The sequence below is a fragment of the Balaenoptera ricei genome, chromosome 16 (assembly GCF_028023285.1).
Source record: "Balaenoptera ricei isolate mBalRic1 chromosome 16, mBalRic1.hap2, whole genome shotgun sequence".
Taxonomy (NCBI): domain Eukaryota; kingdom Metazoa; phylum Chordata; class Mammalia; order Artiodactyla; family Balaenopteridae; genus Balaenoptera; species Balaenoptera ricei.
In genome coordinates this window covers 119,363,335-119,651,692 of record NC_082654.1, presented here as the reverse complement: position 1 = coordinate 119,651,692, position 288,358 = coordinate 119,363,335, and the positions used below count along the sequence as shown (strand labels likewise).

General features: G+C 38.4%; 1 protein-coding gene and 1 long non-coding RNA gene across 7 annotated transcripts; both read right to left on the bottom strand.

Moving 5' to 3' along the window:
• Positions 1–6,972: 6,972 nt before the first annotated feature.
• Positions 6,973–14,800, bottom strand: LOC132350925 (uncharacterized). Its single transcript, XR_009498054.1, has 3 exons — positions 14,592–14,800; positions 7,275–7,424; positions 6,973–7,053 (listed from the first exon to the last, which is right to left on the bottom strand). It is a non-coding gene; the product is annotated as an uncharacterized LOC132350925 (long non-coding RNA).
• Positions 14,801–98,149: 83,349 nt separating this feature from the next.
• Positions 98,150–243,065, bottom strand: CABCOCO1 (ciliary associated calcium binding coiled-coil 1). 6 transcript variants are annotated; one of them, XR_009497899.1, is made up of 9 exons: positions 242,908–243,065; positions 232,874–232,977; positions 225,735–225,904; positions 203,522–203,666; positions 198,836–198,908; positions 116,013–116,135; positions 115,460–115,600; positions 108,554–108,679; positions 98,150–98,277 (listed from the first exon to the last, which is right to left on the bottom strand). XR_009497899.1 is itself a non-coding variant. In XM_059899483.1 (8 exons), the coding sequence occupies exons 1-8, from the start codon at positions 242,986–242,988 to the stop codon at positions 110,449–110,451; spliced, it is 912 nt and encodes a 303-aa protein (XP_059755466.1). In that variant the 5' UTR covers positions 242,989–243,065; the 3' UTR covers positions 108,717–110,448. The 6 variants fall into 6 exon arrangements, 4 of the variants coding, with proteins under 4 accessions (XP_059755466.1, XP_059755467.1, XP_059755469.1 ...); XR_009497898.1 differs by lacking the exon at positions 98,150–98,277 and adding an exon at positions 99,161–102,985; XM_059899483.1 differs by lacking the exons at positions 98,150–98,277; positions 108,554–108,679 and adding an exon at positions 108,717–110,523.
• Positions 243,066–288,358: the final 45,293 nt, after the last annotated feature.

The following is a 288,358-nucleotide window of genomic DNA, read 5'->3' as shown; positions in this document are numbered from 1 at the left end:
GGCTCTAAACAACACTGACCTCATGTCTCTCTTCAGCTTAAACTGTAGCACCTTGTGGCTCCTGGCGTGTATTAGACTGAACATTAATTTCCCGTGAAAACCCTAATCAATTGCTCTTTTGAGGGGTTTTGAGGGACTCAGTAAATATCACCTTTCTCTTAAGCCCCAGGTCTCAATTTTAACTGGGTAAAAGAGTAAGACAGAGAGTCAAACATTACCTTTGCTATTGTTAAAGTTGAAATTGGAGAATATGTACACACAACTATATATATAATAGATAGTCAACAAGGACCTACTGTATAGCACACAGGGAACTCAACTCAATACTCTGTAATAACTGTAATATGGGAAAAGAATCTGAAAAAGAATAGATATATGTATATATATAACTAAATCACTTTGCTGTATACCTGAGACTAACACAACATTTTAAATCAACTATACTTCAATATAAAATAAAAAATTTTTTAAAAGTTGAAATTGGAGAATGTGAGTTATATCTGCTGTGCAAGTGGGTTTCCCCATCCTTACCTCTGGCATTAAAGAAACAGCACCTGTCTTGGACTTCCCCGGTGGCAGAGTGGTTAAGAATCCGGCTGTCAATGCAGGGGACACGGGTTCGAGCCCTAGTCCGGGAAGATCTCACATGCCGCGGAGTAACTGAGCCCGTGCGCCAAAACTACTGAGTCTGCGCTCTGGAGCCCACGTGCCACAACTGCTTGAAGCCCACGCGCCTAGAGCCCGTGCTCTGCAACGAGAAGCCACTGCAATGAGAAGCCCGTGCACTGCAATGAAGAGTAGCCCCCGCCCGCCGCAACTAGAGAAAGCCCACGTGCAGCAACAAAAACCCAACGCAGCCCAAAATAAATTAAGTTACTAAAAAAAAAAAAAAAGAAACAACACGTGTCTTAGGCAGCACTGGGTCACTGCAAATCTCGCCTAAGGCCAAGGCTTTCACTGATACATTCATTAGCTGGTAGAGAAGTCAGGAGTATACACTCTCTGGGTGGGTATGCTTGGCAACCCATGGCTACTGTTTCTTTCAAAGCTCGCATATCAGATTATGTCTCTTTCCTTCCCTGAGGAAGAAACAGTGAGGAAATAGTGTGAAGCCAGAAGTGTTACACTAAAGGTGCTCCCTCTACAAGAAAGAAACATCAGGAATAGGGGAGATTCTTGTCCTTTCTGGCCCTCCTTCTCCAGCCCCATTCTAACAGGAAAGAGTTGCATGATTGACTAGTAATGCCTGCCATAGTCTGGGTGGAGGAAGTTATGGCATATTTGGCATGTATTTCTAATCCTGCAATAATTTTATAATGAGTAATATGTGGTTACTATAAAAGTTAGATGCAATTGTGTCTTCTGAGTTATGAAAGATTTCACTACACATCAACTACCCCTGCAGACTTTCTGTCTCTATTCTCTGCAAGTTCTGAGTCTCTGTTCCACGGTAGGGTGGAGAGATAGTCTGCTCCCAGTAATCTGCAACAGTCTAGGTCTTGATAGCTCTTGGTGCTATTCCCAGCACAGAGCTGGTATTTTTCTTGTAAGTGTTCATAATTCAGGACTCACATATCCAAATACCCAGCTTCTGCACTGGGGTAACAAGAGGCAGAAAAGAAAAAAAAAAGTCACTTTGCCAAGTGGCCAAGGATTAAATTGGTAGTGGAAAAAAATTAGATTTTCAAGCTATTAAGAATTTATTGCAAACAATGGAGCAATTAAATAAAACAAAGCTGATGTCTTCCTAAACACTTGGCGTTTTCTACTTTGTACTCTAGTTGATGTTCTTTTCTAGAGAAGGAATCTTTATTTCTTTATTTTATTATTTGTATGTAGATAACTTTCCATTTGCTCTACTGAGGAGAGGAGAACATTTTTACTTGAGTTGAGTGATTTTAGGGCTCAAGAGAGATGACAGATATGTCAGGGACCAATTAAGCAGGGTTTAAAAATGCATGAGCTTCCTAATAGAAAAATAACAGGTGCTGGGTGGGGTGAAGCTGGGGGATAGGACAGAGGTGTACTGAGGGGGAAATGAGGAAGAACACTGAGAAGACAAAAAGAGAGCTTTTCCTTGATGAACATGCTGCCCTGTTGACACTTCATTATTTCTGGCCCTTCTCCCTATTCAGGCAACAAGACTGCTGCTCCCAGAAGACGGACTTTAATTGACTTGTATATAGAGCCAGCCCCTCCCAAGAGCCCTGACCACATCCCTCCTCCTCCAGACCAGTGTTCCTCCAACTTCAGACATTAGCATGTTGTGTTTCTGATTTTTGCCTTATCAACTTGCCACCTGCACTGTTTGCCACCTGGCTGTAATTTACTTATTTATACTGACTCACTTTCAAAACTTTTTATGACTAAGAGACAAATCAGTGTCACTTGCAGTAAACAGAAGGTAATCATAAAAATAAGTACAGTGGAAACAAAAACGTTGTTTAAAAGTTTAAAAAAATAAATTAAAAGTCAATAATGAAAAATAATTATTGATGAACCTGGGAGATTTACAAATTTCTAAAACTAAAATAAGTTCCTCGATGAGAAGAATGTATGTATTTACTAACAGTCAGTAATGGAGGAATAGTCAACTCCTTAGTGCTTGCTTACTTCCACCTAAAATCACCTAATCGCTACAATTTGGAAAACAGACTTTTCTAGGAGGCCGAAAGGTATAGTGGGAAAAGCTTGGGATTTCTAATCAGACCACACTGAGTTCCAGCTCTTACTGGTCTCTCACAGTAAAGTAGGATGACAATAACTACTTCACAGGGCTCCTGTGATGCCAGAATGTAATCATATTGAAAAGCATTGAGAGCATATTTAGGAAATTTCAATTTTATTCTTTTCTACAAATATGGTATTTATAGAATATCTTGTTTTAGAGTATTTTGTTCTGGGTGGGGAAAGGCATAACAAAATACAGAATCACAGAATTCGAGAAATGGAAGGGATTACTCAGAAAAAAATAAACAAAATTTATAGGCTGTATTTATTTTCCATTCAAAATAAAAATAGCTTTATTGAGTCCCACGGGAAAAATGTACTGACTTACACTATCTACTTCATTGACTAGAAGAATGTCAGTGAGAAAAGTGTTAAGAGTTTACAGACATTCAGTTAATATCTGGGCGTATTTGAGAAGCAGCCACACACGTAGCATTCTAATCCTACAGCTTTACATTCAAATGAGGCCGGTGGGTTGCATGGAACCTCTCTGGGTCTCATGGCCCCTTGATCAGCAGCCCATTCCCCTCATTACTGATGAGGAAGCTGAGACTCAGAGCATCAAGTGTCCCCATGATCTTAAAAAATAAATCATAGGGACTTCCCTGGTGGTCCAGTGGTTAAGACCTTGAGCTCCCAATGCAGGGGGCCCAGGTTCGATCCCTGGTCAGGGAACTAGATCCCGCATGCCACAACTAAAGATCCTGAGTGCCGCAACTAAGACCTGGCACAGCCAAATAAATAAAATAAAATAAAATAAAAATAAAATAAAATAAAAATAAATAAAATAAAATAAAAATAAAATAAAATAAAAATAAAATCATAGATCATAGTAACAACATTTTACCCAATGTCGACCCTCATTAAATGCTTAGTAGTGACCTAATACCAATTGACAGTATTTTATATAATTCTAGAATAATAGAATGCTTATTATGGGAGGAATTTCAGAGCTCACCTAGTTCAGGGGTCAGCACTAAGGAGTGAAGTGGGTCTGGAGGCACGGGGAGAACCAGAGAGATCAAACTATCTGGAATGGGCACAGTCCCCCACTGTTCTTCTGTGGCTTTGAACCCAGTGTCGCCAGATCTGACTTCTAAAGAGAAGACAGAAATTTGGATTTCTGGATGCTTATGTAAAAATGTCTTTATCTTTTGGCAACTAAGCAACTAAACTCCCCTACCTCCTCTCCCACCTCCTACCACACACAGAAACAAAAAACCAAAACCCTCTATGTTGGTCACATAAGACATGTTTCCATCCACTCTTGAGTGTTGCCATGTTGGTGCCTCTGATCTGGTCCAACTGTCTTGTCTCCAAGATGAGGAAATGGAGGCCCAGAAAGGAGAAGTGACTCAACCAAGGTCATATCAGAAGACTCTCTTCTAAAACCTCCTGTGAAAAGCAGACAGATCATTCATTTTTAAAAAGTATGAGGAAATGAAACTGGAATCGGATAATCTAGAGAGCAATAATTCTGAGCACAGCTCTTTGTGTAATTGTCTGTAACCTATATTATCCAAGCTGGTGAACACATGAAGTTAAGAAAGTGAGCCACTGCAGGGACTTGCCTGGCGGTCCAGTGGTTAAGACTTCGCCTTCCAATGCAGGGGGTGCAGGTTCAATCCCTTGTCTGGGAGCTAAGATCCCACATGCCTCACGGCCAAAAAATCAAGACATAAAACAGAAGCAATATTGTAACAAATTCAATAAAGACTTTAAAAATGGTCCACGTCAAAAAAAACAAAAAAAGAAAAAAAAGTGAGCCACTGCAATAAAGAGTTGGTAGGGAGGGTTTGAAAATTAAGTGGAGGTATTTGTTGGTGCAGGATGTTCCCAGAGGTGAGTTCCTACTCCAAAATCATGGACCAGCCGTTAAAGTAATATGGGAATATGCTTCCTCCAGGTCTCAGAGAAAACGCTGAGTGAGATAATGAGTATCATTTGCAGTTCCATGGAAGGAAAACCCATGCATATTTTGCATCAGTCTTTGAGATGGATAAATGAACTGATGCTTCATTTATTAATGCCACCCTTTACTGTGAACTAGTCATGGTTCAGGCATTGGGGACACAGCATGAATAGGAAAAAAATTCCCTGCCCTAATGTGACTTATGTCTTAACGGCTTAAATGAGCTGCTTAGGCAGTTCTCAACTGGCTAAATAATGGACCAGCTCTTCCATCCTTCATGCCGAAAAGAACAAGAAAGTTGATGGTGGCTTTGGGACAAAAAGTTGGCTCTCCAACTCCTAGGCCAATATTCTATTGCCATGGTAATGATATGCTCGCTGGTCTGGATTATGGCATAGGCTTTTATATTTTGAACCAAAGCTCTAAAAATACCAGGAGGCAAAAGATGCTATTAACGGGACAAGGCAGGGGAACTGATATCAATTTACTTCTTTGTTGCCCATGCCTCACTTAAAAAAATATCTGAAACCCAGCACAAGCAGGGCGTGTACCTAAATTAAGCCTTTGGTCAGCTTTGCTGGGGAGAGATGACACATTTCCGTAAGTGATTCGTCTTCAGCCCTGTTGGCTCTGGCAGATTTATAGGGGTTATATTTTCATACACAAATTGTCCTTGAACAATTTCTCCACTACCTGGAACACTGCTCCCTCCTCCCTGCCCCATGTCAGATGTGCCCATCTGCTGTCTCCCTCCCAGATTTTTTCTTTAATAACAAAGTAATTGTTGACACTGTAAGAAAAATCCAATTCTTGGTTGACGTTTATGTTCCAGAGGGTCTCTCTTTGGGGAGAAAATCAGCAGCAGATAGAGTTGCACATTCCTGACATTGGGGCCAGCTCCCTCGAAAGCCTGTATTACCGCAAAACAACTGCACTGCCCTTTCCAGCTGGTTCTCTTTTCTTTCTTGGGAGGGATCAAGAAAGACTAATGCTTTTTGTCCTTTACCCTCCCTCTATATGCCAGGGCTGCTGCATGGAGAAATGTCAGAAGACGGTCAAGGGGAAGATGGTCCATGAGCCTAATAGTCCCTGAGTTAAACTTCCATGCTCACTTCCCATGTGCCGGGTGATACTGTGACCTTGCACAGGTCGTTTCTTAAACGTATCAGTTCCCTGACAATAATGGGAACTTGGAAGTTGTCATGAGCATCAAACCTCCCCTGGCATCCACAGATAATGACACCCAGGCAGGCTGAAGGGTCTTAATAAAGATTTGGTCAAGGGTGGCCATTGTCTTCTAGGAACGTGCCAGCTGATGGTGTGAAGACTGACCCTCTTAGTAAATTTCATTGTAGCAAAGTCCCTACTAAATTGTCCTAACTGGATTAAAGTCAATCTTAATTAACAGACAAAAGAGAAAAATGGTCAGGAGAAAGGGCTTTAGAATCAGGTAATCCTTGGTTTGTATCCCTGCTCTAGCACTTTCTAGCTTCAGGACACTGGACAAGTTAATTAACCTCTCTGAGCCTGGCTTTCCTGTTGGTAAAAATAATCTCCTCTACAATAATACATCATGGAGTTGTCATGTTGGCATCAAGGTTAAATGAGATGATGTGTGTGAAAACACGTAAAACAGTGGCCTAACATCAATGAGGACTCAATAAAAGGTAATTTTCATTCCTGGTATAAATTCTAAGTTAGAGAATATTTTCACCAATACATTTTTAATTAAGGAAACTCAGTTAACAAAAGCTTCATGAGTAGGCCCTTATGGCACTTGCCATAACAAAGAGGTAAGAATATTTCAGAATTGCTGTATTACTTATTTATAGGAAGAGGTTGCTTTGAAATAATTTTAAAAGTTCTGAGCAAAATGCTTTGATGACTAACTCGAGAGTAGGGTCTATACTCCCCTTGAAGCCTTGTTTACACATTAAGTCCTTATTTCATAATTAGTGCAAAGGTACGTTTTAGTTCCCTCCAAGGGGTGATATATTCTGAATTTGCAGTACCTGGATTTCTGAGACTTTACTACCATCCGAAGTCTTAATTTCAGAGAGATCCTGCATATTTTAAACCTGAAATAATCTAGTCTTATATCCAGTACAGCTGACCTAGAATATACGCTGTTGATGACATGGTTTTGAGGCTCAGGTCTTGGTGCCGGTCTTCAGGAAGATAGTGATAAAGAAAGTAATAGTAATACCTCCTGTATCTGTGGAAATGATTTCATTTATGCTCACCACAATCCCTTGTGGCAGAAAGAAACACAAATTATTTCCCATATTTTACAGTTGAGGAAATTGAGGATTGGAAAGTAAATCACTTGCCTCATGACGTGTGCTTCAGTGGTTTACGAACCTTTATGTAGCTATTTAGTTGCAGAATTCTTTCAGAAACGGAAATGTTTTCTGTAAGAGAAAAAAAAAAAGAACCAGAGAACTGCCTACCAGCCTCGCCCTCCTTCCTGTCCTGACGTTCAATGATCCCAAATCTGAGGTGCGAAGCAGCTTTCTTTGCCAATGACCATGGTAGCCCTGGCAGGTGGTAATGAGAGAGTAGAGCTCTTTGATTCTAGATTTCTACATGCCCTTGAAATCTACTGAGAATTACGGAGATGAGATCTGCCTACCTAATACTGATGGAGCTGCCTTGGTGGTTGAAACGCTGACCCTGAAGGTGATTTGGCATGGCGCAGCAGACTGATGGGCTCTGCTCCCTGCTCACCACTGGCTGCAATTCTGTTTCTTGCCTATTTGACGTACTGAGGGAATAGTAGAGTCTGTAAAAAGAGGAAGAGCCCTAGTGTTGGCGATGCCAGCACATAAGGATGGGGAGGGGAACGAAACCAGTGTTTCTAGGTGAGGAAATTGCAAAGTAGCCAGTGGGATATGGGGGGCCATTTTATAAAATCCTTTTTTGCAGTCTCCAAGATCGACTGGAATCCTTTGGTTATAATGATAGTGCACATTCACAGCTCTCTTACTGGTTTCAAACACAGACACACATTAGCAGGAATGTAGCTAGCTAGAGAGATATAGAGACGGCATCGTCAGCCATTGGTGAGTGCTTTATGGCTTACAAAGCACCTCCAGATATACATGCTCATTTCATGTTGGCATTGCAACCAATTTGGTGCTTCAGCAATGTCAGTTAAATGAATAAATAAACATCATTGGCTGAAAAGTAGGTATCTTTATTCATATTTTACAAATGAGGAAATTGAGGGATTAGGTGATGTGCCTGAAGTCATGCAGGTGCAATAAGGTTATCTGACTCTGAATCTGGTGACCTTTCCATTACATCAATGCATGCTCTCATTGACACCTTTGTCACTGCATCACAGAAGCAGACTTGTTATGCTACAAAGAGGCTTAGGCCTCCTGTCTATTCCATGCTCTTCTTTGTCTATAAAGGAAAAGGGGCCCAAAGGAGTTTAGAGTAAAATTCTATGTGGAAACATGATCTCTTCCTCTAAAGAGATTTGGATTTTATCTTCTTATCTCTTCTCCAGAGATCATACAATTTATGATGTTCAAAAGATCAGAGATGTACAAAAAGTTCCTAGGAAGATGCAAAGGTATTCAAGAAATGGAAATGTGAGGTGGCTCTAACAGAGAAAGAGATCTTTGTTGGTTATGTTTGTAACAGCTGCTGTAACAAATTCTAAAATGTTAGAGGTTCAACATGATAAAATGTTCTCATTCATAGGACAGTCCTGTGCAGATGTTCCTCATTAGTTAGGGTGGGTGGACGCTCCGTGCCATCACTCGGGTGTCCAGGTGAATGGAGGCGCTGCCATCCTCAACATGTGGTTTCTCAGTGCAGGTCATGCTGGGCAAGCAAAAGGGAGAGGAGAATGTGGGATTGAATAGCAGAGTTCTTTATGGGCCAGGCCTGCAGCACATCATTACTTTCCACAGATCATTGTTAGAACGCAGCCGTGTGGCTTATCTGATGCAAAGGAGCCTGGGAAACGTAGCTGTGTTTACGAGGAGAAAAGGAAACGCTGGTGACCAGCCAGCAAACTCAGCCACAGGATCCAAAGGCAGGATGGTCATTACGGGGAAGTGACAACCTCCTCAGGTTGAAAAAATTCCCATAGGTCTGCCCTTTAGATGGAGTTCTCAGAAGATCTTGATTCCAAAGTATAGTTTTGACAAGGATGGGTGAGTGCATGGAGAAAAGAACGTCCAAATTATGTTCACCTTTACTACCAAGATGATGAAGATTTTCCTGGTCAGCTCAGCCAGACGTCGTTGTTTTCTCCCCTGGATTCCCACATTACTTCATTTCTTCACCTCCCATGCACTCTTCAGCCTTGACAATCAGGCTCCCACCTTCTTTTTTCTTCCCTCCGTAACCTCTGAAGTAGAGAGTGATTTCTGGGGCTGTACCATTTGGTTCCACATCATTCCACCTTTACTTACGTATGACTGTGGGCAGGTGACCTAGCTTCTCCCTATCTCAATTTCTTCATCTACAAAATAGAACCTACTTGCTAGGGCTGTTGTGAGTGTAAATTGAGAGGGTATATGTGAACTACTTAGAACAATGGTTGGTACCTAGTAAGCATTAGATATTAGCATTAGTTATTAGCATTTTGATATTGTGGACATGTTTCTGAAATCTCTTCCCTTGCTTTCCATGACATGGCCCTCTCATACGTCTTTTTCTTCTTCTTCTCAGTCTCTCATAGGCTCTCATTTCACCACCGATAACTAAATTTAGAGTTCTAAGAATGTACTTTTCTAAGTCTTCATCTCTTCCTCATACACCCGTGGCTCCATCCACAATCCACACGGAGGTGACTCCAGAACTATATCTCAGCACAGTTCTTGTCTCTCAAATCCAAGTTTGAAACCAGGTGCCAAACAGGCATTTCTATTCAGAGATTTCACAGCCATAAATAACTCAACACGTTCAAAATGGAATCCATAATCTTTGTCTTCATCACTTGGCTCCTCTGTCTAAGCTTCTGGACTGAAGAGATGGCTTCACCATGTGCTCTACTCTCCAAACTAGAAACATGGGCCTACACTCTTTCATTCCTAATATTCAAATTGTAACTGTAGAGGACAGCATAATTACTTTTTCTTTTCCAAAATATTTACTACCCTTTTTACTGCTCCCATCTCTATAGAACCTCTCCCTCTACAGGACCTCCCCCTCCACGGCAGGAATATATCCCAACTTCACTGGCTGCAGCCTTTGCCATGTGAATTGCTTTGGCCAATGGAATGTAAGCAGCAGGGTAATATTCGTGGTGTCTGAGTAGAAGCTTTAAGAACCACTGTTTTTTTTTCCTTCTGCCATGAGAATGAAATGTCCCAAATAGGGGCTGATCCCTGAGCCTGGGTGCTTGAATAAAGAAGACGCATGGAGCAGAGCTGCAGCTGTCCTGCAGCTGACATGTAATATGAATGAGAAATAAACCTTTATCATCATAAGCCATGAGAATGTTATGGTCATTTCTTATTGAAGTATAGCCAAACTACGTGCTGTTTGGGGCTGGGTAATGAGCAATTAATTATTATTGGAGGATGGAAAGATGGTAACTCATGTTATATGAAGGTAAAATAATACAATATTGAGGGGTAAAAAATGCCATCTGTGATTACTTGGAAGCATGGGAGTTTGGGAAACGGAATAACGCTGCTATGCCTTGGTTCTACTGGCTGCATTTGACAAGAAAGACCAGAGCTTGAAAATGAACTAGCAGGTTGACAAGCAAAATCAAAAGGGCATATTTAAGCCTCCAAACTGCAGGACTTAGGGAAAATGAAAGCATTTGTCACCTACACTGATAAAACACAAAACTGAGAAGGCAAAACTGAGTGACAAAATCGAACTAAAACTTGCTTTCTTACAACAATACAATTTGTATGATTATTGAATGGTTATTTTGTAGGGGTGCTTACTGGGCAATTGCTTTCTTTTAAATTTTAAAATTAAAAAATTAAAAAAAATTTATTGCAGTATAATTGAAGGGCGGTTGCTTTTGACCATCTCCTTTCTCTTTTATTTCTTTATAAATTTTTATTTGAAAATAGGACTCTGCCCTTAGAGATTTTTGATAATCTGTTTTATTCATAAATGGTAGAGATTCTAACATGACTTATTAATTTATTCAACACATGTTAATTAAGCACTTGCTATGAGTGAGGCGTTGTGTTAGGGAATCAGGATGCATTAATGAACAAAATACAAAAACTTCTGTTGTTATAAAGCTTGCAACCTGGGGTAGGTGAAAGGCTAATAAAATTTAGCAAAAAGAAAATCGACTTTGGGAATTGGTGGAAGAGTAGGATGGGTGGTCAGATTGGAGCTGACTAAAGAGGCAATAGCATCTGTTGACACTTTTCAAGAAATTTAAAACATGGTAGTAGAAAGGTATTAACATTATGAAGATGTTGGGGTACTGGGTGATTGAGGCTTTTTGTTTCTTTATTGTTTGGTTCATTTGTTTTAAAGATGGGAGATAATAAAACATATATATATATATATATATATATATTCTAGTGCTCCAGGAATAATCTACAGAGAAGGAGAGATGGGAGACACAAGAAAAAAAGGGGTAACTTAGGAAGCTTTGCCATTTACTTCACAATATGTCGTTGGGCAAATCGTTTCCATTCTGAGTCTTGGCTTCCCTATTTTTAAAATAAGGAGGTTGGACTAGCTCAGTGGTTTTCAAACCATATTCAGGGGTTTTGCAACCATTTAATTTGAGTTTTATTTTAAAGTACATTTCTATTCAATTTTAAGAATTGCAGTAACAAAAATTATATTCCCCCAAATTCTATATGTTAAAGTCTGTCAATCCTTCTACATATGTGGCCAGGTTACCTTGTTTTTGTGAAGACCTTGGAATACAGTGTCTTCTGATATTTGAAATTGTAAAATTAAGTTTCCTGATTCCATTAAAAAAAAACACAAAAAACTGTTACACTACTTATTTCTGTGAGAAATGATGTTCTCAACAGCAGCAAACTAGATGCTGAGGCAGGTATAAGACTGTTAACTATCATTCATAATCCCATATTTCAATATTTTGGATTTATCAAATCAGTATTTTCATTCTAACTTGACTTTATAAAAGATAAATGTTAAAATTAGGACTATTTCTTGCTTGCTGTTTAAATAAATTTATACTAGTGAAATACTGTTAAAACCTAATTTATACACTGGAGTTCTATGTATGATTTCATTAACAAAATATTTAAAGTTTGAAAGCTGTGGAATAGGATAATCTCTAAAATTCCTTTAAGCTCCATCAAATCTACAATTTTGTTGACCTAACAACATAACCCGGATTTATAGGAAAACTGCCAACTTCCCACTTTACTTTGTACTTGGAGCAAGTTTTTGAAGCAAGAAGAAGATGGAAAAAAATGGCTGAGCGTGGAAGGGGGAAAATTCAGCTGCACTTACTTGAAACCAACACAGCCCTTCTAGAGAATACACTAAAGAACCAGTGGCCAGCTTTAATCACCATTTCCTATAGTGAATTAGGAAATGGATTCCCCTTAGTGGGCCGTATCTGTCTCTTGTAAATGACTCTAATTCAGATGGTCACATGGAAATAAAATGGCATCCAGGGGCTGTTTTAAACTGTACCAAACTGAATTCTACTGTTATCAAGCCCAAGCCCTAAATTTCAAACTGTCAGTGTATAAGTATATGCTTTTTGCTTTCTCTGAATTTGCATAAACTCTAGTAACTTTTTTATTTTTTTGGTTGATAACAGTGTTTGTGTTAAAATCACACCTTCTTTTGATTTCTTGCATGCATATAGGCTTTCTCCTGCTTGTGGACATAAGTGCTTTTATCTCACTCTGCAATCAGTCACAAGCCAGGGTGGAGGCAGGGAATGTTTGGTACAATATTTCCTATATAAACAGTTTCGCTGTAAAAGGAACAATATGGCTCTAATTTTGATGTATGATCAGTTTAGAAATGTGCAAACGCATTTGAATATACATCCTGTACATGACAACAGCAATGTGAAACTGATACACAAAAGGATTTTTTTTTGGCTCTAGTGATTTCCCTAGCCCTCCCCCAACCAGATAATATCAGCCTCATTTGTAAGCTTTTAAGTGAAAATGCCTGCTTTGATAGCTTTCCCAAATTGATAAAAATATATGCAGTCAAATAGAATTTTTTTTAATGGTCAAGTTGTCCCCTGGCATACACACTCTATCTTAGTCTGAATACAAATAAAAGCAGCCCAAATTGAAGAGGATTTAAAATTTTCCAATGTAGCTTGAAGTAAAATTGGAAGTGGCAGTGGTAGAGACACAGCTCAGGGATATTCCAGATGTATGTGTTCTGTGTGAGAAAAAAGCACTGGATTATTAGGTCCTATTTGACTGGGCCACGTGGCAGGAGCAGCTTTTTCCCTCTGGCTGGTCACAAGTGGCCCAGGTGAGGCTCAGCCTTGACCGGGCAGCCTATGGTGGTAGTGGTGCCTTTGCTCTTGGCTCTCTTTCCCACAGTACAACTTTGGGGTTGAACAATAGAAACTCAGTGAATGCGGTTGTAACTTGGCCACTGGAACTTTCTATTATTGAACAGAGATCCTTTCTTAAAAGGTACAAGTATCCCCATAATCCTACCACCTAATTACAGTACTATTTACTGTGAATTTACTAAAGACCAGAATTTACGGATAGCAGCTAAACCAACCTCTGAAGTTGATACTATTATTAATATCCCTATTTTTCTGAAAAGGAAACTAAGGCTTAGAGATACTATGTAATTTAGCTAAGATAATATATTTAGGAAGTGGCCTAGCTGGGATTAAAGCTCAGTTTAAGAGCTAATGTTCTTAATTTCAAACTGCATCTCAGCCCTAATGCATGAAAATTATTGTTCCATGTTTTTGTCTTTGTACATGAATATGCATAAATTTTCTTATGTGAAATTAGAGGGAACACACACACAGACACTGTAATACAGTAAATTGAAATATTGGAATATTTGAAATATTTTAAAATTATCTTAAGACTTTTTTGATATTGCTTGTATAGTCTTCATTACTATGATTTTGTCATTTCTGATGGCTGCAAAGTTCATATTAAAAATGTATTTACTGTGTGATTTCAAACTATATGGTAGGCATTTCGTTATTATGTACACTAGGCATTTTGTTCTTCCCCCACCAAAAAAGGAAATTATTAGATGTATGTATCATTATCTCCATTTTACAGATATGGAAGTTGAGGGTCACAGGATTTGAGTAACTTACCCAAGACCACGCATCTGGTCAGTGTCTGGGCTGACTCCATAACCTGGCTCTTTTCACGATCCCACGGCTGACTTCAGAAACTAGCTCATCAGAAGTTAGAAGTTAGCAAATCAAAATGTCCAACACTTGGGGCACGCATAGGTATCATATCCTTTGTGGGCAATAAATTTACCATGTTGATGGCAGCTGAATGTAAAAATGAGCACTGATTTTCTTCCCAATGAAAGAAAGCCTATCCTGTGGACTACAATGATAGGATCTGTGCTTGGATAGGTGATCTAGTGGATCACAATGGATTTGGGCAGATTTATCCAGGCCCAGCAATCTGTCAAACAGTATAAGTTTACAGGGTCTGGGCGTTAGGTCTCCTGGGGTCTGCTCTGGGGACAGAAGGCCATTAGATGGGGAAGGAGGCCGCTTGAGCATCGGGCTTCAGTGCTTCATTTGGTGTGTGTGTGTGTGTGTGTGTGTGTGTGTGTGTGTGTGTGTGTGCATGCGGATGGGAAGTCCCCATCACCACCAGACACAACTTGGAGATTCTTTTTCCACACATGCCAAGTCCTAGCCATCTTTTTCTCATCCCTTCCTGTTCCTGGTTTCTTCTCTATCTTAAGGCAGGCGTCTTCATCAGGGCAGGTTATTATAACAAAAATACCATAGATTGGGCAGTTTAAATAGCAAAAATTTATTTCTCACAGTTCTGGAGGCTGAGAAGTTCAAGATCAAGGGGCTGGTAGATTCGGTGTCTGGTGGGAGCCTGCTACCTGCTTCATAGACAGCCAGCTGGTCCTCACCTGGTAGAGAGCAGAAAGCCAGAGCAAGCTCTCCTGTCTCTTCTTCTAAGGGCACTAATCTCATTCACGAGAGCTCCACACTCATGACCCAATTATCTCCCAAAGGCTGCACCTCCTACGCCATCACGTGGGGGATCAGGATTTCAACATGTGGCTCTGGGGAGGGGGAACACATTTAGTCCATAACAGAAGGGTTTCCCACCATGTGCTGTGGCAATGACTGGTGGTATACCTGAGGTAATGTTTAGGGGGTGCCCAGATGAAACATTTAAAAAATTTTAATAGTCATGTACTTAATTTATATATATTTGAAAATACATATAGAAGCACATTAAACAGTGACTTCAACCAATATTATTGCTGAGGATGAATCTACATTAAAATAAAAAAGTGAATCATTTAAAGAAAAATGTTAAAAAAAAAAAAAAATACGGGTGGTACTAGGATGTGCAAAAATCCCGAAGGTGGTTGATGAGGGAGGGAAGTTTGGGGCAATACTGCTTAAAAGATGTTACCTCCTTCCCTTGCTTCTCATGCTGCACAGCGGGCCCGGTCTGTTCCTCCAGCACTGTGCTTTCGTGATCTTCCTGGCTGGAACCCTGTCTCTCTTGCCCTTTGAATCCTCCACTTCTCTGCCTCAGCACCTGGCACAGTGTTCAGCACAGAGTAGGAGGTTCAGCTGGGACCCTCAGCGTCTCTGCTTGTAAAATGTCTGTCCAGCAGCTCAACCTGTGGCCGGCCCCTGGGCTCTACCTTCCAGCAGCAAGTTCTGAGATCCAGGGCTCTCGAAGTCTGATCTTCTGCTAAGAGAAGGGAACAAGGGACAGAAATAGAACAAGAAATCTTGAACACAGATAAAAGGCTTTTTGATATTTGCATGAGATATGCTTCTTAAAGAGGAACTATTTTTATAGTATTATCTATAAGAGATTATAGGCAAAAATTAATTTTCTAAGTCTTTATAGTTAAAACAGTCTGTGCACAGAAGGAATTTAAATTCCTCTTTTAATAAAAAACCGTGCATTGCCCTGCAGGCAAAGGGCTAGGTTGGGTTTTTTTGGGGTTTTTTTTGTTTTTTTTAGATGTGATTAGTGATTTCTGAGGCCAGGAGAAATTTGTAAAATGCTACAAAGACTGCTGTGCTTACTTCACTGCATTCCAGACTGTGTCCATGCTTCTTCATAAAGGATTATTTGGGGGGCGGGGGAAATGGCAGAAATATTACAATACAGCAATTCAATAAAGTATTGTAAAACCATAAAATACAGTAAGGATAGGAACTAAAGCTTTTTAGGCAGAGGAATTAAGAAATAGGCGAGGCAGGATGAACTGCCTGAGCTAAATGAACAGGAGGCCAATAATTGAGCTTAGAACTAAGGGTTGAACCAAAGGCATTTGAAGTGTTAATTTATTAAATAACCCTTTGCTTTCATGGCTTACCATAAAAAATATTTGTGGTCAGGAAAGTTAGGAGACAGGAAGTTGAAGTCTTCTAAACCCATTTCTATGCTTGGAATGAAACCAAACCTTTATCCAATCATAAACCTTACATGTTTATCTGCCCGGGAATGGAGAGGGGGAGAGAGAGGAGCAGAATTTGATGTAAGGAACCTCTTCTCGCCCTGGGTTTCGGTCCCAGCGGGGTGTCCTCACGCAGCTTGGAGGAGACGGCGGTCTCCCCTGCCTCGATCCACAGCACCCACCCCCTGAGCTGATGGGCACGTATTGGCTCAGTTTCCCCACTTTGGTGAAAACTGACAGGGAAGCAGGGAACGGTTTAATGATCAAAGCTGAACTGGATCTTTATGAAAAGGATCCTTTCCATCTTAGAAATCTGAGCCATTTGAAAATAGTTCAGATCCAAGAGGGAGACTACCCAACTGTCCACACAGGCTGGCTTGAAAGGAGACTGGGGCAGATGACCAAACGTTACCTGTCTTTAACACAGTGCCTTGAGAACAGAGGGCTTGAGAGCGAGCCATTGCCCTTAGGCTCTTTTTACCAGTGCGGCATCCTGGTCTAGTCTCAGGGAAGAATGTGATGGGAAATACCCTTAAGGGCCAGGACAAAAATATGAATTTCTTACATGGCTGGATATTTCTAATATCTTGATTTGATGGATGAAGGCACCGAGACCTTAGGTAGTAGGATGATTTGCTGCGGTGTGTATCCACTGAGGAAGGAGACTCTCTGAGTCCTCGTTGAGAGTAGAGTGATTTTGAGAAAGTGATTTAACCTCTCGAAACCTCAGTTTCCCCATCCTTAAAGTGGGGTTAACGATAGTCTGCACTTCCATGGATTGTTTATAAATATCTGAGTTTTCAATTCCCAGTCCAGGGCTGAATGTGGTATAATTCTGCCTTCTTCACAAGATGCTACCTCTTTTTTCAAAGCTAAGAAAAGGAGTGTTTATAGGTTTGGCATGATCTGCTCACTATTCACCCAGTGACCTGGGGCAAGGTTGGCCAGAGGTGATACAGGAATAAAAGGGGAGAGGTTAAGGAACTTAAATTTGCAAAGTGAGTACTATGTATCAGGCACTTTACATGCATCATCTTATTTATTTTCTGAAAAAACAAAAAGAACATTTAGGAGATGGGGCTTATGATTCTCATTCTCAATTGGAGATACTGAACTTCCAATAGGTTATGGGATATAACTGAGGTGGCACAGCCGGGGCAGACCAGGTCCCAAACCAGGCTGCTCTTTTCTCCAAAGTCGAGGCTTTTCCACCTGTGGTGCATCACCTTTGGTGGTAGAATGGAGGTGCTGGTGGTGGAGGAAGAGAAGGTGGAAGCAGGGGACTAGGAGGGAGTACCCGGGGGCATCAGGCACTGCTCCAGTGGCCGGAGATTTCGTCCCCACTAGCTACCGAGAAAGGTACCTTGTGAGTCAGATCTCCTGACGTACAAGGATCGTTTGGATTCCATGTTCAGGTCCTGGGGGTGATGCCCTGGGAGGCTACAGGGAGTCTATACACATGTGGTGGGGATGTACGGGGCATCACTTGGAGGCCTGGTTTAGATGTTTTATGAACACGGCTCTATTTAGCTCTCACACTGGCCCAGTGAGGTAGGCATATGGCAAATTGACATTTAGATGTTAAGTGGCTTGCAGTGCCAAGATTCAAGGTGGTGATTCGGTTACTTCATCCCATTACCTCCAGAGAGTGTGAGGGAAGAGCTCGTGGTGGGAATGAGACAGCACAGTGCTCAGGAGGTCCGTGTTGCAAGTTTGATCTTTTGGGCCAAGTGGATTGGCCTAGAGGGAAACTCCTTTTAATGGTTATAGGCGTCTTCTCCCTTTTGCTGGAACACAGCACATCAGCCATGGACCAGGGGGCATTTAAGAGACTGGGGAGATTTGGGCAGGACTTGGTGACAGTTGCCATGGCTGTGTAGTGAGGGGGCTTTGGAATCAGTCATTCCTGGCTTGAGTCCTGGCCTCTGCCTAAATCTACATGCTGGGTGTGATTTACTGAGTGGTTCTAAGCCTGTATCCTCTATGGTAAACGGTAATCATAATAATACTCATTTACCTCATGGGGTTGTTTTGAAGATTAAATGAGAACTTGTTTGTAAAGAAGTAGCAAACTAGGGGCAGGATGTAGCCCATGGGTGGAACACCTTGCAAGGTGTTCAAAAATGTTTTTAAGTCGTTGCCAACTGAAAAAAATTTTGAGATATCACCCAAATATCTATCTATGTATCTATCTTTCTATCATCTATCTTCATCACTTCCTTCCCCAAATATGAAATTCATGATGCAAAGATTTCTATGAAAATTCAGAAGATGTGGCAGCAAAGGACCCTTGTTCCCACGATGTAAAGAGCAGCCACTACCTTAGAAAGAACATGTATTTTCTGGTTTTCCTCAACTGCCTGCATGCCCTACAGTCTGCTTTGTTCACCTGGTCCCTGTGGACTTCACAGTGTGGAAGCTGGCAGATAGTAGCAGTGCTGTGCCTGGTGTAGAGGAACATACAGAAAGCAGCAGAGTCAGGATCTGAACCCTGGCAGTCTGACCCCAGGGCCAGCAGGATCACTCACTTTGTGCTACGGCCTCACTATTCAAATGTGGTCCACAGACCAGAGTCCAGCATCACCTGGAGCTTGTGAGACAGGCAGTGTCTTGGCCCCCCTCTAAAGCTACCGAATCAGAATCTGCATTTTAATGAGCTCCCTGTGTGATTCATATGCACGTGCAAGTTTGAGAAACTCTGCTCTGTAGTTCTGACTATTGACTGAACATTCGGACATTCAGCTTTATAGGTAGAGGCTACTATGTAGTAAATGGAACACGGGCCTGGGAATTGAGAATGGAATTCAAGTATATTTGCCTTGTGACTTTGATCAAGTCTACTCTGGGCCTCATCATCTTCCTCTGTAAAATGAAAGGACGGAGCAATATTTATATTTTGCATTTCACAAAAACGCTTACGAACGGTATGGCTTCTGGTCAAGTGCCTCCAATACAGTGCTGGCTGCTGAGGCTACACAGTCCGATGAGGTCTAGGCCGCTCAGGCCTGCCCTCTGGGGCCTCTCTGTTAGGTCCACCAGAGAGACAAACAGATTAACAATTAAAGCACAAGCCCAGGTCGTACCCGACGCTAATACTCTGTGATCCCCAAACAGCATCTAAGATGCACTAAATGGTCCCCAGCGTCATGACCCAGGTAAAAGAGTCTGCACGTGTGTCAGAGCAACTCCCCAGCACAAGACACACACTCAGTGGAGAAATGGGCCAGCCGTGTTTACAGCTCGGCGGCTGGGTGCAGCTCCCGGGGGAAAAACGTATGTTGGACCAACACTCAGTAAAGAATGTAGATCCTACAGACCTCTATTTATTAACATTTATCCTGAGGGGAGAATGCTTTTTAATTTCATTAAAAAAAAAAAAAAGACCTCTGAGCTAGCACTGAATTATAGATAGTGCTAATTTGGTTCAATTATTTTGCTCATTATGGGCAGAAACACAAGTGACATTACAGACCCAGGACTGAGAAATCAGGTCCCAGATTACTCTGGTGAAAATACAAGTGGGATTTAAAAATGTATCAAATAACTAGCTGTCACACCTGATTAATACCACCCAATCTAAGAGAAGCGGCCGTTCTATCTTCTAAAATGTCATTAAAATATCAAAAATAAAGAGTTCACGTAATTAAAGAAACATTATTTTGTTCACACAGCCTGAAAAAATGTGATTAGGCAGCAGTTCTGAAATGGTGATATGCAATCAGGTAGGCGTGTGTACACCAGCTCAGAGCTGATACTGCTGGTTGTGTAAAATGTTGCCTCGTAATGGGCTGCGTTAGGGCAGACGCTGGGGAAAGAAAGAGATGGAGGTGGGGACGCGTGGTTCATTTGCTCTGAAGTCGCAAGGGTGGAGTTTTTTGTTTCAAAGCCAAAATAGCCCTGTTTTATCAAATAAGCTATCTGGGTTACATTTCCTGTCAGCAAAGCGAGAGGATCCACATTGACGCTTGGGTTCCAAATAAGACTGATTTAGTTACTCTGTCACTAAACACAAGCTAAATTTCCATTCAACAAAAACAAGAATAATTGGTTTGGTTTCAGAAAGACAAGCAATCATTTTTTATTAGCGTGTGCGGGAATGAAGCATGCTGTTGGTTGCTAATGTATGCTCACAATGATGCCAGGGGATGGACACGCAAACAACACTTAGCAATCATTTTCCGGGAAATAATTTTCTTAAAGTTAGGGGCTCTGTATATAACCGAGTCTCTTAACCCACATATCTCTGTTGGCTTAGGTCATTGGGCAAAAATAAATTCCTATTTGTTGTGTCTTGTTCAAGGTAGGCACTCAATAAATGTTGGCTGAATTAACTTGCAGGCATATGAGTAGAAACTGGTGTGAGGAAACACCGTTTTCTTGGAGTTCATGGGCTGTACAATTTAGCCTTGGAAATAGAGGGTGACAAGATATACTGATGCTTCATAATTGAAGGTCTGGCTGGAGTGTGCAGCCAGCCTTGTCCAGGTAATGAATTTCTGGAGAGAAGGCACTGAGATCTTTCTTAGTCCTTGAGTTTTCTGGCACTGGTCAATAACCAGCTATTTTTGGTATGTGAGTGAGATATTTCATGAGGAATATTCACTCAAGCAGTGTGTCTACCCAATGCCAAAGCCAATGGTTGAAAAGTGAAAACTCAGTCAGTCACATGTCTGATCTGATCCTGGTTGCACTGATTTCACAAGTGATTTGTAGGAGTCTGCAAATCCCAGACAGGATCTGTGATGGTGGCCAGGCATTGATTGGTGGCTCCCTAAACGGGAATAAGAAATACTCCGCCCAGCCCTAGCTCCAGAGGGAAGGTCAATCCTTGACAGTGCCTAAAGGGAGCTGGAACTCAAGTTAGGGCAGTACTTGGACAATGGAAGCCCAGCCCACTGCACTAGTGGTCTCCAAAGAGGGATGTGGGAGGGAAATATCAGAACTCTTTATATTAAATTTTGGTCTCATCCTTTTTGCTTTCTGGTTGTGTGTGTGTGTGTGTGTGTGTGTGTGTGTGTGCGTGCGTGTGCTTTCAACTACACATATTTGAAAGTGGAGCAAGTATAAAATTTACAAACAAGTAAATATACATTTATTAGGGATGCATCAAGAGTTTTCTAATAATGGAGTGAAACAACAAAAACAGTTTAGAGGTACTGTACTTGGTCAAGCCCCGTGAGGGCAGCGGTGATTACAGTTTTATTTCTCTCTGTATACCCAGTTTCCAGCACCACACACAGAAGGCATGTTTTACACCATAAGCTCCCTGAGAGCAGTCTCTTTCGTTGTTGCTTTATATCATTTCCCAAGAACCTAACAGAGTCCTTAGAATTTAGTAGGTGATCAAAAAAAAATTTTTTTAAGTGAATACCTGCAAGATAAGTCAATTGTCCCCATAGAAGATTTTATCAAGTTTTTCTTAAACAGTTGAGGATCTCTACCCTGTGAGATCTTTGGAGGCATTTTGCATACTTTGAATGATCTATTTGTCCAAACACCTGAAACAGAGAGTAAAAAAATGCTCTTTTTTTTTTTTTTTTACATATGATCTGCATGTTGTCAGGATTCCCTTTCTCTTTAAACTGTAAATCAGATTTATTTTTAAGCAATCCTGATTGATCGATGCCCAGATTTAAATTACGGCACTAATTTACTTTTGACATTAAGATTCTTCACTTTGCAGAAGAAGGATCACCATAAAATCCCTTTGAATAAAGAATATCTCTACACAATAAAGTTTGACTAATAAAAAGTAAATAAGTACTCACATTTTCAAGACTATTCTTCTGTACTGTGTGAGGCAGACCTTCAGAGTTCTCTAGTGTAATAGTATATCTTGATTGGAGAGAGGAGAAGAAAGGCTCACAGAGATCATTTAAAATCTCATGGTAAGGTTTAGAGATTTGCGCATGTGTGTGTTTGTGTGTATTTTCCCTTATCCACATTGTTAACAGGTTTTAATCTCATGACTACTAAGAACAGCGAAGTATAGAGTTAGGAAATCCCAAATTCTAATCTTAGCTGTGCTGTTTATTAGCTATGATTTGCCTAAAGTAATATTATGGAGTCTTAATTTACACTGATTTCCAATAATACCTCCTTAATAGGTATATGGATTAAGACTCTTTTAGTTTGTAAAAAAAAGGAGTTGATTTGCTCATGTGAGTGACAAGTCCAGATCAGTGGCTTCAAGCCCAGGTGTGTCTGCAGCTTCTCCAACATCATCATGACTCATGTCTCCCCTCTCTCAGCTCTGCCTTCCTCTTCGTTGGCATTGTTGGGAGGCTCAGGTGGGCAAATGGTTGTAGTGGTTCTGGCAGTACATTTCCTGGGGAAGAGAATGTACATCTATCTTAGTAGCCCAGCTACATTTTTCTTTGCCTCTCATTGGCTCATTTGGTCACGTGCTCATCTCTGAAGCAACTGCTGTGTCTTGGGCAATGTGAGATGCTCTTTGGCTTCAGTCTTGGTGAGATGCCCATTCACTGCTATGTGCTATTAGCACCCCTCACTCCACCCAAATCACTTGGTCTTGGTGTTAAGGGGTGGGTGGCTCTACAAATAATAACTGGAGTAAGGTTATGAGATGAAAGAAGAGTGAATGCTAGTAGGAGGCAAAATACTGACTGTCTACCATGGCCAGTTTGTGGGAAGATCAAATGAGGTCACATACGTGAAAATGCATAGCATGTAGACAATCAGTAAATGATCAAAAGTGGATGATCAGATGACGTCAATCTCAAGAAATGAGACTGAGAAGCAATGTAGGACAGGTTTGAGATCAAACACACAAGGAACCTTACTTACTTGGAATAAATTAATTGAGTGCACTCAACAGGGGGGAGAGGTGGGAGGGCCTGACCTGGAGGGGGAGAAGACAGAGGGCAAGAAGGAAGGAGTTAAGGCAGCAAGACTAAGGGATTGGTCAGATGTATGGAATTAGGGATAGGGAAACAAGTCAAGTGTATGACAAACATTGGGGTGCATGTGAACCTGTTCCTTTATGAGCAAAGTTAAAAGGAAAAGAAAACAAGTGAAATTGGCCAGTGCCGTCAAAAAGGAAATGGCTGACTATACAATGTTGCTTCCATATGGTAGGCTAAACTTACTCTGAAGAAGCAAACATAATATTTTGATAAATATTTAATGGTTGGGAACACGCTCATGATATATGAAGTGAAAAAAGCAGGCTATAAGACAGAAGAGCATTATGATGCCCATGTACGTAGAGTTAGTTATGGAAACATCTGTATTATATAGTTCCAGATGACTTACAGCACAGTGTTAACCATGTTTATCTTTGAATTGAGGGAGTACTTTCCATTTTTAAAAACAATAAATTTGTAATACTTTTCAAAATTAGAGGGAAATAAATGGTACATTATAAAAGAAAACCAAAACAGCTGTTTCTGATAGACGTTGACCTTCCAGGGAAGACGTTCCCAGTGAAGATGAGCAACTGGGTTGGGGGCTTGGATCAGAGTGTGGGGAAGGAGTGTCCACTTTTGGTCTAAGACACTGGTGGGTGAGAACGGTCATTCATACCATGGCTTCTGAAGAGGGGCCACGGAAAGACTAATGCCTGAAGTAACTATCCCACTGAAGCCTGATGTCCGCCACTTGCTTTTGGTTAAGCAAGAAGCTCCCAAATACTCAAAGGCCCCGAAGTCAAAAGACGTGGATGTGAAGCTTCATTCACTCTGGTTTATAAGCAGTGGGACTACGGGAAAATCACTTATCTTCTCCAAACCTCAGTTTCCTCATTTCTAGAATGGAGCGAATACTACCTGCCCTGCCTAACTCATGAGGTTGCTGCAGGATTCAGGAGATGATGTGAAAGGGCTTCCTTAAGGGTAAAATGTTGTCCACCTCTGAGCTACTTTTACCTCTGTCTTGTGACATTTTACATAGCTCAGTACCACTTCCTCTCCCCAAGATGGTCTCCTACCCATGGTGGGTACTCGTAAGCTCATTTAATGTAAATAAGTTTACAAATAAATCTATGAATGTACTCACCCACATCCCTCACTCACTCCCCACACCAATATTGATAGAGTGTATCACATATTCCTACTGAGAAGCATGGAAAAGTGTGTTTTTCTTCTTTCCCCCAGTGATATCTGCTGGCCTACACCTCACATTTGATTTAATGCACCAGAGCTTATAAAATTCAAAAGGTCATGTGACATCACACAAAAAGAGGCACCTTTAGGTGAGCTTTGTTTCTCAAGTTCTCCCCATCTCAGTAAATGTCACCATCACCCACTCAGTTTCTCAGAACCTTGAGGTCCTTCTTGTCTCTTCAATCTTCCTTCACACTTTACATCCAACGCATCAGCGTTGGCTCTCCATCCCGAATCTGACCACTTTTTCTCATCTCCACTAGTTCTGCCCAAGTTAAAACCATTATCGTCTCTTTCCTAGAACACTGGGTTAACCTCCTAAGAGTTTTCTCAATTCTATTTTTAATCCCTGACAGTCTGCTGTCACACAGCAGCCAGAGTGATGTTTAGAAAAACATTCCCCTCTCAGAACCCTCTACTGACTGTACCTCAGGGTAAGCAAGTATGGATGAGAAAGTTTCTCTTTATAAAAGTATTTCTGCTACTAAATAAAGAAGCAATGATAGGATTAGAAAAGTACCACTTAAAAACTCTCTAGTGAAAAAACATGTCTAGGTAACAATCATCAATGGCTGCTAAGATCAGACAAAAAAGAGACAACCTTACATCATGTGTGGATGTACATACTACCACCTATGAAGTTTTCCTGCCAAAATATTAAACGTGAATCCAATTTAGCTTCTAGAGCTCACTGCCAATTTAGAAGAAATACAAGGGATAGAGGTACACGTTACATGACACGAGAAAGCGTTTAGCAGACAATGGGAAATGCTACAGGACAAATAACGTGGCTACTTCAGTAAATAAATAGCAAGGGGTGGAAGAAAGAGGGGGACAAACTTGCACCTGTTTGTCCAGGACTCTTCTGGTTTTAGTACTGAAAGTCTAGCATCCTGGAAAGCCCCTCAGTCCTAGGCAAACTGGGATGGTTGCTCACCCTCGGCGCTGGTGGAGGGAGTGGGGGTGAAGGACCCTATAGATGAAAAGAGGCTTATGAGACAGATATGGGGACTTGATGTGGATCTTACTTAAATGAAAATCATGGAGGGAAAAACATGATGAATATTTGATGATATTAAGGAATTATTTTTGTTTTTTAGGTATGATTATGATATTATGATCATGCTTTTTTTTAAAAAAAAGAGTTATCTTTTAGAGATATACGGTGAAACATTTATATATAAAATGACATGATATCTAGGATTTCTTTCTGTATAATATCGGGGTTTGGGACATAGGTTTATATGGAATTAGGCCATCTGAGTTCACGATTGTTACAGCTGGGTAATGAGAATATGGGGATTTTTTATACTCTTTTCTCTAGTTTTGTAAATGTTTGAAATTTTTTATAATGAGACATCAACATGCAAACCAGCAAACCCCAAATCCCCTCCAATGGCTTCCCTTCACATTCAGAAGACAGGTCGCACTCTCTCGCGTGACCTTCAGAGCTCTGAGTGGTCCGACTCCTTCATCCTCCCCCTCACACACTCCCCTCCCCCAACACTGGCCCTCCAGACTTGTTCCCTGTAGCCTCTGGTGTTGGCTCTTCTCTTTGTCTACGGCTCCTCCCCAGAGTTCACCTCCTACACGCCTTTGCTCAGTTCCTACTTCTTCCCTGAGCAGTCCACAGAGGAAAGGAAATTGCCTTTCCCCAATTGCATTGATCATGCCTTTTATTTTCTATATTTTAAAATGCCTTTGATATGCAAGCCAACCAACCCGAGTCAGATCCCCACCCACCTCCTTTTGTCAAGTTCCTATCCTCTCAGACACTATCCCCTGCCCTAAGTCACCCAGGGCCAGGTAGTAGAGATCACCCTTATAGGCCAGAGCCCACCAAAATTATTCAACTATGCAATCCCACAACTGCTCAGCTGCTTATCCGGCCTCACCCATTCCTTCCCGCTAAAATCACAAAGAAGTCTTTTGCCACTGTTTCCCCTTGCTCTGTCTTCCTCCTCACGGAGGCTGGCGCTTCTCTGCGTGGCGTTCCATGGTGTGGTGTGCGCCTTCCTCTTGAAACTGTGAGTGGCAAACTATCTTTTCAATGACAACCATCTCCTGATTTGTTGGCCTCACCATACTTGAATAATAACAAAATCCTGGGTACATCGCAAATACCAACCCCTGTCCTCTTTCTCCTTACTCTGCTTTACTTTTCTCTAGAGCATGTATCACTTCCCAAAAGCATTACTAGATGTTTATTTATTTATTATTTATCTCTGTAGGTACTTGAGAGTAGGAACCTAGGCGGTTCTGTTAATCCCTTGATCCCCAGAACCTAGGATGGTACCTGTTCCATAGTATTTACTCAGTAAATATTAATCCCTTGATCCCCAGAACCTAGAATGGTACCTGTTCCATAGTATTTACTCAGTAAATATTTGTGAGGCAAATAAGTAAGAGAAGAAGCCCCATTTGCTGCTTGAGTAAATGGAGGTTTGGGAAGGGGGAGAATGCTTTGCAGGGAGATTGAGGCACTTCCCCCTTAATGAATATCATGGAAGTTTTTCTTTTTCCAAGTGTCAGGACAGAGAAGGTATGATCTCTGATTGACGGCACTTGATGCAGACCTTGACCTCGGGAGATAGCAAACCTTTAAGTTTTTAAGTTCTGAATCTCAGTTTCAGTACTTATTAGCCATGTAACTAGTTTTCTCATATTTAAAGTGGAAATATAATTGAGAATGAGGGAGTTAAGGCCAGGAAAGTTCTTGACATAGGGCCTGGCACATGGTAGGTCCTTAATGGGTGGTAGTTTTTATTACTAGGAATGTTATCTGCTATCCTGCTTGTTCTCTTCTTGGGTCATAAAAAAAAAAAAAAAGTAGGAAAACTAATGCAGGAAAAGGCAGGCTTAGCAATACTCTTTATTGGTCAAAACACAATTGGAATATGGTATCCTAAATCTATTTGTTGACATGGAACCAGGGCAGGGCCTTCTGGATGGCAGGCAGTCTAGAAACTATATCATGTGAGAGAGATGGTTGACATATTGGGAGGGCTCAGCCCCCAAAAATAAGACCTGAAGGAGATATTACAGATGACTTTTAGCAGATGATGTATGATCAGGTAGAAGAGATATATTTTGGGGAGATCCTCCAAGGGGAGGCCAGGGCTCATAAATTACCTGAGCTCACACTTGGAGCTGCCCTGATACAGAAGTGGCGGCCTCCAGCAGACTGCAGCTCTCTGAAGCAGGGTCATGTCTGTCTGAACCTTTACTGCACCCCCAGGGTCCAACATTGATCCCTGTTATAACGGCATTGAATGAGTATTTGTCTCATAAAGGAGTAAAGCAGACACTGGACAACCACTTAATGATTCCAAGGTCTTTTGCAACTCAGCCGTAACTTTCTGTGGTTCTACCCCAACCCAGCCAGCTTTAGATTATGTTCAACTCTCTAGCTCTCAGTTAATGACCTGCTTTAGCTCATCATATTTTTTTGGTAAAAGAAACCGATAAATATAGGCTTCTCTTAGATAAACATCACTAACAATGTCCTCCTATGCATTGTCTTAAAACTACAAACACAGAGATACCTCTTAAATTGTCTACTGATATTTGGGATTCATGAGGCTTTGTCTCACATAAGTAATTGTCAAGGAACAAATGGAAATACAAGCCTGTCAGAATTGCAAGGGATTTATATGGTCATTAGTTTAGCTTCATATGATACTTGAATCCCTTCTATAATATCCCTGCCAAGTGGGTGTTCAGTCTGTGTTTGAACATCTTTAGTGATGGGAAATGCACCTCCCTTGAAAAGAGGTATAGCATTGGGTTTGAGGCCATGGACTTTGAGGTAGTCCAGACCCTAGGTTCAAATCTCAGTGCCATACTTACTAGCTCTGTGTCCTTTGGAAGTTATTTGGGCCTTTGTTTTCTCATTTGCGAAGCACGAAAATAATGTTGCCCATGTCACAAGTGATTGTGAACTTTAAATGAGATATAAAATGGTTGCGACATTGCTTGGCACACGGCAAACACCCAATAAATGGTAGTTCTTTTGTTTTTTGAGGCAGAACTATTTATTAGATTGACTATACGAAAAATTTCCCTTCTATAGGTGAAGTTTGTCTTCCTTCTTCTGGAAGATCAAATAGGTGTACAGTCTAATGCCATCTTTAACTGACTGATAGTGGCTTTCTGGAGACCAATGCTTGAAATATTGTAAGGCTTTCTCCAATAGGAAAGAAAGACAAGATGACTTAGTGATGCCAGCCATGGTGCAAGAATTGGGAAATGTTGGAGGGCAAGAGGTAGAAATTTTGTGAGTGAAAACATTTGGGCAGTTCATTGGACAGGTCTGTCTTTTCTCCCCCTTGGAATCCTACAGAATGTTTCTGTTCTCTCATGTCCCAACTCTTCTCATCCCATGAGCCCTGCACCCAACACTTAACATTTTTCCTGTTCTGTTGCTGACGGGCTGTTCTCACATAAGTAATGCCCTTCTTACTTAGAGAGCAGAAACTAGTGCCAAGAAGCTGTCAAAAAGCCCTTGCTTTTTAACCAGTTCATCAAAGTCAACAATGACTTCCGGAAAGCACAATATGAATAAGGAGAGGCTGGTCTCACTTTTTGATGTAACAGAGTGACAATTAAACTTTGAATAAGGGAACATAAAGCTCTAGAACAAGACTCAAGCACTGAAAACACAGAAACCTGCAGGTCTTCTGGTGCGGAGGCCAACAGCTCTACTTGCTTCAATGGCCCTCAAGGGCTTCATTATATGATATCAGAGAACAATAACTGGGACGCATAAGGTTGCCTAAGTCATCAGGAAAACAATACATTATAATCATTGTACTCTGTTTAAGGAAGCAGGGAAGTCTACAATGCTCTTTACAAAGGTTATCAACAATTAATTAAAATAAGGAAATACTATTGCTGAAAAGAAGCTTCTGAAAATTTTATTATGTGAAACACCCCATTCTTTGAAGATGCTGCATAATTATACGTGTTTTAACACCAACCACATTTAGATAGCATGTAGCATTTAAAAGTAGAAACTATTCAGTGCTGTACAGATATTATAAATTAGACAGGAAATAAATATTGGGGGAAATAAAAAGTTCATTAGGAGAGATAGTAGATATTGATTTTATTTTCTTTCTACAAGCATTTACCAAGTGCTTTTCATAAGCCAAACGCTGTACTGGGTCCCAGGGGTGCTAATGGAATGAGATGTGGTCACTTGCTCAGAGAGTTCTTAGTCTAGCAGGAGAGACCAACATGTTAAAAATAACTGTAGCACAAATGAAGGAAAATAACTCTGCCCAGCAAAGGATGACAGGTATGGCAGGGAAAGCTAAAAGGAGACATAATACTTGAGTAGGGTACTGAAGGATAAGTAGGAGTTTGCTATTTTCCAGATATGCAAAGGGGAAGGCATCCCCAGAAGCCACAGTTTTTTCTGTTGTTTAGCATCACCCTCAGCCATATCATCATAAAAGGAATAAAGACGCTAAAGAGTTTTGCTGGGGAAAAAATGGTATTGGGGAATGCTTATAGGAAGGAAGGAAATATTGGAAGTGAGTCTGAACCAAAAGGACAGAGAAAACCTAAAAATGTTTAAATACAAGGAAAGGCTAGAGAGGAAGCTGAATTTACATGGTGGAGTAAAGTATATGTGTAGACCAAGTCAGGAGAACCACATTTTAGTGTGGCTCTAGCCCTGACCACTATGCTCTGATCTTGGATATGAGCTTTACAATATGCTGCAAGTCAGGGCCACCTAACGACTTCTTCAGGCTTTTAATAAGGGGCTGAACCAGCTTGCAACTGAGTTTCCTTCCACATCCCGAATGCCCCAATGCCCTACAAGACTGGACAGCTTGGACAGAGACAGCACCTGGAACAGAGCAGGTGCTCCAATAAATTCAAAGGAATGACTTACATGGCCTTTCCTTTAAGAGCTGGAGGCAACTTGTGCAGTCTTGCGAAAAGAATAGGAATGGCATTAGACAAATGTGTGATTTTGCGAGTGGCTGGTATTCTATAAATGGACTGGGGCTTGGAACTCAGAGGTGACTGGCAATGAGATGACGACACTAATAATAAGGCAAAAGGGAGATATCTGAGGATTTTTTGACCTAGGAACGGCAAGAAGGACGAGATCAAATATCGATAGGAATGTCAACATTTGGGAACTTAAGGGGACTTAAGGAAGCGGCTTAACCTGCAGTGCAGTGTTTAATTCTCTGTATTGAGACTGTGATCCTGATCCACGTCCTTGCGGGGTTGGGCGAGACCGGCCTCATATGGGAAGATCAAGGGCTCTGTAAACATTCAAGGAGGATGAGGAGCCACACATCCACCTTGCCCTGCAGAAGATTTACCGGACTTGGAGGGGAAGCGAGGGCAGACTATTACGCACCTAATGGAGAGCATTAAACTTAACGCCAGCCACTAGCCCTTCCTATGCTTCTGATTATGTTTTACACTCTTCTTAACAATTTCCGCAACGTCTTGGTAAGAACCTCATTTGACTGGTCCATGGGGATCGGCGACAGTGTGTCACGGGGAAAGTCCCAGGAAACCAGCAACAATTTACGGATTTACAGTTTCGCAACACCACGCAGCACCCCGTCCTCGGAAGCTCCCGCGGTTTTGAGAGGCAACAATTTTGTCAGGAACGGGTTCCCAGAGACCTGAGCAGAAAGAAGCCATGGTACAGAAAGGCACCTCAGTGCAAGGAAAGGGGTGCCTTGAGGAACTACTCTTCTTACTATCATCACAGAGGCTTTGAGGGCGTAGAAGTTAAATAAGGGTGCAAATACCAAGGTGGAAGTGAGTAACAATTACCCTCGAGCACAACGCTTTCCCGTAAGTACCTGTAATGAGTTTATGAAGAAGGAATTTGACTAATTCATGTCAAGCTCTTTGATAAATGATATTGTCTCAACTGGTGCTAATAATGTAGGGTTTTTTCTTGGGGGGTTGCTATATTGAAAACCAAAAAAGAATTAAAACTACTCATATTGTCACCACTTTCTATTGTCACCACTCTCTATTAACAATAATATGAAATTAAAAGTTTCCATTCCACTTACCAAAAATAACGTCTCAACATTTTGCAGTGCCTCTTTTCTGAGTTCTGTCTCTCTTCCCTCTCTCTCTCTGTGTCTCTATTACGTGTACATGTGTATATGCATACATAGGTGGGATCTTTCTACATATATTATTAGTCTGAAACTATGGATATTGTAGAATATGTTTATATATGGGTAGATGTAAATTTATAATATTTTAAAAATAGCTGCATAACATTCTATAGTGTATATCATAATTTCAACCAGTGCCTTACTAGTGGACATGTGTTTATTTTTAAAAATTCTGTTGCAAACATTGCTGCAACAAAAATCCATGTGTATGATATGTATGCTTTCATTTCTGTAGGCTGATTCCTAAAAAAGGAACTATGAAGTCAAAGGCTATGCACATTAAAAATTTTACTTTCCAAAAGAAGTTGGATCAATTAACATTCCCAATATCAGTATTTGAGAGTATCTATTTTTGTTACCTCTGGCACCACTTAAACAGTAACTCTCAAATTTTTACATTTTTGTTGAATTGAAGGCTGAAAACTAGTACCTCATTAGCGATTTAGTTTGTAATTCTCTGACAGCTAGAAGGTTGAACATTTTTCTGTGTTTATTGTACATCTGTATTTTCTTTTCTTCTAATTGCCTATTCAAATATTTTGCTCATATTTCTATTATTTGTATTTTGAATCACTTTTTAGGAACTCGTTCTACGTTCCATATTAACCCTTTATTAATTTTTTCTTCCAAAGACAAGTGACTTTCCAAGAAATGTTTAAGTAGCAAAATCTTTTAGTCAAAGGAACTCTCATGCCAAAGCTCAATAAAAGCAATAAAGTGGGGCTGCAGAATGTGGTCTTTGAATACTATTGCTCACCAAAAATAAACCAGAGTTCTTTGGAAAACTGGTTAGTTCCAGATCTGGGGCAGAAAAGGTACAAGAGGCACCTAGAACATCTTGACATACTAGAGAAAATTTATCAAAGACTACAAGTGTCCAGGAGCCAATCTGAGTCAGCTCCCACTGGACAAAGATGTGAAAACATGAGAATCAAGAAGGACATTAACTGCAATGAATTAAAACACACCAAATTGTTCGAATCCACGGGTTTATAAATATACTTTAAAAAGTTTTGATTGGTGCAAAGAAACCAACTAATTTTGAAAACTGATAAAGAAATCAATCATTCATCCTGCCTCTCCTGTACCTCAGGGTAACCAGAAAGCTGATGAGAAGGGTTCAGCTGACGAAGTTATTAAGATTACAATATTACCCATTGAATAAGGAATCTAACGCAATGATTCTGATGACTTCTCTTAGCGGTTCACAAATCTTTCATGAACCCCTAATGAAACAGTGATCTAGGCAATGACCAAGCATGGCTGCTAACATCACAAAGAGCTCAATATCAACCAGATATTAAACACCTCCTGATAAACCTCTGAAATACTCTTGCCAAAAAAATCAAAACTAACTCTGAACAAAACTCTCACTATAATGACCACATTACAGGAAACACAGGGGACAGAGGAGGAACATGTAAAATGATATCGTGGGGATGCAATCAGCAAAATCCAGACTGTATAGAATAAAAGCCATGGTTACTGCAGCAAATTTCAAGACCAAAAGGAGAAGGAGAGGGAGAGAGAAAGGAAATGATGCTTTAGAGCAAAAGAGACTGAAGCGACATATCAACTAATTTCAATATATGGACCTTATTTTGATCCTGACTTTAATGAATACACTTAAAAATATGAGACAGTTGGGGGAATGCCAACACTGACTGTCAATTTAATGATATTACAAAATTAATGGTAGCTTTTTAGGTAGGATCATGGTACGTTGTTATTTTTTAAAAAGACTATCTGCATCTTAGAGATACCCGCTGACAATATTTACCGATGAAATGATAACGTTGTCTGGGATTTGCTTCAAAATTATCTGGGCGATGAGGGTGAAAGTGAGTATGAAAGAAAACCGGCCATGAATTGACAACTGTTGAAGCAAGGTGAGAGGTATATGGGGGTTGATTATACTACTCTCTCTACTTCCACATGTGCTTTAAAATGTCTATAATGATAGCACGGCTGTGCTGTAAAACAGAGATGGGGTGTGCAAGGCTCCCCTGGCTCAGTCCTCACCCTCGCGCGCACTGACACACCTGAAAAATCTCTGAGGCGCCACTAGGACAAAGCTCCCTGAGAGCAGGGATTTTTGTTCCTTTTCATCCGTGACGAATCCTCAGTGTTTAGAACACTGCCCGGCACACAGTAGGTCCTCTGCATTTTGTGGCATGGAAGAACACTTCTAATGTGACGGATACTAGCCTAGTTTCATCAGACTCTCTGGGGGCACATGTTACATCGCAGAGGCCTGGACACAAGCCTCCGAGACCTTGTGCACCTCGGGCCCATTTGCCATCTAGAGACTATGGCTGCAAACGAATAAACTCATGGCTTAGCTACAAAACTAGAATGCCAGAGAGCTGTTTCACGTCGCAAGCTCAGGGCCTCAACAGCCTCGTGGCCCACGTGGCAAGGCTGGCCTAGCCCATCAGGTCCACAGGGGCCTCCACATCGGCAGCCACCTGGGGGGGTAGGTTAAAAACACAGGTTCCTGAGCCTCACCTTCAGAAATTCCGATTCCTCTGTGCAGGCACGGGACCCAGGCAGGCCATCACAGAACAAAACTCCACAGGTGATGCTGAGGAACGTAAGCACCGTCATCCAAGTAACCTCCTCAGCCCCGTCTCGGCCGTGGTCCAGTACCAACGCTCCTACAGGGTCTCCCTCTTGGCGGGAGGCTGAGGGGCTTTGTCCCCTGGACACTGAGAAGTTCACTGTGGACACACAGGTGGCGTCGCAGGCCTGTCGCCATCCTCCTCCTGGCTCCTCAGCTCAGCTCAGCTCAGCTCAGTATTTGTTTTCTGAAGTTGAAACATTTTGCTTTTATGGGGCCGTCACTCCATACTCTCAGTAGGCAGCCCTCCTGCCCTAGAGCCGAACTGTCCCGCTTCTTTGTTTTTAACTAGCATTTTTAACTAGTTTCTGGAAGTGGGGCTCCCTGCGGCTGCAGTTGCTCTTTGGGCTAGTGCTTCCAACTGATATTCTCCCTGCAAGTTGCCGCGGAGATAAGAGTCCTCCTTGGCTGTGAAGTCTGGCTGATTCTTTCCCCGGCCTCGACTGACTTTTGCTTTCCTATTCTATAACCTTATTGATTAATCAAAACTATTGCTCACAGCTGCTGCTTAATGGATGATGGCTCTGAAGTTTTTCTGAATACAATTATTTATTGCTTTATTGATGTGCTACTTATTACTCTGTTAAGTACCATAGGGTGTTTAATTATGTGAAAGGGAAGTGCAAAGGCAGCTGCTGAAAGCTGGAGTTAAAGAGGCCCGGTACCTGAGTTCCTGACAATGTGTCATAAAACAGCTTTAAAACACATGCACTCACAAAGGACAAACCCCATTCCAAAGTTTAATGAGCTTGGAAGCAGAATGGGCTTGGGGAACTGCCCTGCCACTTTGTGGTCTGATATTAGCCACAGCACAAAGCAATGAAATCTTGATGTTTAAAATGAAAAGACTTTTTTTGGGGGGGGGGCTTTCATGCCTTTTCTATTTACTGCTGGTGATTGAAGTGGAACCTGTGCTAAAGGACACAGTGAGAAGGGTAGCTGAGAGAACTGAAAGACGGTTTCTGTTAGAATGGGGTGGGGTCCTACATGCCCACAGGTTCCATGAAATGGAACCTTTTTGGTCAGTAGTCAACTCCTGCCATTCCCCTGGCAGCCCTATTGCCCCAGGAGAAGCTTTTGAAAGAAATGCAAGGAGTGGACTGTTGGAACACTTACGGCATTTTGCATCTCGTCCTATCCCTGACAACAGGGTGAATTCCCTGGCATGGTGTCAATGAGTTTAATGCCTCAGAGACCTTGGTGAAGCGGGTTTTGTGCCATGTTTGAGTAAACTGCTTACTGCTAAGTCTGAGCCCTGACCTCACAAATAAGGAGAAAGTTCAATAATTTAATTCTTTAGGTTGGAGGTTTTCAAGTTATACTCTGAGTCATCCTAGGATTCCTTATTTCAAAGACGGGCAACCTCACTCACCATGTGCTAAGCTGAGGCAGCAAGACCTTTGGGCATAACATCTGGGTTGGGGACCTGGTGGACAGCCTCTCTGGATCCCAGCACCTCTTCCCTCCTCCTGGAAGCCCAGGTCTTCCCCACTTGTAGATACCTCTGCCCTAGGAATCTTGCCCATTGTGGGAAGGCTCCACAGTTTTGATTTAGGGAGGGGAAAATACCTTTCTTCTTCTAGACCCATGTAAAATCAGGAACATACCATAAATTAATATCTCGGGAAACGATTGTGTCACAGAGACATGTATGGATGCCAAATAAATAATTTGTACGATGGGTTGCGTTGTGTCACAAAGAGCTCTCAGCCCGGAGTAAGAAAGTGTTGAAATCATACTTCTGCCACTTTTCAGTTGAATAACTGTGGAACAGCCACTTAATTTCTCTGAAACTTGCTTCCTTATTAACAAAATGGACAAAACGAAAGCTACACACAAGCTTGTGGTAGGTATTAGTTGAGACGTAATAGATGTAAAAAACCCAGTCTTGTCCCTGATACATGGTGAAATGAGCAAATATTAATGTTCATTTTTTCCTGATAATACATGTAACATTTGTTTTTAGATAAGAAAAAATAGAGACCACATTTTGGCTTTTCATGTATTCCTTCTTAGAATTTTTTTCCATGTTGAATATCATAGAGATTGTATACTCATAAAGTAAGGTTAAGTAAAAGTTCAGGATTATAACCTTGTATATAAAATACAATGTTTTTTGAAAGTATTATAACATGTATTTACTAAAACTTTTTAAAAATATTTATGAAATTGGGATCATATATTGTATGCAATTGTATATCCTACTTTTTAAATACAACTACATCATGACAGGCTCAATTGGGGAAGATATGTCTTGTTTTGGAACTTAAACTCTGTTCTCAAGAATTCCCAGGAACTAAGTTTGCTCAAGTACATTTAGAAAAAAAAGTTGTTTACAATACTTAAAAGCCCATATTTGTCCTATGTAATAGAGAATGTCTAAATGAAAATGGATACTTTTTCATCACTAGGATTCAAGACTCCAGAGATAGCACAGCACTGGGGATGAATGCATCAGTCCTAGAATCAGGCAGTCAGGATTTGAATCGTTCTTCCACTTACTAGGTTTAACTTGACCTTGGAAAAGCTCTTCAACCTCTCTGAGCTTCAGTTTTCACATCTGTAAAAGAGGAAGCTAATGGCACATAACCTAGAAGGATGTTGAGGAATAGAGGATACAACCTAGATGAGGCATTTAGCCCAGTGCCCGGCACAGAGTAAGTGCTCAGTAAATGAACAGTATGCTAGCAATTATTATTTTATTCTTAGATTCTCTTCAAGTGAGCTCATTGAGATGCAATGAAGGGAACTAATCACAAATAGGACTAACTACTTAAATTTATTCTTGCTGATTTGCCCAAATTCTTGTGGAAGGCTTAGCAATACCATAAGATAAGAGAGCGGTGGAGAGTGGTAGTCATGACTTTGTCTTCTCTTGTAAAGTATGTTCATGATTCAAATGCTCAGTCCAGTGACTGTCAATGCTTTGTTGTAAAATATTTTTCCTCAGGATACTAAAAGTTTAAAAATACATATTGTCAATTGGATTTTATTTTGTTTTTCTCTATTATAGTTATATTTTGAATGGTATCAAAATATTATGATGTCACAGAAAGTCAGTGTTATACAGTGGTTTAAAACCCTCTCTTTGGCATCAGGAGACCTGGGCTACAGTTTTCCATAACATGGGCAAATATCAAAGTCTCACTTTCATCAACTGTGAAGTAGGGATAATAAAAGGGCACTCACCTTTGTATCTGCTATCAGGCCTGGCACATAATTAGTGCTCAGACATGCTGATGGAATCATCCCCAGGCTAAGTTTTAGGCACCTATCTCCTGGTGTGGTATGCATGAGACTCACCTTGCCTGCTCTTTCTAGACAGGTCCACTCTGATCCCTGGCTACATGACTTCATTGGTTCAATGGTTCCAGTATAAATTCTACTCTTGGTTCATCTAGAATCTTTATAAACACGCCACCCTGAACATGAGTCTACAAGATCCACTTGGGCATGTCCCTGCTGGACACTCTCCTGCCCACCCTGACTGCTCGGCCAAGCACTGATGAGTCAAGCCCAGTTTCCTCTAAGTGTAGCTCCTATAGGTCTCCAGACCATTTCACGATCTACAACCTAATCCAAACACAAATCAGATTTGGGGGCATTTGGAGAAAAGGAGAGGCACTCCCCTACACTGGAAGGATGATTTGTAATTTCAAAATCCTTTCCTGCTCAGAAATGAGATGACATACATAAAAAGGCTGTGTAAACAGTAAAGGGCTCAGTAGGTATGACAGTCCTCTTATGATATCCTCTTAGGACCTCACTCTCTGGGGAATGAGCAGCAGGAGATTTTTGTCTCCACTTTCAAGATGGGGAAGTGCTGCACCAGAGAGGCTAAATGACTTGCTTGAAGGTCTATGAATAGTTGGTGGCACAAGTGGGATTTGAAGTCAGAGAACTGACTAGTAGCATTGAGTAGTAGCATTGTATCATAGTAGCATTGAGTACTTACCATGTGTTAATTACTGTACCCAGCCTTCTATCACTTACTTCTCCCGTTTTATATCATTTAATACTATGAAAAAGGCATTTTATAAATGGAGCAATGGAGACTCAGAGAAGTAATTTGCTCAAGCTTTTACAATTAGAAAGTGATAGAAGTGATATTTAAACTTTTGTCTGTCTGATACCAAGCCTGAGCCCATACTGTATAGCTTCCAAAGAAAAGTTTAAACTCTTCAGTGCTAAATAGTGCAAAAACCATATATGTGGAGCTTTAAAAAAGTTCACTAACTGATGTCTTACTCTGTCCTTCCTTTCTTCATTCAGCAAATACTGATTAAGCCCCTACAATGTTAGCCACTATACTGGACACAACAAAGAACTGCAGTTAAACTTCTCAGAAGTTATTGCTGAATATTTAGACACTCCACCAAAGGGGCCTCTTAGGGTCCTGTCCATAGTCCCTCACTCTGATGACATTAGAGCATGTCGGCCTGCTTTCCAATTCCCAGCTTCTGCCATTTTTCTTGCCTAAGAGCTTCCTTTGGCCACCAAAACCTGCTTTGCCTGCCTATGTAGTCAGCTGCAAGTGCCCTGGAATTAATGCCTCTCAGGAACAACCTCATCCAAAGACTGATGGCAGCTGGTGTATAAATACCCCAGCTCCATCTCTCTGGTGGGATAATTCTGAGATGGATGTTCTACACTGGCAGAACTCCCAGTTTTTTTTCCATAGAGATTAAGCTCCAGGTGCCGACTAGTAGCTGGCTTGTTAATACATCTCGTATCAGCTGCCCTCCCCATCCTGTCTTGTTTTCCTTCTCCCTATCTGGTGTTTCTTTTGCCTCCCAAATCAGCTTCTTGCATTCAAATCCTTGTCTCAGGGTGTACTTTTGAGGCAACCCAAATTAAGACAGGGCTTCTAAGGGTTCTTGTTTTCTATCATGACTGGATGTTTTAAAGATAGGCAGCCACATTTAAATTGTCTTAGGAGTTAATTCTTGGTCTAGTAGTGGTTTAACTCATTTTTACCACTCAGCCTCCCCATTACTTACATGGGATTATTGAGAGCTGTCACCTACGATATCCTAGACACTTAGTAGATATTAAAAAGAAAAGCAGCGTACCAAACTTCCTCCTGAGAGAAAACATTCTTACCTTGCAGGAATTTACTTTGTGAACCCCACTGGGGCAAAGGATACTTAGAGAACAAGCACTTGAATACGGTATTATTTTCCTTTTCCTGAATCTTACTGTTTCCAAGGAAGGGCTTATTGCTCTTGTTGAGAAGGGAGTACGTCCACACTCATGCTGGGTTTTGGTATTTACCCGACAAATCTGAATGGGTAAACCTGGGAGCCATCCTTATCTCCTTAGAGGGCATTTTCATTTTGCGGCCCAACAAAAGTTTATTGAACCTTTATGGGGTTGAGCCTCAGGCTAAGCAACATGGAATATACACAAACACACAAAATGGATAAAAGGCACAGTTCCATCTAAGGATCATAGGTCTGGGAACAGCAATGAAAATGCTCCACCCCCACCCTTCAGGGCTCATTTGGGTGGTAATGCATTGCATCTTGGAGAACAATCAGAAAATCAAATTGCCTTGGTAAATTTGCTTGATTTTAAAAATATAATCTCGGGGGGGGGGGAATAGCCTGTCTACGGAGACAAATGGTTACCAATCTTAAAATAGTTTTTACTTTATTTTTACCCAGCCAACAAACATTCTCTTTTAGAGTCTTAACCTAATTTCCCAGAGTTGCCTGGCCTATCTTTCTCCTTTAATTTTAATGTTCTACTCAAGTCTTTAAGGTCTCAGTTAGTTAATGTTTAATGCGCTCCATGACTGGTGTTTGATGTTTACACTTTATTGTAAACCAAATTTGTACAGCAAATTAAAAGTGTGCAGGTCTTTGGCAAGCCACATTGAGATATGTGTTGCTCAGAAACCATCTCCTTGTTCAATACTGCATGCCCCAGATAGTTTCAATTAACCGTTCTCCTTTCCTGGCAATATCTGCAGTTCTCTGCATTGCTTTTGGGGAGCTATTACTTCCTAGATTTACAAATGTCACAGCCTCATACCCTTCTACTTCCAGAAAGCAAGTCACAGCAGAGAGCTCCACTTCCATGTGAAGTGAGAGTGTCAGCAACAGGTAACCTATTAAACCAGATTGACCAAAGACCATAAAAACGTGCACTTGAGAGGGAGCCGGGCAAGCTGGGAGGGGAGGATTCATGGCGGGGGCGGGGAGGGGGTGGAGGGAGTTAGAATTGAAGAGTTGGTATTTTTGTTAAAACAAAAACACACGTATTCAAAGAAATCATACAAGTGTAATAACACACAGATTAGGTGAAGAGCCATTACTACAATCACCTGAAGAAATGTACTATTTCTCTTACCCATGGGTTTAATTTCAGTCTCTTTTTTGAACAAATGGAATGAGCAGTGTGGTATCGCACAATGGACAGGGTTGGGGAAACCAAAGCTTGGGTTCTGCATCCAGCTAGCTCAGGTCTCCTGTGGTGATGCTGTCTTTAACCTGGCTGGCACCGTCCACACCAGAACAGAGGTGGTTATGATTGCTGGAGTGTCTTCCAGTTCAGGTATTTTGGGATATAATCCCATCTTCAGTCCCATTTTGGGTCCTAAAATGCCTGGGGAGTGGGACCAGGGGCTTACACCAGTCTTCTTAAAGGACACAAGTTTCACAAATAACTGCCCAATAGACAACAGCTTTAATTTTCTTCAAAGAGTGCCTTGATGGTGGCTGGCTGGCTATTGGCAATTTTTTTCTCCATCTTGTTAAGCCAATATTGTCTTTCAGCTTTGCTGAGAGACGCCAGTTTTGACACAGTGTGAGAAGATGTTAAGACAGTTCTGGGATATAATCAGTAGATGAAAATGAGGAATCTCCACACTGCAGGGTCATTGATGGACTTGGGGGCTCAGGTTTCCCGGGGGGTCAGATTTCCTCTGTCCCCTCAAGGCTACAGAGAGAGTCAGGCCAGGTCCAGAGTGATAGCTGCTTTCCTGGCACGTCAGCAGTGACTGAACACTAATGTGTTTAACAGTGGGACTTATTTTTAATCTACTGTATTAGGAGCACAAATTTAATCAAGAACAAAATGTTACCAATGTTGGTTTTTTGTTCCTGCTTTTGCATATATCCTTAACACTGTTTTGCATTCCCTTGTGCTACAAAGCTCTCCATCTGACATCTGACTTATTTCATAACATTAGTTTTTTTTTTTTTTAAGTGCAAATATATGTGGAGAAGAAAGAGAAACAAGGAGCTGAATTTCCACTCATGCAGCCCCCCTGCTTAAAGAAATCACTGCAGTACAGATTTTAACAATTAACATTCCTGCAGTGGATGTCGTTATGGATGGAGCTAATAAATGTTTTCAAACACTCCTCGGCTCAAATACACATTCAGCTTATTTTCTGTCATTTGATGGCATGGGTGGGTTGAGACATTCCTCTAAGCTTTTTTTTTTTTTTTTCCTCCAAGTCAGAGAAAGAGATCTTATCTCCCTACGCACCCTAACTCACCCCCTTCCTCTGCCCTCCCTGCTCAGTGCCTACTTTACTGAAACCTGACTTGCAGGTCAGCAGGCTGGTAACAGATTAATTTTACTCTGCGAGGGGCACCAAGCATTTTGGCCAGGAAACATGAGAACCCTGTTATAATATTACTGTTTTTCTAAATTAAATATTAGGAAAAATTAAACCAAATTGTGGCACAAAGTGCAATGGAAAATATTTCTCTTCCAAACACTCCTCTGTGATAAATGCCTGTGTAAGTGAAAGCGCAATAAATATGCACTACATTAAAAACCTAGATTATTCAGGTTTTAAGACTTATAGCTAAAAGCGGTTTAATGTTTCATGCCTAATAATAGATTACTCCTATCACATTTCTAACCTTTATTTCTCCTAGCTTTGAAGTCCAGCCATATAAAGGTTGTTTGTAGAACCACACGAAAGTTAAAGCAAATATTACTTAGAATGATTCATACCAGCAAGAATTTGCAATGAAGGCAGAGACTTTTTTTTTTTTTTTTTTTGGTGTGTATGTGTGTCTGAATCAAAGGAAATGAAATGTTTGTAATATTTTTTGGTTGATAAATTTATTAAAACATTTTAGAGGCTTGTAGTAGAGACACAGCTGACATAAACAGACTGACTGGAAACAGATTATATTCTGCTCTGTGGGGGAGGCGGAATTTAAAGGGGGAAAAATTCCCTGGATTTCAAAAACTGCCACCAGGTCACAGCAATACTTAATTAACTGAAGACATTAACGGAAGGCTATAACATAGATGCTAAAAAAAAAAGAGGTGGGGGGGGAGCAGTCAAGTTCATTTAATCCTCTGTTCTTGCTTACAGATTAGCCTTTCAGAAGGAGCAATCTGATTTTTTTTTTTTTTGAAGGATCCATTTACCTTCCAGAGCTTTTCATAGCAAAACATTTTGCATGGTTGCAAAAGAAATTAATTTGTTGCCAGTTGCTCCATACTGGCAGGAATTCTGAATAAAGAATGTAAGCAATCTATCTTTGTTTGCAAGATATAATTAATCTGGCAGTTAAAATTCTTTGGAAACATTCTGATGACTTATGTGGAAAAGTAGCACAGCATTTTCAAAGAAAACTCAGAACTGTATGCAAGGGAAGATAAAAGATATATGAAGTGTTTGTTCTAAGCGATACTATTCATTTAAAGATCATAATGTAACCCCACCCTAGCAATTATTGTGAAAAACAAGACAAATCTCTGTCTATAGCTTTCTGACACAGTCTTGATTTGAGAAACAAAATAAGCACATTACTGTTATAGTCTAATAGACTGCAAGCTGTTTTATTAGAGTCAGCTGAATCCTGTTTTGCATAAAGAAGAACTCTGTTTGCTATCAAGAACACATTTACATTAATATGACTTTGACAAAGTAAAATAAAATCGCATTAAGATGATGTAAGTAGATAAGACAATGAAATCTCTGTGAGAGAGTTTTGGCATACACTAATTACAGTCAAGTCCCTGCAGGAAAAGAACATATTTTTACACCAACTATCCATGTGTTTGAAAATGTAGAGAGCCCAAAATGCAATCCTTGGTTTAGGTATTTCCTGAATACATTGTGTTTCTGAGGTAGATTTTTTTTTTTTTTTTAAAGGAGACTGCCTGATAAATAACACTTTCATTTACTATAATACAAGCAAGTTTCTTTCTGAATACCAGCCTGTAATCATCCTGATTATTTTAAGGGACTTTCCAATATAGGGCAGCTGAAAACAAGGTTTTAGATTACATGGTAATTTAGGAATGCATGAAAAGCTAAGCAGTTACCATAATAGGGTTCTGGATAAACTTCATGGTTTTTAGAGCAAAACATAACAACATATGTTTTGTGATTTATTTCAATGATTTTTCTATATATATATATTTTTTGTTCAGGTTCTATCAAAATATTTGGAGGCCTCATCTGCGTACAGCATTTTTATAACCTTATTTTGAAAACTTTGATGTCTCTTTTTAGTTCAGTCATTAAAAGAAAAGCAATGATGGATGATGATAATGCTGTGGATTTTATGACTAATCAGTTCTTGGCAGCGGCCATATTTCTTCCGTAGCGAAACTTTAATATTCCTTTGGCCTTGCTATAGGCTTAAAAAAATTTCTTTTTGGAACTGTGCTACACCAGCTACTTATTAAGTATTACCAAACAGTTATTGCACAAAAGTTAGCACTCTGGTTTAAAACCTGACAAGATGAAGCAATCGGGAAAGAGTATTTCTCCTCCTTCCTGGCTCCTCACAAACTGTGGGTGCCTTGCCATTGTGTTTTTCTCCAAGTTTTAAAGGCAAGAATGTGGAGAAAAACTACCCAGACGGTAGAAAATGTGAGAGGGAAGAAAGTCTTGCAGGGGTGAGATGGGCTACCATCTGCATTTCCTCTCCTCAAAGTGTCTTTGTGACTATGCAATTTTTATGAGGAGCCTGACTTTCTGCCTGGAATCTTTGATGTATTGTTCTTGAAGTTGCAACAACAAACACCAGGTGTCTCCACTTAGCTGAGCTAAATGTTCTGCAAAGGAAGGCGGCTTTGCCAGGAAAAGTTGAAGCAGCCTTCCGTTCCCTAGTGCTCTCAGCTGCTGTCTGATGAGCCCAGAAGGGCTGGCTGGGGGTTGGGGGTGGGGGGAGTTGGTTTTTGGCTGAGTGTGCTGGTAGAGCCTGTTTACTCAGGTCACGTCTGTAAGGGAGCCTGAATTTTGTGTGCAAGTCACGAAGACCGGCACCCCTGGTACGCGGGGCAGGGAGTCTAGTGAACCAGGTGGCGGTGGCCCAGGTCGCATTCTTGGTCTACTTTGATAGGGATTCGCCACCTTGGAAGGCAAGAGACCAGTACTAGGTGGATGGGAGCCTTCTTCTTGTGGCAGGGCCTACTCCATGGGGACTTCTTCTTTGGAGACAACTAGACTGAAGACCCAGCAGCTGATGTGTTGGCTTCTTCTACCAATGGATGATGCTTCGATCACAACTTCCAAGTTGTTATTTCCATAAACATGCATTCATTTCTTTAACAAATAATCGTTTAATCTCTAGTGTGTGCCAGGCACCGTCCAAGCAGTGAAAAAACTAGACAAAACCTGCTCTCTCATAGAGCTTGAATGAAAATATGACCCTTCCATTTGATGCCAAGGGTAACAACTGAGGCCAGTGTTTTCCAAAATGTTTCATGACATTCCAAATATGGTTATCATGCTGAGAAAAGATTTCGTATCTCATTACACTCTGGAACTGCTGGGCAAGCAGGTATCTAGATGACAACTTCTTAGTAGCCTTTATATACTAATTTGCATCGTCTCTTTTTTAAAAAATTTATTTTATTTTATTTTTATTTTTGGCTGCGTTGGGTCTGTTGCTGCGTGCGGGCTTTCTCTAGCTGCAGCGAGCGGGGGCTACCCTTCCTTGCGGTGCACGGGCTTCTCATTGCGGTGGCTTCTCTTGTTGTGCAGCACGGGCTCTAGGCGCACGGGCTTCAGTAGTTGTGGCGCACGGGCTCAGCAGTCGTGGCGCACGGGCTCAGCAGTCGTGGCTCACGGGCTCTAGAGCGCAGGCTCAGTAGTTGTGGTGCACGGGCTCAGTTGCTCCGCGGCATGTGGGATCTTCCTGGACCAGGGCTCGAACCCATGTGCCCTGCACTGGCAGCCGGATTCTTAACCACTGCGCCACCAGGGAAGCCCTGCATTGTCTCTTTCCAAGAGATGGCCTATTTCTCAAATGTATTTGGCTAAGGAATCTTTTTTTTTTTTTTCCAACCTAGATATTACCCTAGATAGAAGTGAATATTCTGAGGAACGTACTTTGGGGAAAATTGTTTTGAGTGGTGGACACTCAGAATCTTTCTCCTTCCTGAGGTAGACATGAGGTTAGATTGGAATGTGGAAGGAGGCACAAAACCCAGAACTTGAAGGCCACCTGTCTGAGGAAGGAGAGGTCTGCCCCAGCGAATGTGACTGTAGAAGTACTGATCTCATTACAGAGGAAAGGTCTGTTCCCCATCTGGTTCTGAGTAGCCTTCAAATGACATGGGAGAAGGGGAAGCTAAGCTGTGGGTTCTGGTCCCAGCTCTGCCTCTAAGCTGCTGTGTAATCTTGAGTACTTTGCCCACCCTTTTTGATCTTAATTTCTCATTCCTAATAATCAGCACTGAATCTGTATTAAGTCATTTAAACATCAAAACAGCTTTATGAGGTAGGTCATGTTACTGCCTCTATTTTATAGGTAAGGAATCTGATTAACAGATACTTTAAGAAACTTGCCCAAGGTCACGAAGCTAGAAGGTGACGGTGCCAAGAATATTAAATGACAGTCTTGGAGCAGATGGCCCCTTCTTCAAGATCTAATATTCTGATTTTACAAGAGTAATTTTTGCTATGTCTTGTATCTACTGTGATTGGGCAGTCAATCCTCTACGTGAAAATCATTCATCTGTCAACAGATTTATTGAGTATATACTCTGTGCCAGAATTAGCCAAGGGCCTGGGGAACCCACAGGGAACAAGGCAAAGTCCCTGCCCTCAGGACCTTACAGTCTAGCGGAGATGGGGGTGGGCACAAGTAAATAGGCAGTCCATCTATGTAACAAAAATATTAATTACCACTAACACTTCTATATTGAGTTTTATTATTAAAATATTATGGCAGACTGTTCAAAAAAGCCAAAAGGTAGAAGCAACCCAAATGCCCATCAACAGATGAATGAAATAAACAAAATGTGGTATATTCACACAATGGAATAATATGCAGCCATAAAAAGAAATGAAAAACTGATATATGCTACAACATGGATGAACCCCAAAACATCATGTTAAGTGAAAGAAGCCAGATACCAAGGCCACATATTATATGATTCCATTTATACAAAATGCCCAGAAGAGGCAAACCCATAGAGAGAGAAAATAGATAAGTGCTTGCCAGGACCTAAGGGAAGGGGAGAATGGGGAGTGACTACTTGATGGGGACAGAGTTTCTTTTTGGAGTGATGAAACATTCCGTGATGGTTGCACAGCAGTGTAAATGTAATAAACGTCACTAATGGTACATTTTATGCTATGTGCATTTTACCGCAATAAAAAAATAGTGATGATAGATAAGGCCAGACTTATCGTTCCCATTTCAAGTTAATAAATTCCTATTCATCACCTGTGCTAAGACAAAATGGGCTCAGCACCGTTGTGGATGTAAAGGTGAATAAGATGTAGTCCATGTCCTGACAGATTTTAGGATCTACTTATTGGAATGATAGAAGATCAACAATGAATTATAATGAAGCACAATTACATCAGCATCACAGTGGCAGAACAGGCAAAATGATGACGAATACCTGGGAGAAAGAAACAATTCATCACCAAGGCACTGAAGACACCATCAACGTAAGCCCCAGTCACAGAACCAAAAGAGCCTTCTGTGTCACAATGGTGACATAAAACAGAGGTTGGCACACAGCCACACAGCTGTCATAGGCCACGACGGCCAAGAAGCAGCAGGCAATGGAACCAAAGAAGGTGAAGAGCAAGAACCAAGCAACACAGTGAGAGCAGGGTAAAGCTTCCCTGTGCTCCAGCAACACGGCCATCATCTGAGGCACGGTGACTGACAAGTGGCAGGTGTCCATGAAAGAGAGGTGACTCGGGCAGGGAAAAACAGAAACAATTCCTTTTCAACTGAGGTTACTGGAAAATCCTCCTGGAGGAAGTAGTGGTTCATGTGTCTTGAAGGTTGAACAGCAATGCAGTAGATGGAGAGGAGGAAGCCAACGGAGAGGATAAGTAACTTGTTGGATGTCACACAGCAGCGATGGAGCAAAAATTGAATCACAGGCTCCTCACCCTAGTTGAATATACTGTACATTCGGTCTTATTTGTGGATTGTGAATTTGCAAATTTGCCTACTCATTAAAATTTATTTGTAACTCCAGACCAACAGTTGGGGCATTTTCGCAGGCTTTCGCGGACCTGTGCAGGGTGGTGAAAAATTCGAGTCACTGGACAGGCATGTGCCCAGCTGAGGTCAAACAAGGTGATGCTCTGCCTTCCTGTTTCCTCTCTTGCTGTAAACAAGTGTCCTTTTCACGGTGTGTTAAGTGCCATGTTGTCACATTTCGGTGCTTTTTGGTGGGTGATTTCACTGTGTAAAAATGTCCCCAAGCATAGTGCTGAGGTGCTGACTAGACAAGTGTTCCTAAGTGCAAAAGGCTGTGATGTGCCGTATGTGCCTTGTGTTAGAGAAGCTTTGTTCAGCCTTGAGTTACAGTGCTGTTGGCTCTGAGTTTGACGTTAATGAATCAACAACATATATTAAATAAGGTGTCTTTAAACAAACCTATAAAAGTAGGTTGTAGGGACTTCCATGGAGGTCCAATGGTTAAGACTTTGCCTTCCAATGCAGGGGGTGTGGGTTCGATCCCTGGTCAGGGAGCTAAGATCCCACATGCCTCCAGGCCAAAACCCAAAACATAAAACAGAAGCAATATTGTAACAAATTCAATAAAGACTTTAAAAATGGTCCATAAAAAAAAAACTTTAAATAATTTTTAAAAAATTAAGTAAAATAAGTAGGTTGTATATTGATGAGTAGAAGAAAATGTTGTGATCAGAGGCTCACAGGAACCTAACCCCTAAGAGCAGTGGCTCGGTATTCACTAATTCAGTGTTGGCGGCAACTTTATTGAACACAAGACTGCAAAAAACGAGAACTGATGGCACTTATTATTGTCCATTCCCAGGTTTCAAATTGGACCATTCCTTCTAAACACACACACATACACAGGTGTGCACCTAGGCAGGCATGTGCACACACACAGCAACACACTCACATGTGTGCACGCGCACACACACACACACACACACACACACAGGCTTCTCCCCAGAGCTGCTTACATCATTTTTAGAGTTCAGAGCAAAACGAAAATGCAAGGTCTCTTGTTCAATCATTATGAAGAACTGAAAGCGGCAGGAAGAGAGCATTAAACCAACTGCAGGGGTCTGAGCACACACCGCACACCCGCGAGGCTGGCCCTCCTTCTCCCTCCACCTAATCCTCACTTCCATGCGTGTTTCTTTTTTCTCTGGGACAAAAAAAATCTGATCACTGTTCACCCTACATCATTTGAGAAAAGTTTACCAAGCCACGTGCACTTACCACATGTCTGCAGGGAAGAGGGTAATAGTCTCTGAGACACACAGCCTGTGATGATTTGATGGCTGAAGGGCTGGCTTGGGCTTTGGCCTCCTGGAGTCGAGGGACTTGGAGGGGATTTCATTTTCTCACCGACAACCAGCCAGAGTCATGTGGGCTCGCATGTCAGAGCATAACAGAGCTGCAGGGCTCCACTTGGCCTCTCACCCATCCCCTGGGCCACATTCCCTGCAAGAAGTCTCCTTAATGAGTTGATAAGTCCCAGTTTAGCCTCCTTGAGGTTCCTGGACATTGCTTGGGTCTTGGCAGCCTCTCTCAGGCGGCCTCCGTTCAAGGACTGAGGAGTCTCCAGTTAGAGGTCCAGACTTCCAGGACAGAAGCAGGGGGAGGGGGGCCGCTAGACTCCTGAAGTGGATTTACTTGGCTCCGAGCTAGCTCTTCACAAAAGCTGTGGCTTAAGCCTTCAGTGAGGAAAGAAAGGGACAGGGAGAGTAGACATTCCAAAGCAACTCAGCGAAGGCAGATCCCTGGGCTGCAAACCTTTATCTGGGCTTTCCTCACCCCTGCTCTCCCACTGACCCGGCGGGAGTGAGATGAAGTCCGGAGAGCCTCCTCACAGGCTTGTGAGGAAGCGGGATGGGCTTCCTTCTGGAGGCGAGGACCCAGCCAGGTGAGCTGGGCTCACTAATCGCGACCTGCCGTCCGCAGCTGTCTTCGCTTCTCTCCGCTGCGCGGCCACACATCACAGGGCCTTCAGAATCATTTTCTTCCAGAAAGCCTTCTGAGCCTCAGGCAGCAAGGAGGCTGTATTAGTTTGCTAGGGCTGCCCTAACAAAGTGGCAGAGACTGGGTAGCTTAAGCAATAAAAATTTATTGTTCCACAGTCCTGGAGTCCAAAAGTCCAAGATCAGGGTGTTGGCGGATTTGATTCCTGCTGAGGGCTTTGCGGGAGAATCTGTTCCACGCCTCTCTCTTTGCTTCTACTAGTTTTCTGGCCACTTTTGGTGTTCCTTCTCTCTTTGCTTCTAGTAGTTTTCTGGCCACTTCTGGTGTTCCTTGGCTTGTAGTTGCATCTATGCCTTCATCTTCACATGGTGTTTTCCACGAGTCTCTGGTTCCAAATTTCCCCCTTTTTATAAAAATGCTTATAAGGCCCACCCTTCTCCAGTGTGATCTCCTCCTAACTAATTACATCTGCAATGACCCTGTTTCTAAATAAGGTCATATAAGGTATTGGGGGTCCAGGCTTCAGTGTATGAATTTTGGGGGCCTCAACTCAATCCAGAGCAGAGGCTTGGTGGGAGGGTAGAACAGAGGTGGGATTTAGCAAGGTGATGCCAGCAGAGACGGGCCAGACCAGAGTGGAGAAGGGGAAGAGGTGGGGCTTGGAGTTTCACAGGTCTTGTGGAGCCAGACAGTGGGCTGTTTTAACAGCCAGGCAGAGTGAATGGAGACTCGGTGTAGATGGCAAGTGGGAGTCACCATAGACTCTTGAGCTGGGTTGTAATACTGTTAAAATGGCATTTTAGGACAATGGCTCAGGCAGTGGTGTAGAGGATGGATTGCAGAGTACGTCAGAGGCAGGGGGACTAACTGGGGTCTAGGATAACAGTGGGAGGGGAGTGGAAAGGCTGTGAGAGTTTTTAAAGGAAAACAAGATGGTAGGCTTTGATTAGTTAACTGGGTTCAGAAGATGGGAGCATTGATGATAGGGACCTGACTTGATGGTAAAGTTGAGAAGGGAAAGGTGTGCACACAGGTGTGCATGAAAGCAGTGGTCCCCAACCTTTTTGGCACCAGGGACCAGTTTCGTGGAAGACGATTTTTCCACAGCCAGGGCTGGGGGGATGGTTCAGGCAGTAATGTGAGCGACGGGGAGCCAAGATGAAGCTTCGCTTGCTCACCTCCTGCTGTGCGGCTCAGTTCCTAACAGGCCATGGACCGAGGTTGGGGACCCCTGCATGAAAACACATGCTCAGATGAAAATCTTAGTTTGGGATGTCTTGCATTTGAAATGATGTTTAGCCTCTGAGAGGACATGTGCTCTATTCAGAGGTCAGCAAACTTTCCCTGTAAAGGGCCAGAAGTAAATATTTTAGTCTTTGTGGGCCAACTGCTCTGTTGTAACCACTCAACTCTGCTGTTATATCAGGAGAGCAGCCATAGGCAATATGTAAACGAATGGGTGTGGCTTTACTCCAATAAACCTTTACAAAAAAAAACGAGCAGCAAGCTGGATTTGGTTTAAGAGCTGTAGTTTGTCAACTTCTGCTCTAGATAACTGGACATATGATACAACCATTGGTTAAAAGGAGAGAGAGCATATATGTCCTTTAAAGGCTGATTTTGTTTTGTCTTTCGGAATGATGAATGTTCAATATTCAGTGGAAATTTATGCTATCAACTGAAACCTATTTATTTATTCATGCATGCAACATTTTATCGAGAACCAGCTAGGTGCAAAGTATGTTCACATATTATTATGACAATCACTCTCCACTGGCAACTTTGTGAGTTGGGCAACTCTTATTCCCATTTTACAAATGAGGAAACTGAGGAACCCCTCATAGGGCAATTTGGAGTTGTTAAACTTTCTTTGTGACAGGGAAGTTTAATCAATCTCTGGGTGGAGGCCTTCTACTTAAGGCAAGAATATTGCCTAAGCCTGAGAGTTTGCATGAGACAATGACAAATTTAACATTTGCTTACATGTTGTCAAAGTTTTAAATTTGCTTTCAATTAACAGTCTTCAGGATACTTGGACTCTGTGTTCTTGCTACAGAGGAAGGTCTGGAAATTGAGTGTTATCTACAACCTGTCAAGATGCTGGAAGAGAAAAAAACTGAGGGAAGATAATTTAAGGCTCGTGTAATTTGCCTTTTTCTCTAGATTACCTACTTTTTTTCCTTTGATCAAGTTGACTGCTGAGTCACTCACAGAATCTATCTCGTATTTCAGACATCATCTGGATCTCTTTGCTAGATGTGCTACAAAATAACTGCGTAAATTTTGCTCCTGACTTAGCTGAGAGTTGTTATTGAAAATATTGTTTATTACATTCCTCCATATATTGCTTCCTACGAGAAAATTATCTCAGAACCTGACATAAGAAAAATCGTCTTCTGAGAAAATATGATTCTGCTCCTCAGCTAAAGAGAACCATGCAACTAACTGTGTTTCCCTTTATGACTGGGTTTCCAGGAAGCTCAGAGTGTGTTTAAAATGCAAAGACAACAACTATTGTCACTTACTACCAAACGTTTTCAAGGATGTATCTCCTTTTGCTACTATTTTATTAATTTTATTTTTCCTCCCATAAGCTGTTTCAAATACTTCTTGGAGCGAGATAAGTGTTAAAAAAATTTTTTTTTAATTGAATTGATTCAGAATCAAAGTAGAGTCTTTCAGCCACTCAAAATAATAACCTAAGTTCCATTAGACTCAGGAAAAAATGTTGAAAAAGACTTTATGATTAAGGACAGATGTTTGCTTTGGTAACTCTTAGAGGATACATGTGTTTGCTCTATGATGACCAGTCACTGCACGTCTGCTAAGTGACTTACTGCTCCTCAGTAAGTCTCACTCTTCTAGCAAGACTCTAAGCATCTGGGTGTCAGGAGCTATAGGCAGGCTTGCTCCTGTGTCTGTGCCGAGCATATCAATATCTATGCATAGATATATTCATTGAGTTATACAAACTACATTATTTCAAATGTATTTAAGGTAGTTTACAAAGATGAATACAAGAAAAAGATGAAATAAATTTAGACTAAATAAAAAACAGTTGTACACAGAGGGGAAAAAATAATTAAGACTAGAAACATGAGAAGGTACACAGATAGGTAGGTAGGTAGGTAGAAGGTAGGCACCTGTTGAATAAAGCCTCAGCATCCATCTGCCTGCAGGGAGCACATTTGGTTTTTGCAAAAACACAAATTGCCTTGGAAACTGAAGCAAATGGAATTAAAGTGTGAAGAAATCTCTTTGTCTTAAATTTAATCCATGCATAATGGAAACAAAGCACGTACTGATTGGGTGTTAAAAGTCAGTTGCTGAGGGGCTTCCCTGGTGGCGCAGTGGTTGAGAATCTGCCTGTTAATGCAGGGGACACAGGTTCGAGCCCTGGTCTGGGAAGATCCCACATGCCACGGAGCAGCTGGGCCCGTGAGCCACAACTACTGAGCCTGCGCGTCCGGAGCCTGTGCCCCGCAACGGGAGGGGCCGCGATAGTGAAAGGCCCGCGCACCGCGATGAAGAGCGGTCCCCGCACCGCGATGAAGAGTGGCCCCCGCTTGCCGCAACTAGAGAAAGCCCTCGCACGAACCGAAGACCCAACACAGCCAAAAATAAATAATAAATAAATAAATAAAGTAGCTATAAAATTAAAAAAAAAAAACAAAAAAACCCATGTGTACATTAAGATGGGGTTGTCAGTCACTTATTTATAAAAAAAAAAAAAGTCAGTTGCTGAGTCATTGATCTATAAAGGTGCTTACTGGATGTGGTAAATGGAAATTCCTCCAGTCCAAAAGGGCAGTATGGAAGTTCAGTGGATTTGCTACAATGGAACAAGTAGAAGAGAGATTTCCTTTCAGAAGGATCGTGTTTCACTGGGAAAAAATTTTGGCTCCTGATGGCTGACTGTGGCTCCCACAGAATGGGGAGCCTCTCAGACAGCAAAGCAGAGAGTAGCAGGGAAAGTAAAAAACAAGAATGAAGCAGGTTGACACTGTTGGCGGTAATGTAAATTGATACAGCCACTAGGGAGAACAGTATGGAGATTCCTTAAAAAACTAAAAATAGAACTACCATATGATGCAGCAATCCCACTACTGGGCATATACCCAGAGAAAACCATAATCAAAAAGAGTCATGTACCACAATGTTCACTGCAGCTCTACTTACAATAGCCAGGTCATGGAAACAACCTAAGTGTCCATCAACAGATGAATGGATAAAGAAGATGTGGCACATATATACAGTGGAATATTAGCCATAAAAAGAAATGAAATTGAGTTATTTGTAGTGAGATGGATGGACCTAGAGTCTGTCATACAGAGTGAAGTAAGTCAGAAAGAGAAAAACAAATACCATATGCTAACACATATATATGGAATTAAAAAAAAAAGGTCCTGAAGAACCTAGGGGCAGGTCAGGAACAAAGACACAGATGTGGAGAATGGACTTGAGGACACAGGGAGGGGGAAGGGTAAGCTGGGACGAAGTGAGAGAGTAGCATTGATATATATACACTACCAAATGTAAAATAGCTAGTGGGAAGCAGCTACATCGCACGGGGAGATCAGCTTGGTGCTTTGTGACCACCTAGAGGGGTGGGATAGGGAGGGTGGGAAGGAGATGCAAGAGGGAGGGGATATGGGGATATATGTATGCATATAGCTGATTTACTTTGTTATACAGCAGAAACTAACACAACATTGTAAAGCAATTATACTCCAGTAAAGATGTTTAAAAAAAAAAAAAAAAGAATGAAGCAGGTTGAGGGAATTCAGCAAACAGCACTTCTTATGAAATTAGTGAGTAATAAGACAACAGAGGACCCATTCCTCTTTATGGGAAATATTCTCTGGCAAGCTCTTCAAATGGAAAATTCTCAAATACTGTAATGCACTGATATGAAAGATTTATGTAGCGAGAGGCCAGAACAGATAGCAGAAGAAATTTGAAACTATGAAGGTTGGCAGTCCTGCCATTAATACTTCATTCATTTAACAAATATTTATAGAGTCATTACCATGTACTAGATACTATGCCAATCACTCAAGGGAATGGGGGCAAGGGAGAAAATAATGAGTAATTCATCATATCTGTCTTTCAGAAGCATACGTCCTAATGGGGGAGCTGGCATAAAAGAAATCTTAATGCATTAAAGGTATTTATTGAGCACTTATTATGTTCCAAGTCTAGTGCCAGGTGAGGTATATAGTGCAATGAACTAAAATGAACACAATCTGTTTTGAAATGTTAAATTAGAAGTCTGTAAATCAGAAGGTTTTGTTCTTGTTGTTGTTTTGTCTCAACAGAGGATTAACACAAAGACCACGGAGAACCGAAGAGATTAAATGGAATTAGACAGGGTCCAAGTAGCTATGTAATAAAGCAATAGGAAGAGAAACAGGCCAGAACTGAGATTTGTTTTCTTTCTTGGGCTATTTCTTGGTATACTTATTACGAATAACTATTCAATTTTACATAAAGGATAAGGTTTTCTTAGTTCTGAAGACTGAGATTGTTGGCTACCTACAATAGTGACCTCACACCTTATCTATTGGCAGAGCCTGGATGAATGATCTGAATCTCCAGGAGAAGAGAATCTAGAGATAGCAGGTATATAGAGTATGTTGCCAAACCTTCTGTCCCATGTCCAAGGCAGACATTACTAATAGATCACAGCACTTTTTCCTGCTATGCCAGATGATCAGGGGTGGTCTTGGCACATAAGGATGAAGTTTTTTTGCCCTCTGAATGCCCTTTGGCCCTTGGGATCTGCCCCAACCCTTCACACTATGAGAAACAACTGAATACTTTGATTTTCTTTTGCTCTCGCGCGCTCTCTCTCTCTCTCTCTGTCTCACCCACACACTATACTATGTGCTTACATACATATTTTATTTAATCCTCACAGTAACCCAGTCAGGTAGGTGCTATTATTGTCTCCTGAATCTAACTTGCCTGAGGTCTCACCAGTAGTAAGTAGTGGAAACTGAATTCAAATCCACACCATGTGTCTGATCCCAGAGCTGAAGCTTATCCCTGCCTGCAGGGTCAGAAATGGGAGGCTGTCACTCCCAGGAAGTAGGGCTGTTCTTCTCAATGGAAACTTCTCTCGCTTATATCTAAACCTGAAGGCATCATCTGTATTTCCAGGAGAAAGGATAGATTTGGATGACCCCTCAAGCGCACGTTCCATCTTCTTAATCAGACAGAGGAAGAAACAAGATGTGGCGGCCCAGGTGTCTGTACCTGCATCCACCCCCCAACCCAACCTCCAATGTCTGTGACCATGACACGGAGGCAACAGCTGATATAGAATAGCTGGCCTGGAGGAAAGGGATTAAGTGCTTGGAACACTAATATCTTTTTCTTTTTCCAGGGATGTTAATTAGCTGATTTGAATTCCATTTCTCATCCTGCCCCGTACTCATTTTTTTGGTAAAACAGACAAGAGGACAAGGTAGGCACTAGAAAAGAGAAGCAAGAGACATGGACTTAGAGTATCATAATTCCCCCCAAATCAGGAGTTGACTCTTAAGGGAAAAACCTCATTTTCTGAGCAAATATTCACAGAACTAAGGTGCAGATTGAATGAGAATAGGAAATAAAACAATAATACTATTTATTGAGCTCTTACTATGTGGTAGATAATTTAAGTGCTTTTCATGGGTTAAAAAATTTGCATAACCTATAAGGTTGATATTATTTTTTCTCTTTTATAGTGGGGGAAAGTGAGGATCAGAGAAGTTAAGACACTTTCCTAAGATGACACAGCTATAAATGGTCAACCCAGGAGTCAAACCATGGTTTCTTAACCCCTAAGGCTCTTAATTTAGTACATCTGACCTATGTGAAAATGGTTTAAGCCATCAAGCACCAAAACCCAAATTTACTATGAAGCTAATGAAGCTTAAGCTTCAGGGATCCTTTCTAAGACCCTGGGAAAGACCCCAGTAGTTTTTAATTCATAATTTTATATTCACTTACTTAAAGAGGCTGCCCTCAAATACATAAGCTTTGGGCTCCACAAAACCTGAATCTGCATGGAAAGCACCATATCATTCTAGACTAGATCATCACATCATCCTTCCATTCTTATCTCCCACCAGCCCACAGAAAATCTAGTAGAGCCTTATCTTCTTTTGGGTATTATTCATCATCCAATTCCCAGTGTTTTCTTTTCCTGAAATCTCATTTTTTTAGACATCAAGTTGTGTTGGGTGCCGACAGCTTCCAGCCACTCAATATAAAGTATTAATCTTTTCTCTAGCATCTCACATATGACATTGCCAATGGTGTGTGTGTAACTCCCTGTGAGAACGGCCAGTCTTCTAATTATAGTAAATGTAGTCAAGGAAAAGGGCCCAGATTTTAAACGAACATCCATGAATTCAGCATTTGCATGTCACGCTCTGAAATCACCTTTTTCTGAGTCACGGATTATCTATTTAGATCAAGCCACAAAAAGCACCGTGTTTTGTTCATTTGGGGCCTTAGGGAAGGGTAAAAGAATTCTAGTCAAATATCTTAAGACATGCTGTACTCTTCAAAGTAAAACATCTTGGTAAATCATTAACAGTTCTTGAGTGACTACACATTTAGCACAAGAATATATTCCTGCTAAGTGAACTACATTTCCAGAACTGCAACTATGTAGAATGTACAATTATCGGAAGATTCATCGAGCACTGGAGAACACTGAACTACTGTAAAACTTAATTTGGAAGCTAATTTGGACCATGTGATTATTGGGACAAGACTTATAAAAATATTTATTTCTTACTATGCATGGTAACAAACCCAGGTATGTGTAAGGGAGAATTAGTTTAGACAAGAGCAATGTTACTAACAACCTGTGTGACCTCACACAGTGGTGGTGGTCATGACAATGATAAAAGTTAGCATGACCGATTATCCACTACGTCAGGTATTGTGCTGAGCACCTAACATCCTTTATCCCATTTAATCCCCACATCTCTACCGCTGTCACCATTTTCCAGATGAGGACACTGAGACCCAGAAAGGTCAAGTGGCTTGTCAAGGTCATTTGGTAAGTTGTGGACCTGGGATTTGAGCAAAGTCTGTCTTATAGCAGAACCCAAGCTCTTATCCGCTCTTCATGCTACTTTGCCTTTTGGGGTTCAGTTTTCCAATGTGCAAAATGAGGGGCTTGGCCTCCCTAATCTCTGCTGTTTCTTCTAGCTCTAAAGCTCGAGGATGCTATGATTTCAAGCTGTAATCCTCTGGCAGCAAAAGAGTACTTGTTTATTTTTTACTAATATGTTTGTTTTTCAAATTGATCTCTACCAGCTCAGGGTAATTAAAACCCCACAGCTCTTACATTCCCCAAATAAACACAGGCGTGCACGTTCAGCACCCCTCATAGCACCGCACATGGCACCTAAGATAAAAACCAAGTGTATGCTGGAAAGTAGCAAGCTGTGTGAAGGGAGGAATAAATGTGTATGCACCCCAGCCCAATGTACTGGAAGTTTTTGCTTATTACTGACAGCACCAAGCGCTGACCTGATCCAGGGCTCCCATCCATCTCAGAAGTTCTGTTGGTGAAGAGCACTTCATATTCATGGTAACTATGCAGGGCAGTGGTGGGTTTAGAAATGCAGAATGTCATTCAGCAGCTTGCAATCCAGGTAACCATTTATTATGACCAGAATAACAGAATTAACAATATGAAAAAATGCTCAGCTTTTCCAGATTAAGATACTATCTTGGCAGAGTTCTTGGTACACAACCTTAGTTACCATGGGAATCATGATGTAGATTTTTAAGTTCCCGTCATCTCTGGATTGAGAGTGTTTATTTACCTTTTGTGTGAGGTTATGTTCCTGAATGGAGGCAGAAAGAGAACAGGATTTCCTGTAAGGAGCGTGGATGATGGTTCTCTTAGTACAGTCTGTTAGGACAAGGGAGAGGGGCCCTTTGTTCATTTCATAAGGAGTTACTAAGCACTTCCTTTTCTGGCTTAGCCCTTGGCACTATTAAGATAAAGTCTAAGCCTTGCCCTCAGGAGCTTGTGGCATGGGTGAGAAGATGTGCATAAAAATCTCTTTGTATGCTTACACAGTACACACTTCTTTCTCTATCTTGTCTTACATTCACAAAGAAGATGGCATTGGATCTGGGACTTAAAGGAGAATAATTTGAACATATAGACATTGGGATGAGAGTGGAGAGAATGAAAAGGTAGGGGGAGAGGTTAGGTGAAGCCAAGATAAGGAAGAGACTGGGCCTAGGACAAGCCTGTCTGTACCCTTCTACTGTAGCATCATTATAGTTGTCATCATGTTATTATTTGCTGACTGTCTCCCCCAACTGGAGTGTAAGCTCCTTGAAAGCAGGGGCCAGGAACGAGGTCTGTTTTATTCATTGACACATCTTTAGTGCCTTTGACCCTCTATGATAATTAGAAGGGGCTCAGTAGATATGTGTCCCAGATAGAGAGGAAGGCAAGTTTGTAATGGGACTGGTCCAGAGTGGAGGCATATGCAGAACCTTGGGATCAAAGACATGTAGTAATTCAGTTGTCCAGACCACCAGACAAGCCTTTTTAAAAAGTCAGAGCCTTGCTTTGGCATGGTCATAATGCTGGCTAGGCAGAGAGCAAGAATTAAGGAAAAAAAGAAAACAAGCAGACATTAAGACTAGGAACAGGGATCAGAATGGGTGGCAACTGAATTCACATATGTGCCGACCGTGAGCCAAGTATTACAGAGGTCGAGGTGAACTTCAACAGTGTTTCAAAGGAAGGAATATTATGTCTTTTAGGTAAATAATACCTTCACAGAACAGGCAATGTTTCAAGCAGAACTTGAATAATGGGTGGGATTTTTTTCTAGAATGGAAATGGAGAGGAGAATGGCATTCCAAAAAAGTAAAAATTAGAGCTGAGAGATAGCATTTATGAAGAATCAAACTGTGTGTCAAGTATTTAATATGTGCTTTACTTAAATCATCTTATTTATTCTTTGCAGAACCAAATAGGGTAAGATTAAAGCTGAGGAAACTGATGTTCTCAGTAGAGCTGTGACTTGAATGTCTTTCTGACTTAAATCTGGTAAATGATAATCATAATAGGTAACATTTAATGAACTATCTTCTTCTTTACCCTTTTGGGAAACCCCATCTTTCATAAGTCAGGCCAAGCATCACTTCCCTGATAATTTTACCTGCAAACCTCTGCACTGAGTGCTCTGTAGATACGCGAATTAGAGTAGTTGTCTCACTGTATTGCAACTGTCCCATGACATCTAATTAAAACACAGGAGATCATGACCTTGACGAGGAGACAGCCTGGATGTATCAATATCTGCCACCCTGTATAGACAAGCTCCAGGTGGCACTTCTCTGTGTACCCAAATTTTGAATTCATCATCAGATGAGCAGAGTCTAAAATAAATGGCTGTGTCCTAGCTGCAAGGGAGGCTGGTAAAGTGAGTTTCTGGCATCAATTTTGTGGTGAGATGGACCAAGAAGGTGGAGAATCTCCCAACGTATGTGTGGTGTTCAGATGAGCTAAACATTCAGAAAGAAATACAGAAGTCTACCAGAGAAGGCAAAGTTGTTAAATCATTCCCTGAAGCACCTTTGAATAAAAAAAATCAACCCTGGTTTGGGTATGAGTTATGGATAAAGAAAGAATGGGAGAAAGGACAGAGGAATGACCATCCTCACAAAGACCCAGGTGAGTGGAACTGATGGGGGCAGCAGATCGCAGAGTTTACCTCCCGAGCTCTGTGTGTGCATCACTGGTGGGACGCAAGTGATTTTAAGGGTTTATGAATGCCCTTAAAATTTTTTAAATAGTTATTTATTGTAATGTACATCAGACAAAATAATTAGCACATCAAAACTGTGAGTTCACAGCTGTTATTGCTTAGAAAAAATGGTTAAGTTAGGTTCAGTTTAAAAGGAACAATTCAACATTAAAAGCATTAGGAAAGAATACAGTAAGTGGCATAGAGCTGTGGCGTGGTTTCTGAAGGTAGCAGAGGAACTGCTGGAGTCCAGGAAAGCTCCTACACAGAGGTAGGAGAACAGGGGTTCACTCAATGCCTACCTGTCTTTATCTCAATGGGCCTCAACCTCATACCTTAAAGGGGTATGAAAACCCCTGAAACCAGGGCCAAGACGAGACCACTTGTGGTGTCTTCAATTGGTTTTCCATGCTTGCCAAGATGGCTTGTGAATTTTGGAGAATCTAATCTATTCATCTTCAATAGTCAGCCACGTCTGGGAAATGTCGGACCCCCAAGTTATCCATCTTTAAATGTGGATCTGCGTCTGAGTGGCCTTTGGGGGAGGGATCTTCATGGGTGGGTGTGTTTTTGCATTTGATAAATGATTTAAACCCAAATTTTGACTTGCTCTAGCTATGGGTCTGCTCCCTGGCTCAGGGTGGCATCCTCCAGCTTTCCCATCCATAAATCCTTCCCTTGAGTTCCTGGCCACTCACGCTCAGACTGTGAGCTGACTGACTTGTGCACAGGCCCAGAGTTTAGCTGCCAGTCTAGCTCACCACAGGTCCATGGTGGAGGTAGAAACAAAGACCCTGAGAGTGGACGTTAGTCTGCTTATGGAAGTTCAGCTCTCAGGAAATTGCATTACTTTTTTATATGTCTCCTCCTACAAATCATTTAGTAATTTATTCTTCGGGACTTTTATGTTTCAGTAAGACCTGCTACTTCAGGAAGCAAGGGAAGAAAGAAATGTAGACAGGATGAACAATGTGGATGGTACTGCAGAGCACTTGGCATTGGTTAAAATGCTGGAGTAGCTTCAGAGTGGGGAGACTGGCTGAAAACGAAGTCATAGCAGTGAGGATGGCCTAGACTCACTGTGCTGAGCATTGGTGAAATATGGTAGCTGAAGTTGTCTCATACTTGTATCTGTATATAAGAGAGAAATCTGGATAGTTGCCTTAAATGTAGGATCTATTTAGATACTACATTTGGATTGCACTGGCTTTTGACCCTACTAGTTAAGCTGGGTCAACTCTTAGATTAAAGAAAGTGGGGCTGAAGATTATACCCTTAGTGAGTTAGTAATAATTGTACGGCTGATGGTATTGTTGCTATAACCAAACATTCCATTTTCCTTGTGGTACCTTTTCTGCAGGGCAGTCATACATTTTCTACTTGTTAAATATGCGAGGGGCCGTATGATGCTTTAGCCAATGAAACATGGGCCAAAATGATGTATAACTCCTAGGCAAAAGCTTTAAGAGCCAGCAGTGTTTTTTCTCTCTTTTTCCTCTGCCCCAGTAGTCAGCAACGTTCCAGCTTGGGTCCCAGAGAAAAAAATGACTTGGAGAAAAGGCACAGCAGACCTTCAATAGATAGTAAATTCAAGAAATAAATCTTTGTTACTGTAAATCACTGAGATTTTTTAGTGTTGTTTGTTAATGGCAGTACATTCTAGCCCATCCTGGCTGATGAATTAGTAATGATAATAACCTCAGCAATAAGAAAATTGCCCTATTTGAGAACATACTAAGCATCAAACCCTGTGCTAAGCATTTTACCCACTCTCTTTTAAGTTGGTAACAGCCTTGTAAGGGAGATGTATTTCCTCAATTTACAGATGAGGAAGTTCAAATTCAAGCAGGCTGAAAAGGTTTCTGATGGGTGCACCACAAGTGTGTGATCAGGGTTTGAACTGACCCTTGCTCTCAGCTGCTTCACTTTATTATACATCCAGACGCCAGTAACTGCTGTTAAGCTGTCGTCCCATGTAAGGGCCAAGGCTTCAGATTCTCAGATCCCTTGGATATGGGTCCCTGTAGGGAACAAAGTTACAAAAGCAAGGCATTGTCTCCCATAATCTGGGGGGAAAAATATGAAAATGTAGCTGATCTATTGCTTATAATTTATAAAAACATATTATTTATCAGATAAAAGAAGACAAGAGTCATAGATACAATGATTTCTCATTATAAAACAATGACCTACACCTATAGAAATAACCCAATAATTGTATTACACTAACTTGATAGTATGTTGGAAGTTACATAAAGAGCACAAATATTTATCACCAAAAAAAATGCCACTGTATAAGCAAATGTGGGGGGAATATTTGGAGGGAATATTTAATACATAAACATATTACATATGTATGTTTACAAAAATTTTTAATTATATATTTATATATAATATATATTTATAAACACACATATATGTGTATATATCTGTATCTATATCTAATCTCCTTTAGAAATAATGGTCTGGATGATTCATATTTGAACCATAACATGCATATATCTTAAAGCCTTGTTATTAGATAATTATAGGCCAAAAATACTCTTGGTACAAGTAGGCACCATTACACACAGTAGGGTTCAACAAAGAACTCACAACAAACTAAATTAATAATGACACAACAAAAACACAGTCATTTGTAATTAAAAAACAAGAAGAGCAGCAATTTCAAAACCACAACCAACCCACCCAAGACAACATGGATAATATACTGACAACAAAGAATCCTTCCCGACACTTGTGGGAATTCCAGCTGAGTGAACGTGAGCTTGTGCTGGAGCTTGCAATGTTGGCAAGCATCGTGTGGGAGCCAGAATTGTTAGCAGAGCAATGAATTAGCAGCCTCAATAAACTTATAATGTGCTAACGTGAATTTATGAAGACTAAAATTTAGTGACCCCTAATGTCTGTGAATTAAATCAGGATCAGTTTTCATCCACTGAAATGGCAGCCAATCAATGGGTCTCATTGGTCATAGTTTGATAATCACTGTTCTAAAAAGTCTGGTGAACCAGAGTGCCCAACTTTTCCCATTGAGACCCTCTCTTTGGATAGATCTTCTGGCAAATACCTCTGTACCTGAGATCCCAGGCACTAGGCATCTGCTTCCTACACATTTTCAAAAAGGTCTTTGGGGACCTACTGCTCACCTCTGAGAAGGCATCTGTTTTGCCAGGTGCCTTAGTACAGAGAGAGAAGTGCCTTGTATCGAGGGCTTGCATGGCTCACCCTGACCCAGTGGTTAGCACCACGTTTCCTAAGGCTGGGAGGATGCCAGCCCATTTGTGGACCAACAGAGCAGCACGACCAACCTGCTTCATAGATACAGGGCCAAGAGAGGAACGGGCGCTTCAGAACCCAGTGGAGAAATGCTTTTTGGATCCTCAGCTGGGACAGCCTGGCTAGAAGCCTTTGTGTGACTTTTCCCCAGGGCCCCTGTCTGGACCGCTATCCAGGTAATTTTGCTGGCCTCCCTCTCTATTCCCTCACCCCCCGTCCTGCACCCCCCTGACCCCAAGTAGAGGTGAGAGGTAATGGGTGACCTGGCTCGTGTTCCAGTGAACACTAAACAACTGAAGATCTCATTTTCTAAGGTTCTGGTTGGATCATTCTCAGCTTGAATCCTGCTGGTACAGCTGCCTGTGTATTTTCTCATCATCTATATTACTACTTAGGATACTCTGTGTTATGTGTTGAATCGTGTCCCCCAGAACAAATATATTGAAGTCCTAACTCCCCAGGACCTCAGGTTGTGATCTTATTTGGAGATAGGGTCTTTACAGAGGTGATCATGTTACATGAGGTCACTAGGATAGGCTCTAGTCCAATACGACTGATGTACTTATACAAGGAGGAAGTTTGTACCTGGAGACAGACATGCACAGAGGGAAGACTACCGAAGACACAGGGAGGGCGCCATCTACAAGTCAAGGAATGCCTGAGGCCACCGGATGCCAGGGGAGAGGCAAGGAGCAGATTCTTCCTCACACCCCTAGGAAGGAATTGACCCTGACAGTACCTTGATTTGGAACTTTTAGCCTCCAGAACTGTGAGACGATACATTTCTGTCGGTTAAGCCACCCAGTTACAGCAGCCCCAGGAAACTAATACACCATGTAACTTTGGCAGTGGTATTAATTCATTAAAATTGAATTCAATTTAACAAGTGCTTGTAAATGAATTCAGGCAGAGGTGGTGATATCTGATAATGGCTTAATGTGTTTCTCCCTCCTCAAGCTCTCCAAGTCTCCTCTTCCCCTCTGGGACCTACACTCCATTTATTCTCCCATCCTCTCACTGTCCCTAAATCCCCTCCATGTCCTCAGTTCACTCTACCAGCTTAGAACCCCTGGCCATCATTAGAAGCATTTTCTTGCATTCCATCAGCTACCTCACCCTCTCTCCCCTCATTATTCTTCTGGAAAACCTCAACCTTGATTAAATCCCACTCTGCCTCTACCCATACAATTAAATGTGGCCAGGAAAAACACACATGTTGAACAATAACATTTTTTAAAAGCTTTTTAAAAAAATCAATTTATTTTATTTTATTTAGCTTTGGCTGTGTTGGGTCTTCACTGCTGTGCATGGGCTTTCTCTAGTTGCGGCGAGCAGGGGCTACTCTTCATTGCGGTGCACAGGCTTCTCATTGCGGTGGCTTCTCTTGTTGCGGAGCATGGGCTCTTGGCAGGCGGGCTCTAGAGCGTAGGCTCAGTAGTTGTGGTGCCTGGGCTTAGTTGCTCCGCGACATGTGGGATCTTCCCGGAACAGGGCTCAAACCCTGCAGGGGAACCATGTCCCCTGCATTGGCAGGCGGATTCTTAACCACTGTGCCACCAGGGAAGCCCGAACAATAACACTTTAATTAATAGCCACTAACCTGAACTACCTGGTCTAGTCCTTCCCTCCCTCTACAAAGGATTATTTAACTTCTTCTCCCTCCTCAAAATTCTGGTATCCCCTCCTCTCCTCTTCCACTCTTCACTCTCAGCAAATGACCTTGCTGCTTGTTTCACAGTGAAGCAATGAAAAGAAGACGTCTAAACACTCCAACTTCCATGTCTACCTGAACCTGTGCTAGTGCCCTGACTAGCCTCCTTGAACTGTGGATGGGCCGTCCACGCAGCTGTCTAAGGCCGGCCCTCCTCCTGGGCGCCAGACCTCAGCTCTTCTCCCTGTCGTTGCCTTCTTCTCTCCCTGCATCCTCAGTGTTCCCTGTTTACTCATCTACCAGATATTTCCCATCAGCATACAAACATACTGTGAGTTTCCACATTTTTTAAAAAAGAACCTCTCCTGACACATACTTCTTCCAGCTGCCTCTCCATTTCTCAGATCTTGTTTACAGAAAAGCCAGTTGAACAAATTGTCTTTAGGTTTTTCTCCAATTTCTCTCCTTTCATTCTCTCTTGAAGTCACTCCAATCAGTCTTTTGCCCCAGCGCTCCACCAAGACTAATCCTGTGAAGGTCCAAAGACCTCCAAGCTGGTAAGTCCATCGGTTAATTCTCAGTCCTCATCATACGTGAGTTATCAGAAGTACCTGTCACAATGATTACTTCCTTATCGTTGAAATATTATCTTTCTTTGGCTCCCAGACTGCTTAATCACCTGCTTTTTTCCCTATCTCCATAGCCATTCCTTCTCCAAGTCCTCTGATGCTTTCTCCTCATTTCCCAAACCTCTAGATATTGGCACATCCCAGGACTCAGTCCTTGGAATTCTTATCTTCTACATCTGCTCTCATTCTCTAGGTGATACCATTCCATCTCATGGTTCAAATATCTAAATGTTGATCATCCTGACTTAATTTTCAGTTTCTCTTTCTCGCCTGAATGCCAGACTGAGATGCCCACTCAACACTTCCACCTAGATGTCTAATAGGGTCTCAAGTTTAACATAACCAAAACTAACTTGTAATTTCTTCTTCCAGCAACTCCCCCTTTACAGTACATGGCAACTCCCCCTATCAGTTGCTCATTCCCCAAAACTGACATTCAACCAAACTCATATTTTATATTTAATCTATAAGAAATAAAGGATATTGCCTCTTCCTTTAGAAGATATATAATACTCAGTGACTTCTCCCATGTTTACCATTCACTCTTTGGTTCAAGCCACCATCATCTCATACCTGGTTTTTGCAATAGCCTTCAAATTGATTTCGATGTTTCTGCCCTTGTCACTATATAGTTCTACCCAAGCAGCCCTGATGATAGACTGAACTTATTTTTATAGGAGTTTACTTGAGATATTATTCACATACTGTATTTAAAGTGTATAATCTAATGGTTTTTAGTATATTTACAGAGATGTGCAGCTGTCAGCACAATAAACTTTGGAACATTTTCATTGCCTCCAAAAGAAACCCCATGCCCATTAATAATCACTTCTTATTTCATCCTAACTTACCCTGCCAACCCCCCATCCTTAAGCAAATGCTAACCTAGTTTCTGTTTCTATAGATTTGCCTATTTTGGACATTTCACATAAACAGAAGCATACAATACGTGACCCTTTGTAACTGGGTTCTTTCACTTAATGTGTTCAGGGTTCATCCATGTTATAGCATGTATCAGTATTTCATTGCTTTTTTTTTATTACCAAATAATGTTCTGTTATGTAGATATAGTTTGTTCATTTATTCATCAGTTAATGGACACTTGTGTTGTTTCCACTTTTGATTATTATGAGTAATGCTGCTATGAACATTTGTGTACAGTGCTCATATTGGACATAACGTTTTCATTTCTCTTGGGTATATAAGGAGGAGCAGAATTGCTGAGTCATATCGCAACTCTGTGTTTAACCTTTTGAGGAACTGCCAGAGTGTTTTCCAAAGCGACTGCATCATTTTACATTCCTACCAGCAATGTATGAGGTTCCAATTTTTCCACATCTTTGCCAACACTTGTTATTACCTGACATTTTGTTTATAGCCATCCTAGTGAGTGTGAAGTGATTTCTCATTATATAAACTGTTCCTTTCAAAATGTAAGTAAAATTATGTCACTCCCCTTTTCTACGTGCCCCGATGGCACATCACTCATAGTGTCAATAAAATCCAAAGTCCTTACAATGGCTTTTAAGGTCTTAGTATAAGGCCCTGATTTGCTCCCCACCCCTCCCAGCCCAACTCTCTTACCTGCCTCTTTGCCTTTTTCTCTTTCTGCTCATTTTGGCCACATAGCCTTTGTAGTTACTGTTCCCTCTGCCTAGAGCGTGTTTCCTTCAGATATCCACCTGGCTTGTTCCCTCACCTGCTCTGGGTCTCTGTTCAATTGCCAGCTTGTCAGTGAGGTCCTCCCTGAGCACCATTAACTCAGAGCCCTCCCTCGCACCTTTCCCTTACACACCGCAGCCAGCAAATGGAAGTACTGGAGGAGGGAGACCTTTCAGTAGGTACCCCAAGCCACATGAATTCAGCAGTCTATACCTCCTGATAAGGTCTACACCGCCTATGGCCTTGACGGACTTGCTACTTAAAATAAATTTTGTTTTTAAATTTTAGGTCTCAGATCTCTTTTTTTTTAAACTTTATTTATTTATTTATCTTTTTTGGTTGTGCTGTGCAGCTTGTGGGACTGTAGTTCCCTGACCAGGGATTGAACCTGGGCCCTCAGCAGTGAGAGCACAGAGTCCTAACCACTGGACCCCCAGGGAATTCCCCTTAAAATTTTTTTTAATGTGGGTTTTTTTTTTTTTTTTGCTATGAATTTTTTTGTTCTTTCAGGATGAAGGAACATGAGGTGGAGTGCAATCGGCTATTGGGTAGGCCATTAACATATAACCTATAACACTGCCAGAGGAGAGTCAGCATTAGAGATTTGGCTCCATTTATTTCCCGCAGCCCCAAAGATGGTGACTTGTTACTATGTGGAATAACAGAAGACGAAAGACATGTGCATACGTATATATGTGTGGGGTACCCATAAGCCCTGTCACTAAGTTGATGTGTGACTCTGGGTAAATCACTTAACCTTCCTGGGTATATTTTCCCTATTTGTAAAACAAGGGGGGTTGGACTCCATGATCTTTGATGCCCCTCTAGCTCTGACATTCTATATTCTGTCATTCTTTTCACCTAATGAGATACTAACTCTGGCTTGGTTTTAGGCCTTGAGGTCCTGGGAACTGGCAACTATCAGCAAAAGATCTCCAAATGCAATCTGAACCCAGTGGAGCTTAATGTATTTTTGTATCTGGGTTTCAGGAGATCAAGCTTTGAGTTGGCAATATGGGGAATTCAGTTACTATTTTTGACAAGCCGTTGGATTTATTGAATGATACATTGCATCTGGCACCATTACTGATGAAGCAGGGAAAAAGGACAGAGTTAAGAATTTCAAAATAGTTGAAGGGCTTTAAAAGATTGACCCTAATGAGGACAGTAGCTTCTTTTAAGAACCACAGGGTTTGCCTTGCAAAACTCTCATTATGTAGCATGAGCTGCTTAAAGACAGAGAGGGAGGTGGTATGAGGGGAAAAGGGTTAGGAGGGGAGACTGTGGGAGGGACAGGGCTCAAGTGGGCGAGGCAGGGGGCCTGTTCCTCTTGCTCTTAATAGATTAGTTGATTTCTTATTAGCGTGTGTCGTTGGGAGGGGAGGAGAGTGACGTTCGTGAAACTGTGAGGGACAGAAAGGTTGGGGGTGGCCGGTCTCTGTGTTGCTTGTAGAAATGAAAGATTTCATTCCTGTAAAACAAAAGACCTATTAAGAACAAGTAAGGATGAGAGCTAATTTGCACTAATGTGATGACACATTCTAAAATTGGCTTTCCCTGTGATAGCCTCACCCTGTGTGATTGTTTGACATGCCCTAGGGCCACCTCTACAGAGGAGTTCCTTAGAGGACCAGGTTAGGGATGGATGGGGCTGGAGCCTAAACTCATGGATGAGATCCCCGGCCCTAGCCCGGTAAGAGGCAGAAAGGATGAAGGGCACTGGAAAAACTAGGGACACAGTCTGAAACTTCTGCCTCAGGAGCTGAGTGTCCTCAGGGTCTACTGATGCCATGTGCTCCTAGGACATCTATACATAAGAGTCACTGGGGCTACATTGTCTTGTGATTCTCTGTACACGGCTCTGAGCACGCAATCATATCCTGGGGATGCAAGAAGGGACCTTTTAGTCCAGAGGGGGCCTGCAGGTTTCATGTTGACTATAAACATTGATTCATTAGTAGTGATTTCCTGGAACACTTTGTTGAGAAGGACTCTAAGTTTCTTATCTAGGCTCAGGAGAAGGGAGTACCTTCACGGATTAGCAATGTCTCCAATGAGTGAGAAGGGTCAAGGGTGTGCAAGCTATGTATTCGCCTGATTTTAGAGAGAAAGTTGAGGTTCCAAGAGGAAGTGACCTGCCCGATGTCACACAGCTCGCTAGGCAGCTGGGAAGAAACCCAGGTCTCCGTTCTCTGATTCCTAAAGTAATGACACCTTGCCATGCTGGGAGCTACTTTCAAAGGGCCTCTGTTGCAGAGGATATTCACAAAGCGTGTAGAGAAACCTGAAGCTGGGAATGACTGGCATGTGACGACACACAAACACCCCACTTTGAGTCACATCATAAACTTTCTTTTGCTTTTGTTTCAGCAGGGATGGAAATAACACCTATCTGCTTTAATTGTCTGTGAAAGCTGCACTATGACAGAGGCCATGGAAACACTCTTCTTGGAGCTATGAACCTTTTTAAAGGAAAGTTCCTTATTCTACAGAGACACATCAAGTATTCATATTTCTTTCAAATATTTCCCCTCATAACTTATGATTTGGGGCTTTTATCCTTTGGAATTCTCAGTATCTGTTTTCCTCGTAAAGGTGAAGTTGCTAACCTAGCCTTACTGAAGGTTTTCATTTTATTATGAGGGTTTGTGTCTAATGGGCTCTACAGTGGCTGTGGATCCCTGGTTCCTGCCCCCCCGATGCTGGCAGTATAGGCCGCTCTTCAGGAATTGCCTTTGGTGGAAGGGAGCTGTCTTGCCCATGGTATGTCCCCACCAAGGACAGTCTGTACTCAGGGACTGTCTGTACAGGGGTTCAAGAGCAATCCTGAAAGGCTATGCCAGCTCTAGTTCTTCCCATGGGATCAGTGGAGGCCTCTATTGCAACTGCATCCGTGGAACATCTCCCTAAGCTCAATTCTACATTCCCCACCTTCTTAGAGGCATTGTTCCTGAGAGCAAACCACAGTAAACATTCTGGGTGCAAATCTCTGTCTCAGAGCTTATGTTACAGGGAATACCATCCAAGACAGACTGGATTTTGAGGGTGCTGAACCACGGGATGGAATAAAAAGCTGGATAAGGGAGAGTTTACTGAAATGAGAACACTTTCCCTGGACACAGGATTTAACACACTGGCAAGGACTCCTGGAGACAGTGCAAGGATGGCGTTTGGAACCTTGGAGAATGCCCACACCAAATGAAGTAGAAATGTCAGAACTGCCCAGGCAGATGGTAGAGGAAGTGATGGGAGGGCTCAGAGAAATGAGTCTGCTGGAATGGATATACTACATAAGGCCAGAAAACCCATTAGCTGACGATTTTGCATGGAAGGGTCAGGCAAACACTCTTTTACCCAAGCAGTAAGGAATGTGCTCGTGAGGTGAGCACAGGTATCACTGAGAAGTTCAGTCGTGTTAGTCCTTTGTAGCCAGGACTGACAGTAAGAGATGCTGTTACAGAACTGGGCTCCCTAGTAGTAACAAGGATGGTAGGACCCTCAAATAATAGAGGCCACGTGGTTAACACCAGGAGCGAGGCAGGTGCAGTTACTGTAAAGAGTAGAAAGATCAGAGTGGCCACTGGGGGATCTGGCTTGCAGAGAGCTTTGGAGACATTAAACAAAATATGGTGTTCTTTGGACGTACGGATATGAGGGGGTGAAGGGGGGGTGGGATGAATTGGGAGATTGGGATTGACATATATACACTACTATGTATAAAATACATAACTAATGAGAACCAACTGTATAGCACAGGGAACTCTACTCAATGCTCTGTGGTGACCTAATGGGAAGGAAATTTTAAAAAGAGGGGATATATGTATACGTGTAACTGATTCACTTTGCTGTAGAGAAGAAACTAATACAGCATTGTAAAACAACTATACTCCAATAAAGGTTAATTAAAAAGAAAAGAATATGGTGTTATTGTAAGTCAACTATACTTTAGTTAAAAAAAAAAGAATATGGTGTTCTTTAGGGACAAGATAGACATGGAACCAACAGGGTATTACTTAATTTATACAATAAAAGAAATAAAGGATAGATGGAGAGGCAGCGGAAGGCAGCCACCACAGGGGGAAAAAAGGTCATGATTCTTTACCTATTTTCTTGACTTGATCTGGTTCTTAGACCTGAAGCCCACTGACTAAAGGAGAGGTCTGGTCTCCTTGAGGAAGAAGCCTATGACATCACGGTAAGATTATGCAGTATTAATTCTTTCAGTTCTTTGGGGGTACACTGAGGTAAGGGGATTGCCCAGGCATTTTGAGGAATGTTGGACATAAGGGTTGGAATTGATGTTGATGGCCAGGGACACAAAACAACATCTTGGTCTCCTTATTAGAGTGAGAGAGTTTAGGAGGCAAGTAATAAACGGAATCCTATTTCTGTCTGGTTCATAGTGGGTCCAGTGGTTCTACCCAGTGGTTATTTCCCTGGACCTTGACTATAGAAGGCTTGACTTCTGGACTCCTACTGCCACAGACCTTGAGCACTGGCTCAGGTGGAACTTACAGGCCAGCACTGCTTAAGTTTATACCACTGGCTGATGGAAGCACATGGCCACATTTTCATTCCCAACACTGAAAACCTGACCCAAACTACTCTTAGGTGAATTGTGTTGCACTTCGCCTGGTAGTTTGTGCCAGCACGTTTGCTGAATACTTGAGCAAGTGCTGGCCTTCTATTTACTGCATGATTTAACTAAGTTTTACTGGTTGGGTTGAACTCCAAGAATCAAAATAAATAACAAGGTCCATTAGGCCTTCTTTTGTAGGTTCGTTCACTGCTATAGCCACATGCATTCTGCATTTCTGACGGAGGGGGCTGATCCCACACAGGATGCTAGGAGAGTCATTGCTTGGCTAATACTAGGAATTTGGCCTTTTCTAATGTGGATGTGTGTGAAATATTCTTATCCAGCAGTTTATTTTGCTCTTCCTTTTTCCTCCGGCAATATATTATCAGCTTCTACTTTGCTCTTGGTTTCAGGAAAGGTTATATGTTGTTTCAATCGTATGTGTACATAATGCCCATTAGTACTAATGGGATGTATTCTTTCATCGGGACATAATTGCCAGTAGTATGCAAATCAGCACATTCGTTCTTCTTCAACTTTTGCTGAAGGCTCCATTCTTGAGCAACATATGGTCTCTAGTCACCTCCTCACTCTGCTCTAAAAATTTTCCATTACATATCTTAATCATCAATTTTTTTTTGCCCTCTGCTTAAGAAATGAATTAAGGCAGGAAAAATTGAGATGACAACCAATTTTAGATCGAAAAGAACCTCTTCTCCTTACTGCCAAAACCCACTGTTGTATTTTTACATTTTTCTTTCTCTTTTTTTTTTTTACGTCACCAATTAGCGCCTCAAAGTGATTTTTGCGTCTGGCATGCATGGAGTGTGAACTATAAAAATTCTAGCTTCAAAGCTTCTTTTGCTCTATTCTGTGGAAAAAAATTCCCTTTAACAAGAAATTGCTCAGGCTCAAGGGATAATAGTTTAAGATGCATTACTAACAGCATTTGTCCAGACAGTCAAAGTAATTTTAGAAAATGTGTGGTTCTGATAAAAGTCAATTTGATGAATACCCAGAAAGAAGAAATAATGAAAGAGCACCTACTGTGTGTAAGGTGCCATGTTTGCCTTGTATCATTTAGTTTTCTTAGTAGACAAGGCAACTAAAGTAATTTGCCCAAGTTCATTCATTCATTTGACCATGCATTCTTTTACCAAAAAATTATTTAATGAGCACTGGTTTTTTGTAGGCATTGTGCCAGGCACTTAGGATAGCACGCTGCATGTGAAACATGTGATTCCTGCCTTTATGGGGCTTGCCATATAATTAGGAGGACAGAAAAAATATAACCAAAGAAATAAATCAATGAAAAATAGTGGTAAGTGCTCCAAAGGCAATAAATAGGGGGTTAAGAGAGAGAAGAATTGGTGGTGCAGGGTGGGTGGAACTTCCTTGACCTTGGATGGCGCAATGCAAGTAGGGACCAGAGCCTTGATTCGAACCCAAGTTAGTCTGGCCCCAAAGCTGTTCTTTCCATTACATTTGTATCAACTGGGTAACTCCCTTCTGAGTTTTCATCATGACTATGATGGCTAACATTTCCTGAGTCCCTACTATGTGCCAGGCCCTATTCAATTTTATATGTTTCTTTAGCTACCTCATGAAGTAGGAATCGTTTTTCCCCCATTTTGCAGATGAGGAATCTGAGACACGAGAGAAGTTTGAGACTTGCCCAAGGTGACACAGTACAGTTTCTCTTCAGCACCCAATGTGCATGTCCCTAGCAGCTAGATTTTATAGCTGATCTTTCTTCTCAGAGCCTGAGGGGTTGTGCTCTCCTTGGGAACAGAGGCTTAGGTAATGTGGATGGGCTGATGGGACATTCTGTCTTTCTCTATCTCTGAAAAAGGAGGAGGAGAAGGATAAAACATCCATGACTGGACCCTGGGAGTCAAGAATAACAGGGATTTTGAATGGTGCTTTACTTCTTTAAAAATATCACATGTCTTTCAGATTTAAAAAGTGATTTGTGCTCATTATAGGCAATTTGGAAAAAAAAAAGGATAGAGAAATGTAAAGACAAGAATAAAAATCACTTATAGTTCTATCACCCAGAAAGTGCAGTATTTTTTCAATATATAATAACAAAGGTAACTGACACTTACATAGCACTTATGATGTGCCAGGTGTATTTCCACATAACTTACATTGTATTAACTGATTTAATCACCACAGTAACCCTACATGGAAGGTACTATTATTATCACTATATTATAGACAAGGAAAGTGAGGTAAAAGATGGTTAAGTAACATTCTTAAGACCACAAAATCAAACCAACCCAGGCAGCCTGGTTCTGGAGTCCACACTACCCATCATCCTGCCATTCCCTCTTGCTATAAAAAGAGATGAATATATTCTTTTATAAACCTGGGATCACATTTTACATACAATTTTAGATTCTGCTTTTTAAGTGAACATTATTTCATGGGCATTTTTCCACATCCTTACATGTTCTTCAAAATATTTTTAACGGCCGTATGGATATATTTTATATAACCACCTCCCACTGTTACACACTTAAGTTGTTTCCATCTTTTTTGTAATTATAAAGAAGTGACGCAATGAATGTCTGTATACATAAACCTTTGATCGGCTTTCTGATTATTTCCTCAGGACAGATTCCTGGAAGAGAATGACTTGGTCAGAATTTTTGGCATTTCTTCAAACCTATGGTGGGTATTAAAGAAGGCGTTCAGATGTGTGGCACATATTTAAATAACAAAAACTCAGGAAAGTTAGAGATCTGTGTGGGCTGAGCAAAAACAAAAACAATCAGGGAAGACTTCCTTAAGGAGGTGGGTGGAGTACGAGCCAGCCTTGGACAATGAGAGGCTGGAGCCTGAGAAGGGGAGAGTTTCTCTAAGGCTCTGGGCATCGATCTTCTGTAAGTCTTGGGCAGTGACAAGGTGAGAGAAGGTTTCACAGAGCAGGGTCTTAAAGGATGAAAGGAATTTCCAAGGCAGACAAGGGCTGTGAGGAGAGGAAGTAAGTGGGTCTTTTAGGCAGTGGGAAGAATATAGGCAGGTCCAGAGATGTGAGAGAACATGAAGGGCTTTTAGTTGATGCAGGAAAGATGTGGGAGATGAGCTGAGAAGAGGCAGGCAGGGCCTAGATCATGAAAGGGGCTCGTACATCACACTAAGGAAGACTGCTTTTCTTATGTAGGCAACAGAGTTGTTGAAGAGTTTGAGCTTAAAAAGAGATGTGGTCACGTTTTCCTTTTTGATAGCACTGTGGTGCCAGGCAGTAGGTGGGATGGAAGCGGGTGAGGGCAGTGGAAGACCCGCTTGGGAGGATTTTTGGGGACCCCAGCACAGTCTTGATTCCAGTAGCTTTGCCCACAGGGGGGACCGTGGCCCTATCTGTCATTCTTCATGCCTTGCCAACAGGAGGACAGAGCCAATATAAACACTGACACGGAAATGAAAAAGCTGCAGAAACAAAGGGCACAAACACTTCCTCTATGTTGTTGAGAGTTAACATCCACAAGAAATATGTACGTATGTCAGAGCAGAAAATAATGAGGCAGTGGACGTCCTTAAACAGATTCAGCCCATCACTGCTGGGGCCCCAGCAGAAGGGAGGGCCCGTTGGGGGGCTCCTTCTGTTGTCAGCATCGGCTGCTCCTTTCCAAGCAGACAGGTCACTCAGTGCTTTCTTCCAGGCAATTATTTTCAGGATGACTGGAGATTTCGATCAACCAATCAAGCTTTTATAGAAGCCACTTTCCTTGATTATGTCCGCAATCTTTAACTCAGGGAGAGATTTTCTTCAGTATGGCTTGACAGCCTCAAGTTTTCAATTAATTTCTCTCTCCCCACTTTCTGCATCTTGCTTTTGCTTTCAGTTGGGGAGCTGTAGTGTTCATAGGCTCACACGAACTTCCTGTGCAGTTGTGTGTGTGTTTTAAAGTCATCTGAAGCCTCTTTCTGGCCTTCTCTCAATGAGGAATGTCCCATGAAAGAGCAGAAAGCTGACTGAACAGGAAGAACCGAGAAGATGTACGGATGGTTGTAGGGGTTTCTGATTCCTGGATTTAGGACCAGCCCCAAGGGTTTTTAGAATCAGTGTTCTCAAAAGCAGGAGGTATATTTCTGCTCCAAAATACACTGATGGATATTTTGAATTTTAATGGACACACGTCTATTTCAGTGTGATTTATTTCATGGAAATGATCGCCTTTCTTTTAAAATAAAGTTATTTGCATAATATATAAGTGACTTAAGAATGATAGGTAAATATTGGTTCAGCTGTTATGTGGAAGTTGGCAAATCTCTTGAAGGTGGCGCCTGAATGCCTTAATATTAGGAGACACTGGAATGAATTTGGGGATCAGAGCGACACGGATAAAATTCAAGCTCTAACTCTTTGTAAATATGTGCCAGTGGGAAAATTACTTAATATCTCTGCACCTGTTTTTTTATCTGTGAAATGGGCATGTAAAACCACCTTTCAGCATTGTTGTGGGGTTTAGAGATTCATTTGTTCATTCATGTCTTTATTCAGTCATTAAATATCTATTAAGTGTTGGCTAAGTGCCACTCACTGTCTGGGCACAGGGAATACAGCAGTGAACCAAAGTCTCTGACTTCATGGAGCTCCCATTCTACTGGGGGGTGGACCCAGGCACCAAATGCATAGATCTATATGGAAGAAACTCAAATGCTAAGAAAAATACAGCCGATAAAGGAGAGGTTATAGCAAAACTTCTGAGACACGAATGTGTCAAGTGTGTCTGAAGAAAAGCAAGGCGGTCACTGTGTGGTGGAAGTGGATGGAGGGAGAGGGAAAAAGGAGGAAATGATTGGAACAGGAAGTCAGATGCTGGGGTAGAGAGTGCCTAGTAGGGTACAGTAAACACCTTGGGTTTTATTGTAACTGTGACGGGATGAGGAGTGATCAGTACATTGTATATATTCATAATGACCAGTTCAATTAATATTTGAATACTGACTGACCTAGTAAATCTGGTTACCTAGTTACTAGTCCATGTTACCTAGTAACATGTGTCCAGCACTACATTAGCCTCCCAGGTTTTGGCAATACAAAGATAAGCTGCACAAATGGGTTCAAATTCTTGTTAGAGAAACAGCAGTCTAATCAATTAATACCTAATATTCATCATGTACTTGCTATGTTTCAGGCATATTTACAAGTGTTTTCTTTTAATGCAGTAGCTCATGTAGTCCTTACAAAAGTGTATAATCAGTTATTATCCCCATTTTGCAGATGAGGAAGCTGGGGGCACAGCTTACCACCTCTCACCTCTGAAAAAAAGGAGAGTGAAATAAATGTGCTCCCTTTGAGGTTCGAAGTGCAGAGGGCATGCAGAGCAAACATTACGCCAAACCAGGAGAATGCAGCCACGGGATTCGCTCTGGAGGAACGCTGCCACCTACTCTCCGTGATGGTGGCCACACTGCCTCTCCTCCTTGTGCTTCTGTTTCCTCATCCCGGAAATGGGGTCAGGAGGGGTATCCCTCCCATAGGATAGTCCTGAGGAGAACAGTGTATGGGAAATGCTTTTGCACAGAGCCTGGCACTTGACAAATCTCTCAAGTCTTAGCGATACACCCACAGAGGTTAGGAAAATGTGTCATGAACTGGCCGCCCTGGGCCTGGGCCTTGAGGGCTGAGTGACAGGAAGCAAAGGTAGATACGTTCATTTTAGGTTGACAGAGAACCTCTCAGGAAATTAAACAGTGTTGAAAGTTCATGGTATGGGTGGATGGATGGTGGGTGAGAGTGTAGTGGACAGTTCTTTTAATTCTGTTAATCTGTGACATTGAGGAGACCTTGACGGCCATCCTAAGCACAAAGAACTTCTTTTTTTTTTTAAGAAGCCCTGGGAAGCTTTGATCCTTTGAGCACTGGGAGCCTGTGATCTGACCTGTGCTTTCACAGACGTGCCCAGCAGCCACACGACGAGAAGAGTACCATGGTCCGGGTGACCCAGCACAGGAAAGGGTGGACAGGGGAGGTGAGGGATAGAGACAGAGCAGAGGTGGAATCTACAGGGCTTCAAGCCTGATTTCACCAACTCCTTGGAGGTACACACAAGAGAAATCCAGATTCGCCCCATCCCGGCCTCTTGCTGTGTCCTCAAGGGATGAGTCTACTTATAGTTCCTTAGTTTTCCCATTGTTAAGTGGGAAAAATAAAGCCAGAATCTCATGGCTCCTAATGGGATACAATCATATGTTATGTTACCATCGAGAATCCTGTGGAAACGCAGACTTGTTTCACTCCTCCTGCTAATAAAAAACTGTCTTCCAACCAGGAGACATACCAACAAACCTGCATCTTCTGAGTATCGGAAAGCACTGGTTGGGGTTTGAGCTATCCGCTCACTTATGATCTGAGATTATTCTAAAAAGACTTTGCAGCTTAGGCTAATTGTGTAATTGGGATGTTTCCAGATGAAATTCGACTTGTATTTTTTAAAAAATGCTTTTAAGAACTGGTTGCCATGGTGCTGTTCTGCTGACAAGATCCTTCACTCGCTCTCACTAAGCAACAGCAATGGGCTTCTGTTTATTCTAAGTTTCAGGTGACCCCACCTGAACATCTCCAAGGAAGCAAGGTAGGAACTGGAAGGAATTAGTGAAGTCCTTCCCTCATTCTCCTTGATGGGGGTGCATCTCAGCGGACAAGGAGATTTGTCATTGCAGGGGTGGGAGGGCCTAGGAGAGACCCAGCTGGTGGGGAGGGACTTCCCTGACCCCTCTCCCGTGGGCACCTGGGAGTTGGGGAAAGAAACCTCTGTACATCTGCTACAATATAAACTGGATGGATGCTTCAGGATAAGAGCACTAAACCCCTCATATTTGTGGGCAAATCGTTGTTTGCAGAGAGAATTGTCTTTAAGAAATAACATGGTCTTAAAAATTAATATTTATGTTTTTATAGTATTACTGTTCTAAATTGGAGAAAGCCTTTGTTCTAACTCAATTTTCCAACCTATTGGACAATCATTCTTACCCGTTGTCCTTCACTTTCTTGTACCGAGTGTTTGTTATAAGAATGTGAAACATCTTCCCCAGATGCAGTATTTTTGGCTTCATTAAAAGTTTTTCTAGTTCCTCTTCAGTCATGTCAATATTTACCTTGGACAATGCTTTGTATCCTTTTGTTTATAATTCCAGAATTCTCCAAGACAAACTGATTATTCATGACTCTCTGGCCTGCTTTACAATTTAAACATACCTTATGTTGAAGTTTTAAGAGCTTGAGTCCCCCAAACTATTTCCTCTACTTCTCGTAGATTCAGAACTTGTAACCTTCCATACTCACTTCACGCCTTGTATTTTCTTTTCCTTTCGGGGATCTTCCAAGAACTTCTGTTTTGTTGAGTATACTCTTGGAACATGAGCGAGTGAACTTTTTCTTCCCTTCCTTTTATGGTCCCCGGATCCCTCCGTCCTGCCAAGGATGCTTTTAGAACATGGCATTGTACCCACCTTCCTTGAACACGCCCATTGTTTCCCCAAAGACCACACTCTTCCACTTGTTGAATTTCTGGTTGCCAATACAGAGAACACATGACCCCATCTTTGTTGTCTAAAGACTTTCATTTAAACCCCTCAATTACTAAAAGGAAGCCTCACTGGTCAATACGACACCATAAAGCTACAGCACATTTTTCTTGAGAAACCCACTTATATAGAGCCAGTCCTCTTTCCTTAATTGCTCAGCATTTTGTGATTCTGTGTGTTTCCTTCAGTACTCTACATGTGGCTTACAGTCATAGAGGATTTAAAATTTACACAGTATTTCACATTCATTATTACATTTGATCCTCGTAACAATTTTGTGAGAAAGACCCAGAAGTGACCTTCCTGAGATCACAAAGTGATTTGAGTAAACCACAGTTTTTGCCTTCGAGGATATTTATATTAATAAATGATTTGGTTTTATGTAAGTCTTTCTGTTCCTGTGAAACACTGTATTTTTTCTTGATTTGGGGACATTGCATGTGCTGTTTCTTTTGCTTGAACTATGCAACTTCTCCCTTTGACCAGCTAAACTCCTACCCATTTTTCAAACGTCAGCCTCAAGTTTTACTTCCTCTAGAAGCATTCCCTGGTCCCCCAAGTCTGGGCTAGGATTTCTTCCTTTGTGTGCCCGTAACACCCTTAAAAATACATAAATAAGTTTATCATACTTAAAAATACATAAATATACATAAATAAGTTTATTATACTGTCTGTCACCTAATGAATACTTGACTAGCATTCACTTGTTACTGCCATTCCCCTTCCTATCTCTTACTGTACTGTGCCTCTCCTGCTTGCCATTGTATCCCCACTACCTAGTTCTGGGATGGTGCTCTATAAATAGTGGTTAAATAAACGAATGATGCTCATTGTGTTTTCTGGTTGGTACAGCTTTGGATCCTTGAGTTCAAGAACAGAAAGGGCTCCAAGAAAGTCCAGGGAATTTGAGGTATTTCCAAGTTCATTCCTTGTAACACCATCTGAATGTTGATAGCTAACGTGGCTATCTGTTGTTTGTCCTACAAAACGTCCTTTTCCTTTACTTTGTCTTTACCTTTTCCTTTTGGGGAACTTTCCCTTTTCCCAGTTTTGATTAGTGTTATTCAGGTGGGGCTGCTCACATCTTGGGACCAGGAGTAGGCCTAATAAACACAGTCTATCCCCAGGGTCCAATGACTCAACCTAGGTTGGTAACTGTGACTTTTGCTGAAACTCTTAATTAAGAGAAGGTCTTGTTTTCCTTTGATGGTTGCAAGCAATAGAAACAAGCATAGAACTTCTGATTCTTTGGGAGCTTGTGGAGAGATCAAAGAAGCCATCACAGAACAACCAGAGTCAAGAGATGGTGATAGAGAGAGTGAAGGCTGATGAAGACATCAATGAATACCTGGATTCAGCAGTATCTGATCCTGTGAATTTCCAAATTTATGAACTACAGATTTCCCTTTTGGCTGCAACTAGTATGAGTTACATTTTGGTCAGTCATGAACAACTGACAGAGTTCTGACTAATTCAACGGAAAACAAAACACCACGGTATTTTAATTACTGACATTAGTGCTTTTTGTTCCTTTGTGGCTTGGCCTTATGCTTTCACTTCACTCTTTAAAAGAGAAAAACAGTCTTCTGCCTGGCCCTCAGTGTTGGGCTGCACCCCACAGGCCTACAAGTCCTATACTTGCCGAGCTTCAAGACTGAAGAGAGAGCCCGGAGTCAGCAGCAGAGACATCAGTGGTTTACTGGATGGGGGATCTTACCCATCTGAAGCAAGGTCCTGGAGTGACTTCCCACTATTTGCAGCAGCGAGTGGACAGGACACAGTGGCAGTCTTCACTTCCAGGGAGAGGATACCAGTTATAGGAGGAATTGACATCAGGTTGGCTCATGGGTTACCAGGGAAACTAGCAGAGGGGCACGCCCCTTACCATCTCTTTGTTAAGTTATCAGGTGGAGATGTTCTGATCTAAAGGTTAGAACAAGCACTAGCTGTGGTAGGGGTAAGGATGTACAAAGGTCAGTGACGTGAGTAGGTGTAGGTGAAGCAGGCACTGGTCTAGCACGGGATGTACAGAGAGCAAGAGAACAGCCATCATGGGTGGCCTGATCATATACTCCACCCCTACATACCCTGCACGACCCTTACAATCTTGTTCCCCTCCTCTTCCTCAATATCCCTGGGGTCAGGTATGTAAAGGGGCACTGCAACCAGATACCACGAATAAAGTACAGACACCAGCAGCTAAAGTGTACCAAGAGTAAGATACCTAGTATGCTAAGAACAGTCATTCACCAGAATGTGGGCAAATTTTGGAGCTAAGCACTTATGGGGGTCAATGGAGAGGGAGTCAATGGCAGAAGCGTCCTGTCCAGTTATAAGGAAAGTAAGGCCACCCCTAGTTTTCACAAACCCAGAGCCACCCCTATGGGGTGGGGAAGGCCCTGGCTCTAAAAGAAACATTCTGATGGCCAAGCCAGGAGTCAGCAGTCAGAGTACAGGTCTGCCTCCCCAAGTTATGTTGAGTAACATCAGGGGTGGACCCATTAGGTCTTTTCAAACAGAAAACAGTTAATCCCACTAGTCAGACTTGCGTGTCCAGAAACCAGCCTATTCTATTCCACAGAGCATAGCCCAGGGGGCCTCATGGGCAGTCAGTTGTACAGTAACATTTACCGACAGGAGCCCTTCTGACGTATTGGCATGTGGGACAAAAAGATGGTGAGAGTCTTTTTCCCCCTTTCTCAGTCATCGCCACATAGTCACATTAGCTGGGTCTATTTTTCATGGAAGTCCAGAGAAGGATGACAACGGCATCTCACTGTAGACCCAGCAATTAGACTCATTTTGCAACAAGGCCATGTTTGCTTCCCAGTCCTTGAAGAGATTTTCTCCACTCAGACCACTCAGACTAGGGATGAAATGTAACACATCTAACAGGCACAACACAGGGGAGGTCATGACAATTAAGCAAAATGCAAGCAGTACCTGCATTCTGAGATAATACCACATCTGCCTGTGGTTTTTGTCCTGGTCTACAATACATTTCAGAAAACTCAAGTTTTCAGTAATACACGAATGTGTCCAAAATCACATCTACAATGGCCACCTAGTTTTACCTTGAATGTCTGAACCACAGCTACTCCATTTTGACTTTCAAATCCATTCCCCTCCACGATGGTCAAAGCAGATATACAATGCATGTTCAACAGGTCAAACAACAGGCCACTCTGATCAGTTTACCTTAAGTTAAACCTTGTACAAGCCGTAATGACTTTCCCATACCTCCATATGTGAAGATTTTTCCATCATTTCCCCTTTTGATTGCAAATCTTTCAACAGACCAAAGTATATGTCCCTCAAAGCCAGGGTAAATACTGCCTGCCTGCCCTCATCCAGATCATGTCCCTCGGTGCTAGGCCTCCTTTATATTTGTCTAGTTATCCATGTTTGGGGAAAACTGATCAGATATTGTGAACAAGCTCAGAGGTATGTTGATGGGGAAACACTTTAGAGGCTATATATTTTATCAATTATACTGAATTGTTACACAAGCATTGTACGTGTGATTTTGGCAGCAGACTTAAAGCAAGCAGTGTTACACATCATGAGTAGTTATACTCTGTGACAACTTCACTAGAAAATTTTCTCTTCCTCTTGAACATTCAGGGCAAAAGTTTGGCTAACACAATAACTTTTATAAATGTAGACCTGTCAATTAATAGGACTAGAATTTAATATCTGTTGAAACATAATATTTTTTCCCTCTAAATTACCCTCATCTCCATCAAACATAGCCAAATCAAGACTAATTTGTTTGCAAAATAAGTCTGGTCAAGTGACCACATAGGCTCCTCCAAACTGGCTGTGGTCACATTCCTCAAAAGGAGTCTCAGACTGAATTCCCAAAAAGCCTCTCAAGGCCAGGAAAGCCATGCCAAAGGCCTGCCATCAGATTCTGTCTATGTGGACTTCTCTCTTCTAGAGATCCCCCAAATATCGAGATTCCTGCACTTGCAGGAAACAGTCTTTCCCATTCACCTGATAAGGCTGCTCAGAACCCAAGAGTCTCCAATTTCTGGAGGGATCAGGCAGAGAGAAAAGAAAAATGTTTCAATGCTGTAAGTCATAACTAACTTGAGGGGAAGGGCTTTTCTATATCTGGTAAACACAGATCAAAACCAGTAATATTCTAGACAAAAACCATACAAATTATAACCATATTCATCAGTTTACTCAGTAATCAATCCTTCTGTTAACTTTTTATGAAGCCATCAGGTTTTCCCCTAAGATTCTTTAATTTTGTACCCAGTGATATACGAAATTTATCAGAGATCTGTACTTGTCAGAAGGTCCTTCCTATGAATCTTCTTGAAGATGAAGCACTTTTGCAAAAGCATCAGAGTACAACAACTGTCTGTAAATGACAAACGACTTAAAAAGGCACAGTTAAACACCTAATTACAATGTAATTGATAAAGAAACTTGGTTACAATAACTAGAATTATGACCGATTATCATCTTGACCCTTAAAAACCTTAAATCTCTGGTAAAAACCAAGAAGCAAGTAATTGTGAACTGACTGTCATATCAGCATTTCCTGACTGGAAAACTTATGCTTTATTCTTCCTCTTCTAAGAAGGCAAAGGCAGGTAAACTTAGACCCACCCAGCAATTAATGTTCCAATATTTTACCCTATTTGAAATGACCCAGATCGTCAATGAATTCTCTTCATTTAATTTAGTTTAGTTTCAAGTTACCAAAATCTGGAGAGACTATTACAGATAGACATTCCCCAAACATTATTATTCCTATAGAGTTTCAAAATGCCTTTTTTTTTTTTTTTTCTTCACTCTTCAGTGATCAGATGATTATAGTTCCTGAGAGCCCAGGTACATCATTTACATCTCAAACGCACAAGAAAATAAATACCAATTCCTTCTAGAAATCTAGCTTTCTCTAACTGCATGTGCAAAAACCAGTTTTAGAATGTTAAAAGATTCCCATCTTGGCCATTTTCGGGGATTTTTTTTTTTTTTTTCAGTTTAAACGAATAACAGTAATAGGTAATAATACAAATCATTCACTCACATTCACACGCCTCACTTTCAGAGGAACAAGAATCAGCATTCAAGTTAACCTCCGCCTCAGCTGTTAGCTCAGCGTCTGTGGCCTTTCTTAATACGAAAAGCAACGGCCAGCCCACAGCTGCGGCCACCGCCTCAAGGTCTCACCTCATTTTCCCACCGTAATGGCGGCCAACATCTCCACCACAGCCTCAGGGCCGTCCGTGAGTTCTCCGCACTCTCCCGGTGGTCCCCACTCCTCAAGGACAGCCACCACGGGGCACCACATACGAGGGGCGGCCACCCCGGGATCTGCCCTGCAACTCTCAGGCCCCACGTGTTAGCGGAGGCCCCGCACCTTCCCACTCCCGCCCTTACTTCCCGGCATCTCGGCGCTCGCGGGACTTGCCTCCGTCTCCGGGCTGCTCCGCCAATTGCTGGGCTGCACCCCACAGGCCTGCAAGCCCTGTACTTGCCCAGCCTTGAGACCGAAGAGAGAGCCCGCAGTCAGCGACAGAGACAGCCGTGGTTTCATGGGTGCGTGGGGGGAGCTCACCCGTCTGAAGCAAGGTCCTGGAGCGACGCCACCCCGTGTGGCGCAGACGGCAGGCGGGACGTGGCCGCCATCATTGCGCCCGGTGCGGGGTGGGAGGGGGGAACACCGGTTACAGGGGGAACTGACATCAGATTGGCTCATTGGTTACCAGGGAAACTGGCGGGGGGGGCGTGCACGCCCCTCGTCACCCCTTCGATAAGTTACAGGTGGAGATGTTTTCCTCTATAGATGAGAACAGTCTCCAGCTGGGGGTGGGGCAGGTACATAGGACGGTCAGTCATGGGAGCAGGTGTAGGTGAAGCAGGCACTGGTGGAGCAGAGGATGTACAGAGAGCAAGAGAAGAGTCATCTTGTGTGGCCTGAGCATACACCCAGTTAACCTGAAAATTCAATTAAATGGCCTCTTCCAAACAGTACAGTTCATTGAAGTCTAACTATGCACGCTCTTGGAAAGGCCAAACTAGAGGAACCTGACATTTTGAGAAGAGTATTTTGCATTGAAATAGAAACTGAAATAGGAATGTATTTTTACTTGGTTGTTTTGATACCATTTTACTGATAGGACGTTTGGGGAGAAGGGTTTAAGGGGGCAAACAAATACCTAGTTTTTGGTTTATTATCAGTGAACATTATTTTCCCCAATTCTTACCTTGTTGCTTTATTTACAAACCGTAATATATTTTTGCTTTGGAACTTCATCACTGCTTTCTCTCTTGCTTACCTAGTAGCTCTTAGGATATTTAAGGGTTGCAGCCACTGAGATGAGTGTTGATTTCTGCATTGGAGGGATTTTCTATAACTTTATCCCAGAATTAATGAGGACAACAAACAGCTGTGCCGATAAACCCATTCTGCTTGGTGACACACTCTTGCCAGAGCAACTGGCAGATGGTCTGTCTTGCAGAGGATTCCAGCGGAAAGGGAAAAATGCTGTTAGGAGTGGGTCCTGCTTATTTGAAGCCAGGTTCCTCCATTTTTCTCCTCGTATTTAGCGTCTTGCTTCCTAATTTTTTTCTCCACTCTAAATTAGGTGGGCGGCCTCTCTTTGCCATGTAGATCTTTCCACCTGGTTCCACTCCTCTTTCAATTCCAACATGTTTATTTCTTGGCACTGAAAACTTTGCCCAAACTGCTCTTGGGTGAGTGTCTGGGGGACCTATTCCATAAGAAGCCTACAGCTTGATTCAATCTCCTGATAAAATTACAAACGGAAAAACAGCAAAGTGAATAAAAGGAGGGAAGAGGTGCTAACTTAGTGACAAAGGCAATCTTGTCTCAGTGGTGTTATCCTAACCGCTGTGAGCCTGGAGACAGAGCACATGCCTGTGCTGAGATGTGCCTGGTGCTGTGTTGTCTTTGATCTTTATTACCATGCCTTGCATGCGATTACCAGCTGGATATCTTGTGCTCCTCTTGGAACATGTTAACCTATGTTCTAGGCCTTGGAGTGTAAGAAACCTACTTGCGAGTGTCTGGAAATCCGGGTATTGTTTTGTTTTTTTTTTTAAAAAGAACCCCACCCACATTTCAATTTTATTTTTATTTTATTTTATTCTTTTTTTTTTTAAATATTGGTACATTTATTTATTTATTTTGAAAGGGAACGCTATTTATTTATTTATTTTTGGCTGTGTTGGGCCTTCGTTTCTGTGCAAGGGCTTTCTCTAGTTGTGGCAAGCGGGGACCACTCTTCATCGCGGTGCGCGGGCCTCTCACTGTCGCGGCCTCTCTTGTTGCGGAGCACAGGCTCCAGACGCGCAGGCTCAGTAGTTGTGGCTCACGGGCCCAGTTGCTCCACGGCATGTGGGATCTTCCCAGACCAGGGCTCGAACCCGTGTCCCCTGCATCGGCAGGCAGATTCTCAACCGCTGTGCCACCAGGGAAGCCCCAGGTATTGTTTTTTGTTTGTTTTAAAATGTCCTTTAAAGAAAGGAAAAGAACCTTCCATTTGCTTCTAAGAAGAAGAAAATAGCCCATTTTCCCAAATGCCTGTTGGAGAGCTAATAGCCCTAGAAACCGGTGTGGGTACTCTATGGATATTCAGTTATTTCAGCTCAGAATTTTGTCTTTGAGTTGTTCGATATCCTCTATTTCGAGCTCTTTCTTGGACATTAATTATCAACCATTCTTTTTTAAGTTGTAGATAGTTTACCCAACCCTAAGAGACGCTTTGTTTTTTTTTCTCAGCTTTATTGAGATATAACTGACAGATAAAATTGTAAATATCTAAGATGTACAATGTGATGGTTTGAATGTGTATACATTGTGAAATGATTACCAAAGTCAAGTTAATTAGCACATCCATCATCACACATAAGTTACCGTGTGTGTGTGTGTCTGTGTGTGTGTCTGTGTGTGGTGAGAATGCTTAAGATCTACTCTCTTAGCAAACTTCAAGTATCCAATACAGTATTGTTAACTATAGTCACCATGCTGTGTCTTAGATCCCCAGAACTTACTCATAACTGACCAACATTTCCCTATTTCCCCGATCCCTGGTAACCACCATTCTATTGATTCTATGAGTTCGACTTTTTTAGATTCCACATGTAAGTGAGATCATATTTGTCTTTGTGTCTGATTTCACTTAACATAATGTTCTCCAGTTTCATCCATGTTGTCACAAATGGCAGAATTTCCTTCCTTTTTATGGTTGAATAATATTTCATTATCTGTCTATCTATGTCACATTTTCTTTATCCACTCGTCCATTGATGGACACTCAGGCTGTTTCCATATCTCAGCTATTGTGAATATTGTTGCAATGAACATGGGAGTGCAGATCTCTCTCTGAGATACTGATTTTATTTCTTTTTGATATATACCCAGAATGGGATTGCTTGATTAAGAAAGACTTTATTCTAGGAATTGTTTTTGATGGTCTCAGGATGGAAAACTACTCAAATCAAAAGGCTCTGAGATACTGAAGCCACTTTTGTAACTGGCTCCCAGAGAATGTTCTTGAAATGCTAACCCCATAGGGAAAGTGTGTACTTGCTGGTAGGGGAACAAGCCTTAAGGGAGATTGTCAGGGTTTCCTTACACACCAAAGACACTTGAACTATGTGACACAGAGGGTCACTTCCAGTTCTGATATTATCCAGGAATGTGGGAGTTCCTTTTTCTACAACCTCCTTTCCAGGTGGAAGACATCTAGCTTTTGCCTGAGTGTCTTCCACGATAGAGAGCTCACTCCCTGAGCAAAGCATTCTTTGCGGTTTCTGTAATTGTGAAGGTTATCTCCCCACTCCCTGGAACTCCCATGGAGCCTCTCTTAAGAGCAAAAGGGACCCATCAAATCTCTCTTCACATTACAGTTCTTCAGTGCTGTCCTATCTTCTTTAAGTCATTCTTTTGGGGGCTAAACATCTCTATGGTGTTAACTGTTGTCCAGACATTTTATCATCTTGACCACCCTTGTCTGTAGAAACTCCAACTAGTCAGGGTCTATATTAGAAAACAACGTGAAGAACTGAGGGTGTTCAGGTGACAGAATTGCGTATCCACGCTGACAGGGATATGGTATCCTAGATGTGGTCTAACCAGTGCAGAGCGGGCTGGGGCTAAGGAATCCCCTTCTGGAAGCTTTTCATGTTCTTGTTTATAGAAGAAACATCTGCCTGTAAATGCCAAAGTAATCCCGGCTCACAGGCAGTACCTAAGATTTGATATTTGCTGGGATATACAAAGAACCATGTAAAATCAAATTTATTCAAAATCCAAACCGTGATTTCTAAACTGACATCACCTTTGGCTCCTCCTCTTGACTTTGCTGTTTCTGAGAGTGGGAGCCAAATTCTTCCATGCATCTCTGACTTCCTTTTCTACACCATCTTCCTCCAAAAAGTTATTTCTTCCTCATAGCGCATCCTCTTCTTCCTGGCCCCAGTTCCTTTCCCAAGTGCAATCCACCTTCCAGCCAATACTAGGAGTGTGCAAAACATAGGGCATTCCTGTCCTAGTTTATACCATCAGACCTTCTTCAGGTTGCGACAAAACAACTGCCTCTTTGGCAGTGCTAATCTGCATGTTCTTAAGACATATATGCAAGAGGGAAAAAGTGCATGTGACAAGAAGAAGATGCAGAACAAAATTATCCATCTTCTTAAAGGGCCTCACGTTGAAAAGGCCACAAGAGGAACACATTCTCAAACTGAGTAATCATCTACAAATAGTTAAAACAAAAGTTCCTTCAGCTACAACTGCACCTAGAGGAGTGGGGCAGAGGTTCTGATTGAGAACTTTGATTTCCCACAGATTGTTTGAGTCTTAAATGAAATTTGGAAAGGTTCCCTGACATCAAAGGCTGTTCCTTTTGGCTAATCGATTGAGTATGCTGTGCCTGTCCTCCCCTGAGCCCCCCAAGACTGGGAACATATGTCAGATTCTCCCTTTGCCAGTAATTTGGAGGCTTATGATAATAAAACATCCTTTTTCTATGCAAAGGAAAGGGTGGTCCTGGGGAATGTTAAGGCAGCAGAGAAGAGCAATGATTGACTCCTGCCTGAAAAAACATACAAAGCCTGATCAATCCCTATCTGAATATCATCTGCATAATTTGAAAATAAGACACTGAAGGGAAAAGGACCAACCTCACTATCTTGCTCACATATACATCTGGAACAGCTGCCAGGGCCTCTCGGAGTTGATTTTGTTCAGTTCGGCAGCTCTCACTTGAAACCCAGGCAGAAAATGAAAGTGAGCAAATTTACCTCTGGCATTCAAAGAAATGCTTTTGGTCAAAGAGAGTATTTCTGACCATGACTCATTTTCAAAAGAAGCATTGAATTCGCTTTGTCATATTTGCCTGGATAGGGCTCAATCGGCCCTTTTATGATTTTTAAAATATCCTATATAGCTGGGATGGCATTTATTAGGCTTCAGCTATTCAATATTGCATTTCAATATATAAAAGTCACTGTTCAATTGAATATTGAATTTTCTAAGGAAGTAAACCTACAGAAAAGAAATTTGCAAGAATCTAAAATAAATGAGCTTGAGGAAGATCAAAATGCCCTTTTGGCTGTTTCAAAGATCAAAAGATCTCTCTTTTATAGAAATCAGGAGTGGTTTGAATAGCCTCTTTCCTCCACCGCAAAGCCCCGTTTTTTCACTATCATTGATAGCTTGGGACTGCACCATATTGGTATGAGAGGCCCTGGGGAGGAGGGAAGATGGTTTCAATCCCCCAAAAGCACCCAGGACGTTTGTGTCTGGAATAGCAGGTTTTTCATTTAATTTAGTCTCGAGCCCAGTAGAGAGAGAAAATGAAAATCTGTCCTCAGTTCCTTCAGGAGGAGGGGTAGACTTGAAGGACATGAGAGGGTCTCTTGATAATCGCTTTTAAAGCGTGTGAGTATCTTTGTCTCTGTTTCTCAGAGAGGCTGGATTATATTGGATTATATATCAGGAGGTTATCTTTGGGTTCACACTACCCTCAGTTCTGCAAAACCTTAGGAAGTTGTCTAATCTCCCCACGTCTCTATTGCTTCATGTGTTAAGTGGGGATAATAATATGCACTTCATTGACTTAAGCTCCTTCCTACCTCGGGGCCTTTGCTCATGCTATTTCTTCCACCTAACTTGTGCTCAGCCTCCAGGATTCAGCAGGAATGGCTTTTCTTCTGGGAAGCATTCCATGAACTCCCAGACCAAGTTATACCACCTCTTCTTCTCCTATCAGACAGTGTGCTATGGTTTTCCTTTGTTGCAGTTGCCTTAACTGTAACAGAGAACATTCTGTGTGAGTACTGGTGTCATATATATGGCTCCCTCTATAAGGGGTAGGGAAGCTAGCTTATTCACCCATGTCTACAACTAAAACACAAACACAAACAAAACGTTTGTCGAGTGAATGAAATTAATGGAGATAACGTGATCAAGAAATGGCAATTCCTACTATTCCCCTGTACTGTGAGCTCCTGGGGGCCCGGGAGAGCCTTGCCTCTCAACAGTGTTGAGGTGGAGCCTTGACAGAGTAGCTGATCCGGGAACGTCTGTGGATGTGCAGACAGACATCATCAATCATCTCTCCAGCCAACTGCGTACTTCACCTGCCTGTTTCTTTGTTGTCTCTCTGAGAGCATGTTATTGGAACCCTTGTTCATCCCCTTATGATGCAGGTTTTCTCTTTCCTGGGATGATTCTTCTGATTTCACAGAGAGCTCCCTAGGAGAGGTCTGCAGTGAGAGGCAAGAAACTGGGCGATGACCCTGGTGTGTCCAGCACTGGTTAAAGTGTTGAGTGGGGGTTGGGAGGAGCTGGAGAAATCAGCCCAGTGAGGCTTACAAGTTATATCATATGTATATATATATATATATATATATATATATATATATATATATATGTTTAAAAGCTTTTAACTTTTAAACATCACCACCACCATTATCATCTCCATCATCATTAAGAGCTAAAACTTTCTCTACAGTATAAAAAAACCGTTGCCTCCTTCTCCAGGAAAAAAAAAAAAATTCCCATCAACACTATAAGCCATTTATGGTTGGAAATTCACCATTAGGATCTTTTTCCTTGGGTTAAGGCAAATACCCATAAGAAGTTATTTTATTAGTTATTAACTACTTATTGTAAATTAGTTTATCAACTCATTTAGTCTGTGAAGATGGTGGTGGAGGAGCAAGCATTAAGGGACTTGGTTGCTTATGTAGGCAGGAAGTGTCTCTGCCAGAGTTTAGTTGTAGATAATAGAATTCAGTCTAGCTATTCTTTTTAAAGCAAAAATGGATTTCGTGCAAGAAATGAGGAGCTTACAAAAATCCCTAGAAAGGCTGGAGGAGGAGGCTTTCAGCAGAATTTCCAGGAGTCACACCCTAGAACAACACCTCAGAACTGACCCACTGAGGTAGCTGCTGCCTCTGCCACAATCAAGCTGGTGAAGAAGGAAGTCACCTCGACAACTGCTGGCTCTTGCACCTCACCACATCTACCCCAACCTGCACTAGCAAAGCAACCCTTGACTTGCCTCTCAGTAGTCACAGCGCTAGGGTGTGGACCCACATGTCTCCTCCCTGTGCTGGCTAGCAGAAAGGGAAGGTGCAGCCTCCACCTCGACATTTACTTTCAGCTTCAGAATGTCCTGGGGGAGTGTCTGCTTGGCTGAAGTCAGGTTTCATGTCAAACCTAAGCTGCAGAGCACCCTGGGAAATGGGACCATTTAGCTTGTCAGCCTCTGCAGGGCCAAACAGTGGCTCGTAAGGGGTTGGAATGCATGAGGGTGAGCCAGCCTACAGGCTACATGGTGGGGGTGCAGGAGAGCATTTCGGAGAGAAAGGGAGAAGGGGCCGAAAACAACCTCGACTGACCTCACCACTTTGCTTAGAGCTGGTCCTGGTTATTCAGAGGAGGCATTTTAGGAATGCCACATCAGGGAGACATTGGAGTTTTCTCTGGGCGGTGGTTTTGAGGTCTGCATGTTGACCTATTTATTTTCTTGAGTAAATAAATATCCTCCTTCTTCTATGCCCCTGACATTTATGGGGGGTGTTTTAGTTCCTTCCTTACCAGAAGAGGAAAGGTGTTCAGACTCATCTGCAACTGGGTGGCCTTTCTTCAGGCTGGTGTCCACTGGACTGAGAAAACACTCTCACTACAGTTGTTGAAAAGAGAAGCTTTATATGCACCCCAGGAATAGGTGGCACTTCTACCTTCCAGGTAAATCGCTATTTCTCTGATGAGGAGACTCCAAATGAGGGCTCAAAGTTGTTCACTTTTGGATGGATCATGGAAACCCCTCTGGGTTTTGGAAGCAGGCAGTCAGTGGCGCTATCCTGCCATCTTCTTTTGAACATTCAATCCAGCAAACACCTTAAGCTTTAATAAACATCTTCTCTTTTAATAGCACTGACTCCAAGCTAATAAGGCAACTAGCACATCAAGTGAACATAAATTTCTCATTAACAATTTATGTAACTTTGTTGAAGAGAGCAATTCCAACTTCTGCTGAGTTTGTAACAAAAAAGATGGATCCATTTTACTACCACCCTCAGGACCTTAATCACACTCCGGGAAAGGTAAAGTGACTCTCATTAGCAGACTAAGAGCTAAAATCCAGGATGGGATAGAAGGTTCCAGAACACAGTAAGAGCCCAAAAACTTCAACAGGATTATAAAGCAGAGGCACAGACTGGCATTTCACAGTGTTTTGAATTTTATTGGCCAGAGGAAGAGCCCTTTGACTTGAAGCTAAAGCCGTGCATAAGACTTTGAAGATGCTGGCTTTAGGATGTGGGTGATGTGTTCAGTTCTCCCTCTGTACTTAAGATCTTTCTGTGGAATGTGGCACAACGTGCTGGGTAGACCTGTAAGAGGACTTACGCTTTTCAGCTGATCCAAAGCTTTTCCCTCTGGCTGCAGGAGGTGGCTGTAATTTAGGAGTTTCATAACGAAGGGCTGAGCGAGACTTCCTAAAGTGACAGCCCTGTGGGCAGAAGAACATGTGGCGTGTCTGTGATCGGCCACATGTGATTGAATTTGAAGGGATTTAATAATTCTTCTTGAAATTCTCAGCTTTTCCCTCAGACATTCCTCTGGAAGCCTGATTAAACGCGTATTATTTCTTCTTAAGTGATTTTACAGGTTGCTTATTTTGGATTTATGAGCATCAACACATTTTAAAGGGTATTAGTGGGCTCTACTGCTGGATACTTGTTCTCTAAATCATTAACTTCACTATCAGCCTCGGATAATAAGAAATCTTTCAAATGTCACTTTTTTTTTTCTTCTTACGCATTCATTCAGGCAACAAGTATTTTTTAAACACCTTCTGTGTTCTAAGTTCTAGAAATACTCCAATGAACAAGACGGGCAAGGTCTTGCTCTCACTACAGTGTAGAAATTTAAATAAAAAGTTTGGTAAAGTCTATATTGTTGTGAAATCAGGAGGAATGAATTTGAATTTGAATTAGTCTTCCTTTCCCATTCAATAAAAATCAAGGTCAAATGGAGAGACACAAACAGGTTATGGTCCCTCTGCGTTCTGTTGGTGTGTGGTAACATTTAAAGTCGGAAGATGAGGTGAGTGCGGGGTGGGGGTGGGGGGAAACTACTACTTTTCCTCTTGTCACCTTCTCCCAAGGTACCTGTTCCATAGAATTTGAAAGTGTCCAACTGTTCTAAGTCTGTAGCTCCAAAAGAGAAAATGTGCCGGCAGAAATCCTTGCACTGCCTGTGTGGGGAGACACATCTTGGCTACTACAGTGTATATAAAATCTTCTCTGTGTCTCGCTATCAGGGCTGGGGTGCAAGGCGCTGGGTCCGAGGGGGAGTGCGTAAAGGGACTGTGATTAAGTGAATCATTTAAATCATGATGGAGAAGAGACTCAAAAGGCAAGAACTAGGTAACTGGAACTATCTGGAGAGGTGAGGCAGACAACGGCAACAAGTGCTAGTCACAAGGTCAGGAACAAGTAGGTCAAGGTGAGGGCTCGGAATGGAGGCTGTGAGACATGCTGGGCTGCAGGATATTGTTTTTCTATTTATGTGAAACCATGTTGTCAAGTGTCACGGGTAAGGCCTTGTCAGCTTAGAAGCCCTTGTTGGGGCCATGCACACAGAGCTCACCAGAAGTGGCGAGCTGTCCCGCAGCGGGAAGGTTGGCCTCAGAGCAGCCTGTTGACTTCTCCCGTGGCTTGGGGGAAACCTGGATGAAGAGGATGTGGGAGAAGAGCCAAGGCTGCCACCAACTTCTCAGGAGAAAACAGTGGTCAACCCAAAACAAGGAGTTCAGCAGCATCCCTAAAGCTGACACTTTACAAAGTACTTTCCCACCCATCTCACCTGTTCCTCCTGACGGCCCCGGATGCAGACGGGTGGCTGGAGGGAGGATGGTTCTTCTCACTTGATGGATGATGAAAGTGAAACCAGCGAGAGCGAGTGAGTTTAACGTCACATGACTGTGTAGGGTCAGACTGAGAGCTTGAGTCCAGAGCTCCTCATTTTAGCTGCAATTCTCTTTCCAGTACAATTTACATAGTATTCAAATGCTATGTAAAAATAAGCAATAATGAAGCACAGCACTATAAACGTATTGACCCCCTGAAACCTGCGGTTGTTAAGCCAAGTCTCTGTGATTCCTTTGGAGATTTTGGCAATCCCCCTGGCCGCCGTCTCCTTTTTCATCTTTCTGGAGTTGATTGGCACGGGAGGAAATGTGTCACTGAGCATTCACTACGTCTGCTCCCCTCAACGTACAGACTGGCATTCTATCTACAGCCTCAGTCCTATGGGTAATTACGATCGTGGAGTACCAGGAAACATTTATTCAGTAAGATTTCACTCATTTGCTTATTCGATTGCTGAATTATCTTCCAGGAGTAAATCAGAAGGTTTTACCATTCTATTTGCTTACTTTAGTTGGGAAATCTGAGGGAAATGAGTCCAATTCACTCTTTACATTTCTAATTAAAACTTGTTACATTTCAAGCTTTTTGACAGAAAAAAAAAGACAAGAAACATTGTGTAGAAGGCAGCTTTGAGAAGACACAATCCATGTGGTTGCTTGAGCAAGAAGGGTTAAAAAAGGCAACAACAAAAAATCTGCTCGTTTTTGCTAGCTTAAAAAAAAAACAACTTAAACCATCCTCCAAATGTAGCTTAATCCATTTTCAGACTCTATACATTATGCATCAAGATTTTGTACAAAAGGGATTTGAGAGGAGCGTTTGCATGAAACCACTTCAGTGGATTAAATTTATAGTTCAGCATATTAGACTCGAAAAGTATACAAGACATTTTGAGCCCTGCCTCTTTCCTTATGTGCAAAGTTCCTACTTCAGGTAAATAACTTTTTAAGAACAGGTGGATTCCAGCTGCTGTCTTGAAAAAAAAATTAAGAAAGGATTGGGTCTTCCTTCCACTTAGCTTAGCAATGGCTACAGAATCTTGAAGAACATAAAGCATAATTGAGAAGGTTGATGTAAGCAGTTCTGCAGTTCCTGGGGTTCTTTCAGGCAAAGCCATCCTATCCAAGGTGGAAAAACTAAGGTGAAGCGACGTTCCCAATAAAAGGAGCTCATACAGTTACCTCTGCAATGACTGAAAATGCTCCCAGATTTTGTACAAAATGGACTTGCCACTATGGTTGAACAACTGGATGGAAAGCTCAGAATCAATCATCCAGATGTCTTCACCTAGTGGAAGTCAAACATCATTGACAGCACATCTGGATGTTTGGAGGGCTACTGCAATTATTATTTTGTTAAGTAATGGATCATTGGGATCTTGGAAACATAGCATCTATTTTCTCTTACCCCAGAGTACATGTGCCACCGGAGGAACATACTTTAATGGAGGAAAAGTCTGGAGCATCCAAAAAGCAACCCATTTCTGGGCTGTGAATGATGGGAGGTCCTAGGTTGACAGGCAGTGTCTGACCCCAAGGCATCATTACCTTGGGCTGTCCAAACCATGGGCTGTCCAAACAATCTAAAGAGTATCTGAGAGTTTCTATGGTAACTTTTATTTTTTTAAGTGCTGAAAAGTTTCTAGTGGCATGGCTGGTTGCCTGGGCTACAGTGTTGTGTTGACAGCTCTGGTCCTTTTCCTGGCAGCTGAAGATTAGGACAGTGACCAATGAGAGTGCGGAGTTCTCCTCTGAACTTTCTGCCAGACTGGTGATTCATTTTGAGACCTACATTTTATGAATGCTGTGAATTCAATGCAATGTAGCTGTTGAGGTGTCTACATTCAAACTGGATTCCATTAACTTTATGGTGTGATTAAATGTCTGAATCATATGGACTCTGGGTTGAACTTATGTGCCTTCTGAAAGCACTTTACAAGATGGGCAGCTTCAGTGAGTGTAATCTGAGGCATGGGATTAGGAGAACAAAACCTGAAAGGATATCAGCTCAAATAAAACAAGGATCTAACAACCCAAATTTGAGAGTTGAGGCAGACACTTACTCTCAGATATGCAGAGTGGAGCGCTATTCAGCATGCACATTTTTTCCTTCAGAATACTCGATTTTTGACATTAGAAGGGACTTGGTGGTCTGCCATTAGGCTGTTTTTCAAACTTTAAAGTACCTAAGCATTAACTGGGGTTCTTGTTAAAAAATCCCAATTTCCAAGTCCTGCCTTCTGATTCTGAAGGGCTGGAGTGGGGTGCAGGAATTATGGACCTCCTTGGGAGAAACTGACTTAATCCTCTTACATCTGGAGAAGTGATGTGGCTCACCTATGGCCTGGATTGCAGCTATTGGTAAGAGAGCAAGACCCAGAACTAGATCTCTTTACATTTGCTTTAGGGATCTTTTACCAGCTACTTAGTTCATGCTCATCAAGATCGATATTTATGATGTGGAAATTGTCAGGTTTGAAAGCCACATGTACCATGTTAGAAAAAGTAGAGAAAAATATGGAATGGCAGAGAGAGAGTGAGTGAATGAGTGAGTGGCATATTGCTTGCCATTTACCAAAAATGAATTTTGATATCTAAAAATTTAAGGTACTCCTGAGGTGTTAAATGGGAGCTGTGCAATGCTTCTTCATATATTTGAATCAATTTTAGGCAGTTCCTGATATAGTCATGTATAAAATACTTTCATTTCTGCATTTCTCTTTATGGATTTCTTTGGCTTCAAATACCCTACAAATATACAGCATTTGGAAATTCCAGAATTGATGAAATTAAAAACTTTTTCATTATTGCTGACCATTTGTACTTATTCTTTAATTTTTTAAATTTGTGAATTATTTTTTCAGATTCCTTCTAACTTCCTATTGCATTGTTAGCATTTTTTGTATTGATTTTTAAGAGCTGTTTATATATTAAAGTTATTAACTTCACATCTGTCACACATCTTGCTGAAAGTATTTTTCTCAGTTTTTTGTTTTATTTTTATTTATGGTAAATTTTCTTTTACATGAAGTTCAGAATTCTTCTGTAGTTAAAATTATTCTTCTTGCCTGTTCTTGTCTTTGTAATGTTATTTCATTTCTTTTATTTGTTAAGCCCTCTGTATCACGAGATCAGGAAAAGAGTCATTCATACTTTCTTCTAGTTATTTTGTAGTTTTAATATTTGCATTTAATGCTTTAACTCGTTGGTATACTCTGTGAAATGTAACATATAAAACACACACATATAACATATAAACATTTTTCCTCAAATAATTAATTGTCCCAGCATCATTTCTTATAGATTCCTTTACTTTCCCATTGGTTTATCAAGTATATCATAAGTACCCTTTATTGTACACTGAGATACTGTGCTAAATATTTTAATGAATTTTAAATTTTAATGAATGTAGACTTCATTTGATCCTTACAATAAAATTCTTGTATAGTTATTTTTATTCCCATTTTACAGATGAGTGAACTGAGACTTAGATAGCTAATAATGCTTGTCTACAAAAGGCAGATCTGAGAGGGGAATCTCAGGATTTAAGTGCCTCCAAATTCATAGACTCAGCCGCCCAAGTAAATTTCACCATAAGACAGATACTGAGTATTATGGCTCTTTGGGGGTTCTTTATTCTGTTTTACTAATTTGGCTGCTATTTTTGCACTAATATCATACTTTAAAGTATTTCAGCTTTGTAACGTTTTTAAATCAGAAAACCATCTCCCCTTGTTACTGTTGCAGTATTCATGTTGACCTCAGACTAGCATTAGTAAATACAAATCCTAAGATTTTTCAATGGAATTACACTTAAAATGACATCTTTACAGTATTTAAATTTTGTATCAAGCAAAATGCCCATTAGGACAGTTTTATATTTTTCTTCACATGGGTCCTTTACATTTTCTATTTTCACCTTAAATATTTTGTATGTTTGTTACTACTGTAATAGATTTTTTTCCCCATTATATTTTCTAACCATTATTAATTTGTAAAAAATCTATTTTTAGTCTTTATTTTTTATCTGACTTCTTATTTTTTTAGAATAGATTTTCTCATGAGTTTTCAATGTATACAATCTTATAATCTACAAATAATAATTATTTTAGCTTTGTGTTAATTATACTTTTAACTTCCTTATGTTGTCGTATTGCAGGGGTAGGAAAAGCAAAATACCAGTGGTGAAAACAGCCAGCCTGTGTTGTCTACTTGCCTTCTCTTCCTTCTACAAAACATTCATGAAGTTCCTACTCTGTGCCAGGCACTGTGCTAGATCTTGCAGATAGAGCACAGAACAAGATAGAAACAGCTCCTGCCCTCCTCGAGGTACAGCCTGGGCAGGGAGACAAACATTAAACAGATAAATTATACGACTAATTCATTAATTCCAACCCTTATCTCACTTTTGACTTTAATGGAAATGCATCTGGTGTTTCGATCTAAGCCAATTTGAGATCTTCTTTAACCTGCTGTGTTCTTCTAAGGCTAGTTTGTAGTTTTTTAAAGTCGGGGATGTCCCTGGAATTTTAAGAAAAGGCTTCTCAACGTTGCCTTTTTTTTTTTTTTTAACCTATTGTCAATCCATCCATTTTATAAGCAATAAACCCAAGGCTCAGATGGGTAATGCAGCACGCCCAACATCCTGCAGTTTTTTGTGACAGAATCTTCCGTGGAATCCACCTTCTAGAAGTCATCTCAGGGGCTTCCTTGGTGGCGCAGCGGTTGAGAATCTGCCTGTCGATGCAGGGGGCACGGGTTCGAGCCCTGGTCTGGGAAGATCCCACATGCCGCGGAGCAACTAGGCCCGTGAGCCACAACTACTGAGCCTGCGCGTCTGGAGCCTGTGCTCTGCCACGATAGTGAGAGGCCCGCGCACCGCGATGAAGAGTGGCCCCCGCTTGCCGCAACTGGAGAAAGCCCTCGCACAGAAACGAAGACCCAACACAGCCAAAATTAAATAAATAAATAAATAGAAGTCATCTCAGTACCATCAGCGCAATGTGTCTATTCACCCAAAGCTATGCACTAGTGTATCCAACTCAGATTGGGAGCTTTTTCAGAATAGGAGCCGTTTCTGGGAAGCGTTCTGTGCTTCCCTGGGTCCAAACGGTACCCGATGCCTTCTAACGGTTGCTGCTGTAAAGACTCTCTACCAGAGAGGGCAGGGAAAATGGGTAACCCGGCTTCCAGTGGGTTGGTCCAGAAGCTGGCAAAAGGGCAATGACACTGAAAGGCTAGGGTGCAGCATCAACCTCTCAGAAGTGATGTGTACTTCTTGTTAGTTAAAAAAGTTAATAGGGAATTTATGGAAAATACAGAAAAAATTTAAAAATCACCTGCAACCTTACCATCAACAGATAACTCCCATTTTATTCAGATGCTTTATCTTTGCATATCATTTTTCCCCACAAAACACATATCATATTTAATGATAGATTTTCCCTCTAAATCATGAACAATTTCCCAAGTCTGTAATTGCATCATCTTTTTGTTTGTTTTGTCTCCTCAGTTTAGCCCTGGCCCTTGAGTTTTGCTTTGCAGTGCTCTGGTGATTCATCTGTCTATTCATTTTGAAATGGTTCTAACAAATAAAGGAGCCTATGAGGACACCTTGAATAAAGACACTTAACTGAATCTAAAATGGTCACACTTGGTTGAATGAATGATGACCTTGTCATCAAAATTTCAGCAGAAAGGAAATGGTACTAATAATTCAATATGAGTCTAGCACCTTAAGAGATGAATAGATTTGGTTTCAAAAATTTCTAGCTAATTTTCATAGACATGTTGGAATGCAGTAGCTCCTTCTGTGGCAAACATTTAAAAAACCACACCCACACATAGAGATAATAATCAGCACCAGTAGCACAATCTTTGAAAAAGAAGAAAAAAATACCTTTTATCTATCTACCTACCTATCTATCCACCTAAATTTGGAATTGAAGAATGCTGAGAATGCTAGGACATTCCAAGGTATAAAACGTTATGGGGGCTTCCCTGGTGGCGCAGTGGTTGAGAATCCGCCTGCCAATGCTGGGGACATGGCTTCGAGCCCCGGTCTGGGAAGATCCCACATGCCGTGGAGCCTGCGCTCTAGAGCCCGCGTGCCGCAACTACTGGGCCCGCGCGCCTAGAGCCTGTGCTCTGCAACGGGAGAAGCCCCCGCAATGAGAAGCCCGTGCACCGCAGCAAAGAGTAGCCCCGATTCGCCGCAACTAGGCAAAGTCCACGCACAGCAACAAAGACCCAACGCAGCCCAAAATAAATAAAAATAAAATAAACAAATTTTTAAAAATATTTTTTAAAAAACCCCCCAAAAAAAAGTTACAGAGGAAAGATCATTTGGTGGAGTAGAAATGGCAGTGACCTGCCCAAAAGCCATCTACATTTTTTTCCCTCTGGAAGGGAATCCCAGTTTTGTTCAGCTGTGGCTGACCAGTGTTTCAGGGCCACGCCCCCCACCCCAGCTGGTGCATCCTGACTCACCTAAGTCAATCCTGACCATTCTACTTCCCTTACCAGCATCTGGTTTAGGGTTGATCATGTGACACAACTCTGGCCAATCGGACACAGGAGAAACTCTACTGGCAGGCTTTGGGAAAAGTTTTTCTGCTTGTTAAAACGAAATGTAAGAGAAGAAAACATTTGTGAGGACGTAATTGTCATCTTGGGATTAGGAGGGGACAACTCAGGACAAAAGCCAAGGTGCTGAAGAGGACACCACAGACAGAAATGATCTGGGTCCTTGATGATGTCACTGAGGCTCCCTACCTCTGAACTTCTTTTTTGTAAGATTATGTAGTGTATTTTTATAATTTTTTGAGCCATTTTGAGTTTAGGATTTTATTGACTTGTAGCCGAGAGCATCCTAACTGACACAGGTGGTCACCAATACCAAGTAAACAACTGGTGACTGAACATGTTTAAGGGAGGGAAAAAATAAGTTCTTTCTACTTCCAACTCTGTCTATGATCTGACTGTGCTGTTTATTTTAACCTATGGACTGCGAACTACCCAAATCAGAAATAATACTTCTGAAATAAATATTAGTCTTTAGAACTGGATATAGTTAACATCAAGTAGCCAACGTATCAATATTTGCTCTAGTAGGGGCCTTAGCCAGGTTCTAGAGTAGGCATCTAGTAAATAATTTTTAGTGAATCAAGGAGTATTTCAGCTGAGGAAATTACCTTGGCCTAAGGGAAAAACTATTAGCAAATTAATAATCTAGAGTCTTGTTTATACTTATTATATTAGAGAAATCCCAAGCCATCCATGGACATTTAAAAAATTACTAGCCTCACTTAAAGTAGGAAGTATTGAAGGTGTGGCCTCTCGTGGGAGTTTCCTGAGTGTGTAGTTCATCATACTTAAGAGGCTCAGTCAATTATTTCATAGAATGTCAGTTTAGGAGGGACTGTGGGCTTATATAAGCTAAGAAGTAATTACTTTATGCAATAAAACTATAAGCAGGTCCCTAGGTAATGAATTTGCTGGTTGTTCTCCCAGTTTACAGACATTGACCCATATGACACATGCTACATATGCATAAACACAGAGAGACATATTCATTGAGTTAATTAGGGCAGGCTTAACTGCAGCAACAGACAGACCCAAGAGTGAAGTCACTCTCAGAAATGGAAGTTTCTTGCCCCCTCATATGACAGTCTGGGCATGTGATCTGAGTTGGTAAGTGTCACCTGTCATGTGGCCCTTCAGGAACCCAGGCAGACAGCTGCTCTATCACCTTTGAGTCGTCACTCTCCTTGCTGCCATCCGGCCAGCAGAGAGGGAGGGGAGAGAATGTGGAAGAGGTATGGTCTGGTCCTGAGCCATACCCTTCAAGCAGCACATTTCACTTGTACTCACATTCTGCTGGCTGGAACTTGGTCCCATAGTCACACCTCACTGCAAAGGGATCTGGAAAATGGAGATCAGCCATGTGCTTAGCAATAATAGGAGAATGGGTTTGCTGGACCGCTTCTGACATGTGGGGTGTCATGGAAAGAGGACCAGGGACCTCATCCTGCCTGGTCCCTTCTCCCCACTGCAGTTAAGAGTCCTCTTTGCATAGTTCAAAGGTGCTTGTCCGTCACCAGCCACCTGCAAGTCTCTGCTGAAAACCCTTCAATAACTTACTGTATTCAGGATAGAGACAAAACTCTTTATCCCGACATACAGGCGCTGCATAATCTAATATCCTTAACCTATTCGTTTTCAACTTTGGAAAATGCCCCTTTTCCCTTTCAAGGCTCTAGCCACACAGGCCCCCTTTCACATCCTCTGTTTCCCGTGTTCTCTTTTCATAGGGATTTTGCACTTGCTGTTCCCTTTGCCTAAAAACTCTTTTCTCCCTTCTTTGCCTAATTAGTGCCTACTCACCCTTTAAATGTGACTCTCCCAGGGGAACTTTCCTTGATTTGTTCAAATTCCTCTAAATCAGCTCTCATTGTGGAGTAGAACTCCCTGCCCGACAGCACCCATTACAGTTATTCTTTTATAATTGTTTGTGTGATTGATTAAAATCTACCTCTTCCACTAGATTATAAACTCCATGAGGTCAGTGGTTATGTCTGTTTCTGTTTGTGAATGCTTAGCCTAGTTTCTTACCCACAAAAGATACTCAGTAAATATTTGTTGAATATAAGCATACTTGAATGAATGAAGAACTGATAGTTTGGGCCCTGCCACAAATTAGCCATGTCATCAAAGAGGTTTTTACTATTTGGGGCCTTAGTTTCTTCATCTGGAGAGGATTGAACTAGATGATGTTTAAGACTTTCGTCACCATGGTCCTATGGTCCGAGTATTTTAAAATTGAATCCTGTGGGTCACTATGGTTGTTCAATCACTCAGCTATGTTTCCTAAGTTCCTAAGTTCTGGATCTGGCAAGTAGAATAGAAACATATTTTATTCTTTCGTCCTGAATTTTTAATTATTACAAATTCAGGGCAAACTTTAACTTTATCCTAATCCTTGAAGTCCAATCACAGCTGAAAGGGGATTGGATAACGTTAATAAAAAATAAGAGAATCAATGGTTATACAGAAAAAGACAAGGAAATAAAATCCATAAATATGTTGTTAGTCATTGTGGGATTAACTCCCGTATGGGACTGGAAGATGGGTACTATGTTACTTTTATTCTGTTTGAGTTTGGGCCTTGGTTTTATGAAGGTCATGTTTTGACGGTGACTGAACATAAATGTTCACTGGTATAAGAACAAGGGCTGGTTTTTCCTCCTTTTGATTTTGAGATGGGTATTCAATGAAAATATTAATACCTAGGCTATTTAACCCTTTCTAGATGATAGGATGACAGGTGACCATTACCAAGCTTGATTTCAAGTTGCTGGATAGCCTCAATTCCATGAACTCCATGAAGTCAAGGACCTTATCTGTCTTATTTCATCCCAGTACCTAGAAGGTGCCCTGAATAAATAACAGGTTAAATTAAAAAAAAAAGAGAAACAAACACCAAAATGACCATTGGAGACTTCTGCACTCAACATTCCCTGAAGCTAAAAATTAAATCACACAAAACTCTGGCAGCTCTGACAAAAAAGTGATGAACTGATCTCCACTGAGGGTACTTCCATGAATGAGAGAGGGACCCTAAAAGCAAAATAAATTTTTAGTATTCTCTCTTCATTTTGAAATTTGAATTCCAACAAGATGGTATTATTTTGATTTAGATTCCTTTTTGCTTAGGAAACCTAAATTAATAGGTATTTTGGCTGCTACAAAGAGGTCCTGACTTCTCTTATTTAACAAATCAATGTCCAGGAAAAAAAAAAAAGACTTTGATGTCCAGAAGAGGGCCGGCTTCCTGAGACTCTGAAACTTGAGATGTCACAAGTATTTCTCCTCTACAACTGTTGGGAAAAGGAGCACGTTTCTTCTCTAGGGGAACTGAAGCATAATGAAATGCAATCTAAGAACATGCAAACTTATTATCTAGCAGGACGGTTGAATGGTTCCAATCAAATGGAGGAGGGAAAGAGGGGCTTTATATTTGGATTTTGGAAAAATGACTCCACAGCTATATTTAGGCACAAAGGTGCCTGCAAATACCTGAAATAGTGGCAGTCTGTGGCTTGTCTGTAACATAGTGAATATATTTTCTCTTTGAGACTTTTCATGGGGGTGAGTAAAAAATCACCCCAAATTATTCCTGCAAATGGAAAGACGCTATCTTACTGTGGATGCTAAGAGAAAGGTTAAGTGCGAGGTTGTCTGAGTGCGAGGTTGGTACGGTTTTCAGCTGGCTCCCCAGAGCGCTGCCTTTGTGCCAAAGAGTGCTTCGAGTAGGTGGACCCTGCGACTTTAAAAAAGTCAAAAATTGTCTTTATTTCTCCCACTCTTAGAAATTGCTAAGAAGTGGAGCTATAGCTTTTATGAGAATACTCTCTTCCACGTCTCCAATGTATAGACGTCCTGGCACCAGGGAGATGACCTTTTTAAAAATACTGATCTGACGTCACTTGCTACTTAAAACTTATCAACACGTTCCCACTGCTTTTAGGTTAAAAGTAAAAATCCGTAATGTGGGCTACAGGTCCCCGAGAGAGCTCTGGCTGTGACCCATCGTTCAGCCTCACCCTGTGTCCCAGGGACTTTGCACGTGCTTCTTTCTCTGCCTGAAATCCATCTTCCGCCACCTTCTTCTGTCTAGTTAAATTCTACCTATCCCTGAGATCACAGGCCAAGTGGCAAAACTCACAGGAAGCTTACCTGACTTCCCAGACTAGATCAAGCTCCTTTGTTCAATACTCTTATAATTCCCTGAAGCTTGTCTTTATCACAGTTAGTATTAGCTGTCTCCCTCTCCTAGATTACTAGGGCAGAGACCATGTCTGTTTGGCTCACTACTAAATGCCCTGGCACGTGGTAGGTACTCAATGAATATACAGCACACAAATGAATGAACGAATGGATCTGGGTTATACATTCCATCCCTGCATAAATTTTCTAAATATTTAATATGCTTACAATACAAGCAAGTTTGTTACCTTATTATAACTAAAAACAAAAAGAAAGGTCAGTTTTCATTTTGTTTCATATCAACTATGAGATAGCTAGATGAAGGTAAAGGTTAAGTATATGGGTTTTGTCATCACACAGGCCTAAGTTCAAAACCTGGTTCTACCACTTTACTTGCTGTGTAATCATGGGAAAGTTACTTAAATTTTTTCTAGGTTCCAGTTTCCTCATCTGTAAAATAGGTCAGACCTGGATTTCAAGCCCTGATCCATCTATCAATTATCAATTGTGCAATTTGGTTCAAGTTAATAATCTCTCAATAAATAAATTAAAAAAAAAAAAAGTGACTTCCCTGGTGGTGCAGTGGTTAACAATCTGCCTGCCAATGCAGGGGACACGGGTTCGAGCCCTGGTCTGGGAAGATTCCACACGCCGTGGAGCAACCAAGCCCGTGCGCCACAACTACTGAGCCTGTGCTCTAGAGCCTGCGAGCCACAACTACTGAGCCCTCGTGCCACAACTACTGAAGCCCACGTGCCAAGAGCCCATGCTCCGCAACAAGAGAAGCCACTGCAATGAGAAGCCCGTGCATTGCAATGAAGAGTAACCCCCACTCACCGCAACTAGAGAAAAGCCCGCGTGCAGCAATGAAGACCCAATGCAGCCAAAAATTAAAAAAAAAAAATCTCTCTAAGCTTCAGGCTCCTTAACTATAAAACGAGGCCAATAATATCTATCTGTTTATCTCTTAGGGTTATTAGGGGGATTAATACACATACACACATATATATGTATATATTTAAATCTGCTTATAAACATATGGAAGGTGCTCAGTCCTTGTGGAGTAAAACAATAAAAGCAAATTAAAACAATAGTTTGACAGTATTTTCTATCTATCAGGATACTAAAGATAAAAAATTGGCCAATGCATCTGTTAGTAATGATGTAGAGAAAGAGTTATCATATGCTGTTGGTAAAATATCCTTGGAAGGCACTTTGACATATCTATCAAAACTGGAAACGCAACTAAATTTGACCTAGAAATTTCCCTCTCTAGGAATTCATCCTTTACGTTTAATCATACATGTTCACACAGATTGTGATAGCAAAGTACTGAAAACAATAAAAAGTTCATAGATAGAACTACTTAAAAAGTTATGGGGATGGAGTTAGAGTCTGTCATACAGAGTGAAGTAAGTCAGAAAGAGAAAAACAAATACAGTATGCTAACACATATATATGGAATCTAAGGAAAAAAGAAAAAAAAAAGGCCATGAAGAACCTAGTGGCAAGATGGGAATAAAGACACAGACCTACTAAAGAATGGACTTGAGGATATGGGGAGGGGGAGGGGTGAGATGTGACAGGATAAGAGAGTGTCATGGACATATATACACTACCAAATGTAAAATAGATAGCTAGTGGGAAGCAGCCGCATAGCACAGGGAGATCAGCACAGTGCTTTGTGACCGCCTGGGGGGGGTGGGATGGGGAGGGTGGGAGGGAGGGAGATGCGGGAGGGAGGAGATATGGGAACGTGTGTATATCTGTAGCTGATTCACTTTGTTATAAAGCAGAAACTAACACACCATTGTGAAGCAATTATACTTCAATAAAGATGTTTAAAAAAAAAATCAAAAAAATAAAAACTAAAAAATAAAACAAAACAACAACAACAACAACAAAAAAGTTATGGAATTGCTAAAATAAAATACTGTATGGTCGTAAAAAGTACTGATAGAGAATTATCTTAAGATATATTGTTTGACGAAAAAAGCAATGTAAAGAACAATTCAAATTGTGTTTAAAAAAAAAAGACCCCTCTATACAAGCATCCAATTGTTTAAATGGGCAAAAAATTGTTTAAATGGGCAAACATTTTCCTACGGACTTACTGGAAGCTGTGGTTGCCTCATGGGAAGAGAAATGAGGGTACCTAGCTAGGGTGAAATTTATTTTTATTTTTTTATTTTTTGGCTGTGTTGGGTCTTCATTGCTGCTCTAGTTGCAGCGAGCTGGGGCTACTCCTCCTTGCGGTGCACGGGCTTCTCATTGCGGTGGCTTCTCCTGTTGCAGAGCACGGGCTCTAGGGTGCACAGGCTTCAGTAGTTATGGCACGTGGACTCAGTAGTTGTGGCTCACGGGCTCTAGAGCGCAGGCTCAGTAGTTGTGGCGCACAGGCTTAGTTGCTCCGCGGCATGTGGGATCTTCCCGTCCCAGGGCTTGAACCCGTGTCCCCTGCATTGGCAGGCGGATTCTTAACCACTGCGCCACCAGGGAAGCCCAGACATTTATTTTTCATCGTCTACACTTTTTTTGGTAACGGAGTGCATATATTCCTTTATCAACAAAATTAATTTAAAGAGCAGAGACTGTGAATTAGCTACTGCCACTACAATTGCTCTTTCTCCTATCATTATTAGATGTTACAGCCAGGCTGCCTGAGGGATCCCTGGGCTGCTCCAACATGAAAGATGTAAGAAAACAGGGTGGCAAAGTAGTTACCATGGGAGGATGTATCGATCCACAAGTTCCAGTGGAGAGACAGAGATGGCTGGGAATTCTGGCAAAGAGGCTGATCCAATAACTGGACAGTGGGTATTAGGGATGGGCAATGGTTTTTGGGTTATCCTAGGAGGTAAACAGAAACCAAATCTTAGAACAAACATCCTTTAAAACGAATTTATTGAGTTCTCATAACTACCTCAAAAATAAGTATTATCCTCATTTAATAGATGAGCAATTAGAGGGTGAACAGCCTGTCCAAGGTCACACACAAGTCAGGTGAAGCTACCCTACCATCAGACCCTGGGAGTCTTACTCCAGAGGCAGGCTTTCCGCATGCTTATAGGATAGTGTCTTTGTGTAGTTTTTAGGGATCTTACTGCTATTTTTTATTCAGTTTTAAACTCTTGGTACCCTTGCTCAAAATAAGAACTCTTTATTAGAAATGGAGGTCCACTCTGTGCCAACGATTGCATTTGAAGCTGTGTTTGGTGATTTCGAGAAGCTCCTTTATTCCCTATTTGTGGTTTCTCTAGTTTCACCTCTGTTTTCTCTGGAAAAAGACTGTTTGGCGAAATTGAGGCTTGTGAGCCCTCCTAGCGATCTCCTATGGCCATCGGCATTTTCAGTTAGGAAGGGCAGCTCAAGGAAGAGACACCTCGGCACATCTCCCGGCCTTCCAGACTCGGAACTGCACGAACAGTAAACACGGTTTCATCTTAAGGACTTCTCTTATTTTGATGATCAGTGTAGTTAAAAAAATATCAAATGCTGCCGGATCTGTCTCGGCCCCAGATGAATACATTTTGGGCAAATCCCTTTGGTACAGATAGAGTAAGTAGGTAAGGTTATAGCACAAGGCCAGAGCACCGACAGAACATATTCGACCAAGTGCCACCCAGATGCAAGTACATCTGGTTCCAGTATAAACTGGAAACTTCTTGGAGGAATGGTCCCCTCCTAGCAAGGCTCTACCCTCTAGAATACTCAGAAGTCTCAGAAATTGGGAAAGGGCCGAGGTAGTAGTTAATTTAGTTTATCCAACTAGGGACAATCAGTCAGCAAATGGATATTTTCTTTTGAAATTATATTTTAATAAAGGTATTTAAAGGCTTGAGATGTTTTCAATCACTCTACTGCAATATAATGGTTAATTTTAAGAGCTCTGTGAGTTTGATTTGTATTTAAGATTTTTACAATCTATATATAGGTTGGTCTTTAATAACCATTTATACATTGCTTCTTTTTATATAGGTCATGTATTCTCCTGGGAGAGTAACAAGATTAGAAATAACAAATACAGTACAGAATAAATTAAAGTGCTTCAAACTGCATTATATAATTTCAGAAAATTGGTTTCACACTGAAACATTTAAATAAGAAAACCAACTGATTTAAGGAGGAAAAAACCCCTAGTATATGCATTTGAATTGCTATTGTTTAGCAAGTTTTATCCTCAGCAGTGTGGTGTTGGTCTATGTTCACAAAGCTTCAGCAATGTGGCAGTTCATTTGGGTCAATACGGAAAAAATTATTATTATTTTTCTTTATTTTAAAAAGTTGACTTCATTCTCCTTGAAGATGATTAACATTTACTAATCAAAATGTCAAAGGAGTATTGTAAAAGTAATTGTATCTTTATATATAATTCTCCAAACTCTTATATACAAAATGTTCTTATTACACACAGTGTAATAAATTCAGAGGCTGTTATGGGACAGGAGGTAGCAAAATTGGGGCCAATACTTTTCTAATTAGTTAGGATAATAAAAAGTGGGGCTTGGTTTTCCTGTCCCAGCTAAATGAAAGCGATCTGGTGCTCTAGAGAGTCTATTATTCTGGCTGGTTTTATTTGTTTCTGTGAAGTTTAGCATCACTCTCCTTGTTTGGAGCCCTCAGGCCTTTTTCAATTTTTCTATTCGTGCATTAAAGGCCTCTTCCTGTATTTGCAGCTTTTCGTTTATCTTGGTCTGTGAAGACAATCATAAAAAAGTGGTTATGATGGAGCTATCTTTTGCTGCACATTGTCTTTGTGGTTTTGACATACTATAGTGCCTAAAGACAGACATTATCCCTCACACACCTTCCTGTTTTGCAGACACAGCTGTGTTTCAGCCTGTAGTGATGTGATAACACTTTATCATATTTCTCTGCACATTCCCAATGTATAGCATGTCTGCTATGAACAGGAAGTGGTATTTGGACAGCCATTTTTCACATAGCCTTGTGTTAGAAGATAGGCTAATTTATCTGCATTTTCAGACAGACTTTACCAATAAGCACCGAATCAGAATAACTGCTCTAGGCTCAGTTATTGCAGTGTTGTTTGTACTGCCACTCCTTCGCAATGGATGTTTTTGTCTCCTGTGTAGTACATTCTAAATGAGATCCCAGAAACCTTCTGTTGTGAAATAACAACACAAATAATTTCACAATTAGAATGATTCTCATAATTAAAGAGTATCCTTCACACATATAACTCCTGGAATTATGCCACTTTGTGGTACAGTTTTGGTAGAAAAAAGTAAGCAGTTGCTGACAGGCTTTAGTGTTTGCAGTGGCGGTGATAGCATTTAGCTTCCGGCAGAGATATTCTGTGGACTAACATTGCTACCTGCATAATTCCAAAAATATTTTCACATTATCTGAACATTTGTAGCCCTGGAAATGTCTTCCTTTTTTCATGATGGGTTATAAAACTATGTATAGAGAAACCAGTGGTGGGGCATGGTAAAACTGGTGTTTTTGTTTAGGTGATTTAAAATAGTTGACAAGTGTATGAGGAGTAGTTCATACACATAAATGTTAATAAGTAATTTGAAGTTTAAAATATTAATGTCTATAACCTAATTTGAGGACATCAGGGTAACTGTATTTTGAGAAATGTATTATTTTCGTTTATATAGAAGAAATTTAAAAAATCAAACACTGTTTTTGGTCCAGATATAACTTCATTCTTATTTCTTTATTTATAAATGTAATTATAATAGGTAGTTTTCAAAGGTCCACCTGGTTGCCTTATCTGATGAGATTTTCAGTTCAGAGTTGCTATTTCTGAAAAGATCACATTGGTGTCAATAATTCTGGGTTCTCGTGTGAGTATCGATCTTTTTTGGCTCAAGTTTGATTATCAAGCCCTGGGGTCAAGTCTGGCCTCTAGCTTCTCATCTTTTCCTTTCTTGGTGGCTGGGTGAAGGAGGCAATGAGGGATGAACATGGTCCTCCGGGTTACAAAAGAACTGTCATATTTCAGGGGCCAGTAATCCCCGCAGGCACAATTCTAGAAGAGCTGAAAGAAGCCAGGGTCTAGGAGTGTGGTGACCTAGGGATTAGTTTAGCTCTGTGGCCTTGGGCAAGCCACTCAACCACCTTTAGTTCTTATCTGAAAAGTTAAGCAGTTTAAAATTAATTATGTTAAATTTCACGTATGTTAGCTTTTAAATTCATAATTCCAACTGCTAATTTTGTGATATATTCACCGACGTTATACTATTTCATTAATAGGATGTTGTGATATGTTTTGAACATAGATTACTTCTGCTTCTTTACGGCATGCTATATATTAGACCATACAGGGAATGAAATGGTTTGAAGAAATGATCTTGTTACAATTCCAAAAGGATCGGGAAGCACTGCTCTAACTAGACAATTGACTCTCCCCGCTTTCAATTAATGTATTCTATATCCACCAATAATCTCATTTCTTTTCAACTAAGAACAGATGTATTATCATCTTCCAGCTTCTGTCTCATCAAGGTTTTCACGTTAACCTGGAGGTCTTTCTGGTATTTCACTGAGACAGAATTCACTGACACAGGTGTTTGCTCTGGGGAAAAGGCTCCTGAAGGTCAGGTGCACACCTGCTAGAGCTGACAGAGGGACATGTCTCAGATCTCTAGACCATGGTGATAGGGCGCTAGATGACAAGACTCCCCGTCTGGTCAAGAGCAGGTTGTCATTGGTCTATGGTGTATCCGTGTTAATCCTCAGAATATTGCTGACCAGACATGCTATCCTACAACCCCCAGGATAGGGTGTGGTTCCACTTCCTGTTAGGAAAGAATGAAAAATCCATGACCTGAGTTCAATACCCTTTCAGTGATCACTCCTTGAGGTGACTTCCCACTCAGCTTTTCTAACCTGGAAATTCAAGTTGACCTAAAAATACCTGTGCTCCCAAGATGGCAAACTTCCCTCAAGGTTTTCACATTATTTTGCCCTATTGCTTAGACAGGGCCAACAGCCAACATTTAATGTAAGAATTTAGTGCTAGCATTCATATTTCTCTAACATATAATTCTTTAAATATATTAAGATTTGCTCCATTGGGTATAATTTTTATTACACAACTCAGGGCCAAACTAAGTTCATTTTGAATGTATCTTTAAAATTAAAATACCTAAACTATATAAGCTTAAAATGTTTGCTCTATTCAGTATAATTTTAATTAACATCTCAGGGCCAAGATAACTTCATTCTTAATAAATTTCTAAAATTATAAAGTGAGTCAATGGGAAAGTAAGTAGATTAACATAAAAAATTTAAGGATTCACACTATTTTCAGAAATTTCTGAATTACAGAAAGTGAAATATGCCTGTAACCATGCTGGAGGAGAAGCTCTGAAAAAACTGTACTTAAAACATGAATTCTCTACTGCCTTTTCCTACAAAAATTATAATAAGAGTATGATTTTTAAATAAAGAAGGAGAAACAAGTATTGGAAAATTTAAAACATTTTACAAATAATAATTCATTAAATGTTCCTACAGCAAGTCAGTGTCTTCAAAAGGTTTGTATACACTGACCACTGACAAGTGGCTACCTTTGAACAGCTATGAGACAGTTTTAAGAGCCAAGAACACTGGAAGGAGGTTTTAGAAGTGGAAAATAACTTACCCATCTAAAACAGGGGGAGAAATTTAGGTAAGCAGAGAGCAATTACCCGACTTGGAATTTGACCAAGACACAAGAGTAAACACTGAAAAAGTGCCACACCACTGGAGTATTAAAAACCAAAGTAGTCTGGTCATGATATTAGACATTATGTGGTTTCTGTGGATAACACTGGAATTAGAACTAGAACCCAGTTCACAGCTCCCAATCAGGGCCTTTCATCAGTTTCTGACCCTGGAAACCCTGGACAAATGACAATCTTTCTGTGTCTCTAAATTTTCAATTTATTTATCGGGTAAGTGCCTGCCTAATTCACATGGAGTTTACTAGGATTTTTGAGAGAAAATATATAAAGGGGTTTGCTATCTTGAAACACTGTATCAATCCACATCACCACGCAATTTTATTGAAAAATTGGCAATAATTTGGCCCAGGCTAATGTCCATGAATCTACTTAACATGGAAATGATCAAGGCACCTGAAAGATCTGTATCCCTCACCTCTGGTCCAGGTTCTTTCTATGCCTAATTACATTTAGATGAGCCAGCTAATGGACTTCCAAGCTCAGTAAGGATGGCTGCAGGCCAGTGGGACAATAACACACACATATAGCAATCATATTCTTTCTGCTATAGACAGTAGTGATTTAAATGCTGCAGGCTTTAATTTAAAAAGTTTTTTTTCAATGAATAGTTAAAAACATACTGCTCACTACATGGAACATGGCCTTGGTAAGGATGTTTTCAATTTTGGGGGCCTGCAAACAATTCTATTACTGTCTAGTAGTCCTTCGGTGATAATTTCAGAGCCGCAGGATCACAAAGGAGCCCAGGGCCATGATTATACATAAACTATATTTAGATGAAATGTTATCAAATCTAAAAAGGAGATATGTTCTGAACTTAGCTTAGTTCAACTGCATTCTGCCCTTCTACACAGTAACCAGTTATTACATTCATGGGGTTGTTAACAATAAAGCTTTGTGTAAAATATGTCCTTTCACTATTTCTGGTAAACACTAAACACCCCTTATTAAGCCGAGGACTTTGGCTGATTCTGTTGGCATTGAATCATTAAATATTCATGTAAATAGTATATTAACATTTGATGATTAAACAACTAACAAGGTATGCTATTCCCAAGCTAATCTTTTGCTCCTTCTAAATTAGTTGTTAATACAGTGTGCTTTTTATATATAGTCTCATGTCCAGAAAACAACTAAATCTTTCCCTGAGATGCATTCATATTTTAAACATGCAGTATATTGTCCTACTGATTCATTGTTATTGCCACAAGAAATTATAAATCCTCTCAAAATATGGAAATCACTCATTTAATCATTTTGCCTAGGAAATGATGCAAGCCTTTGTGTTGAGGTAGAAATGTTTTTTTGTTTGTTTGTTTGTTTGTTTTTGGATGGGGAAAATATATTAAGCATAAAACTAAGCCAACTGATTCATCATTGGCAGTTGCTACTGAGATGGCTGTTGCCATCTCCATTTTCATGCAGCCATTGGTGTCAGTGATAACACCATTAATATACATAGCCATTAGCTATTAGTGGTATGTGAAAAGGAGCAAACCGTCTGAGAAGGAGCTCAAAGATATGAAAGCCTCTCGGTAGGAATTTGGTGAAAGGTCTTAGCTAAGAATTATGGTCTGAGCTTTAGTGTTTACTATTTAGAAATGTTCTCCCATTACTCTTGCATGAGCAATGGCTTACAATGTGACTGGGCACGAAGTCTTTATCATGTTATTTTTTGGGTCTCTATGCTGAATGATTCTGTAAACTGATAACGCACCACACTATGTGCTGTTGGTGAATTTATTTTGTGATCTTACTGAGTCTCAGATGACTCAACTGAGAGTTATGTGGAGATGTTAAATTGAACTCCTCCATCATCAGCATCACTCTTGCTGGCAGAGCGTGGGTAGTGTTTATAGACATTAAGGTTGAGGTTGGCTAATTAACCAGTAATAAAGTAAGTGAGCACACCATCAAGGCTGAGTACCTGAATGCTGATTAAAATGTCATCTGTGACTTGACCCAGCACCAATTTTATATCTTCAATGGTGAAACCAACTAATGGATCAGTCTCTGAAGTGTCAGCTTCTGGCTGGGACTCTTCAGGGCCTTGTTCTTGATTCAACCCCTAGAATATTAAAAGTAAACAACACTCAAGTGATTTCTGGAGCCTTTACTGATAGTAAAGGCTTCTCTTGGATAGTTTTCTATCAGAAATGATGTCAATCTGGAAGGATTTTGATTTGACGTTTTCCTGCATCTTCATTATTCATGAGCATCATGACAAATCAAGTAATGGTGCTTTTATCTACTCTGGGGAAAATGAAGGTGGAGACTGGGGAAGATGGAGTAGAAGTAATTAAAATTGCTGAACCACCCTCAGCTGGCCCACTTGTGAATCAACGCCAAAAGAAATATTTATATTTAGCTAGGAAAAATCAGAGGGAAAGAAGATAGAAGAGCATTTTGTTCTTTTTCTCTTATCCTCTAGAGAATATAATGCTTAGATAGGGTGAATTAAGAGACAAAAGGAAATATACCTTCATTTCCATATCCAGTATTGGAGGTGGCTCTATGAATGTTGAGTAAATATCAAATGAGATTCCTTCTTCTAGAGGATCAGGGAAAGGGTGACCTGCAGGCTTCACAACCTCTATCACTTGCTAGTGGGGAAGAGAAGAGCTGTATTATGACAAAGTCTTTGGTGAGTGACCACAATTTCAGACAATATTTATAAAGTTCCAAGTCTATTATTTTCTAAGTGCCATCGCCTCTGAATTCTTGATGCCACCAACCTCTTAGTTCTCTAGTGCTTTTTGTGCTCTGTACCTGATAATTAGCGTTTTACTTTCCCCCACTGTCTAATTTTTCTGTACCATGTAGTTTAGAACTTCATTTTGTACTGCCTTGATCTTGAATTGTTTCATGGGTCAGTGTCCCCTTCCTCCTGTCTACCAGCTCTCTGGAGGTAGAGACCATGTTTTAGAGCCTCTGTGCCTCTTTTCCAGTTCTGGCAGGGGGTTTCGCGCTTAAAACACTCAATAACAGCCTGATGGTGATTGCTATTACTCAGTAGAGCATAGCTGTTCTTGGAGACAATGGTGAAGTGGCCAAGAGAACCTGGTGATGAGGACGATAAAGGCTCTAACGGTTAATGTACATAGCCAGCATACAGTAAATCAGAGAGGAGATTTGCAAAGTCGAGCAGAAACACCTAGGGCAAGGCAAGGCGCCACTGTGAGCATTTTAATAATTCTGTGGCAAGAGTGCCAACCAGAGGAAGAGTGACGGGTGGTCAACAGTGGAAATGAAGAAATGAGTTAAAGAAGTCACCTTATGTGGTGTCCATCTCACCATGACTTGGGGGAGAGAGCGGAGATGAGCGTACTGATGGCATTAAACATCTGATGCATCTAAATGGTTCCTCCTGCTCTGATTTCATGTTTAAAAGGCAACATTCTGATCGTAATGTGTGCCTTCCCATCTCAGATGATCCATAGACACACCCAGTTGAGTGCTCTGATCTTCATGCCTGTTACATTTCTCATTGGAAATCAATAAATCCATGTTCTAGTTTATTTAGTAAGGTCTCGGGAGCTTGTTTTTGTGGCCCTGAGATGAAGCCACCCACTGTATGCTGACAGTCTTTAAGCCTACAAGTTTTAAGACAGAAATCTAGAAACCATCCCATGGGGCCTGAAATCATCATATTCATTTCTAACTTCTCTACAATATTTCAAATAAACTTACATGTTATAATACTTCATCTTTTACATATTAATATTTTTGATTTAGATAAGTTTTGGAATGAACTGGAGGCTAGGTTATTGCTTGGTCATAGCAATGTATTTTGCCTTGAATTCATATTACTAATTTTAATTTGATTTTATAGGAAGTTGCTGCTTAGTATAAATATATAGAAGGACTGAAGTGTCGTAACTTTATGGTCAAGGCAAGTTGGAAATCAAGAGATTTAATGATTGTCTTAAGGTCAAATAATTACTTGGTGACAGGGATGGAAGTTAAACCCTGGTGTGCTGACTTTGTGGCTGATGCAGTTTTCGGTAAACTGTAATATGTCATCATGTTGCCACATTTGGAAATTACTGATATTATTAAGCACTTAATCTTTATTCTGTTAGATGACATCATTCCAGATTGTCTATCTTAAGTTGACTAAATGTTGTTAATCGAAACAGAAGATCAAAAAAATATATGAGAACAATCCTTTTCTCTCTTCACTTTCATAAGATGCTGGTTTTTTTCCGAAATGGGACATACAAGCATTTTCATCTTCCCACAAAATTATTTGTACCAATTTTTCACCACACTTCTTTTTTACCCTCCCGCACCTTATATTGCTCTTTATTTTACCAAGCTAGAAAAATGAAACAGCTAAATATATTTTAAATCCTCTGAAATATTATAGGTAAAATAAATAAGCTGTACATAGGAATCTAGAGACAAGGGAAGATAATGAGGTATTTAGTTGGTGGACTAAAGTAGACTAAATTTACTAAAGTAGACTTTAATATAGGGTGAAAATAGAAATTTGAGGGGAGTGGTGGCGAGTTAGACATTGAAAAAAGAAGAGAGAAGGAATTGAATGGAGTTTATTGAATTTACTGCAGGCATTGAGAAAGTAAGCATGAGCGAATCTGCAAGATAAAAGTGTTTTCTTTTAATGAAGGAGAATTTTATCTTGTTTCTTTTGCCGTATTTGTCTTACCGCTATGGTTTCCCATACACAGGCTAAGACTTTCTGCTAATTTTCTTTCTCCTTGGTGGAAGTCATCAATAGATCACCTCTCCATCCTGGTAGCAGAGAATTCTACCATCTGCCCACCTGTGCCCTTTCTTCCAACAAATTGTACACTTAAATACTTAAAGACAAGCAGATATTTGTGCTCAAGTATCTCATTTTATCCCTCACACCCGCTGTGGTCTGGATTTCTTTATAAGGCTCATCTGAACTACTTGCCAACTACCCTGTTTTCCTAGTCTTTGGCACTGGTGTGTGTGTGTGTGTGTGTGTGTGTATATATGTGTGTGTATGTGTGTGTGTGTGTGTGTATGTGTGTGTGTATGTGTGTGTGTGTATGTGTGTGTGTGTGTGTGTATGTGTGTGTGTGTATGTGTGTGTGTGTGTATGTGTGTGTGTGTGTGTGTATGTGTGTACTCCTCAGCTCCACATCATCATTTCTTTGGTGGAGTGAAGCTCCTATTTATCCCAAGAACCTGAAGCTCTGACTGAGAGTTGGGCTTTTCTTTTCCTTGATTCTTACGAGTGTAGCTCATACAGCTATTCATTTGATTTAATTCATGCACAAAAACTGGCAGTGAGAATTTCTTTACTTCAGGGTGTTTTGCATACTATCAATGAACAAAACCACAGCTACATTTTTCTCTTTCACAAAGAGTTACATTTGGCTACGTTAGTAAGACACCGTAAGGGAAAGGAATGTCCCAATTTCAGATAAGGGTAAATATAAAGTCATTTCATTAGTAGTAAGAAGGTACACTGTCAAATACATAGTTTGAAATAAACATAGTGCCCAGAAGCATCATAGTGATTTTTTCCCCCATTAAGTAGTCTTTTTAAAAAACAACTTGAAGGAAAATTAGAATCAATAATTGTGGTGAGAGCACAGAGCCAGCAAATATATTTAAACGAAACCGTCTGATGCAATACTTTCTTTAAAAAATACAATTAGGCCTTTGTATTTTTTTTTTTTAACAAAACCTCATGTTTTACAACATCACTGGTTCTGTAATAAAATCTATTTAAAACAGAAAGACATGGTCAGCTTTATTAAGTTAGATTTTCTGAAAGAACGTTATTTCCTCAAGTCTATGAATAGTTGAAGCAAATTAAATAAAGCTAGTTTTATAACTATTTTATACATTCCTGTAGAACTGTAATTGTCTCATATTTTTTCCTCAAAAGTATAATATGTTACCTCTTAAATCTTTAAAATAAAAACAGAAAAAGGATCAAGTATGTTTATTAAAAAAACACTCCTATTTGGGACTCTGATTTAGCAACCCCCTCTTTTAGTCTATAAGAGAATAGCACCCATAATCTTCAGATCAGAAAACAAAGAGAAAGACTTTAAGTGACTTGCCTGAGGCCTAATGCTGAGATTAAAAATCAGGAGTTTCTGATTATACACGTACATCATTTGGCCAAATGATTGGTTTTGCTTGACTTTCAAATACCTCCTAAATATTACTTTGAATGTAAAGCAATAAATGTGTTTCTCTTGCCATTTTTGAGTGCTTGCACACAAATGGATATAATAAAAACAATCATGTTGTTCCATGTGAATGCCATTTATATTTTTTCTGATAATGAGCAGACCATTTGAACTAAGGTGAGTACATTAAAAGCTCTAATAAAGAAGAGAATAGATTTCTAAACAGAATAATGAACTGTTAAGTGAACGTACAATAAATAACATCTATAGATGTGGTCGCTAGAAATTAGTTTTGCATAACTTACCAATATACATTTCCCCCAGATGTTATCTGTTACATGAAAATTAAGTTAGTTATAGTGTTCATTAAGTGCACATTGCATTAGTGTTATTTAAGATGGTTTATAATCTGAGTTTAGTTGCATTGTGCCGTGGTATTTAAAGAATATCAAGTAAATGGCTTTTTGGCATAATTTAATACTCATAAGTACAAAATTTCATCACCAAACATTATGTAGCTTTAAAAACATCCAAGATCTTTACTTACAAGCCAAATGAAATCACTAGAGCTCTTTTAAGAATTTACATATTCAGTATGAAATGGACGTTTACCACGGGAATAAATGATAGGAATTTTGAACCTCCTGGAACTAAGGACAGGGTCAGTTTAGGTCTGAAAAATACTTGTAAGAATTAGAATCTGCTTCTTGATCTTACTGTGCCTGAGAAGAAATATAAAGATTTTATCTGAAAATTGTGTTACTGCATGTTTTCTTTTTCTACTTTATGTGTTAACATTGGTAGCATTAACTGTAGTTTATTATTTTTGTTTGTTGTTTTCTTATTTTTTTGCTTTTTGTTTATTGTTATTATTGTTTTTCTTTGAAAAAAGTGTAGGTGATTTGTGGGTACTGTTTGTATCACTGAAACCTATGATTAAGATGGCAATTATTAACTTACTAAATTTAGTTATTAGGTTATTCAAAATATTAAAAATGCAATTGAGATGACAACTTTCTACTGTTTTGAATGGCAAAAAACAAGATAAATCTGTTAAACTCTTTTTGAGCTATAGACACATAAAAAACTGGTATGCTTCAAAAAGACACTTATTTGGAATTGTCAGATGATGACTTCATATGTAAATCAAAACTTACTACAAACTGTCAAAGTTTCAGGAAGAAAACTTTATGGCAAACTTCTCCCAATACTAACTAAGGGAAAAAAAGCACAAAACTTCCTGTGATGTTTTAACTATTTTCTCTCCTTGAAAAAAAAGGCACTACTCATTTGCAAGTCTAATTAAGAAGTACTGTGTCATTTTGGAAAATTTTAACACAAATTGTAACCCATTGCCCACAATATACTACACATAAAGTAACAACACATGAATGCCACCTGCAAAATGCAATCAACTATGGTAATGTCATACTGAAGCCATCAATTTAAAATCAAAAGAGGAAATTCAAAAGCTGAGATTATCAGAGAAACTAAAATTAATCCATTTCTCAAGTGTTTTTCTTTTGTGTTCAGGCCATTACAAACTTCTTAACATACCCTATAAATGTAGAAGATCAATTCTGCTACAAGAGTCCTCCTCCCCCTTTGCATTTTTGACTTGGAAATAAATTCGCAAATGCAGCACATTAATTTTCTTTCCTATGCTTAATATGCAGTATTTACGTTTTGAAAAGGTTCAAAATGTTGCCAGGCTTCTGCAGGGTATGAATAGACATCTAATAGCAACTTCTATTTTTATTCACAGCATACTGGTAGTTTGAACATTTATAACTTAATAGAGCTCTGAGACCCTCAGATTCACAAGCTAATCACCTAGACAGTGAACGGTAACACAGTACAACAAGTGAGGACAGGAAATAAAGACTACCCCGTCCAGCTGAAGCTGCAAAGAGGAATTTAAGTTGGCGGGCCCCAGTAAACCAATTTGCAATCTGGCTAGGGCACTCCAGTTAACACCTTGTGCCCATTTTATTTATATCTCTTGATTTGATCTTGTTTAACATGGGCTTGAAAGTCTTTCTAAAAAAGTTAGATAGTTAAAGAAACTGATTCCAGAGTATTTAAGACATCTTTGGTATTTCTAAGTGTACTTCTGCATAAGAAAACACTATAATTTGAAAAGAAACACTATAATTTGAAAAGAAATCGAGCACTCCTATCTTAATGACCTCAGGCAACAAAATCCTCTCTAATGAATTTGAAAAAGGGTACCTTCTTGTAATGTAAATGCAATTTAACAGGAAAAGATGTTTTGATCTGGCTCTGGTGCAAACACTTGTGAGGGCTAGAACAGTACTTCAGATACCCAGAGTTTCTAAAGACGGCAATAATGTGGAAGATAGACCACTGAATGATAGGCTTTAGACTTGGCTCTATTCCTAATTGTGTGATGCTAAGAAATCCCTAGGCCTCAGTTTATTTATCTGTAAAAGGAAGGTAATGATAATCGCTACCTGGCTACTTCATCGAATTGTTTCAGGGTACAAATTAGATATTGTGGGTAAAAATGTTGGGAGTTCTTCAAAGGGAAAGTATTATTAAACCCAAAGGTGTATTATTATTATCATTTATAATTACTGTTATTATTGAAAGGATCATCTTTCTAATGCCAGAACTGGAAGACAGATTAGAGTAGCCATGTTGGGGATACTGGTTCATGCTCTTCCTATATTTAATTGTTAACATTGCCCAAGCAATCCAATTAACTCAGAAGAATTTGTCAATGAGGACATGTCATCACCCTGTTTCCATATAGTCTCAATTTTTAAACTCTCAAACATACATCCAATGCCCTTTGATTTGCCAAATTCCCTGGATCCAAACAACTTCTCTTTTGGGACCTAGCATGACATAATTAGGTAGTTAGGCGGCCTGGTCAGGACTCCTGCAAACCACCTCATTTAGAAAAGGAGAGTGTTTACGCCCAACTTCCGAAATTAGAAAACCTGCTTCTCCCCTCCCCCACAATTTATCACTCTTTTTATCTTTTGTTTTTCAGCATCCAGTGTGGCCTGTGGTTTCCCAGATGGAGTTCAATTCAAAAAAGATTTCCTTTAACAAATTTCGTCAAAAGCAAAGTTAGGGCAAACTTTCAACATGTCTTTCTTGTGAAAATTGAAATACCAGAGCTCTTACAACTACTAAGTTCAACATTGTACTTAGTTTCGATTCTTGGATTGACCTTATCTTGCAACTTCCTCAGGGTGAGAGACTGAAAATATGGTTGGTTCCATTAAAAACAGTTAGAAAATAACTAATTCTTTTCAAAAATATCTTCTAGAAGCCAGTCGGTATATTTGTTTACTAAGCTTACTAAGTTATACTCTAAAAGGCATATCCTTGAACTCAGAATAAAGTATTTCAAACAGGTCTGATAATGGGTGAATTTTTGTTTGGTTTCATCTAGGGTGTTCTATTTAAATTTGAGGTTTTTAGTATTTAAAATTGAGGAAATACTCTAAATTATCTCTTGTTTTAAGAATTGGGAAATTAGGTATCAGTTAGAATAATGAGTTATGCAATTATCTTTGTGGAGAGCCTATTTTGAATTACGAAATATAAATTTAAAATTTTGATTTTATAAATGTGGCATTTTAATTACATCTTATGGTAGCTTATATGAAGATTAAGCTATTTCATGGCTTTTATACTTGGTAATACTCTTTTTGAACAAGTACCTGTAATTTGCAGAAATTATAAGAGACTATAAATCATAATGGTTAGAAGAGAAACTACAGTGGAAGAACCCTAAGTCCTTGGTTCTTGTCTTTCTCTTTTCATGGACTTCCTGTTATTTTCCCAATTTAAGTTATCTGAGTAAAAGGAGGTTGAAACTATTTGGATAAAGCTATACATGTAATTTACTTAACTTCAAAGTATATGGATTGAACTGCACTTCAGCCCTGAAGACATCAGTTGAAAGAAAAAGAAATCTTAAAACTATATTGAAACTTATTTCATTTAGAAATATAAAGCTTTTTTGGCCTAAACTAGAATGTTTGTATGTGCTATGAAATATTTAGAGAAGTCAACATAATATTATTATTCCTGACCTCTTAGACCCAAGATGTCTATTTTAAGTAATCTGACATTAAAAATGTGCTGACAAATATAGATTAAAAAACAACACAGGAAGTTGTAAATCAGTTGGTAAGCCTTAGCATCAAGGAAATAGGAGACCACGAAAATATACTCATTTACTTTAGTCAACCTCAACCTTGATTTTTAACTAAAGAAAATTTGCAGAAGGCATAATGTTTATATTTTGGATATTTTATTCATAGTTTGTATGTTTCCTTTTTCTCCAGTGGGCTCATAAATTATTACAAGGAAACATGTTGTCACAGTTATAAATATTTCCCTCTCTGCTTAGCTCCCGCCACCTCCCTCCCCCCTCCTTTTTAAAATCTACACTAACTGATTCTGTAACTGTATTAGGCACTCTTTGGTCAGCAGGGCAGGATTTTCTTGCTTCAGAGGAAACTGCTGTTGATTACACTTACGTGCCCGGCATTCTACAAACAGGGCTCTCTTCAGGAAGCACCCAAGCCCTTCCTTCCATGCAGGGCAGCCCTTGTTATGTACACAGGGGTGTCATTGTTTCAGTGACCTAAGAAGAGGCATGTCTTCCCCTGCAAGGAACAGCTCTAGGTACCCTAAAGTTCTGAGGCTTTTCATGGAATCTGAATTGTTGGAAATTAACTACGAAATTGACTTTGTGGACAATGGCATATATGGCAATAGAATTTTATCAAAAAAGATCTTTCACCTATAAGCTGTAAATCATGCTAGTTTAGTTAAAAACAAACAAACTGAAATAACAGCAACTCTGAAAAATTTAGGTGGTATCTGTATTCCAGATTTGAATGTTTTAGAAATCTGGATTTTTTTTTTTCCCCTTAAATGTGTAGTCAGAGTCCTAGATTGGCTCTGCCACTCAGCAGAGAGTATGTCTGAGATGTGGTTTCTTTATTTGTAAAATTAGGGGGTTGGACTAGGTCATCTCTAGTCTAGTTACAGATGTTCTATCCTATGTTACTACATTTCAAGTGGTTTTTTCTCTATTTATACAAGACTCACAGTCGCCAGCCTATACAGAACCTCAGATTCAGTATTTTTATGTCATGATGTAGAAGAATATTTGGATTACACACTCAGTACTTACTGGAATCTTGGAAAGGCTGCAGCTTGTCCATTTATTTCTACTTAATTATCTTCTCCAGACCCGCTGTTCCTCCATTTGCTTTATCTCTCAATGGCGTCACCAGCTTCTTGGTTACCAGACTCAAAATCTCGAGGTTGTCTTCAGTTGTTAAGTCTCCCTTGTCCCTAACATTAAATCCGTCACCAAACGTGTTGGGGGCACCTCCGTGATGTCTGCCAGACCTGCTCCCTTCTTTTTCATGACAGTGCCCATTGGGTAGGCTTTGGGTCCAAGTTCTTGCCTTAGAGATCTTGAGCTCCAGCCATACTGGACTACTTGGCTTGTGCCCAATATGCACAGTGCCTGGCATACAGTGGGTGCTCAATAAATATTTATTATAAGAAAAAAAAAAAAAGCATATATGGAGGTGCTTTCCCAGCCAGGGTCTCACCTGTGTTACCGCCTCTGCTGGGAGGGCATTTCCCCCTCACCCCCGTCAGCTGATATTCCATCTGGGCTCCCAGTACAGCTCATTCACCACAGTGACCTTTTCCTTGTGCTTCAGAGTATTTGCTTGTTCTTCTTATGGTACTTGTTACATTGTGCCCTGAATTACAGCCAGGGATGAGTGATCTCCCACCACTTCGTGGAAACTTCCTGAGGGCAGGGACCATGTCTTACTGATCATGACACCCCAGATCAGGTCTCTGTAGGCAGGAGGCATTCATTAGGTGTTGAGTCTTCCGTTAGGGTAACCATTCATTTAAAAATTTTCAGGGCTGCCAGTCTGATCAGCTCTGATTCAGTTTAAAAAGTTTGTCCTGAACAATGACACCACTTGGAGAAGCAAACCTAATGGTTTACTGTTGCATCAGGGCAATGCTTGTATTTCTCAGTTGATGAATGGAGCCCTAGAGTATTTGTTTGATTAGCACAATGCCAAACAACTAAACGACTTTTCACAGACTTGACTGTATTGCTTAAACTGAGTAATAGTTGCCTTATAGACACAGAGCAGTTTAACATTCTAAAGAATTCCTCAGAGATACCGCTCCCCCCATGTAGTTCCTGATGGGGGTAACATCAGACAATTGTTAGACTTTCTGAGTTGCCTGACTCTAGGGGCCATGATTCACATTGCTCTCCATGGGTTGTCTGCCGGCACCCTCGACCCCCAAAACAATGTGAATGGTACCCATTGGACTTGTGGCAGTGCTGGCCACCACCAGGAAGATGCACATTGATGAGGAAAAAAAGCAGCTCTCATTCATAGGGAACTTGCTCTGAGCTTGGCATTGGGCTAATTAGAAAGCACATTACAAATATTAGGTCCTTCAATTCATACTACGTTGTGAGGAGAGGTTTTATTGATCTCATTTTTTGGTGAAGAACCTAAAGTTCAAAGAGGTTAAGTAACTTGGTCAAGGTCACACAGTTAGAGAATGTGGAATTCCCTCAGAACTTGAACCCAGATCTATTTGACTCCAAAGTCCATGTACCCAATCCTTAGGGGCAAGTGAAACCCCACTGGTTCTTTATGGATTCCCCCAAAATGTTTCTCTCCAGTTTATAAGTGAGGAAATAGAAGTTCAGAAAAGTAAAATGATATATGCATACTAGATATCTGAAAGCACAAGTTCTCAGGGAATTTCAGAAAGAGAATTTGTTCACTGGTTCCTCACAGCACCACAGTGCATTGTTCCAAAATAAGTTAACAAAAGTAAGGCATGGAGGATTGAACTTTTTTTTTAAAGATGGCAAGATATAAAAAGCATTTGGTTTATAAACAAATCTGAGAACATGCTTAATTCATCTGTGTAAATAGGAAAGTCTAGGAGCATCAGTTTGCTTTTGGTGACTAAAACTGTATGTTCCTGATCAAATAGCAATTTGTCCTATTTGTTGTAATTGTAATTACTGTTTTCATTGGAATCACAGTTGTTTTTTTTCTTCTAGGAACAGGCACGCAGAAAAACAACCAATAACCTAGATAGTTAAAAAACACATTGAGAAATGGGTATGACTGTGTGAACAAATCTCTTGTGATTATTCTTCCACTGTGTGCTGTAATGTACTTTAAATCCATTTCCATATTTCTAATTAACACTTAGCTCTGAAAAACTTTCTGGAGGCCATTTACATCACAAATGGGGGAAAAAACAAATTTGCTTTATCAGAAAATTGACTATAGACTATTTTGGTGGCTTTTATTATTTTTACATTTTAATGATTAAAATTAAATATAGCCCAGTGACTCACGACAGAAGACAGTGAAATAATTTTCATGACTGATATAATTTTAAAGTCAACCTGGGTGAATAAGATATTAGGTCTGCTGTGGACGACTTTCATTGTCCGTCCTGCGGCTCTAGTTTCTGATCAGTTCCAACCATTTCATAAAAAGAATTGGACAGCTGTGCCGAGTTACTTTTCTAGCACAAACCCATGGTGCTTTGGCTTTATCTCAACAGCTGTCCTATAGGGACTATATAGTGCTGCTTCTGTCGTGCGGATTTTAAGCCCCTATTTTCATAGTTTGAATCTTTCATTTCTTTGAGTGAGAAACAGAGAATGCACAAATATTATTTTAAAATTCTTTGCACCAAAAAAACCTATGTCATCTGCTACATTGAAACACTGTCATTGTCACAAGCAAAAGGCATAACTGCAGCTCTCTGAGGATGCTTATTCATCCATGGTCCCCCAGCAAGGGCCGCTGTCCTCATCTAGAACATGGGGATAACAATAGTTACCCACTGCATGGGTTTTTGTGAGGATTAAATCAATGTGTGTGAAGCACTTACACAGTGCCTGGCATGTCGGAAGAGCTTAAAAGTGTGAAGGTTGTTTTTAGTTTTAGATTTTCATGTCACGTATTTAAGTCTACAATAAACAAAGCCTAAACAAAACTCTTTGAGGGTAGGGACTTGGTCTGTTTTGTTGTTTTTGTTCCCTACTTGACTGCCTGGCAGGTGACTGATAAACAGTGGGAAAGTAATAAATATTTATTGCATAATTGAATGTAGGAAATCACTGTGGTCTCATATGGTCAGTAAATCATTCTATTACTATTTCCCCCTGTTATATAGTCTATTGACATAGAGGGTGCCAAATTTTATGAAATTTTTTTTCTGTATCTCTCCCCCGCCCTCCCAGTATGACCTATAACTCAGGCTGCTCCTCATCTGGGTGTCCAGCCTGCCTCCTTGACTTTACATTTTCCTGCAATGCTAATGGTTAGATTCTTCCAGGGGGTGTCCATGGAATTATGCAAAATGAATAGATTGCGGCGGTAAGACCAGAATACTAGGATGAGTGTAGCCTGTTCCCTGATGAGGAAATTATTCAGGCCAGGAAAACCCTTGAAGGATCGTTCTGGTTTTCACACTTGTATGAACACAGCCTTGGTATGAGGGGTTGCTAATGAAGCCGGAGAATCTGGCCCAGCATGTTAATTTACTCGATCCAGGGAACTTCCTGGTATTTATAAATGAACTCTGTACATTAGGCAACTGATATTTAGATGAGAAAATCAGAAAACAGCACATGCTGTAATATAGTGCTTCAATAGGTTGTAATATAAATCGATTTTAACAAAGCTAACATCATTTAAGTAATCAAAAACTAGCAAGGACAGTGAGCTACTGTTTCAAAATTCTGCTAGATATAAGAAACCAGAACTAAACTCTTTCACATAATAAAGGTGCATTGCAAAACTAAGTCATAGTATTATTTAGGTTAGTCTAATTATTCAATCTCCAACTAGGCCTTAACAGATTCACGACTGGAGTATCATTGGAAACATCAGCCCATTGATTATCATCATTGCCCTAGGAGAAGATGAAGGTTTTACCTCTGAAGGATTTGGAGTTCAAGGCATGTTCTGAAGAACACATAGAGTATCAAAATGTTATGCAAAGACATATTCTATTTCTGTAGCTTCTGTTTTGTTTTTTCTTTTAAATTTTATTTATTTATTTTTTGGCTGCGTTGGGTCTTTGTTGCTGCGCGCGGGCTTTCTCTAGTTGCGGTGAGCGGGCTTCTCATCGAGGTGGCTTCTCTTGTTGCGGAGCACGGGCTCTAGGCGCACGGGCTTCAGTAGTTGTGGCACGTGAGCTCAGTAGTTGTGGCACGTGGGCTCAGTAGTTGTGGCTCGCGGGCTCTAGAGCACAGGCTCAGTAGTTGTGGCGCACGGGCCTAGTTGCTCCACGGCATGTGGGATCTTCCTGTACCAGGGCTTGAACCCGTGTTCCGTGCACTGGCAGGCAGATTCTTAACCACTGTGCCACCAGAGAAGTCCCTGTAGCTTCTGTTTGTATTTGAAAATTTTATTCTCGTTCAGCTCAGCAGTAATGGTAAATACTAAGAAACGGTAAATACTAAGAAGATAATCTTTTACAGTAATTCTCTATTCCAAAAAATACCATTTTCCTTACAGTTTATTGGTTTGTTTACTTGCTTATTGGTAAATAATTGGATACAGAAATATAGCATTGTAACTAACTTATTCCTTTGTCAGATCAATTTTTCTATTGGTATGTCATAAGACATTTTATTATTTTAACGAGAATTTTTAAAAAGTGTTTGCTGTTATATCTCTGAACTTCACCATCTCACTAGCATCTGTCAGATTTAATCAACTACAGGACTACCTTATAAAGATTACCTTATCAGAAAAAGTGTCATCTTGTGAGCTTAGGTGTGAGAATTGCAAAATAAAGCTGAGCTACACTAACAACTGCTGTGCTAATTTATTGTAAATTATGTTTTTTTGTTTGCAGAGATAAGACAGGAGAAGTGTTTCTATTTAAATTCATTTCCTATTATTTTAACATAAATACCAAACAGCTCAACAACAAAAAATGTGAGAACATAGAATATTCCTTAAATAGGTTCTGGTGACAGTGAAATTTATTTTCTAAGCTATTGGTACCAGTCATGTCACACTGTTCTAGGTGCAGAATCAGACAGCACAATTAAGACAAAACATGGATGCTTCGAATGCTAAATGGAAACTGCCGATTGTCACGTGAAGAGTGATGATTTATAGGATATGAACTGGAAATAACTGCATAGCAAGCTGGTCTACAACAAAGCTTTAATTCACTGGGCTGACACTGTAAACTCATAATGTGTCGACCTGGCACCAGCCATGATAGATTACAGCTGTTCAGAACACACAAGCATGTCCCTTTCATGAGCATTCTGGGAACCGTAGTTCAGATGACCCCAGTAAAAACAACTATAATGGTTTTAACCAAGCTGGTTCTCTAGGAAACGAAAAAATCATGATGAGTCATTATATTATTAAAATTCAGAACTAGTTGGCAATGAATCACATGAAGTTATCACCTTTAAATCATCAGAGTACAAATTGGGTCCTATAAAGTACCATGAGTCTCAATGTATTTTTAACAAGATGAACCTCTTATATAAGCAAGATTTTATTATTATATTTATTATTATTATTATTAAAACTAGAGTGGAATTTAGTGCTCATAAAAGTGAAGGGCTAATGCTGCTAGCTTGAGCCAGAAAGAGTATAGGCCTGTATTTGTAGACTGCTTTATGTAGCCCTGCCAGTAAATTTCGACCATTCTTGTTCTTATGAGTCAATGCCAAACATGGGAATTTGTATGATTCTTAAAAAAATGTATTAGCGGATAGGCATGTGGTAAGAGGACCCCAAATCTATTTTTTTTAACCTAAACTGGAAGTTGAACTCTAGTCTCGAGAACCAGTTGTAGGTCAACCCAACTATTTCATACTCCCAACCCCTTTAAAAAAAAATACATTGGATTTTTCAAAGAAATAGAGTGGAAATACCGTTTAAGAGAAAAGTAAAAAGCCATTTTGCTGGCTTTGCTCTGATTTTCCGCTAGTAAGCTTCATGCTGTACCAGATCACATTTAAAAGGCGTTTTGCTCCTTGTGTAAGATTTAGATTTCAGTGCAATTCAATTGATCTGGGCACATTCCATCCAGGCAGCCCCATCACAGGCAGGATTTCTGCTCTCACAGGAGTCAGTCTGAAGGTGGAGTTGGAAGGCAGGGGATACAAACACCTGTACAATCAATTATAATGATATGTGAAAATGACTACAATTAAGTTAGACGAGAAGACTATTGGGTTAGTCACACTTTATTTAGCTGACGACAGAATGACTGAATGATGTGCCGGTTAGGGAATAAGCCAAAGACCAGAGCAGAGGAGGGAAGGGCATGGTGGAGTATGTAGGTGGACACCGTGTCAGCTAGCTACTCTTCATAATAATCACCCAAAGGCAGAGGAGTAAGTGGCATTAAACCACCTGCATATGAAAACATGTTAAAATAAACTTGGCTCTTGAAGAAATTGAGCATAATTGCTAATTACTGATAAAGACTACTTTAATAATATAGAAGAACAGAACAAATACTATTGTTGGTTGATGGTTATTTTTGCTTAAAATGTTTACAGTTGGAGGGACACAAATAGACCTCTGGTCACAGATTATGAAAAACACATTTGATAGCTAAATATAAAAAAATCCAAATATTAATAACTACTGACATTTATGTAGCCCTTTCCTCCCAAAGCCCTGGACAAACATTACTGACTATATATATACACAAGAATAGCACTGAAATACTGCTACTCTTGCAAATGCCTGGATACTAATCCAAGACAAAAGTAGCAAATGGCTGATCTACTTAAATATAGGTCTGCAGAATATAGGTGTGCATTTAGAAATAAAAACTCAGACCACAGCACCTCCCTTCCAAAATGTTTACCATATTTTATTTCAACTTTATTGAATTACTGGGCTTTTCAAGCTCCATTCTCTTAGTAAGACACTTAAGGTTATGTATTTATTCTTAGATGCTGGTTTATGATTGTTGTATGGCAGTGAATACCAGGGCTAATGGCGCCTCCTTTCTGAGGACATCAGCTCTGACTCTTCAGTGCCTCCTACCGTGAGGAGGGCTGATAGGCCAGTGCAACACAGGAGTGCCTCCTACGGAAGGGCTAGTTTTGTTTCACCACGAACCAAGATTGTTATTAGTTATCTGAGAAGAACTATCTGGCTCAAACAAGTTTCATTTATGAAATATTAGATTAAATGAACTGGTGCTGGGCTGCTTGGTGATACTGATTGAAAAGATGCCATGTTTGTTGTTACTTACTTGAACAAAATGTAAATTACACAGCAATAATCATTTTTAAAGACCAGAAAAGAAAACATTTAATGTATACTCTTAGGGCTCTTACTGTAAAATATTATTTTATTACATTCTCAATTTCATCGCATTCTGGCAATGACAGAAATATAATTTAAATTTCTTGACGTTTCCTTTAACGATGTTATATTTTGGAAATTTTCGATTCAGGGATTATTACAAATCACTTGCTTTAAATTTTAACATTCCTTTCTCCTCTATAAATCCTATATATCTTCAAAAGTTCAGCTAAACTCCCAGGTCCTCCTTAAAACTTTCATAATTTTTTCAGCAAGTAAGGCACTCTATGTTTTTAAAGTTCTCAATTATACAATCATTTTGAGTGTGCCTTTACTGAGTATGCACTATAAACCAGCACTGTCTTAGCCCTGGGTATTCAGGGATGATCATCAAATATTCCTCTACTTTCGGAGGTCACAATCTAGAGTGTGCATGGGGTTCTTGGTAGGGATGACATACAAGATAATTTGCAGAGTGAAATAACTGCTAGAAGTATATGTAGGGTGTTCTAGAAGTAGAGAGGAAAGACAGCTACTTCATTCTGGTGGGAGGCAAGAGAGGAAGAGATTCAGGGAAACTGTAAAGGGGAGATGGTACCTGTATTAAGTTTTGAAGGATAAATAGGAGTCAGCATGCAGATGCGGTTGACAGAGAGAGAGAATCCCATACAGAAAGACAGACAGATGTACAGACTGGGAAAGTGCAAGTCCAAAAGCATAAAGAGTAGGAGAGCATTACAGGACAGGAGATGCACGTGGTGTTGGCGAAAGTTAGGGTCAAGTAGGCCTAGGTTTAGTTCCAGCTTGCACAGTTAAGTCATTTAATTTCCTGTAAGCCTCAGGTTTTCCATCTGTCACATGGGGCAAGTAACCTTCTGACTGACAATCATCCAATTGGTAGAGCCCATTTTCTTGGGGATTTTGTGGGAACATATATCAAAGAGTCAAAAATGAGAACAATGGAAATAAGAGTTATCATGTTAAAGTCTAACAATGACAAAATGAAATTTTGTTTGAGGGGTGCTAATGTTTTAAATATTTAAATGTTGTAAAGGTTTTAAATTTAAAATGTGATTTATAGTCTTTTAGAGTAAATCATGTCTAGAAGCAAGTGTATATTTGTCTTTTGCTATAGCTACACTGAAATGATGCAGAAAAAAATAAAAAAGAAATCAAGGGATTTATTTTCCATATGTCCAAATAATACCCAGCAATTTTTAAAACAAGTTTAGCAAAAGTTAGAACAATGTATTTCCCTCATCATTTGCTGAGAGGAAGGCTGCTTGATTAATGTAATTAAAGGGTTGCTTGTAACTCAAGACTCAATTAAAAAAATAAATTTGGCCTTATTACTTTACTTCCAACTGGTGGTTTTCCAAGTGTGATTTTTGAGCTAAAATCTGTGGCTGCTTGTTCATGACACATGAATTGTTTTAGCACATCCTTTCCCCTGCTGTGCATATGATTAAGAAAGCAGAGGTTAAATAGTGCAGCAAAGAATTGGGTAAATTCATTCTATTTTTGCTCACAGCGCCTTTTAGTCCCCCTCCCCCTTTTTGGGACTGGAAGAGTTCAGAAACCTATTATCTCCTCCTGAAATTATTTAAGATATGTTCTTAGGCTGAAAATGTAACTTCTCTCTCTTAACGTTGTCTAGTACACTGACTTTGTGATGGCTGTGCTGTAGATATTATCTGTATTGGCAAGAAAACCAAATGCAAGTGCATCCTAGCATTTATTGAGTGCTCATGTATGCTAGGCACTGTGATAAGCATTTTGTATACACTGTTCTATTTTTACTTGTGGTAATCCTACGAGGTGAGGATAATCATTCTCATTTTCAGATGAGGAACAAGAGGCTCTGAGAGGTTATGCTATTGTTCAAAGAGCCCACAATTAGCAGGTGACAGAACTAAGGTGCTAACCCTGTTGTGTTTCATTCTAAACCTGGGTTCTTATCGATTTGCATTTTTTTTGTAGGTAGAGTTTGATTTAAAAATTTAAAAATAGCTCTGGTAAAGCATCTTGCATACAGTTGGTGCAACACATGTTAAATTCAGTTGAGTGAAAATTTTATGCTCACGAGGGCAAAGAAGAGTCAGTTGTTGCCCTCTTTGAATTTATAGTCTAATGTGGGCGTGACTACAGTATAAGGTAGAAGCATCATGGAAAGGCAGTGTAGTACAGTGAGGAAATCAGGACAAACTCAGCATGTCTGAAAGAGCTCTATATTTCTTCCCTTAAACCTGTTCCTTCTCCAGGCTTCCAGGTAACGGTGCTAATATCCACCCAACTGTTCAAATCAGGATCAGGGGGGCGGGGGCCCGGGTGCACAGCATCCTTGGTTCCTCCCTTTCCCTCACCCTTTACATCCAACGCTTCAGCCACTCCGGCCAGATCTGCTCTGAAATATATTTGGAATCTACTTCTCCCTACCTTTCCTGCCACTACCCTTTCCAAGCCACCCAGACCAGAGCCGTCATCTTCTCACTCGTCTCCCTTCTCTGCCTGCCCAGTCAGAACCAGGTACAAGGAACAGCCAGAGCAGGCTTTGCGGAGCCTGAAGCTGAATTATGAAAAAAATCGTGTATACAAGTGAATGTACAGAAATCACACAAGTGAATACATAGAATGATTAAGGAATTAACAACAAATTAGATATATTAAAAAGCTGACAAATTCCACAAGTATCACAAAATTTTAAAATAAGTTAAAAATTGTCAACTGCTTGACCTATATCTATAATACAGTTCGCTTTATTTCTTGGGCTTCATACTCCAACCAGCTCTTCATATGACAAACATTTTGTAATATTATTTTCCACAGAAAGACTAGAAAGATTATTTAATCTTTCCTCTAGCTGGGTTAATAGAAATTGTTATTACTATTGATATAGTTTAGAAAAATTTCAGCTTCACAACTCATTATTGGTAATATCATGTGCATTTTAGGATTGATGTCAAATTTCAAAAAACCTGTGGCAAGTTTCCTCCATATATGAACTGTAAGACTTAAGGTTCTTTTCAGGTTCTCTTAGGCAGTGAACAATTTAAAATAATCTTACTCCTTATAAAGATGGCACTCATTAACCAATTTGTGTCAATGTCTCCACTGTAGAGGAATATTATACATTTGATGTTATCTTCAATGATATTAGTATTTTTTTGTAAAAAGGCAAGAAATTAAAATCTTTTTACAACGTGTTGATGTGATTCACTCCTCTTCACTAACTGGACTATCAAGCAATCTAGCCTATTCATTGCTTCTATTTAAAATGTATTTTTTCGTCTTATTGAATTACTACTTTTGCTATGATCTGAATTTGGGGGGGGTTACAATTTACTCACTGGTGTCAGAATAATTTCTATTGATTTAATTTCTCCTCTACATTGCTCTTATTTCATATTCTACTGTATTTTGAATTTTTCTCAGTTCTTTAATAAATCAATTTAAAAATGACAAAAGAAGGTTCTCTGAATATAAGTCCGAATCAGAAGTTGTAATTTCTCAATTGTTGAACTAAAACGTTCCAAAAGTCTGCCCAAATTACAGTTAAAATGATATATTCAAAATTTGTTGAATAAAATGTTTGCATTTCATTTGCACTTGGGTTTTTATTCCAAGTCTTCAAAAATATATTTGCCTTCTTAAAATGTCATTTAACTCCTATTACAAGACTTAAATAACTTTTTACATAGTTGATGACTATTAGAATTTTCCATAGACTAGCTTCTTCCTCCATACATTTCAAACCTGGTTTCTCCACCACTACTCACACATGTCCAGGACTTGGCCCTAAAGGACACACTCACATCACAATATGACCTTGTATCATGATGCAACCTTGTATCATGATGTCACAGTGGGTGGTAGAAGCCACACTTGCACTAAGATGGCTAGATAAAGACTATTATGTAAGAGTTCTCTCTCCCAATTCAATCTACTTTCTAATGTACTTATCTAGCCATAAATCTTCAACTGTCTGTAGGAAGTTCATATTTTGTTATTCTAGTATCACATTAAATTTAATGTATTTAACACTAAACTCGTCACCACAACCCTTAGTATCATTATGAAAATTGTCTTTTCTAATTATGTCAATGGCACAATTACTTTTTTGTTTTTTTTTTTAATTTCATCATGCTTTTAATGCACACTGACAATTTTTTAAATTTGGAAGGCAGGAAAAATTTTTACAATTGAATAATTATTAGTGAACATTTATTTTTATATGAAGGTAATACACAATCACTAAAGATATTAGTTTTAAATCTAAAAGCAATCATTACAAGGGTTTGTTATGAAAATTTACATTTGTTTAGATTTGGCAGTTATGTCAGAAGAAAATACTTTTATTTGTGGCTTTTGAGAATAAAGCTACATCTTTTAATTTCAAAAACTAAGTATTCTCTCAATAGTGTAAATAACCAAACTTTTATCAGGCACCTCCTTAACTTCTAGGAAAGTTGTAATCTGTAAAAAAAAAACCCCAACAAAGACATAAAAAAGAAACACTAACGTAAAAAGTTGTAAAATTTTTACAATAAAAAAGGAACATATATGGTATTTTCCCATATACTGGGAAAAGGTAACATATTTGGACAGAGTGAAGCATAAAATAGAGAAATTAGCATCTCAGTTCAAAGTAGGAAAAACTTTTGAAAAGTCACCTTGGTAGACTTGTGAAGGGGGATTTAAAAAGATGGAACTGGGATTTCTTGGTGATTCAAGAGCTATGTTTTCTTTCATAGCAGCCTGGTGGAACCAAGGTGGGTAAGGTTGGGATACACTGTCCATTGCTTTCAAAAAGGAAGCTGCTCAACAAATGGAGCTGGGACACATGGACATCCACATGCAAAAGAATTAAGTTAGACCTCTAACACCTCACGCCTCACACAAAAATTAACCCAAATGGATCAAAGACCCAAATGGAAGAGTTTTATAAAACTACAGAATTCTTAGAAGAAAACATAGGTATAAAACTTCATGATCTTGGTTTAGGCAATGATTTCTTAGATATGACATCAAAAGGACAAGCAACCAAAAGAAAAAAAATAGATAAACTGAACTTCATCAAAATTAAAAACTTTTGTGCCTCAAAGGACACCATCAATGAAGTGAAAAGACAACCCACAGAATGCGAGAAATGATTTGCAAATCATACATCTGATAAAAAACCCGTATCTAGGGACCTCCTTGGTGGTCCAGTGGTTAAGACTCCGCGCTCCCAATGCAGGAGGCCTGGGTTCGATCCCTGGTCAGGGAACTAGATCCCGCATGCCGCCACTAAGAGCCTGCATGCCGCAACTAAAGATCCTGAACGGGGCAACGAAAATCCCGCGTGCCACAACTAAGATCCGGTGCAGCCAAATAAATAAATAAATAGATAAATTAAAAAAAAAAAAACCCTGTATCTAGACTATGTAAAGAACTTTTACAATTCAACAATAAAAAGACAAATAGCCCAATTTTTCTAATGGGCAAAAGATGTGAATAATTTCTCCAAAGAAGAGATATATATAGGAAGTATACATCGAAGCACAAAGTAAAAATGGGATATTCTAGAACTGCTGGTCAGGGGACTTTGTCACCCTTTTCACTAAAGGGTTAGATTTTCAGCAGCCAAAGGCAGCCATTCCAAAGTGAATGTGATAGAACATAAAGAGGTGAACTGAGATGATTCACTTTGCAGTTTGAACAGTAGTGTTTCACAGGAAGGGAAAAAAAATCAACCTTGTATTTTTCTGACCACATAAAGGCTTCTTCTCTTTGTAATAAAGTAGAAAAGCTCTCTTCCAAAAAGAATATACAACTGGCTAATAAGCACATGAAGAAAAGATGCTCAACATCATTAGCCATCAAGCAAATGCAGATCAAAACCACAATGAGATACACTTCATACCTACCAAGATGGCTATAATAAAAAATACAGACAATAACAAGTGTTGGTTAGGATGTGGAGAAAATGGAACCCTCATGCAATGCTGGTAGGAATGTACAGTTGACCTTTGAACAAGACAGGGGTAATGGGCACTGACACTTCATGCAGTCAAAAATTCACATATAATTTACAGTTGGCCCTCCATATCGGCACAATTACTTTTATATTCTTTTGTTCAAATCTGTACAAGTTTTGATTCCTCTTAACTTCTTAGTTTTTCATATCCAAATTTTCATCAACTTCTATGTTAAATTTTCTTTATAGTATTTCTTACATATGTCCATTCCTTTCCACTTCCATTGCTATATCCTAGTCCTATTTTTTTTTTAACATTTCTCAATTTCCTACTTTAGCTTTCTGTTCCCCAATCACTTTTCATTTCACAATGTTGTGTATAACATTGCCAAGTTACTTTGCTCAAAATACTGCTTTTATCAATTGCTTTTTATAACATTTAGATCATAGTTCTTACCAAAGATGGAATAAAAAAAGAGTTCAAATTTCTGAAAAATTAAAATTACTTTTATATCTATCAAATATTAATTTGGATGAATTGAGTGGAAAGCCATTCTGAATTTGACAGCTGTCTGATTTATAGCATATTTTCTAAATAGAACTTTACTTCCAAGTCATAGCAGTTCTCAGCCTCTCAACCAGGATTTCCAGAGAATTTAGCCCTCATGCCCAAGGCATCTACTGTTTATAATGAACTAACTTCTCTCCTGTGCATCTAGACTCTTACTAGCTATGTACCATCCTTGAGAAAATTAATAATCATTTAAATCATTTTCTGTAGGACTTTGTTCTCTGGCAGAACCCCTGTTAAAAAGACTGTTACATTAACTGAAATAAACTGTTAATAAAATGTTACAAGTAGAGATTCTGGATCTACCTTAATGACTTAGGAAAAAAACCACTTCATTTATAATTAGCAACGTCCATTTGCATATAAACAGTTAATGCTGCCAAATTCAAACCCTGTCCTACTTAAGAGAACACAGGCTGTTTAAAAACAGCCTCCATGTAATATTGTCTACATTATGTGTCTTTGTTCTTTTATAGACTGAAGTTTTACTATTAGTGCAGACCAGGTTGATGTGTCTGAAATTCTAAATTATTTGGCTTTGAATTAATGAGGCTTTTAACTGAATATAATCTGCAAGAAGTTTCAAACTGCTACAACATATACTGTCCAATATAATTGTTAGGTAATATAATGTACACTCCAAAAATTTTCACGTTAGAATTATATGAAAAATACAAATATTTTGAGAAGAGAAACTATAAAAAACATTTTGATTCTGGGGCTATCATTAAAAATGTTTTAAATCTAATTTAATTTAATTTAATTTTCAAAATGAGAATGGATAATATTTGTTTGTTAACACTGTAAAGTAGTGACATTGGTGTACTGGGATAGCATTTAGCTGTTAACGTGACAGAAAACTCAAAATTCAGCAGCTTTAACAAGATAGTATTTTATCTTGTCTTCTTATAAAAGTCCAGAAGTAAGCAAAAGAAAGCTGCTACTTTGACTCTGCTTTGTATGAAGTCTTTTGGGGCCTGGGCTCTTTCTAGCTTGTTGCTCCTCTATGCTGGCCTCCATTCCCGAGATTACCTCATGGTCCAAAATGATTGCTCCATGTGAAGCCATCCCTTTCATATTCTACCCAGAAAAATAGGAGAAGGGCAAAAAAGAAGGGTACACTCCTTCCTTTTAAGGACAATTCCGTTAAGATTCACTCTTTACTTCTGCTTACATCTCATCAGCCAAAACTCTCGTGGCCAAGTTTACTTACGCATTTACTGGAAAGGAGGCTGGGAAATGAAGTCTACCCTAGCCAACTATGTGCCCAGCTAAAAATCTTCTGTTAAGGGGAAAAGGGAAGAATGGATGCTGGGAGACAATTCAGAGACTCTACCATATATACTAAATTCTTATCTCTTTGGGGGAGGAGAGGGTAGAATCTACGCCAGCAAATTACACCCCGCTGGGCAGACAAAGTTTAATCAGCTGGTTTTCAACCATGCTTGTACATCAAAATCACCATGGAACTTTTAAGAACTAGAGATGCCAAGTCCGATCTAGACTTACTTGAACTAGAATTATGGCAGGGGGTGGGGGTGGATCAAAAGTTAATTTTTAAAAGCACTATAGGTGATTCAGGTACATGGTCAGGTTTGGATAGGGTTCCCTTGGTGGGATATCTGAACCACATTATTTCAGAACTAAGAGAAGGGACTATAGGAAAGATTGACTCAGAACTGTTAGCACCTCCTCACATATTCCTTTCATCCATCATTTATCTGACTTGGTTACCTATTCTTGTCTTCCTTGACTTTCACCAAGCCTTCAGAGCAGTTTTGCCACAGCTCACATGGTAGAGAGGGGAATAGGAATTTATGACTTAAAATAAAAAGTTTCCTGCAAGGAACTTAGGTGACAGACAATGACAACATTCACAGCTATGAAATGAATTACTTGAAGGCAAGGCCTTCATCTTTTTCAGGAGGACTTCCAGGGCCTATGCCATGGTGGAAGCTCGAGAAATGTTGTTGCTTGTTAGTGGAACTCCCTATATTTCTGACCTTGGAAAATCCCATTCTTCTCCTGGATTCTCTTTAGGACATAGAAGAATGCTCACCACAGAAGGACGCTCAGTACTGACATGCTTCAGCTAAAAATTTAAGGTTACTTTTAGGTTAGGTTGAGTTTCTTAAGTATGGTTCGAATCTCACCTGGTCTCACTAATGAAACTATTTTTACTAAAGGAAACAAATGCCATCCTCCACTCTGATCCACATTATCTCATCTTATTTTTGTTTTTATTTTAAGATTTTGTCCAACACTTCTAGTTTGGATGAGCTTACTCACAATCTCTTTGATCATGGCTATTGCTTCAGAAAGAGCTCCCCTTACTTCTCTAGTTATGAATGTTGCCAGTTGCCTGACAGTCTGTAATTACAGATGTTTAAACTTTGAAAAACCAGTGTTTTTCCCTTTCCATTTGCAGGAAACAAATTTAAAGAGATTTATGTAAGGAGACAAAAATCCATTGTATTTGTTGTTGACATAAAATGCTGCAGATAGCTTTCTGGCTTTTGTCTCAACTCTTCTTAGTGCTTTTTTTTTTTTTCTCTCTCTTACTTCTTCAGAAAAGTTTTAATTAGGTTCTAGTGGTTCTTAACACCTGTTTAATTTCCCATTAAAGAAGTAAGGTGTGTTTTGAGTAGTTAGCAGGCATTAGCAAATGAAAAAGGTTGGGTAGTAAAGCAGTAGGCCACCAAAGGGAAAGACTAAATATCAATACAAAAGGGACTACAGAACACCTAAATCCACTGATCTGAGACTTTTGTACTTGAACTTGATTATAAATGTGGACCAAGAGTAAAATGGTCTTGGGATATATATGTATATATATTTATTTTATTTTATTTTTTTGTACACACACACATATATATGCATATGCATGCCACATATGATAATTAAATTACGTTACTGTACTCCTGAAATTAAGAGTAAAAGAAAGTTTAGAGCTGAGAGGAAAAGCAAACCAAATTATTTTGAAATAAATACCTAATATGTGACATTAATTTACCCTCAGAAAAAGTTTAAATCTTAAACTGGGAAAAAAAAGCTTGAGTTAAAAAAAAAGTCACCTCTTGCACAGTTTTTTTGTATATATAAATGAGTGTACATTCTAAACTTTTATTGTCAATTTTTCTGTTGTAATTTTAAAATATTATAGTCTTTATGCTTCTAACAATGAAACTTTTTCATGTCATAAATCTGAGAATGTCTTAGCTGAAAAATTTATCTTTCTAGTTAAGGATATGATTATTCTCTTTCCTCTTTATTATTTAATTATTTAAGGAAAAATCAAGGAAAGAAATCCATTTCAATAAAATAATGAAGAAATATAGATAAAAAGATGCCATTCCTCAATTTGTATTTTGAACTGCAAATCTTCTGAACTGTGAATGCGTTTATATTTTAAAAGTAATTTAACATCTAGTTACAAATGAAAATAAATGACCAAACTATATCAAACTTCAGTAATTTGAATGCAACGATTTTGTCACTTATTTTGAAAATCATTCTCATCAGCACAAAAATAAAGTTTTAATGAAACCTCCACAGGAGGGCACTATAGTGTGACTCTGGTATAAATTGTAACTACAGCAACCCATTCTATCATTATCTGACCCTTGATTAAACATCTAAAAGAGTGAGTCCTTCTCCTGAATTAGAAAATTCTAGTTTTCAAAACTCAAGATAGGTAGATTTCACATGTGGCAAATTTTTTTCTTGGTTAAAAAAAAAAGAGTATAGGTAATTTAATCTTTCTTTTGTGGCATACATTCAACATAAAATCTTATCATAAAATAAAGCAAAATTGGTAAGATGCATGGTCTGGATGAACCAAAATCTAGAGAGGTTAAAATTATATTATATTGTAACAACAGGAATATTTTAGAACTATCAGGCTAAGCAATCAAAACCAAAAGACATTACAACAGATAAATGCATTTACTACTTATTAGTGGTATGTATTTATAAATAGTATATGTAAATGATATATAAAATTGGTGTTACTTAAAAATGGTATACATTGCTTATAATGGTATGTCTAGCTAACTAGACAGTAGATAGGTAAATCAATCTTAGCGAATGTAGAAATAGAATCAAAACATAAATACCAAAGCATAAATAAAGCAAAACATAAATACCAATATAAAAACATAAATTTCCAAACTGGTTCACCTCATCCCAGTAAGGATCTGAAAACATTCACTGTAATGATAAAGATGGAGATTTGGTCCAAATTAAGATTTTTAAAATGCCTCTGGTCCTAAATTTCAATTTCACTAGTGTATTTTCAAATTGTTCTCCAGGAGATAACAATACCCTGATATTTTACTAGAGTTAAATCAATATAAAAGTAATTGTAATCTTGACAATTGCCAAGTGTCTTTGTGGGCCTTGCCTTATTATTCTGAGGACTAACAGAATGCTGTACAAGTCCAAGAAAGCTTTATTGAATAGAAAGTTTCATTAAATTTAAAGAGCAACCAGAGCAGTGGTTATAGATGTAGTTCTATAACTTTACATAACAAATCTGTTTCCATTAAAGAAATTACTTGTTTCATTATAGTTCTGCCAAAAAATGGCATTTAGATAAATCCTAATAATGAAGGGAAAGACTGGTAGAAAGTTGCAGTGATGAAAATCCCCTTATTAATGGGCTTAACTTTTGGGTGGTACATGTTCCTCTTTATAGTCTAATACTGATAGCTGCAATGTTCTGGGAATTTATAAATTGTTGAAGTGATGTAACCACAGTACGAGTCTTGACAGTTTTCTGAATCTGCATTCTATATTAGAAATGGATGGATGGCATCATATTTTCATACAAATGCAAAGCACTTACTTAAAACAGAGGAGTTCACTAAACTTTTGATGGTTCACACCTGGGTTGAATAATTAAATTTGTTGGTAATTAAAATGCTAGTTCATCACTCCCCTGGGGACTCAAGGCAGACTGTTTTAATTTAAATATCTTTTCTTCTAGCTCATACTTACAGATTCTTTAGCCAATAAAGAATTCAGACAGTAGATTTAAAAGTAATAAAAAAATCAGAAAGTAAGGCTTGGATAATCGGTTTGCACATAATAAAAATTACTTTTATATATCACTCTTAAGTAAAATTGGCAAATTATATAGTCAGATACTTAAATAATAGAATCATACAAGATCAAGGTCTTCCTTTGCTTTTTAAATCTGGAATCTAGCTAACGAGAACACAACTTACTGGATTTTTTGTTTTTTTTGAAACTTCCATTTAAAATTTTTTTCCAGCTTTACTGAGGTATACTTTTAAATACCAAAAATTGCATATATTTAATGAATACATTTTGATGAATTTGGACATACGCAAACACTTGTTATACCATCACTGCAATCGAGGTAATAAACATATCCATCACCTCCAAAAGATTTCTTGTGTCTCCCTTGCTTCTTTTATTTATTTATTTATTTCTGTGGTAGCAACGTTTAGCATGAGCTCTATCCTCTTAACAAGTTTTAAGTGTACAATACCATATCGCTAACTACAGGCACTATGTTGCACAGCAGATCTCCAGAGCTTACTTGTCTTGCACACCTGAAACATACCCATTGAACAACTCCCCACCTACCTCTCCCTTCATCCCTGGCAACTACCATTCTGCTCTCTCTATGAGTCTGACTATTTTAGATACCTTATATAAGTGGAATCATTCAGTATTTGTCCTTCCGTGACTGGCTTATTTCACTTAGCATAATGTCCTCCAGGTCCATCCATATGTTGTTGCAAATGGTAAGATTTCCTTCTTTTTAAAGGCTGAATAATATTCCATTATATGTCTATACCACATTCCCTTTACCCATTCATTTGTTGATGTACATTTGGGTGGTTTCCATACATTGGCTATAGTGAATAATGCTACAATAAGTATGTGAGTGCAGATATCTCTTTGAAATCCTGATTTCAATTTTTTTGGCTATATAATCAGAAGTGGGATTGCTGGGTTATATGGTAGTTGTATTTAAAATTTTTTGGAGGAACATCCTTATTATCTGCTAAAGTGGCTGCGCTGTTTAACATTCCCACCAGCGGTATACAAAAGTTTCAATTTCTTCACATAAATAAATCTTGTTATTAAATTTTTAATAATAACCTTCCTAACAGGTGTGAGGTGACAGCTCAACGTGGTTTTGGTTTGCATTTCTCTGATGATTAGTGATGTTGAGCATCTTTCATATACCTACTGTCCATTTGTATGTCTTCTTTGGAGAAATATCTGTTCGAGTTCCTTGTCCACTTTTAAATCAGGTTGCTTTTTTTTTTCTATTTATAGGAGTTTCTTATATTGTAATTAATGCTTTATCAGATATATGATTTGTAAATATTTCCTCCCATTCCATAGGTTGCCTTTTCACTCTGTTTTGTTTCCTTTGCTGTGCAGAAGCTTTTCAGTTTGATGTAGTCCCACTTGTCTATTTTTGCTTTTTTGTCTGTGCTTTTGGCATCATAGCCATGAAGTCACTGCCAGGATCAATATCATTTCCCCAATGTTTTCTTCTAAGACTTTTACAGTTTCAGGTATTACATTTAGTCTTTAATCCACTTTGAGTTGATTTTTATGTATGGTGTAAGATAGGGGTCCAATTTCACCCATTTGCTTGTAAATATCCAGTTTTTCCAACACCATTTGTTGAGACTATCCATTCTCAATTGTGTATTCTTGGCACCCTTGTTGAAGATCGGTTGCCCATAAATGTGTGGGATTGTTTCAGTTGTAGTCAAATGACTTTACGTTAGTAACTTTAAAAAATGCAACTTCTGGGATCTATGTTAGGGATGGGCCAAGTTTCTATTGACTTTTCCACTTCTTTCTCTTTCTCCTGCCTCCCTCCTTTTCATCTTTCCTCACTTTCTTTTTCATTTTTTATTTTTTACCAAAGTCAGGAAGAGGTACTAATAAGATTTTTCACAAAATCTAATGTCAAAAAAAAAAAAAAAGCAAATTTTGGTTAACCAGAATGCTTCATTTCTTAAGTACTAATCAAAATTTTCCTGCAAAAATCAATTTAAGTTCCAACTTTGACTCCAATAAAAATCAGTATTTTGAGGGTGACTGATGTTCCTATCTTAAAACAGGAATAATCAGAAGGGGAAATAAGACATTAGGTGAGTACTAGAAACCTCCACAATACAACAGGGAAAAGAGGAAGATAATGAGAAATTTATAACACTGGATTTTATATGGGTTTCATCCTTAAGTGAATGAATGACACACTGTGCTGCCTTGGGCAGAATTATGTAACAAAATCCAAAGAAAAGGGAGCCAGAACATGTGGAAGCAGATTCTCCTAATGGCCCACATCAACATTCTCAGGGTTTCCATGATTCAGACATTAAGATTTTTAAAATATTACATAGAATTTTGATCAAAATTGCTTTTTGTTTTACTTTTTTTTGAAATAACTTCTAATTTTCACGTAAGTTATAAAAATAATCCATGGAGTTCCTGTAGAACCACTGATAGAACCATCAGATAAAGCTGCAGACCAATGCTGCATTTCTCATCAGACTTCAATATGCTTTTAGGCACAATGACACTTTCCTATACAGCCAAAGAACAGCTATTAAAATTAACTTTGATCTAATATTGCCATATAATCCCCAGACTGCAATAGAGTTTTGCCAGTTATCCTAATAATGTCATTTGTAAGTCCAGGATCCAATCCAGAAGCATGTTTTGTATTTAAGTGTTTCTTTAGTTTCTTGCAGTTTATAATAGAGTTCCTCAGTCTTTCCTTATTTTCCTTGAACTTGACATTTTTGAAGAGCCTAGAACAGTAACTTTTAAGAATATTTTCTTTTTTTTAAAATTTTATTTATTTACTTTTGGCTGCGTTGGGTCTCTGGTGCTGCGCGTGGGCTTTCTCTAGTTGCGGCGAGCAGGGGCTGCTCTTTGTTGCGGGGTGCGGTCTTCTCATTGTGGTGGCTTCTCTTGTTGGGGAGCACGGGCTCTAGGCACACAGGCTTCAGTAGTTGTAGCATGTGGGCTCAATAGTTGTGGCTCGCAGGCTCTAGAGTGCAGGCTCAGTAGTTGTGGCACACGGGCTTAGTTGCTCTGTGGCATGTGGGATCTTCCCGGACCAGGGCTTGAACCCGTGTCTCCTGCATTGGCAGGCGGATTCTTAACCACTGCACCACCAGGAAAGCCCCAAGAATATTTTTCTGACGTTCCTCATGATTTATGCATTTTTGACAGGAGTGCACCAGAACTGATGTTATATCCTTCTCATTACAGCGTATCAGGAGGCAACAATGTTAATTTGCATTCTTTTAATATTAATGTTTATTATTTGGATGAGATAGTATCGGTTAAATTTCTCTGCTTTGAAGTTAATTATTCAGCATGTTGTGCTTATTTAATAAACAATTAGTAACAATTTTTGTGGGAAGATACACTGAGACTATATATTCAGTTCCTTATCAAACTTACATCTTCAGTTTCAGCATTCTTTGTTCACTCACACCTAAATCAATTATTATTATTGTGATGATAGCTACCAAATAGTAATATTCTAATTTCATTATTCTTTCTGATTTATGAGCTGTCATTCCACTGATGTGTCCTATTTCCCCTCATATATCTATTTTTTAAATTTGTGCATTTATGACAGTAATGCTTCATGGATATGTATTTTACTCAAATAGTTACGGTCCATAATTATCATGGTTATTCTGAAGTTCAAATTAGCTAGCAGACCATTCATTACTATCATCATTTATTTTTATGTTCCATTTGGCTAGCAGGTGACCCTTCAAGCTTGATCCTGTGTCCTTTGGACAAGGTCCCATCACTCATTGTATACTTCTTTGCTTTCTAGCACAGTAACACAATCCAGAACCACCGAATTCTTTCCTTCCCCATACCCAAGTCAGACGTTTCTCTATGGAGCCTTCGTTTCTTTTGTTGGGCAATGGTATTTAGAAACCAAGAGCTGATTGCTTATTGTGCTCATTGTTACTAAGGTATCACTGCTCTGGGTCCCCTCAGCAGACAAAATTAGAAAAAAATATTACATTACATTACACTATATTATTCTATATATGTCTAGCTAGCTAGCTATCCATCCATCCACCTATCTTAAAACCCATGAGTTCACACTGATAACTCCAACACTATGTGGCTTATTGTAGTCTTCCCCCTTTCTACTTATATACCTTCCTCTCCTATAGTGACAAAGCCCATTGTTCTTGATATATTTACTTATATTCTCCATGTCTTCCCCCACATGTAACCAATTTTCAAAGCTGTGCCAGTCAAAAATTCAACCCTAGATATATGCTGCCCTCCCTCTCTCCTCTTGCTCCCAGCCAGGCCCTAAGAAGGAGAATGGGAAGTAGATGAAGAAGAAGAAGGAAGGAGGAAATTAACAATCTTGGCTCTGGCCATCACAGTCCTCTATACTGAACTGAAACCTAGACCCTGGATAGACACACTGTATCTCTCCAGTCCCCTGCTGGGTGTGCTGGCAGAAGGTTAGCTTTGTCAAAAACTTTTGAAAATTCAAATTCTGAAGTAATCTTTTGAAGTCTATTCTATATTAATTGAAACAATCAGGTTAGCTATATAAGCATACAGAAGAAACTAATATTGTTGTATTCCCTTTATATTCTATAAAATGAATAGAAATATTATAGATTATTCTTTCTTTTTAATTGACAAGGGGATATCTAATAAATTCACTTATGAGGGTAGCCCCCTACTGATATGTTTTTGCCCAGAAATCTGCAATCACCTGGTGACATTAAGTGCTGCTTTGTAAATACTGACAGGCCAATTGCTACACTGGCAGATCTATCTCCTACTTCCATATTTCAAGAAAGATATTTTTATTACCAAACATTTGAGAACTGATATGCCAATTGTTAAAGGTCTTGTAATATAAACATGAATAAGAGCTAACTTTGTGTGTTTAAAACAACAAAAATAGAAAGAAAAATTTCAACAACACATTACAAGACTTCCAGAGCTGAAAGGATCTAAAGAAACCAGAAAAACACAATACCCATATCTTCAGATGCATTCAAAAGCATGTTGAAACAAAGGAAGGTTGAAAAATGGTTTTAGTCCTATGACATTACAGTCTAAAAACATTGAATGTTGTGTGACCCACAGATTTTAAGGCTCTAGAAATAAAATTGAAGACCAATTCTGTAACAGATGCTAATGTAAATGATGCTTACAGGCATTGATAAAACACTCTGCCTTCCTTCTACTAACATATTCTATAATTATACTGTGATTTAAATAGTTTATATATAGAGAGATGAATGTGGAACAGGAGAAAAGTATTCATACATTAGCATTCAGAGTAAGTAATTCAAACATCTAATTGTTCCAGCTCAAGGAATATTTTAAAATACTACCAGTTAGGTGTTCAAAATTATTTTGGTTTATTTTTTATTGAGTCATGCTGATCATTTACAAAATTAGAAAATGTTCTTGATCATCATAGATGCACATTAGAGAAAATACAGAAAGGGAACAGAATGACACACAATTATCAGGAAAACATTTCTGCTTTTCTTTCATCCCAGATATACTCAAAAATCATTTTTTTAAAAAACTGAGCTTGTGCTATTTGAAGAGAGTTATGGATGAAAACAGACATTTCTAGTTTTTTTTTTTGCTGGAGAGAAATGCTGTGTATAAGGGGTTTGACTGTACATTCTTTGAACTCTAGAGCTCTTTTAGGTGCATTTTAATTAACTTGAAACAGTTTAAATCTCTTTCTTCAATATTCTGAGAACACCAATGAAAATCATAACTATTGTAAAAATTATTCTTGAGATTTATGCAATGGCCAATTTATACGTCTTTCCCTTTTTAACTAGTGTAGAACCAAACCAAAATGGAGTCACTTATGTCAAGGACAAAATGAAGTCAGTCAACACAGGCGCAAAAATGAATCTTAACCTAACCTCACAGCTCTTAGAAATTAGCAGAGGACACTAGCCAATACCCAAATACCAAGTCTGTTCATGCCATCTCTGGATTCTCTTGTTTCCTAACTCAGCTACCCTGATCCAAATAAGAAGACCACTAGGCAACAAATCAGCTGAAAAAGCCAAATAACTTATGTATTTTTCCCATAAAAATCCCTTAGTCTGTGAGCAACTCAGAACTCATTGTTCCTGTGGTCTTGAGTTTCCTGGCTTGCAGGTTGAAAACCCTGCAATAAACTCATCTTTCTGCTTTGTTTTATTCAGCATGCAGAGTTTGGTTTTTGAAACCAGAATGATTTGAAAATTTAGGATCTTTGAAAATTCCAGTTTATTAGTATTTGTATAAATATTATGATTTTTAAAAAACGGTTGCATAAGTCCAACTGGTTCAACTGAATAAATGTTTGCTGAGTACTTCCCTATGTTAAGAACTGTTGGAAAGTCAGTTAAATAAGTAAATGTCCTAACTTCATGGAGTGTATAATCTAACAGAAGGTAATAACTTAAAAATCTAATTTTAATTTATACAAGTGTCATAATGTGATGTGAGAGTTTAAAGGAAGTCATCCAATTCTGGGCAATCATATATGATTTCGTGAATAATAGTATTTTCTAAATATTGTAAGGAACATGTTCCCTGTCATAGTAATTTCCTCACCAATGAAAATGATTTTACTGCTTTTTGATCATAAAAATAAACAGAATCATCTTACAAGAGATCAGCAATATGAAATAGTAAAAATATTTTTAAAAAACTAAAATCACAAAATCCCATAAACTATTAACATTTAGATAAACATTTTCCCAGATATTTTTCTATGTAGTCAAATATGTACATAAAATAAAGTCATATCTTTTATATTGCTACATTTAATATTATACATGTGTATTATATTTATTTTAAGAAATAGGATGATATGATATAGATATTTTGTAATCTTTCCTTGTCAATCTCATGTGAAAATTCATGAGCTCATCATTTTTAATGGGTATGTAGCCTTAAATTGGATGGATGTGGCTTCCCTGGTGGTGCAGTGGTTGAGAATCCGCCTACCAATGCAGGGGACACGGGTTCCAGCCCTGGTCTGGGAAGATCCCACATGCTGCGGAGCAACTAAGACCATGCGCCACAACTACTGAGCCTGCGCTCTACAGCCCGTGAGCCACAACTACTGAGCTTGCCTGCCACAACTACTGAAGCCCGCGTGCCTAGAGCCCTCACACCGCAACAAGAGAAGCCACCGCAGTGAGACGCCTGTGCACCACAACAAAGAGTGGCCCCCGCTTGCCACAACTAGAGAAAGCCTGCATGCAGCAATGAAGACCAAATGCAGCCAAAAATAAATAAATAAATAAATTTATTAAAAAAAAAATTGGATGGATGTACCAGTATGTGCTTAATCAATTCTTATGCAGGGACATGATTTTCCAATTTTCATGATTATAAAAAGCAACACTAGGAGGAAAATCCTCATAGATATATCTCTGCCCACACTGAATTATCTTCTTGGGATAAAGCCATGAAACTAGAATTACCAGGTCAAAGGGTATGCATTCTAAACTTTTGATACATTTTAACAAATTGCACTCTCCCAGAGTAGCAGTTTAGATTTCCACAAACAGTTTCTCACACATAGATAGGCTAACTCTCAGCATTGCCAATCCAATAAAGAGAGGATGGTACCACATTATCTTGTCTGTATTTCTTTCATTATTAGTGAACCTCAATATATTTTTCATATATTTAGTGGCCATTTTGTTTCCTCTTTTATAAAATGCTGTTTGTGTCATTTATTTTACTGTTGGGATGGTTTCTTATTGATTTATGGGATGCTACGAATGTTAATCCTTTGTTTAACATTTGTTAAAAATAACATTTCTTTTTGAAAAAAATTTCAAACTTGTTTTTGGTGTTACCTTTCTGTTAAAATGTAATTTTGATGTTTTATAATTATCAATATTTTTCTTTATGATTTATGTGACATGCTCAGAAGGGCCTCCCCATCCAAAATTATATACAAAATTAGAAATGAGTTTGCTCATATTTGCATCTAGTTCTAGTATGGTTTAATTTTTTAACTTTATATTTTATTTATCTGGCATTTTCTTTGATGGAAGGAGTAAGCTGGTGATCAGTATTTTTCCATTTTCTATATTTCAATCATTCACTTGAATGCCATCTTTATCATATATTAAAATCCTATATATGCTCACAGCTCTTTCTAAACTCTTGGTTGTGCTACACTGATCTGTTGGCCTTTTTCAGATCCTCCATCATTGTATCTGTAGGACATGTTTCTCCTCATTAACATCATATTTTTATTCTTCCAACTGGAAGAATAATTTTGTTATATTCTCTCTTGTCAGTCTACATAGCTCACCATAAGGGCACCCAGCCACAAATTTTAATAGGGTTTTGAGTGGCATTGCATTGCATCTAAACGTTAAGAGCTTGAATTTTCACAATATTGAGTATTTCCATGAAAGAAGAAAGTATGTTTCTTCTTTTGTTCAAGCCTTGCTTTATGTTCTTCAATAATTTATAGTTTATTCATTTGGGTTTATCATATTCTTTTGAATTTTTTCATGGCTATCTAAAACTTGTCTTATTTTTGTGATGGAGTTTTTATTCCAATACATTTTCTAATTATATTGTTTAAACATAAAAATGCTATTGACTTTTATATTTTAATTTTTACTTGTCACCATACAGAATGCTACATTTTTCTCGTTTTCAATTGATTCTCTTGGATTTTTCAGATAAATATATAATTTGAAGCCAATCATACTTTTGCCTTCTGATTTCCAACATTAATACTTCTTGGACTGAATTATGCCTCCCCCTGCCAAATTCATATGTTGAAGGTCTAAACCCCAATGTGACTGTGTTTGGAGTAAGAAATTAAGGTTAAATGAGGTAATAAGCATGGGGCCCTGTTCCTATAGCATTAGTGTCCATATCAGAAGAGACGCCAGAGCACTCCCTCTCCTTCTCTGCCATGTGAGGACACAGAGAGAAGGTGGCTGCCTGCAGGCCAGGAAGAGAGCTCTTAACAGAAAGTGAGCATCTTGGCACTCTGATCTTGGACTTCTAGCCTCCAGAACTGAGAGAAAATAAATTTCTATTGTTTAAGCCATGTGGAATTTTGTTATGGCAGCCCAAGCAGAATAATATACTTCTTATTTCATTCCCTTATTAGATTGGCTATAAGCCATAAAAATGGTAAATAATAGCAGGAGCCCTCATTTAAAAAAATTTTTTTATTGAAATATAGTTGATTTACAGTGTTGTGTTAGTTTCCAGTGTACAGCAAAGTGATTCATATATACATTCTTTTTGAGATTCTTCTCCATTATAGGTTATTACAAGATATTGAGTATAGTTCCCTGTGCTATATAGTAAGTCCTTGTTGGTTATGTATTTTATATATAGTAGTATGCATATTTTAATTTCATACTCCTAATTTATCCCCCCCCCCACCCAGGAACCCTCATCTTGTCACTATTTTTAATGGGAATGCTTGTAGTATTTTGTATCTTAGCTTTTGGTTTGGGAAATGTGTGTTTTAAAAATATTAGGTATCCTTCTACTCCTATTTTAATAACAGATCCTATCAATAATATGTGTGAATATTAAATTTTATCAAATGCTTTTTAATATTTATCAAGAAGGTAACATATTTTTTCTTCTTGTCTATTAAGGGATGACATGTCAAAGGACCATCCTTGCATTCCTGTAATAACTCTATTTGATCACAGTGCGTTATTCTTTTAAAGTATCACTGAATTCTACTTGATCAAATTTTACTTAGGTAACTGCACCAACATTCATGAGTGAATTGATTTGTAGTTTTCTCTTTTAGATTAATTTTGACAAGATTTAGAATCATTATTTGCCTTCATAAAAAATATGAGCAGACTTTCTTCTTTTTCTACCCCTAGAAGAGTTTAAATACATGTCAGCCTCTATCCCTTGAAGGTTAAAAAAATTTCATCTCTGAAGACTTCTATGTTTTTAGTTTTCTCCTTATAGTTATTAGTTGGTTTAGGCTTTCAATATCATCTTTTGTCTAATTTGATAATTTTTTCTTCCCTTTCAACCACATTTCTCTGTAGTGATCTATGGTTATTCCTGCTTTCGAATTCATATTTATTTTTGTATTGGTGCTTTAGTCCTTTATGTTTTTAAAATTTAGGCTACCTAGTATTTTACCTAGTAAAGAGCAATTATTAATTCTACTGCTTTTCCTTTGAAGGTTCATTAATTTCTGCTTTTATTTTTTTTTAAATAAATAAATTTATTTATTTTTGGCTGTGTTGGGTCTTCATTGCTGCACACAGGCTTTCTCTAAGTTGCGGGGAGTGGGGGCAACTCTTTGTTGTGGTGCGTAGGCTTCTCATTGCAGTGCTTCTCTTCTCGCGGAGCATGGGCTCTAGGCGTGTGGGCTTCACTAGTTGTGACACACGGGCTAAATAGTTGTGGCTCACGGGCTTAGTTGCTCTGCGGCATGTGGGATCTTCCTGGACCTGGGCTTGAACCCGTGTGCCCTGCATTAGTAGGCGGATTCTTAACCACTGCTCCACCAGGGAAGCCCTGCTTTTATCTTAATTAATGATTTTCTTCTGATTGTTTTGCTGTTACTGTTGTTTATTTCCTAAACCCTTGAGTAGAATACTTTATTAATCTCTTTTGATTTTTTAATTTCTTCATATTAAAACAACTTTAAGATCCTGTGTAGAGCTTTGGTCATGTCCCACAGGTTTGGCAATTAGTATTTGGATTGTTATTTTTCTAGCAATTTTGGTTTACATTTAATCTTTGGCTAGAATCATTCCAGAGAATTTTAACATTTGCAAGCAGCTATTGTATTGTTTCTTTGTACATTTGTTTTTCATTCCTAATTTTAATGCATTATTGTCAGACAGTGTATTATGTACTATTTCTAATATAGAAATTTGTTGAGGGCTAAAATATTACCTTTAAAATTTTTCGTGATTTCTTAAGTTAATATCTTTTCTGTAGACAAGAAATATAAAGAAATGAAGATGAAATATAAATATAATTTGTGTCTGTGTGTATGTATCACATGTTAATGCCCACCAGAGGCTCTCCGCCATTTAAGAACTAAACAACCAAGTAGACAAAATGACCCAGCCAGTTGACATCAACTAGCTTTTACCATCGATCTTCTCAGTGCTGGCATGATGGGCACATGGCTGGCCATTTTGACCTTATGTGCAAGGCTCTGATGGATAATTCTCACTCTAGAGCTCTCTGATGGGTTGGCTGAAGTTTTGGAGCTCACTGTCTACCTTGTTGTTCAGTGCCTTTCTCGGTCCAATCCTGCTTCCTCCTCTTTCCCTTCACAGGTGTTGATTCCCTAGTAAAGATTTTGCACCCAAACTCTATCCCAGAACAATTATGGGATACCCATATTGTGACCATGAATTCTTAATTCCTTAATTTTCTGCTTCCAGTTGGATTTGGGCAAATGGAGCCACAAGCAGGATGTAAGAGAGAGGGCAAGGAGGAAAGAGAAGTCAGGGTATTTACTGCCCCATTCCCTATTGCTTTGTTATGGTTCTGGACTGCACTGTGCTTCTTTAAGACTTCAGCTCCAACTTTGTGGCTGCCCTTCCATGATTTCACTTCTCATTTCTAGTGACACCTTGCCCTTACCTTTCCTTGTCAGCCTTAGGGCTAGTATACTGGTGAGAAAGGATGAATTTGCTGCTGTCAAAAACTTACTCCCAAACCTCAGCGACTTACAACTCCAATGGTTAATTATTGTTAATTATTGGTTGTGGTGCTGCTTCCTGATGTTCACTCTGGGATTCAGGTGATGGAGAAGCACAAGCTGGCTTTAAGAGCTTCTTCCCATCTGTTTCGTGACATTTCAGCTCATATTTTATTCGCTCAGACAGGTAATGACCAAGTCTAATTTCAATGAAACCGGGAAGTATAAGCCTCCCCAGGTAGAAATAGAAATGGGTGAACAGTATTACAATCTGCCAAAGGTATTAATAATGCCTTCAGTGCTGTTGATTGTTAATAGGTGCTCACCAGGCTGTGGAGATTCTCATCCCTATGTAAATAGATCTTTAAGTTTTTTGAAGATGTTGTCTGTTTCATGCCCAGAATTCTGATAAATACTGTGGTGTTCACTGAGTCTTTTACCACTATTTCTGAAACTTCAACATAAGGTAGTTTTTCTTTCAGGAATAATAAAAAATTACATTGTTTTATACTTCATTAATTAGTAATTTGGCCTTAATTTTATGCTCAACTGAATTCAATACTCACCAACCATCTTTCATCCTGTGACTTTGCCACTTGCCATTTCTGTATTTTTTATTTGGATGATCCTCTATATCAGCTGGATTGTGTTGACAAATGGATTTTTCAAAAATGTTACCTGGATACCTGGGACATACGCTTCCTCAAACTTTGTATGTTTGAGCTGATTTCGTATTGTCTGGAAGTTTGAATACCAATTTGACTGAGTGTGCAATTCTAGAGTCAAATCTCTTTTCTCCCAAAACTCCATTGACATTATTCTACATTCCTTGGCATCTAAAACTGCTAAGGAGAATTATTAAGTCTGCGTTTGTTGGTTTCTACCTCTTCCTTTATTGGTGACTTATTTTTACTGCTTGAATGCTTTAACCTTGAAGTTCAAAAACTTCACATGGAGATGTCTTGGGGTTTGTCATTCTTTACCTTTTCCTTCTAGGACATTGACACCTTTTGTTCTTCACCTTGCAGGACATTTGGTCCTGTCTAAAACATCCATAAGACATTTGGTCCATGCCTAAAGGTCCTTGAAATTTGATCTTATCCAAACATCCATGAGTATATTTGGTCCACGCCAAATGATCTGGACTGATTTACTGTCTTCCTTCACTCCAGAAATGTTATTTCAACTTATCTTTAAATAATTTTTTTTATTCCATTCATTCTGCTATTTTCTTCAGATGTAGCAGTCCTATGTACATCAGATCTCCATTGCATCTCTTGTAAGTCTTGTCTCTGTGTCCTTTCCCTCACATTTCTAGTGTGATTTTCTAAAGCTGGCTTTTGATGTCATGGATTGGTTTTTCTACAGTGTCATTTCTACTCCTCACTATTTCTAAATATTTTCCAGTTTTTCAGTGTCATCATTTTTCTCCCTCTTTAGAATATCAGTTTCCTTTTCATTCTGTTTTATATATTTAAATGACACGTGTTTCCTTAATTTGGGGGGAGGGGAGAACAAAGCATTAAGTTTAAACTTTTTTCTTTAGGGTAAATCTTCTTCATCTATCTTTAGGGGGTCTATTTTTTTTCATTCCTTCTTCCCTCCCTCTCTTCCCTGTCGTCTTTCTTTCTTATCTACCTCTCCTCCTTCCCTCCACCTCCTCCTTCTCTTCCTTTATTCTGATTTTTTTTTTTTGGTTGTTATTGTTAATTATAGATCCATTTTTTAAAAACTGCTTACTTATTTTCGATTGAGGGAATTTCTGTCTGATGCCCATTAATGTCCCCTCAAATCAGTAACTGGAAACTAAGGAGCAAATCACAAAACAGGATAAACTCCTAACACAGAGAAGCATCCTCCAGTTCAGGAGTTTAAGAAAAAGCTAGAGAAAAACACGGGAGGAAGGGTCTCATACTCTACAGCTTAATGTTTGCCCCAAGATAGCACCGCTTTTGATTAAAAGGACAAGTCAGAGACAACAGCCTGCTGCTTGGAGAAGCCATTTCCCAGCTACTGACAATCTTGCTTATCAGCAGTAGAAGACTAGAACCTATGCTGAGTATTTTCTGGCTTTTCAAAGCCAACAACAACAAAAACGTGGGAATCTTTAGATATTCTGTCATATGTCACCTACAACTCTGTTCTGTGTTCATAAACTAGAGATTTTAGGCTTGGCTCTCAGTATCCTTTCTCAATGTGGTCTAAATAGAATTGTACCTAATAGTTGCTTGGTGGAATTATAGTTTTCTGTTTAGGCCTAACCTTTTTAAATTTAAGTTGGAAATCAAAGAAAAGAATTCTGTAAACATGCCTATATGTCATTACCTTTCCAAGAAGTCCATTATAACTTTTGTAATTCGTTTTATTAAGACCCAGGAAAGCAAAGATCAGACTTAATGTTTGGTTTAAGATACAGGAAGTCATGGCTTTATTAATACTTCCTGAAACTCTGAGGCACTTAGAAGTAAATTATATATTGGAATTATTTTGCTCCATTAGTAAGTGTATCCAAAAGGTAATTTATTTAACCTAATGACTTTCTATAAAATTAACAAAGTGTTTTCAAAGCATATTTATGAAATGAAAAGTAACTGCTGAAAGTTTTTCATTGGCAGTTTTGCTGGACTTTTTATTCTGAATTGGAAATCAATTTCTCAGCACCCAGAAGATATAGGCATTGGGTAGAAATTAATATTTTTTGTGAGAAATGTACCCCATCAGAGTAATCAAATTTATTTCCATGACAGAGTGACAAGCTGTTAGGTCTCATGAAATAACACCTGTATTTAATACTTTTCATTAGATGAACTTACAGGAGCTTTTCACAATGACTTGGTAAATATTTTGTTTTAAACTTAGTTTTTTGAACTTTTTCCAGTAAACTGTCTACTTCATGAACTGACATGACCAACTTGATTCCCCACTTCGGAAATTAAAACACACACACACACGTATGCACACACATACACACGCAAATTCTGACCTTTGCTTCATGCTTAAATAATAATCTCTTTATGGAAAACCATGCTATTTTTATAACTTTCTTTAAACAAACCGAGGTTACTTTCACATATAATTTGTAACTGTTTTAATTTAAACTTTGTTGATTGTTTTCCAGTGAATGGACTACTTTTTGGACTGAAATGAACAGCAGGCTTAGTTGCTGTGACACTGTGTAGCCCTAACCTGCCTCATGATCCTGACTTTGGAAACTAAAACACCTACACACATCATCGTGTTCATGGACACAAATATACACCCAAACTCTGACGTTTGCTTTATGTCAAAAATAATAATCTCTTTATGGAAAAATCATGCTGAATTTATGGCAAACAAGTAAGAAGATTTCATTCCAACTGTGCTTCGGGAAGAATTTTCCTACGTTAAAACTCAGTAAAGTTCCTTTCAGTTCATTAAATACTCTCACAGTCAAGTTTGAAAATGGCTTCAGGTTGCTTATTGCACCAAGCTTGAACCACACAGACTAGCATTCATTTAGAGATTGTCATAATCTAGTCTACCTTACCCATTAAATTGTATTTTCCAACACTCTCCAATATGTAGCCTTGCTCAAGATGAATAGTCTCTTCCCTGTTATCTGGTTAAAAATGTAACAATTATCTTGCTTCCATGACCTTGCTCATAGTGTTACTAATTTCCACTTTCTCAAATCTGGAATGTTCTTTGCTAACCTTTCTAAATTCTGCCCTTCTTGTAGGTCCACCTCAATTCCCAACTCTTCAAACAAAATTTTATTTTGCTGTTATATTTCACAGTGATTCCTCTCTTTCCTGACCTTTTATTTTTTAAACTAAAGCCTTCCTGTTAATTCCCTAAATATTTAATTTTACCTTTTCAAATAGACTGTATATTCTCTGATGTCAGGTACCATATTACACATTTTTATTTTTCAACAGTCATAAAGAGCATAGCACTGAACACATAATACTTTTTGGCTGTCAAACAAAGGTATCAGTAATGTGTTTACTTTTTTCTAATTATAATAGTAGACTATTACCTCTAGGTAGAACACAATTTTTTAAAACTAAATTATTGGGACTTCCCTGGTGGCGCAGAGGGTAAGAATCTGCCTGCCAATGCAGGGGACACGGGTTTGAGCCCTGGTCCGGGAAGATCCCACATGCCATGGAGCAACTAAGCCCGTGAGCCACAACTACTGAGCCTGTGCTCTAGAGCCTGTGAGCCACCATTACTGGGCCCACATGCCACAACTACTGAAGCCCGTGCACCTAGAGCCTGTGCTCCACAACAAGAGAAGCCACCACGATGAGAAGCCCACACACCACAACGAAGAGTAGCCCTCGCTCGCTGCAACTGGAGAAAGCCCGTGCGCAGCAACAAAGACCCAACGCAGCCAAAAATAAATAAATAAATAAATAAATTTATTTAAAAAAAAAAAACAAAAACTAAATTATTGTCAGTCTTTGCTTCTCCTGTATGGGTGGTTAAAGGGTTTAACATTATATTAAAAACTATTCTAAGGTAATTTGAAACCCTGGAAGTTCTAATAAGTCAGAAAATGGATGATTTTGTTTTAAAAAATCAGAATTAATGAGATAGACCATACTCCATATGAAAATGGGAAATGTAGATTCTAATCTGGGAGGAAAGATGCCCTTTTTTGTTTTTCTAAAGTCATTTCCTGAGTATGTTCTTAGAGTCTGGCTTTCCTCATCATGTAGCCAACTTATGTCAGAATTTCAGAAGTCTTGGAAATGTTCGGGGTTATACAGGTTACATTTTCTTTTTCTGCCTCTTTGGTTTCCTTTGTTCTTCATTCCTTGGTTATTTCTTCCTTTTCTTCAAAACCTTGTAGGGCAGTTAGGAGGATAAAGTTCTCAGAGCTGTGCCTGGCATATAGTTAAGAGCCATGTAAGCTTTAGCCATTGCGTTATGTGTTATTTTCTTTTGTTTCTTTTATTATGACATCCCCTGCCCCCCAGCCCGTCACCAACATGAGCCTGGTAAAATATACACAAACATTACTTAGTGTCATTTTGCCTATTTGTATTTTAAAAATATAATTAAGGATAAGGAAGAAAGAGGCAAGCCAAATGCCCTCAGAAGTACCTAATATCGGCCTATTAGAAAGTTTAAATTTTATTCTAATCTTCCTCAATAAATGATTACTAATTATGTCTCATGTGTAAAGCAATGTGGGGGAGGCACATATTATTCAGAAATAGATGCTGGTTATTTTCTACAATATGAATTTCTTCTTTAAGCAACTAGAAATAATGTTATTTAAAATGTAGAGGAGATAAGACTTACATAAATAATTCAAGGTTTAAAGTTAAAAGTGCCCCAAGAAAGGTACAGATAAAACGAGAGTTCATCTGTTTTATCTGGGGGATATGGAAGAACTATTTTCAGTTTAGGGGGTTAATAATTCATAAAAGAGAGAGGATTTGAAATGAACTTTGATGACAGAGCTAGTTTTGGACAAGCATACATTTGAGGAAGGTGGGAAGATGTGATGGGTTATGGATGGCTGCAAATCCTCTGTCACTCCCCGCATTGAGAGGGGGAGTTTATTTCGCCTCCCTTTGGAATCCTAGCTGGTTCTGTGACTGCTTTCCCTAATGCAACATTGTCGAAGTGACACTGCCAGTTCTGAGCCTAACCTCCAAGAGGACTGGGAGCTTCCGCTTCCTTCTTCTTGCAACCCTCACTTTTGGGATCCAAGGACCCTTCAGAGAGCCCAGCTAGCTACATGAGAGACTATGTGTAGAGACCATGTGGAGAGAGGTCAGCTTCCAGCAGTTTGCATTTTCTTGGTGACTAATAAAGATGGACATATCTTTTCATTTGGATATCTTTTTTTGTGAAGTGTATGTTCTAATTTTTGCCCATTTTTTCCTATTGGTTTCTCTGTCTCATATCTTACTGATTTGTAGTTCTTTATCTATTTGTGAATATGTCTTTTATCACATATATTTTACGGCAAATATTCTCTCCCAATCTAAAGTTCTATCCTTTAAATTGTGTCTTTTGTTGAAAAAAAGTCCTTAATATTAATGTAGTACAGTTTATCAACATTTTCTTTTATGTTATTATTTTTCGTGACCTGTTTAAGGCCATGATGATATATTTTTGTTTTCTTCTATAAGCTTAAATGTTTTACCTTCATGTTCAGATCTACAATTCACTTGGAATTGACCTTTGTTTATATTGTGAGCTAAGGGTCCAGATTCATTATTTTTCTTTTTTTTAAAATTATTTTTGGCTGTGTTAGGTCTTCGTTGCTGCGTGCAGGCTTTCTCTAGTTGTGGTGAGCGGGGGCTACTCTTTGTTGAGGTGTGCACACTTTTCATTGCGGTGGCTTCTCTTGTTGCAGAGCATGGGCTCTAGGCACGCGGGCTTCAGTAATTGCGGCGTGTGGGCTCAGTAGTTGTGGTGTGCGGGCTCTAGAGCACAGGCTCAGTAGTTGTGGTGCACTCAGTAGTTGTGAGCTACTCAGTTGTTGAGCTAAGCTGTGAGCTTGCGCTCAGTAGTTGCTCCGTGGCATGTGGGATCTTCCCGGACCAGGGCTCAAACCCATGTCCCCTGCATTGGCAGGCGGATTCTTAACCACTGCACCACCAGGGAAGTCCTATTTTTCTTATGGAATATACACTTCACCCAGCATCACTTATTGAAAAGACCATGTTTCCCCCTCTGCATTTTATTGCCATCTTTGTCAAAAACCAAATGACCGTGTAAGTATGGTTCCCTTCTTGTACTTTTTAATTCTCTTCTAGTGGTCTATTTGTCCATCATTAAGTCAAACACAAGTTGTTTTAATTACTGTAGATTTATAAATCTTGAAACATTGAAACATGGTAGTATAAACCCTTCAATTTTGTTCTTCAAGATTGTTTCAGTTCTTTTTTCCTTTTGAGATTCTTTATACATTTTAGAATCAGATTATCAATTATATGTACAAAACCTGCTGGAACTTTTAATGAGATCACCTTGAATATGTAGATAAATTTGGAGAGAACAGATATCTTTATTATATTGAGTCCTCCAGTCCATGGCCATTGTATATTCCTCCATTTGTTTATATATTCTTTTAATTTCATTCAATAATGTTTTGCAGTCTTCTATGTACATATGCTTTACAAACTTCCAGTTTGATATCTCATTCTTTTTGATCCTATTATAAATGTTGTCATTCTATTAAGTTTTATTTCCTAATTATTTCTTGATGATATACAGAAAAACATATTTTGTATATTGGTCACATGTCCATTGATTTACAAAATTCTTTTATAAGTTGCAATAATAATTCTTCTGTAGAGTCTACATATACAACTGGGTCATCAAATGTGAAAAATAAGAGCTTTAAATCTTACTTTCCTATTTCTATACCCTCAATTTTTTCCTGCCTTATTGCACTGGCTAGGATTGGCAGCATATCCTGAATAGAAGTAATGAGAGGAGACATCCTTATTCCCATTCTCAGGAGGAAAGGTTTCAATATTTGACCATTAATTATGATGATTATGACCATTAATTCTTCTATTCCAGATTTGCTAACAGATTTTATAATGACTGGGTGTCAGATTTATGAAATGATTGTTCTGCTTCTAATGAGAAGATCATATGATTGCCCTCCTCTATTTCAATGTGGTAAATTTCACTGATTCTCAAATATTAAACAAACCTTGCATTCTTGAAATAAACAACTTGCTCATTGTGTACTATCTTTTCATATATCATTGGATTTCATTTGTTAACAACTTATTTAGAATTTTTGCATGTATGTTCATAAGGGAGATATGTCAAGAATTTTCCTTTCTTCTAATGTCCTTGTTAGGTTTAAGTATGTTGATCTTTTTCTGAACTCAGAAAGCTCATATAAGATTAGTTTTATTTCTTTCTTAAACATGAAGATACCTGACCTTGGAAATGTCCTTGTGGAAAATATTTTAAGTTAATTTTAAAAAAATTAATTAAATTCAATTTCTTTGATATAGAGCTATTAGAATTTTCCAAATTTTGTCATTTTATCTAGTATGAAAATTTAGGTTTAATGTTGCTTATATTGTCTTCTTATTATCTTTTTAATGTCTATATGATCTTCAGAGATGCCCAATTTATTACTGACATTGTATTTTGTGCCATCTCTCTCTATTTTTCTTAGTATTGCTAGGAGATTATCAATTTTATTAGTTTTTCTAAAGAATTACCTCATAGATTTCTTAATTTTCTCTACTGGTTGTATATTTTCTATTTCACTAATTTCTGCTCTTAGTTTTATTATTTCCTTGCTTATCCATCCTTTGAGTGTAATTTGGTATTTTAAATTTTTATTTCTTTAACTTGGTCTCTGGCTCAGCTGTCTGGGAGCCTTCTGCAAGCATCCATAAAACTGTGACAGCTAACTTGTAAAGTATGTAAAATTTCAGTCCCTTCGCAGATCTTGACAATACTATTCCCTTATTATGCTTTCAATATTTGTAGAAATTTTAGTGATGTAACCTCTATTATTGCTGATATTGGTAATTTTGTCTTCTCTCTTTTTTCTCTGCTCAGTCTTGATAGAGATTTATCAATTTTTATTGACCTTTTAAATAACAGCTCAGCCTTTTTTGTTTTGTTTTGTTTTGTTTTATTGGTTCCTGATTACTGGTTTTCTTCTGTTTCTTTTATGCTTAATCTTCTCTTCTTTGCTAGTTTCTTAAGGTGGAAGTTGAGGTCAGAGATGTAGGACTTTTTGTTTAATGCTGTAAATCTCCCTGTAAATACTGCTTTAGCTCTATCCTACAAATTTTGATTTTGTTTTCATTTTCATTTAATTCAAAATACTTTTAAAATTCCTTTTTGATTTTTCCTTGATCCATGGGTTATACTGAGAACTGTGTTACTGAGTTTATACATATTTGGGTATTTCTCTTACTGATTTCTAATTTAATTCAATTATAATCAGAAGACATATTTTGTATAATTTGAATCCTTTGAAATTAGTTAGACTCGTTTATAGTCCAGAAATGGACAACCTTGTAAATATTCTTTGTGTACTTTTAAAAGAAAGGTTTTCTGTTGTTCAATTATGTCAAGATATTTCATAATATTGTTCAAGTCTTCTATGTTTTTACCAACTTAGTTTTCTTGGTGTTGAAATAGCCCACTATAATTGTGAATTTATCTATTTCTCCTTATAGGTCTACTCGTTTTTGTTTCATGTATCTTTTGTTAATAAATTTTAAATTAAAATTTTAAAAAATTTATTTATTTTTGGCTGTGTTGGGTCTTCGTTGCTGCGCGTAGGCTTTCTCTAGTTGAGGAGAATGGAGGCTACATGCAGTGAGCATGCTTCTCATTGCGGTGGCTTCTCTTGTTGTGGAGCATGGGCTCTAGGTGCGCAGGCTTTAGTAGTTGTGGCTCGCAGGCTCAGTAGTTGTGGTGCATGGGCTTAGTTGCTCCGCAGCATGTGGGATCTTCCGGGATCTTCCTGGACCAGGGATCGAACCCAAGTCCCCTGCATTGGCAGGTGGATTCTTAACCAACTGCACCACCAGGGAAGTCCCTGTTTCATGTATTTTGAATCCCTATTAGGCACATAAATATTTAGGATTGTCTGTCCTCTTGAATTGACCTCTGTATCATTATGAAATGATCTTCTTTCTCACTGGTCAATTCCTTGCTCTGACCTCTGTTTTATCTGATATTTACAAAGCCATTCCTCCTTGCTTTTCATTATTTTAAGCATGGTATATATATTTTCCATCTTTTTACTTTTAACCTATACGTGTCTTTATATTCAAGGTGTGTTCCTTGTAGGCATCATATAGTTGGCAATTTTATGATCTTTGCCTTTTATTTGGGTTGTTACATTTAGTGTGATAATTCATATAGTTAGGTTTACATTTCCATTTAATGTGAAAACTGATATAGTTTAGATCTACCATCTTGCTATTTGTTTCTATTTGTCCCATAAGTCCTTTGTTCTCTTTTTCTCCTTTTTCTATCTTCTTTTGGATTAATTGAGTATATTTTTATTTCATTTCATCTCCTCTGTTTGCTTATTAGCTATAATTTTTTGGTGTGTTTTTGGCAGTTGATTTAGTGTTTAACAGTACACACCCTTAATCCAGTCTACCCTAAGTGATACTGTACCACTTCATGTACAGAAACTTATAGCAATATATACTTCCATCTCTCCCTTCTTGGCCTTTGTGCTATTGTTGTCATACATTCTGGTTTCTTTATATGCTATAAGTCCAACAATACATTGTTTTTATTTTTTCTCAAAACAGTCAAATGTTTAAAATTTTTAAAAATTATTGTATATTGGCTCACATATTTACCCTTCCAGTGCTTTCATTCCTTTGCATAAATCCAGATTTCCATTTGGTATCATTTTCCTCTGCCTGAAAGACTCCCCTTAACATTTCTTGTAATGAAGGTCTGCTCATGATGGATTTTTAAGCTTTTGTATATCTGGAAAATATTTATTTCACCAGCAGTTTTGAAAGATATCTTCACTGGATATAGAATTTTAGGTTGATAGTTTATTTTCTTTTAGTGCTCCACTGCCTTCTGGTTTGCAGTGTTTCCAAGGAGAACTCTGTTCTCATTCTTACCTTTGTTCCTCTGTGAGAAACAAAGGTAATATGTTTTTATTCTCTGGCTGCTTTTAAAAGGATTTCTCTTTATCACTAGTTTTTAGCAATTTGATGTATCATAGATTAGTTTTCTTTATGTGTCTTGTGTTTGAAGTTTGCTGATTTTCTGGGATCTGTGAGTTTATAGTTTTCAGGAAATTTGGATAAAAATTTGCAACTATTTCTTCAAATACTTTTCCCCCTCCTCCCTTTCTCTTTCTAGGAATCCAATTACACATATACTCGGCCTCCTGAAGTTATCCCACAGCTCACTGACTTGTTTTATCTTCCTCCAGACAAGCAGAGAGTGGGAGCAGAACACCTCAATCCACTTATGGACTAGAAAATCATGGGTCTGGTTTTCAAACATTGTAAGGCTAAGTGTACCTTTAATTCATCCTCACTCCTAGGATATAAGGGTAGGTGTACCTTTAATTCACACTCCACTCCAGGATCCCAACTGACCAGGACCCTTCCCTCTCTTGGTTTCTGAACTTTAATTAGTTATGCTCTCAGCAACATAAGACTCTAAAAACTCTGCTCTGCTCTATGGAGGCTCTCTGCACAGCACTTGAGTCATTTTTCCTGCCACAGCTCAAGAATTAGCATATACCTGGAGTGGATGGCTGTCATAGAATGTTAGGCTTATTTCTATACACCTACCTTCTTCCTTTGATCTTTATCTCCTAATCCTGGTACCCGTGGCATGCCCATACTCTAATTTTTGTTTTCTTAGTCTTATGAACTTGCCAAAAGTTCTATTGGCTTCTTTGCTTCTTAGGGACTGCTCTCTGCCTGCTTCTCAACTTCTTGCCTTGTACTTCCTAAAACAAATGCCCCAGGAGACAAGCAGTGCACATACTTGGGCTTACTTCAAAAATACTGGGCTCACTTCTCTCTGGGATCATGGCCTCTTAAGTCTTGACGGCCTTGGAAGATCTCCAGAGCCTTCAAATGGATTTTATAAAATTTATCCACTTTTTTATTTGTTCCTGATTACAGCATGATCTGTTACAAGATACTCCATCAGAGCTAGAAGCAGATGTGCCAAAATGATTATTTTTTGATGAAGTATTTTTTACATTGGAAAGATACATAATTATTTGTAAAATTTATGCTTTATTGTTTAATGCCCCCAAAGAACATATTTCCACTGTTTTGAAAAGTGAGAATATTTTTGAGTTTACTTTATATTCAGGGAATATCAAAAGCATCACAACTGCTTTTAGGATCCAAATTGTGTTCAACAGAAACTTAGGGTTTCTCTAGTTAACTATAAGAGCTCCTTAAAGAAGCTATTGTAATAAAGTCTCTATCATCTCTTTCTCTGTATCTATGTCTCTACACACCACACACACACACACACACTCACACACACAAACACACACACACACACTCACACACACACACACTCACACACACACACAAATTCAGCATCTCAAGCCTCCAGGCACAATGCTGTATTAGGAACTGGAAATCTGTGGCACAGAACAAAAGGTTTCCATTGACTATATATACAAAAAACTCACTGGAAAATTTATTTAAAATAGTAATTAAGTGAGTTTCTTCTTGTTTTTGGTGAATAAAGGCATTACATTCTTAAATCATTCTGTCTTCATTTTGAGGTAACAAAAATTTAAATGTACAAATTATACAAAATGCTTATTTTATGAAGTCACTCATGCTTTAATTCACGTCCTTCACCCTTTAATTCATTTTATCATTTTGAAATGGCAAGTGGAGCTTATGTTACCACAAACATTTCCTCTAATCTGAAAAATGTGTTTTTTGAAAAGCCACTCGACGCAAACAAGGCTCTAAGTAAAGCTTCTTTTTCTAAATCAGTTTACATTAGCTACATTTTAGATAGTGATACAGTGCTGAAGCCCTAAGAAAAATGAGAGAAATAGCATTGAGTTTGTTAATTATATATATTTTTTCTCTTTTTGAAGGGAAGAAAGGAAGTCAGGCCAATAGTGATTTAAATGACTTTAAAACAAATTTTTCCTTTTTTTGTCTTTTGTTTTTAGTGGTTTATTGGTTGTCAGAGTCCCTCTAGGTATGTAAAAAGAATTTGTGTAAAGGCATTGATTAGTGGATTTGTGAATGTGTATAAAGGCACTATGCATTTACTGTGAAAATTTAAGTAAGTTTTTATGGGTATGGAATAAAGCTAATAAAGCAATCCATATATTTTAGCCATGTTTTAATTAAAGGTGACTATCTTAGACTGACTTAATTCCAAATGTCTGGCCTTATTTTAACTTAATGGCTCTATGTCTAAGCAATAATCTAATTTTAAGCTTTTTGTTTATTCCAAGTAAAGTCAAACAATATGTGCATTTGTTAAGAATAATCTTTGGGCCACACTTGAGTTGATGTATCCCATTAGAAATGATTTGGGGAGTCTCTTTTGAATAATCTATCTAAACTGTCTCTCCTTATGATTTGTAGAAATAAAAGGGATAAAATTAACTATCTCTTCTATTCAAAAGTAACTGTTGAATGTTAAATATTTTCCACATCTATCCATTTTGGATTTATTAAAATAAGGTTCAGAAGTGGGGCCTCTTCCAAATTCTTAGAGCATTTTAACCATAAAAGGCTTAAAAATATTTTGCAAACTCATGGGCAGTAATCTGATATTCAGGTTTTTTAAAGAAATGAATGGGGTATAAGCTTTCAAAATTAGAACTTCATGTGTGATCCACCATAGAAAACATTATTTCAGTGCTTATAATATGCCAGACACTTGAGATACAAAGAGGGAAAGAGAAAGGGAAATAAAATGTATGTAGTACCTCCTATTTTCCGGATATTTTAATTGTTATCTAATTTATTTCTTACAGCACTCCTACGAGAATAAGAGGTGTTATCTAATTTTACAGATGAGGAACCCACAGCTCAGTAGAGCTAAGTAGTTTGTCCATGGTTCTAAAGGCAGCAGATGGAGACTGAATTTAAACATAGGTAGAGGAGTGGAAAGGAAGGTAAATAATAAACTGACCACTTCCATTTCATTTTCAAAAGAACACACTTATTCATTCAATTGCTCACATGGCTGGTGTCTGGTGTGTGTCTGTCTATATGTTGAGCACTGGGGATTTATATAACGAGACAAGTAGACATGCATCCTAAACTCAAGTGGCCTGCAATACAGTATGAGATATGAAGTTATAAGAGCTATGAGAGAGGAAAGCCCAAAGTGCTTGAACCCAGGGGAAGGTAAACTGAGTTAGATTGTTAGTTGAGTCATTGTCCTCTATTTTGTTAATCCTCACAACTAAGGGAGGCAGATATTATTTCCCTCATTTTGTAGATGAAGAAATTGAGCTGCATAGAGATTAAGAGAACTGTCAGTGATAACCCAACCAGTAAGTGGGGAGGGCTTACCTTTGAACCAAGCTTATGTATCAGCTTCTGTTTCTACCTTGTGCCAAACTTGAAATAAGACCCAGTACTTTTTTGTATCAATTAAACAGAGAACATTCATTAAAGCGTTAGTAACCAGTATAGATTTTACTAGAGATTTCTTTAAAAAGGGGGTTCCATTGCAGCATTCTTTTCTCCCTACTATTATTAAAAATTCATTTAGTGGTTAAGAAAGTATAAACGTGTCATAGGAACCGCATGTGTGATCTACATACCAAACATGGTTCCCAGCCTCTTACTCCCCTGCTCAGAAGTCAGCCTACAGAGAACCACCACCATCGGGTGACCAGTGATAGTAGTGACCCCTCACCAATGCATTTCTTAATGCCTTGATGAAGAGTGTATGTCCTCTGGACACTCCCAGGGGTAATGGATAGCAAGTGGCTAAATAGGTTGTACATTATTTCATCACCCTGAACTATCTGAATTCTTCCCCTACATTATAGCATGGAAGTTCTAGCACATCATTCTAATTGACTGTAGGCCACCACTGAATTCATCCATTGGTTAGCCAGCCCAGCAGACTAATACAGCCACTCCTCGGCATTCAAGTCATACTTTCGAGTCCTGAATCCTGAGTGAATATATCAATACATTCATCCTGCTCAGCCTCTACTGTTTCATCATTTGTTCCATTCTCTTTTGTCTGATACCCTTAAAGTCAACTCAGCCGTGTTCCTCCGTGTTGCATCCCTATTTCCCCCAACTCCTGCCCAATAAGTTATCTGGACAGTAAGTTATCACACACATATGTGGGCAGTCAGTTCAGAATCCCATTTTGAGGGTCTGTTTCCTGAGGCCACTCTTGTTACCAATTACTATACAGTCAGGGTTCTATGAGAAAATGGCATGCTTGGTAATTGAGGAGGGCTTTAAAAGGGGGCTATTTACAAAAAAGCAGACTGGCTTGGGGGAAAGCGACAAGGATGGTTTGGTACTCTAACTGTTCTCATCCTGGGGCCAAGTGGGGAAGGGAGGGAGCAGTTTCCAGAATACAGAGAGAAGAGCTGTACAGACAGGCCAGGAACTCTAACCTTCTGTAAAGGCCACACCCAACATGCAGTGACCCAACAGGGAGAGAGCTGGGAGTAAAACCACCTCAGCCTCTCTCTTCTCCCACCCATGTCCCTGCACTGGCCCAGCTAGAAGTCAAAGGGTAAGGAGCCTATTGATGATTTCCAAAAATGTTGGTTTTCTGAGGCACAGAGTGGGGTAGAAAAGGGCAGAAAGTGGATCTGGGGGGGCAAACAGAAAACATCTAAGCACTAGGCCAAATATTTAATGCAGGATTATTTAGATAACTAGATAACTGATTATGTTGAATAGGTGACTGCACTCATTTTCTGAAAACAGAACAATTAAATATTCAGAACTTCAGCCAGAGTTTACCTTAAGGAACATTTCAAGGTTTGAAAAATTTACATTTATATCCGAGTTATGTTCATTTAATGATCACATTACTTCAAAACATTCATTATTTAACAAAGAATAATGAAGTACTTTCATTGCTCTTTTCTCAGTATTGGTTGTAACTTAATATACAGTACAGCATCCATTTTCATAAACTATATAAGCTGAAGATACATATTTGGTTAGCAGTATTTATCATATAAAAAAGAACATCATGGGGTTGCTGGATAGAAAGCATAAAGAATTTGAAAGGATTGTAAAAGTGATGACTAATTTATAATAACTTTGTTGTAATATTATTTCTATTATCTTTTGTGTGTGTGTGTGTTTGGAAGGTAATAAAGTTAAACTGTATTCTATTTTGTTTGTGTTTTAATTGCTTGAACTTTTGTGGGTAATCAATATAATGACATGCTGCTTAACTTAAAAGTGGTCTAAACTGTCTTTTTCATTCAAGGCTTTCTTTGGTGCCCCTAGGGATTAAATCAAAGCCTTTGCAGAAGTTTGGGACACTCTTTAAGCATGTGGACCTTAGTCCTCAGGTTTCGTATCTCTAAGACATGGTTAAAATGTTGCCTCCATCCTATAGTTGTTGTGAAGATTGTTGACTTAAAGTTCTCAGACAGTTCCTGGCATATAGTAAATGCTCGACTAACTTAACTTCCCTTCCCTCTACCCTTTTGCCTAGATAACTCCTGCTATCCCCAGGTCTCCACCCAAAAAGATAACTAGCTTAGAGGAGTCTTCTGTGATCCACTAATCCTCAGATTAGAGAGCACGCTCTAATCTCCTTTTTTACAATAATCTGTATTTTTCCTTTACAGTACTTGGCTTGTAATTATATGCCTGTGAGTTTATTAAATTAATGTCCATTTTTCTTGCTAGACTGTTTAGCATTATGAGTGATTGTGTTTATTTTGCTAACCAATGCCACATATTGGTAGTAAAAGTAACATTTGTAAACAAACAAACAAACAGTAAGTTCCCAGAGTACTTAATGTGGTAGGTGCACTGCACTTATTTAATAAACATCTTGATTATTAAAGGCGACAATAGACAACAACCTGAAGATTACAGGCAACATCTACAACTGGAAATGCATTCAGAAGACAGTGATCTTGAGCCTATAATTTGTTCCTTAAGGCAAAGTACTTGATAAGCTTAAATTGCACAGCAGCTTTGCCCACTGGAGCTGAAATGCATAACTAGTCCTGTTCCTGAAGCCAAAGGGCACATTGAGTCCAATATCTCCTGGTGAAGTTATATAGTTATCAGTAGTAAGCCTTGCTTATAAAAGGCTTAGCTTCACACACTTAAACACGTCTCTCTATAATGCTAGTCTGAACTGTTAAAAAAATACTGTTTTTCAAATAATTTTTGTTTGCACACATCAAAACAAATTAAAATTTGGTTATACTATGAACAGATATTGATTAAGCACCTATTATGAACAGGAGCAGCCTGACACAGGGGAGGGAAAATGAAAGATGAAGAAGTGAGCACTTGGAGGGTGACTGAAAAAAGGGGCAAAAGAGAGAGTGTTCAGCTGCTGTGGTGAGTGGGAAATGTATTAGTTATCTGTTGCTAGGTAACAAATTACCCCAAATCTGGGGGCTCAAGAAAACAGTTAGAATAACATCATTCTGTGAGTCAGGAGCCTTGGAGTGGCCTGGCTGAGCGGTTCTGGCCCAGGGTTGCTCGCCATGCTGCAGTCCGGCTGCAGCCATATCAAGGCCACCTGGGGGAGGATCCTCCTCCTGGCTCATTCTGTGGCTGGTAGCAGGCCCTGGGTCTTTGCCCATGAGCCACTCGAGTGTCCTCACGACACAGCCACTGGCTTCCCCCAAACAAGCCTCATGGAGACAAGACAGAAGCCACAGTTTTCTAACAGCCTAATCTTGGAAGTGACATCCCATCACTTCTGCCATATTCCACTCTCTGTAAGTGAGTCACTAAGTCCAACCAACATTCAGGGTGAGGGGAATTAAGCTCCACCTCTTGAGAGGAAAAGATTTAAAGACTTTGTGCCCTCACCATGCGGCATACGGGAATCTTAGTTCCCCGACCAGGGATCGAACCCGTGCCCCCTGCACTGGAAGCGCGGAGTCCTAACCACTGGACCGCCAGTGAATTCCCTGTGCACATATTTTTAAAAGCAACAGCGGAAACTCGGAGGGATACAGGAATATACTGATCTCTTTGTGACGTCTTATGGATAATGTCGGGGCTGACCTTTTAAAGAAAGCTAAAGATATAAAGAGTCACCATTTCCCTCAAGCTCCTAGGAATCAACTGCGAGTTTATGTGTATGTATGCGTGGGTATGAGTGTGTGTCAAAAGGCACGGGCAGGCCTCAAGGCAACCCAGCTATAGTCAGATGACGTATATACTAACATTTCAAGGCACAATGCCTCAGTGTCAAATCCCAACAGTGGTTTACAGGAGGGAGAATTGAGCATGGCCTATGGAAGTCAGGGATGGCTTCACAGAAGAAACATGAGTTGTTCCAGATTATTAATATTAATATGTGACATTTATTTAATATATTTTTCTTTTTGTTAAGCAAAAGATAATTTAAGTCAGATTTCCATTGTTTAAGTGGAGCAAAATTATCTGTATTCATTTGCTAGCTGCATGTGTCATTTTTTTCCCATTTAAAATACTTGATCTCTTTAGCTGAAAGCCTAATTACTTAAGCTACTGTGTATTGAATAAGGGCAGAAAAACATTCTCTGAATAATGGTGAGTCTACTCTACTGGTTCTTCCTCTTTTTAAAGTGTGTGTGTGTGTGTGTGTGTGTGTGTGTGTATCTTCCCACAAGCATTGGCACATTTATATGATCCTGTGTGTACTGTGCATGCAAATCCTGAAGTAAAGGAAAGTAGGTTGCTGCCCCCATCTAAATTCTTATTAGTCCAAAAGCCAAGCTCTGGGAGGTACGAAACTCCATATTCATCACTGAAACTTGCCATGTTTGCTGTGGTCATTAGTGCTTCAAGCAAAGAGAAGAAATAAGCAACTAAAAAAACACAAAAAACAAAAAGCCCACTCTACCTCATCTACCCTTATATTATTTCCTTGATCAAGCACAGAGCTAGTTTGCCACAGAAAACTTTGGGTTTTTTTTCCCTCTTCACTTCTATAGTGTCAATGGTGCTGATGCAGCTGCATAATTTGCATAGAAAGTTGCTCGATTCTGTAGTCAGAATACCAATAAGGTGGCCTCTTTCTAAGCATGTTTATTCTCTCTTGATTGACTCTTCACTTGCATGCTTTTCTGCACAATGCATACTTACTTGCATATTCTCAGCCATCTGTCAAACACTCACCAAGCCTTAAGGCTGGCCTTGTAATCAAACTTGAACACTCAGGAAACGTTGCCATGTGGCCCAATATTATAGAACTGTGACCAAAATCTTCTTTATAAGAAAATAATCAATAAAAATATATCATCCTACAGTCTTGGTTGACTTACATTTGATTACATAAATTTATTAACAGTTAAGTCTGCATTCACCAAGATAGAGCTAGCTCTATATTTATAGTAAATGACTTCCTAGTTATAAACAACTGCAGTTTTCTATCCACACCAACTGTAGCAGTCCAACATGATTTTCAGTCTGTAGAAGGGAATCTATTTTGTCATTCTATTAGATATGCTACCCAGAATAAGACAGGCTTATAATAAATTTGGGACTTTACCACCGAGAAGAATATTTAGAAGTATACTTAAGGGAAGAATAGGACAAAATAGTTTAAATTCGAATTGTCCTAGGAAATTCTAGAAAAATCTGGGATAGATGGTCACATACCCATAGACGATCTGGCTCAATCTCACATTTAATACTATAAACTTTACAAAATATCTTTCAAAAATCATATAGTTAAATTTAGAATATATTCAATGAAGATATAATTTATTACTTCTCAATTCATTCAATAAAATTTATTAAGTGCCTTTTGTTTGCCAGGACCTGCGCTAAAGTTGGTAGTATAAAAGTGAGGAAGACATGGGCCCTGCGCTCCCACACCTTAACCCTTCCATTTCTGGGTATGTCATTCATTATTGAGACAGTGACTGCATATACCTACACAAGACCTTCCCCCAGAAGAGCTAGCCAATGGTCTTTTGTCTGCATCTGGAAGTTATGCAGACAAGACACATCTCTTTTTTTTTTTTATCCTGTCAGACTGTTAGATTTGAAGACAGCTATTATATCTTCTCTGAGTTTTTTCTTCTTCAGAGACCTCTGGTCCTAGAAAATCCAGGTTATTTTCCTCTGAACGCATTTTGATTTGAGTATGTCCCTTTTCAAATGTGCATTACTGAACCTTATATAGTCTATTTTAGACATGTCTGCACATCTTAGAGAAGATTGAAAAGATGGCTTTTTCTTTAAACCAGAAGCTTGGATTTTTAATGGGTTCTGCTAAGTATGTAATCACAGAATACAGACATATTGATTTTTCTTAGACTCCATTCATCCCCTCACTTCTTGCCATCTATTGGCTAGGTAAGTATCTTAAATTATAGAGTAAATCCCTATAGCTAGAGTCTTTGTTTTCTAGGTCTTATTGTGATCACCTTGGACATTCTGGTGATTTATATAACTCACGAATAATAAGATGCTCATCCTACGTAACAATTAAATCTTCATTTGCAGTAGAACCTTTTGCTTTAGGGAAAAAGAACACTGCCTAATTACATAAACATGAAATGCATCTCTTCAAAATAGAACAGACATTTTCATAATGTTATGCAATCTTTTAAAGTTAAATAAGCAAGAAAAAAGAAATAATGCTGAATAAGGAAAATAAAGGGAAATGGAATAAAACTTTGCTAATTTAAGTCTTTACTGTTAGAAAACAGCTGCATGTTATAATACATGCTGATTGTAAAAAATAAATTCAGGACATATAGACAAGTGTAAAGGGCAAACAAAGATTATCTGGTATACTATCAACATCAAATGACTACTGCTAACAATTTGATGTATGTCCTTCAGGATCTATTGTCTATATATACCTACATAGATATGGATATAAAATTATAAATTGCAATCACAATAGACACATTTAGTAGCCTGTTTTTTTCACTTCCTTAACATAGTGTGAATAACTTTCCATCATGAGTATAATACTATATGAGTACTTTTAATGATTACAGAGGTATATTACATAGAGACACCACACATTTTGAACACTTCCTTCTAATAGACCTTTAGGTATTTCACAGTTTGAGGGTTTTTGTTTTTGTTTTCTATCATTAAAAAACCCTGCACTGATAGTGCTGCCCATCGCCTGATTATCTTCTTGGAATAAACTCAAAGAAGTATAACTGTTGGCTCAAAAGGTAAACATATTTTAAAATTTGATATACCTTGTCAAAGTGCTCTCTGGAAAGTTTACAAATTTACACTCCTACCATCAGCTTATGTGAGTGCCAGTTTACCACACTCTTAAGACAAGGTGTTATCATTTTAATTTTTGAGAATCCGATAATTTTTGTTTAATTTGTATTTCTTTGAGTTCTACAAAGGGTGAAATCTGTATAAGTTTATTGGCTATATATATATTTTCTCTTCTAAATACGCTTTGTTATTTTTTCCATTAGTATGGTTACCTTTTTCTCATTGCTTTGTAAGAAATCATTACATACAATATTAACACTCTTACGCCTTTCTTCCACCCATGCTGTAAATTTTATTTTTAGAGTGTGTTTGATTTTTGTCTATGGTGTTTCCCTCCCTTCCTTCTTTTTTCTTCATTCTTTAAAAGACGTGTCCCTCAAACAGCTATGAGGGAATAATGGATTTGGGTTGGCAGAAAAAATGTTGAGGATTTTAGGCAGCAGGAAAAGCTTACTTCAAGGCAAAAGTAAGTAGAAAACCTGTAAGTATGAAAAGACCAACCTAGCTCAATCAGAGAACTGGTCACAGAGGAACTGAGATTAATGTTAGTGGGCCAACAGATGGAAAGACTTGAGTGACAGGTTTAAGAGTTTAGGTGCCATGTGATCTGTGATGGAAACCATCTTTAAATTATGCTCCTGCCATTTATCAATTATTTTACTAGAGACAGATTCCCTGAATTTCTCTTAAAAGATTTATATTTAGGGAGGGATGATTATTTTTCTGTGCTTTGGAGAAAGAGGACTAGAAGTCTGATAAATTGTATACTCAAGCAACAACCATTTGCTTTAAATGATAGATTCTAAAGTCAGGCACACATGTCAGGCAGAGCAGATAGAGTTATTTTAACACAACAATTTCTGATTGATTTTCTTTAGCAATACCCGATGTGAGTAGGTCAAACTACAAATTACGTCCTATATGATTTTCCCTTCCAGCAGTTTGCTAATAGGATCATCCAACAACAACAAAAAAAGCCTTTTGCAAGATTAAAAACATCATCTGGATAAGTTTAGATTATTTTGATAGGTACATCTCAAGGGTAAACTAAAGAGAAAAAAGATACCTTTATAGCTACGCTTCAGTTGACTTACTCCGTTCCAAAATACGATCAGACACTCAAACGTTGTTTTTGCTTTTTCTTTTTCCTTAAAAGGGTGAGTGTTTATATAAGCCTCATATTTTGTTTATTCAGGACACCATAATTTTATAGTTTAAAGAAAGAAAATAAAATTTATATTTCTATCTGGTTATCTTTCCCCCCAAAAGCTAACATTTTTAAAGTACAGTGTCATTAACACCCGTAATCTGTGTGAGTTTTGAAATAATGAAGAAAAAAGTATTTTCTTTAGTTCGTTTTTGCTTTAGGAATAAGTGATCAGAACATAAAATTATATACAATTGACATTCACTGATTTTTAGAGACGTTTGAATTTTCTATATTTGCTGACGTTAAGTGGTATTATTTTGGGTTATGAAAGGCTGCCAAAATATGACTCTAGGCAAGGTAACCACTTAGGTATATTTATCATTCTCTTTAAATATCTTTCTAAGTATGCCATATTTATAATAATCGGATTCTGCTACAGTACCACTTTTGAAAACAGGGACTCCACCAACAGCTGTGCCAGCTGTGTAATGCACAACTCCATTAATCACACAGACCACGATGTGAACGGTGCCCCCTGGAGTTGTGCAAAGGGGGATTGTGTGAAAATGTCCATGTTATAAGGTAAAAGTCTGAAACATTAAGTATTTTGGCCTAAACAGTTAGAGATAAAATTACATCTATTACATTTGTAAATTAGGAAAACTATTAAAGCAGTCTTAATCTTATGAAGTTTTTTATATTCAAACACAAATATGAATATGTGTGTGTGTGTTTAAATACGTATATATAATATAACCTTTGAAAGTACAAATGATCCAAGATTTGATGTGTTGTCACTTTGGTGAAATTAAACTGAATAAATATTTTTTAAATGTGCTATTTATACATAATTCATGATATCAATTTTATTTTCTTAGGGAAAATTTGGGATGTTACAGCACAATACCAGATTTTTAATCTATAAATGACTTTTCAGCTAAACCAAGTTTATACTTAAAATTAAAATATGGCAGCAACACACTCGTAAAGTAATTTTATGGATCGAGAGTTCACCTATTTTTTTTCTATTCAGTCTTTAATTTTGTAAACACCCAGATGATAACTCTCTATCTGTCAATATATTAGTATGGAAGCATGTTTATATGCCTGCACTTAATTTACAAAATGTGCCTCACTACTTCTCAGGAATGAACTAGGGAACAATTTTATTATTGTACAAGTAATACAATGTGGATGAAGACATCCACATTGTAGAAGATTAACATAAATCTGAAATATACAGAATAAAATGTCCATCTTCATATCCTATCCAACTCCTACTTTTTCACTCACTTGCCCAAAGGTATGTCATGTTAAAGATTAGTTCAAATCCTTCTAGCCCTTTGAGTCTTTACTATCATTTACTTTTTTAAAAAATTAATTTAATTTATTTATTTTTGGCTGCATTGGGTCTTTTGTTGCTGCACACGGGTTTTCTCTAGTTGCGGTTAGCAGGGGCTACTCTTCGTTGCGGTGTGTGGGCTTCTCATTGGGGTGCTTCTTTTGTTGTGGAGAACGGGGTCTAGGCAGGCTTCAGTAGTTGTAGCATGCGGGCTCAGTAGTTGTGGCTCGCGGGCTCTATAGTGCAGGCTCAGTAGTTGTGGTGCACGGGCTTAGTTGCTTTGCGGCATGTGGGATCTTCCCAGCCCAGAGCTCGAACCCATGTCCCCTGCACTGGCAGGCGGATTCTTAACCACTGCGCCACCAGGGAAGCCCTTTCCTATCATTTAAATGCATATACATGTCTATATATTTTCATGTTTATCTGCATTTAAAAATAAATGGAAACACTATTCATATTGTTCAACTTCTATACTTTTTTCACTAAACGTGTGTTTGAGATCTTAACCATACATCAGGATCTGTTGGATTCCTTCTAAAGACTGGATAGTTTTCTATAGTGTGATTATACTTCATTTTATCTAACCATTCCCCTTCTTATTTACTTTCTGAAATTATTAGCTGTTATAAACCATGCTTTGATGAATATCCATGAATAAAAAGCCTTATATAATATGAGTATGTCCAAACAGATGATTCATGTAAGTAGATTGGGGGAGACAAAGGATATTCCCATTTGATTTTGCTAATCTGCTCTCCAAAATGGCTTTACAAATTTAACTTCTCACCAACCTCTCACCATAGAGTTGTGTTTTCTTGCATCTTCATTAATACTGGCGGTTAATCAATCTTTTTGTTATTAGCCAATATTATAGTTGAAAAATAGCTTTTCTTTTCTGTAAAGTATCTTTATATCTGTTCATCAGTAATATTTACGGTCTGTTCAAATTCTTTGCCATGTTTCTGTCGTCTTGTTTGTCTTTTACTTATTCTCTAAGAACTATTTGTGCATAAAATAATTTTGACCTTTATACATTAGTTTGCAAAAATTTTCTCCAAGTTCTGTTTTTTTAAAATAAATTTATTTATTTATTTATGGCTGCATTGGGGCTTTGTTGCTGTGTGCGGGCTTTCTCTAGCTGCGGCGAGTATGGGCTACTCTTCGTTGTGGTGCGCTGGCTTCTCATTGCGGGTCCTTCCCTTGTTGCGGAGCACGGGCTCTAGGCTCACGGGCTTCAGTAGTTGTGGCACACAGGCTCAGTAGTTGTGGCTCGTGGGCTCTAGAGTGCAGGCTCAGTAGTTGTGGCGCACCGGCTTAGTTGCTCCGCGGCATGTGGGATCTTCCCAGACCAGGGCTTGAACCTGTGTCTCCAGCACTGGCAGGCGGATTCTTAACCACTGCACCACCACGGGTGTCCCCCAAGATCCTTTTTTTTTTAAAATATTTATTTATTTATTTGGCTGTGTCGGGTCTTAGCTGCGGCACGTGGGATCTTTCATTGCGACGCGCGGGCTCTTCATTGCGGCACGTGGGCTTCTCTCTAGTTGTGGCACATGGGCTTAGTTGCCCCACAGCATATGGGACCTTAGTTCCCCGACCAGGGATCGAACCTGAGTCCCCCTGCGTTGGGAGGCAGATTGTTAACCACTGGACCACCAGGGAAGTCCCTCCAAGTTTCTTTTTAAAAACACTTTTCTTGGGGCTTCCCTGGTGGCGCAGTGGTTGAGAGTCTGCCTGCCATGCAGGGAACATGGGTTCGAGCCCTGGTCTGGGAGGATCCCACATGCCGCAGAGCGACTAGGCCTATGAGCCACAATTGCTGAGCCTGCGCGTCTGGAGCCTGTGCTCCGCAACAAGAGAGGCCGCGACAGTGAGAGGCCCACGCACCGCGATGAAGAGTGTCCCCCGCTTGCTGCAACTGGAGAAGGCCCTCGCACAGAAACGAAGACCCAACACAGCCATAAATAAATAAATAAATAATTTAAAAAAACAAAAAAACAAAAAAACACATTTTTCTTCATAGTATCTTTATTAAGCCATTAGAAAAATTTAGGCAGCCAATCATACAACTAAATTTAATCTCAAAATTAAAAAAATTTTCCTCCATATTTTTCTCATGTTTTTACATGAGAAATTTTAAATTTAGCACTTTAAACCAATGGATTTTATTATTCCATTTTTCTCCTCTACTAGCTTAGCATTTATTATTTATGCAATGCTTACTGTAGAGATTACAATATACATCCTTAACTTATTAAATGTTTATAAATCAGTACTTTTACTTTTCTCAAAAAAATGTCAGAAACAAAATACATTAACCCATTTACCTTACCTTCCTTTCAATGTATAAGGTATTATCATAGTTTATTTTAATTCTCTATGTACTTTAAACCACATAAAATTGTTTTTTAATTCATTTTACTGAAGTATAGATGATTTACAATCTTGTGCTAATTTCTACTGTACAGCAAAGTGATTTAGTTATAAATATACATATACATTCTTTTTCATATTCTTTTCCATTATGGTTTATCACAGGATATTGAATATAGTTCCCTGTGATATACAGTAGGACCTTGTCATTTATACATTTTCTATATAATATTGGGTTGGCCAAAAAGTTCGTTTGGGTTTTTCCATAACCTTTTACAGAAAAACCTGAATGAACTTTTTGGCCAACCCAATAGTTTGGATCTGCTAATCCCAAACTCCCAATCCTTCCCTCCCACATCTCATTCCCCTTTGGCAACCACAAGTCTATTCTTTATGTCTGTGTGTTTCTGTTCTGTAGATAAGTTCATTTGTGTCATATTTTAGATTTCACATGTAAGTGATATGATATGTTATTTGTCTTTCTCTTTCTGACTTACTTCTCTTAGCATGATAATCTCCAGGTCCATCCATGTTGCTGCAAACGGCATTATTTCATTCTTTTTAATGGCTGAGTAATAGGCCATTGTATATGTGTACCACATCTTTATCCATTCATCTGTCAATGGACATGTAGGCTGCTTCCATGTCTTGGCTATTGTAAACAGTGCCGCAATGAACACTGAGGTGCATCTATCCTTTTGAACCATGTTTTTCTCTGGATATATGCCCAGGAGTGGGATTGCTGGATCATGTGGTAGCTCTATTTTTTAGCTTCTTAAGGAACCTCCATACTGTTCTCCTTGGTGGCTATACCAATTTACATTCCCACCAACAGTGTATGCGGATTCCCTTTTCTCCACACCCTATCCAGCACTTACTGTTTGTAGATTTTTGATGATGACCATTCTGACTGGTGTGGGATGAAATCTCACTGTAGTTTAGATTTGCATTTCTCTAATAATCGCAATATTGAGCATCTTTTCATTTGCCTCTTGGCCATCTGTATGTCTTCTTTGGAGAAATGTCTTTTTAGGTCTTCTGCCCAGTTTTTGATTGCATTTTTGGTTTTTCTGATATTGAGCCACATGAGCTGTTTGTAAGTTTTGGAGACTAATCCCTTGTCAGGTGCATTGTTTGTAAATATTTCTCCCATTCTGATGGTTGTCTTTTCGTTTTGTTTATGGTTTCCTTTGCTGTGCAAAAGCTTTTGAGCTTAATTAGGTCCCATTTGTTTATTTTTCTTTTCATTTCCATTACTCTAGGAGATGGATTGAAAAAGATATTGCTGTGATTTATGTCAAAGATGTTCTGCCGGGCTTCCCTGGTGGCGCAGTGGTTGAGAATCTGCCTGCTAATGCAGGGGACATGGGTTCGAGCCCTGGTCTGGGAAGATCCCACATGCCACGGAGCGACTAAGCCCGTGGGCCACAACTACTGAGCCTGTGTGTCTGGAGCCTGTGCTCCGCAACAAGAGAGGCCGCGATAGTGAGAGGCCCGTGCACCGCGATGAAGAGTGACCCCCACTTGCCGAAACTGGAGAAAGCCCTCGCACAGAAACGAAGACCCAACACAACCAAAAATAAATAAATAAATAAATTAATTAATTAATTAAAACAAAAAAACAAAAAAACTCCTCACCAAATTCCCCCAGGGGTGGGACAACAGGTTTTCAGGGCACGAGCCCACTGTGTCCCCCCTTGCCTGGCAAAGCAATAAAGCTATTATTTAAAAAAAAAAAAAAAAAAAAAAGATGTTCTGCCTATGTTTTCCTCTAAGAGTTTTATAGTATCGGGTCTTACAGTTCAATCTTTAATCCATTTTGAGTTTATTTTTGTGTATGGTGTTAAAGAATGTTCTAATTTCCTTTTTTACATGTAGCTGTCCAGTTTTCCCAGCACCATTTATTGAAGAGACTGTCTTTCCTCCATTGTATTATCTTGCCTCCTTTGTCATAGACTAATTGACCATAGGTACATGAGTTTATTTCTGCACTTTCTATACTGTTCCATTGATCTATATTTCTGTCTTTGTGCCAGTACTGTACTGTTTTGATGTCTGTAGCTTTGTAGTATAGTCTGAAGTCAGGGAGTCTGATTCCTCCAGCTCTGTTTTTCTTTCTCAGGATTGCTTTGGCTACTTGGGATCGTTTGTGTTTCTATATAAATTTTAGTATTTTTTGTTCTAATTCTGTGAAAAATGCCATAGGTAACTTGATAGGGATTGGACTGAATCTGTAGATTGCCTTGGGTAGTATAGTCATTTTGACAATATTGATTCTTCCAATCCAAGAACATGGTATATCTTTCCATCTGCTTGTGTTATCTTCGATTTCTTTCATCAGTGTCTTATAGTTTTCAGAGTACAGGTCTTTTGTCTCCTTACACAGGTTTATTCCTAGGTATTTTATTCTTTTTGATGTGATGGTAAATGGGATTGTTTCTTTAATTTCTCTTTCTGATATTTTGTTGTTAGTGTATAGAAATGCAACAGATTTCTGTGTATTAATTTTGTATCCTGCAACTTTACTGAATTCATTGATGAGCTTTAGTACTTTTCTGGTAGCATCTTTAGGATTTTCTATGTATAGTATCATGTCATCTGCAAACAGTGACAGTTTTACTTCTTCTTTTCCAATCTGGATTCCTTTTATTTCTTTTTCTTCTCTGATTGCCATGGCTAGGACGTCCAAAACTATGTTGAATGAAAGTGGCAAGAGTGGACATCCTTGTCTTGTTCCTGATCTTAGAGGAAATGCTTTCAACTCTTTACCATTCAATATGATGTTAGCTGTAGGTTTATCATATATGGCCTTTATTATGTTGAGGTATGTTCCCTCTATGCTCAGTTTCAAGAGTTTTTATCATAAATGGTGTTGAACTTTGTCAAAAGTATTTTCTACATCTATTGAGATGATCGTATGGTTTTTAAGACAATCTCTTTTATTGATGCATTTAAACCACTGACATTAAAAGTGATTATTGATATAGTTGGATTAATATGTACCATATTTGTTTCTGTTTTCCATTTGTTGCCTTTGTTCTTTGTTCCTATTTTTGTCTTCCACTCTTTTCCTGCCTTTCTGGTTGTAATTTTTCTTTCCATTTCTTACCATATCACATATATAGTTACTCTTTCAGTGCCTTCTCTAGAGCAATATCCATTTATAGCTAATCCAAGTCCTATTTCAAATAACACTATACTGCTTCATGGGTAGCGTGAGGACCTTATAATAACAAAATAAACCTATTTTCTCCCTGTTGTCCCTTGTATCAGTGATGAAATTTATGTCAGTTGTAGATAAGCATATATATATAAAATCAAATACATTATTGTCATTATTATTTAAACAAACTTCTCTGTTAGATAAATTAATAATAAGAGAAACAAAAGTTTTTATTTTACCTTCACTTATTCCCTCTTTGATGCACTTCCTTACTTTATGCAGACCCAAGTTTCTGACCTGTATTATTTTACCTCTCTCTAAATAACTTCTTTTAACATTTCTTATAAGGGAGGTCTACTGGCAATAAATTCCCTCAAGTTTTGTTTGTTTGAGAAAGTCTTTATTTCTCTTTCACCTTTGAAGGATAATTTCACAGGGTATGGAATTCTAGGTTGGTAGTTTTTTTTCTCTCAACACTTAACATTTCACTCCACATATTTCTTGCTTGTATGGTTTTAGAGAAGAAGTTGGAAATAATTCTTATATTGTTTCCTCTTTGGGTTGAGTTTCTTTTGCCCTCCTAACTTCTTTCAGGATTTTTCTTTATCTTTGATTTTATATAATTTAAAAATGATATGCCTAGTTGTAATTTTTTTTGGCATTTATCATCTCTGGTGTTCTCTGGGCTCCCAGGATGTAAGAAAATTAATTTGGGAAAATTTTCATTCACTATTATTTCAAATATTTCCTCTGTTCCTTTCTCTCCTTCTACTCTGGTATTCCCACTGTATGTATGTTATACATTTTGTAGTTGTCCCACAGACCTTGGATAGTCTGTTCTGTTCTTTTCTTTTTCAGTGTTTGTTCTCTTTGGTTTTTGGTTTGAGTATTCTTTTGATAATATCCTCTAGCTCAGAGATTCTTTCCTCAGCTGTTTCCAGCCTACTAATAAGCCCATCAAAGGTATTCTTCATTTCTTTTACAGCATTTTAGTATGAACTATATAATCAGCCAAACATTGAAGAAGGAGATCAGTAAGAAGGCATTGCCATAGCAGATATCAAGAAATTCTATAACGGTATGGTAATTAAAGCAGGGTGATATTCTGACAGGGATTGGCAAATAAACCAATGGTATCACTGGTCAAAATGAGTCAAATTGAGCATTAAGAATAGTAATTAAAATGGATCAAAACACAACAAAACAAAACACAATAAAATCTATTTTAGTTTCCTATTCCTGCTATAGCAAATTACCACAAACAGTGGCTTAAATCAGTACAAATTTATTTTATAGTTCTGGGAGTCAGAAGTCCTCAACTTAATGTGTTGACAGGGCTGCATTCATTCTAGAGGCTCTACTGAAGAATCTTTAGATAATCTGTTTCCTTGCCTTATCCAGCTCCTAGAGGGCACCTGAGTTGCTTGGCTCCTTGCCTCTTCCTCCATCTTCAAATCTCTCTCCTTTTAACTGACTCTGACTCTCCTTCCCCCCTTCTCCTCTTAGAAGGAACGTTATTCAGTCTACCAGGATCACTTTTGGAGGATACTAAAAACCCAACTTATTATTTTGAAAACTATTAGAGAAAGGAGGACAATCAAGAACTTATCCTGTCTTTTCTATATAAAATGTATCTCACTTTAATCAAATAATTGAAGAGTGTAAGTTTCTGTTTATAGAAATATCCAGCTCATAAATGAAAAAAGAATGATAAAATATAAAAAGAGAGAGAGAAAACCAGACATTACCTCCTAATAAAATTGTACAAAACCACCTAAATATCATTCTTGCTAAACATTTGAACTGAAATCTAGTCAGTCTTCCAACATTAATTACCCATGTACTGGAAATATGGAAGATAGAGGGACATCTTAAGGATACCACAGAAATGCAATTAGCAAACCAGACTGTGGGAAATTCTATAGCATAGAAGATCTGGAGTCTTCAGCAAATAAAGTGCAAGGAAATAGAAAAAAATACAAATAATGAACCTATAAATTAAAAATAACTTAATCTAATTGCAATGTAGGTGCCTTATTTGGATGCTACTAAAACATACAAACAAACAAACAAATATATAAATAACCCAAAACACAGACACAAACCAGTTATAATCAGGGGCTTTTGAACGCTGACCGTGTATTTGATGATCTTACAGAGTTACTTTAATTCAATACATTTTAGAGTCATACATTAAAATATTTAACAATTATGGACATAAGTTCATAATTGTTGAAGCTAGGTAATGGATATATGAGAGTTAATATTATCCCTTCTACTTTGTACATGATTGAAACATCCTGCAATAAAAAATTTCGTTTTAAAGAATTACTTGGTAAAATGCTATAAAAATCATGGTATTTTGATTGTGATTATACTGAGTTTACAGATTAGAGTGACATGACATCTTCATAAAATTGAGTCTCCTCAACTGGGAACAAATTTGTTCTCCATTTATTCAGGATTTAAATTTTTTTATTTTTACTAAAACTGCTTAATTTTCTTTGCATTATTCTTGCACATTTTATTAGATTCATTCCTAAACATTTTATGATTTTCATTATTACCAATGTAATACTTTTCTAATAGGTTGTTACTAAAATACAGGACAATATTTTATTAATGTTGGTTTCTTATCATACCACCTGCAAACAATGGCAGATTTGTATCTTGTTTTTCAATACCTTTCTTTTTCTTCTACTTTTGACTTCTGTTTTGTTTTATCACATTGGCTAGGAACCAAAAATCCAATGTTGGGTAAAAGTAATCAGGCTTGTCTTGTTCCTTGTGGATAGTTTAATGTTTTCATTAAGATATTTTAGTGAGACTTTAATTTTTGGTATATTCTATGAGTTAAGAGTGTAATTCTATATTACTGACTAACTAGAGTCTTTTTAAAATGAGAAGTGGATGTTTATCAAATGCTTGACCATATTTATTGAGATGATCACTTGGTTTTTTCTTCCCCTAATCTGATAATGTACTGAATTATATTAATAGATATCCCAGTGTTAAACCATCCTTCCATATCTGGAATAAACACTATTTGAACATCTGATCCTTTGCTATATTTCACTTCCTAATATTTTATTTAAGATTATTGCATCTATTTTCAGAACTGAGGTTGCCTATGACTTTGTATTATTCTTTTCCATTTTTGCTTATAATTCATTATCAATTCACAGAGTAGATTTAAAACTTTCTCAGGATTATACTAACTTGAGAAGAGGAGTTCAAAGCTTTCCATCTCTATGCTTTATAATAATTCATATAAAAGGGAATTATCTACTATTCGAAATTTTGGTAGAACTAGCCTGTAAAACCTTCCACATCTGATGCCATTTTTACATGTAGATTTTTCAATATCTTATATGGTTATCATTCTATTAAGGTTTTGTACACTCTCTCAAGTAAATTTACAGCTTCTCAAGTAAAATTTACACTTCCCTGAGTACTGTTTTTTCTAGATTTTCAAGCCTATCAACATAAAATTGATACTTTAGTAAAAGTTTTCAAATCTCATTTTTAATAAACAAGATCTCTATCAGTTCATTTATCAAGAAAACAATAAACTTTCAAATTTTTCTGAGAATATTAATCAGAGTTTATGTCTTCTACCATTTGCTCTGTCAACTCTGTTCCTTAGCCATTGTTCAATCTGTTCATAGAGTTTAATGCCTTTCTTATGATTTTCTTTCAAAGTTTTAAAAATTATTTATTTATTTATTTTTCATTGGATGACTTGAATAATATTTATTTTTTTATACACCAGTTTCTTATTAGTCATCAATTTTATACACATCACTGTATACATGTCAATCCCAATCGCCCAATTCATCACACCACCACGCCCACCACCCCGCTGCTTCCCCACCTAAATTATTTATTTACTTATTTTTCATTGGATGACTTGAATAATATTTATTTTTTTATACACCAGTTTCTTATTAGTCATCAATTTTATACACATCACTGTATACATGTCAATCCCAATCGCCCAATTCATCACACCACCACGCCCACCACCCCGCTGCTTCCCCACCTTGGTGTCCACACGTTTGTTCTCTACATCTATGTCTCAATTTCTGCCCTGCAAACCAGTTCATCTGTACCATTTTTCTAGGTTCCACATATGTGTGTTAATATACGATATTTGTTTTTCTCCTTCTGACTTACTTCACTCTGTATGACAGTCTCTAGATCCATCCACGTCTCTAAAAATGACCCAATTTCGTTCCTTTTTATGGCTGAGTAATATTCCATTGTATATATGTGCCACATCTTCTTTATCCATTCGTCTGTCGATGGTCATTTAGGTTGCTTCCATGACTTGGCTATTGTAAATAGTGCTGCAATGAACATTGGGATGCATGTGTCTTTCTGAATTATGGTTTTCTCTGGGTATATGCCCAGTAGTGGGATTGCTGGCTCATATGGTAATTCTATTTTTAGTTTTTTAAGGAACCTCCATACTGTTCTCCATGGTGGCTGTATCAACTTACATTCCCACCAACAGTGCAAGAGGGTTCCCTTTCCTCCACACCCTCTCCAGCATTTATTGTTTGTAGATTTTCTGATGATGCCCATTCTAACTGGTGGGAGGTGATACCTCATTGTAGTGTTCATTTGCATTTCTCTAATAATTAGTGATGTTGAGCAGCTTTTCATGTGCTTCCTGGCCATCTGTATGTCTTCTTTGGAGAAATGTCTATTTAGGTCTTCTGCCCATTTTTGGATTGGGTTGTTTGTTTTTTTAATATTGAGCTGCATGAGCTGTTTATATATTCTGGAGATTAATTCTTTGTCTGTTGATTCGTTTGCAAATATTTTCTCCCATTCTGAGGGTTGTCTTTTCGTCTTGTTTATGGTTTCCTTTGCTGTGCAAAAGCTTTGAAGTTTCATTAGGTCCCATTTGTTTATTTTTGTTTTTATTTCCATTACTCTAGGAGGTGGATCAAAAAAGATCTTGCTGTGATTGATGTCAAAGAGTGTTCTTCCTATGTTTCCCTCTAAGAGTTTTATAGTGTCCGGTCTTGCATTTAGGTCTCTAATCCATTTTGAGTTTATTTTTGTGTATGGTGTTAGGGAGTGCTCTAATTTCATTCTTTTACATGTAGCTGTCCAGTTTTCCCAGCACCACTTATTGAAGAGACTGTCTTTTCTCCATTGTATATCCTTGCCTCCTTTGTCATAGATTAGTTGACCATAGGTGCATGGGTTTATCTCTGGGCTTTCTATCTTGTTCCATTGATCTATGTTTCTGTTTTTGTGCCAGTACCATATTGTCTTGATTATCGTACTTTTATAGTATAGTCTGAAGTCAGGGAGTCTGATTGCTCCAGCTCCGTTTTTTTCCCTCAAGACTGCTTTGGCTATTCAGGGTCTTCTGTGTTTCCACACAAATTTTAAGATATTTTGTTCTAGTCCCGTAAAAAAGGCCATTGGTAATTTGATAGGGATTGCATTGAATCTGTAGATTGCTTTGGGCAGTATAGTCATTTTCACAATATTGATTCTTCCAATCCAAGAACATGGTATATCTCTCCATCTGTTGGTATCATCTTTAATTTCTTTCATCAGTGTCTTATACTTTTCTGCATACAGGTCTTTTGTCTCCCTAGGTAGCTTTATTCCTAGATATTTTATTCTTTTTGTTGCAATGGTAAATGGGAGTGTTTCCATAATTTCTCTTTCAGATTTTTCATCATTCGTGTATAGGAATGCAAGAGATTTCTGTGCATTAATTTTGTATCCTGCAACTTTACCAAATTCATTGATTAGCTCTAGTAGTTTTCTGGTGGCATCTTTAGGATTCTCTATGTATAGTATCATGTCATCTGCAAACAGTGACAGTTTTACTTCTTCTTTTCCAATTTGTATTCCTTTTATTTCTTTTTCTTCTCTGATTGCTGTGGCTAGGACTTCCAAAACTATGTTGAATAATAGTGGCGAGAGTGGACATCTTTGCCTTGTTCACGATCTTAGAGGAAATGCTTTCAATTGTTCACCATTGAGAATGATGTTTGCTGTGGGTTTGCCGTATATGGCCTTTATTATGTTGAGGTAGGTTCCCTCTATGCCCACTTTCTGGAGAGTTTTTATCATAAATGGGTGTTGAATTTTGTCAGAAGGTTTTTCTGCATCTATTGAGATGATCATATGGTTTTTATTCTTCAGTTGTTAATATGGTGTATCACATTGATTGATTTGCATACATTGAAGAATCCTTGCATCCCTGGGATAAATCCCACTTGGTCATGGTGTATGATCCTTTTAATGTGTTGTTGGATTCTGTTTGCTAGTATTTTGTTGAGGATTTTTGCATCTATATTCATCACTGATATTCGTCTGTAATTTTCTTTTTTTGTAGTATCTTTGTCTGGTTTTGGTATCAGGGTTATGGCGGTCTCATAAAATGAGTTTGGGAGTGTTCCTTCCTCTGCAATTTTTTGGAAGAGTTTGAGAAGGATGGGTGTTAGCTCTTCTCTAAATGTTTGGTAGAGTTCACCTGTGAAGCCATCTGGTCCTGGACTTTTGTTTGTTGGAAGATTTTTAATCACAGTTTCAATTTCATTGCTTGTGATTGGTCTGTTCATATTTTCTATTTCTTCCTGGTTCAGTCTTGGGAGGTTATACCTTTCTAAGAATTTGTCCATTTCTTCCAGGTTGTCCATTTTATTGGCATACAGTTACTTCTAGTAGTCTCTTATGATGCTTTGTATTTCTGTGTTGTCTGTTGTAACTTCTCCTTTTTCATTTCTAATTTTATTGATTTGAGTCCTCTCTCTCTTTTTCTTGATGAGTCTGGCTAATGGTTTATCAATTTTGTTTATCTTCTGAAAGAACCAGCTTTTAGTTTTATTGATCTTTGCTATTGTTTACTTAGTTTCTATTTCATTTATTTCTGCTCTGATCTTTATGATTTCTTTCCTTCTGCTAACTTTGGGTTTTGTTTGTTCTTTCTCTAGTTCCTTTAGGTGTAAGGTTAGATTGTTTATTTGAGATTTTTCTTGTTTCTTGAGGTAGGGTTGTATAGCTACAAACTTCCCTCTTAGAACTGCTTTTGCTGCATCCCATAGGTTTTGGATCATCGTGTTTTCATTGTCATTTGTCTCTAGGTATTTTTTGATTTCTTCTTTGGTTTCTTCAGTGATCTCTTGGTTATTTAGTAACGTATTGTTTAGCCTCCTTGTGTTTGTGTTTTTTACGTTTTTTTCCCTGTAATTGATTTCTAATCTCATAGCATTGTGGTCAGAAAAGATGCTTGAAATGATTTCAATTTTCTTAAATTTACTGAGGCTTGATTTGTGACCCAAGATGTGATCTATCCTGGAGAATGTTCTGTGTGCACTTGAGAAGAAAGTGTAATCTGCTGTTTTTGGATGGAATGTCCTATAAATATCAATAAATCTATCTGGTCTATTGTGTCATTTAAAGCTTCTGTTTCCTTATTTATTTTCATTTTGGATGATCTGTCCATTGGTGTAAATGAGGTGTTAAAGTTCTCCACTATTATTGTGTTACTGTCGATTTCCTCTTTTATAGCTGTTAGCAGTTGCCTTATGTATTGAGGTGCTCCTATGTTGGGTGCATATATATTTATAATTGTTATATCTTCTTCTTGGATTGATCCCCTGATCATTATGTAGTGTCCTTCCTTGTCTCTTGTAACATTCTTTATTTTAAAGTCTATTTTATCTTATATGTGGATTGCTACTCCAGCTTTCATTTGATTTCCATTTGCATGGAATATCTTTTTCCATCCCCTCACTTTCAGTCTGAATGTGTCCCTAGGTCTGAAGTGGGTCTCTTGTAGACAGCATATATATGGGTCTTGTTTTTGTATCCATTCAGCAAGCCTGTGTCTTTTGGTTGGAGCATTTAATCCATTCACGTTTAAGGTAATTATTGATATGTATGTTCCTATTACCATTTTCTTAATTGTTTTGGGTTTGTTTTTCTAGGTCATTTTCTTCCCTTGTGTTTCCCACTTAGAGAAATTCCTTTAGCATTTGTTGTAGAGCTGGTTTGGTGGTGCTGAAGTCTCTTAGCTTTTGCTTGTCTGTAAAGCTTTTGATTTCTCCATCTAATCTGAATGAGATCCTTGCTGCGTAGAGTAATCTTGCTTGTAGGTTCTTCCCTTTCATCACTTTAAGTATATCATGCCACTCCCTTCTGGCTTGTAGAGTTTCTGCTGAGAAATCAGCTGTTAACCTTATGGGAGTTCCCTTGTATGTTATTTGGCATTTTTCCCTTGTTGCTTTTAATAATTTTTCTTTGTCTTTAATTTTTGCCAAATTGATTACTATGTGTCTCGGCGTGTTTCTCCTTGGGTTTATCCTGTATGGGACTCGCTGCGCTTCCTGGACTTGGGTGGCTATTTCCTTTCCCATGTTAGGGAAGTTTTCAACTATAATCTCTTCAAATATTTTCTCTGGTCCTTTCTCTCTCTCTTCTCCTTCTGGGACTCCTATAATGTGAATGTTGTTGCGTTTAATGTTGTCCCAGAGGTCTCTTAGGCTGTCTTCATTTCTTTTCATTCTTTTTTCTTTATTCTGTTCCACAGCAGTGAATTCCACCATTCTGTCTTCCAGGTCACTTATCCGTTCTTCTACCTCAGTTATTCTCCTATTGATTCCTTCTAGTGTAGTTTTCATTTCAGTTATTGTATTGTTCATCTCTGTTTGTTTGTTCTTTCATTCTTCTAGATGTTTGTTAAACATTTCTTGCATCTTCTCGATCTTTGCCTCCATTCTTTTCCCAAGGTCCTGGATCATCTTCACTATCATTACTTTGAATTCTTTTTCTTGAAGGTTGCCTATCTCCACTTCATTTAGCTGTTTTTCTGGGGTTTTATCTTGTTCCTTCATCTGGTACATAGCCCTCTGCCTTTTCATCTTGTCTATCTTTCTGTGACTGTGGTTTTTGTTCCACAGGCTGCAAGATTGTAGTTCTTCTTGCTTCTGCTGTCTGCCCTCTGGTGGATGAGGCTATCTAAAAGGCTTATGCTAGTTTCCTGATGGGAGCGACTGGTGGTGGGTAGAGCTGACTGTTGCTCTGGTGAGCGGAGTTCAGTAAAACTTTAATCTGCTTGACTGCTGATGGGTGGGGCTGGGTTCCCTCCCTGTTGGTTGTTTGGCCTGAGGCAACCCAACACTGGAGCCTACCTGGGCTCTTTGGTGGGGCTAATGGCGGACTCTGGGAGGGCTCACACCAAGGAGTACTTCCCAGAACTTCTGTTGCCAGTGTCCTTGTCCCCATGGTGAGCCACAGCTGCCCCACCGCCTCTGCAGGAGACCCTCCAACACTAGCAGGTAGGTCTGGTTCAGTCTCCCCTGGGGTCACTCCTCCTTCCCCTGGGTCCCGATGCGCACACCACTTTATGTGTGCTCTCGAAGAGTGGAGTCTCTTTCCCCCAGTTCTGTCGAAGTCCTGCAATTAAATCCCAATAGCCTTCAAAGTCTGATTCTCTAGGAATTCCTCCTCCCATTGCTGGACCCCCAGGTTGGGAAGCCTGACGTGGGGCTCAGAACCTTCCCTCCAGTGGGTGAACTTCTGTGGTATAAGTGTTCTCCAGTCTGTGAGTCACCCACCCAGCAGTTATGGGACTAGATTTTACTGTGATTGCACCCCTCCTACCGTCTCACTGTGGCTTCTCCTTTGTCCTTGGACGTGGGGTGTCTTTTTTGGTGAATTCCAGTGTCCTCCTGTCAATGACTGTCCAGCAGCTAGTTGCAATCCTGGTGCTCTCGTAAGAGGGAGTGAGAGCACGTCCTTCTACTCCGCCATCTTGGTTCCAATCCCCCTAAAACTTATTTATTTTTTAAAAAACTTACTTATTTTATTTATTTTTGGCTGTGTTGGGTCTTCATTGCTGCTCATTGGCTTTTCTCTAGCTGCGGTGAGCGGGGGCTACTCTTCGTTGGGGTGCGCAGGCTTCTCATTGTGGTGGCTTATCTTGTTGTGGAGCACAGGCTCTAGGCATGCGGTTTCAGTAGTTGCAGCATGTGGGCTCAGTAGTTGTGGCACACAGGCTCTAGAGCACAGGCTCAGTAGTTGTGGCGCATGGGCTTAGTTGCTCTGTGGGGTGTGGGATCTTCCCAGACGAGGGATCGAACCCGTGTCCCCTGCATTGGTGGTTTCTCAACCACTGCGCCACCAAAGAAGCCCTCTCTTATGATTTTATTTTCCTCAACTGCTTGTTGATTTATCTTTACATTAGATGATCCTGGTTCATTTGTCTGTTGATGTTTGTTTGCCATAGCTTGCCTCTAGAGACTGTAGGGGAGGGGTAAAGAATGATGATACGTAGGTGTGCCAGTAGCTTATATTCAGTGTGTATTCATGGTCCCTTCTGAACGTCAGTGGCCACTTCAGAACTGCCCTTCTCTTTGGTATCAATGTCCACAATAGTTTCTTTAGCTTTGGAGCAAATGCCATGGAGTCCCAGTGCTCTACATAAGCAGCAGAAGGTAAACGGGCTAGATGGTGCAGTTGCTCTACTTGCTTTATTTTCCCCCTAAAGCTTTCTCCCATTTCTGTATCAATTGAGGATGCCTAAATAAATGCAGCATTAACTCTGTAGCATCTTCTCAGTACATATGGGGCTGTAGTTTCATCTAATCAGTAATCTATAATTTTAGATGTCATAAAAGCTCTTATCTACAGCATTATGAATTTTGAAAATTTTGGTCTTTTATGGGATGTTAGATGGAAGAGGAGTTGTACAGGTGTGCTTAGTTCACTCTTTTTAAAAAATCACTATTCCCTTTTGCAAAAGTTCTTCCTGCTGCTTCTGGGGACCTATTCATCCACTGTCACCCATTTAATACAGTCAGCTTGGGTCTTCTAATAACATCACTCCTCTGGCCATAGTGACTAATTGAGAGTGGATGCATGACACAAGCACAGACAATAAGACTGGGAGGAAGAATGTCTCTTTCTTTTGGAGTTGCTAAACTGGAGCTGCCTCTTTCATGTCTACCACCAGCTGGAGGAAGCCTGTCTGCAGTAGAAGGGAACAAGGCCCTTCAGAAAAAAGAAATGAAAAAAGTCTAGGAGAGATGAGAGACTGAACCACGTGCGTGTATACACCCACCCACATGAATTTACATACACACTCAATAACACTGTTGACTACTTAGATCCAGTTGGCTTTAGTCCAGCTTTCATCCCCTGCATTTACCAATTAGTGATCTAATAATATACACCCCCACCTTTTTTATTAATTATTTTGAGTGGAATTCCTTTCACTTGCACCAAAAATATAAAATGCACTTTCTGGCTAACTCATTCACAACCTTTAGATTTCCTCTTAGATTTCACTCATTACTGGAAGCCACCCTATATTGTAATTATTTATGTAATCATCTCTCTCCTCTCATTTGACAATAAACTCCTTGAGGACAAGAATCATTGCTCATCACTGTGTACCCCTAGAACTTAGCACAGGCCTAGAGCACAATAGGAACTGGATAACATGTGGAATAATGAATATATAATTGTTATAGCTGCATCATCTCATTTTAGTAGATGCCTGGCAGTAGATACCTGGTTAGAACCATGACTTAGGGTATCTGCTATGAGTTTTTTGGCCATCATCATTGCTAATATCCAATAGCGTTCTTTGTGTGCAAGTATTCACTGTTTCTTCTAGTTTTCAGGTAACAAAAGCGAAGGACATAGCAGTTTCCAGGTTTCTGGGTGGGTCCTTAAGGCCAAAGAAAAAATATATTCCTTAAGGAGATTCTGGTTCCCTTACAGTTCTTAAGTCTGTGGATCTGTGGTCTAATTGCATTGTCAAAACAATAGATTTGGAGAGCTCCTGGCTTGGGTGCTTAAAAGGGAATCCTCATCTCTATAAATAAAATAAGTGTCACACAGTACTTCATCCACTAAGATGGCTACAACTACAGGTATCTGCTGCCTTCGTTTTCTGCTCCATTCTGTCATTATTCTAGCTCATTCTAGTTGTTTACTGCCTTTTTCAATGTATATTGCAAACAACAACACTATTATATGCGAACCACTGAATGAACTACAACACATGCTGCTTATAGAACTATACCTATTAGATTTCTAGATTATGAAAAATCTCAGGTCAAGAATAATGACTTACCGGAAATATGCCTCTAAGGTGTAACGTGAAATTTCTTGAAAAAGGTGAGTAGAAATTGCTAGAAACAATTGTCAAATTCAAAAATACAAATTCAATTTTCTTTAAACTAAAACCCAAGAAAAGTATGAATATGATTTATTTATGTTCTCTATTAGTAATTAGAATATTTAGCCATTATTCTTAGAGGCAATTTACATGTTTTCTTATAATCATCTATCCACAATTAAGAAACTAAATTTTGTCAGTGTTATCTACCTTGAATGCTTGCCTGAGATTTAAATTTGGAACATTTATATGGCTTTTGTATGGCCCTTGTTTGGTTCAAGAGCCCTGAGGTCAGTATGAATAATTACGTTAGTGGGGCAGGCCTCTGCTTCCTCTATGAAAGGTTGTTAATTTAAAAAACGGTATTTGCACCAAAGGTTATCAGGCACTTCTAAAATGCCACAAAATGTTGTAGTATAACACTTGCTTTGGTTAATCCTTTAAAATTCTATGAACGGTCTAATTCTTTAAGACCCAATATCCTTCCTTAAGGACTTTTTTTTTATAGCTCTGGTCAGCTTGGGGAAAATACAAAAGACAATAGAAAATAAATGAGCCAATCCTTGTCTGCTTTCTCCATTTTATCTTTCCATAAGCATAAATGTCACCTAAATATAACCTTACAATGGAGAAGAAAGGCACGATTGTGTAATTAACAAAGAGAAAAGGGAGTTCTTTATGAAATTTTTTTCTTGATGATTCTAAATGTCTGCGTATGCTGCTATTGAAGCCACTATCATTTTCCCAAAGTTTTGCTGAATAGATGAGATAGTATTGTATTCCTAACAGATAATTACTGCAATGCTGTCACACTGTATGATGTAATTCTGAAATGGAAACGTTGTCAGTGAAAGTTTGTCAAGTGACACCTAATTTAAGCTACAGTATGAGGAGACTGCAAAGAAGCAACTTTAAGGAAAGTCAAAAGCAAAAAGGGTTCCTTGTTTTCCTTCAGCTCATTTAAAAGGCCAGCATTAGAATAAGTACCCAAGTGGAGACTGAGACACAGTGACTGAGGTGTTTAATGAAGTAAGCAATTTATAAACCGCAGAATAACAATACTAGGGAAGACAGAACAGTTGGCACATTCCACCTGGTTCTTAATGTCAGGGAAATTATAAAGATAATGGAAATATCCCCTTATTCACTTTATTTATTTATTTATTTATTTTTAAATAAATTTATTTTATTTTTTATTTATTTATTTTTGGCTGCATTGGGTCTTCGTTGCTGCACACGGGCTTTCTCTCGTTGAGGCGAGTGGGGGCTACTCTTCGTTGCAGTGTGCGGGCTTCTCACTGCGGTGGCTTCTCTTGTTGTGGAGCATGGGCTCTAGGTGTGTGGATTTCAGTAGCTGTGGCCCACGTGCTTCAGTAGTTGTGGCTTGCGGGCTCTAGAGTGCAGTCTCAGTAGTTGTGGCACATGGGCTTAGTTGCTCCACGGCATGAGGGATCTTCCCGGACCAGGGCTTGAACCCGTGTCCCCTGCATTGGCAGGCAGATTCTTAACCACTGCGCCACCACGGAAGTCCCATCCCTTATTCACTTTATGTCTGACCATGGCCATTCCCATCTCCTATATTTCTAGGCAATACAGCCTCCTCAAGCAGTTGAGAATCTAAGGAGCACTTCTGATGGCATCTTTAGCCTCCTTAAGATGTTCTCTTACCCAGGATTCATTTCTAGTAAATATATATATGTGATTATATGTAAGGCTGTTCAAAAGTATCTTTAAGTAGACCATTTCTTGTAGAACTGCTATTACATGCACTGTCACTGAATCACTTATGTAGTATTAAGAGGGGTTACTATGTCCTGCATTATACTATATGCTGTGTAGAAATATAGCACGTGATCCTTGCCTTCAAGGAAATTACAGTTGGATTATGTTAACTATATCAATCCACAGGAAACAATTAGAAAACCATATAACATGGTACAGATTTACATGCTTATTGGTGTGCTAAGAGTAGCCAGTATTCAGCAGAAAGATATCAATTGGAATAAAATAATAGAACGTGATTAAAGAGTTTGTCTAAGCCCTTCCTTTGAGATGCGATGCAATTAAGGGAGGTCTGCTTCATTGAGGAAGTGGGATTTGAATTAGGCCTTAAACAATGAGTACACTGAAAATAAATGTGAAATTAGAAGAGATTTAACCAAATTAATTTATCTCACTTTTCCTGATTTTATTTGTACGAAGATGTACATACTCTATCCAACTGAGCTTTGTCAAATAATCCATAAATACATAAAGTATACATGATTAACAATGCTTTTAATGCCAAAAGACAGCTTATTTTCTTAATCCAAAGCTCACTCTATGTAATTATTCTTTTTGCAAACTACTAGTTGGTTATATTAACACTTGAGTAATCTTGACAAGAAGTTGCTTTAAGCTGTTAAAGATCCAGATGCTGATCAGCATGCATTAAGTGATTCAGCTTAATTGGTTCCATCTAGATAAATTACTTACCTCAGTTCCTATCACAATTTCTTCCCTGGCAGAGAAGAACAGAAACTCATATAGCTTGTAGTGTTGAAATAAGCTGAAATACAAAATAAATGTGGAAAGCTGATAAATTTATTTCAGGAAAAAAAAGCAAATATGTAAGAATATTTATTACAGGAAAGTTGCTTGAATTGACCAAGCTAAAGACATTAAACACTAATATGAAGTTAGCCACCTCCTTTACTCCAAAATAAGTTGCCCAGAAATGCTAAAAAAATTAAAGGTTTACTTTTTTGAGACACTGACAATATAACACAGTACCTAAATTAATATCAGTAAACTAATCTGTGATGAGTGGATAGGTTTGGGGTAGATTTCATCTTGACTTTTCCTGGCTCACAACCAAATATTGCACTGCCTCTAAACAACACCAAACTTCACATTCTTTTTCATGTTTTGCTCCAAACTGGAGTCAATTTCCTCTCATATGAATAGCACTGAATTCTATAGGCTACTTCCATATCAATTACTTCTCACGTTCTCAAACTGTTTCAAGATTAAGTTAATTTCTGATAACACCTGAAGAATGATGCAACATTAACTGAAATACTTTTTAGATGAATGATTTTCTTGAAGAATATTCCATTACACATCAAAGAGAGGAATTTGAGCAAGATAATTTCTTTAGTTCCTACCTGAAAGACTAAATGGTCAGTGTATAAAAACTATAAAGAGCTAAAAGAGCTTAAAAATATATAGTTCAAGTAAGATTAAAGATATCAGCAATGTGTTACTGAGAGTTAAAAATTTACTGAAGGGTTGACTTCTAATATCCTGTTTGTGATAATATTTGAATTTTTCTAATTCTCTTCCTGCTGGTTGGGAAAATTAATAGACTCATAATACAGCAAAATGCCGAAGAACAAAGAACTGTCTTAGTGGTTTCTCTTTCACTCTGGTGCCTTTTGCTATTTAAGAAAATTGATATTAATATAACTGAGAAATTAACATTTGCAAAATGTTGCTACAGAGCATGTATAATAATGGCTTCTCCTGAATGCTGTAATGGATCAAAGTCTCAAATTCATTTGAAATCAACGAAGAAATCCTCAGGCAGCTGGGTCTCTCTGAGTTATATTAACAGTTGATCTCACTACTAACACAATCCATTAAAAAGTGATGGGTGTACAGACTCAGTCATGGTTTGTTTTGTTTTGTTTTATTTTTGACTACATTCAAATTAGTCATCAACATACAGAAAACTAACTTAGCTTTTGACATTACTTTGTTGGCTAGAAAATACAAGATTAGTGAAGTTTGATGATCCAATGAAGCAAAATAAATTCAAACTCTCCTTCCCTTACATTGGTTACCTAGAGAAAGCTTCAAGGTTAAAACTATTACATTATCAATAACTGACTTTGAGTAGAAAAATTAAAGACTGTAGAACATTTTGGAAATAGCTTGGCTTCTTCTCAGTTAACTAGTCTAAAACTTTCCTTTCCCCATCTATGTCACACAGCGAAGTCAATTCATAAATCTTCCTTCCTGCAATTTCATAATCTTTCCACGTTATTCTCCTCATTGCATACAGTTATTAGATTATCCCATACCAAAAAAGAAATTCACTTCTTACAATGAAAATAAAATGCTTGACTTGGATGCAGTGGCCAAAGATACAGGGTTGGGCAAGGCCAGGACTACAGTGAGACATAGAAGGGGAGGGGGGGCCACCAAAGGGAGGCACTTATTCAGGGGCAGGTCAAGTCATACCACCATTGCCTTGCTCTGGTCCCCACCAACAGCTGGGGTTCTCTCACTTCACCAGGGAGCTATTAAATGGCCTCACATGGGAACAAAGTGACACTTCTGTTATGGGAATGTATTTTTTCCCTCTTCCTTTGGACTCCCAGCTGACTCAAGCCCCTAGACTATTTTTGTCAAACATCTTGTCTTGGTCCTAAATCAAAGGGAGACTACTCAGAATGAAAATGGTCAAGAAATCTGGCTCCACGCCAGGAAGTGCACTTGTGTGAAGAGGAGCAGTGTTTTCTTATATTGAGTATATGCCTGTGCACTTTACCTTCACCTAATTTCCAGGGAATACATAGAATACACAATGACAGAAATGTTCTTGAACCAGATACATGTCTAAATGACGTCTTATAATAAAAAGCTATGTATAGGGCTTCCCTGGTGGCGCAGTGGTTGAGAGTCTGCCTGCCAGTGCAGGGGACACGGGTTCGAGCCCTGGTCTGGGAAGATCCCACGTGCCGCGGAGCAACTAGGCCCGTGAGCCACAATTACTGAGCCTGCGCGTCTGGAGCCTGTGCTCCACAAGAGAGGCCGCGATAGTGAGAGGCCCGCGCACCGCGCATAAATAAATAAATAAATAAATAAATAAATAAATAAATAAATAAATAAAAAGCTATGTATATGTTGCGTAGATTACTCAGTACTCATAGCAATGCTGGGGGGAATTTTGGTATTCGTTTTTTCAATTCACAGACACATCATGGAATATACAGTGTAGACTCTATTAAAAGAATCAAATGAAATTTCAATTTTTTTAAGATTTATTTAAAAAAATTTTTTTTGGCCATGCAGCATGTGGGATCTTAGTTCCTTGACCAGGGATCTAACCCATGCCCCCTGCATTGGAAGCATGGAGTCTTAACCACTGGACTGCCAGGGAAGTCCCCGAAATTTCAATTTTATTGTCAGTTAAGTTTCATGTGCTACAGGTCATGTTCCAAAACGCGCACTCCCAAAACTGACTAGGGCTTTCACTGGTTGATTAAGCTTAATTATCAGGTTAAATTGAAAAATAGTTATACTTGTTTTTGATAATTGAGCTAGTTTCATATTTAGAAAACTTCTTTGCAGTCATTAAAATGAAAAGTATTATATGATTTAACTGACATTAAACTTGCATTTGTGGACACATGAGACATTCTGAACAGGTGTTGCAGAAAAGCACATTTCTCTACACAACTTCAGAATCAATTCCAGATATCCTACTTACCAACTGATATTTTAATTTCTGTGACAGAGACACTTAAAACATGTAATTTCTTTGAAATCACAATATAAAGATTAAACAGCATAAAAGCTAGTTCTGATTTACTTTATTTGACTAAACTTTCAAATATTACTTTTTTTTTTTTTTTTGCAGAAGGCTAGGTATTTTTGGTGTGTGAAGTTACCCTGGTTAGGGTCAAAAGGTGACTGACACTGACATCCCCTCTTCACTTAACCGTTTTCTGAATGTCAATAAAATGTCAAGAAATACGCTGATGAACATTTGTCCAGAAAGATGATATGAAAGAGAAAAGAGCCGCCATCTTTCGCCATCTAGAAAGTGCATGGGTTTTGCTGCTGTGGTTAGCTATCAGTCCTGGTGCCCATTATAAAACTCTTGGGCTGAGAGCTCAGCTGAAAAATGTATTCTGCAGGAGAGACCTGGAAGGCTCAAATGGAGAGAGAAGGGAAAGAAGGATGCTCTACAAATGTGCAGAGAATTCCCCCTGCCCAGTGATTTCCAAACTCTGATGGGAGAAGAAATACCCTGGGGAACAAGTTCTCCTCCAGCTCTGGATTTCCTCTCCCTTCCCTCCCCCCCAAATAAGGATCTCCCTTTAATTGATATGAAGACTACTGTGGCTTTTAGTGAGAGACACACATTAGGAGGTATACTGTAGCATTAAGAAGTCATATTATATCAAATGCTATTACATAAAAATATATCATACACCATTATTAATTCATGCCAGAAACCAGTATATAAACCTTATCATATTAAACACATTAGTTTTTTAAAAACTTCCAGGCTACAACCAGGATCCTTGCCAAGCAAATCATGAGCATGTCTAGACCATCATACAGCACCATTTATTTTAGAATTGTAAAACTTAAAGTTGGAGAGTACTGCAGTATATAGTAATAGAGGAACAAAGAAATTCTGCAGAAACTTTTAGTTAGGCAAAAGAAAGATTTTTACCAACTCTTGTTTAAATATTTGCTAACTTTAAAAATGTCTCTTGGGAGAGATGCAAAACTCTAATGCAGACCTTGTGACAGATCATATAAAAAGAGAGATTTCTTAGTTCAACAATGAAGAATCATTGTAAGAAAAATACTTTCCCTCCATCCACCATCATTTTCGAAGCACAAAGACTTAATGAGTTTAATTGGTCAATACTACAAATATTTCAGGGTATATAATAAATTTGAGGAAGTATGTACATAAATCTCTTCAATTTCTAATACAAAGCATTTAAAATAAACGTTTAAATGGAAATAAATGTTACTCTTTAAAATGTAAAATGTTAAGGTCAAGGTCAACTACCTATAGTATAGTCTATTGTAATCAAATCTGAATAATCTGAAAGAATCATTTGATTAATAAGAACAGTATTATTTAGAGATACAGAGAAAAAAATTCTTAGACAAGAATTATAGATCTAAATGAAATTATGCTTATCAAACACAAACTTTTTTTTAAGAATGCAATGAAAGCCAAAATGTTCAATGTCCTGGTTTTTATTTATTGGATGGATGATTTGAATATTATCTAATTATTGGTTGGTTAATTACTGCAAAAATTTTGTAAATGTCTAACTTCATTAAAAATTGGATTAGCTTCTATTTAATAGACATTTTCCAGAAAACATAAAGTGAAAACTAAATGCTACTGAAAAAAGTCCATACCTGATTTTCAAATAATCAACAACAGCATTGGCTTGTTTTACATCAAAGATATTCCATTCCTCATTTTTTTGTGAATGGGATGGTCCTATTTCAGCCATAACTTCTCTGAGCCATTTTATGCTGTCTTCTAAGGGCATATGCAGTGCTGAAATAAAATCCAAAGAAGTCTAAAGCATTATTTTCATAGATGTTTTGGCAACAAAATAACCCAAGATGTCCTTAATGTGTAACAATTCCATTTTTTCAGTATTTGTGAGGACAAATGATAAAACTATTGTTGTTTGTTTATGCTAATAATTACATTTTATGTAAAAGAACAGGAGCTTACACACCCAACAATTGTAAATTACCTTAATGCTATACAATTGTCTAAAGAGTTTGTTTCCATTTTAAGATGCAAAAAAAAAAAAGAACCCTCTATCTATCTAAAGATTACTTTAGAATGGAAATGAAAAATTTTTTTATGATCTTAGATTAATAGATAGAAACGACACAAGGTTGGTTGGATTAGCTGGTAAGGAAGGCCTACAAGGTAGACTCAGCCACTGTAGACAGCAGAACCAAACCCAGAGCTGAAAATGTAAATGAACAGAGCCAACTAACACTAGGCCTTAGTTGATTGTTACCATGTGGGAATTTGGGTCTGAAGATTTTCAGTGGATGCCAGAAATATGGATTTTTATGTAAAAATCAAGATTTTTTTTTTCTTTTCCAAGCTACAGACATAACTTATGTAAGCTGTTTCTCAAATGTATGCCTGATGGTGGTGGTGACAGCCAGATGACAGTGCAAAAAGAGTGACACTGAAACCACTTTGCCACCATTACCAAAAATAAACAAGTCAATGATTGTGGTCTATTCTCTCGCAATTAAAAGCAAACAAACAACAAAGCAAAACTATCTTCTAAGGCATCTGTCTAGTTGAAAAAGAAGTAGATAAGTGTCAAAAGCCTTGGACTTAAATTTTATAACGTGTATAATACAAATATTATACTCCATCTTCTTTTAATATTTTCACTTGTGGCAGACAAATATTATTTACAACACACACACACAGCTCCCTGCATCCTGAGGAGAATCCAGGTAACTGGAGTGTCCAAATTGTCCTTTGCTGACAAGTGAGGGGTGTCGGGACACGAGACCAAACAGCATGGAGGTGGAGAGTTGAAAGGCTCTAGCAAAAACAAGGCTGGATTGGTTGCTTGGAGGAGGTGATTGTCAGCTGGTGGCCAGGATGAGGGCCTGGGGGAGAACTGTGCTGAACAATGTGAATCCCACCTTCCCAATCCCAACCAAACTTGTCTCTCTTAGGAGACCATTAGTAAACTTTCCACGTCTTGTTAATGGGGTGGCTTTTTCAGCGAGGTAGAAGGGGAGAGTGCAGAGGAGTTATGAGAACACAGGCTGATTGTTAGATCCAATTATTTCTGGGTTACATAGCTTCTCTTTCTGGGATATAAGTGCTAGGTCCTCAAATTACTAATAAAATGACAGTGAAGTAATTTAAAATTTTGGAAGACACTATAAACACCAACTTGTAATTTGTTTAGTCTAGATTCTTTTCTATGTGTAGGAATTAGAAAAGAAGCATAAAACTATATAACAATTAAAATCTGGTTTAATGAATGACAATTAGTCCAATTCTCATGGCCTCCTTCCAGATCCTGTTTTATGTCTGTCAGATACATAGAATTATTACTGGATAACTAGGCTTTCCTGTATCATTCTAAGTGGAGTTCAATTATTACTGAACATTTTTTCTTTTTAAAAAAAAATTAATTAATTAATTTATTTATTTTTGGCTGCATTGGGGTCTTTGTTGCTGTGCGTGGGCTTTCTCCAGTTGTGGTGAGCGGGGGCTACTCTTGGTTGCGGTGCACGGGCTTCTCATTGTGGTGGCTTCTCTTGTTGCAGAGCACGGGCTATAGGTGCATGGGCTTCAGCAGTTGTGGCTCTCAGGCTCTAGAGCTCAGGCTCAGTAGTTGTGGCGCACGGACTTAGTTGCCCTGCAGCATGTGGGATCTTCCTGGACCAGGGACTGAACCTGTGTCCCCTGAATTGGCAGGCAGATTCTTAACCACTGTGCCACCAGGGAAGTCCCTATTTCTTTTTCTATGATAAACTTCTTTTGAAAATAGTAAGATTAATTTCAGAAATGAAAAATCTATTGGATAAAAGCAATTAAGAAATGAATGGATTAAAATCTGAATCAATTTATTAATAAAATGGTATTAATTAGAAATGCAGAGAAAAAATTTAGATAATTCTAATTCTAGATGTGATTATACTTATCAAGCACAAAAATAAATTTATATTACTATTTCCTTATGTTAAAATATAACTGACTCTTTAAAACTGTTTTTCTATGTCTAATGTCTTTCTACAGATAATGGCTTTAAAAATTAGGAAAGTTATCATTTCACTTATCTAACTGAAATGTTTGCTCTTTTAAAAATCACATTTAGTGATGTGATTAAAATATGAAAGACTAAACCAATTAAATACTAAGGGCTGTTAGAAATAAAATTTATCCTTGAAAATTTAGGGTAATGAAAGAACATATTATACTTATAATTAGCTGGAAGGTTTAGATTGGTACCTCATAACTGCCATTTACTAGCTAGGTGATCTGAGTTTCATTCTCCTTATCTGTGAATGAGAATAATACCAATTCTCAAAATAATAGTGCTGTTGTGAAGATCAAATAAGGAATGCATGGGAAACTTGGTAAACTGAAAAGATACATATACATTACATGTATATAGTGCTTTCTAGAATTCAGCCCAAAGCCAGGCACATCTCACGTAGTCAGGAGGATGGGCTCTTGCTCTCTGGGGTTCAGATTTAACCTCTCTGAATCTCATATATTCTTCTCATTTTTAAAATGAGGAGAATAATGGAACTATCTCATAAGACTGTGCGTGAATTAAGTGCAAAAGTATTTGGAAAGCAAATGGCACTGTGAATGACACAAGTTAATTCTATATAAATGTTAATTATTATTATTATCATTATCATCATCATCATTACTGTTTGGAGGAAAAACAATTCAACTTCATAGAACTGAAAAGCATTCTATGGTTATTTACCAAAGTCATGTTATATAGAGGAGAATCAATCTTGGCCCATCGACCTAGATAGAGGCCAAATACCCAGTCTAATACTCTACATCCTGTCCTTGGTCAGGCCCTGGAAAAACTAAAACTCAAAATGTATACTGTTAAGGGACTTCTCTGGCGGTCCAGTGGTTAAGACTTCGCCTTCCAATGCAGGGGGTGCAGGTTCGATCCCTGATCAGGGAGCTAAGATCCCACACGCTTGGAGGCCAAAAAATCAAAACATAAAACAGAAAGCAATATTGTAACAAACTCAATAAAGACTTTAAAAATGGTCCACATCCAAAACAAAAAATCTTTAAAAAATATATATATATACTGTTAAGATAACTGTACAAATTCTACTTTCCATAATCTTTTAGTTTGATCTACTTTGATTCCAGGTGGGTTGTCTGTAGAATATCTTGTGGATAATGTAGCACAATCTGAGACAAGGGATAGATCGGAAACCGAGTCAGTATAAAGTAACAGTCCCCACACTAGAATTCTATTAATAACCGTCGGCCACACTACAGCTCACAGCACAAACTGTGCTCTTTGGTGCTTTTTCTATGAAGATGTTGCCGGGTAGGATGGGAGCGCTCATTATGTGCTCAGGACTCCACCACCTCTTAGTTTAAGTATAAACATACTTTACCTCCTTCCCTGGCACACTTGGCTAAGATTACATTCTTTCCTGATGGTAACTATAACCTTGTTAGGTCGAAAGATTTGAGAGGATTTTTTTTTTTCTGCCAGAAGGAAAACTAGATCCCTTGCTTTTTTCCGGTTAGGTTTTACATACGTACTTTCACTCTCTCATAGTTTATGAGTACTTGGATGGATCCTGCTCAAGTTTTAAAAATTCATTTTTGAACTGATATCAACAATATAAAGTTTCACATAAAAGAAATATTCATAAGTTATGTTATGGAAAACGTTTAAAATGGAAATCTCTTGTCAAATTTGGAATGTGAGATCCATGAAATTTTTCTACTTTCCTTTATTCTGTTTCTAGTTTGTGAATTCTCAGCTCAGAGGTTGCAAAGCTTAAGACTGTTCATGTCATGTATTTCTTTTTACAATTTAATTCATAGGTGACATATTCACATGGTTCAAAAAATATATGTGAAGGTGTATTGTGAGAAGACTTCCTCCAATCCTGTTATCCATGTGCCCAGTTCCTACACCCTTTGCACAGAAAATTTTATTAGTTTTTTCTGTATTCTTCCAGCATTTCTTTGTATATATCACAAATAAAGACATAGATAAATACTAATTCTGTCTGTTTTATAAACAAAAGAATACAATTCTGCACCTCACTCTACTCAGTAACAACATATGATACCTAGAAAACCTTCCTCATTCTTTCCTTTTTTACCGCTGCACAGTATTCCAATTTAGGGATAGGCTAATCCCTACAGGTAAATTTTTAATTTTGGAGTAGTTTTAGATTTACAGAAAAGTTGCAAGAATATCACAGAGAGTCCCCATATACCTCATACACAGTTTCCCCCATTGTTAATATAGCTATGGTACATTTGACACAACTAATGAGCAAATACTGATATATTATTATTATTTAAGTTCACCCTTTGGATTTCTTTAGTTTTTATTAAAGCCTTTTTTCTGTCCCAGGATCCCCTCCAGGACACATTACATTTAGTTGTCAAATCTCCTTAGACAGCACAGTTTCTCAGATTTTCCTTGTTTTTTAAAGGCTTTGACAGTTTTGAGAAGTACTGGTCAGATATTTTGTAGTATGTCCTTAAATTTGGGTTTATCTGATACTTCTGTCATAATTAGACAGGGGTTAAAGGTTTTGGAGAGGAAGACTACAGTGCCATTCTCATCACTTTATATCTAGGGTATTGCTATTTAACCTGGCTCATCACTAGTGGTGTTAGCCTTAGTCACCTAGCTGAGGTTGTATCTGTCAGGCTTCTCTACTATAAAGTTACTATTTTTCCCTCTTTCCATACTGACCTCTTTGGAAGGAGGTTTGCAGCCCTCACTTGAAGGGGTGGGGAATGGTGTTCAACTTGTTGAGGGTGAAGTATCTACATAAATTATTGGGAATTTTACATGGGAGATTTGTCTATTTTACCCCAGTTAATTACTTATTCAATCATTAATTTCCATCAGTATGGATTCATGGATGTTAATTTTATACTTTGGATTATAATTCAATACTATGTTATTTCGTTCAAATTGTTCTAACTTTGGGCACTGGGAGCTTTTTCAGTTGGCTTCTCTATTTCTTTGACATACCCCCATCATTCTGTTTTTTTGGCACTTTCTTTTGGCCACTACAAGACACCCCCAGGCTCACCTTTTATGTTCCCTGCTCTAGGTCTATAATCAGCCATTTTTCTAAGGAGTCCTGGTTCCTTTTCTTGGAGAATGAAATTATAATCCAAGAACTGGGTCCTGGGTGGTATGCTCACTGCCACTGGATGTCACTGCTTTTTGGCCCTCTTTGTGAACAGAGCTAAGAAGTATGTGTATATATGTGTTTACACTTAACAACTATTCATCTGTATATCTATTAAGTTAAACAAGAATTCACACTGGGTGATAATTGGAGATTAACCAAGATGGCGGAGTAGAAGGACGTGCTGTCACTCCCTCTTGCGAGAGCACCAGAATCACAACTGGCTGCTGGACAATCATTGACAGGAAGACCCTGGACTTCACCAAGGAGGATACCCCACGTCCAAGGACAGAGGAGAAGCCACAGTGAGACAGTAGGAGGGGCGCAATCAGAGTAAAATCAAACCCCATAACTGCTGGGTGGGTGACTCACAGACTGGCGAACACTTATACCACAGAAGTCCACCCACTGGAGTAAAGGTTCTGAGCCCCACGTCAGGCTTCCCAACCTGGGGGTCAGGCAACGGGAGGAGGAATTCCTAGAGAATCAGACTTTGAAGCCTAGTGGGAATTGGATTGCAGGACTTTGACGGGACTGGGGGAAACAGAGATCCCGCTCTTGCAGGGCACACACAAAGTAATGTGTGCATCAGGACCCAGGGGAAGGAGCAGTGAGCCTGGGGGAGACTGAACCAGACCTACCTGCTGGTGTTGGGGGGTCTCCTGCAGAGGCGAGTGGTGGCTCTGTTTCACCGTGGGGATAAGGACACTGGCAGCAGAGGTTCTGGGAAGTTCTCCTTGGCGTGAGCCCTCCCAGAGTCCGCCATTAGCCCCACCAAAGAGCCCAGGTAGGCTCCAGTGTTGGGTTGCCTCAGGCCAAACAACCAACAGGGAGGGAACCCAGCCCCACCCATCAGCAGTCAAGCAGATTAAAGTTTTACTGAACTCCGCTCACCAGAGCAACAGTCAGCTCTACCCACCACCAGAGCCTCCCATCAAGCCTCTTAGATAGCCTCAACCACCAGAGGGCAGACAACAGAAGCAAGAAAAACTATAATCCTGCAGCCTGTGGACCAAAAACCACAGTTACAGAAAGATAGAGAAGATGAAAAGGCAGAGGGCTATGTACCAGATGAAGGAACAAGAAAAAACCCCAGAAAAACAACTAAATGAAGTGGAGATAGGCAACCTTCCAGAAAAAGAATTCAGAATAATGATAGTGAAGATGATCCAGGACCTTGGAATAAGAATGGAGGCAAAGATTGAGAAGATGCAAGAAATGATTAACAAAGACCTAGAAGAATTAAAGAACAAACAAACAGAGATGACCAATACAATAACTGAAATGAAAACTACACTAGAAGGAATCAATAGCAGAATAACTGAGGCAGAAGAACGGATAAGTGACCTGGAAGACAGAATGATGGAATTCACTGCTGCGGAACAGACTAAAGAAAAAAGAATGAAAAGAAATGAAGACAGCCTAAGAGACCTCTGGGACAACATTAAACGCAACAACATTCGCATTATAGGGGTCCCAGAAGGAGAAGAGAGAGAGAAAGGACCAGAGAAAATATTTGAAGAGATTATAGTCGAAAACTTCCCTAACATGGGAAAGGAAATAGCCACCCAAGTCCAGGAAGCGCAGAGAGTCCCATACAGGATAAACCCAAGGAGAAACACGCCGAGACACATAGTAATCAAAGTGGCAAAAATTAAAGACAAAGAAAAATTATTGAAAGCAGCAAGGGAAAAACGACAAATAACATACAAGGGAACTCCCGTAAGGTTAACAGCTGATTTCTCAGCAGAAACTCTGCAAGCCAGAAGGGAGTGGCAGGATATACTTAAAGTGATGAAAGGGAAGAACCTACAACCAAGATTACTCTACCCGGCAAGGATCTCATTTAGATTTGATGGAGAAATCAAAAGCTTTACAGACAAGCAAAAGCTAAGAGAATTCAGCACCACCAAACCAGCTCTACAACAAATGCTAAAGGAACTTCTCTAAGTGGGAAACACAAGAGAAGAAAAAGACCTACAAAAACAAACCCAAAACAATTAAGAAAATGGTCATAGGAACATACATATCGATTATTACCTTAAACGTGAATGGATTAAATGCCCCAACCAAAAGACATAGACTGGCTGAATGGATACAAAAACAAGACCCATATATATGCTGTCTACAAGAGACCCACTTTAGACCTAGGGACACATACAGACTGAAAGTGAGGGGATGGAAAAAGATATTCCATGCAAATGGAAATCAAAAGAAAGCTGGAGTAGCTATACTCATATCAGATAAAATAGACTTTAAAATAAAGAATGTTACAAGAGACAAGGAAGGACACTACATAATGATCCAGGGATCAATCCAAGAAGAAGATATAACAATTATAAATATATATGCACCCAACATAGGAGCACCTCAATACATAAGGCAACTGCTAACAGCTATAAAAGAGGAAATCGACAGTAACACAATAATAGTGGGGGACTTTAACACCTCACTTACACCAATGGACAGATCATCCAAAATGAAAATAAATAAGGAAACAGAAGCTTTAAATGACACAATAGACCAGATAGATTTAATTGATATATATCGGACATTCCATCCAAAAACAGCAGATTACACGTTCTTCTCAAGTGCGCACGGAACATTCTCCAAGATAGATCACATCTTGGGTCACAAATCAAGCCTCAGTAAATTTAAGAAAATTGAAATCATATCAAGCATCTTTTCTGACCACAACGCTATGAGATTAGAAATGAATTACAGGGAAAAAAACGTAAAAAGGACAAACACATGGAGGCTAAACAATACGTTACTAAATAACCAAGAGATCACTGAAGAAATCAAAGAGGAAATCAAAAAATACCTAGAGACAAATGACAATGAAAACACGACGACCCAAAACCTATGGGATGCAGCAAAAGCAGTTCTAAGAGGGAAGTTTATAGCTATACAAGCCTACCTAAAGAAACAAGAAAAAGCTCAAGTAAACAATCTAACCTTACACTTAAAGAAACTAGAGAAAGAAGAACAAACAAAACCCAAAGTTAGCAGAAGGAAAGAAATCATAAAGATCAGAGCAGAAATAAATGAAATAGAAACAAAGAAAACAATAGCAAAGATCAATAAAACTAAAAGTTGGTTCTTTGAGAAGATAAACAAAATTGATAAGCCATTAGCCAGACTCATCAAGAAAAAGAGGGAGAGGACTCAAATCAATAAAATCAGAAATGAAAAAGGAGAAGTTACAACAGACACTGCAGAAATACAAAGCATCCTAAGAGACTACTACAAGCAACTTTATGCCAATAAAATGGACAACCTGGAAGAAACGGACAAATTCTTAGAAAGGTATAACCTTCCAAGACTGAACCAGGAAGAAATAGAAAATATGAACAGACCAATCACAAGTAATGAAATTGAAACTGTGATTAAAAATCTTCCAACAAACAGAAGTCCAGGACCAGATGGCTTCACAGGTGAATTCTATCAAACATTTAGAGAAGAGCTAACACCCATCCTTCTCAAACTCTTCCAAAAAATTGCAGAGGAAGGAACACTCCCAAACTCATTCTATGAGGCCACCATCATCCTGATACCAAAACCAGACAAAGACACTACAAAAAAAGAAAATTACAGACCAATATCACTGATGAATATAGATGCAAAAATCCTCAACAAAATACTAGCAAACAGAATCCAACAACACATTAAAAGGATCATACACCACGATCAAGTGGGATTTATCCCAGGGATGCAAGGATTCTTCAATATACGCAAATCAATCAATGTGATACACCATATTAACAAATTGAAGAATAAAAACCATATGATCATCTCAATAGATGCAGAAAAAGCTTTTGACAAAATTCAACACCCATTTCTGATAAAAACTCTCCAGAAAGTGGGCATAGAGGGAACCTACCTCAACATAATAAAGGCCATATATGACAAACCCACAGCAAACATCATTCTCAATGGTGAAAAACTGAAAGCATTTCCTCTAAGATCAGGAACGAGACAAGGATGTCCCCTCTCACCACTATTATTCAACATAGTTTTGGAAGTCCTAGCCACGGCAATCAGAGAAGAAAAAGAAATAAAAGGAATACAAATTGGAAAAGAAGAAGTAAAACTGTCACTGTTTGCGGATGACATGATACTATACATAGAGAATCCTAAAACTGCCACCAGAAAACTGCTAGAGCTAATTAATGAATATGGTAACGTTGCAGGATACAAAATTAATGCACAGAAATCTCTTGCATTCCTATACACTAATGATGAAAAATCTGAAAGAGAAATTATGGAAACACTCCCATTTACCATTGCAACAAAAAGAATAAAATACCTAGGAATAAACCTACCTAGGGAGACAAAAGACCTGTATGCAGAAAACTATAAGACACTGATGAAAGAAATTAAAGATGATACCAACAGATGGAGAGATATACCATGTTCTTGGATTGGAAGAATCAACATTGTGAAAATGAGTATACTACCCAAAGCAATCTACAGATTCAATGCAATCCCTATCAAATTACCAATGGCATGTTTTACGGAGCTAGAACAAATCATCTTAAAATTTGTATGGAGACACAAAAGACCCCGAATAGGCAAAGCAGTCTTGAGGCAAAAAAATGGAGCTGGAGGAATCAGACTCCCTGACTTCAGACTATACTACAAAGCTACAGTAATCAAGACAATATGGTACTGGCACAAAAACAGAAACACAGATCAATGGAACAAGATAGAAAGCCCAGAGATTAACCCACGCACCTATGGTCAACTAATCTATGACAAAGGAGGCAAAGATATACAATGGAGAAAAGACAGTCTCTTCAATAAGTGGTGCTGGGAAAACTGGACAGCTACATGTAAAAGAATGAAATTAGAATACTCCCTAACACCATACACAAAAATAAACTCAAAATGGATTAGAGACCTAAATATAAGACTGGACACTATAAAACTCTTAGAGGAAAACATAGGAAGAACACTCTTTGACATAAATCACAGCAAGATCTTTTTTGATCCACCTCCTAGAGTAATGGAAATAAAAACAAAAATAAACAAGTGGGACCTAATGAAACTTCAAAGCTTTTGCACAGCAAAGGAAACCATAAACAAGACGAAAAGACAACCCTCAGAATGGGAGAAAATATTTGCAAATGAATCAACGGACAAAGGATTAATCTCCAAAATATATAAACAGCTCATTCAGCTCAATATCAAAGAAACAAACACCCCAATCCAAAAATGGGCAGAAGACCTAAATAGACATTTCTCCAAAGAAGATATACAGATGGCCACGAAGCACATGAAAAGATGCTCAACATCACTAATTATTAGAGAAATGCAAATCAAAACTACAATGAGGTATCACCTCACTCCTGTTAGAATGGGCATCATCAGAAAATCTACAAACAACAAATGCTGGAGAGGGTGTGGTGAAAAGGGAACCCTCTTGCACTGTTGGTGGGAATGTAAATTGATACAGCCACTATGGAGAACAATATGGAGGTTCCTTAAAAAACTAAAAATACAATTACCATATGACCCAGCAATCCCACTACTGGGCATATACCCAGAGAAAACCGTAATTCAAAAAGACACATGCACCCGAATGTTCATTGCAGCACTATTTACAATAGCCAGGTCATGGAAGCAACCTAAATGCCCATCAACAGACGAATGGATAAAGAAGAAGTGGTACATATATACAATGGAATATTACTCAGCCATAAAAAGGAACGAAATTGAGTCATTTGTTGAGACGTGGAGGGATCTAGAGACTGTCATACAGAGTGAAGTAAGTCAGAAAGAGAAAAACAAATATCGTATATTAATGCATGTATGCGGAACCTAGAAAAATGGTACAGATGAGCCAGTTTGCAGGGCAGAAGTTGAGACACAGATGTAGAGAATGGACATATGGACACCAAGGGGGGAAAACTGCGGTGGGGTGGGGATGGTGGTGTGCTGAATTGGGCGATTGGGATTGACATGTATACACTGATGTGTATAAAACTGATGCCTAATAAGAACCTGCAGTATAAAAAAACAAACAAAACAACTAATACTAAACTTTCATTGGGTTATTTGTATGGAAACATGTTAATATAAATGTTTCAGACATTACATGAAATTTCTAAAAATCTTATATTTGTATTTGTATGGAAATATGTATGGAAATATGTTAATATAAATGTTTCAGACATTACATGAAATTTCTAAAAATCATATTTGTTTTTGTATGGAAATATGCATGGAAATATGTTAATATAAATGTTTCAGACATTACATGAAATTTCTAAAAATCTTATATTTGTACTTGTATGGAAATATGTATGGAAATATGTTAATATAAATGTTTCAGACATTACATGAAATTTCTAAAAATCTTATATGTTCTGGTATAATGTTATAAGTAATAATCCTAGTTATTACTTTAAAATGTATATCTCAGAAATAACTAATTTTCTTGTCAACTGCATTATTATGAACTGTCATCAAATCTTTAACCGTGGTCATTTTTAAGTCTTTTGTCATTTACAGACAGTTCTGGGTGTACTCTGATGATTTTGCAAATATGTTCCTATAAAAGGGTTTCATCTTCAAGAAATACATGGAAAAGACTCTGACAAGTACAGGTTTCTGGTAACGGACTGTACTGCTGAACTGAATGAATAAGCATTTTCAGAACTCTAATGAAAAACTGATGAACTCATAAAAGTGCTAACAAAAGATCAAGATGAAAAAAAAAAATTAATTACATGGGACTGAGTGAACTGATGAGGATGAGTATAATTTTTGTGACTTTCTGTCTGAATTTAAAAAAAAAAAAAAAAAATTCCACAAGGACTCAGAGGCAAAGAATATACAAATCAATTTTCACTGCAAAGTAAAGGAGCTGTTACAGTGGAGGATTACTGGACTGAATGTCAATACTATGACATAGTATGAGTGTGTTTCATGTTTGGTAATTGCAATCATTGTTGCTTTTGTTGTGGTCATCCATGTACAATGCTTGGTGTCAGTCGATTTATCTCTTGTAAAAATAAAATACAGTGTGTGTGTGTGAAGAAAAAAAAAAAAATAAAGTGTGATAATTGTATTGTGGTACGTTTTAAAAATAAAAAAAAATAAAAAAAAAGAATTCACACTGATGTTTTCAGTTGATGTGTCTAATCTTTTGCTTTTTCAAACATTACTGCAACTAATGACTTTACATACATGTCAGGTTACATGTGTGCCAGTGGATATGTAGGATAAATTCCCAAAAGTTGGATTGCTAGGAAGAGACAATACATTTGTCAAAGAGACAATACATTTGTAAATGTGATAGACAGCTGCTAACCTACATTCCACAAGGGGGTTTTTACTTCCATTAGACAAATAGAGAATACTTGTTTTCTTACAGCTTTAACAGCTGAGAATGCTACCAAAATTTTACAGTTTTGTCAATTTGATATATGACAAATGACATTTCTGTGTAGTTTTAATTAACATTTTTCTTATTATCTTTAAGGCTGAACTTTTCATTTGTTTAAGAATCATTTTTATTTCTTTAGTCATATCCTTGGCATACTCTTCTGTTGCACTATTGGTCTTTTTCTTCTTGCTTCTGCATGCTCTTTTTATATTACAGAACTTAATTGTTTGTTGATGTCTGAGATGCAATGTTTTTCCCAGTTTCTAATTTTTATTTTATTTTGATTCTGGTATGTTTTCATTGCAGACTTCTGGCTTTCATGTATCAAATTTAACTATCTTCGTCTTTACGGCTTCAGAATTTTGAAGCATAATTATAAAGGTCTTCCCCATCCAAGGCTATAAATAAATTAACCCATGTCTTTCTCTGACATTTTTATGGCTCCACTTATTTTACATTTAAGGGTTTGATCCATTTGGATGTATTCTGGTTTATAAACAAAGACATGTTTGAATCCAATTTCATTTTATTTTTTTCTTGATGGATACCCAGTCGTCCCAGTATTATTTATTGAATAATTATCTTTTCACCACAGATTTGAAATGCCATTTTACCAAATACTGAATTCTAGTGATTGGGTCAACTGCTTAACTTTCTGTTGTGTTCCTTTGGTCTATTTAGTGATTCACCACTGTGTTCAAATACTTGAGATTTTATAACACTACTACTAGTACTACTACTACTAAGATACGCTAAAGCTTGTTACACTTTTAAAAGACAGTTTTTCTGGCTATTTCTATTTTTTTATTTTCCACATTTTTTTGTTAGAATCACCTTGCCTAGTAACCCACCCCTAGGCAAAAACATTAACAAAAAACTGTTGGCATTTTTATTGGCTTATTAATATTATAAATTAACTTGGTGAGATTTAGCATTTTTATGACATTAGGTCTTTCAAAGAACATTGTTTTTTCCAAATGTTAAAAACTTCCTTTGTGATTTTAAAATTCTTTGAAGTTTTCTTCATATCAGGCTTGTGCATTACTTTTTTTAAAGTTTATTCTGCATAGTTTCTATTTCTTGTTAGAGCATATATATTTTCTTTCACTAAATCTTTTATCTTTGTTTTTATACATAAATATTATTAAAAATTATACAGTGAAATTGACTTTTCATTTAGGTGTACAGTTCTATGAACTTACACACTTGTAAAGATCATGTAACCACCACTACAATTGTGATACAGAACAAGTTACATCACCTCAAAAAACTCCCTCATGCTATCCTTTTATATCCTCTCCTCACCCCAGCCTCTGGCAAACACTGATTTGTTCTCCACTGCTATAGTTGTGTCTTGTTGAGAATTTCCCAGAAATGTAATGATACAGTATACAATCTTTTGAGACTGACTTCAACTCGGTATGATGCTACTGAGATGCATCCAAATTGTCATATCATGGTTCAATCACTTTTATTGCTGAGTAGTGTTCCATTGTATGGATGTACCATAGTTTGTTTACCTGTTCATCTATTGATAGACATTCAGATTTGTTTTCAGTTTTGAGCACTTTTGAATAGAGCTGCTAGACAACATTCGTGCACAGGTTTTTGGGTGAACATATGTTTTTCTTTCTTTAGAGTAATGCCTAGGAGTGGGATGGATGGGATATAATTTTATAAGATGCTGCCAACTACTGTCCAGAGTGGCTGTGCCATTTTGCATTTCCACAAGCAAAGCATAAGAGTTCTAGGTGCTCTGTATCTTTGTCAGCATTTGGTATTGTCAGTATTTTTTAGTTTAGCCATTCTAACAGTTGTGTAGTGGTTTCATAGTGGTGTTTTTCTTTTCTTTGAACACCTTTATTTTATTTATTTTTTATACAGCAGGTTCTTATTAGTTATCTATTTTATACATATTAGTCATAGTGGTTTTATTTTATACTTCCCTAATGACAAATGATGTTGAACAACTTTTCAGGAGTTTATTTGCTATCCTTATATCTTCTTTGGTGAAGGGTTTGTTCAAATTCTTTGCCCATTTTTAAAATAAGATAAACTTTATTTTGGAAAAGATTTATATTTATAGAAAAATTACAGAAATAGTATTGAGAATTCCTGCATACTCCACACAGTTTCTCTTATTTTTAACATCTAACATTATCATGGTACCTTTATTTACTACTAATAAACCAATTTTATACATTACAATTAACTAAAGCCCGTATTTTATTAGATTTCCTTAATTTTTACTTAATGTCCTTTTTCTGTTCCAGGATCACATCCAGGATACCACATCACGCTTGGTAGTCATGTCTCCTGAGGTCCCCCTCGATTGATAGTTTCTCTGACTTTTCTTGTTTTTGATAACCTTATCAGTTTGAAAAGGACTGGTCAAATATTTTGTACAACGTTCCTCAATTTGGGTTTGTCTGGTGGGTTAAACATAAGTTATGCGTTTTCATGGTTTTGCCCATTTTTAATAGGGCTGTTTGTTTTCCTAGTGTTAAGTTTTGAGAGTTCTTTATATATTACAAGTCCTTTTTCAGATATGTGATTTGCAAATATATTTTTCCCTGTCTGTAGTTTGTCTTTTCATTCTTTTAACAATGACGTTCATAAAACAAAAGTTTTAAAATTTGATGAAATCCAATTTTTTTTTATGGGTCATGTTTTGGGGTTCATGTCTAACAACTTCTTGATAACCCAAGGTCATGAAGATTTTCTCTTATGTTTTCTTCTAAAAGATTTATAGTTTTACATTTTAAATTTATATCTGAACCATTTAGATTTAATTGTATCAAGTGAAAAGTTCAGCTTGAAGTGTATTTTTTTCAAAATAGATGAGCAGTTGTTGTCCAACAACATTTATTGAAAAGGCTACCTGGTTCCACTGAATTGCTTTTGCATATTTATAAAAAAAAATCAGATGACCATTTTTGTGTGAGTCTATTTCTGAATTCTGTCTTCTGTTCCATCAATTTATGTGTTCATCTCTTCACTAATTCCACACTGACTTCATTACTGTAACTTTATAGTAATTCTTAAATTGAATGGTAAGACGGATGCAGCTTTACTCTTATTTTTCAAAAAAATTTTAGCTGTTTTAGGTCCTTAGCCTTTCCATATAAATTTAAAAAATCAATGAGTATGTCTAGAAAATATCCTGCTGGGATTTGGATTGATACTGCATTAAATCTACAGATCAATTTAGAAGACATCTTTACCATGTGGAGACTTCTAATCCAAGGACACAGTATGTTTTTTCATTTGTTTAGGTTTTATTTCTTTTATCATCATTTTAGCATATAGTTGTGTATATTTTGTTAGATTTATACTTAAGTACTTCTATTATTTTTTGAGTTATTGTAAATGATATTATCTGTTAAAATTTTGGTAACCAATGTACATTGCTAGCATACTGAAATACAACTGACTTCTGTGTTTTGACCTTATTCCTGCAACCTTGCTAAACTCATTAGTTCTAGGAATTGTTTTGATTCTGTGTAATTTGGTATATAGAGCATCATTTCATCTAAGAACAGGGACTGCTTGATTCCTTCCTTTCCAATCTGCATGTGTTTTATTTCTTTTTCTCACCATACTGCACTTACTGCTAAGACTCCTATTCTTATGTTGAATAGGAGTGGTGAGAGAAGACATTCTTACCTTGACCCTGATCTTATGGGGAAAGAATCTGGTCTTTCTACCACTAAGTATGATGGTGGCTTTTTTGTAGATGTCTTTTATGAGGTTGACAAATATCACTTCTTTTCTTAATTTTCTGACTTTAAAAACATAATGAATGGATGTTGTATTTAGTCAAATGCTTTCTCTGCATGTATTTACATGATCATTTGTTTTTTCTTCTTTCAACTATTTACATTGATCAGATTTTCAATACTGAACCAGCATTGAATTTCTGGGATAAAGCCCAACTGGTCATGCGTATTATTCTTTTTATAAATTGCCTGATTCATTTTGATGACATTTTGTTGGGAATGTTTTTTATGTTCATTAGGGATATTGCTCTGTAATTTCTTCTCCTTCTCCTATCCCTACTCCCCCACCTTTCCTCTACTTCTTCTTCTCCTTCTCCCCTCACCTCTCCTTCTTCTCTCTTTCTCTTTGTCACCTTTTGGTATGAAGATAATTTTAGCCCCATAAAATGAGTTAGGAAGAGTTCTTTCCTCCACTGTTTCTCGAAGAGGTTATGTATAATTGGTGGTATTTCTTCATTAAATGTTTAATAGAATTTTCCAGTGAAAACATCTGGGACTGAAGAAGTTTTTCCAGAAGTTTTTAGCAACAAACTCAATTTCTTAAATCATTATGGCAATATCAGGTTGTCTATTTCATCTTGGGTGAGTTTTGTTAGTTTGTGGTTTTTGAGAATTGGTCAGTTCCTTTTTGTTTTCTAATGTATGTATATAATTATCATTCTCTTAATATTCTGTTAATGTCTGCAGGATCTTTAGTGATACCCCTTTTTTATATCTGATAATGATAACCTGTGCCTTCTATCTTTTTTCTTAGTTTTGCTTCATGTTTCTCAATTTTATTGACCTTTTCAAAGATCCTGATTTTTGTTTCATTGATTTTTCTCCATTGGTTTTCCATTTTCAATTTCACTGATTTCTGTTTATTTCTTTCTTTCTGCTTGATCCATGCTCTTTTTTTCTGGCTTCCTAAAGTTTAAGCTTATTCATTTTAGACTGTATTCTTTTCTAATATAAGCATTTACTGATAGAAACTTCCCTCTTATCATCAGCTCAACTATATCACACAAATTTTCATGTTTTATTACCATTTACTTAAAAATTTTTTCTAATATCTCTTGAGACTTTCTCTTTGACTCATGGACTGTTAAGAACTGTGCTGTTTAATATCCAAGTGTTCAGAGATTTTCCTGACATATTTCTATTATTAATTTCTTGTTTAATTCCATTATGGTCAGAAAACATATTTGTATAATTTCAATTACTTTATTTATTTTTAAACATCTTTATTGGAGTATAATTGCTTTACAATGGTGTGTTAGTTTCTGCTTTATAACAAAGTGAATCAGTTATACATATACTTATGTCCCCATATCTCTTTCCTCTTGCATCTCCCTCCCTCCCACCCTCCCTATCCCACCCCTCTAGGTGGTTACAAAGCACTGAGCTGATCTCCCTGTGCTATGCGGCTGCTTCCCACTAGCTACCTATTTTACATTTGGTAGTGTATATATGTCCATGCCACTCTCTCACTTTGTCCCAGCTTACCCTTCCCTCTCCCCATATCCTCAAGTCCATTCTCTAGTAGGTCTGTGTCTTTATTCCCTTCTTGCCCCTAGGTTCTTCATGACCATTTTTATTTTTATAAGATTCCATATATATATGTGTTAGCATATGGTATTTGTTTTTCTCTTTCTGACTTACTTCACTCCTACCTAAGAGACAAAAGACTGTATGCAGAAAATTATAAGACACTGATGAAAGAAATTAAAGATGATACAAATAGATGGAGAGATATACCATGTTCTTGGATTGGAAGAATCAACATTGTGAAAATGACTCTACTACCCAAAGCAATCTACAGATTCAATGCAATCCCTATCAAACTATCACTGGCATTTTTCACAGAACTAGGACAAAAAATTTCACAATTTGTATGGAAACACAAAAGACCCCAAATAGCCAAAGCAATCTTGAGAAAGAAAAATGGAGCTGGAGGAATCAGGCTCCCTGACTTCAGACTATACTACAAAGCTACAGTAATCAAGAGAGTATGGTACTGGCATAAAAACAGAAATAGAGATCAATGAAACAGGATAGAAAGCCCAGAGATAAACCCACGCACATATGGTCACATTATCTTTGATAAAGGAGGCAAGAATATACAGTGGAAAAAAGACAGCCTCTTCAATAAGTGGTGCTGGGAAAACTGGACAGCTACATGTAAAAGAATGAAATTAGAACACTCCCTAACACCATACACAAAAATAAACTCAAAATGGATTAAAGAACTAAATGTAAGGCCAGACACTATCAAACTCTTAGAGGAAAACATAGGCAGAACATTCTATGACATAAATCACAGCAAGATCCTTTTTGACCCACCTCTTAGAGAAATGGAAATAAAAACAAAAATAAACAAATGGGACCTAATGAAACTTCAAAGCTTTTGCACAGCAAAGGAAACCATAAACAAGACGAAAAGACAACCCTCAGAATGGGAGAAAATATTTGCAAATGAAGCAACTGACAAAGGATTAATCTCCAAAATTTACAAGCAGCTCATGCAGCTCAATATCAAAAAAACAAACAACCCAATCCAGAAATGGGCAGAAGACCTAAATAGACATTTCTCCAAAGAAGATATACAGATTGTCAACAAACACATGAAAGAATGCTCAACATCATTAATCATTAGAGAAATGCAAATCAAAACTACAGTGATGTATCACCTCACACCAATCAGAATGGCCATCATCAAAAAATCTACAAACAATAAATGCTGGAGAGGGTGTGGAGAAAAGGGAACACTCTTGCACTGTTGGTGGGAATGTAAACTGATACAGCCACTATGGAGAACAGTACGGAGGTTCCTTAAAAAACTAAAAATAGAACTACCATACGAACCAGCAATCCCACTACTGGGCATATACCCTGAGAAAACCATAATTCAAAAAGAGACATGTACCAAAATGTTCATTGCAGCTCTATTTACAATAGCCAGGACATGGAAGCAACTTAAGTGTCCATCAACAGATGAATGGATAAAGAAGATGTGGCACATATATACAATGGAATATTACTCAGCCATAAAAAGAAATGAAATTCAGTTATTTGTAGTGAGGTGGAGGGACCTAGAGTCTGTCATACAGAGTGAAGTTAAGTCAATTACTTTAAATTTGAGGTTGCTTTATAACCCAGGATACAGTCTACCTTGGTGAATGTTCCATACACACTTGAAAAGAATGACTATCTGTTGTTTTGGGGTGTACTCTTCTCTGAATGTCAATTAGATCCAGTTAGTTAATGTTGTTTTTCTTTTGGTTTACCCTGTTTGTGGCCTAGTCAGCATCTTGAATTTATAGGTTTATGTCTTTTGCTAAATTTGGGAAGTTTTCATCCATTGCTTCTTCAAATGTTTGTTTAGCACTGTAGTCTTTCTCCTTTTGGGACTCTGATGATATGTATATTAGAACTTTCATTGTCCCACAGGTCCATGATGTTTTGTTCATTTGCTTGCCAGTCTTTTTTTCTCTGTATTGTGCAGATTGGATAATTTCTATTGCTCTATCTTCAAGTTCACTGATTTCTCCATTCTGCTATTGATTCCATCCAGTGAGATTTTAATTTTGGTCACTGTATAATTTGGTTCTAAAACTTTAATCTGTTTCTTCTTTATACCTTCCATTTCTTTCATGATTCTTTATATTTTAACATTTGTTTCAACAATGTGCACAACTTTTCATTTAAGTTCTTTTATAATAGCTATTTTGAAGTCTTTGCCATATAATCTCCATATCTACTTCATCTTATTGTTGGCAATAATAATATTATTATTTTCCGTCCAGGTTGATATTGACTTCGTTCTTTGCCCAGTAATTTCGGCAACAGTGTTGAAAGAATATGTTTCGAGACATGTAGTACTCAAAGATTCTACAAATATTTGTGTCATGAGGAAAAAAACAGCCAAAGTCTGTCTTTTTGATGATTTACTAAGAATTCTTTTTTGGAAGGTTGTAGTTCAACAACTGAAACTGAAACAATGTTATATTATTTATCAGGTCTCTTAATAAAATATGTATTTTTAATTGTAATACTAGTCTCAGGACTAACTACCTGAGACTTCAGTTTTTGTGTTAGTTTTATACTATGTTCTTATGTGCAGGATAATTTGAAATCAGTCAGTTAATATCATACATAATTTTTTTCATTACCAATTATTTTTTTCTTCTATTGGTACAGTTATTTATGTTTAACATGGCACCCATACCTAAGTAAAAGCAAAGATGAAATTCTCCTATTTGTAGAGAAGGAAAATAATGATTTCTTCTCCTCACATACAAGAACTACCAATTCTTCCCTTGTTAAGGGTGATGAGGAGCAGAAAGAACACGTAGGGCAGAAGTGGCTTCTCTACTAATTCTGCTAACTCACTTAATATTTCCCCTGCATCTGTAGAGTTAGAAATTGATACACAGAACAGAATAAGCTTTTTGTGACCAAAAGCCATTCATAAATTTTACTAGGATGATGGTGACAATTCTTTAGGGGTGACAAGGTCTTCTACCTGCCCAAATTAAAAAAAAAGAAACTAAAAACAAGCAAAGAACCAAAAAGAAAAGAAGAGACAAAAAGGAAGGAAGGAGGAAGGAGGAAGGAAGGAAGGAAGGAAGGAAGGAAGGAAGGAAGGGAGGAAGGGAGGAAGGGAGGGAAGGAAGGAGGGAGGGAGGAAGGAAGGAAGATGTCTCCCATAGACACAAGCATGTCTTTCAACTGAGTCAGAAACACCTTTATGTTTATTGTGCTCAAGGTCTTTTGATTATATACTCTAAGATTGAAGTTCTAGTTCTTCCACTTCCCAGCTATGCAACTTTGTTCTCTGGACTGCTTGCTCAACTCTGAAATAGTGATTACAATACCTCCCCTGCAGGAGTTGCTCTGCATTCCATAATGTATGTTAAAGATTAGAACCAAACATATTGCCTAGCACAGACTTGGCAATAAATAAACGATAGATTTCTTTCTTTTCCTCCTTCCAAGTAGCAATTCTGTTTATTCTCAAACAAAAGTCATCACATTTAAAATTGCTCCAAGGAAGAATTTCCAAATTTCCTGTAGTAACTCATTTCAATTTTATGTAAGAAAAAAAGTCAGAAAATATAAGTGTATGTGAATAATGTCTATTTCATGGGGTTTTGATATTGACCAAAGAACCTCCTCTTAACAGTAATCCTGAGATATCCCAATAATAATTACAGGTAAGATGAGATGAAAACACCTCAAAAAATGAAAAAATATCTAGATAAATCTAAGCTACTTGACATTTTGGGGATGGATGGCACTAATTAGATTTCAAAATGAAAGTAACATATCTGGCAAATTAATTACTATGAGAACTTTAGCCTTGTTAAGTATTATTTGAAGCTTTACAACTTAATGAAGATATGAACTATATTTTTGCTAAAAAACAATAAAATTAGGAACTTTTGCTGAAGAACATTAATTTAGACAGAAGAAGATTTAGACAGTGGACTAAATTTTCTTTTCTTAAAAAAAGAAAAAATAATGTACTTACTTCTAAGATTATGAAGTAACATATCCAGTAAGGTCATAAATTTTGAATATTGAATAATAGAAAAGTCCATTCCTCTTGCCCACAAAAATCCAGATACATAATAATCTAGTAGACTGGCTTCCTTTAAACAGGTTTGAAGATTTCTGAAATTCAAAAACTTTTCCAGTTTCCTGTAACAGAAAAATCCAGATATTAAAATTGATTAAACAATGAACAGTTCCTTTTCTAAGTTTTGAAAACAGGTATTTTTCTTGAATGAAAATTCTCTAATGCTCATAATCTAAAAATATCCATGGTTATATCAAAAGCCTAAGTCAAAAATGGCATTCAAAAGAGAAACAGAGAGAGAGAGCAAGAGAGCGAGTATGCATGCAAACTCTTTTTTTTTTTTTTTTTTTTTTTTTTTTTTTTTTTTAGCTGCGTTGGGTCCTCCTTGCTGTGTGCGGGCTTTCTCTAGTTGTGGTGAGTGGTGGCTTCTCTTGTTGCAGAGCACAGGATCTAGGCACACGGGCTTCAGTAGTTGTGGTACACAGGTTCAGTAGTTGTAGCATGCGGGCACTAGAGCACAGGCTTAGTAGTTGTGGCGCAAGGGCTTAGTTGCTCCGCGGCATGTGGTATCTTCCCAGACCAGGGATCAAACACGTGTCCCCTGCATTGGCAGGCGGATTCTTAACAACTGCGCCATCAGGGAAGTCCCTGCATGCAAACTCTTATTGGTCTTCTTTCTCCACTTCTTCTTCTAAACCTCTTTCTCCTCCCCTCTTCATTTCATCTTTGAAGTATAGTAACTTTTCATGTTTTCCTTTTCCCTCAAATTCAATGTCTTTTTCCATGTATACAATCAAGTTTCTTTTATTTCTGACAATGTTCTGGAACTAGATTGTTAAATATTCATTCTGTTTTCTTTTTTAAAGAATTCCAATTATGTATGTTTTACTCATTTTTTTCTATAACTGTAATTTTCTCTTTGAACTTCAAAAAAAATTTAAGTCAATTTCCTTTTCATTTTATATGCTTTTCTTGTTACTGTCTTCTATGTCCCTTGTGTTTTCAGCAGTGTTAATTCTCCCTTGGGCTGCTTAAAAATTTCACCTCTGCGAGATCTCTCCTTTTCTACTTCTTTAAAAAATGTTTCATCACCTTTTCTTATCTCTACCTTGAATTTTTGTATCTGTCTTATGCTCTTGTGATTGCTTCGTAAGTGTTCTTAACTCATGGTAAATATTTGACCATTTTTTGTTTGTTCATGGCCATATTCTTCTGGTGTATTTTCTTTGCCTGCCATTTCTTTTTTCTATTCTTCAATTTTTTTCTTGCAGTGTCTTTGTATGTAACCTCCTTGCTTAATGCTCAAACCTGGCCATATTACAAGATGTTTTCTATATGATATAATTTTATGTCCATTATTCTAGTTTTTATTCATTTTTCAGTTAGTGGGAAAAAGGAAAAAAGTAGAATAGGTTCTCTTTACTATCACATAAACAATCTATTTCTTGTAAACATGGAAAGTATCTGCTCTAAGCCTGTGTATTCTGGTCTTGCTATTGCAAACAAGGGTTCTTGAAATGGCACTTCAGGGTTTTCTCCTCACCTGGGAGAATAAGTGTATTTTTAAGCTTATTCTCAGATCTTCCACTATGTACATCCTCCTTGTAATTTCCCCTGCACTTCTGCTTGATCTACAGTGTTTCTGGTGGGCATCCTCACATTTTGCGGTCTGTGCTTTCAGCATCTCCTTGTTAGTAGAAATGGAATTGGTATTTCCTTGATGCCTATATGTGATTTCTGAGGGAATGTCTCTGTGTGTGTGTGTGTGTGTGTGTGTATGTGTGTTTGTGGGTGGGTGTGTGTGTGACAACCTTATACTGCCATTTACAAAAGAAGAGTCCTTATTATTTACAATACTGAAATAAATCACACAATCGGAATAATGAATACAGCAAGATTAAACAAGTCTGGGAACAAATAAAGCTGATGTTGCATTTAACTCACTCTCTAACATACATTTCATTTACAGTAGTATCTGCGTAGACCCCAACACCCCAAATGAGATCTGAGTCTTTTCAGCCAGTCATGGTTCTCATCTCCCTTCTCATAATGCCATATAAGGCCTTTCAGTATATGGCATTCTCTATAATAATTATTGATCTACAGTGAGCACTCTCCTAAATTGTTCTAGTTAATTCATAACTAATGGTAAGGTTCATTTTCTTCTGTGGAACAAAAATCAGAAGAGTAAGTAAGTAGCTTTGGCTGCTGCTGGCAGTTATTTTATAACCATAAGAAAAATCAGTCCTAAGACTAAGCCTTACTTCTTGATACTATTGAGGACTTGAGTCAACCAACCCTGGAGTCAATCTATCTCTGAATGTGATATTTTACATACGCGCATGTATGTGTGTGTGTGTGTGTGTGTGTGTGTGTGTGTGTAAATGTATACTTTATTTTTAGGTCAATATGATCAGTTTTTTATGTTACATGCAATTAAAAGCATCCCAACTGATACATTTTGTCAAGCACACAAATCAAATGGTAGATGCAGAAATGAATGGGGAGGCAATCTGGGTTAGAAGGTTACCTCACTAGCCAGGCATCTTCCATTTGCACTGTATATCAGTCAGCAAGATTTATTTTCCAATGTTTAATGTATAATACCATTTAGTCTTAAGTAAAAGTCAGTAAGAAAATGTCTATAGTAATAAAAACTTGTGGTATTTTAATGGAATCAACAAATAGGCCAATGGAACAGATAGAAAGCCCAGAAACAGACCCAATATATATGGGAATTGGTATATGACAGAGGTAGTATTTCAAATCAGTGAGGGAAGTATGAATTCTTCAAAAATGATGCTGGCAGCATTGACTATCCACATAGAAAATAAAATACTACCTCCCCCAATACATGGATTAACTAAAACAACCCCATTAGTATTTTATTCTGAATTATATTCTTTTGACTCCCTAAATTTACCTACTTTTCACTCTACTGATTTCTGCTACCTAATGTTGCTAAGGAAAAGTCTGAGGCCTGCCTGTTAATTTTCCTCTCTAGGTGACTTTCTTTATCCCAGAGATGAGGTAATACATGAAGTTTTATTCTATTAAAATATTTAAATCAAAGCTTTTTTTTTTTAATTTTAGTTATTTATTTATTTTTGACTGTGTTGGGTCTTCGTTTCTGTGCAAGGGCTTTCTCTAGTTGCAGTAAGCGGGGGCCACTCTTCACCGCAGTGCGCGGGCCTCTCACTGACGCGGCCTCTCTTGTTGCGGAGCACAAGCTCCAGACGCGCAGGCTCAGTAGTTGTGGCTCACGGGTCTAGTTGCTCCGCGGCATGTGGGATCCTCCCAGACCAGGGCTCAAACCCGTGTCCCCCGCATTGGCAGGCAGACTCTCAACCACTGCGCCACCAGGGAAGCCCTAAATCAAAGCTTTTTTTTGGCAATTTACAATAAGAGTATATCTGTTTGATAGTTTTGAACAGCAACTTTTCTTATTTTATCTTCTATCAAACTTTTATGACGTTTCAAGTATTTTTTTCTGATACACTAAGTTAGATGTATATTCTAGCATCTTCTACTTGCTGTAATATGCATTTTGAATGTTTTCTTAAATTTGTTTTCCATTACTGCCTTGATTTTCAGCAAGATAAGTTCTATATTGGATTTATTCTTTACCTTAGTTTCTTGCCTTAGTGCTAAAAGCTTCTTATTTACGTATTTTATAATCTCTTCTTTTATCTCGTTTTACGAAATCAATGCCCTCTTTATTTTTTTATTTTTTATTTTTTTAATTTTTTTTAAATTTTATTTATTTATTTATTTATGGCTGTGTTGGGTCTTCGTTTCTGTGCGAGGTCTTTCTCCAGTTGCGGCAAGTGGGGGCCACTCTTCATCGTGGTGCGCGGGCCTTCTCACTGTCGCGGCCTCTCTTGTTGCGGAGCACAGGCTCCAGACGCGCAGGCTCAGTAATTGTGGCTCACGGGCCCAGCCTCTCCGCGGCATGTGGGATCCTCCCAGACCAGGGCTCGAACCCGTGTCCCCTGCATTGGCAGGCAGATTCTCAACCACTGCGCCACCAGGGAAGCCCAATGCCCTCTTTAATCATCAGCTTTTGCCTAACATTTTCTTCTGTTTCCAAAAGTTAGTCTTCCTTCTAAGTGTATTCTTCATCTGCATGTTATTGTTTTAATTAAATATCTGACCTGAATAGTGGCATGTGTTCTTTGCTTTACATTTTTATTTTTTCAATGTTTTAACTATATATTAATAGACAATTGCCTAGGACTATTTTGGTGAAGTCTCTTTAAGTTTCCTCCACCTTTGCTCTCTTTCCCTAATGTCTCCTCCATCACTTTCCCTAGTACCATTTGAATCTTAACCTTCAATTTGAACTGCAGGCTACATATTTAACATTTCTATTCTTCATTCAGTTATTTCACTCCAAAGGAAACTATGCAGGGAGGCATTAGGAGCAAGATACTGCTGTGATTTGAATGCAAAGTTTCCATGCATTTTACTGGTAAATTTGTAAGCTTTTCCTCTGGGAATAAAGGGAGATGGAACAGGGGAGAGGGGAGAGGTGGCCACAGATGTAGCATGAGAGAATGTAAGGAAAGAGAAAGATGCTTAATAGTGATTTAGGAAGTTTTGCTATAGTGATAGGTGATGTAACTACCTACTTTGTCTCACCAAGAATTTCAGTAAAAATATTACATTATTCTTGCCTGCTCTTGAAATTGGAGTGCCTTTTATTTTTTAAATATGATGACATGCAGAAATAAGCCTTAAGGCAAGAGCTGAACAGCTCATGGAAACCAATTATAGAAAGGTTATTAAAAGATCTCTCCACCTTACTTCTGTGTTTAAATAGTTATTTTCAATTTAGTCCCTATCCTTTTTTCAAAAGGGATTTGGGTGGATCTGTAAATAAAATCAGGGTTACATTAAAACATGAATCATAGATAGTAGTTAGGAAATGATGAGAAATGCACCCAGACATTTAACTTTGCTTGAAGTGTATTCCAGAAATATACTTTAATGATACTTTAATGTTTCATTTGGTTGGTTGCTTTTATGCAACAAAATTTTTAAAGGTAGGGAAATGTGCTAATGTCCCATAATTTATTTTAGTAGGTTTATAACTTCGTAGACTGTATGATTTTGGCATACTTTTGCCACTTGGTGACAGGATACCTCAATTATATTTCTGTCATTTTGAAAGGTATATAATCCCCATTTATAATAATGCTATTTTAAATGGAAAATGAATGACTGACTACAAATAATTCAGGATTACTGTTACAAAAATCATGTAAAAAACCTCAAGAGAATTACTTTTCAAAGAAATGGCTCCTGACATAACACTGGTGTCATTTATCCAAAATCGATGCCCTATAATTTGAGATTACTTCAGGTGAATTCTATTAATGAGATGGCCATAGGCACATCCTAAAAGAATGACCTTTTAGGTCAACCTGCTGTTAAACCTGGTTGTTTCTATACAGCTAACTTCTGTACCACCCTCTGTATCATTTACTTTCTTCTAGACCTCACCTCTTAGAGATTAAAAATACTTTTAGAATTTAGATATTTAACAAAAAAGAGAGCCAGTAATTGAAAAAGAGAAAAAGATTGTCACAAAAGATGGTCATACACAGTACAACTTAAGATGTAATGAGAAATACACAAGTCTAAAAAGCGTTTGCAATAAATTTTATTTAATATTAACTGCATTTAATATAACATCTTGTATTTACTATTTAATACAAATAAATTATAAACTATATTAAATATATGTCATTTACATCATATTAATCTACTGTCTGCCTAGTTTTAAATACCTATTTTTTGCATTTCAATGACCAACAACATTTGGGGTTACCTAGAAATCGAAGATAATAGTTACTTGAAGCTTAATCAGTGATATTAATACAATAGATGCATTTTCCTAATCAATTCTGACACTAAAAAATAAGAATTCCCAATGAGCATTCATTTCTATAAATATGGTAACATCACCATGAAGTTCTTAAACCTGTGAAATTTTTAATTGACTAATACTTCTAAAAATGCAGATAGTAAGTAGTATGACCAAATCACAGATCACCAGGATTTCTAGCAGGATTTGAAGGCAGTGGAGGTGAAGAGCATTTCAGGAAAAGGCCTGTCAGTGTCATTTGCCTGCTCTTAATATGCCTTCCCTTCTCAAATCTCTCTTCCAGCAAGTACATCTGTCATATTTCCTTCTCAGCAGTAAATCACCTCTATTCCATAATATTTGTAAGATTTGCAAATGATAACCACTGACTAAGTCATTTTCCATGTGCCCATTATGGTCGACAATGCCCTGCTTACATCCAGACGACTGGCCTACAGAAATCTTACCCTGGAACATTACAGTCCAGAACATCATCACATCGTCCCCACACTCCACACATTATAACCGATCAGGCTTCCATTATTAGAGTGAGATAATTTTTAAAATGAATGATTACTAAAAACACCTTTTCAGAATTCGTGTGGTGGATATATCTGAGTATATATTAGAGTTCTAAGTAAATGATCTACTGTAGAAATCAATGGCCTTAAGAATAGGATGTACGTATATTAGAACTGATGCCTATAAATTCAGTTATATTCACATATTTAAGCAAAAGGTATGAGATTAGAATACTTAGCATAGCTTCATATCCAATAAAAATCACAGGTGGATGGCTAATATTCAGGATTTCCAAAATTATAAAATGTATTCACTATTAATATTACAGAAAATACATCTTACTCTTGTCATGATGAGAAAGAAGACCTAAAGGTTCTTGTGCGTACTGACAGTTTTACAAATGAAAGAGAAAAGAAGATGGCATATGCTAATAGCTGCTTTTAACAATAAATCACTATTCTCTATTAAGATTAGCAAGTTGGTTGAAATCCATTTCTCCCATAAAGAAGACTGCTGAGCAGTGGAAAAAGTCAGTTGTTTGAGAATTTTTGTGTTCCACAGTCCGGATATATATATCTGTGCAAAATATAATAACAAATATTTTGGAAAAAGGTTTAAAATGTGTAATAACATATCATGACCATTTATAGATGCAGAACTAGAACTGTTCCATATTTGGTTGTAATATTGAAGTACTTACTGTTGAACTCCATCTACATCCTCTGCTAGCATTTCGGTGATCTGGGCAACTGAAAGAAAATCTGGACACAGAATCTTTTCACGCTCCTGGAATTCAGTATCTTTCTACCAAAAAAAAAAATGTGGAATAAGTTATTTCAATCACGTTTCACATATTAATCCCAATGATATCAAAATTTGTTCTTACTTTTGTCTCACTGCTATCAGGAAAAAATTTAAAAACAACAGTCTCCTAGATAATCTCTTTTCCTTTCTGTCTTTCAGTAATGGTACCTCTCTTCTGAAAAGCTGAATGGTTAGTCAACCTGTCTTTTGTGCATATTTAAAACTGGGTGGGGTGATGGTTTTCAATTAACAAACATTTTTGAATATCTATATATTCCTCATTGAACTTGGGGCACAAGAGGAGGCAAAGACAAGTAAGAAAGACTTGTTACCCTCAAGAAGCTTAACATCTTGTGGAAGAAACAAACTAAAAGTGACTTTAAAACAAGAAAACAGAATGATAAGTGAGCCATAATAAAGATGTCATTCAGTCTAAAGGAAGGAAGGGAAAAGGACAGCAACAGGACAAGGAAAGTCTACAGAGAGAAATAGCCTTTGCGAGACTGAGCATGGATAATGCCCAAGGTGAGTGCCTCAGCAACACCAAGGTGATAAAGACAGGACAGCTGGGTACCGGTTCTGTAAATATAAAGTAGTTCACAGTGGTGCCTAGGGCACACACAGGGGACTAGTTGGACCTAAGTGGAAGGTGGGCATTGGAAAAATATCACAGGAGATCTTAAATAATTTAATAAAGATTTACTGAGTGATTACAATACACAAGATACTGCACAAGGCACCATACATATTTTAGACCATGGCTGGTTGAAGAATGACAGGCTGAAGAGTTTGTTTTTTACAGGCAATACGGGACTGTGAAGTTTTTGAGCAATGAAATGACAAAACTATGCTTTAATGAAGGGTACTCTGTAGCAGGGTGAAGGACAAAAAGGAAGAGTTAAATGAAAAGGTTGTTAGAACAGTTCAGGAATGAGGCACTGGGCTGCACTGGGCTCCTAGCAGTGTGCAGAACAGAAAGGGATAAACACAACATATTACATTTGGGGGACTAAAAGAGGGAAGAATGAATGGAGAGTCTGAGTTTCTTAAATAGGTGACTAGAAGAAAAAGGTGTTGATACTCAGGGCCTCCAACAGCACATATGCCACCTTTGTGTGAACTAGACAAAGGCATCCTCTCTGGGTGGAGGAAGTACTAAAAGGCTTAAGGCTGACGCAGCCCAGCACCCAAGTGCACCACTTGTGAACAGAGTATAGTTTCAGCTCCTGCTCAACCCTCAGCTGAGTCCTTTTGTTCAGAGTACAATCTGTAAAAGCATATGTGACACTCTTATTACACCAACAGAAATAAGAGTGTTGGAAGATGATGCTAGTGTTAAGAAGGCAAGATGATGAATTTGGTTTCAGTGGTTGAATTTTAGGTGGAATATACATAGAAGAAAGAAATGTTTAGAGGTTAATTAGAAATGCTAGAGTCAAGAAAGGTCAAGTTTACGGATGTTGGTTTAGGAGTCACTGCAAGTATGAGAATGGATGAAACTGCCCAAAGCCAGAGCATGAAGAGAAGAGCTGTGAATGGGGGATGGAAAAGAAGACTGAAAAAGAGATAAGACACCAGTAGCTACATGAAAATAAAGGATTGTGAGATTTACGCCAGTCAGAATGGCCATCATTAAAAAGTCTACAAATAACAAATGCTGGAGAGGATGTGGAGAAAAGGGAACCCTCCTCCACTGTTGGTGGGAATGTAAATTGGTGCAGCCACTATGGAAAACAGTATGAAGCGTCCTCAAAAAACTAAAAACAGAGTTGCCATATGACCCAGCAACCCCACTCCTGGGCATATACTCAGAAAAAAATATAATTCAAAAAGATACATGCACCCCTATGTTCACAGCAGCACTATTCACAATAGCCAAGACATGGAAACAATCTAATGTCCATTGACAGATGAATGGATAAAGAAGATGTGGTGTGTGTGTGGGGGTGTGTGTGTGTGTGTGTGTGTGTGTGTGTGTGTGATGGACTATTACTCAGCCATAAAAAAGAATGAAATAATACCATTTGTAGCAACATGGATAGACCTAAAGATTATCATATTAAGTGAAGTCAGAAAGAGAAAGACAAATACCATATGATAACACTTATATGTAGAATCTAAAATATGACACAAATCAACATATCTATGAAACAAAAAGAGACTCACAGATATAGAGAACAGACTTGTGGTTGCCAAGGGGGAAGAGGGGTAGGGAGAAAAGAACTGGGAGTTTGGGATTAGTAGAGGCAAACTATTATACACAGGATGGATAAACAGCAAGGTCCTATTGTACAGCACAGGGAACTATATTCAATATCTTGTGACAAACCATAATGGAAAAGAATATGAAAAAGAATATATATGTGTATAACTGAGTCTCTTTGCTGTACAAAAGAAATTAACACAACATTGTAAATCAACTATACTTCAACGAAATTTTAAAAAAATAAATAAATTTTAAAAAGGATTGTGAGATTTGGGGGAGAGATGGGGCAAATGTTTTTAATTCAACAGTTATTTAGTTTTCCACATGAATAAGCTCCAATAAGTAAGAGTAGGAAACGTTTTGCTATAGTTAACAAGATCACATCCCAAACTTGCCTTATTTCAAGAACTTGCCTTATTTCAGTTTAACGTTTGTAATTTAATATTAGGTTATTATATTTTTATTTTTAAAAATCCAACTTAGAAATAAAATATGCTATTTTATTAGCTATCTTTTCATAATCTTAGAGTTAGCAAATTAACCTAAAGTAGGTCATACTATTAGACTATAAATTTAGTAAGAAAAAATATTTTAGTATCTAATATAATACTTTGCACCTAGTAGGCACTCAGACACTTGTAAATCGAATTAAATGCACTCAGTTTTTAGACAGAATAGTATTTTAGTCCATAATGTATGGCTATATATTTGTTTAAATATTTGTTAGTTACATGTATTTTTTTTTATTATTAGCAGTAAAGTATAATTATTACTACTGTTAATCCCATTAGATTGTAAATTCCTCAGGGACAGTCATTCAATCTTTTACTTCTTTTTAGAATTCTGCAGGTCCTAGTTAGGTCAACATAGGTTGTTAATCAACTGTCTGAATTCATCCCCATCCTGTGATGACATTGTTAGATGACGGAGCATGATAAAAAGCAGGGCCTGGATTTGGAGATCTCATGATGGTTTGAATAGTGATGAATTCTGTGACTTATAGCAAGGCATTTGAACCTAAATTTGGATTCATGTTAAAAAATCATTCTGACATGTTTTACTACATACAAGATTGCTATCATTATTCATAATGAATAAAGATATATATGAAAGGTACATTATATAGACATTCAGATCAATTGTATTAGATTTGAAAATTTTCTGAACAGGAGAAAATAGGTCACACAAGCACTGCAAGAGAATACAATAATCTTAATCTTTTGTACAATAATAATTCTAGCTAAGGTGCCTAATATTAGTGCCTCATTTTTTATTAAAACTTGATAGCTTAAGAGAATCATCTTGTAGGAGGGTTTGCCTCTGGTTTTTTGTTTTCTTTTGTCTTAAATTGAATTCCTGGACCTATTTTAAACGAGAGCTTTTCTTTTGTTTGTTTATATACTGCCATGTACCTAGAAAGGATATAAGGTGGTTAAAAATCTTTAATCTTTTGATGCATATGTTCTGATTTGTAAAAATTAAAGATACAATGAAAATTCATGAATAGGTTAATAAAAATGTAAATATGTAATGATCAGTTTCTCTGTAAAATTACATCTCTGACTAGGAAAATCCGTAAGCTAAACTGCACTGTGACTCATTTTATTCCACCACCTGCTGGATTTTAGCTGTTATTCCAGAAGCGTTAAAATTGTAAGCCTGATATTGTCAGATAACTTTTTCTCTGAATTTTTTTCTCTAATGTCACCTAAACTTTCCACATTTGTACATATGTCTTTCTTCTAGAATTTAAGCTTTTGGGGGCATCGTTGTATCCATCAGTGGTATGTCTTACAAGACTCTTAATAAATGTTCACTAAAGAAAGATAGCACAGTTCACCAAAGATGTCTAAGAGGTGTTTCACAGTCTTAGAGAACAGAGAGTGGTCTACAACTTCCACACTTTGAAAGGCTTTCTTCAAGCCTGAAAATAAATGAACTAAGAAGCAGCGCTGGGTTGAGCCATGTTGGAGCCTGAGGCAAAAAGGAAAAATCAGTAATAGTGATGCTGTTTTTATTTAAAATTTAGATCGATTATGGATTTTTTGCATTAATTTTAGTTTTTAAAATATTGCATTAAAATATAGTTTCTCTTGACTACTGAATTTTTTGGTACCCCTCACTCACCTCACTATAGTCCTGGACACCATAAGGAGCCAATTTAAGAAAAAAAGTAGATGAAAGAAAGATAAATAAAAGCAAGAGCTAGTCCTTTAAAATAATGAATAAAATAGGCAAATCTTGGGCAAATGCAATTAAAGAAAAAATAAATACATGCCACATTAAATGGAAATGCATTTGAAAATTACAAGGAAATGGGTGATTTCCTAGGAATATATATGTTATCAAATTTGACCAAGGGTAAGGGAAGAAATGGACGTGACCAAACATGAACTAAACTGGAAGTCTACTTTTTAAAAGGTCACCATGTCCAGATAGTTTACACTTGAAGTTCTACTGAACAATCAAGAACACATAAATTCTGTTAGTCTAATAATTATAGACTGTAGATAATTCATTTTTTAGAAGCCAGCACAGTCTATACACAAAAACCTGAATTAGCACAGAAAGGAAATTATAAGTCAAAATCATTAATGAATTCAGATGCAAAAATTCTAGTTAAAATAATATCTTAGAACACTGGATCCAGCATTGTACTAAAAGAATAATAAGCTATCATTATGACCAAATAAGGTTAATTTCAGAAATGCAAGGACAGAGTATCATTAACAAGTCTCATATACTTAAGTCAAATTAAATGATAAAATAATATGATTATAAAAATAAATAATAAACAGGCATTTGTAAGAATTCAGCAGCAAAACTCTCAGTAAAATATGAATTAAAAAAAGAAAAGCTAGGGACTTCCCTGGTGGTCCAGTGGTTAAGAATCCTCTTTACAATGCAGGGGATGCTGGTTCAACCTCTAGTTGGGGAACTAAGATCCCAAATGCCACGGGGCAACTAAGCCCGCATGCCACAGCTAGAGAGAAGCCCGCGTGCCACAACAAAAGATCCTGCGCCCACAACTAAGACCCGACGCAGCCAAAAAATAAAAATAATATTTAAAAAAAAAGAATAGCTAAACATAAAAAAGATTATATGCCAAAACATTATATTTAATGAAGAAACACTGATGTATTCTTATGAAAACCAGGAACTAAAAAGGGATTCTGGCTAGTAACATTATTGTAATTAAACTCACTATAGAGGGTTTAATAATATAATAAGAAAATGAAATATGTGGCTTAAATATTAGAAATGAGGAAATTAAAAAATCTTATTTGAAGATTACATGGTTGCGCACCTAAGAAACATGACATTGTACTAACATGGTTTGAGCTAATAAGAAACTTGTAAGATGGTTACATATAACATAAACATACAAAGGCTAACTGCTTTCCTCTGTATTAGAAACTAATTATAAATGGAAATGGCATTAAAATTGATTAAACTTGATTAAAAATATAATAAGAAAGGTATAGTGCCTAAAGAAATTATAAACTTTATCAAAGTTTAATAACAAGATTTGATAAAAGAGATTTATTGGAAACCTTCAAATTAAAAAAAATTATGCTTCCCTGGTGGCACACTGGTTAGGAATCCACCTGCCAACGCAAGGGACACGGGTTCGAGCCCTGGTCCGGGAAGATCCCACATGCCACGGAGCAACTAAGCCCGTGTGCCACAACTACTGAGCCTGCGCTCTAGAGCCCACGAGCCACAACTACTGAAGCCCGTGAGCCTAGAGCCCATGATCCGCAACAAGAGAAGCCACCGCTATGAGAAGCCCGCGAACCGCAACGAAGACCCAATGCAGCCAAAAATAAAATAAATAAAATTTAAAAAATTAAATCCTTCCCATATTACAAGTATAATGCAATGACGATCTCAAATCGCAACTGTATCATTCTGTATCATTTTGTAACTATCGAAATCATTTTTTCAAGTTCTTATGGAAGAATACATACATTTTGAAAAAGAAAAATAGTGAGAGGGACCTTTCCAAATTAGACATTAAAGTTAAATATAAAACAGTTTGGCAGTAACACAAGAATGGACAAACTAGTCAGTGTAAAAAAATAGAGAATGGAAATTCAAAAATATACATACATGTATAAATTTATACATATACATATATAAATGTTGGATTCTCTATTCTATTCCACTGACTCTTCAGCCATTCTCGTGCCCATTCATGTACATATGTAATGTGATAGCGGCAGTCAGTCCATTCTCCATGGGAAGAGAGTATGGCTTATTTATAGTAAATGAAACTGGCATAATTGATGGTTCATGTCTAGAAGAAAACAAAATTAGATCCTCATTTCAAATATACAGTACATCCATCAAAAAATTACTTTTAGCTGTGTTAAAGACCTAACTTTAGTAAAATAAAACTTTAAATATTAGAAAAAAATTGAAGATGATTTGTGCAACCTGAAAGGGAGGATGGAGTGGGGAGAAGCAGCAGGGAATAAGAATAAGATAGGAAACCCAAAGACTAATAGTAAGATGAAAGACAAGCCCAAATGTTTGTCAATACCTCCGCGCCCAAGGCCAATATTTCCAGAGGTTCTAAGTGACTGATAAATAATGTTACTGTATATTCACATTTTAAGGAATATTAGCACTGTTTTTTCAACAATATTTTGAGCAACTTTTTGGCATCCTCCTCATCTCATAGCCCTGCACAGGTTGATCTACACCATGTGCTGTAAATGGCTTCAATAAATACCTCATGAATGACATTGCAACTGCAGGAACCTGGTCATCTTGGTGCCCAAGTTGAGCCCCAAGTGTTTCTCTCTAACCTGCCAATGACGGGGTGGGGGCTATTTTCAAGGTCCGTAGGGACCGCCTAATGCCGAGAGAATTGTCTATGGCCTCTCCCAAACACACTGAGGCTTTTACCACAAGTGACATCATCTTTCCACTCAGGATTATGTAAGTGTCCCCTTGTCCTGAGAAAGTCCCAAAGGCATTGAATAAATGTCATCTGTTAGGGGATTTGTTAACACTAAGGGAAATTATTCAAAAGAAGCAATTGGGAAATAATCATTTACATTTTCTTTTAGGTCTTTGATAGGAGTTGAAGTATAGTCCTTTTACATATAATACTTAAATGATTACATGTCCCAAATAGTATTTTTGAAAATATTAAGAAAGTCAGCTTATGAACAAACTATTGATAAGAGACTGATGATTGAATTCTAAGTATTCATTTACAAACTCACTTATAAATTAACTTAGGAGTATTTATAAACTCCTTTCAGTTACAGATCTATACGTAGGAAATACTTATTTTCAGACTGTTGTCATTTCTCTGGTCTTGTGCATTTAAACAGATATCTCCCAAATGTTTAGTCTTACCTTTTAGAAGGAGGCATTTACTCCCATGTTACTAAAGAAACTGGATTGTTGAATTCAGAAAGTTGGCAAAAAAAAGTTTAAGCAATATTACGTAAGAAATATTTTCCTGGACCTGCATCTCATGTCTGCTTGTTCAAGGTATCTTATAGAGCAGATTTTGAGCTATAATAACTACATTTCTGGCATGTCAGACCCTCTATAATTTCAATCAGTTAAGCTATATTTTTATTGAGTGCCTACTATACGACTGGGATAATTTGTTGTTTTTATTTTAGGTACTGAGAACAAACAACAAATGGGAAACCTCAGACTATTGGAAGCTTATGCTTTATTTCCAATAGACTTGGCAAGAAAAGAAATATTTCACTACTGCTTGGCTCAGATGACTGGATGGTGCACTGGCTAAGTCAATTTGGATACCGAATTATTAAGAAATAATATTATAAGGGACTAGGTCTTGGGGGATCAACTCAGGAAAGAATCTGACCTGAGAAGAAACTTTCAATACCTAACTGAAAAGATGTAGCCTTGGGAACAGACACACCGAGAGAGATTTTTGCCATCTTTTCTATCTAACCCCTGAAACCCACAGTGGGCACAAATGGGTGGCAGGCAGGACTTACTCTAAAGAATGACGTAACACTAAGGATCAACTGTCTACTCCATGAATTATAGGAACTCTGCTTTCATTAGAATGGAAAATGGAGTTCTGACCATGCAGTGTGTTAATCTTAGTAAATGAGCACAGTTAAGCGAGTCCAAATTCCAACTTGATTTGTTCGGTTTGTTACTAACTAAAAGACTATTGATTGTCATGGGGAATACCTGCTTCTCCAAGAAGTTTACAAAAGTGCCCACTGACAGGGCTAAGATGGCAGATAATCACCTAACGTCTATATGTATTCATTTGACTCGTCCATTATAAAAAGTGATTATTTTTTTCCTGGAACATGGCACTTCTTTGCATCTTTAAAAAAAAAAAAAAATATGGGGTATTTTTTCTCGAAGTGCAGGCTCATTAACCCCAAATTATCAGTCCTTCTTACAAAGGACATTATCTGCATGGGAAACTATATACGTAGGTGTACACTGACAACTGTACATTCTCATAAGTAAGTTTTTGTATATACTTAAATAACACGATTTAATTGGGAAATTTCCTATGCCACTTTTGAAACTATATTACTTACATTAGCAATCACAAGGGAGTAATGGGGTTAGTAACCAGTTTATCACATTAAAATGTATTTTTAATGTATGCTAATTTCAAAAGGGTCATAGGAGAATCCGCATGCTTCAGTGGTCTGCACACAGTTTTGGGAAGAATGGCTTGGGAATGACTAGCGTATCTCTGGGCAAGGCACTGAATTCACTGGCTCTGCGTTTCCTCATTTATAAAACTGCAGCTAATACGTATCTTCTGTACCAAAAAAAAAATGTTATTTACACAAAAAAGGAAGTTGAGCCTAGCAATGTTAGTTATAACATTATTCACCTTCAGAGTCTTAAAAAAACAGAAGAAAAAACTTCTTAGGACAACATGATTGACTCAAGTATGTGAAGCTTTAAACATTTTTTAGTAATATCTGGCATATATTCTTAATTAAAATCTCAGGATACAAAGCTTATGAGTAACTCAAGTTACCTAGAACCTATTTATTACTAAGAACTGGTGTTCGGAGGGGCCTGAGGAAAAAATCTTTATTTTACACAGGAAACCACTGGAGGCCCAAGGACGTTAAATAGTTTTCCTAAAAACAAGGGGCTGATGAGCAACTAAGCCATAACCGGAAGGTCGATTTTCCAGGCGTTCCTCCTTTGTCCCATCTCCTATTATGTATTTATTATTTAGAGAAATACCAAAATAATAAGGGAAACACTGGCCTTCAAATATTAATCTATCCACTACCAATGAAAAGTAATTATTCCACGACAGCTTTTTGAGCAACGGTAACTGTGATTATCTGAAGTGAATTAGTAGTAATTTCCAAAAGAGTCGGGCCCATTTAAAATTGCCAGAATTCCCTTTCAAGTGCTGAGAATCCGGAGAAAAGCGCGTCCTTGTGAGGCCTTCGGGGCAACGAAGGAACCGTCCAACGGAAGGATTTCTAGTTTACACTCGAGAGCACGAGGCGCGTCGAGCGGCAGGGCTCGGGGAGCGCGGGGCGGTGGCTCCGGGACCCCCTCTCACTCCCCCGGAGCCCGCGCCGCCCGGGACCCGCTCCCAAACCCTCCGCCACTCGGGTCCGCGCACCCAATCCCCGGCGGGAGGCGCCTCCCCGGGACCAGCCTCGGCCGCGGGCAGGGGGCGAGCGCTCGGGGGTCGCGGGTACCGGACAGGGACGGCGTACCTCCGACTCGGGCGTGGTTCCCGCCGGAGTCATCCCCGCGGGGGTCGTCCCCCCGGGAGTCGTCCCCACAGACGCCGCCATGATCCAGCCGCCGCACGGCGGCCCCTCGTCGCCGGGGCAACCGGGGCGGGGCCGGGGTCGCTGGGCTGGGGAAGTGAGCACCACGCACAGCGGCTTCCGGTCCGGAGCCGCGTCCCCAGCTGGGAAAGGGCTGGGACCCGGTGGCGGTGGGAGCGGGGAGATCCGGGCCCGGCCGCTGCGGGGCGCTCTTCCGGAAAGGCCCGCGGCGGTGCCTTGAATCACCGAGTAGAGACAGACTCGTTCCTTTTAGTAAGAGTGAAAAAAAAGAAAAAAAAAAAAAGCAATTTAAACGAACTAGTGTACGTGGAAGTGACCACTGCGAACACATAGCAAGTTCTCAATAGGTATTAAAGTGAGATATATTATTGGAATTGACCCTTGATTGATATTTGATATTAAGGAATTGTCATTTTAAAGTGTTAGGCGGTTATTGTCATGTTTACAAGGAAAAACCTTGTAAAGGTCTTTATCTTTATCTTCTAGAGACAACATGCTGAAAGATTTAGTGATGATGAAATGATAAAATGCCAGCGATTTACTGCAAAATCATGAGGGGTAGATAAATAATGAGTGGAGGTACAGTGGAAGAATCAAGATTGGGTAAATGGAGGGGGTGTGGTCATTATACTATTATTTCTACTTTATATATATTTGAATTTTTCCGTAATAAAAACATTGAAAAACAATACATTTAGTAATAGTATCAGTAGTCTTCTCTGGATGATAGTACCTGCTTTGATAATGAAATGTGCTTTGCTTATATTAACCTGCGTGGGAGTTGCTATGCAGGAAGCTTACTGCAAAAAATCAGACATTATTTAAATGCTTCACTTTCGCCATCTGTAAAATGAGATAATGACAGTGTCGGCCTCATTGCATTACTGTGAGGATTTAACATGTTAATATATGGGAATGTTTAGAATAGTATCTGGTACCTGTAGTCAGATATTATTAGGATTAGTATTAGTTTGTATGTTTCTCTTGACTTTAGTCCATCCTGTACAACACCTGCCAAAGTAATATTTCCATCATAGACTTCTTACATTTGCCCACTGCCTTTCAAACCAAATTGAACACTTTAGCTTTATATAACCTCATAATAATTGTGCCTTTCCTTGTCTTACTGTTAAGATTTTGCACACAGTTTGTACTAACTGGTGTTTATGAATTGTCTCTACTTTTGTATACGTTTGATTAGTCTTTTAAGTGGACTGTGGAGTCCTCCTTTCCTTGATATTTTCATGCCTAAAGAAACTGGTTTAGCTCTTAGTACAGAATATTCACTCAACAATGAGTTTATGATTTCTAACACTGTTTAAAAAGGACTATGTTAGACTTCCTCAGTTAGTGAAAATATAGTCAATTTTTAGTGATTGCCAGAGTTAATACTTAAGTGCTACCACCTTGCAAACTCATTACAATGCTTAATTATTTGATTTTTTCCTTCTGATCGCTACTTCAAAGAAATGGAAAACAACGGGTCATCTTCTGCTAAGTAAGAACCCTTCACATTCTTTAAATTTAGCCTTTGGTACATTGCTAAAGCATTTATTTCTCTAAACTGTAGTTCTAGTTTTCTCAAATGTCTGATTTATTTTCCTGGCTTTTAATTGTTCTGCCATTTCTTTGACAGTGTTTATGTTTTCTTCACCCCTTTTTGGTTTTGGACCCCAGAGCTAGATGGAGGACTCCATTAAAGATGGAATCAATTTTAACAGTGATAGGAGGGTTACCCCAGGGAGGGGGGAATTGTTTTGTAGGAATTTCAATTTTACTGTATTTAATATCATAATTTATTGGAGAAGTCAATTTTGAGGAGGTAATTTAATTTTACGGGGCACAATTTTTTTGCCCAGTAAGGAGTGGTGTTGAAAACCCATTAGCCTGAAGGTTACTTTTAATTTGCACAAGTCGAAGCTGATTTTAGCTTCTCACTTCTTTTGTACGGAGGTGCCAACAAGAAAGACACATCTCAGTAGGTGATATGCTTTCTTACACGGAAAGGTCAGTTAAGTCTTCCTTCTCAAGTCTCTTTTGAAGATTAAGGCTTCTCACTGAAGCCTGAAAATTCCATTCGTTATCTTAGTTTATTGTTTTAGGGCTAGCAGAGAAAAGGAAACATATGGGTCTGGTAGTTTACAATTATTTTCTTTTAAAAGACCTCTGACTTTTAGCACATCACAGTGAAATATGGGGTAGCTTGATACTATTAATTTGCTCAATTGGATTGGCCCTTGTTCTAATGAAAGTACTCCAATCTACACACCTATAAACCTACGAGTAGCAGATTTTACAAATGGAATCAGATTTTCTTGAAGAGGGATATTTTCATAACTTTACCAATTGACGTATTGGATGTTTAAAATAAACCATACCAGAGAAACATTTAGGAAAGGGCTAGATAATTTTATAATGGGTATTGATGGTCTGGTGTGGCAACATAAGACAATGAAAACCGATGGTGAGATTTCAGCTGTCTTCTTAGGGTAGGGAAACATTTCTACTCCACTCCTCATGATTTATGTGTTACTGGCTCATTTTAAGTATAAGTGAAGTTCTTTAACAATAAATGAAATCATGTCACTAATGAGATTAATGACATAGTAGTAGTTCTAACACTGTGATTCCTGAGGTCTTCAATCTATTAGGTGACACCCGTGATAGTCTAAGAGGATCAGGCTGGAACAATTCCAATTTGAAATAGTACTGAGAGACCACAAAATTGTGGAGGTGGAATTTAGATAACACTCTGTATTCAAGCCTTCAGATGCATTTGTTAGATGTAGAAAGAAAAACTATAAAAAGCATTTTAATTTGTGAATAATCACCTTCACTCTTTGTTACATATTTAATTTTTAGCCAAGAAAGTATTCCAATTGCTAATCAATTTTGAAATATATTTCATTTTCTTAACCTTTACATAATTCTCAAATCTGGTCTTCTCATTTCAATCAAGTGCCTTAATCTGTTCGAGTCATATTTGAGAACATTTTGAAGTCTCACCTTAATAAAGCACTTTTAGGAGATGGCATAGTAAACCTACTGCAGTAGAATGCATTCTATGACTGACTATTATTGGTGGGGGGGAGGGGAGTGTAATGATTTTCAATTAACAGTTGGTATGATTTTGACCTTGTTCATGTAATACTGTGTCCTGTCTTCAAAACTCTATACTCTCCCATGGGGGGCATATCTGTTATTCTTTCTTTCTCCAGTTATTCCCTTTACAGTGGATCCTTAGGCCCTTCAGATGAAAATTCTGTCTTTTTCCCAAATCAGAAAATACTCTCTTTTCCTAACCCAGAGACCTCTTTAAGACAGTTTTGTAACGTGTTCCTTTTCTTCCTGATAATCTTTAAAAAAAAAAAGGAAAGGGTCTCTTACTCATCACCTCTCATTAAACACTCCACGCCCTACAATTGGTCTCTTACCTCCTTTGCTCTCCTAAAGCTCACCTCTCAAGGGCTGCCCCTGGGTCCTGTCTTCCTTGGTGTGTGGACATTCTCTGTTTGTTCCTGCCTTCTCCACTTGACCTTGTACCCTGGAAGGCTGACCCATCAGCTGGATTTGCCACGTTCCTCACCCTCAGACTTGTGATTGGGTTTGGCCAGTGGGAACACCATCAGATTCATGGTAGGAAAGTGAGGTCAGGGTCATTTATTCTCCCTGTTTCCTTCCTGCAGGATTACAAGTTGGGAGTGGCCGGTTCCTACACCAAAGGACTTGATGGCTGCTGCTGTCCCTCAGCCCCTCCATCTCCTCTTCAGGCCTAGGGGTAGTAATGGCTGCCTCCAGCTGCTGAGCCCCAGGCTGCTTCCCCATCCCTTGTTGGTTTCCCTGATGTCTGCCCACGTGTTTATACATAGCTCCTTTACCAAAATCCCCTCAGTTCCCACCTTTGTGCCATCTGTTTCCTGATGGTACCTTGGCTGACATCAGCAAAAATTAACTCCAAAACATTTAATGTGGAAGACTAAGCCTGGCTTGATCAACACCCTTGCCGTCCTCCACTTAGTTGTTGTGCAGTGAGCAGTACTGTCTGTTAAGTGACCTTGAACAATTACCCAGGTAAGACTGTATCTCACTCCCATCCATTCTGCATGTGGAGGAACTGATGGTTTGCCTCAGGACTCACGGCCAACAGGGGAGATTATAACTCCCCATGGGTCCTGCGCTATCCATGTCCTGGGCAGCTGTCTGTCCCAGTCTTGACAAGACTTCTTTAAAAGTTGCCCTATAAAAAAGGCAAAATAACAGATCACCTGGGCCCCGCCATCCCTCTCCACGGATGATGAGGGAGTGGGAGGGAGGAGCAGTGCCTTCCTCTTCTCTTCTTGTTGATCCTGGCCTTCAAGGTTTGACCTTTCCCAATAAAACCTCCCCTGTGCCCTGCGGTGTTGGGGAATTCACCTGGAAACCGGGAGGGACACACCTGGCAGGGGAGCATGCTTGTGAGAATGCATGTCATTCACAGATTCACTTCTCCCTGCCTGTGGAGATTTATAATTTGCACATTAAGTATTTTCATTTAAAAATTGTTCTTTATTGTAGCATTTACGTTAGTATTTTTACCACTCCTTTTACACCTCAGGGAACTACTTCTGAGTCCTTGATCCATATTTGTAGACTAGTAATTTAATGCAAAAAACAAGTGAACGAACCTAAGCAACGAGACACACCTTAAGTGAAAATGCTTCCACTGAAAAAAACTGCACCGTTTCCAGAACGTTCATCCAGGCAAACGGATGCAAATTCCTGAGGTGCGAGTAGAATCTTTAAACACATGATTTGAGTTAGTCATAAACAATTTTTGTGAAACTCAAAATTTATCCTACGTTTTACATTTGTGAAATACGTATGATCAAAACAGTTTCAGTGATATTTTTTTCCTCCTAAGACTGCCTAAAAGTGACTGGGTGCCATTTAATTAATGGCAGGGGGCTCCATTGCACTTTGAATATATTTTTGAGAAAATTTATCCTGGGGGTTCTGGGAAGGGCCTTGGCTGAGCAAGTATTGCCCCCTTCTCTGTGCTGCCTCCCGCCCCACTCTACTTTTAAATATAGCAAGTCTAATTTTACCTGTTTTACATAATAGCTTTCTTGTGAATTTAGGATTTTGAGCTTTAAAAAGTTTGAAAGCCATTAGGTAATCTCTAAGGAAACTTCATCTCTGAAAATTCTAGTACAGTGTAATTTCCCAAAGCATTCACAGGCTGAAATGATCACTTTGGCAAACACACAGTATTACTATTATTAAACATTTCTGATGTATATGCATGTTTATGATTGTAGGGAAGGAAAATAACATTCATTATCTCATTTAATCATCAGAATCCACTGTCATGGTATTCCACATAGCATTGCTTTTGATCGAGGAACTTACTTCACAGCAAAAGAAGTGCAGCACTGGGGCCACGCCCATGGAATTCACTGGCCTTACCATATTCCCCCTATCATCCTGAAGTAGCTGGCTTGATGGAACAGGGGAATGGCTTTTTGAAGACTCAGTTACTTTGTAGGCCTGGGGCAAGGTTATCCAGATGATTGTACATGCTCTGAATCAGCATCCAATATATGGTATTGTTTCTCCCACAGGATTCATGCGTCCAGGAATCAAGGAGTGGAAATGGGAGTGGCATAACTATTACTACCTCAATGACCCACTGGCAAAATTTTGCTTCCTGTTCCCATGTCCTTATGCTCTGTTAGCCTAGAGGTCTTAGTTCCAGAGGGAGGAATGCTCCTGCAAGGAGACACAACAATGATTCCATTGAACTGGATGTTAAGACTGCCACCGAGCCACTTTGAACCCCATACTTCTGAATCGACAGGCAAAGATGGGACTTACAGTGTTGGCTGGGGTGATTGACCCTGACTACCAAGGGGAAATTGGGCTACTACTCCACAACAGAGGTAAAGAAGAGTATATCTTGTATACAGGAGACTCCTTAGGGCCTCTGTTAGTATTACCAGCCCTGTGATTAAGGTCAATAGAAAACTACCAAAACCCAATCCAGGTAGGACTACTAATGGCCCAGACCCTTCAGGAATGAAGGTTTAGGTCACCCCACCAGATAAAAAACCATGACCAGCTGAAGTGCTTGCTGAAGGCAAAAAGAATATGTAACAGGTAGTGGAAGAAGGTAGTTATAAATACTACCACCACTGATGAGTTACAGAAACAAAGATTATAATTGTCATGAGTATTTTCTACTTACCTTGTTTTGAATGTGTTTGTGTGTGTGTGTGTGTGTGTGTTTTCTTTCCTCTCTTATTCCCTTATGTAATATAAGGTGTACTGACTTTATATCACAGTATTTATGAATTATTAATTTTACATCACAGTTTTCAAGTTACAGGATATCAAGAAGACTAAACAGAAAAAACAAAAAGACAAAAACTCTCTGTCTGCTCAAAAATTCCATTTTAATGAGGTACTAAACCTAGATTCTATTTCAAGACATAAGAACCCACTAATTAGTATATTGGAAGGCTTTTTGTCTATGCAAATTTGAGAACTTAAGATCTGCAAAGAGCCTGATATTATATGTGATGTTTCTTTAACTGGAAATCATATCCTACTGGTTGATGGTTAATAGTTTATTAGAAAGTGGTAAGTGCTATGGGGAAAAACAGAGCAGCTTGAAGGGGAATCAGAAGTGTGGGGTTGGGAGAGTCTGTGCATATTGAAATTTCAAGTAGAATGGTCAGGATAGGCCTTGGAAAGAGACAACAATTGAGCAAGCTTATCATCACCATTATCATAACTAGCATTCTGGCTAACTGCTTTCTGTGCATTTCTTATTTAAATTTCATAACAGATATAGTCACTGAAGCTTAAAGAAGTTAATTATTTACCCCGTGTAACATAGCTATTTAGTGGAGGCTATAAAATTTAAATTCAGGACTATCTGATCAAGGGCTACGTTGTGCATCCTGTACTGTGTCTCAAAGCAGTGGTTTCCTAACTGTATTTGGAGGTTGCGGTGACATTTGATTTGACATTAGCTTTTCAAAGCATCTATTATTAGCCATATCTTTAAAACTCGGTTTAAAACCATGTACTCAAATATATAATAATTCACATGTTGACATATTGGAGGGTCTCAACCTGTTAAACTAAGGGTTAGGTACTTTTTTGCACATGTGCAAATTTTTTTCCACTTCTGTGCGTATATTTGAACATTGTACAAATGTTTCATTGTCTAGGAATGTTTAAATTTTGCATGATTAAGAAAATTCAGGTGTTAGCAGGCCTGTTCAACATAAAATTGTAAAACAGCTCATGTAGCACAAGGTAAGATCGGGAATGTCTGCTGATTGTGTGTTCTCATTATAGTGGAATCATTGACAACTCATTGAAAAAAAGAACCAATAAAACGTTTATATAATGTCATATGAATGGTAATTCTAGCACCATTGGTTAGGTTTAGATGATTTTTTGCCTGACTTATAATTGAGATATATATATAATTGCTTTTATTTTAAGCTCTGAATTACTTAATTGAAGAATATCCTGAGACTACAGGGAAACTTTTTCTTTATTTTAATCTACCATTTGCAATTAATTAATGTAGGTCAAGTTTTTTTATTAATATTATGAAGCCAAGTCAGAATATTGGAATAAATTCAATATTGAGACTGACATGGCTGGAATAGTCTCATTATGTTACTTTTTATCGTTAGAAACAAATATATGTTATACTAAGTAAATATGTTTATAGTTATAATAAATGCATGTTAAAATAGACTATATACCATACATTTATATAAATAATATAACACTTTCATCTATTTACATATTGAAGCTTAATTTTTAAAAATTCAGTAGGAGGGGGTATAGGTTGAAATCTATTGATATAAACATGGAAGTAGTTTCTATAATGACAATTACCTAGGGAATTAGGAAATAACGTGGATTGTGCCCATAGTTGCCCTAAATGAAACTAGGAAATACTGCTCCATTTTTAAATATAAATAGTTCAATAAACAAAATCATGTGTTTTCTCTCATTTATTTTAATCTATATAATCGTGACATCAAGGAAACAGAATAGTACAAAAACCTTCATGATTTCATTACTCAGTCGTTGACTTTAGGTGACTGAACTTGGAAGGAGGTGATTGCTGGGGTGTTGGTGGTAAAGGAACAATTCACTTGACTTTGAGATTGCCACTGCTGTGCCTACAGGTCTCCAAACTTTACCCCTTACCCCTCAACTCACTTGGGGACTTACACCTAAAGTTCACCTTCTTATGTAGGCAGAATGTAAGTTGTTTTCTGCGAGGAATATGAGAAGTGGGCATTCATAATATTTATTTCCATGAGTATTACCTTAGCCACTAGAGAAAATTATCTTCAGTGGTTGATTAATATGTTGAAAATAGCTTCATTTATATGGAAGCCATGTCTTCATGTGGAAAGACTGAGAAAAAATATTAACCCAAAATTTGTATTGAATTAGTGGAATTATTGAAATGGATTGAGGTAATAAGAAAAACAAAAATGCCCCAACTAGAAAAATAGACAAGGGTGTGTACTGGCACATCTTAAAAGAAAAAACATTAATGAAAAGAAACACATGAAAAAGGTTCAACCTCAATAAAGATAAAAGAAATGCAAGTTAAAACAATCATAGTATCTCTTGCCAATCAAAATCCACAAATTCTCAGGTACTTCTTGTGGACCTGTGAATTAATAGAGTTTCTGGAAGTTCATATGACAATATGCATAAAAATATAAAGATTCGCATACTCCTTGACCTGGAAATTACATTTTTAGAAATGTGTCCTATGGACATAATCATAAATATCTGAAAAACTCATCTGTAATTTTTGGTATAACATTGTTTATAATCGTGGGGTTGGGGAGAGAAATAAAATAATGTCAAATAATGGGGCAAACATAAATTGTTAGATCCATAAAATGAAATTCTATATGGTTATGAAGTATCATGTTTGAGAAATTGTTCATGATTAATAAAAAAAGCACAGCACAAAGATATACACAGCATGATACTCATTTATGTATCTGTCTGTATACATATACTAATATATATGTATAATATATATAGTATGTTTTATATACATATTTAGTAAAAGAACTGGAGGAATGTTCACTAAAATATGTGGTGTCTTTGTGTGATTTATCTTTTTTTTGCTTATTTGTACTTTGCAAATTTTCCATAATAAACAGGCAGCATAATTTTTTACTTTTTAATGGAAAATTTCAAACTTACACAACAGTACAGAGAACAGTATAATGAACCTCCATGTATCTATCACTCCATTTCAACAACTATCAATCAACCAAAGTTTAAAAAAAAAATTCTTTTTGAAGTTCAATTACCCACAAACCATTTTACCCAAAGCTCCTGGAGCTACTTACTGTGATTCTTCATGGAGGATTTCTCGTATCTTCCCTCGAAAAATATTTTGTTTCCACTGCCTAAATCCTGTTTCTAAAACATTGGCTTAGTCACCAAAAATTTGTGTAAGAGAAAGCTCAAAGCATTTCAGTGTTGTTAATGAAAATAATCAATAATGTGATTTTTAATTTTTTTACCCAAGTAAAAGCCACATCTCTGTTTCTGGCAGTTTATCACTGTTTCTCTGAATATATAAACAAGAAGCTTATGAAAGATGAGATCCAAAAGGCGACGTGGCCAGTTGTGTGAGGTCCTTGCATGTCTTTCTTCATTTAGTTTAGGGATTAGGCAGAATTTGGTAAAGCATATTTAAGTTAAAGGGTCCATATACTCTGCGATCAGTTTGGGGAGCACTTGCATTCTTGAATTCAGAATCTGAAATACAGAATGTGCTGTGCAAGCAGATGTTGATAAGCAGATTTTAGGAGAAGTTAAGAGCCAGCCATGTCTGCCCCAAAGGATTATGTGCTTCCACGCAAAAAACAGATTCCCACGAGTTTAAATATTTTCCCCACTGAAGAATGAACGACACAAAGAGGTACAAAAAACACCATCTAGTATGTTTATAACTAAAAACCTCTCTTCCAGACTCCTGTTTTTGTATCAGCTTTAATGGCACATTTTCACACTGCATGTTAGTGGGAGTGTGTGCATTTTGATGGACTAACCCCTCTGGTGAACTTTAAATGTGTGCTATTTTTTTAAATCCTAGATAACTTACTTTTGGAACGTGGAAAATTGTTTATTTCTTTTATTTCCATAAGGCCCAATACTATGCTTCCAATGCACTCAGTAGAGCTGGACCATAAAAATAATAAATGTGTGACAACATGAATATAAACATAATAAATGTCATGCTTTCACGTGGCAAATTGTCAATATGTATTGACATTTGTTCTTATGGCATCTATTAAGGCCACACCATATTTATTAACTCTGGGTTGATTACACTGCTCCATTAACTTGGTAATTTCATTTTAGTTTAAGAGGGATTTTAGCTGCTGAATTAGTTTAAATTTTATGCACAAGCCCAGAAGTCCTTGGGCAGTGAACACATTGCATATATATAAAATAAATAATTAATGAAGAAAAGTTGTTTTGGAGAAGCAGAAAACAACAGAATCTGGATCAGATAACTTTTTAATAACACAAACTGAGAAACTGCTCATTGAGATTATAGTCACAAACTGTGTCAGGTATGTTCACAGGCTTTTTAGTAAAATACTTTGGAGTAGAAATACTTATATCAGAGGGAAACATTACTTCAGTAGGAAAACAGATATTGAGTCCACCTGGCCAGTGAGAGCAATAAAGGAAGATGCATATAAGGCGCAAGGCGGAGTAAATTTGTTTCTGAACTAATTTTAAACATGATTTTGCAGAAATTTCATGAGAAACATGTTCCCCTTCTGATAGATCCCACAAAAGTTGCCAAAAAGACTAGTTAAGAGAGACTATATTGGCTGAAGTCTGTGTAACTGAGCAGGACCCTTTGGGACTTTCCTGGGGTAGACCCCTCCCCCATATCCTCTGCTTTAGCTCCTCTCTGAAGTACCTAGGTAATAGTATCTGATGCACATCTCCTGAGTTGTTTTACAGGTACTGAAACCCCTGCCAAATGGAGGGAATTAACTACTTAATGACCAGGAGCACCATAGCCTCAGACCTACTGGGATCCTGAGGACTGATAGTGTTAACACCTGTGACACCGCCCCGTTACCTCACCATCAACCAATCAGAGAGATGCGCACGAGCTGATCACGTACCCTGGGGCGTTCCTCTCCCACCTTGCTTTTAAAAGTGACTCGCAGGAAGCGTTTGGGCTTTTCGAGCATTAGTTGTCCCAGGTTCTTAGTCCTGCAGAAACGCTGCACTTTCCTTCACTACAACCCGGGGCCGGTAGATTGGTTTTTCTGCGCACAGACGAGCGGACCCAAGTTTGGTTGGGTAATAATTTTGGCACCCAAAGTGGGCCACGGTCCCGAGTGGATGTCTCCCCTTGGCACGTTGACCCTGACTGGTGGTGGCTCCCAGGACCTGTCCAGCAGCTACCTAAGCATCTTTTCCTCAGGGATGGTCCCCAGCTCTTGCTGCCACACTGGCGTCCTTGGCCCACAGCGCTTCTGTGGTGAAGAAAACAAGGCACTCGCATTGGCCGCTTGAGACGTCTTTGGTGAGTAATGGGTCGCGCTTGTGATTACACCACGGTATCCTTCCCTGTTGCATTGCCTTCGCCTACGGCAGAGCATTGGTTGGGATTTTCCGTTTTGGACAGTCATTTTGGCTTCATCTCCGATGGGGCATTAGTTGGGGTTCTCCCTTTTAGATAAAGCATGGTCCCACGGCTGCATCTCTGACTGCCGGAGCATTGGTTGTACCTCCCCCCACCCACCCACTGGTAACCACTAGTTTGTTTTCTATATCTGTGAGTCTGCTTCTTTTTTGTTATATTCACTAGTTTGTTGTATTTTTTAGATTCCACATATAAGTGATATCATATAGTATTTGTCTTTGTCTGACATTTCACCTAGCATAAGGCCCTCCAAGTCCATCTATGTTGCTGCAAACGGCAAAATTTCATTCTTTTTTATGGCTAATACTCCATTGTATATATATATACCACATCTTTATCCATTCATCTGTTGATGGACACTTAGATTGCTTCCATATCTTGGCTATTGTAAATAATGCTGCTGTGAATATAGGCGCATGTATCTTTTCGAATTAATGTCTTTGGTTTTTTTGGATACATACTGCTGGGTCATCTGGTAGTTCTATTTTTAGTTTTTTGAGAAACCTCCATACTGTTCTCCACAGTGATTGCACCAATTTACATTCCCACCAATACACATTCGTGTATTGCTGAGAACTTGAATTTTCCAAACTGTATCAGATTAAAGGACATCACTAGCTGTTCTCAAAACAATATATGCTAGCAGCTGCCAACTGCAACCTTACTGTCTGAAGGTCTCCTTTTGTAATCACGAAACCTTTCTCTTACTTTAGGAATAGTAGTGATAAACAAGACAGCTCAAGCTATAGTTTCCCAGCAGAAGGCACTAGATTCTTTAGATATATGTTAATACCCCTGGAGAAATTGAAAACCAAATAAATAGAATAATTCAAAAGGCTATTTGGTTATAAGATATTTGTAGAGAAGACCTGCATCATAACTTATTGTCCTGGTTGCCGTCTGGAATAGAAAGATTCCTTTGGGAAATACTGCAAGGGTGCATTTTGATCATGATCCTAATTGTAATATGTCTACTAATTCTCAAATGTCTGGGTGCTATGACAAAGCCATCAAAAACAGAAGTAATATTTTCATAGTACAAAATATTGATGCTAAGCTTGGGACTCAAGACTTCTTTGAAATGAAAGTCAATGATTTTCACTCCTCTAATCCTGAAAAATTGACTTTGCCCCAGTTCAGTAGGAAAGATCTAGAGAGATCGTTTCCTCTCTTCCCCTCAGGATTAAGAAGTAGCAAAGAATAAGAGGGAATTGTAACTGAGCAGGACCCTCTGGCGCCTTCCGGGGACAGACCCCTCCCCCATATCCTCTGCTTTAGCTTCTCTCTGAAGTACTTAGACAATAGTACCTGATGTACCTTTCCTGAGTTGTTTTACAGATGGTAAAACCCCCACCAAATGGAAGGAATTAACTACTTGATGACCATAACCCCCAGACCTACTAGAATCTAAGGATTGATATTGTTAACCCCTGTGACAACACCCTGTTACCTCACCATCAACAAATCAGAGAATTGTGCATGAGCTGATCACATACTCTGGGACTCTCCTCCCTCAACTTGCCTTTAAAAATGGTTTGCTGAAACCCCATCAGGAGTTCGGGCTTTTTGAGCATTAGCTGTCCTGGACTCCTAGTCTGGGGCCCTGCAATAAACGCTGCACTTTGCTTCACCACAACCTGGGGTCAGTAGATTGACTTTACTGCACGCAGGTGAGCGGACCCAGGTTTTGGTTCTGTAACAGCTTCTTTAGCTTGTAGTGAGTCTCACCTGTATAATATACAGAATCGTAGTCTGTGTTATTTTAGCTACTATCTATTAACAAGTCATAGGCTAGCTACACTTGAGTCTGACATTTCAGTTCTCACTCACTAATTTGTTTAATTTATTGTCCTCTCTGAAGGCACTTAGAACACCCCCCCAAAAAAAAATGTTTTAAAAGCCTTAAAAAACAAATGAGTAAACACATGTTCTACTTATCATTTTGTCAGACTGAACAAAGTTCTTTGGATGTGCTCAAGAGCTCCTGGATGGAGACAAACATGATCAGTTAAATAAATGAACAATTTCACTGGGATCAGAAAGTTTCAGCAGAAGCTATTAATTTTTATAAGCATTAACTGACAAAAATCTATGTATTTGACATAACCTATGTGTCTGTAGGACACTCCCTCCCTGTTAACATCAGGAACAGAGAATCGTGCAATTCAGATAAAAATTGTAGCATACGGCAGAGTCTTTACCATGGTGGAAAGATAGGCCAAAAATTATGTTTGTAAATTTCTGAAATGATTTCCAGAAACGCATTACAGGCTAAGTGCTTTATACACTATTGTTAGCAGGTGTTGTGAGTACTGTATTTCTTACAATGCTGACATTTTACTCCTTTCTACTCTTTAAGGGAACAAGCAGCATAATTGGAATTCCTTTGAGAATGATTTGTTATTTTGGACCTTTATAGGGAGTAAATGGTAAATAAGAGCTGAGTTTTTGGACATTAGTATCTATTGGTTGAGCAGATTATACTGTAAATTTTAAAAAGGAAGGGCAATTTAGGCAATGATACTAACAGCTGCACAGTTATTGTGTAATAGTGGCCCACCTGGGCTGAATTGTGAATTATAAAACAAAGCTGAATGCTTTCCGTTCCGTGATGTATTATGCTACAAGGGAAGCTCTCAGCTAAGCAACATGTAGAGCTACTGTCAGACCATCCCTCTGCCAAATTACTAGTACACTGAAAAATGACTCCAGTGATATCAGTTGTTGAGATCATCACAGCCTGCTTCTCTTGATGTTTCCATCATTCCTGATCACGATTTTACATCTCAGTAAATTATTTGTGGTAGTAAAGTGTTTTCTCCTCCTTCATTATATTAATTGTTGGTAGATGGTCTATTAATTAAAAAAAAAACCTATTCAGCTCTTTGAAATTGAAAACACATGAAGTCTTCTCCCACCTTCAACATGAACAGTGTAATAGGTAAACAATATCTAGGCAGTGAATTACATGCTATGATTTATATACGTAATGTGCAATTATTTTAAACATAGAGGAATGTTCTTAAGGGTAAAACTCAGCAAAAGTAAGCCTTCTTGCACTTAAAAAGTTACTACCATATATTGTGATTGATCAGCTTTCTGTAACTTAAAGAAAAAGAAAAAATTTTCTACATCTCCATCAGGGCCCCAACTCTGTATTTCTTTAATTTTCCTCTATACTTTCTAGTGAGAAAGAATGATGAATAATGGAGGCTCTAGAAACATGAGCTTTTAGAAAAAGGAGTTGAGACATTAGGAAACCATGTGGTCTTGCTGTGAATCATCTCTAATAGGAGCCAAAGAAAAGTTGGACATTATATCAAGCATTGTTTTCTTTCCAGGTTTTACTAAGTCTGGCTAAGTTTTACAAACACTTCAGGGGAAGTTCAGAGTTCTGCATCTTATTCCTAGATCTTTCATATGACCCCGAGAAGTCACTTAAGTTTACAGACGTGTTTGAGATGGATTTTAAGCCACCTTTCAACATACATCATTAAAGAAAAGGGTTCATTTGGGTGGTTTCTCTTCACACATACTCAGACAAAAGCACGGAAACTATTCTTCTCTTTTGACGCAAAGAGGAATTCAAATTTTTAAATAAAGCCAAATGGCTGCCTGGGTAAATCTGTTAATCAGTTTTTCTCTTTGCTTGTTTTCTTTTAGTAATGTGGTTTCCATTAGACATTTCAATTCTGTTTCATTGCTGGTAAGCATCTGTTTTAAAATACAGTTAAAAATTGGTACTCTTGGTCCAATTCCAAGGGGCAAAATCAGCAGGAATAAGTAATCCCACAGCCTTAAGAAGAAACTCCTAAACCATGAAAAAAAGTAATAAGTACTAAACTTTGAATAAAAGAGCCATAAATGAGTCTGGAAGCCTCATTTACATTGTAATGTGCATACCAGCATGATGTCATTATCAATTAGTGTGAGCATTTTCTAACAGCCACCTAGTCCGAGTATGCAGTCATTCAGTTTACGGTTATGATTGTGGTGTGTGTGTTGGTATCAGACAGCAATGTCCATGGAAAGTATTGATAGTAATACAGAAAAAATTTATGCCAACTGTGAATCAGTCCTACTTCATTTAATGTTATTTATTGATAGGAGGTAGATAGAATACCTCAATCTATGCGAATTCAATAGAATAATAAAATCTGGCTGTAATATAATCTTTCTACTGTACGAGTTAAAGCAACAAATACATATATAGTCAGTTTCATCACAATTTAGCTTTGTTTCTTTTGGATTTTGGAATGCTATAGATATTGTCAGGAGTCATATTTCATTCTCTGTGTTTTAATGTCTCAGTCTCTGTTTAGATTAGATTTTTTTTTTTTTTTTTTTGGCTGCCTTGGATCTTTGCTGCTGTGTGCAGGCTTTCTGTAGTTGCAGTGAGCAGGGGCTACTCTTTATTGCGGTGCACAGGCTTCTCTTGTTGCGGCGCATGGGCTCTAGGCACGCAGGATTCAGTAGTTGTGGCGCACGGGCTTAGTTGCTCCGATGCATGTGGGATCTTCCCAGATCAGGGCTCGAACCCGTGTCCACTGCATTGGCAGGCGGATTCTTAACCACTGCACCACCAGGGAAGTCCCTCTCTGTTTCGATTTTGTTTTAAGATTCCCTGTGCACTGATAAGTGAAGTTGTGTCTGAGGTGTGAGGTGAGACTAACCTCTTGCGTTTAGGGTTTGTTTTTTAAAACTCTGGCATTTTGGGATAATATAGGGCAGTTTGAATGGTCACTGATGTTCTGAGTAAAGTGATCTTGATGAGATGCCATGCTTCTTAGTTAGACACACTTTCTTGGTTTTAGGCTGTCTTTTAAAATTTCATTTAATTTGTTTCTACTTGTTTCTGTATATTATGAAATATTCCATAGCTTCCATAGCTTTTATTATTGTTGGTGCTATGATTATTATTATTATTAACCCTTTCTGCTTTGCTGCATTTCTGTGTATTAACCCAATGATTAGGAATTTTTTTTAAATTTATGATCTCAGAACATAAATACTTAAGATGACTGAGACTCATCAGTGACAGATATCCAGGTAACTGATACCTTTGTGACAAGTATTTCTCAATAATATTGTTTAAAAATATAAAAGGGTTACCTGAGTAATGTATACCTTGTTTAAAAAAAAAAAAAGATTTGAAATGATGCTTGGTTTACCTGTGCAATAAAGGAAAAATAGTAAATAAAACAAAACAGCAACAATAAAAAAAAAAAAACCCTGTTTCTGGACTCTGTTCTAATGAACTACTTTTACTGGCGAGGCTGGTTTTTCTCGGGATAGTGGTATATATACGGTCCTCTAGGCTCTCAGGCTAAGGCTTCCGGGCTTCGCTCTAATCACGCTGCAATTTGGTGATCTGTGTAATGTTCTGTGCCTCCATTCATCACACAGTGGAAAGAATCAGCTGACTGAATCATTTGCTTTATTACGACTCCAGAAAAGTACTGCCAGTTACTCCAGTAACTGCCTCGTGGGAACTTTGTCAGAGGGAGTATTCTGGAGGCAGACGTGTTGTGAACACCTCCCTTCAATTCCTATAAGTGGCACCAAGACATTCCTGTTACAACTCAGTTAAAAAACATGACCCTTTGGATAAGGTTTCCTAGTGGAAGTTGTTTATGCTGCATTTAATATCTTCATGGTGTTATCATTGCTGAGGTGCCCGGGTGGTAATTGAACGGGATGATGTATGTGAGTGCTTTGGTACAGTGCCTGGTAGATGGTGAGGGCTCTGCACACGCTAAATATCCAGCAATGATGCTGGCTATTGACCGTGTTCACGTCACACATGAAGTTTCAAATGGACATCCACCTAAATGGCTGTTTTTGAAAACTTAGCTGTGCCCCTCCTTTCTTTTTTTCCAGCACACTAATGTGTATCCCTAAAAAAGGACATAAAACTCTTCCCCTTGATCTCATCGTCTCTCACTGTTTCCTAGACTTTGCTCCATGAGGTGTCACTTTGGTCTCTCTTGCCCCACCATCCTCTTTTCTGCAATCTGTAAACACTCTAAAGTCCCCTCCAAATCCTGTCCCTAAAACGTAATACTTTCCTTGACCTAAGCACCTCTTTAAGCAGTTGACTTAGTTTGATTCTTTCCTTCATAGCCAAACTTCTTTAAAAAGGCATCTACTTGATGTCATCTCCAAACTCCCTATATAATTTGAAAAGCAGCGAGTGGTGTGGCAGAAGAAATATAGAGTGACGTGTCCAGCAAATCTGGGACCAATCGCACATCGAGTGTTAATCAGAAAAAGAAGATGCTGTCCCTCAAAGTCAGCCTCCCAGGATCTAAATTGTGAGCACAGGTTGTAAGAAATAGTCTTACATACTGTGGGGATGCCAAGAGAGGCAACGGGTGGTTTCTTTCCCCAAGCTGCTTATGAACTAGTTGTGGAGAGGACCACACACATAGAAAGATAACAGAATGAAAGGGAGGGCCCTTGGTTAAGAGGGGAGGTGATGGCAAGATCAGAGCTGGATCTAAGGGGTGGGTCGAACGTGGGAAGGTTGAGGAGATACAGCTCCAGGTGAGGAAATACTACGTAAATATGGTTAGTGATGGGAAAAGGTCAAATATGTTTGGTAGACAGAGATGAACAATCTGTGTAGGAAAGAAAATTCTTGTGGGAGAGTGGTGCAAGTCAATGCAAAAATGTTAATATGCACTTTCTTCAGTAAATATGTTCCTGGAAAGTGGGAGGAAATAAGGACTAATGTAGCTAGTTCTTTTAGAAGTAGTGACAAGTGGCTCTCTCATCAATGAATGAATGCTGGAGGACCACGTTCTCATAGTTCCAGTCTGACCTTAGTGTAAACAAGGCAATTGCCTTAATTCTTTCGGGCCTTTAGGTGATCTATCAGTGGCTATGTAAATAATTAACTGGCACTTGCCATTTAATGTACTAATAGTGAAAATGCAGTGCTACATTCGGTGCAGAATTCTGGGTCTCTTGAATGTTATTTTAATATTTGAATGCTATTCACATCTACCCAATTTTTACTATGGACTATTTCAATAAATATCTGTGTTATGTGGTACTCTGTGGGGCAAATTTAGCGAGGAATTACACCAAATTTATAAATTACTAGAGAGGTCTCACAGGTCCTGCATCGTTTTCAAATTCTGCAAAGTTCATTAAATTGATAAAAATAGAGCCATAAATGGGTTCAATTAGCCTAACTTTCCCAGGATGTAACTTACTCTTCAAAGCTACATATCAGATTTTACATGGCTGAAGGTTCATTTAATAAATGACTTCTGTGCACTAGATAGGACCCAAGAGACTTGAAATTGTTCATGTGGATTCTAGTCATGCACTGACTTCTGTGCTTATTTATTGCTCTATGGCAATATTTTATTGATATACTATATGTCAATTTGTCAGTTTGGGTCATTCTGTGTAATGCTGCAAAATATTCCTGATTTTTTTTTTACCTTCTGAAATCCTGTGTTCCTCTAAAGAGCTTCTGTGTAATACCCATCCATTAGTAATTTTGAGAGTTGATGGAAGAGGGGGGCTACAGCTCTGGGGGTGGAAGATGTAGACAGATTTGCTGGTTTAATGCACACTGGTAGGTGTCTGAGGAAGATGGAGTATTATTATTGAAAACCTTAGACCAGGTCTTAATTTAGTGACTTGATATTAGCATTTCATCCAAAACATCATCATCAAAGGGACACTGTGACATATTTATCCAACTCTGATCCTTTGAAAGCAGTCAATCAGGGTAGAGTTTCCATTTAACATCTGAATTTGACCTAGAGCTCTTGAGCAAATTTGGAAAACAGTGTATTAAGACAAAAATAATGAGACTTAACATAGAATACTCATCTTCTTCCTGATTTTCCTATTGGAAACTCAAAATCATGAAGTTATTGGCAGGAAAATGCCCAGTGTTATAAGTAACATATTTTAAAGATCTACATAATGTAATATAACGGAATGAGCCAGCAGTTGATAAGAAAAATCAGAGCTAGACCAAACAGTGTTATATACGTGGAAGCCCGTCTTATTTTTCTTGATTCTATTATAACACGGACTAATTTTCTGGGGATTGAAATTGTTTAACCATGGTTCAGAATCCTTATAATGAAGTTATACAAGGAATATCTACTTAATTATAATTCAAAGTAGGTGAGTTTACTTCCATATTTAAAGACTAAAAACGCAGTTTCTCTGAAATCTTCCTCTGATGAGGCTTACCAGATTTTACGAGCTGGAAGGGAATTTAAGAATTTTTCAGTTTACCAGGCCATTTGCAAGTTGAGGAACCTGAAACTCAGAGGTAATTGAATTACTCAACTTCTTACAACTAGGCCACATCTCTTCTTGGTACCACGCTGCCACTTGTTTCAGGGTATGGGATTCTGAAAATTCTCTGAGATTCTACAGGTCCATTATTGTGCTATGGTATCATTTGATTATTTGATTTTTTTTTTTTCTTGTGAGTGAGGCATATATTTCTAATAGGGATGCAAACTATTGGGTGGGCCAAAAGTTTCATTTGTTTTTTTCTGTTAGATGGCTCTAGTAGCACTTAGGTGTCTTTAACTTCATTCGAAACAATTTTGTTAGATTGTACATGACAGCTGTCGTATCAGTATGCATTTAAAAAAAGACATCAAAATTGGTGAATTTTTGTGTAGCCATTTTAATATTGGAGATGGAAGAAAGAAAGCAACATTTCGGCATATTATGGTTTATTATTTCAAGAAAGGTAAAAACGCAGCTGAAACACAAAAAAGATTTGTGCAGTGTACGGAGAAGGTGCTGTGACTGATCGAACGTGTCAAAGGTGGTTTGTGTAGTTTCGTGCTGGAGATTTCTCACTGGACAATGCTCCACGGTTGGGTAGACCAGTTGAAGTTGATAGCGATCGAATCGAAACAATAATTGAGAACAATCAACGTTATACCACAAAAGAGGTAGCTGACATACTTAAAATATGCAAATCAAGCGCTGAAAATCATTTGCACCAGCTTGGTTATGTTAGTTGCTTTGATGTTTGGGTTCCGTGTAAGTTAAGCGAAAAAAAATCTTGACCATATTTCTGCATGCGATTCTCTACTGAAATGTAATGAAAAACGTTCCGTTTTTAAAACAAATTGTGACAGGTGATGAAAAGTGGATACTGTACAACACTGTGGAACGGAAGAGATCATGGGGCAAGCGAAATAAACCACCTACCAACCACACCAAAGGCCAGTCTTTGTCCAAAGAAGGTGGTGTTGTGTATATGGTGGGATTGGAAGGGAGTCCTCTATTATGAGCTCCTTCCAGAAAACCAAACAAGTAATTCCAACAAGTACTTCTCCCAATTAGACCAACTGAAAGCAGCACTCGATGAAGTGTCCAGAATTAGTCAACAGAAAATGTATAATCTTGCATCAGGATAACATAAGACCGCATGTTTCTTTGATGACAAGGCAAAAACTGTTACAGCTTAGCTGGGAAGTTCTGATTTATCTTCCATATTCACCAGACATTGCACCTTTGGATTTCTATTTATTTCAGTCTTTACAAAATTCTCTTAGTGGAAGAAAATTCAGTTCCCTGGAAGAATGTAAAAGGCACCTGGAACGGTTTTTTGCTCAAAAAGATAAAAAGTTTTGGGAAGATGGAATTATGAAGTTGCCTGAAAAATGGCAGAAGGTAGTGGAACAAAAGGGTGAATATATTGTTCAATAAAGTTCTTGGTGAAAATGAAAAATGTGTCTTTTATTTTTACTTAAACCTAATGCACTTTTTGGCCCACCCAATACCTGTAAGCAGTAATTCTGTTAATTACTGAAGGCTACTGAAGTTTGGATACATGATGGATTCAGAGCATGAGCTTTGCTGTCTGGCAGACATGTGTGCAAGTCCTGACTCTGCCACTGACTTGGTGACATTTGACACGTACCTTAGCCTAAGCCTGTTTCCTCATAAGAAAAACAGCTTTTGTTTATTTATTGAACATATTGAGGTGTCAATAAATATTGATCCCATTATTTATCATTCAATAAATGCTTATTGGTCAGTTGAATCTAGGAAAGATATCTGAGGCTATATTACTACCTCTAAATATATTTCTTACTCTATATTATTGAGAAAGTGATACCAATAGTATTTAGAGACAAAATTTGTGAACCTGTTCAACTATGTTGCTTGTTTGTAGCTTTCTAGATTTATAGACTTCATGACCTCATCTGTATCATGGAGGAAAAAAACAACTCAAAAGGTATCTTACTGACTTGCTAGTGAGTCAAAAGTAGGTTAGAGTTCAAGTGACGTTTGATTCAGAAATTAAACAGTGTTATCAAAGATTCCGTTTTCTTTCTGACTATCCTCTCTGCCTGCCAAAGTGTCTGCTTCAACCAAGAAAGGCTCAGCTTTGGGGAACCGAAAGCTTCCTAATTCACATTAAGCAATAAAAGAGAGATCTCCCTGGTAGTTCTCAAAGAAGAGGGTGGAAACTTAATTCTTCAGAAATTCTCAGCAAAGATCTTGTGTTTCATTGACACTTGCTGGGCTCTGGTTATTATGTCAGATTGGACTTGCTGAGTGGTTTTAGCCAGTCGGCACCATGTCTGGTGTTGGGGATGAGTCAGCTTCTCATTAGAAAATGTTGCTGGGCTGAGGAGAGGAGGATATTTGAAAGGAAATTAGAGTCTAGTTACTGAGAGAAAAAGACAATGGATAATGGGAAGAAGGCCAACATGTTTACTACATCTCCCCAAGCTAGTGGTATGTCCCAAGTTTGAGATAGACTGTTAGATGTAACCACAGTTCTTTATATATCTTCAAATTCTTTGCTTTTGTACAGATAAATAATAGTTATGGATATAAGCACGTCAGCATGGAGATATTTAAAGAATTACACTTATTTCTATTCAAATTTTCTCAATCTCCTCCCGAAGCAGTGACCTATGGAAGAGTTTACTATCGCTTGTTGGACAGGAGGTTTAGGTTAATTATATTAAATACAGCACATTGCAGAATCTCTGGAGGGTGGTGTTTGAAACTTTGAAGCCAAAGACAAATAATTTGCATTATTTTGTATTGAAATGTAACTGAATTTCTTCTATAGAAAAAATTCGGTTTAAGTTCTTTTCTGTATCAAGGAATTTTATGCTCTCAATTCTGACATCCTCTAAACACTGTGGATCACACTGCAGGAATGTCTGAGGATACAACATGTATCTAAGCTGCAGTAGACTAAAAATAATTATGGCTCCAAAGTCATTTGCATCCTCATGGAGAAAATACAGCTCACTCATAGGAAAAATAATCATAGAACCAAATGATGCCAAGTACAACAAAATGCTACAACCAGATAATCTCAGAACTTTCAGAATAAGGAATTTGACTTATTTTGAACTTCATGGTTTTTAAGTGCACCAAGGTCTCAGGATAGTGACTGAGTAGCTTAGAAGAAGGCAGTACTATGGGAACTCTGTTAGGGCTTGGAATCATGAATTCTTTGAGAATCAGATGAAAACTACAAATGCTCACACCAGAAAAATGGTCCTCCATCCAAAATTTCATGTACAATTTTGGGGGTTCATGGACTCCCTAAAGCTCACTTTTTATTTTTTTATTAAAAAAATTTTTATTGACGTATAGTTGATTTACAATGTTGTGTTAGTTTCAGGTGTACAGCAAAGTGAATCAGTTATATCTAGAGCTCATTTTTAGACTCAAGCATATATATACACCATTTTTATCAGAATACAAAAACTAAACCCTACTTCCTTGAATTTCAAAATTTAATATCTAGTTTCATAGAGGCATAGCTTTAGAGATTTGAAAGAACTGGGTTCATTATTCTTCAAAATATATTTCTAGGAGCTCAGTCATTCAGGCCTAAGAACATGTGAAGGAGTAAGAAATTTGGAGCATGAATGGATTCTTCCAATGCCCTGCACATAGTAGGTACAATGAATCTTGTGTAAAGTAATGAAAAATCAGTCTTAGAATTCCGCTGATGTAGCAGCTCAATTCCAATGTCATAAAGGTAATATTAGGTGAATACTTATTAAAATAATTCTCCTTTATTTTGTCATAAATTACTTCCTTACTATCTAATTTTTAGGCTTCTAAGTAGGAGTTTTTAAAACTTGTGTATTCATTAAGATATACAAAATAAAGTACCTGGCTACTTTCCTTCCATTTCTTGCCTTTCTAACTTCAGTGAAATGTTTTTCAAAATAATATTGTGTTTATGGGTGTATTCCAGTCGTTCCATGAAGAATGTTCCTTACATGTTGCATTTTCAGGGCTATTTAATTCTGTCTTTTGATTTTTATAATCTCTAATAAGCTGTTTTCTAAAATCAGCATTCTCACTGGAGATGATCCAGCATGTCGACTCAAATCACTGAAAAAACACGATTGGTCCTAACACTGAGCAAAACTATGTGGAAAACTTGTAATGATTTGTATACATTTTCACACTTATTATGATTCAGATATGGACTGTGGCCCAGAAAAGATGTGGATGTATTTTGATAGTCCCTGTAATTAGCTCAGCAATGTTTTTCTAAGTTATGATTTCATGCTGACTATTAGAAATTGCACATTGTTGACATGCCACATGCTAAGAAGGTATGGTATTATATGGCAATAATTAAAAACACTATAAAGTAAATTAAACAGGATTTCAAATCGAGAAAGCATCAAGTAAATGTGGCATAAATACAATTGAGAAGGAAAATATCTAGTCTTAAGTTTTAGATAACATTCTAAGCACATAGTCCAATTTAATTTTGACCAAGCACAGCAAAACTAGAGTATTGATGGAGAAACAGAGAATGTGGACTTTACTCCTTCATTATGGGCATTAGTGTGGAGATGAAGGAAACATGTCCTGGCCTAAATGTTATACTACTAATGTCTTTTCTCCTAGGATGTGTGACAGGCTAGACTGGCTATATAATTGGTGGGACCCAGTGCAGAATGAAAATGCAGGACTTCTTGATCAATATTCATTTGGGAAAAAAAAAAAACTCAAGATGGCAACAGCAGTGCATTAAACCAAGCACAGGGTCCTGTGCAGCTGCTAGCCCTGGTGATGGGACAAGAAGGGAGTTGTAGAGGTTCTTCTGAATCCTGTCTGTCTGAGTCCCAGCTCTTCCTGGGTTCTGAGGCGATGCTCAGACCCCCAGGAAAATAGCCAGCGCTCTGTTTGGTGCAAGTTTTGAAGGCGATTGAGGTGACAAGGGCTGTTCATTCCCGAAAACTATCCTCTAGATAGGTTGTGAGGATTAACGAATTAATATCAGAAATTGCTAGAGGGCAAATCTTCACTTGCCTAAAAGAGCATAAAATTTTTATTTTGCCTTTTATGCTTTCTGACAATCCCTTCAGTCTGCCACTAGGCTTTTAGTGGAGTGTGTGGAGAATGTAGGACAAGATGATGAATCTTACTCAAGGGTATCTTGAGAGCTTTGCGAACTTAATGCAGTAATGTAGGTCTTGGGCCCTGTGTCATGGAATAAATGAAGACAGCCAGAACTTCAGATAAAAGAGGCTAGAGCTCATCGGTTGTTACTCTTTAGGAGGCAAATTATGACAATGAGTCTTTTTATGTATTAAAATCCCTTTTATCATTGCATATCTACCTAATTTTATTTTGAGCAACCACAAAGTTATAGAGATGCCCGATTGAGTGTTTAAGGCCATATATTCTTTTAAACAGTGCATAGAGAATACACTTTGGCCCCTTAAAAAAAAAACCCAAAAACCAAAACGCTAGATGGTACAACTGGTAACTGGGAAAAGCGCCAGATGATAGCTGTTGGAAGAGTTAGGACAGAAACAAAAGTTGCAACACCTTTGTTTTCCCCACACACTTCAGAGCCTAGCGGGCGGGTTCCTGCCCCATTGCCACAGCCAGGCCCCTTGGTCACCTTAAGAGACACTTGAGGACATCTACTCTTCCAAGTCACTAGAAGAAAGGTGCTCATGAGGCATTTAACACTTGGACTCCAACCCCTGAGCTAAAAAATATAGGAGACTAAAAGAGAAAATAGCCAGAGGTAGCCAAGGTGCAAAAAGAGGGAATGGGAGCCAGAACAGCAACAGCTGAAGACGGTAGCCACCTTCAGCATTTACACTTGGAAGGTCTCTCTCTTTCCTCACCGTCCGCTTTGCTGTGTATTTCAGTTAGTGAGTAGAAGTTAGCTGTTGGGGATGGAGTGACTCAGTTCCTGCCTTCAAGGAGCTTTCCAACTGGCAGTGAATATGAGGTAACGAAAAAGGCAGAAAATGACTGAGAACAGAAGGGAGATGAGGAGGAAGGAAAGAGGGAGATTAGGAAAGTTAATGCAGCGAGGCCGTCAGGGGGCAGACCCTGAGGGCTGGGATGGGGAAAACGGGCAGAATGGAAAGGAATAGAGGCTGCGTGAGGGAAAACTGTTACAACACCTATCGTGTGCCTGAATGGAACTGAAAACTTGCCATAAATTTGTCTCCTGCAAGCTTCATGTTACCTCTGTGAGCCCAAATGCGATCCGCTTCATTTAGAAAAGATAATAACACACACACACACATACATGAGACATGATTAAGATTTGAAGAATAACTAAACAAAAAGATTATGGCATCCCTTCCTAGATATAATTCAAAGTAAAATAAAACATCACACAATATTCATATATATGCTAGAGTTAAAATAGGTTATCTTCAGATTTTCTCATGGCTAAATCTTGGGTAAGTTACTTGAAGGTGGACTTGTATCACATTTGAGTGGCTCTTGTTCTGCTGTGCCTTAATTAGCAATATATGGTCAGCACTGTGCCCAAGGTGACAGAGCCAGTAAGTGGCAGAGAACAGATTCAAATTTAGGTGTGTCTGATGCCAATGCCCAGGCTTTTGATAATGTGGCTTTCCCAATGAGCCATGCTAGGTGGAGACAGAATTTCTATGTAGAGGCAAAAGGCTACCTAGGACGCTCTGAAACTGTCACAGGTTTTTAAGCGGCATAAATCTTCCCTACATCTATGGTATATTGTTAAATGAGAGAGCACATTGCAGAGAAATGTTCATAGCATAATCCCAGTTTTCCCTAACAAAATGCTCTTATATCTATGTTTATAGATGTTATATGTTTGTATAGGTACCTTGGGTACTGGAGGGAGATTAAAAAAAAAAAAAGTGCAGAACATCAAGTCATTCCTAGTATAACGTGAAGGGAACATGGGTAGTAACACAGTTCATTCTATAACATTACCGAAAATATGGAATCAGTGAATGTGCCCATGGACAAGGTCGTCAGGTCACACATTCAAAGACAACACCGATTAGTTGATGGGGCTGTGGGTAGTTGTGGTCTAGAATTCCTTCCTTTTGCTCTTTTAGTTTTTGCTCTAAGGTAAAATAATGAAAAAAAGATTTCCCTGAATCTGCATGGACTTAGCTGTACCTATATGTGTACAGCCAACAATGACACATCTTCTGGTCACAGAGGTCCCTCCCCAAGGCCTCTCAGCTCCCTCTGTGCTTCTGGATGGGAAACAACCCATTCTGTTTCCCTGAACCCCCCTACACAGTAAACAGTAAAAAAAAAAAAAAAAGTGGAGGGTAACCCTGGGAGCTTGGGAAAGGGCAGTGTGCCCACCCTCTTAAAAGGGGGGCAGCCGCTTTGGAGACTGTTGTGTTGCAGGATGGTGAGCCCAGTATTTTTAGATCTTCCAGTTCTTCTAGAAAACCGCAAAATTCAGATTTGTATGTGAACACTATTTTTAATGATTGGCACGAAATCACATCTGAAAAGACACTATGCAAGTCACAATAGATACATTTGCAGTCACATGTCATTTTGCCTTGAAGGGGAAAGGGTCTAGTTCAGTATTTTGACAAGAGCTCAGGAGAGTTCAGGCATATGGCTCTTGCGTGGAACGCAACACTGTGTGGGTGGGGTGGCGGGTGTGGTGGCGGGTGCGATGCTTAGGATGGGGAAACTGAGTGTCCAGAGAATCACAGTCACACACTGGAGAAGAAGGGTGGCTGTGGTCCCCTAAAAACCATTGATGATAACTCTTGCTGATTTCTAAGTTTTGCTGAGTGTCTATCTTTTCCCAGCTATTTATTCTCTCTTAGATCAATTGTTAAAATCGAACTGTGGAGCTCCAACACTGAGAGGTCGCTCCAATAAGCAGTGAAGACATTCTCTCTCCAATCCTAACCACGTACACACATACATTCCACACATCTGAAACATGGAGTACTGTTTTGCTCTTTTTATTACTTGAGAGTTGGGCATGGGATTGAACTGAAGTAAAATATTACAGTGCGTCAAAGCGTGTTCTGAATTCCAGCATAATTCAAACACCTCCCACTAAGATTTGTTATTCTGCCTCTAGGCAGGACTGTTCTTAAAGTGTTCTTGACATATGAACACCTGTGGTATTCATTAAGCTCTCCTGGAAATAAGATCTCCTTTAAAATACTCAGAAATTATCTCTAAAAGAACGGAGTTCTGTATCTCCATCAAAAAGGTGAAGGTATAGCCTTCACTCTGCTCTATCTGAAAGGGTAAGAAAAGTAGGTTAGCATGTAAGGAGTGAAATTAATTCCGTGCCAGCAAGTATTCAAGAGGTAAGGCTTACATTGCTTATGACTTACATCAGCAAATCCCTCCTCCCCACTCTGTGTTTTCAGAAAAGGGGCACAAGAATTCTGGAATATCATACCCTATTAATTTTTAAACACTGCTGGAAACTACGGCTTTAAAACATTGAAGTATTAAGAATTGTTCCATACCCAAAACAGATAATCGCATTTTAGAAAGTGCTTCTTCACTAACTATCACAACATTCTTTTGCAAGGAGCTGGCTAAAAGGGAGTAAAGTTTTTTCTTCATTGCAAGTCTGTCTCCTGCTCTGGTTCAAGCCAATGACTCATTTTATGCAGCCACAGACCAAGAATTATGAAATTTCGGAGGCATGACTGGAAATAGCATATTCTCCATGATCCCAAAGACACATTTCTTGATAACACAGTGATTACTATATCCCTAAATGGGTATTTCTGGTACATTGTCTGTCTAGCAGGCATATATTCCCACCTATTTGTCTGGGTAATTTCTGGCTCCAAAGGAACATATGGGCCATATTCACAACTTCTAACCATTTTCAGTGTTTATCTTTATTCCATCAAATTTCTTCAGAGTTTTGTTTTTTTTTTTTTCCATTTCCCTTCTGTCTCTTTATTCTCCATTTTTCTTGCATGTGCTGACTAGTGGTAATTCGTTTTTGTAAAGCTCCACTTTTAAAGTTGGTGGGATAGGCAAGCTCAGAACTAAGAAAATGGCAAATCCGCAGGCTGAAGTTTTTGTCCTTGCCCTGTCATTATTTAACTTTTACAATTTGTGTAAGTCACTTAGCACACTCATGCTTTCCATTCCTCACTTACCGAATGCAATGAAGGCAGTTTCCTCCTACCAGCTTAGCAAAAATGTAGTGGCAATGAATAATGTACGTGAATTACTCTGAGAGTCTTTGGAAAAACCCGGGTTCTTGACCCGACTCTGCCAACAGCACTATTTGCAGCCTGTGCAAGTCACTTTGACTGTTCTTTGCTTTGGTTTCTCCATCTGAACAATCTGAGTAATACTTTTCTTCCTCCACCTATTTCACAGAGATGCCTGGGTCTCAAAAGGCAACTGTGATACTTTGAAAAGACAAACACTACTAAGAATTTAAGGCAGTGTGGCCTAGCTTCTGGAATAGAAATAGTAATGAGCTCTGTGGTTATCAGTGCCCTACTAGGTGCAGGCACTTGTGCTTTGTGTTAATTACATGATCTCATAATCTTTTCACTGTTAATGCAATGTGGGTATAATTATCTCTATTTTTACATGTACATCGGGAAACTTAAGACTTGGTATGTGAGAAACTAATTTATAGTCACCAAAGTAATAAGAGACAAAACCTAGTTTGTGAGTCTTTGAGTATTTTTTTACCTTAAAAAATGATGGCTATTCATTTATTTATATTCATTGTTACTCATCTATATTCATGTTTGCACAATTAGCTTTTGTTATAAAATTTTTGGAATACATAGTAATTTGATCTAAACTACTGAATGTCACCTGGTCATGCATCAAAGAAGATGTTAATTTCAGAAATGGCTTTAGGGCCAAAAAAGGAGCCAAGTATGGCTTTTAATGAGGGTTTAAATATAGATGTCACAGGGAGTGCAGGTGGTATCTAATCTGTCATGACAGAAAGCAGATCATTGATTGCTGGGGTCCAGGCTTAGTTGGGGGTTAGCTTGGTAAAGGCGCAAGGGAACCTTGGTGGTGACGGCAATGTTCTGTGTTAATTGTGGAGCTGGTTACAAGGTACATGCATTTATCAAAACTCACTCTCTACACTTAAAAGGGGAACATTTTACTATAGATAAAGTATGTCTCAATAGATTTGACTTTTTAAAATACAGGTACCATCATCTACCTGCTGTCTGATTGGGCAAGTTACTTAACTGATCTCAGTCTCATGTTCCTTCTGTGAAAGTGGAGATACTAGTTGTACCCACCTCCAAATTGTTGGGGAGTATGAAATAAGATAACCTATACAAAGAGCTTACCATTGTACTTGTCCAGAGTAAGCACTCAACACACGCTTATTCAAAAAAATATGTGCCAGACAGTGTTCTTCTAGGTGGTGATGACTGTGAGAAGGGCGACCCTTTCCCTGAGTGGTCAACAAAGAATGCTGTGAGGAAGTGTCATTTAAAATGACACCTAGGGACTTCCCTGTGGTGCAGTGGTTAAGATTCCACACTCCCAATGCAGGGGGCCCAGGTTCGATCCCTGGTCAGGGAACTAGATCCCACACGCATGCCACAACTAAGAGCATGCCGCAACTAAGATTTACCATGCCACAACTAAGTCCACGTGCCACAACTAAGGAGCTGGTGGGCCACAACTAAGGAGCCCACCTACTGCAACTAAGACCCAGCACAACCAAATAAATAAATTAATAAGTACTTTAAAAAATAATAAGAAAATTAAATGGCACCTAGATAATGTCAAGGAAATAGCCCTGGGAAGGTTTGGAGTCAAGTGTTCCAGGCACAAAGGACAGAATGTGCAAAGGACCCAAAGTGGAAGAGGAGTTCTGTCGGAGGAACCAAAGGCTGGGGGAGATGATTAAGATGTGACCTTGGAAAGCTCGACAGCAGGGCAACTTGTCTTCCCTCTGGGAAGAGCCTGGAGGAAATTAAGTGCGGCATGAAGCGTTCTGATTCACATTTAAAACAATTTCTTTGACTTCTGTGTAAAGTCTGGATTCTCAAGGGGCAAGAGAAGCTACAGGGACACAAGGTGAGACATAGTGGTGCTCGGACTAGGATGGTAGGAATTAGAGATGATGAAACATGGCCAGATGTGGGATCTATTTTGCAGCAGAGAAAACAGAACTGCCAACAGTTTGGATGTGGCAAGGGACAGAGAAATCGTTTTTTGGCTTCGACAACTAGGTGTTACTTACTGGCTTGACATTTATTGATACTTAGTTACAATTATATTATTTTTTCTGAGAAGCCATTTGATGAGGTGTTAGGTGTTATAGCATAAAGGGTTTCTGGGGTGATTACTGATATTAAAGTGTTTGTGTACTAAGTGCTAGTTTGGGGTCAAATTCTTGGCTTTACGTCTTAAGGTAACTAAATGGTTGTGCTGGAATCATTTCTGAAATCAGAATGGCATTTGTGCCTGTGTGTGTGAATGTGTGTGTGTGTGTGTAATGGATTCTTGAGGCTGCCAAGTCCTGCTGGCATGAGTGACATTCAAGGACAGAGCCAGTCTCGAAGTTGCCTCTTGCACCATCCTATACTGTGTATAGGCCTTGTGGAGCTAAGGCTTTGCCCAGCTGTGGTTCCCTCATTACTGATTTGTGTTTCTAAAACAACTAGAATTCTGGTAGTCTTCCTCAGGATCTCTGGAGTGGCAAGTGGGAAAATGTCCTGGAGACTTTTATAGCTTCTTTTCACAGTTTAGAATTCAAAAGCTGAAGCTTCATTTGATCACTTTGGTGGAAAGGTTCAGAGTCAACATCACATTAGTTGATTAGTGGAGTGTTCTCCTCCACCTTCACTTCCTTCCTTTCTGGCTCTTCTCCCTGCCTCCCTCCTCTTGCTTGTGTTTCTTCTTCTAGGAACTCCTGGAAGTTTCACTCAGTGTGTGTGAAGGACTAATCTGTGATCAGTCAATGAACCACATTCCCTAGGGGGGTCACCTGACAACCTTTAATGCAATATTGCCCTCTGCTGAGTACACACTACCTGCCAGTGCTTTATAACAGTTCTCTCTCTTAATCCTTCCAGCAAGCTCAAAAGCTCTCTTGAACAAACTTGGAAAGCTCTTTTATTTTCCACTTCTAATGGTTGAGTACACAGGTTCAGAGAATAAAGTCATTTGCCTAAGGCCACACAGCTAGGAAGTGACAGAATTGGAACTTTAACTCAGGTAGGTCTGGCTCCAGATTCCAAATTTATAACTACTAAGCTATAGGGCCTCAATCTATCTAAAATTTGAGTATGGGATGTTGCAGCAAGATTCCCCAGAATCTTGACTGGTTACTAAATCAACCACTGTAATGCTGACGGAGAAGCTTAGAGAGCAGTCTCACAAATATGGCAGCTGCTGTCTTAATTAATGGCCAGATTTTCTGTGTTACTTATATAGAAGGATCTGTTATGTGTTAGACCTTCCACCAAGGCAGAGAAAATAGGATCACCTTTATTTTCAAACTCAAAGTTCCCTGATTTTCTGCTGACTAGTACATTTTGTAAAAGTACACCTTTGACGCATTGGTATTAATTTAGTAATAAAAACTGTCCATACATTATGAACCCTGAAATTTTACATTGCCCAAATCTGTCAGATTGAATTTTTAATACTTATTGTTTTTATATGAGGGAAGTCAGGTACATGATGTTCAGCAAGTAAGTTCAAACTGAGGCACTGCTGATTGACAAAAGCACAAAAGACTATTTTTCAGATTCACATTGCTTTAAGTTCTGGCCAGAACTACTTGTGAAAGGAAACAACTACACACAAACGTGCACACACATACACACATTTCTGCCCTACTTTTGAAGGATGAAATATTTGGTTTAAATAGATAATTAAACCCTGGAAGCTGGCAGTAGAACCAGTCCAAACAAAATCTGCAATTCTTCCGTGGCTACTTGGAAACTTTATTTGCTGGAAATGAGGGGGCCCCAAATTATTCACCCTTCTATGACAATTTGCTATTCAGAGACTACATCTCTATGTGACTCAGATGTACTTCATTCAAGTAATGGAGAAAAAAAGTCTGACTCACAGATTGCTAACAAAGCAATGCAGATGATTCTATTAAAGTGTATCTCCTCGCTGTTTTGTTTTTGACTTCCAATTGGCACTTTTTCTTGCCTCTCAGCTTTGAAACTTGAGAATAAAACGCCTCTGGAAACAAAGCAAAGAGAGCTGAAGTGTGTGTGTTACACAGAATACTGAGAGCAAACTCTGGGTCATGCACAGCTACAGCTGTCACCAATTTTTCATCTACAGTAAGGTCAGCCAGACAAAAAGACCCAAGACAATAGCATTCAGTAGCATCTTTGTTCTCAGCTCAGTCTAAAGGAGGTAACTTTCAGTGACTTCCAATTATGGTCATAGTGATTTTTCAACACATCATTGGTTTGAATATTAATTGTTGGTCAGATGGAGGAGTTCTTTCAAGCTCATCAAATAAAATAAATGTAGTTTTCATTAAAGGTGGTAACCCCAAAGCTCCAGAGATAAATGACTTAACGTTCTACCCTGAACACTGATGAGTTTACCTCCAAGTTGTTTTGTGGGGATAAGGATTAGTTAGGAATTCAAAATGATTTTCAATCATAAAGTACCTACTCTGTATTCAGTGTTTGATTATATAAATTATTATTGAGATCTTTTGGTCTACCTTTCTTGTCTTCCTTGTAGCTTTCCTCATCCCTTTCTACAACAAATGGCTGGATGATATGAATCCTCTACTTATTAGTTATCTAAGGAACAGTTAATGAGATTTAGAGATTGTTCAACTGTTGATGTTATCCATGTCCTAATTATTTGTGGCTACTAAAATGTAAATTTTTTGCTCATTTTCTTTTCTATTAATATTACCATAATACAGGCTAAGTAAAAAATTAGGGAGCTTCTAATCTTTGTCTTCAAATTTTGAGTTTTCAAAGACATGATTTGGAGAGAAACTTCCTTTTTCTTGAAGCATTTTACATAATAAGAATATATATATATATATATATATATATATATATATATATATATATATATATATATATGGTGATTAAACAAAATGGAGAGTACCAGCTTAATTTTTTCCAGTAGATGATTTTTTTTTTTTAATGTTGAACTTCAGCTTGCATGGAACTTAGTATCTCCTCCATTTTCCTCCTAAAAGATTGTTTTATATTCTGTCTGCTACCACAGTATTTGATTTTATAAAAAGTTCTAAGGGAAGAAATTGCACAGCATCCTACCAAGACCAGTGCAAAACAGTATTTTCCTTGTGTTACTATTTACCTTTCTCTCTCTAATACTCGTGTGGTTAGGTACGGAATGGAAAGAGGTAACACAACCCTTCATAGACCTCAAAATCTATAATTAAGACTGTATCTGACAAGAGGGTTTTGTTTTTTTTTACTGACAAATAAATGTCACTTTTAAAAGGAATGTAACAGGAAGAGTGATAAAATTAGGCAAAAGGGCAAAAATTGTTCTCTCTCTTCTTCATGGCAGAATATAGGAGTTTTTTGGTTTTTGTTTGATAAGTACTTACAATGACTACACTGTTGACTTGGCATGCAGATCAAAAGACTGACAGATTTAATTCATGTTTCTGCGCTATACAAACAATGACACGTACAAGCCAATCTGTGCTCCTTTCAGCAAGTAATTGAAGGTAGTGCAAACACAGATTTTAAAGGATCAGTGGTGCCCCACTGAACTATTCGACAAAAAGAGATCCAACAGTGCTTATCCTTTTTCCTGTTTCATTGGGATTCCGCTTTGCCTGGTCTCTGCCCTGCCCCTACTCTCTTGGCATTAACAGTGACCGATAGTCTCGGCATTGTATCAACAGAAATGGACACACAAGCATTCTATATTAACTCGCTTGTCTGCTGCTGGGGGAAGAGATAAACTCTCAAAGTGCACAAGAATAATCTGAAGACGTTTGGAAGTTAACCACAAGAAATCAATGTTTGCATAAGCTTCCATTACACAGGCAGCTTTGCTTTGTAATGTGGGGATGGTTTGGGTAATAAGGTAGTAAATTCATCCACAAATGTTTAAAGGATGACCCTGCAGGATTTTGACATGACATTTTCTGTGGATCTAACTTGGCTTGAAACTACAGGCAGCATTTTTCTTCAGTAATTTGTGTACCTGATGCATTTTTTTTTTCAAATTGCATGGTGCCAGCAATTTGGTTTTTAAATACAATAGTCTTTTGAAAAGTACTGAAGAAAATGAATAGAAAATCACCAGCATCATAGCAAATTATCCTAGGTCAACACATAATGCCTTCATTTTCCAGATGTCTCAATTTAGGCAGCTACTTTGGGCAGTTTTGTCTAAGGATGCTTATAAGTATTCCAAGTTTAACAATACATTTTCTGTTGTGTGTTACCGTAGGCTAACATCACTGTATGTGTATCTTCCACATTAAGGTTCTCAAAGAAATGAATTTAAAACAATGTACCCAGAGGCAGTGCTTTTGCTCAAATGTTTCCAATGAATTCTTTGTTCAGAATCCTTGGCTTTACTTTTAGATCATGGATAATTTCTCACGATTCTGCGTCAGTTATAAAACTGTAATTGTTTTACACTAAGTGGTTTTGAAATGTAATTTCCAGGTTTTAAATGCCCAGAGTTTAAACACTTGGAAGTTGTCTATGCCGTAATTATTAACTGACAAATTGTTTTAAGAATATAGGGTCTTTCTTATGACTGTCTTAAAAAGAGTTCCCTAAATAATGCTGGCTCATTGTAGAAAAAAATCAGAAGTTTCAAATAAGCAAAAGCAACAAAACGTATCTACAATATTTTCATGCCAGAATAATTATTCTCATTTGGATTCTATCTTTTCAAACTTTAAAAAATAATAGTACGTTCATTCTTTTAGGAAGTAAATACATATGTTTAATTTTTTTCTCCCATAGAGTTGTACAGAGTGCTTTGTTTGATAAGTATTTTTCTGCAGTTGGTTTCTTCTGTGGATTTATTAGATTCTAGCATTTTTGAGTAGGAAAGTATACATGTTTGTTACAACACAAGTTAGGAAATGATTAAGTAATATTACCAGAATTACATGGGCTGCTTAGTGGCAGAAAGAGAAACTGACAAAGAAGTGATTGCTAAAAATTTCAACACAAAGGTGAAATATTTGAAAGGATAGAAAGGATAGCAAAGGATTTGAAGGATAGCAAAAGAAACTTAGTTGGAGAAAGGGCTTAAGAGAAATTTGATATCTGTCTTTTTATTTGAATGGTTGCCATATCAAATGCTTCATGAGTGCTGTCTTAGTTTGGGCTGCTGTAACAAATACCAGAGACTTGCGGCTTAAACAACAGACGTTTATTTCTCACAATTCTAGAATCTGGGATTCGGAGACCAGAGTGCAAGCATGGTGGGGTTCTTGGTGAAGGCCCTGTTCCTGGTTCACAGAAGACCATCTCCTTGTATCCTCATCTGGTAGAGAGAAAGGAAGCAAGATTGCCCCTGTCTCTTCTTATAAGGGCACTAATCTCATCATGAAGGCTCCACCCTCATGACCTAATTACCTCCCAAAGACCCCACCTCCAAATAGCATCACATTGGGGATTAGAGTTTCAACATGTGAATTTTGAGGGACACAAACATCCAGTTGATAGCAAGTGCTCTAGAAAAACAGAAAAAGAAAACTAGGCTACAGGGTGGAGATCACCACACAGGAAGCTTGGAAGCCTATTGAAAAGGAAGAAGGAATCAGCAACTAGAAATATTCAACAGTGGGATCAGTTATGTTTCCAGTACTGAACCCTTCATCATTGGAGGTGACCAAGGGGACAATGAATGGCTATTGGTCAGGGATGCTAGAGAAGGGTTGACTGCATGGGGAGAAATGTTAGACTACGTGAGAAGCCCCTTCCTTCTGCAGGACCGTATTTCCATTTTTCCATGCAATCCGAAGGGCCCAACTCTATATGGATAATGTTGTATGCACATATCATGCAGAAACTTAAATGACATCTGAATAAAAGCTAAGAGTAGAAACAATCATTTGTGGTTTGTACAGCTGTTTGGTTAAAACTTCCAATTATCAAAATATCAGCAGCTCTTTTGCTATGCCAGATAGAAGGGGTATTTTAATTCTAGAAACAGAAGCTCTGTAAGCTTAAAAGCCATCAATGGAGTTGTCAGGGTTTTGACATTGGTGGTGTGGATTCCGTATCCCACCTCAGGAAAGGAAGCCACGAGGAAGCCTAAGGAAACAGGGAATGATGTGTAACATACTTGATTAACTGAACTGTGTTCTTTTCTTTCTGTGCGGAGTCTAATCAGTCTGTATATGAAAGCACTGCATAATACAGTCTAGAAGCAAGCAAACGTAAATCATCATTTTGGCAACAAACCAACCCGATAGGGAAGGAAGCATAGAGATAATTCTTAGGTAGTAGAATAATAGCATAACCCAAGATGACTTTATGTTATTCCAGAGACAGAACGGGGTTGAACATTGTTTCTAAATACTGCAATACCTGCAAAGGTGAGATGATCGTTATAAATCTGGATGTTACAAAGAGAAGAAAAGAGCTGTAGCTAGAGGCAGATGCTCCAATTAGCAAGATATCCATTTCCAAATCATCATGTTTTCAAATAAATTCTGACATGCAATTTCAGAACATTGGAAAATAATACTAAACCAGCCCAAGTAGAAACAGGAAGTAAATCTTGGCAGAGCTGTATGCCCTCAGCATATTACTAGTAATTCATTCCATTGCTGAGAAGGGGGAGAGGGGAGGGGTACTGGTAAACAGAATGATTTTAAAAACCAGCCTTTAACTTGAGATGGTTTTCCCAAACTTGGAGTTACAAATCGAAACTGGCTAAGTCAGAAAAAAGTCCTCTAATTTCTAAAGCAGATAGTTCAACCAGATAGTTTAAATTGATCTATAAGGACCCTCATGTTCCAAAGTATCAAATACACCTGAAAAGTCTTATGAGCTTAATTTTACCCTCTGGTACAGGGCACACATCATTATGCATCTCAGAAAATCTATACTGTTCCTACGCGCAGACATAAAAATCTGTTTTCTTTTCAGTAAGTCCATTCATGCTATCCATTTGGGACCAATGGAGGCCCATAAAAATATTAACCCCACTTCTACCCTTTCCAACCCCTCAAACACATAAGCCAGTTTTTCAGAGAGAAAGAGGACATGGTGATGCATATATTGACTTCAAAAAGCCGCCCTCTCGATGAAGAAGGGGAAAGAGGAGGAGCAGGCCAGTGTATTTCAAAATACGATCCTATGTAAGAATCAGCTGTTCTGCTTCCTATGAAAGCAGTTTTCTAGAATCATCCCAGTCCTGTGAAAGAAGACTCTGTAGGGGTTGGTCCTGCATTTTAAATAATCTCACTAGGATTTTAGCACATTATCTTTCGAGTATTGTTGGCTTAAGTGGAAGTGTGAGGGTTCCCTTCTCCAGCATCCTCCATAGCCTCTAGAATTTGTGGGTGCTGTGAAATCAGTATTAAGGAGTGAGTGCTGGGAGTAGAAGACATCCAAGGGAGATGAGATCAGGAAGAAAAACATAAGGGAGATGAGATGCGGAAGAAAAACATGAAGAATGACAAGTCTGAAGATCAAATAATTTGAAGTCTGAACGTCTGGCTACTGACTAACATATGACATATGTAGACACAAGCTATTGAAATCAAAAGCAACGGTTTGGGGATAGAGAGGGAAGAATATAAAATGGCTGTGTTCTTAAGCTGTCATTTATGTCAGCCTATTGCTTGTCCCTGGAAATAAGCTGAGGATCCCCTCTGTATAACAGAGCAATGAATCTTAGAAATTCTTACAAGCATGTTTAAGTGCCATTTGAAACTCAGCTGAAGCTTTTCTGTTTGAGTTCAGTTTATACAGCTGTTCCCAATGTGATACTAATAATGATGCTTTATGCCAGACAATATTCAAAACCTTTTAGATGTATTATCTCAATTAATCTTTTCCACACTTCTCTGAGGTCGATGCTATTAATCTTCTTGTTTTACAGATGAGGACATTGAGGCCCAGAGAAGTTAAATTATTTTGCACAAGGTTTCAGTTACTCACCAGCAGAACCAGGCTTTAAACACAGAATATTGACTTCAGAGCCTGTGCTTTAAACCAGGATGTTGTTCTGCCTCAAACTTTGGGACTACATTATATACCAGAGGTCAGCAAACTTTTTCTGTAAAAGGCCAGATAGTAAATATTTTAGGCTTTGTGGGCCATACAGTCTCTGCCATTACAGCATGAAAGTCATAGACAAACCATAAATCAGTGGGCATGGTTGGGGTCCAACAAAACTTTATTTACAAAAAACAGATGGCAGGCTGTGGTTTGCTGTTCTATTGTATTTTTTAAAATATCCTCTCCTTCATGGTGATGTAAAAGAACTACAAGTTACTATTTTTAAGGGAAGACTTCTGTGAACAAAAACTTTATTTTCTCTCTTCTGGTGTATTTAAAAAGTTCTGCCCCTTACTGCCAAGAGGCAAAAGGGCACATACTTGGAAGAGACTTCCAGAAGTCGTTATGAGTTTGCTTTGAAGTGTTCACACTGTCTCACCTAGTTGTTCCTGTGATCAGAAACGTGGACAGCCCACTGGGCTCCAGGGGTGGGAATTTGCAGAAGGGAAACAGATTTGGTCCTTGGAGAATATAACTCACCTGGGAGAAGTTCACACCTGTGATTGAAGCTTCTTTACCTCCCTATTTTAAGCTAAAGGGGTGTCCACACCAGACAAAAATCAGTGGTTCTGTGGACTAAACTGTTGTGCTATAAGCTTTTTTTTTTGCTTTGCATGCACATATTCCAACTGAACATTTCTTGAAAATACTTGCTTTATATTTCATCAAAATGAGGAGACCTTTCTAGTCTAAATTCTTTCAGGTGGCTTGTTAATGAGCGAGGTGCAAATAATAAATATTATCGATAGTGGCTTTTGGAAATTCTGTAAACTCTCTAGAATTTGGTCTCTCTCCAACTGTGAAGTGGGACTGTGACAGCTGCCATACTCCACAGAACTGAGAAGCTGAATAAACAAGTAGACACCCAAAAGCCTTGGTAAGTTCAGAGGGCTAAACAACTCTTGTTGGTAAGGGTACTGTTTAAATTGTTTGGGGTCAGGTAATGATACACACTCCCTACGTGTATACATGGGCTTGGTGAGCGGATGCAGCAAAGTAGGATTCTAAATATTAAATAGCACAGGACAGTATTGTCAACTGTTCATATTTGCTCGTTATAGTCATTGTAGAACAGTCTGGAACTGTGGGAGGGTGAATCTATATGCACTGTAACAGCAGAGTGAAGACCCTCAGGCACACCGTGAGGAAATACGGCAAGAGTGGATGTTGGCTTTGAATCCAAATGCCTCACAGTGAGAACTGCCACTTTCTTATGCAAATAGTTATCCATGTTTTTTAAGAAAAGATGTAGAAGAAGTAGTATGTTGTCATCCTAACAAAACTGGAAGAAGTTGAGCTGTCCTCCCATGAAAGGAGTTGGCAGAGAGAATGACCCCTTTCCCTTGCTTTTTGCGATCTTTGTTTTTGGAAACGGTTAGCATTTATGTGGACAATGGCATGGATTTTTCTAGTGATCAGCAACTACTTGGTGATACTGGGGAGATTGACAGCCACATAAAGAAAACAAACAATTGAGATCTATGTAGCTCCTCAGGATGTCCACAAATTAGGTTCATAGTTAAGCAACTTGAGGAATATATATCCATATGAGTTTCGAGCTTGCTTGCTTTCTTTTTTTTTTTGAAGGAGCTTGGATTGATGAAGGTGAAATAAGTATAATCAGGAATAACGCAAAAGGCGGTATCACCAAGGTTGTTCAATAATAAACCCACTTAAAATTTCTGAATAATCGAAAATGTCTAATTTTTATTATAAATACTCCCTATTTATTGAGCACTTGCTCTATATCAGTAACTGTGATAATGGCATTACGTAAATTATTTCACTTATCTAGCTCCATCTTTGTGAAGTAGGCGATTTTATTTTCCACATTTTTACAGATGAAGAAAATGGCCAAAGGCACACAGCTCATAAGTGGGATTTCAACCCAGATCTGTCTGATGCCAAAACCCATAGTACTTAATCACTAGTTAGATAAAAATACAGGGATAACTGAGGACTGTGCTTGGTTTATACGGAATTGTAACTAAGGAAATAGAGCTCATGTGTAACTTGGATGGTATAATTAAAGGAGAGGGGAAGACAGCATTTTTCTTTTCTTGGAGAAGGAACACAAGAGGTCATGGTGAAGGCACTTTCCTAGCTAAGGTCCGCAAACCAGTGTAAATGTCTCCTCCTCAGACCTTCTTTTTCTGCTCTATGGATAGGAGCACCTGCACATTCTTTTTAATCTCCGCATTCTGTTGATCCTGTCACGTGACCTGTCCGATTTTGAAATTTTTCATTTACGTACATTTTGTTCCACGTCTGTTTTGCTCATTACACTGAACTCCATGAGGCCTGATTCCCAGTGCACCCCAGCATCTCCCACAGCGCCAGACACATAGTGAGCGCACAAAATCCGATAGTAGTAATAACCTTGACTGAGCACTTGCTGGGGGTTAGGCACCCTTCCAAACACTTTACACTTATTATCTCATTGAACCCTCCCCGCGACTCTGCTCACATTGGGCTCAGAGGGAGGAAGTGGCTGTGCTCTGTACAGCTTCTTTCACCCATCGCTGGCTCTCTTCATTCTCCATCCTGCAGCTCCACTGCCTGCCATTTAAATGTGTCTTCTTCACCAAGTCCAGCGCAGAACTGTTATTTATTTATTCTTGATTGTTTGCTTGTTTATTATATATGTTTGTTTTTATCTAATGATAATAATATCACTCACACACACACACACACAACCCGAGGGATTTATCTTTCTCTTGTGAAGCTGGGCTATTCTTGTTGGACAAATCTCAGATAATACCAGCCATGAAGCTGGACGAAAGTCATTTTTATATACCAGCTAAAAAAGGGAGAAAATGAACTCAGCTTCTGAGAAAGAAAAACATCTAGAAGAGGAATGAATCAAGTCTATTTAATATACATCTACTGGGTTGCTGGTTTATTAATATCCCCGTGCTTGTGAAGAACAGAAGTGAAATTCAAGACCCAGGCTCACCATTAAGAAGTTGACAGTTATGAAAGTTGTGGAGGCCTGGGCATTGAGAGAAAACTTTTGAGCAGATGAGTCCCATGTCCCTTGAGGCTTGCACAGAGCTCTGGACCCACACAGTAGGTCAGCTTGCTAGTTAAAAGGGGTGTGCAGGGAACCGTGGTGTTGTAGCTTGGTAAATATGTGCTGCGGTAACTACCCAATGAACATATGGGGGGAAACAGCTTTGATGACTTACGGCAAATGTTTAATCTTACATTATCACAGAATTAAGTAGAAAAATAGGAGCTGAGCAAGATTCTAGGTTAGAAGATCCAGGAGTGATAAGAAGAGAGGCACAAATTAGGTAAACATTAGGTAAAACTGAACTAGTTCAAGTCCAGAAGGTAAAATTAATAATAGTCTTGTACACAGTAAATATTCAATGAACATTTGTTTTGACTAATTTGATTTCAAGGGTGCTTATGAGAAGAAATGGCCTCCCTCTCCACCCACGTGTCAGTACAAGTCTTTCACTCAAGCAGAAGAAAAGATTAGCTGTTTAATTTTAATCATCCTTGAGAACAAGGCTCATGCAAGAGATTGCTTTATTCTCTTATCTTCCCACACAATCCCACACTTTGACCATCATAAATCACTCTCTCTCCCTTCCTCTGTTCTCTGCCTATGGGACCTGTGACTTCCATTCTTAGACACATCTATGCCATATGGGTAAAAGAACAAAGTGAGGAGTCATTTCCTTTATCTGTTTTTATAAACATCCCAGAAACATGAGACAGCACCTAGGGAAGTTTATATAGGAAAATGAATGATGTACTTGAGTGAGGGGCTGAAGCAGGGACCATGACTTAGATTAGAGGTATCACCTCAAGGGAGAGCCTAAAGGGAGAGTCCTGCTGTTAAGAGATAATAATTAGAATTTGTTTAAGATTGAAATTAGTCTGCTTTGCTTTTCACTTAAAGAGAGTCAATTAGGAGCCTGTAAAAGGCATGAATCTGAGAGTCAAAATCCTCCCATTGAAAATGTTCAGTGGTCATTGGTAGATGCTATGCCAAAAGATATTCCTCATGTTTCTGACATGCTGAGAAGCAAGGGAGCCCTGACACAGGCTTGCCACTTAAGAGCTGATCTCTGTCTTCCCAAGATGGAAATCTGGAATGGCTTTTGGAGGAGTTTGATTTATTGGAATGTGCAAGGGACAAGTAGGGCGTAGAGATTTAATTGTTTAATTTGACTATAGAACAAATTGGAAAGTAGGCAGATGGTCATAGCTTTTGTAGGGCCACAAACCTGAACGTTTGCCCCAAGGCATGTACCACCACGCTGCACCATAGGATAGGTGGGGGAAAGGCAATAGAATAACTCCAAGGAGATCTTTCCAGTGGAATCATTTGCCTGCTTTATTTCCTTGTTAGCTGTGATCTCCAGCTATTCCAGGTTATCCAAAATAATTTTCCCTCTCTGTCTCTTCCTTTCTCTCTTTTTCTCATTCTCTCCCTCCAGAAGACTTAGGAAGACTCTGTAATCCTACAGTATATATTCTGTATGCTTCCCTCCATTCCTCCCCATTGCCTCCCTCCCCCTCTGTTTGGGCTAGCAACTGTGATAAGATTTGTGTATATTTGGCATGTTTAAGCTTTGTAGTGAAATATTTGACTATTTTTGGAAATTGAACAGGGCCTGAAGGATATATAGATATATAACAAATACTTTGGAAAGGGTCAGAGAAATGTGAGACTAAGCAGATTCATAAATTAGGCACCTGCCAATATTGCAATTCCGTTTTGGTGGACAATTGTAGGAACAAGAGTGTTTTCTTGAATAGTTGGATCCTTTAGTGGCCTGGAAAGGGAAATCGTATTTTTTGGGGTGGGGACAGTAGTTTGCAATTACTTGAGAATCACTCTGTTTCTAATCAGGGAGAAAGGGATTGAGTTTACTTTTATTTTTATTTTTTTTAAAACCACACATTAAAATATTATTGCAGTGGAAACTCAAGTTCTTCCTTTCCTTGGTGGGCAGCAGAAAGGGTTGGGAAATTCTTCCTTGGATTCTATAATATTTTCTAGAGCATTTGGCAGGGACCTCAGTAATTCAGAAGGTTAGAGTTAAAGGGAACTTGGGAGACCCCATCAAGGGAGAGAGCAGAGGCTCTGAGAGCCTGCATGCCTTGCCCGATGGCACAGCACTAGGATGTCACGCTCAAAAGAAGAGGACCAGATCTGAAGTGTGGTCTGGGAGGGAGTTCAGCCTTCACTCGTGCGGAGCTCTTACATGAGATACGTATTTGCTCTGAGCCTGTTTCCTCCTATGAAAAAACGGAGATTCTAGAAAGGCTCTGAGGATGAGAAAAGAGCTGTGTATATTTTCAAGTACTGTGCACATATGAAGTTTGCAGATGGTAACATACATGAAGTAATTTAGACGGGAACTTCTAATGTAGTTCTTTTTTGTTTTTTCCCCAAGTGAAATATCCAGCCAGGATCTGCTGCTGGATTCACTGCTGGAGTAATTAATTCTTTGGGGGTCATGGGACTTTACAAGAAGTTGATTCAAGCAGTGGGCTCTCACTGCAGAGAAACAGGCTTGTGCCTATGGGCATGCACACACACACACAAACACACACATTTTACATACGTATATGACTTCATGTCCTGTCCGCCTCTGTCAATGCCCGCACAGCATAGTGGAGTGAGCATGGACTAAAAAATGTTAATGTTAAATGTTAAGTTCGAGTTGGGTTAAAGTTCTAGCCCTGCTACTTACCAGGGCCATGAATTTAGGTAAGTTACTTAACATCTTTGAACTTCAGTTAAGTTTCTTCGACTCTAATACAGAGATAACACCCGCCTAATACATCTTGGTATATGGTGGGCTTATATATTAGGTTCCCAGTAAATGGCAGGAGTAGTAGTTGTTTTCACTATTTTTATTATTACCTTTGTTTTCCACAGCCCTGGGGTTCTGACTTGCTGTATGCCTCAAAAGATTCTGCTGTTGGGGAACTTTGAATGATGCATGGGTAAAAATGGTCCCAGGGAGATTTTCAATTTTTGTCAACTTAGAACAAAGAAAATTTTAGCAAATATTTAAACCCCATCAGTGAATATGTTCCCATCTAATTTGGGAACATTTAGTAGCCATAACCACTAAAACTGTTTTTACTGGAAAGGGTAGATAAAAATGCTTAACAGGCTGACAAATGC

What these genes read in the sequence shown, in the direction of transcription:
- CABCOCO1 (XM_059899483.1), bottom strand. Translation starts at nt 242,988, where the DNA reads ATGGCGGCGTCTGTGGGGACGACTCCCGGGGGGACGACCCCCGCGGGG. An exon ending in GAACCACGCCCGAGTCGGAG is followed by an intron (nt 232,978 to 242,907) that starts GTACGCCGTCCC and finishes TTTTTTTGGTAG; the next exon opens with AAAGATACTGAATTCCAGGA. An exon ending in GATGTAGATGGAGTTCAACA is followed by an intron (nt 225,905 to 232,873) that starts GTAAGTACTTCA and finishes TTTCTGTTACAG; the next exon opens with GAAACTGGAAAAGTTTTTGA.